At 45.8% G+C, this 284732-nt stretch overlaps 6 protein-coding genes across 18 annotated transcripts; 2 read left to right on the top strand and 4 right to left on the bottom strand.

Annotated features, from left to right (window-relative positions):
- Positions 1 to 4678: 4678 nt before the first annotated feature.
- Positions 4679 to 54580, bottom strand: COL20A1 (collagen type XX alpha 1 chain). Its single transcript, XM_005524797.3, has 40 exons — positions 54512 to 54580; positions 50964 to 51048; positions 48499 to 48609; positions 46825 to 46968; positions 46452 to 46610; positions 45380 to 45580; positions 44013 to 44168; positions 42948 to 43067; positions 42619 to 42783; positions 41211 to 41375; positions 40094 to 40266; positions 39391 to 39520; positions 38776 to 38921; positions 37020 to 37143; positions 36423 to 36562; positions 35699 to 35828; positions 35037 to 35179; positions 33836 to 33968; positions 28693 to 28835; positions 27983 to 28112; positions 27405 to 27461; positions 24427 to 24465; positions 22528 to 22666; positions 20737 to 20879; positions 20280 to 20389; positions 19429 to 19587; positions 17488 to 17565; positions 16789 to 16875; positions 14580 to 14633; positions 13648 to 13743; positions 13075 to 13128; positions 12688 to 12741; positions 12312 to 12365; positions 10860 to 10931; positions 10126 to 10161; positions 8773 to 8839; positions 7743 to 7931; positions 6370 to 6447; positions 5401 to 5556; positions 4679 to 4913 (listed from the first exon to the last, which is right to left on the bottom strand). The coding sequence occupies exons 2-40, from the start codon at positions 51034 to 51036 to the stop codon at positions 4900 to 4902; spliced, it is 4422 nt and encodes a 1473-aa protein (XP_005524854.1). The 5' UTR covers positions 51037 to 51048; positions 54512 to 54580; the 3' UTR covers positions 4679 to 4899.
- Positions 54581 to 57310: 2730 nt separating this feature from the next.
- LOC102112682 (DEP domain-containing mTOR-interacting protein-like) lies at positions 57311 to 72999 on the bottom strand. Of its 2 annotated transcripts, none has more exons than XM_005524798.3 (9): positions 72701 to 72999; positions 66646 to 66824; positions 63533 to 63656; positions 62142 to 62320; positions 61369 to 61554; positions 60863 to 61003; positions 60511 to 60581; positions 58754 to 58858; positions 57311 to 57589 (listed from the first exon to the last, which is right to left on the bottom strand). In XM_005524798.3, exons 1-9 carry the CDS (start codon positions 72784 to 72786, stop codon positions 57464 to 57466), a joined length of 1197 nt encoding a protein of 398 aa, XP_005524855.1. In that variant the 5' UTR covers positions 72787 to 72999; the 3' UTR covers positions 57311 to 57463. The 2 variants fall into 2 exon arrangements, with proteins under 2 accessions (XP_005524855.1, XP_087920796.1); XM_088064670.1 differs by having other exon boundaries at positions 72727 to 72851.
- A 9876-nt stretch (positions 73000 to 82875) lies between these two features.
- On the bottom strand, positions 82876 to 101598 carry ARFGAP1 (ARF GTPase activating protein 1). 8 transcript variants are annotated; one of them, XM_088064560.1, is made up of 15 exons: positions 101509 to 101598; positions 101124 to 101261; positions 97592 to 97655; positions 96652 to 96761; positions 95487 to 95658; positions 94478 to 94578; positions 93732 to 93818; positions 93141 to 93237; positions 91745 to 91801; positions 91519 to 91551; positions 90201 to 90230; positions 88771 to 88827; positions 87414 to 87473; positions 86225 to 86301; positions 82876 to 85773 (listed from the first exon to the last, which is right to left on the bottom strand). In XM_088064560.1, exons 3-15 carry the CDS (start codon positions 97649 to 97651, stop codon positions 85446 to 85448), a joined length of 1269 nt encoding a protein of 422 aa, XP_087920686.1. In that variant the 5' UTR covers positions 97652 to 97655; positions 101124 to 101261; positions 101509 to 101598; the 3' UTR covers positions 82876 to 85445. The 8 variants fall into 8 exon arrangements, with proteins under 8 accessions (XP_087920686.1, XP_087920687.1, XP_014109551.1 ...); XM_088064561.1 differs by having other exon boundaries at positions 101486 to 101589; XM_014254076.2 differs by lacking the exon at positions 90201 to 90230.
- Positions 101599 to 111640: 10042 nt separating this feature from the next.
- NKAIN4 (sodium/potassium transporting ATPase interacting 4) lies at positions 111641 to 162276 on the top strand. 3 transcript variants are annotated; one of them, XR_272760.3, is made up of 8 exons: positions 111641 to 111904; positions 136065 to 136202; positions 136710 to 136790; positions 145055 to 145252; positions 153035 to 153095; positions 156114 to 156198; positions 159948 to 160020; positions 160471 to 162276. XR_272760.3 is itself a non-coding variant. In XM_005524801.3 (7 exons), exons 1-7 carry the CDS (start codon positions 111851 to 111853, stop codon positions 160478 to 160480), a joined length of 627 nt encoding a protein of 208 aa, XP_005524858.1. In that variant the 5' UTR covers positions 111641 to 111850; the 3' UTR covers positions 160481 to 162276. The 3 variants fall into 3 exon arrangements, 2 of the variants coding, with proteins under 2 accessions (XP_005524858.1, XP_014109555.1); XM_005524801.3 differs by lacking the exon at positions 159948 to 160020; XM_014254080.2 differs by lacking the exons at positions 156114 to 156198; positions 159948 to 160020.
- Positions 162277 to 163847: 1571 nt separating this feature from the next.
- On the bottom strand, positions 163848 to 172139 carry BIRC7 (baculoviral IAP repeat containing 7). Of its 2 annotated transcripts, XM_014254078.2 has the most exons (8): positions 172021 to 172139; positions 169252 to 169780; positions 168161 to 168260; positions 167479 to 167560; positions 167344 to 167389; positions 166209 to 166427; positions 165447 to 165512; positions 163848 to 164952 (listed from the first exon to the last, which is right to left on the bottom strand). In XM_014254078.2, the coding sequence occupies exons 1-8, from the start codon at positions 172054 to 172056 to the stop codon at positions 164750 to 164752; spliced, it is 1281 nt and encodes a 426-aa protein (XP_014109553.2). In that variant the 5' UTR covers positions 172057 to 172139; the 3' UTR covers positions 163848 to 164749. The 2 variants fall into 2 exon arrangements, with proteins under 2 accessions (XP_014109553.2, XP_087920675.1); XM_088064549.1 differs by lacking the exon at positions 166209 to 166427.
- Positions 172140 to 179957: 7818 nt separating this feature from the next.
- On the top strand, positions 179958 to 194728 carry YTHDF1 (YTH N6-methyladenosine RNA binding protein F1). 2 transcript variants are annotated; one of them, XM_005524804.3, is made up of 5 exons: positions 179959 to 180238; positions 180626 to 180650; positions 182105 to 182184; positions 185757 to 187283; positions 193227 to 194728. In XM_005524804.3, the coding sequence occupies exons 1-5, from the start codon at positions 180212 to 180214 to the stop codon at positions 193251 to 193253; spliced, it is 1686 nt and encodes a 561-aa protein (XP_005524861.1). In that variant the 5' UTR covers positions 179959 to 180211; the 3' UTR covers positions 193254 to 194728. The 2 variants fall into 2 exon arrangements, with proteins under 2 accessions (XP_087920628.1, XP_005524861.1); XM_088064502.1 differs by lacking the exon at positions 193227 to 194728 and having other exon boundaries at positions 179958 to 180238; positions 185757 to 187874.
- The last annotated feature ends 90004 nt before the right edge of the window (positions 194729 to 284732 follow it).

Raw genomic sequence — 284732 nt, forward strand, 5'->3', positions numbered from 1 at the left:
AGCACGGGCTGGGAGGGAGGGAGGGAGCCGAGCTGCTGCTCCTCGTTGCTTGTTTTCAGAATGAAGAGAGCCTCAGCCTTTGGAGATGCTAATTTATCCCTTTTCACAGTCAGTGAGTTTGCTTACGGCAATGAAAGGAAAACAAACAGTCGAACATCTTCAAGGTCTAGTGCATAAATGTTCGGCACAGCTGCAGTGTGTGTGCAGGGCTGGGGCACGGCAGGGCTGCCAAGGCCTGTCACAGCCACCCTGGGGCCCGGGGTGAGGCCTCTCCAGCTCCTCTCCACATTTGGGGTGAAGGATCGTGAAGGTGGAATATTTCCGACCCTGGGCACTGCTGGGTGTTGTATCACAGCAATGCCCACAGCAGCTGCTCACAGCTCCCTCTGCCTCCCCCTCCTCCTCCTCCTGAACACATGGGAATCACTAGCAGCAGAGCAGGTGGGAGGCTTGGCTGTGCATGCACATTCTCAGCAGTAAAACCAGCAGTTTCCAACTGGGATGGAGTCAGCAGCAGCTCGACTCTCTGCTCACAGCTCCCAGCAAACACGGGAGCCACAGCCGAAGCCCAGCCAGGCTGGCTGGGCAGCAAAAGCTGCTGCTGGACCCCGGTGGGCAGAAGGGAATGGCTTGGAGGCACCAGGAGCACTGATAAAGATTTAAGGACAGAATAAGAGCCAAATGCTCAAGGTGACATATTGGGAAGTTCAGGAGGGACAGGCACAAACTGTTCACAGCAAAGGGCTCATCTCCAATTTTCACCTTTTCTGCTCCAAGTTGTGGCCAGTGTATGCTGTGTGAAGGGCAGTGTCTCAGGGGGAGCGTGGCACTGGGACTGCAATGGAGCAGGACATGAAATCCTGGGCAGAACCGCTCTGCCATGCAGGAGGAGGTGGAGGAAAGAGCTCCACTAGCACATCAGAAGTATCAGGTGTGACCAGGAGTGCTAAGGATGTGATTGTGTCCCCGAAGAGTCAGTGCCGCTGCAGGATCACAGGGTTTGGTGGGACAAGATGAGAAGTGACAGCTGAAACCCCATACAAAGGTGTTACTGGTGTAGGGCAGGTCCCTGGCATCCTCTGCTTTGTTAATGTCATAGCAGCTTCCATACACTGATAACTACATCTCTTCGCATGTTGCATAAGTAGTTTCTCAGGTTAAAGTTCAAATAAATTCTTGTTTTTGCTTCTGATGTGCCTCCTTTTAAAGTCTAAGGGGAGAAATTAGGAAACAGCATCTACTGCTCTTTCTTAAGCAGGTTATTCCATCTTAGAAGTTGTTGAGGAGGATGCTATCTCCATAGGATTCAGTGATCAGAAACTGGAATAAAACTGGGACATGAACCAGACTATAACTGTAGAATAATGAATAATTGTGCTATTTCAAACCCATGGAACACAGAGGTTTTTAGCATATGAAAGACTCCAGGAAAATGCATGCAGCCAGACTGTTGGCATTTGTAATGCTCCCAGCTCAGAAATGATTCCCAGGACTTGAGTGAACAAGCTGACATCAGAAAAAGAGTGAGGAAGCAAGAGTGGGACACAACAAGAGCTCTAAAAGTGTCTTGGAAGGGATCCAGAGCTAAGTATATGGTTTCAGGTTCCAGGAGTGTAAAACTAAGCTCAGAGACACCAAAAACATCAAAGACAGCAGATATGGATGTTGATCTTTTCTGTTTTACTTGTGCAGGAAAGATTGAATCCTTACCATGGTGTTTGATGCTTTCCCTCCAGTTCTACTCCTTTGGGCATGAATGGAACAAAACTGACTGTAACAACCTCTGTTACCTCCATTGTTCTGTTTTTCCCTAAATCTCATTTCTCCTGCTTCCCTAATGCTCACTTTGGGCAGATCACCTTCCCAGCCAAAGAGGATGCAGGGTATTTTGTCTGCAGCTGGCTGGTAGGATGATCTGTGCAATCCCCATTTCCCCAGCATTGCCAGGGCTGATTCCCCAATGAATTAATCCACATAGCTTACAACACCTCCCTTTTGGAGAAGTTTCTTTAGACATTTATCAAGAAACTTGACTGAAGGAAATTCACTGGTGTAGAGGCAGACAGGCAGAGAGATGCAGATGTGAGATGTAAGATTCATGGGCAGTCCTAAGAAAAATACCCCCATAACAGCCCCACCTGGCTCAATGGTCCCACCTGGCCCTCTCCCACTGCAGTGATATCCATTAATCACACTTTATCCACTCCCAGGATATCTTTTTGTTTCCAGCCCTTTAATTCTGGTCCAGCCAAGCTGTTGAGTCATGGAGAAAGGGCATAACAAGCTCTGCTGCTTGTTAACGGCATTGCTGGTTATTCCTGTGGTTGTATCTTGCTCCTGAGACAGAGGTAACACCTCAAAAAGATGCTTGTTGCAAAAATATCTGTTACTGAAAAGTCCTCAGCCTCTGCCAGAATCTACCTATACTTATACCTATACCAGGTGGGTCAAAATCTCAGTGCCTAAAATCTTGTATCAGAAAAGCTCCTGGGCTCGAGGAATTGGGTTACAAAGCACTGGCACAGGCTCTGTGACACTACATGAACTAAATATCCTTGATTTCAAGTAGATAAAACCACTCATGGGACAAAGTTTAGGAAGATAAATGGACAAGTTGTTTGTGCAGGTTGTCTGTCTCCTAATCAATAGCCCTGCTGGGACCCAATTTTGTTCAAGTCTGACCGTTCCTGTTGTATCTGAAATAACCAGACAAAAGCACATGCTGCTTGAAATTCCATCAAAATATATCAAATCCCAACAGTGAGGGGATATGAGAATTTTCAAAAACAGTTGATACAGAAACATAAAGGAGCTCTGTCTCAAATCACCTGCGGTTAATAATCTGAACAGGCAGAACAGCAAGTTCAGAACTGGGAATTTGGCTGCACTGGTTTAAGTCAGAAAGGGAGCAGAATAACCTGAAAATGCAGATGTCCTCATTGCACTGCTCACCTTCCCCATTTTGTAAGCATTTCATGGTAAGAATTTTCTGGTCTGCTGTGTAGGTACCCCTTTTGCCTCCTTGCCTTTGCTGCCCACTGCTTTCACCTGCCAGTTATCACAGCTTTGGACTTTATACTCAGTGCTAAATTCAGAGCTATTCTAAACCAACTTAATGCAGGTTTGGCTCTGTTGTTTTGGTTTTTTTCCGAGGAATCTGTAAAGAACAGTTCCAAAGCCCTTTGACCTGTATAAACACTGCAACTCCCAACACCTGTGCAAGGTGCTCCTGTGAATGTGTCCCTTCCAAACATTGTGTTCCTTCTGTGCTGCAGCCTTCAGCTCCTCTGACCTCTCCTTTTTCTTCTGACTGGAGCTTTGTCTGCAACAACATTTCATCTGAGCTAAAAGGTTTTCATTTTATATGTCAAGGCAACTCTGGAGAGCTCCACAGTGAACAGAAATGTTACTTCTATCAGAGTGGCATTTCTATGCATTTTCCTACATTTTCCAAAGGGAATATACGTCATGCTGAAAATATTAATTCTTGTGAGTTTCTAGAGAATGAACACACATAAAGCCAAGGACTACTTTAAATACTTACAGGATGCACTAACCATATTTTATCTGACTTTTGTTGTAAGTTGGCTCCCACACAAGTCTGACATGTTCCAATGTTCCTTTAGCAGAATTTCTTAACTCTGTAGGATTTTTCCTTAATGACAAGAAGAAATAATATTTGGACTCCTTGTCTAAAAATGACAGTTCTCTTAAGGTAAACCTCTTTCTCCTTGGTGTTGATGTGACAATCTACTTTCTAAGTGTGATGTATTTGCTGCTTAGTTTTCAAAGGCTGGCTGTATGAACACCCAGGCTGTCAGCCTGTATGTAACTGAAGAAATTACACATCCAGAATAAACGCAGAGGAATGTGCATGATGCTCCATCTTTTACCTCTCAACAGCTTTGATACATCTGTACTGATACTTTTTGTGCCACTCTGCTTTAGAGTTAGGGTTTAAATAAGAGTTCAGAGTTCATCTTGTTTCTGAAGCAGGGACAAGTTACAGGCAATGATCCAGCACAGCCTGAAGCAGTGATTGCAAAGAAGGAGGAACATTTTTATCAATATCTGCATGTTTTGTTGCAGACACATCTCAGCTGATGGCATGGGAAGGGGTGTAACATGACAATTACCTCGTCATGTGGGTAAAAGCCAGACTCAGAGCTGTTCAGTATTCCACCTGATTAAAGTAGCTACTCAGCCTGCAGGAGGGAGACATGGAAGAGACAGTAGGTTAATCTCCAGCTCCTCTCAGCACATGGTTGTGACTCATGTAAGGCTTTGCCTGAGTTACCAAGCCCCAGAGGAATTGAACAGCAGTTTGTCACATCACAGTAAGGTAATCGCTGGCTGCAATGTTTGTGTACAAAACACCCCTGCAAGGAAACCATCAGCATTCTGCCAAAAGCAGAAACAGCCAAGATGGTGCTAGACTTTGTTACCTTGGCAGCCAACAGAAAATGCAGCTTTGCTCCAGTGGATTTGCTTCTTTGGTTACGAGGTGCTGCTTTTCTTTGTGCTGGGGACACAGAACAACATCTGACAAAAAGAAACCACAAGCAGACAAGTGGGCAGAAATTATCTGTTATTTCTGAGCATTTCAATACAGTATTTCTTTTTCTTACAAGTCTGTCAGCCTGAGTGCCCAGCTGTGCCTTTGTCTTGCTGTGGGACGTTCGATGTGAGTTTGAGCACTGCAGTTGTGCAGACAGACGGCTCAGCCAGACACAGGCTGTGGCTGAGGAGTTTGATTGACTTGTCCGTACAGAAATGATGGGGCATTAAAAAAACATAACACATCTGCTATTTGGGTTGCTGCTTCTTTTGGAGCTGTGGAGTTTTCTTCCAGAGATTTCCAGGGAAAAGTGATGTCTTCAGCTGCCTCCGCCCCAGCCATCAGGGGACAAAATCTGTGTGTGGAAAGGATGAGGCCACTGAGCAAATGAATAAATCAATGTCAGGGTCTGAGAAGGAATGGCACAGAATTAAACCATTTCCCTTGTAAATTTTTTGTTCCGTGACAGTGAGTTTCTTCATCACCCTGGTCTTTGTTGCACTGAGCCTCCACAAAATGTAAATGTAGGAACTGAGGAACTGTTCCTCTCTCCATCCTCCATGGAAACATTGCTGGGGACATGAAGAACTGATCCCCCATGATCACTGCCCACCTGCTTGACTACTGCTGCTGTTATGTGCTAATCCATGGAGGACAGCTGAGGAACAGCCCGTGGAACTGGCTTTTATCCCTGTGGGGATCACCCTGACTGCTTTGCAAAGGAGGCTTTGCAGGACTGATGGTGCCTGAAGGGTGAACAGAGGTCTCTGCCTGGCTCAAGAGAAGTAACCAAAGACCAGCCATGAAATCATAACTTTTGTACTGACATAGTTGGGACTTACCTCTTCTATCGGCCTCGTAACACCCAGAGGTATCACAGCCCCCCGGATGCCCAGGCTGCCCAGGCTGCCCTCTGACACCAGGAAAACCTGGAGGGCCAGCATTCCCAGGGTAACCCTTGGGACCTGGTTTTCCCTGCACAACTTCTCCTGGTGGGCCTGCAGAAGGAGAAGCACAGTAAGCTGTAGCACATTCGCTGTAGCAGTGTAATACCTCTTCTGTATTTTCTTTCCTCCATCCTACATGGCAGGTAATTTTTCTGAACGTGGCTTCCTCATTTTGGTGGATAGATAGGACCTGCCTGTTGGAAAACCTGTTGTAATCCCAGTACCTGAATCCCAGTAGTCCTGACCTTCAGGGTGCCCAGCTTGGCTGAAAGTGGAGCCTGGTTATGAGAAGCCCAAATCCATTACATGTTAATGCAGAGAATCACCTTAACCCCAGGACCCATCCAGAGCCATTGGGTTTTGTGTCTTTACATCTTAGCTATAGAAGATTAAATGAAGAATGTGTTTGACCACACTCTCTTGACAGTTCCTGGTTTCTTATGCCAGTGGCAAACTTCCCACAGATCCCAAGTAGCAGGGATCAGGGTGGAGGAGTACGCCAAATCCTCAGATTACTCACAAACCCTTATGTTCCATGAGCTGAATTTTCAGAGTTTCTATCCCCCGAGCATCTGGTCTTGCATGCAAAAAAGGCAGCAAAAGTAAAACTCCCTGGATGTGTCTCAGGTCATCAAAATACATCATCCCCTGGGAATAGCTACCGGAGAGAAGAAGCTGCCTGGAGTAATCTCTTGCCTTTTAGCAGAGAGGAACCATCAAGGATGCTGCCAACAGGGCTGTGGTGGGAAGGTGAGTCCAACCCCACCACAGAGGTCCTTCAGCTGGATGATGCTTTGAATCTGAGAGCTGGTGGCCATCACATGGCTTTGCTGGATCAATAGACAGAGGTTGTGGTCACTTTACCTGTTCTGCCTCTGGGTCCTTGGCTCCCTTCCTCACTGGGTCCAGACATCCCTTTTTCTCCTTTGGGCCCTGGGGCACCTATTCACAGATAAGAGATAAGTGTTGCTTCACTTTATGTCAAATTTCACCCTGAATTGAGGCTCCTGCAGTCTCTCCATGTGTCAAAGTGGAGTCACAGCCATTGGCAACACAGAGAAACATCCATTTGCTTTCATTCAGTCTGGGCACCTACTCTTGCTGTGACCAGCAGGGCACTGATTTCTTTGATCCAAGCAGCACTGATTTGTAGCCCAATAGGGGTGGGAATGAACATTTTTCACAGAGAAATTCATAGCAGTTGTGTTACTGCACCAGCCTGAGGGTCAGGTCCACCTCTGTGCTCTTCATGTGGATCAAACAAATCACAAAGCTGAACTATCTCTTTGACCAGGTGCTGGTTAGGCAGGATTGATATTTTCCTGTTAAATTTCTCATTAAACCAGTACCTCTCAGAGAAAACAGTTACATTTTGACAAAATATGTTTTTTCATTGTTTTAAGATGAAAATATTTTGATCAGCCATGTCCTCCAGGTGGTTTTTCATTGAGATCCATCTTCTGCCCTCTCCTGCTTGACAGGCTGGAAAAATCTGCAGGTTGTTACTCCTTTTTCCTTTCTCTCTGAAGTGACAATTTGATAAGCTCTGCACATACCAGCCAAGACTGACTACTGCAGGAGGAAGGAGTTAAACACTTCCAGTTACTCAGAGGTGTCAGGACACTGCTGAAACCAATGTTTTTCTTTTTATTTTGACAGACAATTACTTGAGCCACTGACAAACACTGTCTGTGAATCCATTTCACTCATTCATGTGCAATAACTGAGGCCACTTCTCAGATTACATTAATCTATTTCTTTAGTCATGTCTGAGACTTCATTGCTGAAACTACTGCTCCAGAAACTTAATTCCCCTTTAAAGATTGCTCCAGTTGCCTCATGCCTTCCATCAGTGTTTTCCAACACTCCTCATTTCTGCCTAAAGCTGATCTGTTCCACCACCATGTGTTCACCCAAACGGCTGCTTTTATGTAGGAAAAGCCTCCTGCCCTCTAAAATTAAACTCTCCATCCCCCCCAAACCTACAAATGGTGCTAAACTGGCCTTTCCTTCCGTGCAGAGTTTGAAAATAGAGTGGTCTCCATCTGGCTTCTCCCTGTTTGTTGAGATTTATAATTTGGGTGTCTCTTCCTAGAATGGAAAAGTCCAAAAGGAAAACAGCAATGAAATGAGATAATATCATGGATTATTTATACAGTACTGCTTGAGGCACTGAGATGTTTAGTTAAAGTATTAAAGATGCAGTGAAAAATGCTTATGAACACTTCTGTCCATACCTCTCTCTCCTGGGTACCCATCTTTGCCTGGCTGTCCAGGGCTGCCATTTTCTCCTCTTTCTCCACTGTTCCCCGGTGGGCCTGGAGGACCTGGTGGTCCTGGTTCTCCTGGTTTTAACCTTTCCTCCCAAATGGGAACTGGCTTCCTTGTATGTTCATGTATGAATGAATCAAATTTCAACACATGAGCTGAGAAGGCAAGACAGAAAATAAACATTTCCCTAGCTGGGAAATTCAGAAGAGAGGTCAAAATAAAAGGATTTTGTCTAAAAAGGCACTTAGAATGATCAGCTAGTGCTAAAAAGCTGTCAGTCCAAACTGAGAAAGGCAGAAGATGAAGATGGGCAGCTGAGTGATGACTTTGCTGCCTGACCTTGGACAAGGCACTGCTTCTCTTTGTGCATCACAGCACAGGAGCTTTACAAAACTGCCTCGTCTTGGGAGGAATCAGCACATTTCGCTGAAAGAATAATTTCTCTCAAATTAGTTTCAAGCTTTTCCATTTAAGAAATAAAGGAGGCTTTGCAAAACACCAAAGGGTTTTTCAAATAAATATTTTGCATGTATTTTCTGTGCTAATGCCACCCAATAAAGCCAAAGTAGCACTTAGAGCCTGAGATGGGACATTTGCTGTTTGTGGTGCTCAGCAGGGCATGGGGTCATGGAGCTGCTGGGATCACTACAGGCTGCCTCCCCTCTGGTTTTCCACTTCTGGAGAGTCATAGGATCATAGAATCACAGACTGGTTTGGGTTGGAAGGGACCTTAAAGCTCATCTCATTGCAACCTCTGCCATGGGCAGGGACACCTTCCACTATCCCAGGCTGCTCCAAGCCCTGTCCAGCCTGGCTTTGGACACTTCCAGGGATCCAGGGGCAGCCACAGCTTCTCTGAGCACCCTGTGCCAGGGCCTCACCACCCTCACAGGGAAGAATTTTATATCCAAGGTAAATCAAATCCTTCAGCTTAAAGCCATCCCCTTGTCCCATCACAACATGAACAGACTCAGGAGCTGGGTTGGTTATACTCACTCTGAATCATCCGCTCACAAGCCTGGCTAACGAGCTGGTAAATTGTGGCCAAAGACTGTGGTTCCCCCTAAAATGAAGGATTTTTTTTTTTTTTAATTAAGAGAGAAAGGAAGTATTAATATCTTTTAGAAAGGATCGATCTCATAATGCATGATAGCTTTCAGCCCATTCATTTTCTCAGCTTGAGTTCCAGAGATATTAATTACTGTGAAATGCAGCTCTATTTATTTATCACGAAGCTCTGAAACCAGAAAATTGAAATTGGAAACATCAATAATTGCTTTTCTCCTGCACATCAAAAGGCCCAGACCGAATCTAAATAATTACCAAAAATGGGAGAGCAAATTTCACCCTCAAATTTTATCAGAAAAGATGCTAAGTCTATAACTCAGTGTTCTGTGATATGTAAAACATTTAGTATGATCAGATACTGCATTGTCCTATCTTTGACTCTATCTTCTATGAATATTGATTCTTACTGTATTATTTTGAATAAATCATATATGATAGGCCCTTCAGAAAGTTTTAGTAAAGTAGGGAAAGGCGATAAAAATGTAAAAACCTGTTTGAAAATAAACACTGACTGTGAAAATTCATACCTAATGCACCTACTTCCAGAACTGTTTATAAAACATACACCTCTGGCTGGATCACAGTGCAGGTAATCCAGGCTTAAAAAGCTGCTCTGTTCAACACCCAAAGGAGGGGGGAAATGGAAAGTTCCAGTGTTAAAAAAACGCTAGAAAAGGAAAAGTTGGTGGGACTGGTAGGAGAATGCTCCTAAAAATTATAATTCTGAGGCATTAACTTGAGACAAAAGCACCTCATCCCCATCTGAAGAAGAATTTACATAAGTCAGTCTTGGCAATGACTCCTAGAAAGCCATGGCATTTTGATTTAACCAGAAGTCAGGATGAAAAACACTTGAAAAACTTCTTTTCCCAACAAAATAACTTTCCAAGGTAGTGTGGATGTCCTGAGTGCCAGGGTTCTGTCCTGTGCCACAGACAGTGATTATTACAAATTACTCCCCTTTTGTAACACATTAAACCAGAAAAAAGTGGAGCCAAGCTGGTTTGTTTTTTTCCTTCTCAGCAAAGAATGGATTTGCATTTGACATTTCTGCTTTATTACTACAAGTGATACTAAGGAGCTCGTGACTGCTGTGGGATTATTTATAGCCCATCAGCCCAGCCTGTGCAGGTGAAAGGAAAGGCAACAAGCAATAGGTACAACCAACACTGGAGAGGTTTGGTTTGGAATTGTAAGCAAAGGCTGTAATTCAGGTTACTACATCCACTCTTTTGTGGGTATGATGCACTGACAGCGTCACCCAGCACCAGAAAAACTCACTTTCTCTCCTCTTTCTCCTTTGGGACCTGGCAGCCCCTAAAGGGGGAAAAAAAATTAAAAATAAAGAAGTCTAAGGAAAGGAAGAACAGAAAACAAGCAAACAAAGACATTTTTGGGATGTGGGTTACATTAGTGGGACATGGAACACAAAGTTTGTTTTTCACACTCTTGTTGTTTCCTTGACCTCATGGCAGTGATTGTAAGAGCTTTAAATCCGTATTTAAAAGTATGAACTCATACCCAAAAACTTTGTTTTTCAAGAAAAAGAATAATGAATCAGTAACTGGAGCAGTGGGATAAGCACCATCAACAGGGATGCAGAAATTTCTCAGATGTGCTCTTAGAACAGATTTCCCAACAGGACACGATGGTTTTTAACATCTGAGGAGAAGAAATACCTGCGACATTTAGATCTGTGTTTTCACCTGCAAGCCCTGCTGGCTGCTCCAGCTCAGGAGTGACTTTCTTGATTTGTTTGAGAAACTTACACCAGAAATTTGTTTAGGTTTTGTGCAGCAGGTGAATCTGCAGAGGGCGAAGAGAGGTGGGATTTGTTGAGTGCTTTATCAACAGATCAGCAGCCTAGGTTTTGAATGCCCAGACAGGTCCTAAAGAAGGATGAGTGTGAATTTAAACCATTCTTCAGACTCTGAGGCAGAGATGCTGGGGGAACAGCTCATTTCCATTCAATTATTTCATGTCTTGGCCTTCAAGACCCAGAAGCAGAAACTTACTGTTGGCCCAACATCACCTGGAGGTCCCTTCTCACCGCTGCTGCCTCGGGCGCCTGCAGCTCCTTGGAAACCCTGCAGACATTACGGATTAAAAATCCAGTTAATTCCTAACGTTTATTTCTGTTCAAGGGCTCCAGGGGCACACGTGGTGGGAGTTTAGGGGACTCAAGCAAGGGAACAGTAGCTTTAAGTTTCCTGTCCAGCCACGAGCCCACTGTTCAAAGCACACTGTGTGTGAGTCATGCTCACATCGTTTCCCATCACCATCTCAATTATGGCCAAGCCAGCAAAGCTGAGTTTTGCCAACAAACTGCAGTGTAGTTTACATCCTACAGGCTTTTGATCTTTCATTATATATTCAGATTTAGACAGAGCCTAGAGCACAGCCCTCTTCTTCAGCCTCCCAGTACCACATGGTTGTTTTCTTTTTCCTTTAGAACCTTTGCTGACCTCTAATACTTTACAACATCAACAGCAGCTTAGAGAGTGGGAAGTGCCTGCTGTGGTCATCTCCTCTTTGTGAACTATCTGTGCCTTTTGGAGCCATAAAGGGAAGAAAAAAATCAGCCAAAAGCAACTAGCAGAAATACTTTGTTTTAGAATTTTCTGGCTATTATACTTGAACTCAGTAGATATTAGCGACTTTTCTGAGCAGTCAAAATGAGAAAAGTTTTCAAGGCAGCACCAGAACAGCTTTCAGAGCCTGCTCTGAAGGTGACAGTACTTTCCTCATATTTAAAAAGCTGAGGCTCAATCCTGCCAGCTCCACATATTCCCAGGATGAATAAGTCAAAGTTATGAGCCTAATTCAACCTTGGCTCCCATAAATAACTTAGCACAACCACTGCCAAATTCCTTATAATTCAGCAGTGAGACTCAGCTGTGAGATTCAGCTGTGAGAATCAGTAACTTATCAGGTCCACCAGCCATCAACTAAACCCAAATTTGGTTCAGTTTCCCAAGTAAAATGAAGTGTTCCTGTGGTGACTTCCAATTAGGAGCTGTAAATCAGCAGATCTTAAAGTTCTGCTACCCTGGGCATGACAGAGTGCAGCTACACCCATCTCCATCCAGCCCTGGCAGCAGATACTGGCAGTGACATGGGGAGAAAACCTTTCACACTGCCTGCATCCTCAGCTCCTGTTGATTTCAGTCTAACAAGCCAAATCACCTCCAACTCAACCAACAGTTGGAGAACAGTAGTGTCAGGAAAGCGAGAACAGCAAAATAAGGATCTCCCTGCTGTGATGAAGCTTCCTCAGGACTTTCCAGAGGAAGCCAAGGATTTTCTTCTTACACTGAGAGTGGCAGGGAAAGGGGGCACCTGCAGAATGTGCCAGGTGTTCCCCGTGGTACCCCAGGAAGGGGGTTTGCCCTGACACTTCTAGGTGAAATCACAAAACTCTGCTGAGGAACAGATTTCAGAGTGCATCACTCACAGGAGGTACTCACCCTTGGTCCAGGAGGTCCTGGAGGCCCAGCTGTGCCTTCGAGTCCCCTCACCCCCTGCAAAGCCAAATCCAGTCATTTACTGATGAGAGGATTCTAGGAGACCTCATAAACAGTGAGATATTTTTCCACATCCTGCTTTTAACAGGAGCTTGCTAAAGATGGGGAAAAAAGGATCTGTCAACCAGCAGGAAGGGTGGCATCTGCTCAAATTTGGCCAAACATGAAATTATCCCATTTTTCTTCCCCAATCCCTTTGTGAAAAGATCATTCACTTCTGCACTGGGAGTTGCATTGGGATGTTTTGGGTCTCTGCTGGGACACTCCTAGCAGATTTTTAGGCACTCATGCATAAAACCTCAGGGGTGAGGTGTTTTACCTTTGCGCCTTGAAGTCCATCCCTGCCCGGAGCTCCCTGCACACCAGGAATGCCCTGTAAATCAGAAATGCTGGGTAAAGTCAGCATCTGATTATCATTGCCCTAATTCATCTTGTAACAGAGGACAGAAGAGAAAGGTCAAAGAAGAGAGAGAGTTATTCATTGCATAGAGCAAAGGCTGTTATCCCAGCTTTAATTCCATAATATCCAGCTTCCAGATAGGTCTATCTCTCTTACACCAAGTGACTCCATTTCCCTTTGGCATTCCAAAATGACAGACAGTTCCCAAGCAGACAAGAGCAACAACTCTCCTGACTTGCTTAAAGTAGTTACTGAGAATAAAAAAGGCAAATCTTTGGGACAAGTAGGAGTGGTGTTTACCATTACCTGCATGCCAGGGATTCCAGTGTCTCCTTTCTCTCCTTTAATTCCTGGTGGCCCCTTGGATAAAACAGAAGCACACAGTTGGGAGTGTGGCAGAACACTTTAAGGCAAAGAGCATCCTGCTGCTCCACATCCTTGTCCCAGGTTGTTCCTCCTCCCTGCAGTGTTCCAGGGTAATTTACAGCCACAGCATGTGCACAGGGATTCTGCCATCCCAGACATGTGGCAGCCCTTGCCACTACTCCCTGCCAAGCCATGATGATGACTGGAAAGAGAAATGACTGAATATTCATAGAATATCCTGAGTTGGAAGGGACCCCACTGGGCTGCTTTCAATAAAAGCCCATTAAGGAGAGTCTGGACAAAAGCAGGCTTTGGCCAGAATGATTAAGTGCAGGGCCTCGTCAGCATAAAACCCACTGATTGTCATCTCTCCCTCTGCAGCTGTTCAGCTGTTCGTGAGGGTGATGTAAATACACAAATCCCAGCAGTGACACCCATTTCAGAGACAGGTTCTAAATGTGAAGAGCGAAGAGCGAGTGACAAAAAAAAAAGGCAATGGAAGAGGTTACACACCACAGGGCCCTGAACTGTGATTCCTTGGGAACCTGGAGACCCTTGCTGGCCACTGGGACCCGCTGGTCCTACTTGTCCAGGTGGGCCTGGTTCACCCTGAAAGCAAAGACAAGGAAACAATCATAGGGGAAGGAAGTGGTTGGTGCCTGCTCTTCTCATGGGCTGCACTGCGTGGCCTGGACCAGCATGAACCATCCACAGGATTCAAGATTAAATTGGGGCACTGAAGGCATCTCCAGTAACCTCAGCTGCCTTTGTATTTTAGGTCCAAGATTTGTGTCCATCTTTCATGAGAGCAGACAGCAAAGTGGCAGAGGCTGCTTTGCAGAGCACAATTCACCTTCCCAAGAAGTTATTCCTGTTATTCAAGGTGGTCAGAGAGCAAAGGGAAGCATTCCTTAGCCCATTTCTGAGGTCTGTGTCCATTCTCATTCCTTCCCCCAAATCTTTCCCCTGCAGCCATGCTGCTTTCCCAAATGTCATCCCAAAAAATGGGACAGACAGTGTGGTCTGCTCTGGCTCTGTCCTGTGCTGAACCACTGAGATGTGAACACTTGCACCACAGTTTGCTACAGTCCCCAGGGCTGGGGGACTCAGACCCAGCCATTCCTCATGCTCACCTCGGGGCTGTGGTTCCCTCTCTGCCTCCGTCCTCGAACTGCTCTGCCCCAGGGCAGTACCAGTGTGTCTGGTCAGGAGATTTGGCAACAACAACCACAGCACAAAGCCTGACCCTGTCCCAGCACAGCTGCTCTCCGAGGACATTGCTGACCACGTACAGTGCATTAATTCAGCACAATCAGGCTCATCATCTCAATTTCCAAAGCCTAACAGAGCATTTAATTAATAGTAAGTGATCCCATCCTCCTGGATGTGTTAAGACTCTGGGCTCAGCTTCTTGCAGTGAGATAATCACCAGCCTAAGGACTCACCTTGGGTCCCGGCTCCCCCTGCTCCCCCTGAGGTCCTCTCCTCCCAGGGCTGCCCTGCCAGTGGGACACAAAGAGCATCATTTTATTTATTGCACTGTAACCAGCAGCCTGGGGGACAGAACTCTGTGTACTTCACTGCCCCACACTGAAAGATGTTTCCTGCCCCACAGAGCTCGAAACAAATAGACAAGAAGAAAATTAATTGAGTTGTCCAGGAAATGTGGGAAAGGGAAGAAGAAATTAACAACCCAGCCCCTCCATGACCAGCATTGGGAACACAGCACTTATTCTCAGTAGAGAGAGATGAAGTTTCAACCTGTTTAACCTCTCTCCAACTCCCTCTCAGTGGATCCATGCTGAGACAATGTCTCGTATGGACATGGGAACACGCTTGAGAAGGAAGAAAAGGGGTGCTCACATCTACACTCCTTTGGAACTCAGTTGGGTTTTACACTCTCCACCCCAGAGCAGTGACATGTGCTGAGATCAGGGACAGACCTGGCTCTGGGAGACCTGGCTTAGCTCTGCCTCTGCCTAACTCTGGGTGGGGAGAAGAAGCCAACTTTCTGGCATGAACTCATTCTGTGTGAATTTTTGACATCTTAATCTGAGCATAGCTATTCTTGCATCCAAAACAAAGAAAACCCTGTGGATTTGAATTGAGAAGCACAGGCAGGGAACTTTGGGAAAGGTGCTTTCAGAAGTGCCCAGAAAATCATTTCAGAAGCCAGCTGGATCTAGTCAGACCCACTCATTAAGGACAGTGATAAATACAAGGTGGGACATGTCTTGCTAACTGGAATTTTAAAAATAGCAGTGAGTGCTGTTGTAACTGCAGCAAATTACCAAGGGTTCAGTGGTGTGAGGAGAAGGTTATGTGTCAAAACCTGATTTCCTCTAATGCTTTAAAGAGTCCTGCTCTTTAAGGAGTTGTCTTAAACCACATGCTTAAACCACAGAGCAACGCAAGCTGGTAATTATGCACTTAGGATATTGGAGCAAACTGTGACAGTGGAGTGTGCTGTTAATTAAACTTCTACAGAACGAGCAAGTAATTACTCTGCAATGAGGAACTCTCCTTGCACGGAACTCAGCTCACAGCTAAACCACAGGTCAGTACAGGAGGTGATCTGAGACCTTTTCGGTCGAAAACAGAGGCAAATATTTCCATTATGGTTATTTTCCAGGAGAAAAGCACCTGGAGTAGTTGAACTGAGGTGCTCTGGAAAGGCTGCATGTCAAGTTTCAGCTGGCTTGTGCAAATCAAATATTCTTCCCCAGACTTTCAAAAAGCAAATTTTTTTGTAACTGCTTCCTAGTGTTTAACAGGAATATTTTCTCCTGGGATTTAAACCCATGACAGCTTTCCTGCATCCATAATGGATAGGGTAGAATTTATGCCCTTTTTCCTGAGCATACTGCATATGAAATGGCTGTTTTCTCTTCCCTCTCATTTCTTCAGGGTTTTCTTGCAAGTGACATTCACTGCACAGAAAGAGAGCTTTGGGGACAGACAGGATAGCAAAGTCTCCCCTTTCTCTTTACACTGTCCACCCACGCACACACTACAAGGCTCCAATTTAACACAGGATCCAGATAGGAAGATTTTTTTTTGGTGAATTGTTTTTGTCTTAAATTTACAGAGAGTTTCAGAGCCTCCAATCCATGAAATCTCTGCAGACACTGAGGGTGACCTGTCCTCCTCTCCTAAGAGGATTAATGTGGAACCAGGAGCTGCTCAGCCTGTTCCCAGCTGCAGCTGTTGCGCTGCCAAGTCTCCATCTCCCCATTTCATCACCATCCAAAATGCAAAGGGAAACTCTCAGCCTTGCCCTGGAAAAGTTCCTTGAGTTAGGATGAGAGGAAATGGCCTCAAGTTGCATCAGGGGAGGTTTGGATTAGACATGAGGATAAAACTTCTTGACCAAAAGAGTTAAGCCCTGGCACAGGCTGCTCAGGGGTGGAGTCACCATTTCTGCAGGGATTTAAAAGGTGTAGATGTGGCTCTTGGGAACATGGTTCAGAGCTGGGCCTGGCAGCCCTGATTAACGGGTGGACTCAATGGTCTTTAGGGTCTTTTCCAACCTGAATGATTCTGTGATTCTGAAACTTCACAGAGCCTCAGGAGTGTTACCCACGGGCCCAACACACCACAAGAAATGAAGCAGCAGCAGCACATGCAATACACTGGGTGGGAGGGTGAACTTACAGGGGGCCCTGGGGGTCCTGGCAAGCCTGGGCGCCCAGAAGTGCAAGAACAGGCAGGAGCCAAGGTAGGGCAGGTGTCCTCATCCCTCTGAAATGAAATCAAGCCAAAACCAGTCATGAGCAGCTGCACAGCAAGAGCAGGATGGATCACAAGTACAACGCTCAGTGTTTCAAAATTCAGTCTTTTACTTGAAGAAAAGCAGAGGTTTTTCTCTACTCCACTGAGAGATTTTTGTGAGCAATCAAGTGCTTTATTTTTTCTGTTGAATAACAAATGTAGACAGAAAAAGCTATGAACCAGCCCTGCCTGCAATGTGCAAAACACATATTGGAAGATAATTTTCTCCTTTCTACATATTTTTACACCCCACATAGCAGCTCTCTGTGCTGAGAAATGAAAGGAAGAGTGGGGGATGTTGTGCCTCGGGGCTGAGATGGCAGCAAAGCTGTAGGACAGGGCAGGATGAGGTCATGCCAGGAAAAACATGCACTGCACCAGGACTGTAAGTTTTCATTCTTTTTGAAGCAAACATAGTTTTGTTTACTTCACCAAGAAACACACTGATGTTATTCCCAAGAGGAAAAAAATGTTTTCCCTCTTGAGTCTATCAAAATCATCTCAAGTGTCACCCTAGTGCCATGGACTTGTCCCCTCCTCCCCAGATTCCTGTCAATGAGCAGAGCAGTGCCCTTGTCTTACCAGTGCAGGGAGATCACAGCATCTGTCCTGCTCTGCCCCCACACTGCTGCACAAGATCTTCAGAGACTGCAGCTGGAACTGGGAGAGGAAAAAGAAAGTTTAATAAGAAAGTAGCATTGGCTCCCACCACCCATCACCAAATCTTGTGAAGTTCAAGTGATAAAAATAATCTTCAGGTATGATTTGACAGGAGTCTTCTGTGTGTTCCCAATTATAACTGTGCCCCAAAAAAGCCACAACATGAGAACTACCCCCAGACTGAGCTTTCCACAAGCCCACAGGTCTCTGTCTTTCTAAGCAAGTCAACAAAGCAGCATCACATCATCTCCAGTTTACTCACAGCCCTGCAATAACAGCAGGTTCTCAACTAATTGGGCTTCAGCACCACCAAAACGTGAAAGCAAACTTTGATTTGCTCCCCTTGGGGGCATGGGGAGAAGGGTAAATGTGGTGGCAACGCTTCCAAAGGCAGATGTGATCCTCCTCCCCCAGAAAGCCCAACCAGTCTCTCACTGCCTCCCTCGCAACAGCCACATCTTCCCATTTTGATTAACAAAAAAGCACACACTGCACAAAGCCAAACAAAATAATGAGGCAAAGATTAATTTCTCTTTCCTTGACACCATTTCTCTCTTATTTTTTTTTTTCTTTTTCTTTCACTCCATGCATTTAACCAGGAGCAAGCTGTACAGCCCAGGGAGAGTGACAGGCAGCATACGGATACAGATGAGCCCTGCAGATCAAGTGGCATTTAAAGATTTCTTAAATTAAATAACGTTCCATGATAACCAATAATGAGGCACTCTGTCTTCTCAAGGACAGCAGAGCTACAGAACATGTGAAAGCTGCTGTGCTTGAAAGGCAACAGGAGTAGGGATGGCATAAAGCTGCTTATTATTTGGCCAGACCTGCCTGGCTAAGCTGCTAGCAGAAAGAATTTGGGAGGGACAAGGAAAGCACAGATTCGTGCTTGATGGCCACAGGCTTGTGATCAAATTGCCAGAGAATTTATTTAGGAAACAAGTAAATACTGATTGAACACACTGTCCCCTGGTTTGTTACATAGCAGACCCCATTTCTTACGGGCAATTCCACTTTTTTCCCGGTGTGTTCCAGACCTCTGCCCCTCGGTTTGCAACTGGGGATGCACATGGGACAGAGTTTGCTTTGAGGCAGGGGGAGTTATAAATCATCTGTTGAGCTGTTTTCCCCTGGACTTCTAGATCTAAAAGCAGAGCAAAGTTGCAAGATCTTCACATCAGTGGGGAATGATTTCCTACAGCCCCACTAGAGCCTTGTGAGTGATGAACTTGCCACTGATTCTGCACACGATTAACTCTCCTGCTTTGGGGAGTAAGAATGGAACAGACAGAGAGAAGAAGGGTGTTTTTGCCCTGAGGACTGTGCACAGGCCAGGACACCAAGTCCACCCATCCTTTTTCTGTTCCCTTGCAGGGAGCAGCTCCCTGCAGAGCTGTGTGAAGCAGGGAGGACATACCCACAGGCCACTCACTGTTGGGTTGAGGTTTTTTTCCAAGTAGCAGCTGATAAAGAGCCTCTCTACTGGAGAATATTTTCCCCTCATTTGCATTCAGATAGACAAATCCAAACACACTGGAGACTGAGGCACACCCAGCTCTGCTGCCTTCAGCCACCAGCATTTCCCAACTTCGCTCGATGTGCCCAAGCTTCCCTGCAGAAGCAATTCCCAAACCCTCCTGTCTGCCTCAGCATCTCAGCGCAGGAGCTGTGCTTCCCCAGGCCCGGGGGATGCCGCCAGCAGAAGGCTCCTCTGGGACACGCTCCTGCTGCCACCCCCATCACAGTCCCCACACCAAGGCAGGAGGGACAAAATCTCTCTGCCAGTGCTGGGAGGCACCAGCTGAGGGTGATGAGACACTCCTGCCCCAGCCAGCTCCAGCAGCGTGTCCCAGCACTCACCGGCACCGAGCCGCTCCGGGGCCCCCTGGTCCGGGTCACTTTTCCCAGCATGATGAAGCCGGCGGTGGAGATGCTGCCAAGGGTGTTGATGGGTTTCTCTGCTATTTTCTTACAGTCCACATAGAGCTTGACCTTGAAGTGGCTCACGGCCACATGCACCTGGGCAGCAGGTGGAAAAAACCGTGTTGGAGCTCCGTGGTGGGATGAGGGGGTCTTTAGTGCCAGTAACACCTTCTGTCCCATCCCCAGCCTGCTGCTGGCATGGGTTGGGTGTTTTTAATGAGTGAAGGGGGGCTCAGGAGTAAGTTTTAGTATGTGCTTTCCCCTGTTGATCCCCTCACCTCTCCTAGGGAGAAGCCTTTCTGGGGCTGAGTAATGAACCTGCCCAAGGATGCCCACAGAAAGAGCTCATTGCTCATTTGAGTGCAATCTCTTTGCTATGAGGACATAGATAGCCAAAACCCCCCACCCTGTTATGAGTGATAAAAAGTGGCTTTCTCACAAGGCTGGGTTCTCTTTTCCTTTCATCCAGAACTAAATGGTTACCAAAATTCTAAAGTCTAAAAAAAAAACTTAATTACTTTTCAATTTGCCTGATTATAAAGACCTAAAAAACACCTCAGTTTTTGGAGCCTGGGGGAAAAGGGAAAAATCAATATGAGGAAATCATATTTTGATCATGAGATCCACCTCAATTCTTTACAATTATGAATTTCAGCATATCAAAGAGGTTGATCACTTCCCTGACAATCAGGATACAAAGCATTTGGATGATCACTCCTCAGTTTGAACAGTACTCCCTGACCAGAGTGAGATCATGAGCCACATTTTTCCCCTCTCTTGATAAGGACCTTATGAAAGCTCCCATAGAATATCTTCTTCACTTCCTGCTCATCGAAGGAGACTTCCTGTAAATCAGCCTTGTAGTCATGATTGAAATAGGTCAAGGATTTCTTACTGGCTGCAAGGAAAATAAGACAAATAACAGCTTAGAAATTGATTTCACACAGATATACAATAGTAAATAATTAGGCTTAAACATGGTGGAAGATTTCCTATGTTATCAAGAAGTACTTCTAAACAATGGAAAAAAATATGTAAAAATAAAGACTATACTACAAGTAGAATGAAAATGAAGTCTTTCAATTGCACTGGGCAGTGTTTTAAATGTGAGGTTGGCAGCCACGACAAAGCTTCCCAGGAAACTGCTGCTGAGTAAGGAAACCATTGAAACATTCCCAGTGAGTTCTGCTGCTTGCAAGATGTATGGAAACACCTGGATTTAATGTATTTAGCAAGAAATCTTACGGTCAAGGTTAACACCCAGGAGAGGCTGGAAGTCCTCGTCCGTGACCTGCCACACAGCAAAGGGCTCCTTGGGGGTGTCGGGCAGGAGGCGCAGGAGGATGACGATGCTGTGCTCGGGTGGGATGGCAAACAGGTGGACATCACTGCAATGGCACAAAGCAAGGAAACATCAGTGATTTAAATCACCAGGCAACATCCTGCAGCCTCATGCTGGTGTTTGCTGGGCAGGGGGGCCTGGACAAGCTTTGCTCCCAGGAGCTGGTGGTGATATGTCCAGAAAGATCCCGGAGCTGCTGAAGTCTGTGGTGAGCGATGAGCACTCCTGGGCCTTCTCCTCATGTCTGGGGCATGCTCAGCTGGAGCAGCTGGTGTCAATCCATCACTGCCAGAGCTGCCCCAGGGAATGCCAAGCCACAGTGAGTGCAGCCTCAGTGTTTTTGAGATGAGAGCTCAGTAGAGGCTTACAAAATATCCCTGCCAGGTTCCAAAGCACTCCCCCAGGTCTCCTCTTCCAGACAGAGGAATAGTTGCCATATATCACGAGGTAAATCTTTAAACTTTGGCACAAAACTCTTTGCTTAGAGACATGGTTTAGTGGCAGACCTGGCAGCATTAGGGTAGTGGCTGGACTCGGTGATTCTTCCAACTTAAATGATTCTATTATCCTAAATCAGTGTAAATGCCCTTCAGGGATAAGCACTGAGCCCACAGAAAATCTCCCTTTGGGTCCCCAATGCCAGCTGCAGGATTTAGGCTCAGCAGCAGTGAGAGGACACAAGGCAATAAGGGAAGGTCAAATTGGTTTTGCCTGAAACACTCCTGTAATCTGAAACAGGACACATTAGCATGGCATAAACACAATCTATCAGGCATCTTTTCAAGACTGATTCATAAATAATACAAGGTTTTTTCTTTCTCTCTCAGTTTCTGAAGGGGTAGTGTCCTTGGAAAGGCATCTATAAGAGCTGAAAAAAAGGATTTGCCCATCATTTCCTGAGTATTTAGACCAAAGGGTTCTCTGAATCTCCCCCACACTGTTTACTCTAAGAAGCTTTGCTTCTTTCATGGAGATTAAGTGGAGTCAGTGGCTCAGTAATTAGGCTTTAAACAAAGTAGCAATGAATGTCAGGAGTCAGATCACTCCTGATTCACAATCATGAAAAAGGAATGAGGTCACAGGAGCTGCCTGGCTTGCTTGGGACCCTGTGGAGCAGCTTCATATGCAACAGAATGGGGTCAAGCCACAACCCAGAGCCAGGGTTATTCCCTCTCATCAATGCAGCCCAGGCTGCAGAGAGCAGCTACAAGTGATATTTTCTACAGCAAAGTTCTCTCCCCAAACCAGATATTTGGGAGAAGATATTGAAGATGAAAATGTGACCTCAAACTGCCATCCCTGAAGTGTAGGTGGCTGTGGGCAGAATGCCTAAAGACTGGTGCAGTGTCCATACGTGATGTGACCCTCATGTCCATCACAGCAACTAAAAAGCTGGAAAAAAGTGATTTTGTAGAAACCAAAAACAGCACTGTGGAAATATTTGGCTGTACAAATGTATAATAAATACTATTATTTCCCTTTAATTTCCACATGACAACTCATGTTGAGGAAAGTCAGGGGTTTATTTATTAAGTAAAAACCCTCTGGCTATTTTTTCAATCTACCAATGGTTTGATTTAGCTCATCATATTTATCATTTCATGCACCATTCCTCCCCAAAACAACCTTCCTTTGCCATGCACGTGGCATGAGCGTGAGGATGAGGATGGCAGCAGCCAGAGCTCTGCTCTCACCTGGTCCTCTGGGTGAGCTGAATGTCCCTGAACAGGGTGAAGGTGCGGGAGCCACTGAATATAAAGGGCTCCATGGCTACACCTTTAATGGAGGAATATTCCTTCTCTACCAAGCCAAAAACTTCCATCATATCAAATCCTGGAACAAAGGAAAACGGAGAAATCAGTGGTTAGGCAGGAGAGCAAAACAAGTGGGTTTGAAGAGCAGGTTGAATTAGCACAGAGAAGGCAGCAGGAGAAAAAGCCCTTAATGACACATCAGCTTGAGTGTACCCCTCAAATGGCAGCCAAGGAAAATAAGATTGTGCACATTTTTTGTAATATCTTCCTCTTGGAGGAGAGTGGACAAAAGATGGAGACTTTCACAACTGTGTTTTCAGATCTTCAGAATGAAAAGAAATACCCAAATAAGAAAGATTTTACTCCAACGATTTCTTCCTTTCAACTACACGCAAAGTATTATCTTCAAAAGGCATGGAATCAGTCCAGTAATTGCTAGCAGAGAGAGAAAATGATTTCTACTCTGAAATGCCTTATGTGTAAGAGCCAGAAAAAAAATAGGAAAAAAACTTTAAAATGTGAACATTTCCATTTCTCTCTATTTTCAGGAGACACCCAGGGCTGACCTGCCTTATGTGGGCTACAAAGATTCTCCTCTGACACCTCTGACATCTTCTCTGGCTCATTCAGCTTCATCTTTCACCCCCAGCTCATCATTAAGCTCCAAGTCATTTCCATTTCAGTTTTCTGTTCAGTACGACAAGATCTCACCGTTTGGATTCTGTTTACCTGAATTTGCAACAGACTGGGATGAAGGAAATGGGTCCTTCTTGAGCAAAGGGAAGGGCTTCATTTCAGTGTGGTGCTTTCAGTCTGGATTCCCTCACCCCTTCACCATTCACAATCTTCTGCAGTTTCTTGGGTTGAGTTTTTATTTTGCCTGGGGGTTGGTTATTTTATTATTTTTTTCATATCCCAGCAGTACAAGGGAGTTTGCCAAAATAAATTACCTACTTGAGGCCCATTTATCACTGGTACAGAGCTTCTGACTCTGAGACTTCCTTTAAAATGCACAGGAAGATAAGGCTTGAGTCACAATTAAAAACATATTGAAATACAATCCCATTATTCTCACAGAGTCACGGAATCACAGAACAGCTTGAGTTGGAAGGGACCTTAAAGACCACCTGGTTCCATGGGCAGGGATGTTACCTGCAAGATCAGTTTGCTCAGGGCCACATCCAGCCTGGCCTTGGGCAGAGGTGAAGTGACTGAACCTTGGAGTAACCACACCTGAGAACTGCAGCCAGTTCCTCAATCTCACCTGTAACTCAGGGGAGGAGGTGATGCCCCTTCCCAAGCAGAACTCACTGCTTTCTCAGTAAGAAACACTTGCAGCAAACCCAATAGTATGAACGGTTCTCATGGCACAGACAGGAGAAAGGGGAAATTGCAGCCCCAGCAAAATCCACACAGCCTGAGTGCAGAGAGCTCCTGGGGCAGTGAGACCTCCTCTGAAGGATGCACAGGTGATCCCAGGGACAGACTGAGAGCTTTGGAGTTTGCCAGTCTGAGGAACCTTTGTGAGTTAGGAATTCAAATCCTCTTGAAATTCAAGGGCTGTTTGAAGCTTCACCTCCTTAAGGCTGGTGAAAACCCTGGTGTTAAGCGCTAACAGCTGAGAGCACGAGCTGGTGGAGCAGCAGAGAATAACAATTCAGGTACTGCAAAATATTCTTCTACCTGATAAAAGATATGTTCCAATTTTGGTTCTCACACTTCTCCCCTTTTCCTTGGGACATTTCCCCTACACTCAGCTCCTGCATGTCTCCAAATCAAGACCAGGCAGTGTTTTCAGTCACAGCCCAGCAGCACCAGGGCCTGGATCTGCTACTGTACCTCTTATGGAACCTTCCGTGGAGGTGATGGTGGGGCAGGCTGTGAGAACAGAATAAAAGGGGAAAACTGTTAGAGGAAAAAAAGACAGCAGGGGATTCTGGAAGCAAAATGAACACAGTTCCTTTAGGCAGAGCAAAGGGAAAACATAGCAAAACTTAGAATATCCTGCAGCTTCATTCAGAGCTTGGACTTTAACCTTGTTTATATATGTGGAGAAAGAGAGAACTGATGTTTATGCAAACATAAAAGCTGTTTCCTGATTTGCCTATCACCAAAATAAAAAGTGTCTTTCATCATCAAATATCTCCATGATCACTTTCTTTTGACTAACTTGCCTGGCACCTGATGATATGAAATACAAGACAGCATCATTTTTGTCATTTTTTTTAAAAAAACAGACATCAAAACTTTTTTTTTTCTTTTAACAATACCTTAGTGGTGTGGTAAAATAAAGATATACTCATAAAAATATATGCCGTTTCAAATTCTGCACTTGCAATTAAAAATACAAATAAATAATAAAAAAAATGTATCTCAACTGGGTTTTGATTTCTTTCAGAAAACAAAGAGAGTTTTGAAAAGTTTTGCAGTTTGTCTTTCAGAAATTGTCTTGATGAATCTTCTGAGATGCTACAGGACAAAAAACAAGAGAAGAGGCAGGGATGTGAAGCTGGAACATGAGGCACCAGGGCTAAGAGCACTCTCTTTAAAGGCTCAGGTAAAGGGGTGTTTTAGAAAACAGCTCATGAATGCTACTTTCAATCATCTACTGCCGTGTATATTCCAGGCTATGGATGCCAGATGGAGCTGGGACAAAGGGAATGCTTGACACAAAATGAGAAATGTCCCTGAAAACCAAGGATACTTGGCAGGATGGGCTGTTTCACAAGGGCTTTTCTAGGTCATCAGGATAATAGAATCTAAGAGATCATTGTACTGAGGCTTCAGCACAGCCTTGCCATTCTTGTGTCAATGCCATTTCCTACCTTATTGGCAGCTTAACTTTTGTAAAATGTGTAAAACATTTAAAGGAGGTGACTTACTCGCTCTGAAAGACCTGAGATTCCAAAGCCTGTAAGAGTTTCAATGCCATTCCTTGTGGTGAAGAAAGGGCACCCAAACCTATGAATCTGATGGCCACAGGACCACTAAAGCCAGGATTTAAATCACAGACTTACAAGGTCCTGTGACCTCCATTGTTCCAACCAATGTTTAATTTTTTATATACCATAATTCCTGTAGAACTGGGTGTAAAACTATTGAAAGGATCTATGGAAATCAATTAAAAAATCAGCTTCTGAAACTTGAGCCTTGCAATGCTGAGCTTGATCCAGCCCTTGGATGCAGGATCTTCAACCTATACACTGCTCTTTCCCTGCTCCTTCCAGAAACCAACTTTTCTAAAGCTTCGAGAATGGCTTGCGTTGGAAGAAACCCTAAAGCTCATCCTGTTCCACTCCCCTGCCATAGGCAGGGACACCTCCCACTACTCCAGCTTGCTCCAAGCTCCATCCAACCTGTCCTTGGACACTTCCAGGGATGGGGCAGCCACAGCTTCTCTGGGAAACCTCTGCCAGGACCTCCCTACCCTCACAGGGAAGAATTTCTTTCTAACATCTAATCCAAACCTGCTCTTTGTCAGTTTGAAGCCACCCCCCTTGTTCTATTATTCCACACCCTTGTGAAAAGTCCCTCTCCAGCTCTCTCAGAATTGAAGCATGGTGAATGAAAAACAAACTAGAAATGCTCCCAAAGCAGGCTGTAATCATGTCCATTTTCCAGGCATCTGACTTTCTTGTTTAGGAGTCAGTGAGCTCTTTCTGACCCTTGCCCAGGCCCCAGAGTCCCTCTTGCTTACATCCCTGGTAATTCTCCCCTCCTTCCCCACTGGCAGCACTGGGATTGCTCACAGCTCTTTGATCAGGCCATGCTCAGCTTGGGTGAAGCCTCTCGGAGTCAGGGCAAGGATCCCTGACTGGAAGTTTCACTTCTGCTTTGAAGATTTTTCTCTAGACTTTCCAGCCTAAGATTCCTGCTGTCTTGTTATTTTCTTTGGTTTTTGTCTTTCTCACCAAATCCCAGACCAATGCAGTTATTCACTGTTCAATAAGCATTCAGTCCTTCAACCTCAGACCACTTCTCTCAATAATTTGGTTATATATCAATATAGGAGTCTTTTATTGCATATCCAACTGTTTTGCCAGCATTGTTGCATATTGTCTTTCCTTCTTCAAAAAAAAGGTACTTTATAAAACATAAAAAATTTAATATTTCTTCCATTGTCTTTTCAGCTACCATAGCCACAGTGCTATATTAAATTTTACAAGGTGACTCATCAGCCTTTTGAGAGGATTGTTTTCTGCTTGAAAGTTCACAGGACTTTTCCACTGTGATCTGTGCACCTCAATAAACCACTTGAAAACTTAATCTGGTATGTCCTTTGATAGCTATAAAAGAAATTTTTTTCATCTAAGTTGCCTTATTCTTCAATCTTGACTTCACTCAATAAATTTTAAAACTGAAATTTTGCTTGGAATAGTTTCAAATAGTTAGGAAAAGCCAGCACTGCCACAATATCTGCATTCTAATATTTACTTATTAAAAACTTCTTATAACCCCATTAATTCAATGCTTCTCACTAATCCATTTCATAGTTTGCTTTCTATCAGCCATGAGAGCATATGCTCATTAAATTTAATAAGGGACTTTACAGGGAATTTTAATTTAAAACATGTCACACTTCCCTGCACTACATTTTGGTCAAGTTGTGCAGAAATCCTCTAAAATGCTGTCGGTCTCTTTACTGAACCTGATGTTAAGAAGTTCTGTGGTTTCTGGTTGTCCTTGGATTGTCCCCAAGGGCATCTGTCAAGAGCTGATGGACCCCTCCTGCTGCTCTGCAGAGCCCACACTGTGCTGTTTGCTACTGAATTCCAAACCAACAACAACAAAGCAGGGCTTTAGAGGAGATGATTTACCCTCTGTTTTAGGTGGGATGAATCCTCGGATGGAAGGGAATTTAGACAGCACCGGAGCTGAAAGAGAAAGCAATCATAGAACCATAAAGCTGGAAAAGACCTAAAAGATCATCAAGTACAGCCTTTGACCAAATACCACCACATACACTCAACCACGTTGGGAAGTGCCACATCCGCTTGGTTTTTAACACTTCTGGGTGGGGGGGACCCTAGCACTTCCCTGGGGAGCATTTTCCAATGCTTAACCACTTTTTCAGTGGAGAAATGTTTCCTAATATCTGGCCTGAACCTCTCCTGGTCCAACTTGAGGCTGTGCTTGAGCTCTGTTATTCAAGATTGTGATGCCTGGCTCGAAACCCAAGGGGCCACCAGCTCTTCACACTCATCCCAGGATTGCCAGTAACTCACAGGAGTACAGAAATTGGGGCAGGATTTTCACTTTTCAAGGCTAATATTCTATTTCTGAGCAAAGCCCTGGCCTCAGGCAAGTGAGGCCATTACTGTCCCAGCAGAGGTTGCCTCGGGGCTGACAGATGGAGGGTGATGAAGAACATGCACATTCCAGCTGATCCCTGTACCTGTCCGTCCCGTTGTGGATGTGCTCTCGCTCTCTCCCGTGTAGTGGATGGCAGAAATGGTCACCTTGTAGGCTCGATCAGGCAGCAGGGACTGCAGGGTCACACTGCTGCTTCTGCCAGGAGCCATGATCTACAACAGGGGGAAAAAATATCCCAGTGTTTGGGGCTCTCATTCCAGCTCTCACTCACAGCCCAGAGTAAGTGGGGCTGGCTCTTGGGGTGTGAGCAGCATTCCTGCTCAGCCCAGCCCAGGAAGCTTGGCTGTGTGCTGCTGTTGGACTAGCTGTGGTCAGAGGAAAAGCATTTTCCCATACAAAGTTCCCAATACTCCCCTTGGAAATGCAGCAGAAGTGCCTTATAACAGGATAACCAGGCTGTTTAAGTAGGGAATTTGTGTTTTAAAAGGATAATAGTTCACCTCCCTAAGCCAGAGGGGCAGTAGGTTTATCCCACACCCCTCTGCCTCCAAGAATTCCCCACCCCAGTTCAGGAAGCAGAGAAAGCTGATTAGTGGCTTTGATGGAGAAAAATATCTTAATTACAGAAGAGTCTTGGAGCTCTGTTTACAAAGCAACACATCAGCAAGAAGAGGTTTGGGTCTGAGTCCTGATATCCTAATGCTAAACCTGAGTGGAGTGAGCAGAGTTCCTCTGGTCATACTGTCCCCATGGGCCTTTGGCCAGTCTCCTACAGAGGAGCTGGACACTCACAGTTTGCTGGGCAGCAGCATCAGAAACAGGGCTGTAGGTGATTTTGTAGTGCTGAACACGGCCATCAGGAGGGGTCCAGTGCACCTGGAGGCTGCTGGGGGTCTCAGAGTCGATGAGGAGGTTGGTGGGTGGGCTCCGGGAATCTGTGACAGGGGTGGAAGGTGAGCAGCATAAAAAGCAGGGAGAAATCTCTGTAAATGGAGCCAGCAGTGTTTGCTTCCAGGCCCATTTCTGAACGCCACAGCACTCTGCTGTGCAGGGAACCAACACTCAGAGCAGACACAGGCACCCTGGGCACCGGGCAAGAGGGAAAATAGATTCTGGAGGGATGAGGATTTCCCAAATGCAGCACGCCACAACTCAAGCATTCAGCAATGCCAAGCCTAGGACATGGGAAAAATGGAAAAGTGAAATGGAAAAATTGGAAAGATGAAAGAGTCCTGGAAGCACAAGGCAAAGAGACCCATTGTGCACATCACGAACAAACACCAGGGGTGCTCGAACTGGAATTAAATTTCATCAAGCTGGACAAACAGCTTTACCGGCAATTAAACCTGGATCACACATCAGAGTTAACCTGTCATCATTCCTAATATTTTTCAGTTTTTTCTGTCTTAAAATTACTCTAAAAAAAAAAATAAAATCCCAGAGCATCCAGCACACCAGAGTTCTGTTAGAGCTTCTGACACCAACACCCACAGCTCTAGCATGGGTCACATGTGGTACCTGAACTATCCCCTCTTCTCAGGCCCTGTCCTAGGATGGATGGATGGATTCCAGACAGGTGGTGGGCTGAGCCAGACAACCAGAAAAGAGTTTGCCAGAGACCAAAGGCGAGCAATTTTTAATTACATAAATGCATTTCTTTCCCTGGGGTCCTGCTGTGCAGAAAACTGGATCTGACAACAGAGGCTCTTATGCTGGAGGGATTTCTCTGGGCAGAGGTCGAGAGGGAGGAAGGGAAAGGCAGAGGGGGCTAAATCAGTTCAAAAAGAGACTCAAGAGCATGGGGTCATCTGCTGCTGGGGCTTGTTTCCAAGCATAAAAGCATGTGTCTGTCCTTAAACCCGTGCGGGTGTGAAAACACAGAAGTTCTGGGCGCAGACAAAGAAGAATTTATTCAGAAGATGCTAAAAGTGATGGGTGAGCCATGAAGACAGGCAAAGAAGCACACCCAGGTGATGAGGTATTTATTCTGCAGTTTTCCTGTAAGGATGTTCTGCCCACCCAGCAAAGCCTGGGGTGACCTTAAAGCCCAGGTTGAGTGAAGATCATTTGCATCTTCATTGATCCCCTTTCCCTTTTGTTTATAAAACGAGCTTACTTTTACTGAGGCTGTACCAAGTTTGCAGCAGCTGAATCAGGCTGGAGGCTGTTGCTGTGCACCACCACGAGGCAAAGCAGAGAAGAAAAGAAGAGTGGGAATAAAGTCACTTCAGCAGCACTTTTATTGTCAGTGATGGATCTTTGCTGCCTGCACTGGCTGTTTCCTTCACCTGAGGTAAGGGGAGACTGCTTAAGTGAACTTTAAAGGGACAGTTAGGAGACGTCTTTAGAGTCAGGTTTATTCTGGAAAGCCCTCAGGCCTGGCAGAATTTGATGGCATGGATCTGACAGACAGGGGACAGGCCACCTCCTGAAGCTGCCCTGGAGGATAGAAGCATCTCTGCCACCATCTGTGTCTTTGTTTACCTCTCCAACCTCTGCTCCTCCACAGGAGCAATCCCTGCGTGCTCTCAGGTCTAACCAGCATCACAGGCACACAAATACTCAAATAATAATAAAACTCTGGGCTCCACTCCATCAGAATTCTCATCTGCAATGACTATTATATATTAACTACAAGCCATGTTTTTCCTGACATGGGTTGAAGCTTCATTCCCACATTTCAATCTCTTATTTGCCATGCATACTCTGCTAGGAAGAGTTCACTGAGGAGCTGGATAAAGAGATTTCCCCACAGCTTAGCTGGAGGAGCAGGGCACACAAGCACTTTGTAAAATGCTTCAGTGCAAAGCCAGCCAGGATGGCTCAGCCCAGTTTCAGCAGCAGTTCCCATCCAAACTGCCCTCTCCTTGTCCTTCAGGACTATCAAGGGACTCTTTTCTTTTGCTCAAGTCCTTTTTTCCCAGCCTGGATGAAAGAACTCTCCCTTGGTACAAAAGAAGGTTCTTGTCTGATTCTCAGCAGGACCAAAGCCACCCCTTCCAGCATTTCCCAGGAATCACCATTCAGCAGCACCTCCATGTCCCAGCAGATTCCTCTCAGGAAAGCATCATCTGCACTCCCCTGTGCTTGCCTGGAAGGTTTGTGTGGCTTTGAAGTACCACTAAGGTTGTTTATTGGTATAACAAGTGATCACTGTGAAAGCCTTTGGTCAAGGATATGAACTTTGCTACACTTGACAATTTATAAAACAGAGTGAAAGGAGAGCTCAACTCAAATGAGAATTCAGTCTAAATATAACAGAGAGAAAAAAAGAAACATCAGAACCGTGGGTAAGCAGCACACTTTGACAATTATGTTGTCTGTGGGAAATACATCAGCATGCTTTTGTTCCTGCCCTGCCTCTTGGAAAGTCTGCAGGGAAAAATTTGCTAACTGGGTTACTGAAAAATAATCCCAAACTTTTTTTCTTTCCTCTAGTTAAAACAAAGAATTTTAAAAATCCAATTTCTCCAAGACAAGAAGGGACCCGCACCATATCACTGTCTCTGAATTTTCTTTTACAGCTGAAGCTACTCACAGATTTTGAGTTCATAAAATGACAAATCTCAAGCCACAGCTTTGAAACAACTCTTTTTACTACCAGAAAGACTAGTGGCCTCATCCCAGTCCTTCCAAAGGACACATCACAGCAATGAGCATTGTTGGTTTTTATAAGAGGATGACATTTCTGGTGATGTTCTGCATTTTGTGAGGGTTTGGTGTCTGCAGGGTGCCATGAATGTAACACATTTGGTCTCACACACAAAATGGGTGTTTCAGGTGAGACAAGAGGCATTACTGGCCCTCAATGAAATGAACTTGGTGTTTTTACCTCATCCCAGGGGAGGAACTCGGTTCCATTTCACAAAACCATAGGCAAAGAGCATTGCTCAAATTTTCCCTTGACCTTCAAAGAAAAAAGTATTCCAGGGAGGCTGAAGGACAAGGGAGAGAATCTTGTGTTACCAGTTCCTGCTGAGTTTCACTTCAGTCATTGCCCTTAAACTTCAGCATTTCTTGGAAATTCTACCAAGACATTTTTGAGAAAAACTTCATGACTTGACCTATCCTTACATAAAGGGATGTTGCCAAGAGAGAAAAAGAGAAAAGCAATGATGAAAGCAAAAGAAAGCACTTCTTCCCTCCCACAGCCTCCTCTAGCACACACTTTTGGTATTGTTCAGCACAGCCTGGTCAGTGCTGTTCACCACCTTGCAACCCAGAGTCTGCCATCCTTTCTGACAGAGCTTTCATCACTGTTCCAGCCCTCAGAATTTCATTTTATAATGAAAATTAAGGGGGAGAAGGCTCAAAAATCAGACCAAGGGGTCTGGGTTTTCAGGTAACACCAGAGATTTCCATGCTGCGTCTGAATGGGTTGTTATCCACCAGCTCTGATGAACACCACTGGACATCCTGACCAGGCACAGCACAAGGTGGCAGTTCTTGCTTGAAACACTGAAGATCTGAAATATAACCATATCCCAGGAGTTCCCAGAGTCCTGCCTAGTGCCACATCATCCCATATATTCATTGCACAAGCCTTTAGCAATTTTCTGGCAACCCCAAGTTTCGCCTGACCTGCCCCAGAGCTGCACTGGAAATCACCAGCCTCCCCTTCTGTGCCACTGTGGGCACTTCTTACTTTAAACACTAGAGAAGAATTTGCATCCAAAGCACTGATTTCATGAGCAAATTTTGGCTGGGAGAAGTGTGGCAGTGTCCTGACTGCTCCTGCAAAGGGGCCAGCAGCAGCCAGGCACTGAACACTGTGTTGGCTGCCCAGCTGCACACCTGCCTGCCTGCCCGGAGAATTTTATTTTCTTTATCCAGAAAGCAGAGCCTGACAATTCCCAAGGCTCCTGCACAAGGACAGCAGCTGACAAGCAGAAATCAAATTGCTTTCCCTGTCCTGCTGTGGTGCCAGCAGCAGCAAGGACTGGCTTGTGCAAATGGGCCTAGAAGGGCACTGTCACGTGTCATTGTGGGGCTGAGGGACCTCCTCTGACATTTCATAATTCATAGCTTAGAACATAGTAATTAATTTTCCTACACCCTCCAAACAGCTCTAATTGTCCTCTTGTCAACATATATCAGTAGGATGCTTGTTTTTTTTTTCCTTTTGTCAGTATGCAGCTCCAAGGTAATTGCCTGAGGTAGCTTCCTATAAAAAATGTTTTTATTATTTTTTATTAATAAAAACTGAGCTTCTTATTCCAAGATTACCATTTACTTCAAGCTTCATCAGCTCAACATCAGCCTAAATGAGTTTATTCTGCAGAGAAGGACAAGATCTGAGAGGGGAGGGAGGACTGCTGGTGCTCCAGAGATTGTGTTCCATTCACTTCCAACAAAGCCATTTTACAGGCAATATTAATTACCAGGACCTCTGGAAGTGCCACTTTTTAACCTCATATGCTGCTGCCTGTACAAGTCCAGATTTAGATAATGCTTCCAAGGCAGAGTGTGTCTGCAGGATTCCCTCCCATATTTGTAAATGCCCTCAGTGAGGCACAGCTCAGCAATGACATAGCTCAGGAAATCCTTGCCCTCCTTACAGGCAATATTTTATTAACAAGAACCATTCCTTAGGCAGCACAGTGACATGTTCAGCTGAACACCCTCAGAATTAATTGCCATCCATGCACTACACTGAGGCAGGGGAGGGATGAAATGTATTCTTCATGGAACACGTGCAAGGATTATCAGTTGCCTCTAAAATGCACCAGCCTGATGTGATTGTCCAGCCTCTTGTTCTCAGGACAGATTGAGAATGTTTTCAGACAGGAGCCTAAATATCTCTAGCTTTTTCCAGGCATTTGGGTTTTCAGAGCTGGAGGTGACCAGTCTGAGCTGCAGGTGTGTGCTGAGTTGTGAGGCATCCCACACCCTGTTTGCCATCCCTGGGCTGTGGATGCCAGCACTGCTCACTTACTGGTCCTGTGGTGAACAGACACGGTGTCGCTTCGAGCACCGTCTTTGTAGTAGGCCCAGATGGATATTTTGTAGTCGGTGTTCTTCTGCAGGCCGGGCAGGACGGCTGTGGCCACATTTCCAGCGAGGGAGAGCTGCAGCAGGGGAGGAAATGAGTCAGTCCCACTCCCAGGCATCCCCAGGCTGGTTCATGCCACCCAAGGGCCTGGCTCACGGATTGTCCCGAGGCACAAATGAGTTAGCACCGGGCTTTGGGGCCGAAGTTTACTGCTTGGGGGTGCACACGGGGAAGCAAAGGCAAAATTCCAGCTGTGAACAACGCAGAGCAGATGACTGTGCATGGCAGCCCAGCTATAATCAGCAGCTCCTTCAGCACCACAGCACAGCTCTGACACAAGGCAGTGCCTGCTGGGAACACAGAATCCCTTTGCTGAGTTTCCAGCCTCCAGGGCAGCTGGGGACAGAAGCCCCAGGACCCCTCTGTTCAGCCCAAATGGAACATATTTGGTCTCACTCATCGCAGGAAAGACTTGGGTATTAAGCCTCCATTTAAACTGATGTTTGACCTCCTACTAAAATAGGGGCTTCAGATGGAAGAGGGCACCTGGTCCATCCCTGCCCCTCCTGCACCAGCTCTGTCTCTGGTTATTCTCCTCTGTGTGCTCCTCACTTGGACCTCACCCTTCCCAAAGAGCAGTATCCCAAAAGTATCAGTGGTTCCTAGCACTCAGGAGAAAATTCTTCACCTTCTAAACAGCAGGATCTCCATCTATAAATACTTGGGTATTGTCTTTTTCTTATCCACAACACCTTGACATTGAGGGCTGATGATCCTCAGCAATCCCAGATCTTTTTCTACTGAATTGCTTCTTAGCTATTTGTTCTACATCCTGTATACCTGTGGTTAATTATTCCTACCTAAGCTTAATACTTTCTGCTTGTCCCTATTAAATTTCATCCCTGAGGTTTCCCAGAGCACTTCTGCAATCTTCCCAGAGCCTGTAGGACTCCACCCTGCTGTCCCTCCTGCTTCCAGCCCTCAAGGTGACTGCTCCACTGAAAGCCAGATCCAGGAGAGATCCTGCTGAACTGTTCCATAGCTGGAGTGCATTTCCCTGAATAGTTCTACAGCTCTCTGCCACTCTGGCAGGTGAGTTCCGAGCCAGCCCAGTCCCCCCAGAGCTCTGTGTGTGGGCTTGTACCTCCTGAGGCTTCTCTCCACTGGCTGTGCTCCACTTGATCTGATAGACAACCACATCCGAGGCAGCGACAGCTTCCCACTGCAGGCGGAGGCTGTTCCCAGAGAGCTCGGTGACCTTCAGAGCACGTGGAGGAGGGACCTTCACTGAGGGGTGCACAAGGAACAGGAGCTGAAGTGCAGGCTCTGACAGCACCATGTCAGAGCCAAGGTGGGGAGCAGATGGCTGGGGAGCAAAACATCAACCAAGCAGATGTCTGAGACCAGCCTGTCTGTCGCTTCTTCAGACCTGTATGACAACAGGCGTCAGGACAGACAGCCGTAAATTATTTCTAAAGCCCTAATTAAGACAGGTTATCTCATTTACAGAAAGCACGCATATCACATTGGTTTTGTAAAGGGAAGAAGGCTAGGATGGCTCTCAAGGATACAGAGGTTAGTGATACATCATGCTTTTTTCATTTGCTTCTTTTCTTTATCCCTTCCAGCTCATTTTGAGCATAACACAGTTGAACGTATTCCACACACAAAGAACAGCAGCCATCTGTGCTCTGTGCAAGGCCATGAGCTGCTGGGGCCAATCTTCAAAACTTCCAAGTTCAGAGACACACAAACCAATTTTGTCACCTCTTACTGAGACCAGAAGTGTTTCTGTTCCTTACTTACAGGTGGTGACATTGCCAGTAATTGGAAAGGAGTCCCCTTCATCGTACATAGATCTGACACTGATGAAGTATTGCGTGAGGGAGGACAGAGGGCTCAGGACAGTGGATGTTGCAGTGCCAGGAACTTCCACCTGCAGTGGGGGAATTGTGTGAGTATTGTAAGAGACGGGCTGAGACACTTGGGCTCGTTCAGCCTGAAGAAAAAGAGACTCTGAACTGCAGCCTTTCAGTATTTAAAGGGATTTATAGGAAAGATGGGAACAGACTTTTTTAGCAAGGCCTGTTGCTATAGGACAAGGGCTCCTGGCTTTAAACTAAAAGAAGTGGATTCAGATGAGATATAAGGAAGACTTTTTCAACAAAGGTGGTAAAACACTGGCACAGGTTACCCAGAAAGGTGGTGGATGCCCCATCCCTGGAAACATGCAAGGCCAGATTGGATGGGGATCTGAATAACCTGATTTAATTGAAGATGTCCCTGCTCACTGCAGGGGAGTTGGACTGCCTGGTTATGGATGTCCCTTCCAACCCAAAACATCCTGTGATTCTAGAGGGTACAGCTGCAGAGGTCAGCATGTGGTCATAACTGCAGCAGAAGTGCCCATTTCCGAGTTAAAACTCTGCCAGCACACAAGCTCTCCCTGAACCACACAGCTGAAGGAGAGAACAGGGCATTATCCAACTTCCCAAGTTTCTCTTCCTCCCCCCAGCCCTTGAGGACTCACCTGTCCAGCGTTGCCCCCTCTGCTAGAGACATAAGAGACGTGGTGAGCCCGCACGGCCGCGGCTGCCGCCTCCCAGCTGACCCGCACGGACGCGTGGCTGAGCTCGGAGAAGCTCAGGTACCTGGGGGGACTCAAGGCCACTGCAACAACAGTTAGTGACAGCACCCCGAGCCTTCGCAGGCTGCACCAAGGAAGTGCCACCCACCGCCTCCTGCTGCTCTGAGATGATCCCACCATGAGCTAAGAGGCTCATTCACTATGCAGGAAAATATTCCCTTTATTCACCACCACACAAGTTATGAAGGGCTGCTGCAGATTTAGGTGAGGAAACAGCCAGATGATTGCCTTTTTCTTCCCCAGACAACAAGGACTTCAAGGAACACCTCTTTCAGAAGTCCTTAATTACCAGGAGAGCACCACTCCTTTTTCACAGCTCACCATGCAATTAGAGATCCCCTTGGGGACCAATATTCACTTCAGATCCAGCAGAAGAGTGGCAGCATGTGTGCAAGCCACATGCACAATATGGGGAGCACCTCATTTAACACGTCTCTCCTGCTCTGAGTGTTTAATAGCAGCTCAGCAGGCAGCACTTACGGGTGGTTTCCTGGATGCTGGCTGGATCACTGGCATCTTCCCCATACATGGCATACACTGCCACAGAGTACCCTGTGCTGGGGGACAGCCCCTCCAGCAGCACCTCGGGCTGGGTCACCTTCACCTGCCAACAGAGAGGGGTTTTAGGGTGCCCTTCAGCTCGAAGGTACCTCCCAATGCCCTTTAGAGAGCAGGACCTTACAGAAACATGGGCCAAGGACCCTTTGGTTACACTAAGGGGACATCTCCATTCCAGAATGGTCTAAGAATCATTACCACAGACTATCCCAAGCTGGAAGGGACTCACAAGGATCATCAGAATCCAAATCCTGTTCCCGAGCAGGAAAACCCCAAGAATCCCACCATGTGCCTGACAGTGTTGTACAAATTCTCTTTGGCCCCTGTCACCCTGGTGCTGGGAGCATTCCCTGGGGAGCCTGTTCAGTGCCCAGCCACCCTCAGGGTAAGGAACCCTTTCCTGACATCCCACCTAAAGCTGCCCTGACACTGCTCCAGCTGTTCCCTCGGGTCCTGTCACTGGTCACAGCAGAGATGGGAACTGCCCCTCCACTTCCCCTCATGAGGAATCTGCAGACCTGGGTACTGTCTCCCCTCATTCTCCTCTTCTCCAGCCCCTTCCCCACCTGGGCAGGTGCTCTGCAGTGCTCTGCCTCTCTTGTCCTGGGACACCAAACCCTCTGGGGATGCACAGCACCTCCTCCTAACCCGCACAGCCCTCTCACACCAAAACGCTGCTGCTGCTCTGGCTTGGACCAGGGGGTATCCAAGAGCTGTGATCCCGCTTTTCCCAGACAAGGGAAGCTGTGGCAGAGGCAGGGCTGCTGCCATCTGCTGCCAGCACGGCACGGGCACAGCTCTGCTCCTGCAGAAACACCACGGGCACGTTCAGGAGCCTGCACCCATGGGAGCACAGCTTGTAAGAAGATGGGAACATTTTAATGCTGGTTTTGCAGACATCCCATAGGTCTGGAGCATTGCACTCTTGCAGGGAGCAGGTCAGGTGACTGTGGAAATGTTTTAGTATGTTGAAATACAAATTTGAGTGTTGGTGTTGCTTCCAGTGTTCTGAATCTTAGAAAAAACCCCATGATTGTGCCCTGAAAGCAGACTATTAATTGTTTTGCTTTGAAATTGCCCCTATTGCTGTGCATTCAAAGGGGGAATCTTAGTCAAGAGGCAATAAATGTTCCTCCCCACACACTTTGTTTTTTAAAATTCATGTCCTCAGCTTACAGATACTCCAGATAAGGCATGCATCCAGATAATGCACAACAATAGGTTCTTAGATGTTTTTAAGGATTTTCCATTCATCAAACATTGTTTTATTCATCTGCAGTGTTGTAGGGCTCTTTTCAGATGTCGGTAAAATCCGCCCCAACACATCTTCAATTAACATTTAAAGATACACACAGTCAAGATGTTTATGTACAGCCTCAACGATACAGTGATTACACTTGGGGCTACAAGGATATGAGTTCAGTACCCTTTTTTTCCAGGGCCCCAGGAAGCAGCCAGATTTCTCCCATGCCTTAATTTCCCACATGAAATTAACATTCAGTTATAAATCGTTCTAAGACAAACCATAAATCTTTTATGAAAGCTGTTTCTGGCAATAATTCTGACACATTTTTTTTCTTTGACCACATGATACCAATTGCCAAAGCTTAGAGCTAGCACTAAACTCAGCCCAGACAGACAAAAAAAATGATATTATCACTGTTGTCACAAACTCTACCTCTGTTGTATAGTCCTCTGCTCCATCAGGGGCTGCAGAGCAGAGCACCAGGTAGTGTGTGGCACCCTGGGCTGCTTTCCAGCTCAGCCTCAGACTGTTGTGGCTCAGCTCAGAGACACGCAGGGAGCGAGGGGAAGACAAAGGCACTAAAGAGAAAAATAAGGCACAAAGGTACCTTCAGTTATGAGGTCTGAAACAACTCAAAACCCAGGGGACAAAGCTGGCTTGACAACAGCTGCTGCAAGCTGGTGGGCACCTACCCCATGTCTAACACAGTCTCTATGTTACAGAGAGTTTAATTCACTTGGAGACCATGGATTAAAAACAAAAACCAGCAAAGAGCTGCAATATATTTCTAGCAGGGTGTTTTTGCAGAATGACAAAGATGGAAAGGATCCCTGGAGGTCTTAGTCCCAACCAGCTGCTCAAAGAACAGGTTGCTCAGGGTCTTGTCTGGTTGAGTTCTGAGCACCTCCACAGATAAAGAGCTGTAGGCAGGCTGAACTTGAGCTGGGAAATCCACAAGGCAGGCTCCAGTCTGAGATGGTCAGAGAGTGATGTCTGCTCACCTCCCACCACCAGCCATCAGCACAATTGTCTCTACTCACGACCTACGTGTGGAGGTGACGCCTCTCAGCCCGTCCCCCGCGGCTGTGCCGTACACGGGGATCACCGACACCAGGTACTCCGTGTGCGAGGTCAGGTTGGACAGCTGCACAGAGGACACTGCTCCCTCCAGAACCACCTGCAGGCACAAGGCAGGGAGGTGCTCTTCAGCAATGGAATGGCTGAACTGGCCATCCCTGGCCACTGTGGCTCCTCCATGGCAGATGTGTGCACGGAAACGTGAAGCCCAGGTGTGCTCTGTGCTAGGTAAAATCTCTCCAAAACATAGAGGTGAGAGGCAGAAAGGATTCCTGTCCTCTAAGCCCTGAATTTGTGCAAACACTGAGCACAAGACTCTAGTCGTGCTCTCACTGAAATCAATGGAAATTCATCCACAATTTGGATTTGCTTTTTTAAATCATATCCATCACAGATGAGTATTCTTGGACAGCTCTCTGTACCTGAGTGTCCTCTTTGAGTCAAAACACATGATTGAGGGAGGGGATAACACTGGCTAAGAGGAAAATCAATGTCTTCTATCTCACCACCCTATAACCTCATCACATTTACACTCATTGTGCATTCATTCTCATCTCTGGCTTAACTGATGTCCCACTGCCACCCTCTATTTTGTCCACCCAAGCCTACTTAAAGTCTCAGCCACCATCTGGAAGCTGTGTCAGTCTCAGGTGTCCAGGGAAAGGTCTCTCACCTCCTTGGGGGTCCCCCCCTTGGATGGGTAATACACAACCCTGTATTTCTTCGGGGGCCTCAGAGGAGGGCTCCAGGCCAGGTGCATGCTCTTGGAGGTCACAGCAGATATTTTCAGGTCAGTTGGGCTGAGCTGAGAACCCGTGTTCACAGGGGTGTCTTTCACAGTGCTGCCTAGGAATTAAAAACACAGTTATTTTCTTATATTCACACTTCTTATGCCAAACGTACTTTCCAGCTCATAAATATGAGTGACATTTTTCAAATCAAGTTGCAGTCTCCTTCCCTATAGAGTATAGAAACTGTTCCAGACTGCTCTGAAATATTTTAAAACTGGCTGTACAGAGAACATAAATACTCCATAAAGAGCAAGCTATGTATTTTGCTGGGTGCTGCAAATAATTCTTCAACACAAGTCTGCGTTCCTCAGTCACAAAAATTGGCCAAAATTAACAAGCAAAAATTACTTTGTTTTCTTTTTGGAGAAGCTCATTTCTTTTCAGCCTAACCTTCACCTTTGTATAATGTCTAATTATGTCAAATACAAAGAAATAAGAATAAATTAATTTGTTTATATGAATGTCCAGAGCATTAAAATAAAATAATGTTTGGAATTTAGATGTTCTTATTCTGTTTAGGTCAATCTTAGAGCAAAAAGAGATAGAAATATGTACACTATATTTCTCCTGAGGATCTAAGCTAACATCTGGAGTGGTTCTTCGTGCTCTTCATCATGCAAGCTGCTCCCCAGCAAAGGAAAGAAATGGCTGCTTGATTTGAATTTGAAAATGCCTTGGAAATTCAACATTGAAAGTTCAGTGGAGAAAACAAAACATGTGTTTTATCATCTCCTCATCCTATTCCACATTTACCCCATACACTTTCCCTGGTATATTTCATATTAGTTCTGCTTTTTCTGCCTCTTTTTGGTTGGAAGAAACTCAGAAAAGGAGACGGTTACAGCACATTTATCACACCACACGAAAAAGAAAGAGGGAAAGGAAGCCCCTTTTCCCTGTAATGGTAATTGCTGTCATTAGGTGATTTTTTTCCTCCAAGAGGAAGGGGGATGATGAGCAGCAGGAAGCTCAGCCCTCTCCGAGGAGGTCCCACTTCACCTGTGTTTTCCTTGTGGCTCCTCTCCTTGATCCTGGTGCACAGGACCCGTGTGAGTTTGCCCACCAGGGAGCTGAGCAGGGGGAAGTCCAGCACGTTGTACACGGTGAGCTCCAGCGGCTCCGAGGCCACCTGCCTCAGCTCCGCCTCGTCCGCGTTCTTCACCCCTGCGGCCAGAGAACGAGAAGCTCCCAGAGATGAGCAGAGGGACTCCCACAGATGGGTTCACCACCCCCCTGCTCTCCAAGCACAGCCTCCCCATCTCTCCACTGTCACAGTGGTGTCTTTAGTGGCCCTGGGCTTTCCTGCAGCAGCCACCTCAGCCCAGCCTGGGAAGAGCTTTCAGCTCACAAGGCTTTTAGCGGCCTGGAGACAGCCCGGTGAATCTTCCTTCTGTTTTCCTGCCTCCTCACCACTTGCAGGCTTTGCTATCAGAAAGGTAGATATTTCTCAACCCGAGAGGCAGCTGGCATAAACGGATGAGGGACTGAATGAACAAACAACCATTTTATATTTATGAGGTGCCAGCGCTCCCCACAGAGCGCCTGTTGTTCATCAGAACATCACATTGCATTTCAACAGAGCCAGGGATGAGCAAAAAGCAGCCCGTTTATATAACAGAACTTCTCCATCACACAGCATCCTCCATCCCCATCCTTCAGCTCCCCCTCCTCATTAACTCTCTGCTGACCAAGCTCCACAGTACAACTCAATTTGCTTCCCAGAGCTAAGTTCAAGGTTCCCCAGCACTGGTCAAGGAGGCTCAGCAGCTCTCTTCCCTCCATAAAAGCCACTTACCGGCATAACCCTATGCAATGAACCCTCACTTGCATGTTCCCAGCATAAATTAGCACTTAAACTTTTGGAGATTGCAATTTTAGGAGAGTTTTTATGTAACTGTCTTGCTTATGTATCAGTTTCCAGCAGACCTCTTGTGGTCCTCAAGGCCAGAGCTGCTCAAGGCCATTCTGTGTCTTGGTGTTGCTGCCAGACAGTGAAAAGCAGATAATGTTGTTATTCAGAGAAATGGGAAGTTGTGAGAGGCAGTAATTATACAGGAGGTCTCCTGCTATGCCCAATACAATGTTCTCTTGCCTAATTCCACTGCTGAGATTATTGTTTTCATGGCACTGGTCCCTGAGGCTTCCAAAGGTCTTTAGAAGGGAGGTATGAAATATCTCATGTGAATATTTTCTCCAAAAAAATAAAAAATCCTTTGAAGACACTGCCTGGGCTGAACAAATGAGTTAATTTTCATCTGAGCCACAGTGTAATGAGGTCTCACCCACTACCTCAGTTCTACAGCCTCAGGATGCTTCTGTCAAAGTTGAGGGAACATAACCTTCAATTTGAAGATGACCCAAAACAGGCTAGCTTTGTCCTACAGCTTATTCATGGCTGTGATCTTACCAATGGCAAATATCTCTATGCCCAGGTTTTTCAAGGTCTGAGCAGCCAGGTTGGCATCATCCTGGGATTTCCCATCAGTCAGGAGGATTACCAACTTCTCAGCCTCCAGCCGGGCACCAGCATCTGGTTTCAGATTCTGCTCCAGGACGTGGGTCAGTGCCAGACCTGGGGAGGGGCAGAGATGGAGGTTGTGCCACAGCCTTCCAAAAAACCCCCATGCCTTTACTGTTTTCTCTGCTCCCCAGTGGCCACAGACCCCACAGAGCACATTATCCAAGGGAACAGCTTCCCCCACTGTGGCTGCTTAGAGCCCTGCAAGGTGGAGTTACCTGTAAAGGTGTTGCCACCTTTGTACCGCAAATTCCTCACGGCCTCCAGCACCTGTTCCCTGGTGGAGTAAGCGCTCAGATCCCACTCGGTGCGGGGGTCACTGCTGTACTGGGACAGCCCTGGGGAAGACAGGAGCTCTGGGCACCGAGCCAGCCCGGGTGAGCTGCAGGAGGCCCACTCTGGGAACCGGTGTCAGCACTGGCAGGGAACATGACACAGAATAATGACAGGGGCTGGGGGTGAGCAGATGGGGCTTGTGACTCCACTTCTCTGCACGGTTCTGAGAAAATAGCATGAAGTTGAGTCAGGGGAGGTTTAGACTGGATGTCGGGAAAAGGCTCTTCCCCCAGAGGGTGGTGGGGCACTGAACATGTTCCCCAGGGCAGTGGTCACAGTCCCAGGCCTCACAGAGCTCCAGGAATGTTTGGACAATGCTCTCAGGCACAGGGTGGGATCCTCAGGGTGTTCTGTGCAGGGCCAGGACTTGGACCCGATGATCCTTGTGGGTCTCTCCTAAATCAGGATGTTCCACCATCCTATGATTCTACAGTCCTGCCATGCTGGATGTCATGCGTGCCATGGGATGCCTCAGACCCCACGGGGTGCAGGGGTACACGCCCCTGGCATGATGATCAGAGGTATTTGATGAGGTGTCAAGGTCAATCCGGGTCAAACAATCACCTGCAAGGGCTGAGAAGAATTTACACTATTTCATGTACAGCCTGGCTGTCAGCATCACTCGGAGCTGGAAGCAGCCCCACTCCCCTCTGAACTCACTGCACCCAGTGCTCTGGTGGCTGAGCACCTCATCAGAGATGGCAGCAAATCACAAAAGTATCTCAGCATCACCACCCGACCTAGGGCTGCCCAAGGACAGCACTTCTGTTCACTGTGCAGATATTTTTCACAGCCACTAGAGGCCAGAGCTTGCTGCCAGATGGGAAAAGCTTCCAAGAGCAGCTCTAGGAGCCCATCCTAAAGAGATAACAGCTCCCAAGAGGAGCAGATAACCACAGGGACAAGAGATCAGCATCCCAAGGTCCGGAAACTGGAGCATGTCCTACCTACTCTTATCTTGTCTTCTGCAATACTGAATGGGGAAATCAAATTGCTCAGGAACTCCTTAATGAGCTTGAAATTGTTGCGCCCAATGCTCCAGGAGCCATCCACAAGCAGGACGATATCGATCATTGCAGGAGTGTCACACTGAAACTGGGAGCCTGGAGGGAAAAGGTTTGATATTGAGAGAAGCAATTGTAAGGAGGAAAACCTGCTAGAGTTTAAAGATAAAAGCAATTGTGCTGTGCAAGGCCTTGTCTGGATGGTGGAACAGACCATCTGCCAGTCTGGCACATGCCAGCATCCTGTGAAAACCACGGAGCCAAGGATAACCCATCTCAGCACCTCGAAATGGAGTGGTGTGCAGCTGCACCTCTGCAAAGAAGGGGTTAAAGCTGTCAGGAAGCGTGTGCTAACCCAAGCACTGCTCTCTGCAAGCTGTCAGCTCCATTCCATCTCTGCCCCAGCCCAGTGCTTCCTTTTATCTAGCCTAAGTCCCCACGAATTGCAGGTGATTGCTTAATTCCATTCCATCACGAGATCCCCTGTGGGCTACAATTATTTCATGGCTTTATATTAAATCAAATCACTCCGTAAAAACCTGCTGGCACCGTGGATACTCCAGCTCTGCCTTTCTCCCCACCCCAGGCCTTCAGCTTAACAGAGGATAAGACAAGGCATGTTGCTAATTGAATGCATCTTCCTTGAGTATTTCTCAGATGGGGAATTTTCCATCCTTGGTGGAGGGGAAACAGATGATCCCATTAAGATTTATCAGGCTCCAAGGAGGTATATCTCCTATCACAGACAGGGATTTCTGCTGGGACAAAGGGGATGTTCTGGCCCATCCCATTCCCACCCTTTCAGCAGAGCTGGGAGCCATCACAATCTCAGCTGAATGTGAAGGGTCCTCATGGATCAATTATCTGTGAAACAGTCCAGAAGGAGGAGCAGGCCAGGTAACAAACCCCCGTGGAAAAGACACCCCTGGTGTCTGGAAAGAAAACACTTTGGAAAGGTCCATGGCTGGGGGTGCTCTGCTGAAGAACACAAATGCTTACATGAATCTGCCAGAAGCAGAGGGAGATGACAACATGAAGAGAGAATGGAGCCAAATCAATTAAAATCAATAAATTAAATCATCTGGAAGGAATTTTTGGCCCAACTCCAGCTTTCCTGAGAATTCATGTTGCTCTACAGAACTCCAAATTTCTCCAGTGAGCTCTGTCAGCTCCCAAAGCATGACCTAGTGATTGGAAGCACAACCAGCAGCACTGTACTCTGGGGGGGCAGAGGGTTGGCTGGAAATTCAGTGAGTGTTAGGGAAATCAGCAGGGAAGAAGGAGCAAGACATGTTTGAACCCCCTCTCACCTCGCCTCAGTGAATCCTTTGGAGGTTTTTCCTTTCCTGGGGACTCTGGCTCTGCGTTTGCAGGAGTGCGCGGGGATGATTTTGGGGTTGTTGATGTTGTTTCTGTCATGCTGGCCTCCACACTGGGCTGGTTTCTTGTCATTTCTCCTGAGCTCTTTGGCTGAATCCCCTTCTGCCTTTTCTTTTCAGCTCTGTCCTTTGCTGTGCTCGAAAGAGAAAAATTCCATTGTCCCTAACTGTGTTACTCGCATGCAGCCCCACTCCTCAGCTGATTTAAGCCACATTTGGCACAGGTGTAGGGGCTCAGAGAGGGTAAAATTCCTACAGCTTTATGGGTGGACAGACTGACACCACCTTCATTCATTCTTCTTTGAGAGGGCTGCATGCCTGCTCGGAAGCTAATGTTAAAAATGGATCACATCAGCAAATTTGTCCTTCCCATTAACTTAAATGATGAAAAACAATGAATGTTTATAAAATATAAATCAGGGAAAGCATCCCATGGCACCTCATACCCAGTTGTTCTCCGGAGCTCACCAATCTGTTACTTCCAAACACCCCAAGCTAGTGCAAGACTTTTTGGATAATGGCCCTGATGGATTTTCCTTCCATTAACAAGTGTAATTCCCTTTTGAGGTCATGGAAACATGAGACTCTGTAGTTACAGAGAGTCCTGAGCCAGGGAGGTTGAGGAAATCCTTCTTGTAAAGCACCCGCAGCCAGTCCTGTGACACAGAGCTTAGGGAAAAGCTCAGGGAGCAGATTGTTCTCCAAGGATCCACATTCAGTTGAAGGATAAGTTTGCATCTGCTGAATTTGGATACCTGCACGTGCATTTTCAGCTTGGCTGGAATGAGGGGCAAATCTTTTTAGGTGCTTTACTGTGTTTCTGTAGCTAAGGATCGTATGCAAAGAATGAGACCAGGCTAGCAAGACTCACTGAAAGAATATCTCTGTAAGGAAGATGGCAGGGAGAAAATGGGAATGGTTTTAGGGACAGCTGGATGCTCCAGCTGTGGTAGGGTGGCACAAAATCCATCCTGTGTGACTCCAGGATGGTGAGAGCACCCACCTGTCTGTGACAGGGCAGTGTTCAGGGGTGGTGGGGTGGCCTCTGCCACCCCACTGTGCTCAGCTGCCGAGCTCCCCGAGGAGGTGAGATTCTTTCCTGACGTATCTCCTGCAGTCCTCCGGTTATTCCTAGTCTGGGATGCATTTTTGAGCTCCTCTACTGTAAGAAGACCAAAAACAGAGAAACTGCACATCTAGAGAGGCCTGTGAGCCACAGTCCCTCCCTCATCCCCTGGGTCTTCCCCATCTCCCTTTATAACCTTCCATCCAAAATAGTACCAGGCTCTGTGACTGCCAAGCAGTCTGCAGGGTGTGTGCCAGAGGATGGGCCCCAAGAGCCTCAGGAGTGGTAAAATTTAGCCCTCTGCACTTACTCACAAATTTCCTCTTGGCAAACAGGGCTTCCTGGGAGCCATTGAGCACGTAGACCTGCAGGGTGTATTCCTTGGTGGGGCTCAGCCCTCCCACCGTGGCTTTGGGAGTCTTGGTTTTCAGCATGACTTCTTGTTCCGAGTCCCCTGAGGTGGGATGAAGCCACAGTTCAGAGCCTGTCAGAGCTTAAATTTAAGCTGACAGTAGCAAAAGCAGCACTGAAATGCAGGGAATGTCTGCCTAGGGACCACAGTCAGCTCCTATTTATGTTTTAAATTTTGAGGAGTGCCCAAATTAGAAAATTACTTCCCACCCAGTATTAGTGCAACTCTCACCAGCTTCCCAAGGAGCTGTTGAATGAAAAGCTGGTGTAAAAAAAAGAGTGTAAAGACTGGCAACCGCTTATGGAAACACACAACTGATTGAGGTCATATGTGACAAAATGAGGAAGTGACTCGGTGTCTCTGGAGGTCACCACTGGCACTTGGACTCATCTCACTTATCCCAGCTGTGCTGTCTCTGCCCCATCTGTCTCCAGGGGTAGCTGCTGCCTGCAGGGCACAGCTCATTTCTGGGGCTGGCACTACCTCCAGACCCCTCCACAGCCATGTCCCAAGCTGTTGGACCCTGTCCTGGGATGGGGATGCTTTGACCAGCCAAGAACTGGTTTCTGTGTTGCCAGGACAGTGAGCAGAGGCAGCAAGGCTGCGATTGCTGCCCCGTGGGCTCTGTGCTGCACAAAACACAGGCACAGCAGCTCCCTAAACCCCTCCGACCAGGAAAGGGCTGCAAGCTTTAAATTGTGGAGACGGATTGTTTGTGACCCAGCCATCCCCGTGCTCCTGCCTAGGGCTGGAAACTCCCCAGCCTGCGAGGGAAAGCCTCAGGCATGTGCTGGGAGCGCCAGGGATTCCCTGCATTCCCGGGATGCCCATCAATCTCTGCTGAGCTGGAGCTCTGGGGAGGAGCCGGGAAGGGAAGGAATGAGAAACCTCCTGCTCCAGCCTGGGAAACAGGTGGGGGCTGAGCTAAAAACGGGTGGATGATCACAGGAGCTGCCGCCCGCACTCCTGCCCTGCACATCCCTTTTCCGGCTCACTGGGAAGGCGGCAGCGACTGGGAACCGAATGGCAGCCACCACCGAGGATGCTCCCTCCCTGCTGAGGGACATGGTGTCCTTCCAACAGCACCAGGTTCAACATCTCAGATCAGGGAGTAGGGGTAGGGAGCTAGAGGGATGAGCCTACCCACACAAATAGGGTCAAGGGCTTCCCATTCCGTGTCCCCGCAGGAGCTCCCACAGAAGAGCCAGGCAATGAGGCTTTTTCAGTTTTGTCTCACAGAGTCCCAAAGAACAGCGTTTCTGCCTAAACCTTTCCCCCAGAATGAAGAGAGCTGAATTTCATCTCTTTCCTGTGAATGAGTGATAAAGGGCCTGTGCATGGGGTGGCACTACAGAGAGGCTCCTTGGCAATGCAGCACGTACAGCCCAGTGAAACCAGCACTTGAGAGCAGCACAGGCTGTGGATAACTCCCTCTGCCTTGTCTCTATTCCCTGAAGGTCTAAGCAATGCTCGTGTTTAGGTCCTGTGGTGCTGCAGACAAAAGGTGGAGCTCGGTCCCTCTCTCACAAGGGAATCTGTGCTGGGACTCATGTCCAGGCTGTCAGCACGTACCTGCCATGGGCTTTACCCGAACTTTGTAACCACTGATGTTCCCTTCAGTCTCTTTCCACTTCATCTGGAGCCTGTCTTCTGAAAGGACAGTGAGTTTCAGCCGCCCTGACCCTGGGGAGGAAGAGACGTGTCCATGCTGTTATGGGCGCAATTCCTCCCACCAAACCCACATGTGCTTCTCCTCTGAGGATGTGGGAGTAGTTGTAGTACAAAGGGAACCTTCCCCACCCCAGGCAAGTCCTCAGCATCCCCTGGGGCTGCGTGGCAGCTCCTGCAGTCCCCTTGCACCTCTGCAGGCCTGGGGCCTCCTGTGCAAAGGGGAGTTCCTCAGGTGCTCATTTTATAGCCCTGCAGAAAGGTAAAGCAGCTTCCCCAGAGGTGGGGGCTTTCTCTGAACCCTTCATGTCTTGGGGGACTCTCCCCAGAGCTTTCATGCTGAGTGTTTTCTTACAGGAGGTGTGTTCAGTGCAAATATTTGAAATGGGAGGGCAGCAAACAGATAAATGGGCTCAAGCAAGGCTCTTCAATAGGCTTGGGCTGCTGAGAAATACAGAAATTCCTCTGGTGATGGATCCCACACTCCTGCAGAAAGATCATTTCAGAGGCAGCTCCAAGGACCAGATGGGTTTAGAAGGAATGAAAAAAAAAAAAAGAAAAGAAATAAAGAAAACCTGATAAAGTGTAAATAACAGCTCCTGGCAGGACCATAACTCATGGGCAGAGTTTGCTTGTATCAGTTTGCTGCAGGGAACTGCAAACTAAATGACAAATCCTGAGGAAAAGAATAGTATCAGACAAGGAGGTAAAGAGAAGAAACAGCACATTCCTTTATCATCTCCAGATTTCACAGCTATCTGTTAACCCCAGCTAGATGTCTGAGCTCATGTGTCACTCCTGGAATCAACGATTCCTGTCACACAAATGTCACCATATGAAACTTTTTCACTCGGCTGGATGCAGGATGGCAACTCAGCAGATTTCTCTCCCCTCCTTCTGACACTGTGCCCAGAGCTGCCTTTCCAGCAGGATGCCCTAATTTGCAGTGAGTGAGCAAGCTGTAAACATCTGCACCCAAGAGCTCCCCCTCATTTGCAGCTGTTACCAATCTCTTTCCCTTTACAATTACTCACAAAAAAATAAATCTTAGGGTGACCTGGAGTTTTTTGCTCAGTGCTGCCAAACTGTCCCCCAGGGCTCCTCAGCTCCCTAATCTGGTCCTGCATGATGCCCAGACACCTCCTGACATCCCTGCCATGATGTCACCACCCAGGAAAGCAGTGAGAGCTGGCAGTGAGGTTCCTGCTTGTCTCAGCCCAACATCTGTGCCTTAACCTTTCCTTGCAGAGACTTCCTGCAGGCTGCCCAACAAGCAGATAACTATTCTGGGGAAACAAAGCTCAGATTCACATCTCACCCCAGGCAAATCTGAAGAGGAAGAAAGAAAACAGGGGAAAGAGGGGTGAAGGGCAAAAAGCAAATCCTAAAATCATGCCTAAGAGAAATGGTAAAAGATCATGGAACAATGAGGGGAATTCATCATTAGATTAAACATGGAGCTGTCTTCTTTTGGCCAAGTGTGGTCCAGCTCCTTGGGCATCACTCTAGGAGCCCAGAAGTTAAAAAGGACAAGAATGTCCCCGGATAGACCAGAAAGGACATCATCCTCTAAAGCACCATTATGTGCTGGATGCAAATGATGCCCAGTGCCATGAAAGCTCCACTGTTTCCTTGCCCTGTGTTAGAAGTGCTATTTGATGCTGTAACCTTGCTCTCCAGCTCACAGGGAGATAAGCCCAGGCTTAACTGTAGAAGTCTGGAAGATACACAGCAGGGAGACACATCTGTCCCAGCCCTGCAGGGCCACCACCTCTCTAGAAACCTTTGTGCTCTTCCATAGAGCGCTCAGGCATAACAAAAACGTGGTTCTTCCATATCAGAAAGGCTGTGCTGAGGTGCTGTAGGGATTTTCTGGTCCCTCTTGGGAGCAGGATGGTACAGGAGGAATCAGGTATGATGATAGAGGATGATACAGATGTTGCACCACGTCTCACCACAAACACCCAAAGCAGGAAGGTGCAGTGTCTAAAGAAGCAACAGCCTTTTTCTTCTTATTTCTCAGGCTCCCACAGATCACATAAGCCCCTCATTGCTTGCACAGGCTGAAATGCGTCCCTGATGCAAGGGAGTGGCTGAATTGCTGCCAGAGATGAGGAAAGGCCTGGTGGGGTGGGGAGGGATGGAGGGGCTCTCCCCAGATGGGCCCCCTGACCCCTCATCTCTTCATGCTTGGGAAAAGCTGTTTGGAGCTTCACCAGCAGACACCAGAGCAGAGCAGCCCCCTGGAATCCTGCCTGGCTTTGGGAATGCCCCTCACAGTGGTGCCACTGCCAATGGGAAGGGCTGGGTATCCCAGGGGACAGACAAAATGTAGGGAACAGCCCCACAAGGGCAGGCAGGCTCCTTACCTTGGCCCACTCGTCCCCAGACATGGCTCACCACAGGCAGGCAGGCAAGAAAGAACCAAATGTGAATCAGCATTGTGACCAGGACCTACAAAAGTGCAAATGTCAGGAAGGAGAAGTAAAAGTTGTATTTCACCACATGAAAATCCAGTTTTTTTCTGTCCTCGTTTAAGGCACCACAAGCTCTGGACATCACTGATGGCACTGAAAGGGTGGGTGGAGAAGAACACACAGATTTTCCTGCAATCCCTACACACTATTTAATCTTTTTGGTCTCTCCAATATAGTTGTTCAGTGCCTTGGACTAAACTGTGTTTATAAACCTGGTGGGGGACACTCCTCTCCTCCTGCCTGGGCCTGGGGCTGGGCTCTCTGGGCAGGACAATCTCAGAGGTGGAACTCAGTGATGGGCTCTGCTCTGATCATGGAAGTCATCAACACTGACCAATGATTGGACAGATAGATCCCAGAGTGACTTTTGTTTTAACTGTACAGAAGTAATTAGTTCTGATTATCGTGACCATGATCATTACAGGTATACAGATCATTACAGACAGCACGATTCTCGTGTCCCTGGGATGCACACACCAGTCATAAGGGGAAAAGCATGGAGAGGAGCATTCTGTGGCAGCCAGGCTCCTCAAACCACAGATTTAAAGACATCAGTTGCTGTGATAAAGCAATTTTGCAGCAGGAGGGATCCACAGACCCAGTGGAGTTTGTATGTGAACAGTTTATACAGAAGGGGTTTATTACTTCTTTCATTCCCAAGAAGTTATATCCAGGACTTGCTGGGATAATTTTGCTTTAATTCATTCAGCTGAACAGACTGAAAGCAGGCAGGACAGACTTAACCATGGCAGAGGATCAGTTTGACTCAGAAATTACCTCTGCAGCATGGCCAAAGCTGACTGCCAGCCTCAGCCCATGGACCTTGAGCATCTGCAGTGGGCTTTGCTTTGCCAGCCTGGATTTCAGTGCTGTTCAGTTTGGGTCAGGAGTTTCAGGTCAGCAGAAAACCACCCTGATGGAAGCACTGCCACCCCCCCATCTGGGTCTCAGCAAACCAGGTTTCAAGCACACATTGTTGGCCTTTTGTCATCTCCGTGCTCCACATTTCAGCCTCACTGCTTCTGGCAGAACCAGCCCCTGCACCTCCTGCAGTGACATTTCACTTCCATTCACCTTTTCTATTCACCTTGATGGACAGGTATGTAGAGGCTCCTGGCAAATGCCTGTTTCCCTTCAAAGACAGCAGCTTTGTAGTGATTTCAAGGAAAAAATAAATATGCACATGAGTGACCCAGGCATGATCTGTTTAAAGCAGATCTCAATTGCTGGAAGAATGAATGGAAAAACATGCAAGTTGTAACAGGGAGTTGTTAACCACCCTTTTCTGTCTGTGATTATTGAAGATAAATGGAACAACTGCAGTGTAACCGAAGCCTTTAGCCATGGGAAACACTTGCTTTATTTTTCCAGCTAATAAAATGAGGTCATTGTTTATAAAAAAACAGCAAACATTTTATAGGTGGGTTTCAGGACTCTGACTGTCACCTCCAGGAAAGCAGAGCCTGCCCTGGCTGCAGAGGTATATGTACCAAACAGCAGCAAAAAGTCAGCATTTCTCAAATTCCTTGAACTAAAATTTAATTTTGGCTATTTTGTGATGCCACCAAACTGCTCCTGAGGTCCTTGAAACTTCTGTGCAGCTCTGCTGACAAACAGGATGCCAAATTCTGGCAAAAAGCTAGTGTGCCATCTTTTCATGTTAACCAGGGTTATATGGGATCCAAAATCCAGAAAAATAAACTCCTCCAGCCTGCACTGATCCAGGCTCTGATTCAGGCAGGAGCTTCCACCCTGTGCTGTCAGTAAGGATGAGTTCAATATTATGGAATCACAGACTGGTTTGGGTTGGAAGGGACCTTCAAGGTTGTATTCCATCCTCCTGCCACAGGCAGGGACACCTTCCACTGTCCCAGGTTGCTGTAAGCCCCTTCCAGCCTGGCCTTGGGCACTGCCAGGGATGGGACAGCCACAGCTGCTCTGGGCACCCTGTGCCAGGGCCTCCCACCCTCACATTAATTCTGGCTTTAACCCAGACTGGGCACAGTTAGACCCCAGGGTGGGGATCTGTGACTAAAGCCAGAAACAGGGTCTTCATCTCTTCTGCCATCTCAGAGGCAAACCCATCACCATTCTGCCTCTTCTCCAACACTCATTTTCCTACCTGTAAATCAGGGATAACAAATGCACCTGTCTGAAGTGGTGGAAGACACACATCTGGAGGAGCTCCCTCTCCACAGCTCACGTGCCACATCCCAAACCCCAGGACTCTGTGGTCCCTCCCCATCCACTTCTGCCATCAGTGGTGCCACCAGCCAGCCTGGCTGAGTGTGGACCCTGGGGCTGAGGGGACCCCAGTGGCAGCAGCCTGCTGGCAGGCAGGGAGCCCACAGCACGCTGGAGCCTCTCTCCTGTAACTCACCCCCAGGGAAGGAATGTGGAGACAGCAGCACATGGAGCAAGTGGTGAGTATTTCCAGGGCCTGGAAAATAGGGGTGTGTGGGGGACACACCACTTTCCACTTGCTCCAGCTGTGTGCTCAGAGGAGATTTGGAGGTTAAGGCAGTCAGAGATCTCCTTTTTTGTACAGGAAATTTTACAAGTAGTCGCTTTAGTTAAAGAAAAAAATATGCCTGTCACATATTTAAATCAGCACAACTAAAGGTGAGGATTTGGAGGCAGTGTGATTTATTTCCATCTTCCACAGTCACAGTCTGGGGACATTTCCTGATGCCAGAAGTCATCACTGCCTCTGCACAGAAGTGCTGGCAGAAGCAATGTCACCTCGTGTCCCACTCACACATGAGCAGCGCCAGGGACAGCCCTGCAGAAGAGACAGGGACCAGCAAGGCAGGGAATAAATCTGTCCCACATTCCCCAAGTGCTTTGCTGGTTAAAGGACCTAAAACAGACTAAAAACCACAAATTCATCCACCCATTTCTGTTTTCTCCTGAAAAGTTCCTCTATTTCAGTTCCACTGTTGAACAAAAGGTCTCAAACATAGCAGAAACATTAAAAAAAAAGTCAGGAAAAAGTTTCACTTCTAGGCTGAACTTTTGCAGCTCCCCCAGCCCATCAGGCTGAACTCACCCACAGCTCCAGGTGGGAAAAACCCACACAGGTAACAAACCCTTCCAAATACTCTCCGGCAGCAATACCCTGCAGTTTTATATTATCAACCACAAAACAGAAGGAAAAAAAAGAAATCGAACCAAGAAACAAAGTGCATTTCTCACAGCCACAGCCCCTGAAGAGTCGCCAAGGCAGTCCTGGCACTTTTTAGACTGGCAGGGAATGTCCCGATGCCGCTTCACCGTACGAGGACGGGACCTGTCCCCGCTGCCCGGCACCAGCTCCAAGCTTCCCGGAGAGCAAAACCCTGCAGAAATGCCCTTTCTGGGGTAGCCACACATGCCCCAGAAGAGCAGAGCCCCTCCTCGGCATCCCTGCCACCCCAGCCCGAAGGGGAAGGAGCACAGACCTCTCGGAGTCAGCCGGGACGGGCGCGGCTCCGGCTACATTGGGAAGCCGTGCGAGAAGCTGCCCTGGCGCCTCATCTGCTCCTCGGCGAGATTAAAGATCTCAATTCCCAGACGTCAGGAGGGATAAGGAAGGGGAGGGAGAACAGAGGGAGAGGGATGGGATTCCCCCACCTCCCCCTCCACATGCACGGCTTGGCCCCTTCGCGCCGCCAAATAAAGCGTGGAAGGCAAGAGGCTGCTTCTATGGGCAGGAGCGAACAGCTTTTAGGGGCTTTGCTAATGAAATAAAAGAAAATCTCTGTCTGGGAGGCTGCAGGCTGGTTTCCTAGAACGCAGCAACAAGTCCTGGCTCCCTCCCAGGCTCGGACTGGCCGGGATGGAGTCAGTGCAGCCTCACTCACATCCCATGGAAGGGCTGCGAGCGCTGAAGGGGAGCTGTGCGTCCTTTGCTGAAGGAAATTAAACACATCTGTAGGTTCTGCAGGGCCAGAGGCTGAATTGTGAACTGGAGCTCATCGTGATGGTGCTGCGGGCTCCTCAGCTGTGGATCCAGCCCCGAGCTCCTGCCGGAGGGATCCGAACACCAGGAGCACCTGCGAGAGGCGCCCAGCTCCCTGCCAAAACTTCTTGTAGGCAGGTTTTGTCCTCATTTCCACGAGGAATGGAATGACTGACAGTGACATTTCTCGTTACAGAGGCAAGATTTTCAGCTGTGTCTGCAGGGACTGTCAGCATCAGTCTCCCGTGGCAACTTGCATCGCCACTCAGCAGGAAACTCAGATACCTTGGGAAGTGTTGAGTTAAATGGAAAAAAAAAAAGTCATAGTTTTCAAAATATTTTGCACAATGAACAAACATTTGTTAGCTCTTTGCAGTTTTATTACATAATCTTGTAAGTACTTAAAAGCATCACAAAACATAGACCAAAGGATAAATCCAAAAGGAAGCACTTAAATAATCGAATTACAGAAGGGTTTAGGTTGGAAGGGACATAAGAGAGCATGTTATTCCAACCCCTGTAGAAGGAACTCATTCTACTATCCCAGGGTGCTTCAAGCCCCATCCAACACAGCCTTGAACACTTCCAGGGATGAGGCAGCCACAGCTTTCCCTGGGCAAAAGTGGGCAACAAATCTTAATAAAACAAAGCACAGAGCATTTTGTACCCCATGGAGAGAGGGTTGTCACTGCCCTATGTGCAAATACCACTAATTACCTTTTCTGGAACTCCTAATGGGTTTCTGATGTTGCTCAGAGCTGCTACAGTTTTCTTTAAAAGTAGGAGAGAAAGAAATGAGCACTTATCTCCTGAGCTTTCAAGGAATTCAGATACAGAATTAAAATTTCCTGCTTTGACACAGAAAAATCTGAAGCTGTTTTCAGTGCTCGTGTTCAGGGTGTTCTTTCCTGACCTGCCTTTCCCAAGGTGACCACACCATGGCTAAATTGTCTGGATTAGACCTTAGTGCAAGCCAAGCACCTTGGGTTAAACTTTTGGGACATCACAGACACCCAAACTCTCCCTAAAGAGAATTTGAAAGGCAGAAAGGCAGATGGAGTTTGCTGAACTCGTGCACTGAATGCTACAAATAACGACTGTGAGTTTATTGACAAACAGCTGAGGAGATGGTCTGGTTCCACTTAGGGGCTGGAAGGACCCCAATTATCAATGCAAACATCTTGCCTGGAGTCTGTTCCAGGAATTCTGTGCTCCATTACCTCAGCACCAGCACTGGGGGGAGCAGATCTCCCTTTTTACCAAGGGGAAAAAAGGCAGCCAGCAGTACGGCAACACCTGATACACACCTGACATCAGATTCCCCCAAAAAGTCAACCCCATTTTAACACAAAATAAAATTACTATTTTTGGACTTTTGGGGGTTTTTTTTAAGGCTTGGTTTGTGGCCAGAGGAGCTGTCCTGAGGACCCTGCCCTAAGCAGGAGTGCTGGCAATCATCCTGTCTATGCACAGCACTGCAGGCTAATCACAAACAGGATGCTCTGTGAACTGGAAAGAAGGAAACCTCCCTAAAAATCTTGTTATTACCTGTTTTTCTATATTTAGTTCACTTTCAGGGTACTTTGCAAGGCATATTTTGCACTGGCTGCAAATATAGCTGTCCTGAAAGGAGCAGGGGACAGAGGTCTGGATTTTGGTGGCTTTCAGTCATTTTTGTGCCTTCCCAGAGCCAGAATCAGACTAGGATGCATTCCCTTTTGGGCACTCTCTGGTTTTGGTCCCCCCTTTACCACCACCCCCCCATTAGGCTGGTAGCAGCCTATGATGTTGGGGATCTCTGCCTGCCTCCTTGCTGAGGTAAAGCTGATTAATGAAATTAAGCCTTATTAAAGGTTGGGAGCACAAAAAGCACAATCATGGTAGTGTCACCTTTTCAAGAAACAGCTGGGAACAGCAGCCAGCCCTGGCTGTGAGCCTGGCTATGCCAGGAGAGTAGCAGGAGCCTTAGACTTTACAAGGAACACACATTCCTGTATTCATTTCCTTATTTTCTTGACAGAGCCAGTGGCGCAGCTTATGGGGCCATCTGGAGAGCACATTGTGTTCTCAGAAGAGTGCACAGACAGCTCAGGGCAGCTCAGACAGTCCCACTTGGTATAAACTCCTTGCTGCTTACCAGCTTTGCCACCTGCCTCACAGCTTGGCTGGTGAAGGGCTGCTCTAAGGTGGGGTTCATTAAGTGCTGAGTTCTCACACTGGCACTAAAAAGGAGCTGCAAGAGCTTAGATACTCTAAGAGCAGGTAGAGACAAATATTTCAAGAGCAGAAAAATCCAAGATTTGTCCATCAGAATGTATTTATTTGAAAATACATCAAAATGCCTGGTTAACACATCACAGTGAGCGGTCGAGCTTGATCCCTCCCCACAGTCCATCCCTGCCAAGTGGACAGTCCTGCCTTTTCCAGCAGCAGTGGGATGAGGCTCCTTGGCTCATTCAATGGCTTCCATCACTTCCATCACCAGAGTCCGTGGTCCTGTCATGATGAGGCTGCTGATGGTCTGATAGTCCAGATGCAGAACGTAGACCCCATTCACTGAGAAAACAAACTGGCACACCTGCAAGAGAGGAGGGACAGGTTACCCTCAGTCCCACAGCACCTCCTGCCCAGGACTAACTGGAACCAGGGGCTGTGATGCAAATAACTTGTGTCAAAATCCTGGAAACTCTCAAGCATCACCACCCCTTAGCTACACCAATAATCACAAAGTGCTGCAATCACTGTGTCATAAAAATGGGACCAAAGGGATTTAGGTTGTGAGCTAACAGAGGAAAAAAAGACTCATTTATGAGCAGAGGCTCATTTCACAGATGGAAATGAAGCACAATATTAACATCCAGCAATTTGGTAGCAAATGAGATTAGGTAAGGAGAAATTAACTGGGCTCTTGAGTAAATGAAACAAATTCATCCATCCCCTTCCAATCCTGCCTGAAGCAAACAAGGAGTCACACTCTGCCTCTGAAGAATCCCATTATTTCAAATATTCATGTGACTTTTGACTTATATCAGCTTTTAGAAATTACTCCCTTGCTGCTGGAGTTCCTGTAGGGAACTGGGAAACTCAGCACTTCTTTCATTCATGACTAAGACTTCACACCAAACTCACATGCCTGGGCCTAAACTGAGTTTCAAGCTCTAAGTTCATTTCTCTTGAGCTGGAAATACTGGAAATTACTTGATGAATCAAATCAAGGCATCAGTTTAATATTATTACAGTTTTTGTGTACATGGAAAACAGCTCCATGCAGAAGTCCATTGCTAATAGCATGGAAACAAAATGCTCAGGAGCTGAGCATTTCAGGAACTGAGAGCAGGTGATTCAGGACAAAGCTCTGCTCCTTCCTTGCTTCCCTGGGGTTATAGAAAGTCACTTGAACTGAGCTGGGAATTCTCTGCTTTGTTTTTAGCAGCTCAAACAGTTTTGACAGTTCCAAGGTCTGGCACAGGTATGGCAGAGTTTTTTGAGTTGGAGTTTTAGCTGGCCACGGCTCCTGTGCTGCCTTGGAAAAGGCAAATCCTCCACTCTGCCACCACACACGGGGCACTCTGCCTGCAGAGAGCATCCCTCCCTCCACCTCTCCCAGAGCTCCACGTGCCCATGCCAGCAGTCTGATCCCCAGAGCAGGAGGTGGGAATATCATGGAAGATGTGTTCAGCTCAAAAAGCTCAAACAGGACACAAATCCCATCTCCTGTTTATCCTCCATGAGTAATAAGTACCTTCATCCCCGCAGCAGCAGCAGGTCCTCCTGGGTCCACTGCCTGGATGTGGCAAGGTCTTCCTCCTCGAACCACAAACCCCCAGCCCACTGCATCCCCCACAATCTGCAAGCACAACAAAAGGGGCTTAAAAACCAAGGAATGGGCTGGAGAGAGGAGATGCCACAGTTCCCAGAGAGACAGAGAGCTCGTGATCCAAACCCATTATGGGCGGGAGAGAAAGGGCCGTGCACCAAGTGAGAAGCAGAACTGATTAATTGCTCCCTGATTAATTGCAAAGCTGTTTTGTGATTAATTCCCTGTCAGCCTGTGCAGGAAGGAGAATCACAGGCAGCATCAAGCTGAAGGGCAAGGCATGCACCACGAGCAAGCTTGAGAACACCCCCAGAGCACGCACACTTTTCCTTGGCACAGCAGAGCATTTCCTGGCTGGAAGGGGCTGCTCTTGCCTTGCCCCACGCTGATGTCAGCCTGCCAGAGCAGTTTGCTCTGATACTGCGGCCCTCTGAAGTGACCAAAGGAGAAAAGGAATTCCCAAGGGACTTTGCACATCACCCATATAAATAAATAACAGCAACTGCAGAGCTAAGCAGGAGGAAATGAGCCATGAAAGGCCCAGGCTGGCAGAGTTGAAGGGCAGGGCAAGGGCGTTCAGGAGGAGAATGAGCAGCACGTCCTCAGATGTGCCATGCTAATCTCCAGCTTGGTTTTTTTTTGCTCCTTCCAGCCACTTTCTACAGCACACTTAATTTGGGAATGTCATCCACCTGATTTCCTGGTGCCAAACCAGCATGGCAAGGCAGCCCTCACGCTTCCTACACTGCTGTCTGTGAGACTGGCCCTTTCAGAGGTGGGCAGTGAAGGGATGGGACACAAAAATAACCAAGTGCAATAGGATCCACAGGGTCCTACAGCTGTCTGGTAACATTTCCACCCAGCACCCACCAGCCCTGACTTGACCAGTCAAATTCTTATAGCTTTAGAAGTAATTTAAAAAGCAAAACCCCCAACTCGGGTTGTCTGCAGCATCCTGGAGATCTGTCCATGTAAAAAGCCCATCACAAGGAAGGCAGTACTGGCCCTTGGATGTTCCCTCATTCAGTGCAGCTCCACAGGATGCTGATGGATCATATCAACACCCCTGATCTGCAGAGGGACCTGAAAGATGCACAAAGCTGTGCATAAAGCCGTGTGACAGTGGGTGAGTGTCACAGCCCCAAGTGTCACAAGACTTACTGGTTCTACAGTTTGCATGCAGCAGGGTGGAACAGAAATCACAGAATATTAGAATGGATTGGATTGGAAAGCACCTTAAAGATAATCTCATTCCACCCCCCCTGCCATGAGCAGGGACCTTCCACTGTCCCAGGCTGCTCCAAGCCCTGTCCAACCTGGCCTTGGACACTTCCAGGGATGGGGCAGCCACAGCTTCTCTGGGCAACCTGTGCCAACCTGACCAATGGCAAAAAACTCCAAAATGGGAGGTTTTTTTCTGGCCAAAAATTTTTTTTTTTTTTTTTTTCTGATCTACCTCATGGATATACATTAAGTTCTCAGAGGGGCTGAGCACATTTGCACCCACAAGAATGTGTGAAGACATTGACCCCTAGAGAGTCACCACCAAAAAGCCACGATGATGTGGCACACAGTCAAAGTTTCAGCATAGAGAGGTCAGAGCAGCCAACAGAAAACCACCAAAGAGCAGCAGGGAGCTGGATACTGCTGAATTAGCAATGCCATTCCCAATGGTCACTCACAGTCAGTGTTTTCTTGACATAGGGGGCCCCAGGGGACAGCAGCTCTTCGTTGGTGACAGGTCTCTTTAACACTAGAGCAGAAGGTGACAGATTCTATCAGAATCAAGGGGTTTGTACACTAAAGTGCATGACAAGGCAGCCTGGGGATTACCCTGGGCTGGAAAACAGATGTTAGAACCACAGTTCCTGCACACAGAAACCTCTGTGTTCATCTCAGTGATTTTCCAAACATTTTCAAATCAAGATGCAGAGGTGAGGCTGATGGGTTTGGTGGGCTTGGACCCGGGCTTGAGCCCATGCCCTGCAGGAATAGATGTCCCCACATAACAACAGGCAATGCAGAAGCTCAGACCTGATTTGGGGTTGCATTCAGCCACGGGGGGGAATACCAATGTAGGAGGAGCGCTGAAGTAGGTGTTGGAGTTTCCAGAGAGGGAAGTGATGCTGCTCCTTCGAACTGCTGAGACAACTTTGATCTCCTTGTTGGTCTGGACTGAAAGAGGCACATAACATTTTTTTTCTATGAAAAAACAGAGTAGCTTAAAATAACAAACTTCCCCCCAAGCCTGACCTACACTTGAAAGGTATGTGTGCACTGAAGAAGGTATTTGAGCTTATAAAGAGTAAAACCAGCTTCAAAGAAAGATCAAGAGCCGATCTGATGCTAAGCTGAGTTATTTTCCTGGGACAGGGGGCTGTGCTAGAGATTGCCACTGCGTTGTGACATCCACCACAAACCAGTGGGATGGGTGTTCACTTCATGGGATGCCCAGAGGAACCCCTTAAACTCTGCTGGAGCGACACCCTCATCCCTGGGGTCCTCTGGCAATGTAAGCTTGCTTTCACATCCACAGTTACCAGAGAGGAAGCTGGTGTTGCCCGGGTCTGGGTTGAGCTTGCGAAGGCAGAAGGGGCTGTCAGGGCTCTCAGAGAGGGCACGGGAAGAGTTCTCATTGAGTAACTCCGTGAGACGCCGCCGCCGCCGAAAGTTGATCCAGAAGTGATAGAGGATGTCACTGTCAAAGAAGTGATGCCGATTGGAGACTAGGAGAGAACAGGGGAGGAGGGAAAGGCTGAGGGGGTGGAAAAATATATAACAAATATCCTGAGGGACCCTCATGAATTGCTTCTAATGCCCCTGTGCTCTACTGCAGCTTTTCTGCCTGTTTGGGAATGCTGTCTGCAGGGAGGGAGGAACAGCAGGGCCACCCCACAAGAGCTGCCATATCCCAGGGGTGCACTCAGTGTCACAGCCCTCCACCTGCCCCTGTCCCAGGACACTCAGAGGACTCCCTGCTTTCTGAATTGGAAGTTTAATTATAGCAGATGGATGTGATCTCCAGCCAAGAGGAGATAAACATTACATCCTCACGCCCCAGCCCTCCAAACCCAGGGGTGCAGCCCAGCCCTGTGGCCGGTGGCTTTGAAGAACTGAAGAGCAAGAGCTCAGATTTCATCTCAAAGCCTTTGTGGATGGTAAAAGATTGCTCCAGTTTCAAAGGTCACCAGCTCCAAACATAGAACTAAAAGGCTCCATTGCCATCTCCAAGTGGGCACTTGACCAGCACTTGTTGCCCAGCATGAATGGGGATTTGTTCCTCGCTCACCCCTCGCTTTCCAGCCCAACTCACCATGCTGAATGATGCCGTGCTCTAGCAGTGCCCGTCCCAGCTCCACTGCCTCCTGCCTGTTCTCCACTTCTCCCTCCTGAATGAGCCAGTCGATCATCTCAGAACCCAGGAAAGTCCTCTGGTACTTCACCGAGTTCTCCTCCCTCATCTTCAGGATTGACTCTTCCACGCTCACCAGCCTGGCACAGAGGTGGGACACGGCTCCGGTGATGCCGAACATCCCTGCCAATCCCCCCGGCAGCTGCAGCCGGCTGAAGCGAGGCCGAGGGAAGCGGGCAAAGCATCGCAGCCAGAACATTCCTGCCGGGAAGCAGCGGGAAGGGAGGGACGAACACGGAGCTGCAGTCGGGCACCTTTGTAAATCTTCATCACAGCGAGGGAGAAGCTCCAGCAAAACCAGTTGGGCTGCGAGCTCAGCTAAAGATCACAGGGCAAGCCAAGCAAGCGGCTGAGCGTGGGTAGCACATGGCAGACAGTCCAAATGCAAGGACAGGGTGGGTTTCGGTCTGCAGGTGCTCCACAGGCAGCCTGTGAGAGCTAAATCCAGTGTCTCCACGAGAGGGTGCAGCCGGCTCAGCCATCACTCTGCCGGGATGCTCTCCCCAACCCACGGCCACTGCTGAGGATCAAGAGCAAAGTACAAGGGATGCACATCTGGCAGAAGGGCAGGGACACACCCAAAATCACCACCCCCCCGGGTGGAGGACTCTCCTTCAGGACCAGTTTGTGACCCTCCTTGCCAGAGTGGGAGGATGTGAAGATGTGAAGGGGCTGTTAAAGGAAGCAGGTCCAGAGAGTGGGGTGGGGTTAAACTCTGGAGAGATGGCTTGGATTTAGAACCAGAAACAATCAACACAAAGAAAACTAAACACTTGGAGGTGGAATGAGTTTTCTCTACTCTCTGGGAACAATCTTTCCTATTAGGAATTTTGCAAATAGGCTGAGCAAGGGGCAGGGAGCGAGGCCCATGAGGGTCCTGAAAGTCCCATACCTGGCTGACTTTGGTGGGACACAAGTCCTAATACAGCTGGTGGAAGCAGCTCACGTGAGGAGGCTGGAAGAGTGCTGGGAATGGCCATTGGATGTGCTCATCCCAGGAACACTCAAACTGCCCTTCCCTGTACCAAATCCCAGACCCTGCACATGGGCTGGAGCCCTTGGAAGCATCCACGAGTTCATAGCAAAGCTCCTGTCCCATCCCCAAGGACGCTGGTTGTCCTGCAGCTGTGGCAGGGCTCAGGAAGCAGCATTTCCCAGGGGGACAGCAGGGATGCAGAGAAGGAAAAGCAGAGCCAGCAGGAGCTGTGGCTCCCAGCTGCAGGGCACCAGCAGCCAGCACAGCCAGCAGGGCACAGTCCCAGTGCCCCAGTGCCAGGGGAGGACTCACGTACTTCTCATAGAGGCTCTGCCCTCGCATGAACACCTTCACGTCCTTGCTGAGGGGGAAGGTCCCGTCATCCTTGCGGAAGCGGTAGAGCAGCTTGGCATCCTTGTAGTCCGAGTGCTCATCACAGACTGGAAGAACACAGGGCAGGGATGTCAGTCCATGATGGACACTCAGGGCTCAGCAGGATGCTGTCTCCAGCCTAAAAGCTGTGAGGGCTTCGTGCCACGTCCTTCCCTGTGCCCCTCGTGCCGTGGAACAATCAGCATCTGAACCCTCGGTCCCCAGAAGTTACCTGCTCATGAATACCTGAAGCTCATGCTGGTGGGAAAGGTCAGTCCCAAAGAACAGACCTTGGCAAAGCTGGACTTGGGGTCTGCGTTTTGTTCCAGACATTAAAATATTAATTAGAATAAACAGGTGGGTTTTCTGTGTTTTTTTTTTCATTTAATCATTCATGTTTAGATTTAGAGTAAAAGATGATGAACAGAATTGCCTCAATCAACTTTTAAAAAATAAAATACAGCCACATGTAAGCAGAGTTAGAGGACAGAAGAAAAAAAAACCACACTCCACTCAAACTCACATAAAATCACTTGTCTGGCAAAAATACTCATAAGCCAAAAAATGAAAAAATGGCACAAACTTTTCCACATCCTTTTGTGCCAACTCTGCCCAATTCATTTGCATGGCAAACTGACCTCAAGAGAAAATTTCATTCAAAGCCAGGTGCAATAGAAGTGGAATAATTAAATCTGTATGAAAAGCCTCAGATTCATCTTGGGGATGGCCACACAGACTGTAAATGCACAGTTTTATAGTTCAAGTAACCTTTAGCAGGTAAATATTTGGGATACAGTTGTGAGATAAACCTGCCTGAAACAGACTCCTAAATTACAAGTACAAATAAACTCTCAAAAACCTTAATTAAAGACAAAAAATCCCAGCCCAAAAATTATAGTTCAGCTATTAAAAGTCAGCCTGCCTTCAGCTCCACCTACCTGACACAAGAAGAAATTCAAGTTGTGAAAAGAAACAAACCCAAACAACAGAAAAACAGAATAAAGAGTTTGCCTGGAAAACAAAGGAAATTAGTCAAAGAGAAAAAGAAAAACCACAAATGTTTCCTCACTAAAGTAACACCATCCACTAGAATGAAATTTGAAAGATTCAAGATACTTCTTGTGAAAAATTTAACACTTTTTCATCCATCTGAGTAGACTGGCAAAACCACATTCCCCTTCAGGTGAGCAGCAAAATGCTAAAACTTGTCAGATTATCTCAGGCTCATCATTCCTGCAGAGCAGCTGTCTCAGATGCAATCAGGACTCTAAAGCCTGTGACTCACCGAGCATGAGGGCAGGATGAGAATGTTGTTTTAACAGTGAAAGTTTGCAGCCTCATAATTCCAAGGAGCAACCATTCCAAAGCCATTGCAACCAGGAATAGAACAAAAAAAAATCCTACAGGACTGTGCCCATAGAAAACCAAAGCAGTTTTCCTATTTAAAGACCAATTTCAATGTGTTTCCAGTGTGTAACAGAACCAAAGCTCAAAGCACACCAGACAATTAAGAGGCAGCACGATGATCTTCATGAGATAATTATCTGGGTGCCAGGGGAGAAGAGGGCAAACAGTTCAGCCAGACAATTGCCAAGCACCCGGCGCTGTGCTGCATTAGCTGACATCCCTCTTTCCACAGGACTAACAAAATTAATGGACACAAGGAAAGTTGGAAAGTCAACTTCTGTGTCCTGCCAAGAATTGTCACAGGAGCAGGAAGGACATGTCCTAATAAGCAATCAAAACAGTGCTGGTACCCAGTGCTGCAGAGGTTTAATTAACTAATGGATTTATTTGAAACTGTCAGCTGGAGACATGGAAAAATAATCACGTGTAAGTGTTAATGGTTAACTGAGAACTCCCTGCTTCAGCTTTTTGTGATAAAGCCCAGCAGCAGTTTATTTTAATTCAAGGCAGTTTAATGTAAAGGGCATTACCCTCAGCAAGTAGCAGATGGCAACAGGGAATGTTTGCATTGCAGTGGTCAAAGGCAGCTATTTCTGGACCCCAGAGAAGCAGGGGGGAGGAGGGGGTTTGGTGTGGTGTGGTCATCATCTGCTTCTGTCTCCTCAGCTACATCCTCGTGTGACAAACCAGCACCAGCTCCAGGCTGCCACAGCTCCTGTCCCAAAGCCCTGGGAGCAGGAAAGCTCAGCCACCGCCCTTCCCACCGATGGCAGAGGTGTCCCAGGGCTGTTTGACAGTCTGGGCCTTTTGGTTTTGGCTGGGCCTGAAAACCACATGGACAGGAATTGCTTTTTGCCCAGCTGAAGCACAGCTTGTTTCCTCTTGTTGTGTCGGGACCAAGGGCTAGACCTTGCTCTACAGCACAGAGCTCACTATGTGACCTGAGCTAATTCAAAACTCCTCAAAGTTCCAAAGATGTTTCAAAAAGGAAAAAACCCTGAATACTGCTAAGAGCTGGGCTTGAGCATCAAGCTGCTTTTTCTTCATGCTTCCTTTTTCCTTCCTTTTATTATTTTTTTTTAATTAGGTTCCACACATGGCAGCACACACTTAAATCCCAAGGGAGGCAGGATTCCTTCAGCTCCAGGTTCACAAGTGCCAGATTAAATTTTCCTTGGAGTAATGTGGACTCCACAGCCCTATTTGTCCCATCATGGGACAACTAAGGAATAGTGGGGTCTTATGGTAAGAAATTGAATTTTCCTGCAGATGTGAAGCACGTGCTGTAATTCAGCTTCCATTTCTGTGACATAGACATGAGCCAGACCAGCTGCTGTAAAAACATCCACCTGCCTGGGTACAGGAATAAGGGCCAGGTGTTACTGAGCTTGCTTTCAAAGAGGAGACACTTTAGACATCATTTTACCAGTGCACAGCCCAAGGCCCTTCTCTGCTGGGCAGGGAACTGGCACATCCCCCAAACCAGCACAGCCTCACACGGATCCAGCCCCATGCAGCCTCTCCAGGAGCCCTCACCCACGGCAGGGCGGCACACGGGGGCCTGGGCACGCTCCTGCCTGCTGGGCTGAGGGCCACGGGGGCTGAGCAGACACACAGCCCCGCCCTGGGGGTGGCAGGACACCCACACACCGTGGTGGATGATGTAGTGATCCATCAGCTTCTGCATCAGGCGGATGCCGGTCTCGCGGTCGGGCGCTTCCTTGTGGTCGATGAGCCAGTCCGTGAGCTCCTTGGCCACGAAGCAGTTGGGGTACGTCCGCAGGTGGTACCTCCTGTCCTTGATCAGCTTCCCATCGTGCAGCCGGAGCCTGGCGGGAGAGGCAGCCGCTGAGCACAGCTGGCACCTCAGGGGGGTTTGGGTGTGATGGCCCACATCTGCCCAGCCTGGAGACACCACCCTGGACGTGCAGGGACTGATCAATTCAACCAAACCCCTCGGCATTGCCAGACTGCATCAGTCAATCCCAATCAGTCAATCCCAAGGAGCCCCTCCACCGCCCCCTTCTCTCCTCCTGCCACCACTCAGGCTGCCTGAGCAGATGTAGTGTGACCCACACGTGTCCCTTCATTCTAAACAAGCCTCTAAAACACACAGCAGCCAACCAAATGGGGTGAAGAGGGAACAAAACCCTGAAAAAACCAGCAGTGAGTGTATTTGTTATCTTGGCACGATTCTGTGTCTGGTTCTCCTTCCCCACGGCCACAAAAGCAGGAATAAAGGACAGGGCCTTACTCATAACTCCAGGTGGGAGCAGTAACAGGAGCCCTCCTTTCTTCTGTCCAAGCAAAGAGTGCCAGGTGGATGTCAGCACTACCTAATCCATGTACCCACCAACCACAGCAGCGGTGCACAACAGCCCTGACGTTTTCTGGTTCCAGCTGGGACTGACTGGACAAAGTTTACCCAAACAATAACCCTCCTACCCCCAGAGCCCGCTGCCACGGCTGCGCTGCAGCTCCGATGTTCAGGGAAGGTTACTCAGGTGAGCACAGCTTTGACTTTCAAAAGGACCTTAACAACTGAGAGAGGCACAGAGTTCCTCTGTGCTCCAGCCCAGTTTGGCAGGAGATCTGTCCAGGGACCAAACTTTTGCCCTGTAGCCATGACCGTTCCCAAAGCACCAGTGCTGGAAAGTGCCCAGCGTGTGCAGCAGGCTCCGAGGGGAGATGTTAATTAAACATCTCTCTAACTCCAGGATGGTTTTCGTTTAAAATTATTCATTGCAATTCCCAGCTTTGCCCCCAGCCTGTGAGTTTTACTAAGGCATTAAACACTGCAGCCTGTCATTATTTCATGCCTCAAGTTCTTTTGTTCTTTTTGGAAAAGTTATGCCTGTTGGACAACACTTTTAGGTACCTCACAAGAAGTTTAAATACCCTAAAAAACTATCAGCTAGTAATGGATTGTCCTATATTGTAGGATTTACAAATAACTAACTTCCAAAAAGTTTTACCATAGAACACTTTATTAGAGGAATAATTAGTAATCGATTGTTATAATTAATGCTGTGAAGTTGACAGAAGCTTTCAGACCTTCCTGCTAATTAAAATACTAAAGATTCATGCAGAACCAGCTCCTGGCCTTGCCTTGCACAGACCTCCCTCAAACCCTGAGGTCCCTATCCAGCATTTCACTCTTTACCTGGGAGGCTGATTCCCACATGTGACCAGCACTCCTTCTGCAGATGGATTTTACCCAGAAAGAACACTCCACAGACAGCTGCCCTGCTATTTTTAGAGTTTTTGTCTTTTTTTTTTCCTTTATTTCATGGTCCACTGTCAAAATGCAACCAGACAAAGTCAGCAGTGACTACAAGCAGAGGCTCCCCACCTGTGGAGGAAGACACAGCCAATTTTTATGTTTTCTCTCCTTCACAATCACCAAGTGGGAAGGCACTCTAGAGGAATGCTTGGTAAAGATAAGAAATGTTCCAAGATTGCTCTACTGCTGTCAAGAGTCTACAGGAGTCTAAAAAAAAATATATACATGTATATATATTTACACTCACACACAGCCCCTATATATACAATAAGACACAGACCATTATCACACAAGGCCTGAATAGAAACTGGTTAAGAGAACACTATTTCCCCTAGTTTATTCCCTTTATTTAATCATGTTTCAGAATACAGAAAAAATGCACAGATTTTTGAAGGAGATAAATAAAATTAAAAATAAAATTAAAAAAAATAATAATAAAAAAAATGATGAAGCAATGCTGCTGAGGCCTATGATTTAAAAATTAAGAACTACACTTATTCTGGAAATATTGAATTGGGAGCAATTTCCAGGACAGGAATTAAGTGGAATTTCAGCACCCCTGGAGCAGCATCTTGGACCTTTAAGGGCTCTGTTAAGCCTGTGACAAATTTTCCCTCTGTCCTGCAGACTCAGGGCAGCGGAAGAGGCTCGGCTCAAGTGTCCTTGTGGACTTTTCACTTTCCTTTTTACTGTTTCCTGTCAACCCTGAAGAGACAAACTTTGTCCTTCAGCCACAGGATGTCACAGCTCTCGTGTGCTGTTACAAAAACAAAGCTGGTGAAACCATGAGTGGGCTCTAATCATGCTTCCAGATAAAAAGAAAATTAAGGAAATATATAATAATGTGCAATATCATGAGTTTTCTAGATGGCCCTGTGTCTCTGTGGACATATTACTTCTTCAAAAGGATTGAAAAAAAAAAAAGAAAAAACAAAAAAGGCTGAATAAGGTCAGGATAAAACACTTGCTGGAACATGAGAATGGGCTCTTATGAAACACTCCTGGCTTGGCAGGCAGAGCCTCCACGTGCGTTTGCTTTGGGTAGGTTGTGTTGGGTAAGCAAATTGTTTCTTTGTCAAGGTCACTACAAAGCCATCATTATTCATCCTGGGTAACCTTGTTGAAAGGGACATCCAAACAGACGAGGAATAAACTCTCCCTCACCTCCCATGTAAACAGACCTTGAGCATCTCAAATGACAAGGTGGATCTTTCAAGGAGATTAATTCCAGTCCACATTCCCACAGCAGCTAAGTACAAATGAGTGGCCTTGGAAAGATGCATCAGCCAAAAGATCTTTTCTGTTCCTATCTTCACAGGAAAAAACCATACAGAAAACAAATAATCCCCCACCAGCACCACCAAAACAACAAAGTGCTCACTAAAAGGCAGCAACAGACACAGGAGCATTTCTGCAAAACAGCTGCTGCTGGAGAGGCACATTCAGGCAAAAGAGCTGCTGCAAACACGCTCAGCAAACCCCAGTTTGCATCACCTCCCAGTCTGAAAAAGCACCAGTACATCTGGTGACAAGGGAGGGCTTTGACTGCCCAAAGTGGTACTGAGATACCTTTGATTTTCCCCGTATTTAAATAAAAGTATAGGAATTTCATTGGGGAAAAAAGTATAGGAAGACTAAAATCTCAAAAAAAAATCGCAGTAAGCACAAGTCCACTTCCCAGTCCTCCCTTTCACCAGTGCTAGAAATTAAATAATTAGCTTTTTAAGGTCATTCTGACCATGAAGTTTCATCTTTGAATAATGTTCCCTGCTAGATCAAGCAGTGCCCCATGATTCCTCAAGGAAGTCATGCTCACCACAAGAGACCCAAGTCCCACAGAGAACCACCAAACCTCCTGCAGACAAATGGCTTTTGGGCAGGAATAAAAATGTTGGCACATTCAGCCACACACCTTTAGTGAGCTCAGTTTCCAGAGCATCAAGATACGAGTGCTTTATTTAACAGCATTGCAGTTTGAGTCTCCAAATAAAACACTCCTCAGCTCTGCAAGTTTTGTACAGTGGAAGAAATTGCAATTTTATTCTTTGTAGGAAAAAAGCTTCCTTCTCCTCTCACTTTTTCTGTGCAAGACATAAATTTACTGAGTATGTTTTATGTTTAGGAGTGATTAATGCAGCTTAACAGAGCTATTAGAGCACAGCTGCTTCTCCTGACCATGGGAATACCCAGATGAGAGTGCACCAGGGCTTGTCCATACTTGAGGAACTCCGATTACAGCAGGGTGTGAATGCAAAGCGAGGAAGCTGTTCCAGAGCCTCTCTGTGTAGATAAGCCATTTGTTGCAATTAGAAGTGACTAATTTGGCCTCTCTTACAGAATGCCACCCAGGAATACACGACACCCAGTAAAAGCGATACGATTTTCATGCAAGTTCATATGCCTGACACAAGAGGAATGACAGCAGATACGAGGAAGGACCCTGAGCCAGCAGCTCTGTCAGACTCAAGGCCAAAACATCAGTGAAAATTTTATTTTTGTCATTCTAGGGGAGACTCAAAATATAAAATTCTGTTTCCTCCTCCCTGGACCAGGCAGCTGTTGAAGCAGAGGGACTCTGGCAGACAGGCAAACCCAAACCACACTGGCCAATCTCCCTCTGATTCCTTCAGCTCCGCTTCATTCCCGGCCATCCACACGGAGCATTCCACCAGCCCTCACTTGTGCAGCTATTCCTGGCTGGGAAACACATCCTGACACTGAACAGACTCACCCCTCTGGCCAAACCAAACTCTGAGGCATTTGCAAACTTGCTGGGAAGCCAAAGAACTGTAAAGATGGAGCAAAGGTTTGTTTGATTTAATGTAATAGTGGGGAGGCAGGGCAGGAAGCGGGGAGCAGGGAAAAACAAATGTTTGATGTTTCATGTGGATACAGCAGCATTATTTGCTGATGGAGGTTTACTGAGCCAGGGCAGCTGCAAGGCTCCTTTCCATGCCTCTGTACTCCAGAGTCTGTTCCCCAGAATCTGGGGAAAAGCAGGGCTGGACATTTAGCCCTGTCCATTTGCTGCTGTCTGACACATCACCCAGCCTCTCTGCCTCAGTTTCCCCATTGCTCTCCACCGGCTATCCAGGTGCCAGGAAGATCCATACCACTAACTCCTAACCTGCCAGGCTGTGAGATCCCAAAACACAAGAGAGAAATTCAAACTCTCTGTGTTCTGCCTCACTCCATTCTCCTTCCAGCCAGAGGTTCAGTGGAAGGAGCAGCCAGGCTGGTGTCCTTCCCCTCATCCTCCTCCCCAGGTTTTACACCAGCAGCTCCTTCCCATCCTTCTGCACTGGGAACAGCCTCCTGCTCAGACCAAAGCAGAAGGATGCAACTGCTGTGTGCCCAGCCCCAGCAGAAGGACCCTCCTCTCCCTCACTGTGAACTCTCAGATTTTGGGAGCTCCCTAAACCAGGAAACTTCAAGGCACTGCAGTTATGGGGGGAAAAAGAAAAAAAAATATATGGATGTTCCCAAAACTACATAAACTTTGGAGTTTTCATTATCTTTATCCCAGCGTGCAGTGAACTAGAATAGTTCTGTTCACTAACAAATTTACTGAATCCCCTTCTCATGCTTACAGTCCCCAAATGGTCCAGGGTCTGACCTGCTCCTGTCCTGCAACAGGTACAGGGAAGTCACATCACTCTCCACATTATCAAGGATATATTTCCTATTTTCCACCCACATTTCAAAACAAACCAGAATGGCTCCAGATACAAACAATCAAACTACTCAAGAGCTAAAAAAACCCCGCTTCAGTGGGATTTCCCCCCCAGTCAGATGCATGGAAGCAAGGATGGGGTTCTGACCCCAGATACACAAGGAACACATTTCTCAGCCATACACTGCATAGGAGAATGGATTTTTTTTTGTCTTCAGAGGAAGAAAACCCTCAGAAGCTGCTGAAGAACTGGGACTACAAACCAGCAGAAGTTCCTAAATGAGACTTTCAGGAAAGGGAAGCTCCAGTTCAGGCACAGAGCTCCCATGGAATGCCCTTCCAAGTCACCCCAAAAGTCTGAGCATCCCCAGAAATGCTGCAGCTCTCATCCAGCAGGGGATCAGGGACCTTGTGGGTGCTGCTCAGTGCCACCACATCACTCTCCATGCTTTGGAGAATGTGGAAAGGGAAAAAAAAAATCTGTTGCCACCTACAGTCACCCACCAGTCCCCTGGTACCTGGGGGTGAAAGGTGGGAAACTCCAGAGAGGAGCAGCAGGACAAGGTATAACAGAAAGGGACCTGGTTCAGCACTCTGGTGGGTGAAGGAAGGATCAGCAGGTACTGGAGAGCACCCGGGGGAAAGAGCTTGCTCAAGGATAAAGCTTTGAGCCTGCCGCTAACGGGATACAGCCCAGAGCCCCGGGAACAGCCCAGCCCCGGGCTGCAGGAGGGCCCGGGACCTCCTACCTCAGCTGCTCTCCAGCAATCATCACCTCAGCCCTGTAGTGCTGCTCCGTGGCTTTCTTCTTCAGGCTGCTGCTCAGGCTGTCCATGCCGGGCTGGCGATGCTCCCATGGGATGCGGCTCGGGAAGATGCTGGTCCCGCCGCTGGCCCGGGCCAGGTGAGGCAGCCCGGAGCTGCTGACTCCGGCTCCACGCCTCTCCTTCCCTCCCGCAGGCTCCGGAGGAGGAGCCTGCTGCAATCCGAGCCCGCTGCTCGCCCTCTGCCTCCGGCTGGGAGCCGGGACAGCGCCGGGATGCTCCCAGCAGTTCTCATCCAGGGGACACTGTCCCTCTGCCGGGGGATGGCTCTGGCAGGCCGGAGGATGAGCCGCAGGATGGACAAAGCAGTTCCTTCCTCACGCTGTAACTTTCCTCAGGGGTTCAAGATGTGCCATTCCCCAACGCAGACCGTGTGCCTTGTTCCCATCTTTCTCTCTCTGCCTTTCCACAGGTTGGGATGCATCCAACACCATGGCCAACACTTGCTAAAAGGGGGATCAGAGCAGCTTGAGCCCTCCCTCTGTCCAGCAGCCACCGCAGAGGTCGGGTGGAGAAGCACAGGCTGTGAAAAGCAAGATCTGGCACTGGTGAGTCTGGAGCTCTGCTGGTGCCAAGCTGACACTGATACCACCTCTAAAATCTGCCTCCAGGCACTGGCACCTGCCTCAGCTACCACTCATCATTCCTGTTATTTGAGGAACTTGCTGCAAGGCCAGAGCTGACCTGAAAGTGATGGTGACCAGCAAAGAAAAAGGCAGAGGAACTGGGATGTGGAGGGGACTAATTACCTCCATCACTAGTGCCAGATTCCTGTGCAACCATACTTCCATCAGTGAAGTCAGGAGTGAAAAATATTGCCTGGCACAGAGGACCAAACCTCAGAAACACAAATCTTACCAAAAGAGAGCGTGGAGAATCTTCAGGTGTGAGGGCAGGGAAGGAAATTCTATCCTCCTGTTATTTGAGGAACTTGCTGCAAGGCCAGAGCTGACCTGAAAGTGATGGTGACCAGCAAAGAAAAAGGCAGAGGAACTGGGATGTGGAGGGGACTAATTACCTCCATCACTAGTGCCAGATTCCTGTGCAACCATACTTCCATCAGTGAAGTCAGGAGTGAAAAATATTGCCTGGCACAGAGGACCAAACCTCAGAAACACAAATCTTACCAAAAGAGAGCGTGGAGAATCTTCAGGTGTGAGGGCAGGGAAGGAAATTCTATCAGCTAAGAAGGTTCTCCTTCAATTTAAAAACTAAATACTCTCTTTAATTAGCTCCTGTATAGCAGTAATTCATCAGCAGGCAGTGAATTTGCCGTTGTCTCAGCACAGACTTCCAGGCTGACATTTCCCCCATCCCATAAATGCTGCTAAATCCAACCTGGGTTGGGGATTCAGGACACACAGCATGGAGTGGCCAGGGCCAGAGGGAACAGGAGACACAGGCTAAAGGCACCGCTGGAGCTGGAGGCACACTGGTTTTCTTCTGGCTCTCTGCTGGTGGAGGAGCAGCAGAGGCAACAAACGTGGGGCTGGCCAAACCTCGCTGCCAGTGCTCCCATCCAAGGCAAACAGCTGGGGAGCGGCAGGATGGGCTGTGCCAACAAGGCTGGCTCTGTCCAGGCTCTCCTGGAGCTGCTCTGTCCCGTGTCCTCTGTTTGAGCCGGGCCAGAAAGGCAGAACAGGCTCCCCTTGTGCCCCAGCCCTGCTCAGCCCAGGCCACGCTCGGGACGGCTCCTGGAGCCCCGCTCCCATCTGGGCTGTCCGTGCCACCCTCAGCTAAAGAGCCTTTGAGGTGCTCCCAGGGCAGGCTGGGCTTGTCCCTGCCCTGCTGCAGCATCCTTCATTCCCGACATGAGCCCTCCAAATCTGCCCATCCCACTGCTCACCGTGCTGCTTCAGCTATGGAGAAACTGCTGCTGTTTTAATCATTGGATAATAACTATCTTCAATCACTGGATAATGACTATCTTCAATCACTGGATAATAACTATCTTCCTTAAAAAAATAAAAAATAAAAATACTCAGCTCCAATCCTGAGAGTGTTTTACAGTAACAAGGTAAAGGATTTTAGCTCTTGCCAGCTTCTTCCGTGAAAAACACAGGAGGAAAAAACCTTATTTCTCCCATAAATAACCTTGTAAAATGTGCCCTTTAAATTAGACACTAATGTTTCTACTTAAGACACACAAAAAAGGAAGAGAAGCTACTAAAAATATATTATCTCCCCAGCTCGAGCCTGGGAAACAGTCAAGAGAGCAGAGTGAGGGCACAGCAGCCAGAGATGTCCAGGGCTGCTGAGGATGGAGCTGTGCTTGGAAAGCTGCCTGTGAGGATGACAGGGAGATGGACTACAACTTCTCCTGAGGACAGAGCACCACTGTAAACCCACAGCTGTCACAGAGGAGGTGACTGGAGTGGCTGTTTCCACAACAAGGACCAGGGCCAAGCCCATGAAATAAATCAGCAGCCTTCAGACAAACTCCTTGAGAGGAGGGTTTTCCCCCTTCAGCTGCATAAACCATGCAAATTATCAATACTGGATGAGAAGCCTCAAAATCTAAATTAATTTTAAAAAATGAATTACGTAAATTCATGCAGGACAGGTCTTGGCATTGAACATGGAAAACCAGATGATTACTTCTGTTTTCAGTGATGAAAGCTGCAAGAATACATTAGTGGAGAGTTCACTCACAATTTCTTCTCCACTTCCCCTGATTTCTGCTACTGGTCCACACCAGAAAAAGAATCCAAACCTGGAAGAATTTCTGCTCTCCATCAGCTCCACACTCTGAATGTCACGACCCCCAGGGCTTTTTACACTGACATTTAGTGGGAAGAGCATCTCACCAATTCAGGATGTTAAACCAAAGCCCGTGCTCACATCACCGAGCTCTTATTTAACCTCAGCAGTGCCCTTTGCAGATCTGACAGCTTTCCCCCAAAGCATCCTGTTCCCTTTTTTGAAAGGAATATAGGGAATATACCCAGCAAGCTCTGTTAACTCCATCCTGGAGGTGACAGAATTTCAGGGTTGGGAAAAACAATCCCTAAATATGTCTCCTTCACTCCCCATCCTTGCAGGGATTAATTAGATTGAATTAGTTATCAGCTGGATCTACAGATGAAAGATGCTTTCCACAGCATGGCTTCAAGAGTCCAATCTACAATGAATGTGCAGAGTCCCTTCACCTTCTCCCCTCCAGAGGAACTGCAGTGTCTGAATTTTCTGTTTCAATAGATTAGGAAGTAGTTTGACTCATTAAGTGTTCAGAAAAGATCGAGGCACCTCTGGGTACAGGCAAATAGCTTTGTTTTCACCACCCAACTTTATTACATCAAATAGAAGGTTCAGCACCCTTTGATTTTTTTTTTGTTTCCTTCTTTTTTCCCTAGCAGGGCTGAGGAAAAGACAGGAAGAAATCAGATGAGTTTGTTTTGGAAGGTTGTAAAAAGATAAAAAAAATGTTTGTAAATCTTGCCAGGAGTGAGCACAGAAGACACCGGGAGCTGTACAGCTGTCCTTGTCGCTGGCTGCAAAGTTTGCCTTAGTCCTTTGCCTAAATATTGTCCTCTCTCTGGCAATTCAGGCTCTGCATTTCAAGCAGAGAGCTGGAGAAATCTCCTGTGAAGGGGAGCAGAGTCTGGCAAGAGACAGATTCAGATTTTTCCTGCTCTGAGCTGGCACATCTGAAGCCAGCAGGCTGCAGCTGGCAGCCAGCCAACGCCGCTCACCCCACGCACCAAATTTAATTTAGCTAAAGCAAAAAAAAAACCTAAAAAATTTTTTTAAAGGATTTCACTTCCAAGATCAACACAATAAAATCCCTGATTTGCAGGGCCTGTGTTTCCTCTGGCCTTCCCCAGGCCAGCTGACACGGTGCTGTCCGTGCCAGAGAGCGTTTCCCTGGGGGTAAGTGCTTGTCCCCAGCAAGGTGTGTTCACCTGGGCTGGATCCCGGACAGCTGGGGTGACAGCAGAGCACCCAGAATTATTTGGGAGCCAGACCCGCCCTGCTGCTTTGGGAAAAGTTGTTTCTATCCACAGCAAAGGTCACAGGCCACTCCCGGAGCTATTAGTGCTTAACTCCTTGGTGTCAGTGCCACAGCAAACACCCGAGGCCACCTCGCATCAACCCCTCCACCTGGAACAGCACATCAGCAATTGTGGGGGCAGCCTGCATGGAGCTCCTTCATCCACCGCAGCCAGGGAATGTCCTGCAGCCACTAAAGCCAGCCTGGAGGCTGCTGTGCACCAGGGAATAACATTGCACCCTGGAGCATCCTCCACTCCCAGGCTGGGAGCTCAGCAGGGTTCTCAGAGCCCGAGGAAAGTGGGAAGATTTATTTCCATCTAGTGGCAGAAAACGAACATGTTATTCAGCAATTTCTCATTACCCAGTTACAAATCTGAGCTGGAGCTCTCCTGTCATTGAGTGTCCTTCATTTTGTTCCAGAAAAAAATTTGGATGTTTGAACAATATATTGCTTCTTTCCACAGAAAATAGAGGCTGCTAACCCCAAACAATCAAATGCAACCCAAAATAATTTGGTTGGCTTCAAAGTAACAAACAGGGAGATCTTTGTTGCCCTTAAAATTGAAAACAAAGATAGCTCAGTCCTGGTTCTCCAGAACTACAAGGAATAGAAGTTTAGTTTGGAAAAAAAACCAAACAAACAAAAACACTGAAAAATTAAATTCTCCCATGATTGTATTGCTTCAGGACCTGCAGCTTTAATGAAAACACCACTGACTACTCACCTTCTTTATGAACTAATAAAAGTTTTCATTGGGAAAAAAAGAAAACCAACAAAGAACAAATGACAACAGAAGAAATGCTCTTACACAAGACAGGAACCTTCATCACTTCCCCATTCCTCAACATCAGAAGAAATATTTCACACACTAAATAGTCCTTAACTTCTAGCTCCCATACCAGTGTGTGGGTGTGAGACTTCAAAGCAGAGCAGAGGAGTTTAATTCCCGCTGCTCACCCTCAGGGTGGGGCTCTTCAGTGTTTTTTTAAAGATCAATCAGGTGTTGTAGACCACTGGGACAGGGACACAAAGACTTCCTTGTCCCTGTTCTGGGACATCTCTGAGAGGCACCTCTGCTGCCCCAGCTCCACAGAAACCTCTCAGGACTCGAGGAACTTGGAGGTCTTTTCTAGTCCAGGTGATTCTATGATTCAGGGAGGAGCAGAGCAGCACTCAGAGCTCCCCAGCATGGTCTGGACACCCTGACCTGGGTCAGGGCCATGCCATGGCCAAATCTAGACCCACATTTCTCTCAGAGAAGGAATGCTCAGCCTTCAGAGGTGGGAAAGTCTCCAGTCTCCTGTTGTGATGAGAATGTGCTAATTACGTTAAATTAGCCTGGGCTGAACACAGCCAAAGGAACCACTCCTGGCAGGGGAGGTGTAATCCTATCGGGATCCATTAAAAGGAGCTGCTGGCTGTTGCTGTGCCAACCTGTATCGGGAGCAGTGAGACAGCCCTGGCCTGGCTCTGCACCACCACTGCTCTTCCTCGTCATAAGGAAAGGGCTCTTACACCGGTTTAACAGCGAGGGCCAGGATAACAGGGGTAACATTAATCCTAGATATTTGGTATTTTTGTTACAGCCTGAGCTTTAAACTGCCTCCATCCAGGCTGGTGCACTGTGGCAGAGAGATGGGAGAGCTGGAGTCCCAAGGCAGTAAATAAAATGGAAGGAGTACCTGTGTGTGGCTGGAGGACAGAAATTTTCCCCGTGTTGGCTTAATGCAGCATGAAAGTCCCAGGCAGAGGACAGGAGGGGGCTGTGGATGAGCAGATCCATCAGCAGGAACACATTTCCAGCCCCACATCCAGCTATTCAAACCTCCTGCAAGGCTCCCTCAGAGCCATCCTTGCCCAGAGACACAATCCCCTCTAGAGGAAGGAAGGTGAAGTGGAAAGTGAAGATCTGCCATCAGCTCTGAAAGGAGCCTCTTCACAGAATCATAAAATTACTTGTGGGTGGAAAGGACCTTCAAGGTCATCTAGTTCCAAGCCCTGCTCCGTGGGCAGGGGCACCTTCACTAGATCAGCATCATCTGTGTGAGCTGGTGTTGCCCCAGTCCTTCCTCAAGCCCAGTGCAAGAGAGGGTTTGGGTGGCCTTTAGCAGATGGTAAAAAAAGCCCTTCACAACCACCATCAAACACAGGACAGGCATTTAGCAGGCGTGGGAATGGGGGAGTCTGTTCTGCAGAGGTTTAATTTGACAAGCTGGGATCTCACCAGCAGCCTAATTACACAAGGAGTATTTATTCCACTTCTCTGATATGCTTTGTGACCCCCCCCCCAAGGTCTGGGACCAGCCTAGAGACACACCTTGGTGTGGGCAAGAAGTTTAAGAGAGCTGCAGCAGCCTCAGATTCTATCTCTTCTTGCCAGTCCTGCAGCAACACTGGGCAGCTTGACTTGACTGGTGAAGTCCTGTCTGGGCAGACTAGATTTGTAATTCAAGTCCAGTGCCTTGAGCTGCTCCCCAAAGGTAACAGCTGATGGCTGGAGTCAGTAGGCAATTTGTGAGCACAGAATTAGAATAGAAATTCCCTCTTGAATGGTATCAAGCTTCAATGCAACAACGACACACAGAAGAGGTTCTGTAAGGAAGAAAATTCCTAGTTTGACCTTGATCACAACAGCCTTTATATAGGATGGCACATCAATTTACATATATTAACCATCCATGTCAGCAGAATAGAGAAAAAAATGTATATACAAGTGGTTTTTGCCTTAGATAGTAAAACACCATATCACTGAAGGCAAGATGAGCAATCCAGTGCAGAACTGCTGATACCAAGCAGCAGCACTCCTCAAGCAGAAGTGGTGAATTTTTTTTCACCAATGACACACTCCAGCCTTTCTGCCTTTCCTGGCAGAAGCTGATTTATCTATTGTAAAAGTTACCAGCCTCAGCAACGCTGAGCAGCCTCTCCAAGGGAGCACACTTTGGCAGGGCTTAGAGGGAAAGACAAGAACTGGTTTCCAAAGTGTGCAGAGCTGATAGCTCTGCTGGATTTTCCTGCTTGAGCAGCAGTCACGATCCTGGTGAGGTACAACACGACTGTTCTTGGCAGTCCTTGCAGCCAGCCCTGCCAGAGACTCGGTCTCTCCCACTCGTTCTCAGCAACAGCAAGTACAAGGAGGCTTCTCCTAGGAGATCTTCTCAGCATTTCTTTCATCTCTTCTGTTTTTAGCCAGTTTAAATGCTGCTATCAGGACAATGTTGGTGAAATTCAGATTGGAGACAAAACAGCATTTGAGGATAAAAAATCAGGGCGCTTTCATCTCACCTAAAGCAAAAATCAGTGCCTTGCTCAGAGGAGAGCTGACCTTTCTTAGCAGCCTCTTGCTGACAGAGCACAAATGGCTGGAGCTGACACAGCCAGGCAGCCGCTCTTGGCCTCCTGCATATCAGTGACTGAACAGCCGAGGAATGATCACACTGCAGGTCTGTCAGCGCTCCAGGGTTTACAGCTTCCCAACAGGACAACACAGCTCCATCTGGTTTTCCTCATGGCATTTTCAGTTTTCACCCCATGGCTGCACCCTGCAAACCTTCTCCAAAGCAGTGGGGAGGTGCAGAGCCTCAGGGGGGTCCCGGTGAACTGGGTTGAGCCTGTGGAGTTCAGGGGGTGATGGTGAAGCTCCTGAGCCCAAAGCCTGCTGCAGATAGCTCCACAATCCTTCTGAACAGGTGGGGAGCACGAGGAGGGCAAGCAGGACACATCCCCAGTGTCTGCCTGCACACCTCAGAGGGTACAAGTGCATAAAGTGAGTGAGCAGTGAAGCCTAGAGTGGCCTTCTGAGCCTGCACCTGCCTTGGAGGGCACCTACACAGATCAGTAACCGCAAAAAGCTCCAGCTGGACTTGCTGCTGGTACTGGGATCACAGAGTGGGACACGGCAATGCAGCAGTGACCTGTCCTCCCTCAACTCCTAGACTTGTATCTTCTGGTTTTACCATTTCTGGTCTAGACTCCACTTTTTCTGTCAGCTTTTATCGTGCTCAGTCTGAAACCCAGAATACACATCACTGCTTCCATGCTGTTTTGATTTTAGGTCATTAACTCTGGATGCTGTCAGAATAAATGGCCCAAACCCTCTCTCCAGAACAAGCATGTCCTGTCTACTTCCAGTAATCCCATGTGAAATTTGCAACCCACACAGCAGCCCTTACAGGAAGGATGGACACAGCCTGTCTGTAGAATACCAGTCATGTTATCAAACACAAATGTCCATTTTTGTGTGTAAACATCAGTAAAATTACCTCTACAGAACAATTAGGATTCAGTCCTGCTGACCAAGAACATAATAGAAGGTATTTTAAATTTGCACAAAGCCAAGTGCAGTCATCTGGAATACTCACGTGGCTCTTTGGCTCAAGAAAGAAACTGGAATCTGAATGTGGAACACAACCACAGCTGAAGGATTTGTCAGAGGACTCTTGCTTCTTGCAGGAAAACTGCTTTTTAAGTTACCTTTTTCTGCTGTAGTAAGTGCCTCTGGAGATAAGCTAATAAAAATCTCAGAATACATAAATTTATCTGCACTTTAATTTCTATTTATAGTTCTTAAATAAGGAGGCAAACAATGTCTTCAAACTGCTCCTAAGTAAGGGTTTGAAGTTATGCTGTGAAACTCCAATGAAATATAAAGATGTTTTTGGCTCTATTAATGTTGGCAGCTTCCTTTCTCCTTTGTTACTGGCAGGGAAGAATGACACCAGCACCTGGGCTGAAAATTAACTGAAGTCTCCTGAAAAAGGGCTGACCACCATTCTGCTCCATATCTCTTTATTATAATACTCTTTAAAAGATGACACTGCAGTTCAAGTCCAGAACAATGAATAGTGTTCACTGAAATCGCCATTCCTGTGAACTTCACAAAAAAACAGAGCAGGAAAATTAAAGATACAGTACTCCAGACTGACCAAGTTTCTGCTGGCATGGAAATGAAAGAGGGTTCTGCAGCTAGAGGCCACTCAGCCATTAGGATCAAACTCTTAATAACGGCCATGGAAATGTTTCTTGATTTCTGTTTAAATCACTGATTGCTCAAACCTTTACCTGTGTCACTGAACTTTAGTATTTCAGCCAAAATAAGCTAAGAACTGAAATACTTGTGTAGACTGCTACTCTCCAAGAGGACCACTGTATCTTTAAATGTATCCTGGATTAAACAAAGGTTTTATCCACACTTGTTAAATTATTGCACAGACCATTACACTGACAAGTACATTATGAACCCATGGAATGTTACAGTCTGGCCTGGAAAATAAAAGCAGCAGCATTATCCATGAGGTCTCAACCATGAGGGAGAGATGGCCAAGCACTTCTTGAATTGTACTAATTATTAAGAGGTTTCAAGACACAAATGAAACGTTTCAAAATAATCCCTAACTCCCAGGATTATGTTTGGGAGCATTCTCGAATACTTTCACTCTTTTGCAAGTGGTACTTTGATTTCTTGATATTTTTCTTTTATTAAACTACCTGCAGGAATCCAGCTGCTCTGTATTTTCCGAAGTTGAAGCCATACAAAGAAATAAAAACGGGTCACCAGGGCATTTGAACCAGCCATTGCAATGTCCAATCGGTAAAGCAATTCCACCTACTGCACATCTCCTGGCAGTCTGCTTGTAGGATTGAAATCTGTGACTCCAGGGAGTGGGATGAAAGGGGAGCAGAGCCCTGGTCACCCCTGCACAGGTGGAGCTCACGGTGACACCACGGCCCTGCCAAACCACACGCTCAGATTCATGGCTGGATCCTCACTCAGCCAGGCAGCCTCAGCTCCAGCAGCCTGCACTCAATGCCTCTGATCCTCACCAGACCAAAAGGGGAGAGGGGGAAGAATTAAAAAACAGAAGTCTGATTCTGCACGTGCAGTGTGATGGGATGCATTTCTTCATGGTACAGAAACCTCCCAGACACCTACTCTGAAAAAAAGTAAAATTCAATAAAACAGCAGGTGTGGAAAAAAAAGAAAATGCCCTCGTTTTGTCCTCTCCTCTAGAAGGCATGATCACATATTTAGGCTCAGAAAAGTCACTAAAAAATGCCCATTTGCCCATCAAATTGACCAGCTGGCACACTGGTTTTGTGTCTGCAGTTACACCTTCTGCCATTATATCAGTTTATTTGGATCTTCCAGTAATATCTGTCAGTTGTAGCATTTTGTTGCTTCCCTACAACACTGCAGAAAGAGACAGCAACTGTTCTGTCCCTGCCTCAACTGGAGGAAAAATCTTTACCCAAAGCTTCTGCTTGAGCAGGGCTCTCTGGCTATTTGATTTAGAACACAGAAATTTCAAAAGCTACAAAAATCAAATCAGAAGAACAAACAAATGGCTCATGCCAATCATGGCTGCAAGTGATACATAAATAAACCACTTTTGTCCCAGGCAAAGCTCACAGCTGAGGAGAACGTGCACACAAATATCACAATATCACCAAGTGAGTGGACTGAAATAAAGGTTTTCCTGCCACGAGCCATTTCAGGAGGTTTATGAATGAGAAACTGTAATAAACTTGTATAGAAGAAGCTGAATCAGCTTCAGACTGGGCAGGCAGACACACTGACAAGGAGGCAACAGAGGTGTAAGCATAAAAAAAACAAAGTTATGTTTGACATGCAGCTAAGCTATGACAAAGTTATACTTGGAACTGGAGAAAAAGTAGAAAGAAATCCTTGTTTTAGTCAGGCTGTGAACTGCTGCCAGTGGTACCATGAGCAGCACTGAAAACCAAGAGCTCTTGTGCCTTTGGCACTTCCAAAGGGGCTGTGACAGCAGGGACACCTTGGGAATGGCTCAGCCTGGAGCAGCACTTGGGTCTGAGTAGCTCTGGGTCCTGCTGCAGAGGCTTGGAGACCATGAGCTTCAGACTACACTCTCAGGAGAGGCAAGGGGGAAAAAGAAATCCCAACTCTCGCAGAACACGGTGAAGGAAGACTGGAAAAATATTCTGTTCATCGTCTCAAAGATCCTAGCAATAGAAATACAGATTGAGGCTATAAATAGAGCTACTTCTACTCAGAATTAAGCCTTTAAAATATGCTACTTATGAGGAAATTAATTTTCTTTCCTTTTTAAACTGCTGATAATACTATCTGCTTAAAACCTCCGTGAGGAGTAAAATAAGTGGAGTGTTATTTAAGGTAACTTTGACACCTTTGGTTGGTTGTTGAACAAATTAATGAATTTTTAAAAGAAAAGGCTTTTTAGATAAATAATAGGATCTACAGGGTTCACAGAAAGAACTCCATGCTGGAAAAGCAGATCAGAGAACATCATGATTTGAGTTTTCAAGCAAGCCGATTGTTTTTGTGCTGAGGGTACATTCACAACGCAACCCCCAAAATAAAATGGGATACCTATGATACCTTTGATGTTAAAAGTCTTAATTTTTCTCTAGAAGTTATGGTTTGTGTCATGCAAAGCCATTTGTTGGGTCAAAACTGACACATAACTGAATCTCCTGTTCCAGTCCTTAATGCTGACAGTTTCTCAAGTTTCCAAAATAGTGTTTCTTTAACAAGATCAAGGAAGAAAATGTGGAGAAATGTATGACAGAAACAGAGATACAGCTTGACACACTAAAGAATCATTTGGAAAACGTCTGCTTAAATTAAATTTTACTATTAAATCCAGACATCTACTCATCTTGAAAGGGACTTGCTTCCAGGCTCTTTGCTCAATGTTCTTGTATTTTCCACCCATTTGTTCTTGCTGGAATCTTCTTTATAATTTTATCTTTTGCTGCCAGGTTGCCAAACAGATGTCCAGAAGGACATAAGCAGCAAAAAGACTTCATTTTAAACAGCATTAATAAAATACTACACAGGTAGAAAGAAGAAAGAGAAAAAAGAGAGTACATAAAATACTCAAACTGGGGCAAGGGAGTAGGTGAGGAAAGAAAACACCAAAGCTTTGTTTTTCTGTGTAGCAGAGATGCACAGTGCAAACTCAATCCATTGAGTAAGGTGGGCAAGTAGAGCCATTCTGGATATCCCTTGAGAGGCTCAGGTCAAACCTGTAAGTTCACACAAATAATTATCTAGCTCTAGATTCCTTCGGAATTCTGAAGGGGAAAAATAAGTTTTCAACTACTAAAAAAAAATAATGTCACAATGTTTAAAAACAAAGCTCCAATAAAAAATATGTTAAAGACCATCTTGAATTGCCAGACCTCCTGTAGTCAGAGCAATCCATAAGGCATTGGAACTCGATTTATTCAACTGCAGCTTGCCCAGGTAATGGCTGTCTTTCCAAGTCACACCCTGTCCTTTGTTTGCATTAAACACCCCAAATCTCAAATTAGATGAGGACTGGATGAATACCTATTAACCTATACATGCAAGGTTGTGCCATGGAAGTGTCCTTGCACTGATTTCTTTCCTCTAACATTTGTGTTAAGAAAGTTGCTGTAGCCAGCTCCGATAGTGCAAGGAAAGTAAACTTATCACTATCCTTAAAAAAGGGAGAGCCACCTTTATGTAAGAAAAGATTCAGATGCTAGGATTTTTTTCCCTATAATGGGGCAGAAGGAAGGAGAATGAATGGGAAGCACAAACAGATCAGAAAGGTCAACCATGATACTCCAGGTGTCTGTAAAACTCCCTCCCCTCGATCAGCCAGCACAGCCTCCCCTTCCCAGCTGTGCAGAGCAGGGTTAACAGTTCTAAAAGTCATCCCAAGCATTTTTTGTTGCCTTGGTAGGTTTTCTGGTCTTGCTCTCCCCTCCTGTGTTCTCCCAGTTGGTCTCCCAGTTCTCCCAGCTGTCGCTGTTACTGTTCTTGTTGGAGACTGTTCCCGAGCCCCACACGTCCCAGCTATCCGAGCTCTTCTTCTCTGTGGAATTGTCCACATAGGTCCAGCTCTCACTGCTTGGAGATTTATGAGCTTTTGGTGGATCTGAGTTGCCAAAGGTCTCCCAGAAGCTTTGATCTACAGCATTGTTCTGGTAGCCCTCCCCTCCACTGTTCTGGTAGCTGTCTCCCTCAGCTGGTCTTTTGGGGGGTGGGTGGGAAAGGAAGGTAGAAATAAATTAGTTATGCCAAACATAACAGTAAAAATAAATGACCCCAAAGAAAACCATAATTCTACTGCTCTTTGCTTAAAAAAACCCCTTGATGATAAAGGAAGAACTAAATATTACTCCAAATGACATAAGCTTGTTGTCTAATTCACAGATTTTGTTAAAAGATTTAACAGGCTCAAGGAAAGGGAATGTGCATTTGGAGTAAATTTTAAACCAAAATATGTGTGCTGCTTTGTTCTCAGCTTAAAAACAGTTATCAACAAAGTTATATTGAATTCCTCCCTATTACATAGAGGAGTACTATCAGCAAAGACAGAATAAGTTCTTAATATTGAAAAATTACCTTTCACTACTGCAGAGAATGTACAGGAGATAAAATTATGTGTTCAAAGAGATAGAAAGTAAGAACAAAAAACTACCTGTCAGAATTATCATCTGGTTTGCCTGAAAAGAAAGTGGTGACATCTCTCCATCCCTTACTCCCAACTCCCTGAACCTAGAGAAAAAAAAACAAAACACTCCATTCATTTACTCTGAACCAACACCTCTGCCAAGTCCAACAGCAAAAGCCAGAACAAATTCCTCCACTTGTTCCCATAAATCAAACACATTTAACTCACAGCTCATTAATGTTTTTGATGGGCAGTTGTGTGGTGGATGTAAAAAACATACATTTGACATCACTGTGCTGCTGGAAGAGGTGGGACACAGGTCAGGTTTAGCTTTTTCACCTATTGTTGTAACATCTTTAGAATTCTCTCCTAGACTTCTTTGACAAAAATACTGGAACTAGTCCTTACATAAAATTAAACTTAATGAAAGCACTAATGTCTTGTGATTAATGTAACTTGTATTTATATTTCTACTGTTCTACACAGCTACTTTCACTCTGTTTCAGCATTATTTCACTACTCATGTAAAACAGGCCAAAAGTGGAGTCCTAGAACTGGATTAGAAATACAACTTCTGAAGTGACACCATGGAAGGTACTGTTCTGAGTTAGATAGGGAGGATGAATCCCAGAATTCAGCATGAGAGTTGCCAGGCTCTAAACAGAACAGATAACATAATTTATTTTATGCAAATTGTACCAAAACCTAAGACACTGAGCTGGTCTATGGGAGAGCTTCCAGTGCTGACTTGTGCTAGAAGACACATTCCTGGGTAACACCATGCAAGTTATCTCAGCAGGTGTTAGTTTGTGCAGGATTTCTGTGCTGGGCAGCCTCAGACAGCACTTACCACGTCACCGAGCACCGAGAGCAGCGGAAGGCAAAGGAGAAAGGTGCAGAGCATTAGCAGCTTTTACTGTACCAGTGGAACACAAGCTGTCTCCATATTCCCTCATTTTCTTTGCTGTTTGGGACACTGGCTGTTTGTAACCACTCCATGTCCTCTTTCAAATTACTAAGAGGACACTGCCATGCCTGTGCAGCTTCAAACACCCCAACAGAAGTGCTGCATGCCCAAAATTCCACTTTCCAAATTTCTCTATTCAACACAAGCACAGACCAAAGCTGCACCAGGGTTTTCTATCATTTTTCATAAGAATATGGAGACTGGCTTGACTTGTTTGGCCTCCTTAAACCCAGGCAGGCCACCTCATACCTTGCTGGCCAATTGCGATACCCCCGTGGTGACCTCCTCAAATATTTTCCCCTCTTTCACCTATGTGGACCAAAGTATTGGTAATTAGTCATAAAACAAATTATTACTGAAACCTTCAGACAAGCTAATTTGTGCTTAACAGCTAAAATGTTAAAAAACCCAACCCCAAACTGAATCAAAGTAGTTTTAAGTCAAAACTAAGTTAAGAAAATTATATATCAAGTCTGTTTCTCTATAGTGGAGTGAAGCTCAGCCCTTTGAGTTTGTGAGATTTTTCTGTGGCTAAAAACCCAGTCTGAGGAAGGTACCACACCCAGTTTCAGGAAGGTATGTTTAAACACAGTTCAGGTATCATTACACTACAGCTGAGCATAAAAACACCAGTACAAAAAACATCTGCCAACATGAAGCTTTATCAATATATTCTACTGCATATAAAGACTGTGTTTAGAAACTTAGCAGATCCCTTTTATTCTCTATCTTTTATAGATGCTTATTTCAATATTAAAAGGGCTCTGAATTTTGGTGGAACACAATACAAGTACCTTTCACCACTTAATAAATGGCATTTGTTCCAAAGCAAGTGACTTTGTATAACCATATGGAGAATACTTATTTCAGAAAGTAACACTTATTTAGAACTAACAGCACAACATCCTAAGGGAAATGGATCTCTTTCTTTTTAACACAGAATGTATAATTTCTCATTAAATTGTCCTACAAAATACAAATCAGCTCAAGGAAATGCACCCTAAAAATAACCCTGAAAATAATGCTTCTAAGCCCTCTGAAATAAGATGTGTATAATTCTAGGGAATAAAAAACCAATTAAGAGTCTTCTCCTGTGATTTGAAATGCCACGTAAAGAATGGTGAATTAATAAAGGTAATGGAAGAGAAATTAGTTTGCAATATGATTAAAACATTCTTTTCAAATGGCTCAAAAATGCTTGACTGAATTAAAATAAAGCTGGCAGGTAGGTAAAACACTAGGAACTTAATACTCCAAGATACAACTACTAATAGATATAAACATACATATATTTAAGCAACTGACTTTAAAGCCATTTAGGGTGCATTTTCCCTTGTTCCATGTTCCATTATTGAAAGCACGAAATCTATAAAATGGTATCTAACAAGAAAGAATGTGACAGACTTTGGTAGACATGAGAAAGATAGGTGGAAGGAGTTTACCCTCATTAACATTTCTCTGATAACAGCCTAACATTGAGTTGTTTGATGCTTCCCCTTTACAGAAAACCCCCTGAGAACCTGGGCAGCTGTGGCAGGAGGAATCAACCACTCCCTGAGTGAGTACAAGCATTTTTCTGCAAGTCATTTGCTAGTTCCAAAGTTACCTTTTCCTGTGCAGGTTTGAGAACATTTTCATTTAATGTCTGACCTAACTCTGATGCCTATTTAAAAGCAAAACAAAAACAAAGTCAGTTATATTTTCTTTAAAAAAAAATAAAATACCCAATAAAAACCCACAGCAAACACTTTCTGCAGGCTCATTTCTCAGCAGCATCTCCAAAAACACAAGAAGCCTTTAGCTTTGATTCATACAAGCAGAATGAGCTGAAAAGCACACACAGCAAAGTGCTGCAGGAGACATTAAAAGACAATAAATTAAAATCAGATGCACATGGCAATAGATGCCCAGAGCCCAAGCAAAGTCTGACCTTGCACTGGAAGCAGAAGCAATGGTGCAACCAGCAACAACTTCGAGGATGGGCCCCTTGCTAATGCCTGAGTATTTGGAAGAACTGTTCTCATCCCCTCCTTATTTTTCCATACTAACTCAATTACTTGTAGAATTAGATCTTTTTGGCCAATTTTTCCCCAGTTTCTCTGTCTTATAGTGCTGCAATTATCATCTACAACTATCATCTACAATTATCATTTGTAAGAGCCCAAGTGTTTCCAAGCAATACACAAGAGCCAAAGCTGCAACAGAAGATTTTTGTTATTTTCTTTAAAACTCCAGGTTTGCAGGGAGAAAAAACAATAAACTTCAGAAATCTGTTGCAATCCAGAACAAGATGCACAAGGATATTGTACTTCAGAGGCACTTTACAAAAATGTAAGCCCACAGTCTAAACCACAATGTTACTTTCCTAAGGCAAGGCTGACAAGGACAGCAGGTTTAGAAGAGTTTGAAATCACTTCTTGCGCTACTACCATAACAAGCCTTTGACAGATTTCTTCAGAATTGCCATATCATACTGAGTACCTGCTGAATTATCCTGGTTAATTCAAAAGGGCCAATATGCCAGGTAATTAAGTTTCATTTCCTAAGGGTTCATATTTGCTTACTACCATTGGTCAGGGTGTGAGCCCTCACTAATGTTCTTCCCGGCAGAGGAGCACCTTAAACATCTTTCCTCCATAGACTCCCAGGGGTGTAAGAGGCCTTTCCCTTAGCCACAGCATTCCCAGGATCTCCCCTTTTCCCAGCCATTATCTCCAGTATTTCTACTCCTTACAGGATAAAAATTCTTTGAGAAGCAAAGGCAAAAGGAAATCCCAGTTCCACAGAAATCCTGAAATCATCAGAGTGTGGAGAGCAGCACAGTCAATTTTCAGACAGTGCACAGCTTGGGTATCTCTACCCCACTTCACAAATTTTAAGTAGGTTTGAAGAAATGTTACTGTACAAAACACACAACATTATTCTAAACAGGTTTGACTTAAGGCAGAAAAAGAAAAGACAGCTCAGGAGCAAATGCACATATTCAGCACGAACAGACAAGGAGTCCATGCACAAGAACAGATGTGAGGGTGTTACCGGCTCTGGCTGCTGCTTGTAGCCCCAAAACTTTACCCAGAGAGCAAAAGAGAAAAGAGCAAGGAAGGTAGAAGCAGCTTTTAGCAAAAAATTGGCAGCATTTTTTCAGGCAAGTTAAGTAGCACAAACCTTTTCCAACTTTTAACATCTACTGACAAGAGAAACAGTGAAATGCATTTGGTCACTGGGCCCCAAATACACTTTTAACCAATGTAGAGCACATAAAATGTGTTAAATCTGTTCTGCAAAGGGTCAGAAGTTTCAGGAACAAAATTTAACCTTCAGTAACACAGCTTAAGACTCTAGAGCACCATGTTGCTGTGGTCCTTGTCAGCAGATGTGATGAGCTTTTAATTTTAATATTATATTTATTAATAATACTAAAGAAAGAGCAGCTTCTAAAAGGAAAACTGCCAGAAGGAGTGAAGAGGAAGACCTATAGAAAACTTAGTTTTTCTTAAGCCAAGCAGTAAATACTTTAAAGCTGTGAAGTAGGAAGTTTGGGTGCTTTAACAAGACATTTTTGTTGCAAAAATGCCCATGTTTGGCCATTTGAAGGATTAATATCCCAGTGCATAGACCTGTCTGAACACAAGCACCTGCGGCTGCACATTGGTTTTGAGCAATACTTCCTATGCCTATCAGAAAGCAAACCAGGCTAATGCTGCACATACACAAGAGTTATAGTTCAATTAAAACTCCTGAACCATCTATAAATATTTGCACCTCAAACCAGGCAAATTAAGAATCCCATTTTATACATTTTTACATTTGAATTTAAAACTTTTCCTTGCAGACAGATCTTGCTTATGTCAGAACTCTGTGTAATCAGGTCTGTCCCTGTTTTAACCCCAGTTTGGTAAATTAAATCCTTTTGTCATTCCTACTTTTTAAAACACACACAAGCAAGCTGATTTATTAATAGTCAGGCAGTTCATATTTGTAACATCTTATTAGGCTTTAGCCATGGGAAGATGGTTTGTTTTGTATTGTATTACCAAGAAAACTACTTCAAGCTAGACCACATTTAAGATTCACAGAAGTACAACAGGGCTATGTTAAGTCTGCAAGCTCAGCAGCCTCTCCAATACATCCAATAGGAACAAACAGCAGAGTATCCCTGTTTATTTCTTGCTTAATTTGATCACTGCAGCTGATTGCCATTCCCATGGAATTAAAAGCTAGTATTAAACACTACTGTGCACTATGAAGGCAAAACACACTGGTCTGTTGATAAGTAAATCTAAGACAATTGGTGCAGGCAAACACATAGCACTTGAAGACAATTAGACTGAGTAAGAGCTAAATCTATAATCACCTTTTGACTTGCTTGAGATCCAAATCTGGTAGCCTGTAAAGAGAAGCAAATACATGCAGGTTTACCTGAAATAAACCCTTTGATTTTTAAACACATGCATTTAGAAATGCTGCATGATCCTCTCCAAGGTAATGGAGATTTGACAGAATTTCACAGTGAAAAAAGAATATCTAAATCACCACTTGTAGCATTCCACTGCTAACTAAACCACATTTTATTTACTTACACCCTCTTTAGCAGCTGAGGCAATTTTGCTTGCTCCAGTTGTAAAACTGCTCCATCCCTTTAAAGAAAGCAATAAAGTCGTGAACTACATGTGAATAATAATAGCAAATAACCAAGTTTCCATTAAAACAGATTAGCTTAAGTCAAAATGCTCTAATACAGCTTTTTCTGTAGTTGTAAGAACTACCTGCTACTGAGAAAAATTAGAGCCTCTCATTTAACTGAAATACAGCAATGCACTTTCAGTATTTGTGTCGATTTGAGCAAGCCAGAGTATTTCAGAGGTTACTCTGCTAAAAATGGCTACAAGTGCGGAGAAAAATCATCCCATGCAGTGGAAGGCAAATTGTTTTCCTCACCAGGATGAACATCCATGCAAGGAACTCAGCCTCCCAGAAATACAGGATTTCAGGGCACACTGTAATGTGTGTCTGTGCTCACACGAGGGCATTCCAGCCAGGACATTCAGGGAGAACCTGGTCTCAAAGAATGGCTCACAGGAACAGTGTCACCTCTCCTTGGCTGTCTTAGCTCACCTGCAATACACTGCAGATGTGCCTTCTAATCTGAACTCTCTGGCCTAAAAACTGTGAGATACCTAGAAAATATTTAGCTGATCTATACCAAGCAGCCTATGGGATCACCTGGAATATTGTGATCAACCTGTTCAAAGGCTCAGGCATTACATTTCTCTGGTAAGTTTTTTAAATAAACAGTAGAACCTGGTGTGAGTATTTAGGCCAGTGAGGTTCTACAGAGAGCTGTTGGCCACTAACCTTGGTAGGAGACCTTACTGCCTTTCCAAATGACTCCAAACATCAAATATTGCTCAGCACTGTGACTCTGCAGCCTGCCAGTATGGCCCACACTGCCGCTGACTTTATTCACATTTTATTTCAACAATGCATCTTTCACTATCTCTGCTTGAATCATGACAACTGTTCAGCCATATGCTGTTATCTCTTCACACCCTGTCACAAGTATTTCAAATGTTTTCATCACTGTTCAGGGCTTCTGGCACCCACATACACACACATTTCAGCTGTTTTCGTCTGAACATTGCTAATAGGGTTAACATATTTAGACCTACTCCCTATAGGTAATTATTTTTTTTTTCCTTCAGCCCTGTTGATTATTATTTCTTAATCCTTTGCTATATCTTCAGTTATTTCTACGAACTGATACCAGACATGATTCTTAAATTCTGCTCAAGTTTCTCCATTTTGCCTTTTAAAGTCCACCAGTATCTTCTGCACTCTACGAAAATACAACCAATACTCTGCATCTCTCCATATCCACCTGCAGTCTTTAGTTTCTTTTCTCCATTCATATTCTCCCATAACAGGGGCTAAACCAGAAGAAAATAGTAATTCAGAAAGCACCAAGCAATTCCTTACCGAGTACAATGAGGACATGGCATTATTCAGGAAGTCATCCTCTTTTTTTGGAGGGTTTACTGTGTTCCCAAACCCCACGTAACGATTCTCTTGGCCACTGCCACAGAAATAGGAATAAACAGCACCTGCATCAGCATGCAGCCATTAAAAACATTGAGCAAGAACTGAAAAATATGGAAGAATGACAATTGTTTTTTCACCTGGAAAATAAAGTCCTGTAACACCCAGCACCCAAAATACAAAACTACTCACTTCATAAAAACACCAAGGATCCACTGAGGAATCCTAGCACATTACAATTTCCTCTGTGCAAGCTAATGTGGTCCTAATGATTCTCCAGGTTTAACAGATCACTGACATCAGAAAGCTGAGTAAATCCTAATAAAGTGATACATGAAAATGAGAAAAGGAATAAAAGAAGCTTTATAAATGCCTGTTTTTCTCAAATCACTGTAAGGTACAACATACAATCAGAATTCCCTGGTTTGGAACCCACCACAATATTTGGAGTTACAAACTTTTTCTTCAATGCTTCAAACATTTTGTTATGCTAGTGAGAGAGGCACTCAAAGTCAGTAAATATTGCATTACCCTTGGTAGGAGCTGACATCATCATTTAACCAGTCTTCAAAAGCCTTGTCAGAAGAGGCAGTTGCAGTCTGAGATTGTCCAGCAGAACTGAAATAAAACATTGAACAATCAAAGCCATGTTAAGCAAAACACACTAGCTCAGCAGTACAGCTTGATTTATACCACCATAATACAGGTTAAAAATTGATTATTTTTTTCATCTATCAAGAAGGGAACTCTAATGCAACCACTAAAAGGCATGAAGCTCTTGTTCCTTTGATTTACAACTGCTTTTGCAGTTAACTTGGATCTTTAGTGCACAGAGTAACAAGCACTACATGCAAAAGCAGAACAGAATTGCTGTGGTACAGAGCTTTGATGCTCTCCTGGTAATTAGCACCACAAGGGAAAAGTCTGTTTCTTTTTCCCTGGCATTGAATCCTAAACTGGCACAGCACCACAGTTAAGGTGAGGATGTCACACACTACCTGTGTGTAATTTCAGGTGCATTACAAGTCAGGGTAAAACAAGCACGGTTGCTTGTCCCCTGCTCTTGCTCGCTTCTCTCTGCCACAGCTTAAGGCTCAGGTGCAGGGAGTGAGAATTATTACGAAAACAAAGTCCTGTTACCTCATACTCCGTAACTTCAGCTTGTTCAGACAACCAGCACCAACAGGGTAAACCCAGCAGACATTAAACCATCAGGTTCTGATGTGTCTGTGTCTGATGCTGTATCTGTACCAACATCAGGTAAGCAGGGCACGTACCGGTGAGCAGAAGACAGAGACATTTTAGGCTGAGGTGGGGTCCAGTTCCTGGCAGGAGAAGTTTCAATGGACCACTCCTTGCCTTCAGCTACTGTAGCTACCTACAAGAGGCAGAACAGTCAAGTCAGAGATTTCATACAAATTATAAACTGGTTCTGTAACATGAGGACAAGTCATTTTTCCAATTTGCTACTGGATCAATTAACTTTTTTTCACAAGAAACCATTTTTTTTTCTGACTCCCAGGCTGTGATGTTGAATTGAACACTGGTTTTATTTCAGGCAACTGAAATAGAATATTAGACAATTTCCTCAAGGAGACAGATTTGGTTTGAAGAAAGACTGGATTAATGAAGAGATGTAAGCACTAATCACAGAGTAATGGAGGAACAGAACTACATTATTGTGGTATGTTACTACATACACTAAAGATTTATAAAAAATTCACTTTGGATAGAACTGTACAGCTGAAGTAGTGAACTGCAGTGAACTGAGGACTGAGACAGCTCCACTGACTTAACAGCTGCAACAAACTGCAGCACTGAAAATCAGAGCTACTCAGCTAAATGCAGAAATGAAAATTTCAATAGAAAATTCTTACAGGACTTGGGAAGAAACACTCTAAGACCTTTAGGGTCCCAAGAGGGCAGTCCTGGACTGACAACTCTGAGGTACCAGACCCTTGGGATATCCTTGGGATAAATTAGAGAGTTAACCAAAATAAGGAAGTTAGTCCAGAAAAGCTCCTGCCTGCCCAAGACACTCTTTTCTAACCCCACCTTATCTCCCTGGCAGGACAACATTCCTTTTCTCTTCTGCTGAATACTTAAGCCATGAACTCATTCAGGTTTATATTAACTCTTCCAGGATTTCACTCTCTCACATTCCTTATCAGGAACCACTGAAGTTCAAAAAATTGCAACTTTCCCTGCTTTCAAAACCAAGTGCTTACAAAGCATTTTGATATTTTCAGATCATAAGACTGAGGACACACATAAAACTGAGCTTACCTGGTCTCTAAACAGAGCAGCAGCTTTGCTGTTGTATTTCTCTTGCATTGTCCAGCATGGATCATAATCATCTTGAGACTCCAAGAACTGTCGGAATTTGCTGTTACCTCCAGCCTTCATTTTCTCCAGCTCAATATCCTTCCACTTGTCCATGGTTACAGAACGCACAAAACTGAAAAGCAGGTTTAAAAAAATAAAAAAATAAAAATTTAGCTCACAGCTTGTTTTAATTTCCTGCTGTATCAACAGTGACAAAAAAAAAAAAAAGCTTATTAGAACCTATCTCAAAAGTTGAGAGTATAAACATGTTAGAGAACACTCTCCAAGTACAGAAAGACAGATCATCATAAGAAAGTGGGCAGATCTTCACTGAAATAAGCCAAAATCATGTCATTTATTGGCATTTAAAGGAGACAGTCAACAGAAGGCAAGTGACTGAAAAAGCATCTTCCTTCGAAGTCCAGAAACTAATCTAGACCACTATGTAACAGAAACTTTTCCCATACTTCACTCTGCAATTTTCTTTTTCTGTATATTATCATGTATTTTGATGGTTGGACTCAATGATCTTAGAGGTCTTTTCCAACCTTGGCAATTCTATGATTCTATGTCCTCATCTCAGAAATTTCACCTTTTCTTCTATGCAAGATACAGAACAGTTCCAAATGCTCGTTTCCTATGCAACTCCTACTCAATAATGAGCTTCAAATCACCCCTCAAAAAGCTATGAATGTACTTCTGAATGGCCTCCTTGCTTTGGTGATTTCCCTCCTCTCTCCTTTCCTCATTTGAGCAACTGTTCCCTGCTTTGGCCCTATTACATACACACTGAGTCTCCAGAACCCATAACAGCTCTTACTCCATAGACCCTCATCTCAGCAGAGCATGCTTCTTCGAAAACAAGAAAAACTATCATTTATATTACAAAGGAAAAATAAATATCCTGAACATAATAAAGCTGTGGTTTAGACTAGTTTTATACCTAGCTAGTTACAGACAAGGCACAGAGAGCAAAGGCCACTTTGGAGAGGAGCAAGAAGCAAAACTGCCAGTGAAATGTTGGATTTGAGACATTCTATACATTCCAAACCAACACATGCTGCTCACAGCCATAATGAACCCCGAGGTAATGCAACTCAGTCCATGGTCTGTTGGAAAGGCTGACCTGAGGTGAACTCCCAAGCCTCGGTGTTTTCCTGAGCACTCCAGACAGATCCAAATTCCATAGGTCACACTCACCCACTGGGGGTTAAACGCACCACATTCAAAACAGACCTGTGAGAGAAAAACAGTTATCTCTGCAGACTGCCATCACTGGCCATGGGATGTTTTCACAGCTCAAAAAGGCAAATCATGAAAACATCACACACCAAAAAAGAAGGAAGGGTTCTTAGTGTTTGGAAACAACTTCCCTGACATCATAAACTTCCTTCAGGTATTTATTTATGCTGCTTGGATTATAAAAATTACTGCACCAACTACCAAAAACTAGTGAGGAAATATGGACAAGCAAATGGAAATTACTATGCAAAGAATTAATTTTGATTTCATTTTCATTGCTTTGAAAGAAAGTAATCAAACTGAATTCTTGAGGTTTCCCTGGCAAAATAAAAATTCAGTATTTAAAATCTGGAACACTTTTTCAGTCACACTACAGTTTGGCAGTAAATAGCAGCAGATCTAAGCAGAATTTTTTCTTTAGAAGTAGCTTTATTGCTCATACAGTGCAACGACTTCAGTTTTATTATCAGATTCATCACTCAAAATTTAATGTACTGATATAAATAAAAGTGAATCTTTCCATGGCTATCACATTTAACGTATAATCAAGCTACTTGAAATGGACCATTTTAAGTTGTGCCCCAGACACCAGTTATTGAAAAGACCCCAGGGGTTCCAGCAATACTATAACTTCTGAAACACTTGTGCCAGATATGCAGCAATGTATTGTAATGCATACATGAGATATCCAAATTTCTACATTAGCATTAGTAAGCCACAGCAGAAAGACAACAGCAGCTGTAGAAGACCCCAGTGTATATTTGGAGTAGGTAAAAAGCAAATTCAATTCTACAAAACTGATCTAAAGATCATAATTTTCTCACATTGTTCTCATCTTGTGCTCTGACTTCCTTGAGGACTTTCCTTGTTCTTGGACTTGCCATGATTCTGCAAAGGGAGAGAAAGAAAAAAACTAAAAGTCACGATCACAGATTTGATTTTGGTAGGATGCTCAGTACCTCACAAGCACAGCTCTGTGACAAAGAGCCTGGAACCTATACCACTGACTCACAACCAGCTGCAGAGGAAAAACACACAAACCAAACCACCATAAACCCCACAATCCTATTTTTCCAGTAACTTTGCAGTTTTGGGGGGATTTATTCACCTTAACTCCATCAGTGGAAAGCTGTAATTCAGTCATGGCTGAAAAGTGGGTGAGGGGTGATAAACATGGGAATTCTTCTATGTCACAAGAGGTATTGAAGCAGACTCTACTGGATGCTGCTCCCAGAGCCATCCACTACCCTTCCTGAAAGCACTTCATAACACCCATGATTTCACAGGATCACATGCACACAACTCATCAGACCTACGCAAAAAATAGCAGAAACTCTTACACTTCAGAGTGCAGAAGGTGCTGCTAAAAGAGCCCCTTACTAGATGATACAAGAACTTGTAATTTTCCAGAACTATTGAGTTTGTTTGTCAACTGAATTCTAAGAAATTAAGGCAATTATTTGGACCTTTTACACAAAATAGAATTGTAATTCAACAGGCATGTCTCGTTAGCAGACCACATCATCTCACTCTAATTTTTATGACGCAGAAAACAGCAGGGAGCAGTGTCAAGCTATGGATAAAATTCACATTAAGACAAAAAAAGTGATTCACACACAGTACACAGCCTGGAAAAATCTGAAGTACACAAAGCACTCATGGTTTGAAGAACTATAGCGTAGGGTGCAGCATAAGGCTGCAGTTTAGATTAAAAAAAAAATCCTATTACCAACTAATAGCATCATATTTAAAATAACTTTAAATAAATAACATCTGTTCACTGTTTTAACTTCCTCTCCATCTTATCATTTCTACTCCAGATAACACTTATAAGATGTAATAAAAGACAGAAGTCACCTAGCTGACTAGAAACAACACCAACTACTAAATGTCAAGATTATTGGCCAGTCAAGATACAAAGCATAAGAAAAGCAGGTTGATATTTTCACCAAACACTGGTGTGAGAGGCAAAAATGCCTTTATGCAACTCTCTGACACTGGTTCATGGTGCTATTTGACTAAATAATCAAAAGTCCTTAAAACATCAATAAAATTAACAATCTCACAATAATTTTATAAGGTGAATGATTGTTACATACAACTGCCACAGCCCTAGGGTATGGAGGGAGGATGTATCTTTAAAAAGTAAAGGAAGGGTGTTTAAAAAGGTAAAATGCTACAGGTAAGGAAACATTGCATTTGTGACTGACATCAACTTCTTAGAGATCTCTAAAGCAGAGCAGTACAATAAATAGTTCTGTGCATCACCAGCTAAGATAACATGACTCAGAGAGGAAAAAGCTCAGTGCTGTACCTACGTGTTGCCACTGCTAAAAGCAGGTGTTTGTAGCAGAACTCACTGCCTTTTATCTGAAGCACTTATGCCTCTGTAAACATCTCAGTGACAAATGCTTAATTCTGTGCAATTTAAGGGGCAGTGTTTCCACTGATGTTTAGAATGTGTTACCTTTTCAGCCTTAATTACTTTGTATTAGGCAAAACCAAGTAATTGTGATGGAAGTGTTTTAGACTTAAAAGGTTACTGCAAATAGCAGTGAATAAAATCTTCCTGTCCTCCTGCATTAAAATAAAATTGAGCACAGTTATTTTTATCAATTAGCTAGTAAGAATTGTGTAACTTTCAGAACAGGAGAATGAAAGTGTGGCAAACGACCCCTCATATAATGAAACACAGTATTTCCAATAGCATTTCCATAACATTTAACCTTCCTTAACTTACTCATGCACACATGAGCAGGGAGGGAGATAGCACTACATACATTCGTTTGTCCTAAATAACAACCATAAATACATTTACATGGCTCCCAGTCCACGTCTTCAATTCCACTATTTGTCCCTGGTGAGATAATGGAAAATTCTTCCTCTGCAGTATAGAAATTAAGTAAATAACTCAGCAGGAATAGCCAGCCAGACAACAGTGCACCCTCTGGACTCTCCTCTCTGCCACTGCTGCTGCTTTATCTTTGCATGTCGATGCCTCTTCCCCAGGAATGAATTTCCCCAGCATCTTCTTGTACATTACTGACAGCTTCCAAGGCTCCTCTCTTTGGCTGGACATCCAATCCTCTTAGCCTTACCCTTCCTTCACCATTTTTTCTCCTTTTTCAATCAGAATTACCAACAAAGGCAGTCTACATGCCTTCCAGCCTCAATGGCAGATGAGCACTGCTGGAGCTGAACAGAAAATACTCTTCCCACTCCAATTCTGCACGTGCCAGGAATTGTCTACAAAGCAGAAAGTTACATCCATCCTCCAACAGCCAATATCCAGCCTTCTTCCATGTTTATACACGAGTTTCAGATCTCCAGCTCCAAGGTGAGAGAGGAAGCGATTGCTTTTGGTTCTGCCATAACTACCTTTTTTTAAACAAAAACTGAAAGACTTTGGCCAACCGCAGTCTGAGCATACATCCATTCCACATGCACCAAGCTCCCAGCCCAAACCATCACGTCTCTCGGGTGGGAAGGCAGAGCTTCATCCACACCATGACATCCAAGAAAAGGAGGAGGTAACTAAAGGCACCGGCTTTTCACCTTGTCCTCCTCCACCAAAGCATTCGGAAATAAAGAACCAAGTAAAAATGTCATGTTCTAAGCTTTCTAATAGGTAATGTCTTTAGAGATGCCTATATTACTTTTAATGATTTTCCCACAAAGTTCTAAGAGTTCTATTATCATTGATTACCACCAAAAAGCTAAGCTCTGGTAGCTGACTGGACATATAACCACTGTGCTGTTCAAGTTTCATGACTAAATACTGAAAAAAGAAGCCACCTTAAAGAAATATACATTGTTTTGATCTAATATAAATTGACATAAGCAGTGAAGAAAATGTTCCCTTTCAAAGTATATTTCCATTGAAGAATATAAATATTTCTGACAAGGGTTCTAAAGTGGAAAGAGACAGCTTCACACAGACCAATCTCACATTCTTATTTCCCAAACAATCTGCTCAGAGCAAAAACTAGATGTACACCATATGAGTTTTCTGGTTATGAAATCTTTAGTTGGCTAAACAAGCAAAAAGGCAGAAGTGGACTAGAAGTGGAAATAATACGTAATAGGACTTTGCTCCACTGGTAAATCAGTAAATTCAAAGCCAAACTACAAAGGGCTTTTCAAGTTAGTACACGAAGAGTCAGTGGGTGACGTGGCCTGGTGACTTCATGGTCCTGAAGGCTCCCTGTGAGAAGCACCAGGGCAAAAAGGCCACGGAGGCTGAAGAAACCTTTGGAATCACACACTGCGCCCACTTCCACGGAGCTGGCACGGTTCTCCTTCGCAAATACATCAAGACCGGTGCATACTTTCAAAGCGGCGCAGTTTCCCACTCACCCGCCTCAGCCAGCGCCTCGCAGGGCCGAGAGAAGGGCGATTCCTTCAGGCACACCTGCGGTACCCGGATCCCAGTGGCGTCCTGCAGCCTCCCTCAGAACATGGCCGGGTTCCGCCAAGCCCTCCGGCCTCTGCTTTCTGGGCAAGAAAATAACGCAGAAACAGCTGAAGTAGCGGGCAGGCAGATGCCTCCTGCCCGCCACGCCAGCCTGGCACCCGCACCCCGCCCGCCCTCGGGACCGTCCTGTGTGACAGCGCGGGGTCCGGGCCCAAGTGCCGCCACCTCAGCGCTGGCCTGGGGGGTACGGGCGACCCCGGCACAGCGAGCCCCAGCGCGGGGAGCCACGGGGACGGGGACGCACCACGACCCTGAGCAGCTGCTGACCCTATCTCGGTCCTGGTCCTGATCCCGATCTCAATCCCAATCCCGGTCCCGGCCGCGGCCCGGTCCCGCCCGGCGCCGCCGACGTTGCAGGGCGCGAGGCATTGTGGGCGCTCGCCTTAACCCGCTGCGGGCCGGGCCGGGCCGGGCGAGGAGCGCCGAAATCAGTCGTGCGGTTATAGCCAGATCCGTGTGCTCCAGCCAGAAGTTTGAAAAATTTGTTTTAACCGAGGAAAGCTGAAATAAAGCTTTAAAGCGAACCTTGTGCGCGCGCTGCTCTCCGTGCGGTTCCAGGCTGCAAAAACGACCCCCCAGGGATTGTCCCTGAGGGGAGGCTGCCCTTGGGGCTGAATTAAATGGAATTATGTGATTTTTCCGCACACACTTACTGATGTGAGCGAAGCAGGGTTAGCAGCTGATGCCCCGTGTTGCTCCCAGGCTGGGAATAGCAGATGGAGGGGCTGGTTGGACCCCCTGGCCTCCCCCAGCTTCAGTAATGAGGAAGGGTGTAGGGAAAGCCATTAGAGGAGTGGCTGAGGGGCCTTGGGTTCTTCAGCCTGAGGAGGAGACTGAGGGGAGATAACTGAGGTCTGTGATTCCTCAGGAGCAGCTCCCATCTCTGCTCTCTGGTGAACAGTGATAGGACACAAGGGAATGGCTGAAGCTGGGTCAGGGGAGTTTTAGGCTGGATATTATGAAAAAGTTCTTCCCCCAGAGAGTGGGTGGGTGCTGAACAGGCTCCTCAGGGAATGGTCATGGCTCCAAGGCTGCCAGAGCTCAAGGAGCTTTTGGGCAGTGCTCTCAAGGATGCACGGAGTGGGATTTTGGGGTTTCCTGTGCAGGGTAACCCCAAAAAGCCTGAGTTGGACTCAATGATCCTTGTGTGTCCCTTCAACTGAGGATTTTGTTTCCAGAGATCCTCCCAAAGGTGAGATGGAAAGAGCCCCCAGAGTTGCTTTGTGGTGCTTGGAAGCACAGGCCAGGAGAGCACATTTATGCTATCGGTAACTTCTTTTTAATCATCAGCTGTAGGCACAGGGCAATGATTTAGTGTTTACATCTGAATCCCACAGAGACAATACGCCGCCCATTTCAGTACAACTCCTAGTCTGGCCTCTGTACTTAATAAGTAGGCTATTATCTGACTATCAGCGCACAGGAGATTAACAGGAGCCATTTTCATTACCATTAATGGTGGCTACACACATAATGCCCTCACATCAATGAGAAGATAATGGGCCCTTAAGTGTGCGTGTGTAAGGCTGACAGAGGAAGGGGTATGAAATATAAAGCAAACTTTGCTTAAATAATTTGCTTTTCCAGTCAAGAAGAAAGTAATCTCTTCTCATAAGCACCATCATTGTCTGGTAAACGTGAACCAACAGGCAGTGAGGTTCCCATTACACAAATGCTGTGTTACAGGGTCTAATGAGCATATTAATCCTTGTTTTTCCATATAATTGGTAGATAATCCAGGGATTTGTGTTTGCGTTGGCTCTGCAGTGGTTCTGGGTGAATGTGTGTGCTCATAGCCTGAGCCAGGAGTCATCCTCAACCCCAGACACACAGTGAGAAGTCTCACCTACGTGAGGGCTGCGGGATGGGGCTGTCCAGTGTGCAGTAGGAATGAAGGGATGCCACAAACATTTGTCTTTCTCAGCAAGCAAATAAATGTGTGCCATTCCCTGGCAAGTCCAGTTTGCATCGTTGCTGGAATTTGGGATGGGTGCATAGCTCTCTCCCCATCTCTGCAATGTGTGGCAAATGTCTATTCTGAGATAATAGATAATGCCAAGAAGAAACATTTGCAAAGGCAGCCAGCACTGCCTTCTCTGCTTGTTCCCTTTATCTGCTTATGAACTGTTTCTAGCTTGAAACTAAAGGACATAAATATTTTTAGCACAATTGGCATTGTTAGAATTGTTATGCCCAATGTCAAGAACATATGAAACATGATGATAAGGAACAAATTACAGGATAAAATAATACAAGGCAGTCACAGTATCCTTGAGCTGTTTTCCATGTTGAGATTTTCCAGATAGAAATCATTTTGCTTGGCTTCAAAAGGACAATATGCAAACATGTAAAGGTCAGTCTGATTTGAGAGCATAGGAAACAGCTAGAACCAAATTCTGCAGAGATTTCATGAATAAGTTCATCATAATTGCAGTGAAGAAGACTAGTAGCAAGTAGAAACGTACTAAGATAAGCTACCTGTACAATTTTGCTTGTAAGTTAATGATTTTGTATGATGGCTTTGAAACTTCTTAGGGGGAAAAAAAAATCTCTGTAATAGGATTTAAAACAAAGAGCATTCATTTTCACTTTTTCCTGTTTTACATATTTGCTAAACCCTTTCTAATCTATTAATAAGTCTAGATTTTGGTTATTAAATATTTCAGTCCCTGACATAAATGAAATGGCATTACCACTCAGTTCAAATCACACAAAAATATCTGAAAAAATCTCTTCTAGAATAGCTGACAGCCTGAGCTTCAAATATTAAATGCAAAAGAGATACCACAAAACCCTGTTTGGACTTGTTTATTGATGCCTATGTGGGCTGAATTACAACCCTCACTAGTAGCAGCACTTGTCTTGGACCAAGAAACTGTGAATTTTTATTGCCTTTTTCCCTCCGAACACACCTGAGATGAGCCACTATATCAGGATGTCACAACACTTAAATTGAGGGGGAACAAGAAGAAATGCAGATCCCTTCTTAGATAAATCTACTTAATAAATCTGAGGAGCAAGGAGCGAGGAATTGACCTGTTTGCATGATAAATGTCACCACTGGAGTTCTGTGTTGTCACTGTGTGTGACTTATGTAACTGTGTGAATAAAGTACAGCCTTGAATGTAACACAGAACTGTGTCTGTATCACAGAGCTGTGTCTGTAACTGTGTGAATAATAATGCAACCCCAAACTCAGCTCTTCTAGCTCCAGGAGAAGTCCTGTTAACTGATGGGACTGTGGTAACACCCATTTCCTACAGGGATTTTTGGTACTTCTGTGTGTTGCATGTTCTGAATAGCACCCTGGGAACAGCAGGTTGTCACCTGAGCCACCTCATTTTCAGCTTCATGGGCTTGATAGCTCAGACTGACTTTTTTATCTTTGTAAATCTCAGCAGAAAATTCCTACTAATGTTATGACACATAAAAAAATACTAGAAAAATAGTATGTGAAATATTTTCTGCCACGGGATGAAATACCAGTTGTTATTAAATGTTTATTTTTATATTATTATTTATTATGCTGAATGAATAAGATTTATTTTTATTAATTGTAGCACTCAGGGCTATTGATAGTCATTGCATTTGGCAGCCACAATCTAGCAAACCTAGCCAGCTACAATGAATGTTGTCATTAAGCTACAGAAATATCACGTGTACTTAATAAAGCAGTCTCTTCCCTTTCCTTATACAAGGGAACATTACTTTTTTCCTTCCTTTTCAGCTGAGAAACCTGTGTTTTCTGATACATTTCCTCAGTTAACTTGACACTGACACAAATCAGTAATTCCATCTAATGACCAGTACAGCCCTGCTGGTGGTCAGGCACCAGGAGCCAGAGTTTAGGCAGGGGTTTAGTCCTACAGCTAAATCACAGAGTCCTGCCTATGCCATGACCACACACCACAGGCTCCAGCACTGAATTTCATGTCCAGCTCTTCAAAGCACAGACAAGATCAGGATAGTAATCAGCCCCCATCCTTCCTCTGCATATTTATAGGGAATTTACTTCTGATTGAGCTCCTTGTGCCCACTCCATCACACAGCTGGGAGGGCATTTTAATGTATGTATTTATATTACCCATCAGGTCACTCAGACATCCTTTCATTATATTTTTCCACCTCAGAGCTAGAGCTGAAACAAAACTTAAGCAGATACTTGTATTTATAAACCTCCCCCATCAGTCCTTCTCCCTGTGTACATTTTTTAATTTCAAAAATAGAACAAAATTTGGAAAGCCTTATATGAGACCACAAGAAGCTTTACTCTGATATTAAAACAGCAAACAGAAAAGCAAAACTTTTTATTTTAAAAGCACCTGTTACTCCACACAGCTTTAACTTTGTGTTAATGTCACATCCATGTGTGTCACATCACAGTTTGTAGCACTGCCAATCAAGGCTGTCAGAGTGGCCAGCTTGGTCCAGGAGAGGGAAAAAGCCATGAAGTGCTGCTTGAAGCTATCTGTGGATATTCAGAATGAACTTTGGGAGGCTGGTTCAAGTGGCTTGTTTCCAAGGCAATAAAGTCTTTCTTAAGTAAACGTGTGTAAAAAATGCTCTCTCAGCCTGGTGGCACCTGACACTGCTGACTTCTTAATACGCATTAGGTCTCCCTGGCTGGGATTGGAGAAAATATCACTGAAAACACAGCAGAAAAATAGCTGGGTTTGTGTGTGTATGTGTTGGAATATCTTCAGACTGCATGTTGCATCCCCTCCTCAGGGCAGGACTCACAAACGCTGGCTCCTGACACCGCACGCCCACACCGCTGCAGATGTCCTTCAAGAGACATGCTAAAAGAAACTCTTTATTGATTTCTTCTCTATCACATCACTCGAGACTTGTTAAATTGGCTCGGGGAAGTTAGTAATCATTTGAGAGGAAGAAATGATTCCTAAGCAAATGGGGAAGCAGCTTTTTTTAAATGAGAGTGCCTTAAGCCCGTGCCTGAAACTGGAGACTTCTCTCACCCTTCAGGCTCTCTTTTTTGTCCTATCATTTGAGAAATGCAACTGTTGCATGGAAACCTTGAATAATCACTTGGTATCAATACCCGGGGACCTTGGCAGCTGCACTGAATTACTCCTTGGTCACAGTGCCTAGTGAAACTGCGGCTGGAAATGTGGCTGCAATCATGCCAGCTACTCGGATTGCATGGCTGAGGTGCTGGGGTGTCAGCTGTGCTTTTCCTGCAGGGTTTAACCCTTCAGGAATTGCCTCCTCTCTGCTCCTGGCTGTGCCTGTTTTGTCAGGAATGCTGATATACGATAATGGAATATCCTAGGTTGGAAGGTACAAGGATCCGTCAAGCTCCTGGTCCCACGCAGAACAATTCCTTCATGTGCCTGAGAGCATTGTTCAAACACTGCATGAGCTCTGCCAGTCTGGAAGGCAAGACCACTCCCCTGGGGAGCTGTTCCCATGCCCAACCACCCTCTGGGGGAAAAACCTGTTCCAAATATCCAATCTAAACCTCTCCTGACACAGCTCCATGCTGTTCCCTGGGTTCTGTCCCTGCACATGCCATCCCCAGAGCTACTGTGACACTAGTTTGAGAAGCCTTTCTCAAGTTCAGTAGTTGTTACATGTTTTTGGTCTCCAGACCAGCAAGACAGGTGGGGGATTTCAGTGGATGAGGGAGGATTTTCAGTGCTGCTGCTCGGGTGAAGTGGTCTGTGGCACAAGGCACCCCCTCAGACTAAGAAAAATTCTGGCAACTTCCAGTGTGTGTCTGTCTCCATGTTCTTCCTTTATAGCCATGGAGAAATAGAAAAAAGAGGGTTGTGAGTGGCTGTTTGTGGGATGTTCTGGCAGGATTACCACATTAGTAAAGCTGTAAAGGTGTGAATTTGAACCTTGACTCCAGTGTGGAGGTAAACGGGTGCTGCTGATGTGTTTGATCCAGGGGAGGAATGATGCCAGTCAGGTTTCCTTCATACAGGCCTAGATCACACAAAAAAGGCAGCTGCATCAGCCAGATATGGACAAATTTTACCTTGGACAAAGTTCACTTTGCTGTTACTCTGACGTACCAGAGAACTTGGGGAATCTGCCTTCTACCTCTGCCATCCTCTACCTGCTCATCAAAGAGTGATGAGAATTTGTTGTGCAGCTCAGCAAGTTAATATTAGAGAATTACAAATGTGAAATGCAGATGATGGTGGTGTAAAAATGGCAGAAAGCCCTGATTAGGAGCTGCCTTTCCCAGCATTGGTGAGTACACAGGAATCAGAGAGAAAATGACAGATTTCACACACCACTTCTGATGAATTTTACAGATCGCCCTGGGCTGCTGGGAAACCATTTCGAAGCGTAAAAGTCATTGAGAATTTTTCCTTTCTTGTGCAGTGATGAGAACAATTTTTGAAACACTGTGCTTTGCTGTCACCAGGCTGTTTTCCTCAGCAATTAATTCACCAGGCTGCAAAAGGAGGGGAAGGTCAGTGTGCGGTTCCTCTGGCCATGGCCTGCTGAGGGTGTGCTGCTGTGATGCTGCTCAGTTTGGCTTCTCTGCCTCCCTGGTCCCTCTGGAGACAAGAAGGACACGTCTGGGCTATTGCCACCTCTCTTGGGTCTTCTACAATGATGGTCTTGGCTTCAGATGGCTTCAGTCCCAGAGCGGCAGTTATTAGCCCAGGGTAATGGCAGGTTTAAAAAATTACAAGTTTAAAATTAGACAGTCAAGAGTTCTTGTCCTTTTGTTCATACTGTCTTTCTAGCTGGTTCAGTAATATTTCTCTATGTTTAAAGCCTTCAATAAGACACATGGGACATATCACAGAGTCCAGTTTTTACAACCAGAGCTGGCTGCCCAAGGTGACTGGAGACAACCTCAGGTCACCAGCAGTTATATCCTTTCCCTGCATCCAGTGTTAGTCTTGAGAAGACAAGAGAGAACCCTTTCCTCCTCCCATGCAGGAAGATGATTTATCCTAATTCAATTGTACACTTTAAACTTCCACATTGTCCTGTGGCAGGAAGCTTCTCAGCTCATGCACCTCGCATGTGAAGACTTCCCAGTAACCATTTTGGATGTGTCTGCAGGAAATCCTGCTGTGTACAGTGCTGAGCTGCCACCACTCAGGCCACTGGCAGTGGGGCTTACTTCTAATTGTGCACAGAAATAAGAAGTGACATGCCACCTTGGGAGGGCTGCCGTGTGCTCTGGAGTAGGGGAGTGGGCTGGCTGATTAACTCCTGGAGCACTGCTTTGCCTTTGGGGTGTGCATGGAAATGTTGGAACACTGACACTGCTGTGTTTGATCAGACATCTGCCAAGGCACCGTGACCCAGCTGCCGTTATTAAAATGGAGAGGAGGTGGATGTAAATGAATTGAGTGGAATAAAGCACCCCATGGTACTGTGGGATGTAAGACCATCTCCAGCCTTCAGCAGCTGTGACAATTACAGGGTTTGGCTGTGAAGAGACGTGTCCCCAGCTGATACTTTTAGCCTCTACTGCTCCTCTTGATCTGTCAGAGCGAGGAAGCTGCAGGTATTAGAGATAACAAGCTGTGGTAAGGTACTGCTGCTTTGTTTCAAGTGTGCTAACTTTGTTTCTTCATTTCTTCTAAAGTAAACCTGTGACTTCTCCCAGAAATTTGGATGTAATCAGGTGACAATAAGGTCCCAGTATCTAAGGCTAATCACCCTTGGTAATGCAGCTGGATCCATGTGACAATACATTTGGATGGGAAGAAGTTCTTGATTCTTAGACACAGAAGCACTGTCTAAGAATAGGGACATTCAGCCTTTGGAGCATCATTTGAACCTGAGGCTGTTTCCCATCCCATGGGGGGATTCCATTCCCTCCATGAAGTCAGGATGTGCATCAGAATGTTAAATTACATGCATGTCCTCAGGAATTAAAGGAGGATAAAAGAAACAACCAGGATCTCTTAAATATCCCTGTGGCCTGGTATTTGGAGAGGGCTGCAGTAATGACCGCTTGACCAATTCTTTGTCCTTGGTCCTCTCCTGATGGTGAGGGATGCAGCTGCCTGTGATTGCCTTGCTCTGTGTACACATATCCCTGTACACCAATATCCCCACTAAGCATCCCTCAGACACCATCCAGAGCCCCTTAATCAAGAGAAATCCTTCTTAATATTCAGACTGGACTATTGAAGCAACATTTCATCTGTCAAAAGCTGAGGGTGAGTTTATACTTCAGGAAATACAAAATTCAGGAACTGAGAAATTTCGGTTGTCTTTCTTTTTTTGCTAAATTAATGTTGTAATTTGTTTTATGAATTAAACTTTCAAGGCAGATGTGTGGTCCTGCAGCACTCGTGCAGGAATTCAGATGGTCAGATACACAGATAAGAAATCATATGAATGAAGATTACAGTATCAGGCTCTGGGAGTTTCAAGTCTCTCTTTGAAATACAGGTTGTGTTATTCCTATGGCCTCACCCTTATTAAAAAGCTCAGGAAAGTCTGTGTTTTCCTCCACACGTATGTGGAGTCCTAGCCAAGCCATGCTTGGTTTCTGCAGAGCTTACCAAGATAAAAGTGCAGGCGGAAAAAATCCTATTTCTGTCAAACTTCTCCTTTCAGCAGCAATACCTTTTGCTGTTTCACACTGTGTCTCCTTTGTGGTACAACTGAGCTGGAAAATAGCAATGCCTACAGGAGGGTTTTAGAAGCAGGAGGTGGAACAAGAGATGCAGAAAACCTTAAGAGCTGGCACAAAAGCCAGGTTCTGCCCTGCATGGCTGTATCCCAGTTTTCCCCTGCTGATCCCAGCAGTTTCCGGAGCATGTAACAAGTCCAGCCTAACCCCAGGCTTCTTTTGCCTGACTTGAGCTCCTGTTCTAATTCTGATGTCAGTTGCCTGACCCTACAGTGCAGAGTGAGACCTCCCTGTGCAGTTTGTAAGGAATGTTTTATCTGCATTCATGAAAAAATAAACTGATCTTTGCTCCGTTGCCTTTTCCATTCAAAATCCACCTTCTGGGGAATACGAATACTGCCAAAGCTTCCTCAGTCGACAGTTTTCTGGGTGAAATAAATTGGTTTCTTCTCTGGGTGTTTTTCTTTCACCTGTAATAAAAATGTGTTTTATTGTACCTGACTGCATTAATTGATGCCTTGGTTATGCACAGTGCACAGGTCAGATAATCAATATATTTTACCATTTAAAACCCGAAGGATTTGTGATCAATTCAGAGTCTGCCTTCTATCTCAGGTATTCAGACTTTGTTTGTTTGTTTGTTTTGTTTCTCCCCGTGGCTGATGTGAATAACAATAACGTTGTTAATATAAGGTTTTAAACATTCCTAGCACTTGAGAAACAATCCTGCTTCCTTAGGGTATAGGCAGGCAGTTTTCCTCGGGTGAAATGATAGAGCTGCTATGATTTCAGCTGCCACCTCCTCACCCCACTGCAAGGAGCAGTGGGCTGTGTTTATTCAGAACGAAAGTGGAGCTGATCGCTGCTGGTGGGGAGTCACACCCGGCTATGGAGGCAGAAATGAAACCCTGACTTGCTTCAGAGGAAGAAGGGACAGCCAGAGGCGACAGAACAAACTGTTGTGCAGACGCTGGAGCCACCGGAGGTTGCAAAGAGACGACCTTGTCACCAGATGAGGCTCTCCCAAAGCTTCTTATCCTGTTGTGCAGAGCTTAGCAGCAAGTCTGTCCCAATCACGGCGTGTGGTGTGTGACCTGCTCCCGAGGCCGGCCAGCAGTGTGTGCACAGGCGGGGCTGGCATCAGCCGTGCCTTGTGGATCCTGCTTCTCCTTCGGGAGGGGAGGCAATGGGAAGGACTCGGGCAAGGAAAAGCTTGTGGGTTTGCTCTGCTGTTCACAATTAAAGTCGACTGACTTGCTTTTCTACAGGTGCAGGGTACAGCGAGTGGTGCTCAAACAGAAGCACTTTTTGGAAGTAGAGCGATGCTCTCCTACCTCCCTCTGCTCCCAGTCAGCTGGGATTTCTTCTCAAGCCTGTGTACTTTAAAATACCCACAAATGTGCATTTGAAAGAAACCCGTGTCTTATGGCCCTTTAGGAGTTTTGTCTTCCATGTGCACCTTCTCTGGCAAATTTTTGGGGAAAAAACACTGCATTTTAGGTTAGTTTGGGGCTTGGTAACGTCCAGGGTGAACGCACCAGCACCTGCACGGGGGAGCATTTGTGAAAGAGGAGACGAGTTCCACAGACCGTGTGTCCCGCACACACACCTGGCCAGCACAGCCCTCTGTCCCAGCACGGACCGCTCACCCCCGCGTCCGGCCAAGAGAGAAAGGAGGGGCTGCCCCGTCCGGGGAATCGGAGCTGCCCCCGCCTCCCGGGGGAGGGCCGGCCCGGGCCCGGAGCATCCCAGCGCGCCTGCGGGGGCCCGGGGGGCGCATCCCGGCGTTGGCGGCAGCCCCCGCCCCGCCAGCCCGCCCAGCCTGCGGGACGGCAGCGCCGCCGGAGCGTTGCCCTTTTAAGCTGTGGCCCCACTCGCCTCCTCCCCGGCTCCCGGAGGGGCTCCGGCAGCCGGCACCGAGCGAGCGACACCGAGCGACCTCCGCGGGCGCGGAGCGGGCAGAGCCGAGCCCAGGGCGGCGGCGGGGCCGCGGCCACTGCCCTGCCCTGCCCCCGCTGCTCGGGGACCATGGGATGCTGCACCGGCCGCTGCACCCTCATCTTCCTCTGCACTTTGCAGCTGGTGAGTGGAGGCGCTCGGGGTCAGGGGGAGCCGCCGGGGACCTGCGGGTTCGGCTCCCCGGGACCGGGAACAAAAGCGCCTCGGTGCCCGCTGCCCCGGGCAGGGCTGCGCTCCTCCGCAACTTCGGCTCGGAGTAGCAAGGTGGAGGCATGTCGGGCTGCGCTTCGGGAACGCTCTGCTGCGCCGAGGGGGATTTACTGATGCTTAAAACTCAACAAAACGGGGGGGGAAATAGTTTTCAATTAATAAGTTTGTTCTTATAAAATACAACTGAAAAAAAGAAGAAAATTACTCTGTGAGAGGAGTCCCAGCGGCTCGGTGGCGATGTTGCAAAGCAAACCAAACTTCATCCGTGCCGAAACATATCGGTACCTGCATCCTCTTTCATGGAGAGGTCCGCCCGCATCCCACCCTGGTCACCCGCATCCCACCCTGCTGGGGTTTGTGCTGGCTTGGAAGGAGTTATTTCAAACCTCCTCGGGATGAAGTGCTTAGATAGAATGTGCTTATTGACGTGCATATATTTCTGTAGGAATAAACTTCCCAGTGTGTGGAGAGTGCGGTCCCTGGTGGGCACGGGTCGGTCCCTGCTGGGTGCGGGTTCCTGGTGCTTATGACATCTGCATTGATGATAAACAAAGGTCTGGTTGTTCCCTGAGTGTCTGCGCATCCAGCCTGGATCTGGAGGGTCCCCTTCTTGTCAATAGCTAATGGGCTCCAGGGCTCCTCCAGCCTTAAAAAGGAAATGACAGCATCCAGGATTTTAATTTCATTGACTTCTCCCAAATTTGCTTTATTTTGGAGCGTTAGCAGCGCACAGGAAAGGGCAGGCTTCCTTGCAAAGTTCTTTTGAATAGTTTGCTGGTGCCAAGGGGTGAGTTAGTTAAAACTCTTTGTTTTGGAATTGGGTGCTGTGACAACGTTTCTTTTTCTGCAAAGAGCCAGGGAGCAAACACAGGACTGAAGGTGGGAGAGAGACACTGGGAACCTGCTAGTTTTGAAATGATACCCATCAGCCTAAAATTGAAAGGAAAGAGGGTGGGAATGCACCCCTGTGAACCCAGACTAGCACAATCAGAAGATGAGTGTGGAGGATTTGACTCATCGTTAAACAAAATACAGAATAGAAGTGATGAGGTTTTCTTGCACAAAGCGTCTTGCTCAGCATATTTATGAGTGAGTTGAATGGCTGGGGAGTGTATTTAGTCTCCTGGATTATTTCTTTTGATTTTTCACCCGTGATCACATATGAAAGAAGCTGTACCCTGTATTACATTAGAAATTGGCATCTCAGCACTCACTGTCTCTTAAACCCATCACTATGTCATCCTGCTCTAAGCACACACTCACACACTGGGGGAAAAGAAAAGGGGGGGAATGAGAAAAAGAAAAAGCCATGAGCTGCTGGTGCTGTTCTGATTTCTGACAAGCGTGGGAGTTTTCTTGTATCCAAGATACAGGGACAAAGAACCCCCAGCATTTTATTTTCCTTAAGACCCTCCTCCTTGAAGAAAAGAATCAGTTTGGCTCATTCTTAAGCAAGTTTGGATGCCTCAGCTGTACCAATTTCCCATGGAACTTGCTGGGTGAAGTGGTAGAGCTGGAAAAAATGTGAGCTATGGTGAGGGAATTTCTGGAGCTGTGCTCTTTTGAGGATGAGGACAGGAGATCCTGGCCAGTTCCCAGCAAGAGCTTGGGTGAGGGTGCGATCCAGCGTGCAGCTTTTTTATTTATTTATTATTTAATGAAGCAAACTTTGTAAATCATCACATCACTTCCACATCCGCATGGCCAAGTGACGTGCAGGACTCGCTGCTGCCCAGGGTGGGCTCTGCTAAGACAAAACACTGAAGCAATCAGGCCAAGATCATCAATAAATTATAGTGACGTGAACTTCCTTTGTTCCTCTCATGTCTCTGCTCAGCTTCATTTGATACTTTGAACCCTTCACAGCCTTCCCTGTTTGTTGCCAAGCTCTGTGTCTCCCACTGCCGAAGTCCCAGGGGTGAAATTCTGGCTCTCGTGTGGACGTTTTGCCTCTGATTTAAATGGGGAGAGGATTTTGGTGCTGGGATCTCCCACTTCAGTTCTGCAGCATACCCGAGGTCTGTTACCTGTTCTCGTGTCTGCTTCTCAAAGCTTCATAGGGCTTTTTTTATAAATGATGAATGGAAACACGAACCATCCCCCAAAAAACTCGAATCAGGGATCTGAGTTGCAATGCTTCATATAGATTGTTTTGTTATTAGGTGCAAGTAGTTGAGTGAGTGTGTGGGAAAGTGTTTGCACACTGCAGTCAAAATGTTTCCCTGGAAAAAAAAAACAAAAAAAAAGGGCAGAAAACAAACAAATTCATCATTTGCAGTGCGTGCTCCCAAAGAAAAAGTTTGTGCTCCAGCCGGAGAGCAGAACAACGTGTGAATTGAAGGAGCTGCTACACAATGCGAATACCAACGAGCTCCTCAGCCCCCCTCGGGCTGAGCCTCGTGGCACAGGGAGAGGAGGAGAGCGTTTGCATCTGTCTGAAGAAAATCAGGGCTGACTCCCCAGCGGTTTGCTAATCAAGGGGGGAGGGAAGGCTGTAGTTTGAATAAATAATTTGCCGTGTTCCAATTTTAGATTATTGTTTCCTTGAGGCGTCCACGTTAGGCTCGGTGCTTTGCTGAGCGGTGCTGCAGGAAGCTGCAAGAAGGTTCTGGCTCTCCCTCCCTCTGTCCTGGTGTGCATCCCTGTCCCTAGTCCTTCCCCTTTTCCCTGTCCAGCCCTACCTCCAGCAGCAGTTTGGGTGAAAGTTGGCCGAGGTCAGGGCTACCCTGCAAAAGGGCTTATCCTCGGCAATGGACGGCATGGAGGAGGACCATCAGCAAAGTGCTGGGATGTTTTTCCAGGGTTTGTGATTCCCAAAGGGCTTGTCACCTCCCCATTCTCATTTTTTCCAGACACCTTTGCCATGTAGGAGCTGCTGTCACCTACAGCAGACCACCAGCCCTTCCTCATCCCTCCCAGCCTTTGGGCAGGTGCATATTAAGAAACAAGGCCAAAGTTTAAAGGACCCATAGGCTTCCCCAGGAAAAAAATCATGAGGTTCTCTATCAGGGAGCCTCTGTAGTGGGTTAAGGAATGCCCCTTGTAGGAATTAGAACTGACAAAATTTTGCCAAGGGCAGGATTTCTGAACCCGAGTGGAATGAGGCTGTCACACCCACCAGTGGGCTGGGTGGGTCCTGGTGAGGAGCCGCAGACCAGGGCTGGGTCTCAGGCAGGGAGATATTAAATAATCATTGATTTGCTGCTTTCCTCTTGGCCAGTGTGAGATTGCACCCAACTGGTGAATTTTCTGGAGCAGTAAGTGCCTGTGCACCGGAGGCACTATGTGAATTTATTTCCACTGAGCATGGAAAAATTCCCTCGCTCCCTGTGCCCTGTCCCTATAAATCAAACAACTGTAGTTTCTTTACATTCTGTCCATGGATTGAAAGCTCAGATCCCAAGCAAAGCCTGGAGACAATTTTACAGATACATTATAAATCCCTCTAGAATAACAGCTTCTAATGGAAAAAGTGACTAATACTTCAAATGAGCGCTGAACAAGGCACCCAGGGACGGGACTGCACATTGAGACTAACCAAAAGTAACTATATACATTTATTTATTTATTTCCTCATGCTATCTTTCTGCCTCGCTCCTTTCTTAGTGATTCCTTTTAAATCTCTTACAGAAGAGGGTGACCAGTTCTGGAAGCTATTTGAAACCAGCACAGATCCTTCCCTAACTACTCTCTTGAAGTGGTTGTATTGGTTTGATTGAGGCATAAAATGATGCAGAGCACATGAGGAGTGAGGGCAGAAGGGGATTGTGGCAGACTGGCAGTGGGATGCCATGGAAAGGCCAGATCTGGGCAAAAATGAAGTGTGTGTCAAAGTAGTTGGAACAGGGATTTTTTACAAGGGCGTGTTGTGATAGGGCAAGGGGGAATAGTTTTAAATGGAAAGAGGGGAGGCTTAGATTGGATATTGGGAAGAAATTCTCCCCTGTGAGGTTGGTGAGGCCCTGAGATGCTGTGGGTGCCCCATTCCTGGAAGTGCCCAAGGCCAGGTTGGATGGAGCTAGGAGCAGCCTGGGATAGTGAAGATGTCCCTGCCCGTGGCAGGGCGTTGGAATGAGATGATCTTTAAGGTGTCTTCCAGCCCACACCACCCTGTGATTCTGATTCTGTCACTTGATCCATCAGCACACGTGGGCTGCAAGAGGGAGGGTGGCAGAGCATGTCCCTCTCCAGGGTAAGGAGGACACAGGATTGCAGTGTCTGGGCGCTGTAGAAATGCCTTGCTTGGCTTTCTGCTCTCCTCTCTGGGAATCGTTTGGGCTGGAGGTTGGGAGAGGAGAGCAGAACTTGTCTCTCCCCTCCTTTGCAGCTGCCTCTGGAGCCAGGGCAGAGTCAGGCTGCCCTGAGGGAGCTGTGAGCCTGCACAGCTGCGGTGTGGCTGAGCACAAAGCCTTGGGGGGAAGAGCAGGTGCAAGGGGAAGCACAGCGTCCCTTTGCTCATCACGCTGCTCAGGACCCCTCCAAAATTACCTTGTGCTCTCCCCAGCTGTTTATCTTCTCCATGGCTTATGCTTAAATTCTAACCCCTCCAGGGAAAGGGCCGTCTTTGGTGGATGTGCACAGCACCCAGCTCTGTGATGGCTCCAACCTATCCTGAAGTCCTTGAACAATATTCCAGTCTAAATAATAACGTAAGACTGAAGGCTGCGCCTGACAGATGCTGTCTTCTCCGTGTCTGTTCCAGACAAAGGAAAATTAAAGCTGTACCAATAATAGAGCTCGTCAGCATTTTCCACTGTAGCTGACTTTCAGTAGAAACCTGGGGATTTGACTAAATGAATATTTTCATGAGAAGTATCTGCTTTCCATAGGCAATCCTGACTTTTTCTCCCAAGTTTTGGCCAGAATATTTTGGCGAAAAGTCAAAAATGTGCTGGCAAATGTTTGCTGTGCTGGCAAGCATTTTTAATTTTGGAGTGGTGGAACTTTTCTTACAAAAAGATAAATTTTTGTATGAGATTTTTCTTTTCTTCCCCCGATTTTCCTGAGCAGCTGGAGTCAGTACTTTGCAGCGCAAGGGAAGAACAAGGGAGGAGCAGTTTAGGGTCTGTGTTTCAGATGTGCCCAGGTCTCCTGACTCCCCACATCCGCCTTTCCTATGATGGTGCTGGAGATTGCAGATGACTCACAGGAACTGTGTCCTCTAACCAAAGCCACTCAGACCAGGAATGAAACTTGGCCAAAGCCAAGCCAGAAAAGCAGCTGAGGGCAGGGTGGTGTTGAAGTCAACTCTCCTTGGAGAACTGGGGTTTTATTTCGGCTGACACAGTGTCTTTGTCAGTGTCTCTGATTTTTCCCGGTCACTCTCTGCTCCTTTGGCTTCCCATTTTCCTCTCAGTAGAAGAAGACAAGGAGCTGATTTTCCCTGATGGGGACCCTCTCCCTCTGGCTGGTGTGGGGTTAAGGGAGCTGACGTTGCTTCATTGTGTGCTAATAATATATGGAAACTCGGATCATTTTGGCTGGGGTGCAAAGTGGAGCTCTTCCAAGAATCTGCTCCAGGGGCCCTCGAGTATGAACTCTTGGAGAACAAACTGGATAACAAAGGCCAGATTGTGATCTCTTTTCCTCCAGGAAAACCTTGGACTAGCCCATTGCTTTTTGAGCACATAAGAAAATACATATTATCCAGTGAGCAGCAAGTGCCCCAGCTGTAGCTCTGCCTTTCCCATTAACAAAACGTTGGGTCTGAGGTCAGTAGAACTGAACCTTTCTTTCTTGTTAACCCCACCCCTCCGAAAACCGGGGATAATTTGTGATTTAATGTTCCCTTTGTCCCCACTCCTCCCGCAGTTGATGTGATGAGCACACCCAGCTGCACAGGTTGTGTCTCTGCATTTCAGTTTGGTGGAAAGAGAGCTTTCTACCAAGTGGAAACTTTTGTCTCAAAAGCAGCACGTTCTTCACTCCTTCCCTGTCTCAAGAACATGAGGAGGGAAAAAAAGACATTTCTGGACAAAGAAAGAAGAAAATACCTTGGCATTTAGCAATGTTTGCTGAAAATGATGGGGGTGTTTATTGTGCCAAACCCCAAATATTTTGAACTTTCACAGAAGCTTGAAAACACTTCTGAAAAATGTTGAAAAGTCTCCCCAAAAGGAAGCTGGTTTGTTGTAGTTTTGTTGTATTGGGGTTGTGCACCCTGGAGGTTCTCACCTTTCAAATATCTCTGACATCATCATGTCTCCCCCAGACCCAACTCATGGTGGGGTTTAAGGAGAAAGATCCTCAAAGGGAAAGCACAGGTTTGGGTGTTGCTCAGGGTGGTGCTTTGCTGCAGTGACTCATCTGCTCACAGTGGTTTGGGGTATTTTTGTTGCAGAAGGAAACTCAATGAATAAACGCCCTGTGGAAATTGGAATCTGAGATATTTCAAAATTGTTCCAGAGTCATAGTATTACCTTAAAGTTCATGAGATTTCAGACTAAGAATAAACAACTTCTGCTTCATTTGTTTATTGATCTTTGGTAAGAGTCAGAATCTTATTTCACCTTCTTCTTGCCAGGGATAATAGTAGGGATTACAAAAGTATGGTTAACAGGAGTAAAAAGTTGAGAATCAGTAGTAGTAAAGTAATAATAGGAGAGAGGGTGGTAATAATAAGGAGGAGAAAAACGGAAATGATTGAAATATTTGGCAGAAATCTCTGAGATGATGTTTCAGCAGAGTTGCTGGTTCTCATCAGCATGTCAGAATTGTGTCTCACCTTGAGCGCAGAGAAGTCAATGGTGGTGTTGCTCTGGCTCCTCCTGCCTTAGCCAAACCCTGGCCCCACATCTGAGAGTCCTTGTGAAGAAAAGAAGTTTTATTTTGCTCTGTGTTCTGAGGCTTCACAGACTGTGGAGGAGCGAGCAGCAGATCTCTGCTGGGGCAGGATCAATATCTCCTCCCTTGACTTTGCTGTAGCTCATTAACATCAAATGTCTTTTCCAAGGGTTGGCTTTTGGTCTGTTTTCCACAAGGACCTAATTGCCATTTTCCTGGTGTCGGTGGCTCGTTCTTAGCACAGCTGCGTTTGTGTCAGAACGTTGGACACAAATATGTTGTTTATCAGGGAAGCACACGTCCCAGATTTTCTCTCAAAGGTGAGAATTCATGGAAATCAGGAGCGCAGCTTTTCTGGTGCCCTTTCCCCCATCGTCCATCAGGTGCTGCTTGGGTGATTCCAGGTTTAGTAATTGAGATGTCAGATTCCCTGACACCTTTGGGCTGAAAGGATGATGAGGTGGAAGCAGTGACCTCAGCTGCCATCTGCCTGGGCCTAATGAAAATATACTGTGGGAATTGTGGCAACAGCTTGTTTCCATCACCTGCTCGAGGCAGGCAGACGTCACAACTTGCTGTGCCAGCTTCCTTTGCCACCTCTCAGCGACTGGCCAGCCCTGCAGGCAGCTTCCCACCTGCTCCCCAGGCTCTCTCTGGCTAGCAAAATATCTGCTTTCTTCCCTTTCTTTTTGTTTTTTTTTTTACCCTCCATTTTTTCACTTCCAGTGCTCAAAACTCAGGAAAAACAGTATCCTCATCATGCTCTTTTGAACCAGCAGAGCAAGCACACAGAAGTGTGCCCAGCCCTGATGTTCAGGGGTGTGGGAGCACAGGTTGTCCCATTGCAGCAGCAGAGCCATCCCAGTGCCCAGCAGGGAGGGCTGGGTGTGCTGTGCTCTGTCCTTGTGCCATCCCTGTGACCTGGGACATCCCTGACCTGAGGTCAGAATGATACAGGACACACTCTGGCCTTCCTTGGGGAGCACTTGGCCAACTGATCTCCTGGGCTAAGAGGAAAGAACAAGAATTGAACAGTATAGAGGATAGCTCAGTTTCATTTCTCCTGAAGTCCTAAGACCTTATAAAAAATGGATTTAGGTGCTCAGATGAATACACAGTTAGAGCAAATATACAAAACCTGGGAAGATGCTTCCTGTGACCCTTCTCAGGGGACCAGGACCTGTCTTGTATCTGTGGTGACCCTGACAACAGCCTTGGACCCATTAAAGCATTTGGTGCTGATTTATATTTTCCAAGTGCTGTTCCCTGGGGATAGTTCATCTGTGAGCACCATTTCATCTAAGCAGGAAGGTGAGATAGAGGACACTAAAGAAGGGGATGGAGCATTTTATTACCCACACACAACTTATAAAATATTGAGTGTAGCCTTGCGTGGTGTGCTCTGAGTGCTGTGGTCATCCATCATGGAAAAACAGGCTCCCCACAATTAACAGTTTGTCACTGTCTGTCTTCAGCTACACCTGAACATTACCTCTGTGGTAACCAGAGCTCAATCTCAGTACCAGCATGGTTGACCTACTTGGAGATCAGGAGGAATCTTAAGTCCTGGCCCTACTCAGGTTTGTTCATATTTAGGAATTTTGGATGTTATTCTACATTACTACAACAAGAGCATTGTCCTGCATGTTAGAAATGTCTTCTTTGAGTTGAGAGTACACTGGGTTCTACTCTAAGGTCTCCAAGCAAACTTCTTCCCTGTCTGAAGCTCAGCAGATGGATGGTGTTTTTGCAGAGGGAACGTGGCAGGGTCTTTGCTTAATATTACTGCTATGGTCCAGTTACTTGGGAGAGTGTAACTCCGTGCTGTGAGGGTTGGGAGCAGCCTTTCCTTCTTTGAGAGATGCTGGATCATTGACACTCCTTTAAGAGCTCCCATGGAAGCACTGCCTCCAAATGCTCCTTGAACTAGGATGTATGAACCATGAGTATGGGCACTTAACCCAAATTTCTTCTTCCCTGAGAGTGAAGTACTGAGTGAAGCTGGCTAGAAGAAAATCTCTTGAATCAAAGATCCACCTCAGCAGGACAGGAAAGAGCTGGCCTGGCCTGACTGTCTTGGACCTTCATTTGAGGTCATTCATTTCAAGAGAGCTGGGAAGTGGCACACACCAGAGACAAGTGGTTGCCAGCTCACAGGTTCACAGAGATAAGGACCAGGCCCATGGGCTGATGAACCTGCTGGAGAATGACCAAGACCTGAGTCCTGAGTCTTGGGCAGACTCCCAGAACCTCCCCAGAACCCAAAACAATTCTGAGGTTCTGGCTCAAACACCTGCTGTTCAACTGCAGCACAAAACATCCCTGATCCCTGGAGGACACTGAAGGGAACATCTGCATCTCTGGCCAGATTTGAGGACTGTGCACTTAGATAACTTGCATAAACATCTGAACTACTGGTTGCTTAGCCAACACAAACCCAGTTCCCAATTCCCCATGGCTGCTGGTAATCCCAGGTTTCCATGTGGGAGATGGGAATGGGCTCTGACAGGCTGTTGGCACCCCTGGCTCCAGCAGACAACACTCTGCTTGTGCTGCCATTGTGGGAAAGGCAATACACCTGCTTGTATTGTAGATGTACAGAATTAGGGGAGAAATCTGATTATCCTAATTACTCAGAAATGCTAAATATGTGCAGAATACCGTTTGGCTAATTAGCCTGGGAGATTGCTGGCTGTTCAGCAGGGAGCAGAGCGGGTGCTGGGAGAAGTGTGATGGGAGTTCACAGGCTGTTTTGTGCCCTTTGCTGTCTGAGCATGTGGAGAAAAGTTAGCTTGGATGCTTGGAGATGTGATTGCCAACCTTAAAACAAATTAAAAAGCTGGGAAAGTGCAATTTTTTTTTCAGATATCTGGCACTTTTTAGGATTGTGGATCTCCAATTTTCCCATTTCATTCTGAGCTGAGACATCCAAGGGAAGGATGAATTTGCCCTACTGCAAACATCTGGTGAGAGCTCCTGCACAGCACCTTCTCAGAGAGGTGTGTTCTACTCCTTGTCTCGCCTTGTGCTGACACAGGCTCAGCCTCAAATGCTCCTGAAGCCTGAGGAGACCCTGATGTAGTTGGTTCTCTGAATGGTACTGCTTTCTGTGCATTTAACAGGCTCATCTGCACTGCTGAGGGGTCTTGTGGCCCCAAATCTGGCCTGAGGGGGTCTTGTGGCCCCAAATCCAGCCTGCTTTTCCCAGAGGCACAGGGCAAGTCAGGCAGATGCTAAGCAGGTGGAGGGTGGTTCATGCTTGGATCCCAAGGTACTAATCCCCAGATATCTGGATCCACAGAGCCAGACTGGTTCCTCCAGCTGCATGCTGGACACAGATCCCCCAAGAAAACCCTGAGGCTGTTTAGGGGGGCTGCAGGGAGGCTGGGACAGGTGATGTGCACAGCTTGGTGTGTCCTACAGCCAGCACAGCGCTGCCATCAGGCCAGGGCCAAACCCCAGGTCTTCTGGGAATAATCAGTGCCCAAAACTCACATCCATCCATCTCTTTGTGTAACTGTGCTTCCCCGTGTCTTTAAATAACCCTGCCTGGCTTTTACTCCTGACTTAGCAGAGATGAATGTCCACCTCAAGCTTTTCTGGAAAGGTTCCCCTTCCTGCTCCTGCGAGCGTGGGGTCAGTCCTGCACAGCATTAGCCAGGCACTTCACTGGGAGAAGCTACAAAACATTTGGGCCTCCAGGCCTGCCACTGAGACAGCTGAAAGCTGAGTTGTGTGACAGCGAGAAAGAATAGATAGGGTGATAGAAAAACTGCCATGGCTTCAGACAATAAAGACTGTGTCTCCCTTGTGATGAATAATGGCTCTTTGTTTTATTCCTTAGATGACAGGGCTGTTAGAACTGCTGAGAACTATCCCAGTGCTAAATATATGGGTGTGCAATAAAGGCTCTGCAATCCATGAACTGAGACTGAATGGATACTTGAGTGAATCATTTCAAGTACGATGAATTTCTGGAGCAGCTCACAGTGACATGAGGTGGCGGCGCAGTATCCTGTAGGATGCTTTCCGTGCATGAGATGTATCCCAGGTTTCATGGCTGCCAACTTTTTTTCCCTATGAAGCCTCCCTTGGCCCTGTAAAATTCCTCACTCCCAGTTGTGGCCACTAACCTCTAAACAAAGGGCATTTCAGATGGAGCTCTGGGGTTTGGTGCTGAGACACTGTCCAGATTTCTTATCAGAAATCCCAGGATCCCAATCCTGGCACACCCAATGGGAATGAAGCAGTAAACCCCAGGTTCAGCTGTAGGCCAGGGCTGAGAGCTCATCAGAACCCATCAGAAACAGAGTCCTGCTACAATAAGGAGGAAAATGCTGCATCTTCCTGCTGCAGTGTCACCAGGCTGGAGGAAGAGGTGGTGCCCAGATGTTGTTGTCACTGTCTGGAGTCACCTCTGAGTCCTGCCAGATTAAACTTCCTTGAAATTACTTAATGTAGCAGCAAGGGTTTGAATTTCCATAATGTGGATTAGCACTTTTCAGTTTTAGCTAATCCTTGCAGTCAGACCCACCAGCAAGAACATGGAAGGATTTGGGGGTCAAAAATGGCCAGGAAGTTTGGAGTAGGAGCAAACCAAGATGCCAAGATGTCATTGTTCCAGGGATGAGGAATCATCTCACACCTCCACGGAGAGTTGTGGATGAAGCTTTGGGGTCACAAGCTAATAGAGGACAAGTGTTTGTCCCTTTCCATGGCTGAAGGAGCCACAAGACTCTGTGGGGGCCCCATGTGTGAGCTGCTGGTTGGGACTGAGCCCCACAGGGTCACCAAACTCTTGCCCCATGGAGACACGATCACAAAGATTTGCTGCAAGTGAACTTTGTTCTCCAGAGCTGCCAGAGTGGCATCTATTGACCAGCCTCTATTTTCAAAAGGAGGGGAAAGTGGAAAAAGAGAAGGAAAAGAGAAATTCAGCTTTGCTGTTGAATAAACCATGAGCCATTGAGGAGCTGTGAGTCTGCAGCAGGGGAGGGGCAGGGGCAGTGCAGAAATAAGGGGACAAAAATGTCATGCGAAAAATGAGGCACAGGAGGGGCCTGGCCATTGTGTGACACTCCTGGAAACTTGGAGGGTTGGTTGGTGGGAGGCCAAAAGATGTACACAATGAAAGAGAGACACTTGAGTGGACTGAAAATGCAAACAAATTGGGTAGCACAACAGAGGAGATAAATTATGCTCATAAAATAAACAATGGCTGAGTGACACTGGATAAACAGTTGCATATAATAACACCACTGTTTGTCCCAGCCACCCTAATTGGGAGGCTGGGCAGCATCCGATGAAAACTCTGCGTTGCACATTTTCCCCTTTTAATGAGGAAGATTTTCCCTCCCCCCTGGAAGCCTCCTTCCCCCAGTCCCATTTAGCAGCAAACTGAAAGGCCTGGTTTCATTCCACTTTCCCACAGCAAACTCATCCTGGCAGGAACTGCATTAAGGAGGACAAGTAGAAAATGATAATAAATTGAGGACTTGCTCTTATTTCACCTTGTGACAAATCTATCCAGTGGGTGACTCAGGGAGGGTGATAAGAGCATGGACTGGGCTGCTGCTTTCCTTTTGGTGCTTGGTCATGTGGAAAATAACCCTATTCTAGCTCTCACTCAAAAGGGCTTTCCTTTAAAAATAATGCTTTTTAAAAGGCACTGAATCCCTATTTACCCTGTTGGAAAGCCAGCAGCTCGCCTCCATCAAAGTGAACGTCACGGCTCTCATTTCATCATCCACTTGGGCTGAGGAGCAAAAACAATGGGCATGCAGCACCAAAAATGAGGTGGTCAATGCTATCAGTGCCAGTGGGAGAATTCGGTAAGCCTTAGTGGGTTTTCAGCATGATTCTGTATTCCTGAGAAATCCCTGATGAGAATCTTTGGTTTTGCTGAGCTCCTCTCAAACATAGCAGGAAACAAAGTGGTGCAGGAGACAGTGGGCATGAGAAAACCACAGTGACTTCCCCCACAGCCACTCTCATGCTGTGAATCCCAGAAAATCCACCCTGGAGCCCTGATTCCCAGCACTCAGACCATGTTTTGCAGCAGAGCTGTGCTCTCACCCTTCCACGACTGCCCAGAGCGGTTTGCAGTTCCCAACCTACTCTGTCACCCGTGAAAGAGGGAGGCACATCTTCAGCCTCGAATCGTGCCTAAACTTTTTGCCAGCTCCCTCTTGAGATATTTACTTGATTGATCTGTTTGAGCACTTTGTGTGTCTCTGTTTTCTTGCTTTTATTTGGGGAAAATAGAGCTGGGGTTCTGCTCTGCAGCCTGTGCTGCTCATGGGGAGGTACAGCTGAGGAAGAAGCCCAGGAGCTGCTCAGCCTTCCTCACCTCTGAGGGACCATGCTGAGGGTGCTGGTGATTCCTGAGATGTGGGTGAAAGCTCAGAACTCATCTTTGATCACATAAAATTGGCTCTGAAATGGCTGGAAAACTGGAATATCCCTAGTTTACATGCCTTGAGGGAGGCAAGGAAAGCCAGGGTTTTACCTGTAATTGCTAAGGTAACTAATCAATTGCTTAAGTAGGACTGATTTTCTTCAAGAGGAGCAATCAGATGATGAAAATCAATAGTGATTGATTCATTTTCTATCCACTTCTTAGAGGGAAGTTCTTTGTGGGGATTGTGGTTATTGGAAAATTCCTGCAATACCCCGAAAGCCTCTGACAGTCCCTGTTTTGAACAAAATCATTGTTTTCCTGTTTGTTCCAATTTAAAACTTCCTGTCAGAAGCATTTTACTGGAACCAGAAGCTGAACTGCTAAATGCTTTTCATGCCCAAAATACTATTTTCTTCCCAGTTCTTTTTCATTTCATGCTCTGATGACAGGCCTAGAAATTTGCTGGTACATTCATTAGGGGAGACTTGGTCAGTATTTCTTCACTGATATCTATTTTTCAGCTGACAAAATGGCTACATGTTTTTTCAATTATAATTTTTCATTTTGTCTTTTTTTTTAACTGATATAAACACATTTTTTGTGTTTTGGTTAGGGTTTTTTTGGGCAAAGCACAAACATGAGTGTTACTGGCGATGATTAAAACCCAGCTGTCACAGTATGGGTCACTTTATATGATGATAGTGTGGATGAAAAGCAAACAAACCACTTGGCCTGTTTGCAGCCCAACTCCTAAAATACCTCCAGCTTCTCATTTGGGGGATGCAGGCATGGGAGCAGGGGGAGTTCACCTCTCTGTGCTGAGAATGTGACAGAAAAAGGGAAAACTGAGGGTTAGGGTTGGTGCTGCTGTCACTGTGGGAAGTTCCCAAGCTGCCTCTTTTTGCCACCACAGGCAGGTGGGCATCCGAAAAACCACAATGGCAGTGAAGATGCTGTTAGTGCACAGGATTATTGCTGTGGAATGTTACAGAAGCTTTTTACAAACAGGACCCAAGTTTTCAGCAATTCTCTGTGTAAAACGATGCAGTTACTCCTAATTTCACTGCTTAGTTGGGAAGACAGTCCCCAGTTGTGCTTGAGGGCTCAGTGTAAGGAGCAGGAGCAGGAGCTGCTGCCCGTGGCATTACAGGGGGCAAAAAGCATCATCTAGAGCTGCTGGCAGGTGGAAAGGGAAAGCTGCGAAATAATGGGAACTGCATCCCTTTGGCTTCATGTTGTCTCTTCCTAACACCCCCAAACTGACAGCTAGGTGATAAGAGCACTTCTCTGTGTCCTGGTGGGGTGAGAAAGCCTTGTCTATGAAAAAAAGGGTCCATTTGAACAGTAATTGCCTTGGAAGTCTCTGTGTGACTGTGCTGTGTCCCCTCCTGCTCCAGGCTGATTAGGATGAGCTTTCCTTCAAGGAGCAAAGCTGCAGCAAGACCGTGGCAGCTCCCAATTTCCTAGATTATTAATAATAACAATATCATTTTCTCTCTCCCCTATTTCTCACCCACCCTGCTTCCCTTTTAATGAATTCTCCTCTCTTGCTGTAGACTCTGCAGTGACACCAACCTGATTTGTAATGTAAATAGGCAGCCCAGTGTAAAGGCGACCTGCAAGAGCACCGCAGGGCTCTAATTATAATTTTCATTAAATTCCTTCTGTTTACGAATATCCAGGCAATCTGGCATTGCAGCAGAAGCAAGAGGAAATTAAAGCACTGCTACCACTTAGCTCCAGTGTCAGGGAGCAGGGGCCCAGCTGTCGAGCAGAAACTGAAGCAAGGCTCCTACGGACAAAGTTTTGAAGAGTTATTTCAGCTTTGGCATCTTTCCTCTCCCGAGCTTTTACCCCAGTAGCAGGGCTTGCGTGTTTTTCCTTCAGAGGACCTGGCTGGTGCAAGTGTTTTACACGTGATCCATTTGTGACCTAATTAAGGGGATCAGCTGCTGGAGCTCCCAGTGCCATGTGCAGGAAGGAGCTGGGGGAGAGCGGGTGCTGAGCCGGCCGGAGCGGGGTGGGAGCTGTGGGTTCAGGGAGAGGGACAGAGCAGGGGCCTTTGGCTCACAAGGCCCTGGAGGATTCCTACAAAAGTCAGCAGCACGGGGAGAATTTGCCCCATGTGCTGAGAGCATCCTGTGGAGCATGGGCTGCTGTGACACACAGCTGTACAGAGAGCGGGGCTTTGCTGGCTGTGCTCCATGGCCACCAAAAAATTCTCACCCTCATCTTCTGCTGGATGAGAAAAAGGGCTTCAGGTGGCTTTCTGCAGGTGTTTTGCCTTCTGAGAGGCATTTTTGTCTCTCAGGCAACCGCTGACCCTTCCTGAAGAGCAGGTGCTGCAGGTGCCAGCCATGAACAAGACTGGCAGGGGACACCAGTGAACACTTCTGTTCATACAGCCAAAAGCAGGGGGTGGTCTCAGTGTCACTTGGTCGCAGCAGGTCTTTCTTGGGCTGTGTGTGGACAGGACAGAGGGAAAACTGAGCTTGGCTTTTCGAGCCTGAAGCAAGAGCTACTGCTCCCTTGGGGAAGCTGCCAGTGGTATATTTAGAGCCACAATTCAGCTTTGGGGTAAACAGCAGCGAAATAAAATTGCAGTTTGCAGTAAGTACCTATAAAACAGCAAAGAGAGACAGAATTTTTTTCTAGACTGGGTGAGTCCAGCTGGTCTCTCGTGGGCTTTATAGACACTGAGAGTTTTGGTCAAACCTCTGAATAATTTAAAGTGTTTCTGGTACACTTGAGAGTTCATGGGATCTCTGAGCTCTTCGCACTCTGCTGCTCCCACACCCAGGAGACTCCAGAGAGCTGCTTCAGGAGAGGACAGGCTGGGCAGTGCTGGCCCAAGCAGTGTTTCAGGGCAGCCTTGTGCCTTCTGTGTCAGCCCTGTCGATAGTTTCCCTCTCTGTTAGCTAAGCAGATGATGCCTAGGATAGCAGGTCAAAAGGATATAGGTTATATTCCCTAAACACAACCTCTTGGGTAATTTTCAAGTATTTTCACTTTTTTTTCCCTGCATCCCTTTCATGGGAAGAAGCCCAAAAATCAGAAAGCCTTCATGGCTGAGCAGAGGCAGGGATCACACAATATAAAGCCCTGTTGGTAGGGAATAAATCTCTCTATTAGAAAATTAAATTCCTGCTGATCTCCAGCACTGCTCTGCCTCACAGAGTGAGGAGTGTTTAGATGGGTTCATAACTGGTAGCAGATCTCCAGAGGGAAATGGCTGCTGAGTTAATGGCACACATTTAATATATATTATTTCATGCAACAGGGAAATTTGTGCTCCTGGTGGGAGAAGTTTTTCCCCAGAGCTGAAGCTGTCAGCCACGCCAGGATGTTGTTTGGGGGAGCAGCTGGGATGTTTGCCCAGGATCAGCAGCATGAGGTGGGATAAGATAGCTCAGCAAGTCCTTCAGCAGCTGAGGGAAAGCCAGGAGTGTGGGGCCTGAGCCTGGGCATCTGGGTGACAAAAGTGTCAGGCACTTGTTGAGGAAACTCACTGGGTTTTATGTCTGTTACAAAAGCAGTAACCTCCCCTTCACCCCAGTGCCTCTTCTCTCTGTCCCAAAGCTGGAGACTCAAAGCTGAGCCATGAAACTGAGGGAGGAGAAAAACATTGGGGGGGGCTTAGGAGACAACACTGTGGGCACAACAGATTAATTTAATTATGTTTGGGGAACTTAGGTGGGAGTGCTGACGTAGGTTGCAAATAAAACAAGTTTGTCATTCCCATCAGAGTGCTTTTCTGCCTAAATCACAAAGGCACCTGGTTATTAGTTGAGGCTGATTGCTGCTCTCAGCAATCAGCAACCACAGCAGCGTGCAGGGCTGAGGGGCTGGCAGGAGCACAGGGAACACAGCAGCTCCCATATCCTGGGCCTGCATCCCTGGGCTCTGAGCCCCAAGGGGAGATGGGAGCCATAAAAACAAACAGGCTGTGAGGGGTACAGAGCACAGGCCTCATCAGACATGTGACTGACCCTGATCTGGGGGAAATTTAGGCAATCCAGAGCAATAATTTTCCTGAATCATTCCTCCTAGGAAGCAGTCTTTTTCCTGGGTGCTGGATTCTGAACAGCATTCAGAACATCAGTTAATCCACTGTCCTGCTGACCACCCTGCTGAGAAGGTTATGGACAAGAAGAGAGCACCTGTGGATGTGGTAGGGACCATGGGATGTGGTGTCTTGCTAGAAAAAGTACTGCCAGCTCCTGATGTTTTGCCAGTTCTGTGGCACAGTTTAACACTTGGAGTAAAAAGGCTTAAGAGGTTTGCTTGGATGTGTGCCTCAAATTGTTCCAGGGGAGGTTTAGAGTGGATATGAGGAACAATTTCTTCACCAAAAGGGCTGTTGAGCATTGGAACAGGCTGCCCAGGGCAGTGCTGGAGTTGCTGTTTGTGGGAGGATTTAAAGGATGTTAAATGTGGCACTTGGGGACATGGGTTAGTGGTGAGCTTGGCAGTGCTGAGGGAACAGTTGGACTCAATGATCTTAGAAGGCTTTTCCAACCTAAAGGATTCCATGATTCTGTGAATTGTTGTGCATGGCCCATGTCTTCAGCTGAGCAGAGCTGGTGGTTCTAAAATGCACTTAGGAAACCTCAGGCCCCCTGAAGCCAGAGCCTCAGCTCCAGACACAACACAGCCTTCTGCACTGCTCAGTGCCAGTCTCATCCCTTATGTTCAGCAGGATTGTGCCTTCCCTGGAATGCTAAGCAGCATTTGGACATGTGGGACTGAATAATGACGTATCTTTGCAGCTCAGATGTTTCTGGGAGGCTTTGGCAGCAGAAAGCTCAGGGTTCAAGGTCACAGCAATGGCACTCCTGAGAGCATCACTGCCCACACACAAAATGATGCTGGGAGGGGAGAACTCAGAGCTCAGAGGTGCCAGGTTGGGGGGAATGAGGAGGTGAGGGCTCAGCACTGGGATGTTTAACAGCAGGATGCTCCAGGCTTCAGCAGAGAAGCTGTGATGAACACGGGGAGGGTGTTACCCCTGCCCAGGCTCTGCACAGGATGGTTCTGGGCTGGGAGAAGTCCTGATCCTTGGATGTGGCACAAGGCAGGCTAAAAGTTGTGTTTGCTGGAGTGTGATGCCCAGGAGCAGCTGCAGGGAGTGACCTGGTGTGGGACAATGGTGGGGACACTTCCCTGCTGCCCTGCCAGGCCCTTTGGCAGACCCAGCACAGTGACCAGTTTTCTGCTGAAATAGAAATGACTTCTAAGTATCAGCCCTGCTGTTGGAGGCCTCTCTAATGTCTGTGTGAATAGCAGAGTTTCAGCAGCTTCTGGGGAGAGAACAGAGCAGAGGAGCAGAGAATGGGGCACATTGTACACAGTGGCCAGAGTGGCCAAAGATGCCTGAGAGAGCAAGTGACAAACAGAGACCTCCTGTGCAATTAGTCTCTTGACCTCTGTGGTGGGGAGAGGGATGCTGGGAAAGGAGCTGTGGATCACCAGGCCCCAAGGAAGGTTTCCTTGACAACACTTACTGAAGAAAAATGAGATTTGGTGAATGCAGTGGGTGTGAGCACGTGAGAGGCTGACTTTGGGAGAGACAAGGACGTGGCACCTCGCAGAACGAGCCCCTCCATTTGGGGATGGGAAGCAATGGTTCACTGAGCTGCTTTTTCAGATAAACTTAATTAAAGAGCTATTGCAACCATTCATATTTATTTAGAAATGCAGCCACTGTGGTAAAAGCAGGCTTACTGTTTAATTGTTTTTCTGCTCACAGAATCTTCTCCACCTTGAATAAACACTAGCACAGAGGGGAATTTTTTGCTCACTTCTGATAGTTTCAGCACACAGCAGCTTGGGTTTAGAATTCTTTAGTTCCAGCATTGTCCCAGCATTTACAAAGTCAAAGGAATTATATAGAAAGATGTGTAGAATTAAACATTATAACATAATAATACCAATATATTAATAATACTAAACAGCAGATAGGTGTTTAGTATTGCCAAACTTAAACCATATGGAAAAAGAAGATAATTGTGTTCAAAACCTAAATAGATATATTCATCAAATTACACAATCTGATACTTTTTAATTTCTTCCTGTTGTTTCAGGTAGCAGGATGTAAATTCCCATCCTTGCATGTTGCCTCATAGGGGCAGTAGCACTGAGACTGTCCTGAGCTCAAGCCATCACATCTCATGGCCAAAATACCTCAGGAAACCAGTGCAGGTTTTTCCTCAAGACAAGGCCCGTGACCTTTTCCAGTGAAAGCTCCGATGGTGTTTGCACAGCAGACAAAGGAAGAGCATCTTCTTAAAAAGCGAAGCCACTTGGCAGGAAATCAAACCCTGGATCAGGGAGTTGGGATCAGCCAGGAGCCCAGAACATCATCCCAGCAGGGCAGTGGGGACCCAGGGCTGCAGCTGAGGCTCCTGCTGGGTTCAGGCTGGAGAGGAGGGACAGACAGGGGGTTAAGTGGTAAATTTTGTCCCAGCTGAAGCTGGGGGAGGAGCAGGAGCTGGAGCAGCCTGTGAGGCTGTGTCCTCACAGCACTGAGAGACAAGGAGTGGCAAAGGAGTTTTCAGGTTGTTTTCTTATAGGTCAAGTGGAAAATTGCCTGGGTTTCTCAGTAAAACATTTTTTCTTCGCTTTTTTGTTGGGTTTTTGTTTTTTTGTTTCTGTTTTTTCTTCCAGCAGTAGGATCAGCCTTTCCCATTGGTTCCCTTTATTGCACACTTGGATATTTATTTCTGACATTTAATTTTGAAAATAAGTCTCTTATTAAAGCTGAGCTTGGAAAGGTTAAAAGCAGGTTTGTTTACAGATACAGATACAAATGGATGTGTGACTGTACCTGTTGTGGGGTTTTCTGAGCACCTTTCCTGTGTCTGTATGAGTCACATCAACATGTCTTGAGACTGATATTTTTTCATTTGTGTCCAAATTGATTTCAGAAATGCAGTGAAAGACACAGATACAAACCAAATACGATTAAAGGCTTTAAAAGCTTAATAAATGAAGAAGAGCAAATCTGGCTGATAACATGGTTTTGATAGTCGGCTATAAAGGACAGGGAGTTAAGGAATTACAGGTACCTGACAGCATCCCTTCCTGTCAGCAGTATGGGGGCACAGGGGAACAGCTTGGACTCTCCAGCTTATCAGCAGGAGAGGAGCAACAGAAGACAAAGCTGAGGGGATCTAAAAGATTTGAGGGACTAGAATTTAAACAAGCACCCTCAGCCCATGCTGAACCAGCTCGGAGTGTCCTGCTGGCAGTGACACCTGCCAGTGACACTGTCCTGACAGAGCCATTGGAAAAGCAACTGGAATGGTTTGAAACCCCACTGAGAAGCTACATTTGAAACACTGAGGTGTTTTCTAGGACTTTTTTCCTATTTTCTATGTCCTTTTCTATGGAGACTCCTCCAGCTCAGGGGCAGCTTCCCTCTCTGGTGAAGTTTTATGGTGTGCTGCCCCTGAGCATGTCTGGAGTTCTCTGAGCTCCCTGTGTGTGGGCCATGGGATGGGCTCCATGAGATGCAGAACATCCCTCTGCCTTTCATCTCTTCCCCAGCTGTATAAATGAATGATGGCCCAAGAGAGAACTTTGGCTTGGGTTGTTTGCCTGGCTAACAATTGCTTCACGTGGTTATTTGCTACTCCAGTTTCACTCAGATCAGCAGAAATGTGCTTTATTTCAGGAGAGAAAATTCTGCCACAACTCTTGATTTTAGTGCTGCAATAAATCATTTGATTTAAAGAATGAAAGGTAAGAGTATACTATGGGTTAGAGAAGCAAAAGGAGGAGAAGGAATCCTGGTTTTAATAAGAACAGTCATAAAGAAGAAAAATTCGTCCTCCCTGATGGAAAGGTCCTGTCAGCTTTGAGTGGGTTGAAACCTGTGCCACAATCTGTGGCATTTCTCTTTACAACCAGTATCTCTGGAATATAATAGGCTTTCTCAATGGGACAGTGTGAATCACTGTAGGGAACACCACAGCGAGGATATTGCTCTGCACAGCCCTGGCAGCAGTAGAGAAAGATGGCATTTCCCTGCTCAGCACGAGGCACCCAGAGAGGTTCAGTACCAGGGGACAGATAGATCAGGGCAAACCCTGACCCTGCCATCTCTGAGCAGGACTGGAGGGACCAGGACTGAAGGGCACCGAGACATTCTTCACATCCCAGCCCCAAACCAAGGCCAGCTTAGCCCCAACATCAGCCCTGCTTGCCTGCAAATCCCAGCAGCATTTTGTGGGTAAGCTGTGCACACAGACTGCGGTGTAATGAGTGAAATGGTTGCTTGTCAATTTGTTTTCAGCAAATAATTCCTTAATTAGGGTGAGTTCCTGTGGGGACAGGGGGAAGCCCAGGATAACTTCAGGCTGCATTTCCAATGGCTGGATCGCAGCACAGACTCACTCCCTGCCTGTCACTAACACAGCGTTGGAGTTTCATCAGTAGCATTTGCTTGTCACCGACATGTTTTACAGAAAATTGTAATTTTATTTTTATAAATGAGGAAACAGCTTGTGTGAGCTCGCACATCCCACATCCCCTCTCCTTCCCTGGGCCAGCAGATGGGCACAGCCCATCTCTGGACCAGCTGAGTCATGCCTGAAGCTCCCAGGTGCAAAAAAACAGTTTAATATTGCTGGGAAAGTGGCAAAAGAAAGTAAATCAGGATGGAAAGAACCTGGAGACGAGGTGAGGGAGAAGGAAGTATGGTGTGAAGTAATTTTTGAGGTTGTGGGGAAAAATTCAGTGACTTCTCAAGGAGCTGTGCCCAAATCTGAAGCCGTGAAGATTGGCAGGTCCATCTCCAGGGTAGTTGTTCATCCCTCATTTCACAGCCCAGTCTTTTCCCTGGTGCAAACAAACCAGGAAACATCACATGGCCGTGGAAGGACAAGCTTTCCCCTCTTTACACAGCCCTAGTGACAAATACTGGTGGAGTAGAATGAGGAAAACACTCCGCCAGACATGGATTGCCCTGGTTCTGGAGTGGGAGAGCTCGCAGCAGAAGGCAGGGCTAGGAGGGATCTGTGTTTATCCTGGTTTTCAGAACCTGAGGGCAAGAGGGGAGGCTGGGCAGGGGTCAGCTCAGCCAACACCCCGTTGTGTCCCCAGGCTGGCTGGGGCTCTGGGGGCACACGCTGCTCCTGGAACACACAAAGCCAATTAAATGCTTGATTGGATGAAGGGGCACAGTCCAGCAGCCCACTGCCAGCCAGTCAGGATCCCAAATGTCCCAATGTCGTTAAGGTATGTGTGTTAATCCCTCCTGCAGGATTAAGCGTTTAACCTGTGGCTGGTGTTTCTGAGGAGAGCGACAAACCTGCTGTGCTGGGGGGAGCACAGCCCCCACATATTCCAGGTGCTTCAGGGTGTTCAGAGTGCACATAAGGAAAGATTATTTGGCAAAACAGAGAGATTTAGTGACTGCATCCATTCCTTCCCTGCTCTCTGTCCTTCTTTCCTTGGGAATAAGATACTTTAGAGGGAAAGCTGCCTACCCCGTCCCTGACTGATTGCCCTTAACCACAGATTTCTTTGAAATACAGATTTTTATTGAACTTTCAAAGTTGTGTTGGGAATTGCAATACCTTCCTAGCCCAAGAGAGGTGTGAAGGCAATTTCCTCACTGAGCCAGGAAGAAGGAGGAATAAGGGCCATTTAATAGATGTGGCTTTTCTCATCATGGGGCTTGAGAGGAACCTGCAGCCACTCACATCTTTAAATGCTTTAAACCATCACAGAAGCCCTGGTCCTTAGATCCCAGCCAGGAAAAGATGTCACATAGCTGATTACACACAGCAGACCAGAATTACTCACGGTTAACGCCTGATTAGGAGTTAAATTAATATTGACAGCCTATAGTAAACTGTAATGATTTATTTAGCCAAAAATAAATATGAAATGTCATAACACAATCCCAGTGGCTCACTGTGATAATTAAACATACTTTAAAATCTTGTACTGACAGGGAAGACACAAGTCCATGGAGGGGCTTGCACTGTGTTAATAAAGACAAAAAAAGAGATCTCTCCACGCAAGGCTGGGCACAGGAGAAAAACCTGCATTAACAGTTTTGCCCCCCACACTCACAATATTTCTCCTGTAAATACATTATTTAAAGGCCATGGGCATGCAAAGGCCAGCAGGCAATTGCATTTCCAGCTTTCAGCTGCACAGAGGCTCAGGGCCAGGGGACCAGATGTTGTCCAATACACAGACGATGGCTACAGGTAAAAAGCACATCTTTATGCGGATACGGTTTGCAAATCAGCCCCAGCACTCCAGCAGTAATGGAGTTTTATGTCTAGAACACAGTACTAGCCTTGAACTGTGTTATTAGTGCTGGAGAGGAACACAGCCTGTCCTGGAAAACTGATGTGTTGGCAGAATTTCCTTTCCTGGTGGCAGCATTTTCTGAGGGGCGAAGGTGGAGGAGAGAGTTTCCTCCTCTCCCTCGCTTTGATGGATGTGTGCTGGAGAGCAGAAACATAGGAGGTGTCAGGAGTGATGGAGTGATGCTGAAGGCTCTGACAAATGAGCTCTAGAAAGTTACACTGACATCTTTGTGAATGTATTTCACGTTCAGCATTTAAGATGTTCCCATCCCGCTGCTCCCCTCTGTCCTCTGCCAGAGCCCCAGGGTGCACAGTACAGAGGAATGCCCCACACAGCCCTGGAGCTCAGCCATCAGAGGAGCTGGGATGAGACCAGAGGGGAAGGGGGATGTGTAAACAAGCCTTGTGTCCTACTGACCTGGTTCAGAGGCAGAAAATTGCTTTGGGAACAGAGTCCCACCTTCAGCTGCCACGGGGGTTTGCTCAGTGAGCGAGTCAGAACCTTGAGAGCAAACACCATGGGTGCAGAAGCTGTAACTCTCCTTTTCCTTCTCCCTTCCAGCTTGCTGCACTAGAGAGGCAAGTGTTCGACTTCCTGGGATACCAGTGGGCCCCTATCCTCGCCAACTTCCTGCACATCATCATCGTTATCCTGGGGCTGTTCGGCACCATCCAGTACAGACCTCGCTACATCGTGGTGGTGAGTGACACGCTCTGTTCCCAGCGCCAGAGCCTGTCCCAGCCTGTGCTCCGGGGATGTGGCTGGCAGCAGGGACACTGCAAAGCCCCTGGGAGATCAGGCACGAGCCCTGCACGCTGTTCTAGCAGGAGGTGCCTGGCTATGCTCAGGAATCCCCTGTTCGGTGAGCTGTGCTTGTGCCAAACTTGGAAGGTTTCAGATAATTCTTCAGCCCAAACGCTGCCCAGCAGAGAGGGAGGGCGAGGGGCTGGACAAATGCAGCACAGAAGCTTTTCCAGCCCTCCAGACTCCTGCCCCTTGTGTGTGTCTTATCAGGCAAGAGAGCATCTGAATATGGAAAACAGAGGAAGAGAAAAAGGATTTCAGTGCTGACTCAGGGCATTCCACTGTCCCCAGCTAGAGCACACATACATCAATATAAATATAGATATATATATGTATACACACTAATTCCAGTCACTTCCTCATGTTTATTCCTTCTCTCTCCCCAACCCCATTCCTTCCCAGTATGCCATCTGGACTGCAGTCTGGGTCACCTGGAACATCTTCATCATCTGCTTTTACTTAGAAGTGGGAGGGCTCTCAAAGGTGAGTGCCCAGGCTCTCACACAGGGGATGGAGCTGGGTGGGGAGGGGAGGGCAGCCATGGGTGAGGTGAGGGGTGGGGGCTGCCTGGGTCCTGCCTTCCTGCCTGTGGAGAGGGCTGCTTTATCAAGGATGGGGGAATGCTGCTGCTTGTGTGGGGAGCTGAGGAGCCACTCTTGATTTCTGGAGCTCTCAGCTGGTTGGTGCAGGTGGTGGCTGGAATAAACCCTGCCCTCACAGCAGGCAGAGAGGTGACAGCAGGCCTGGCAGCAGAGCCACCCTGAGGGGAGAGGGGGTTTGAGGGCCAATTCCCAGCAGTGATGCTGAGGAGGGCTAGGAGGTAACCAGACTGCAGCTGATCCTCTTGGGGTCTGAGACCACCTTGGCAAGAAGGTGTGTGGTGGAGGGGAGGCCCCTCGAGCAGCACTGAGAGTGGCCTTTCTGCCAGCCTGTCCCAGGGAAGGGCTGCTGCAGGGTCTGGCTGGGTTGACCTGAACCAAGGACTTTGGTGGAACTCTACACCTGACCAGCTCTTGGTATTTTTGTGCCTCCCAGTCCTGCTGAAGACTTGCTGCACTTCAGCAGCAAGGATAAATACCTTGTTGTTGCCACACCAGGCAAAATATTTCCTGTTGTACCTTTGGGGAGAGGCTCCTCTGTCTGCTGAACGGAGAACATCCCTCCCTAGAGGGATCTGGCTCCTCTCCTTGGGATGTGGCTTCCCTGCCTTAATTCTTCCTTCTCAAGCACGGTGGTAGTTATTCCTGGCTGCTGGCCAGGGTGTTGTGAGTTAATATGCAAAGCTCTTTGAAGACTAGATTAGCTGAGTATTGCTGTCTGCCTAATGAGGGGTGAGTCAGAAATAATAAAAATGGGAGGCAGGCCCTATATTAAGTCTGGGCTGTAAGCAATGAATTAGGAGTGTTGCTGTAGCACAGCACTCCGAGTGATTGTGGGATGCAGGTTCATTTCAGAGCACTCCACATCTGGCCTAAATTCCCAGGTCATGCTCTGGAGTTGCAGTCATAATTGGAATTGCCCTGTGGTTTTATCAGGCCCACAGCAAGTCAGGAGTGGCAGCCTAAATCCTTTGCAGATAAGAAAATATAACTTCCTAATGTCTCAATTCATCTTCATTTTCCCTCTCAATTATCTCCATAAACTTTGAGGGAGTTCTCGCCCAAAACAGTGATTATTCATAGTCTGAAATCTCAGCCTGAGATGATCTCGATGTTGGCTGCGACCAACTGATAAAAAAAGGAATTTTATGTAACTCTTTAAATGCTCCCTCCTTCAGAGAAAATGTTGGCTTGATAAGCTGCTCTGGGAGCTTCTCAGAGCCAGTGTTTGCTTCCAGCCAGCTGGATACTCGTGTTTGCTAATCCCAACCTGCACTGCAACACGTCAGGTTGCTGTTCTGCCATTCAAACAGCACCTCAAACTCCTTTTTTTGTGCCACAGAGGAGCTTCACCTGGTAACCTTGCTCTGTACTGGGGCTCATTTTAGCCAAGGCAGCACACAGAGAGGCTTTATTTAGCCTACAGGGTGACACTTGTGACTGGGGACATTTTTTATAGAATTGGGCTGCAGTGTAAGTTGTTACTGACTCAGTGGACTTTCCTCTTGGGCTGCAATGAGAAATTAGTTCATTTAATGGCAGCCAGCAAAATCAAGAGAGAATTTGTGCTTGTTTGGCTGCAAAGTAGTTGACAGCCTTGCCTCTGTTCTTAATGAGTTATTCTCACTTTAAAAAGCTGTTTTGTAAGGAAAGCTAATGATGCTGCTTTCCATCCTCCTCCACTTTCACTGAAGTAATTTGGGTCTTTGTAGTGGCAAAACAAATCTGTGCTTCACAAGAGACCAAAAGATCCACCTGAAGCAGGAGCTGAGGTTTCTGTAGGACACTTCCCAGGCTGGGCTCTCCTGCTGCATCTCTGGAAACCTGATCCAAGGCCAGCTGGTGTTTTATTGGGTCAGTGCTGGGATCAGGCCCCAGAAGGACATCTGGGCTTGGCTGTACAAGTGTTGGGCAGTGTGCAGCAGGGCTGCAGGTACCTCTGTGTGCCCCAGGGCCCACGGGAGGAGGCTGCCCTCTAGTCCTGACAAGAAGTCAAAATTCATCGTGAGCCTGGCAGTAGGCAGGGAAATTGCAAATATTGGAAGAAGAGCTTTGCTGGAGGGAGAGGCTGATGGAGCTGGTCTGATAAACAATAGCTCATTAACTACTAGACTAAGCATGAACACACTGGGGAGTGCTTGGGCAGGGTTGTGCAAGTCCCTTAAGGGACTGAGAGCTCTGCAGGGCTTCAGGGTGCTGTTTCCTCTGTGATTGCTGGTGAGCCTGGGGAGAGTGGCATTCCTGCCAGCCCTGCACTGACCCTGCTGGGTTCTGACAAGGGCAGCCTGCCAGGGCAGGCTCTGTCAGCAGTTTGTTTACAGTGAGAGAATGCAGAAAGGGCAGGGAAATCGACAGAATGGAGTTTGTTAACTTGGTGCCTGGTAATGACAGTCCAGTGCCACTGAGAGAAGTGATAACTCAGGTGGGGTGAGAAAAGGATAGGATAGAAAGGGTTCAAGTGTTTCCAATGTAACAGACTTAAGAAAAGCCCAGGGAATTGAAAAGTTGAGGAAACAGTTATGTGCACTCGTTGCAAACAATTCTTTATGCTCTGCTGCCTAGATCTGATTTCACAGTGGTGAAGGAATACAGCATGGGAGCAGGGAAGTGCTGTTCACAAGAACAGGGACGTTGTTCTTGTGCCCCCCTTGCTTTGGGTGCCTGGCTGATTTAATGAACAGAAACCAGGGAGCCCGCAGTCCACGTCAGCCCATGAGTAATTTGGCAAAGAGGCTGAGACAATCTCTCAGTTATAAACTTTAGGTGATCAGTAGAATAAGGGTAGGTACAATTTGCCTGTTGCTTTCCATTACCAAGGAATTGTTCTCTGCTGCATCTTTCGTCCACTCTGTTGTCTGCCACCACTTCTCACCCTCTCTTTCCTCCTGTTTTTCATATTTCTTGAAGTGCTCCTTTATCCTCCAGGTTATTCCAGCATGTCCATTCCATGTCTCCTGCCCATGGAATTGCTGAGGATGCTGTTCTGGTCAGCCCTGCTCAGGGGGGTTATAACTAATTACTAACCAACTACCAATCACTAGTTATACTGAATTTTGCATTGGAAAGGAAAATACATTTTACTGAACACTGAATCTATTCCTTGCTTCTTGGAAGAGCTAAACTAACTTGATTTCTGTCTTTCTATCCTGACAGGGTCTTTTATCTTGGAATCTTTTCTTAGCAGGAGTAAGAGTGTGAAATATGGCCCAGCAGAGCTTCCTTGGGTGGCCAGACCCAGGTGGATCAGCACAAGTGTCTGAGGAAGCACTTCCCTTGCTGCTGGAAGGGCCTCCCCAAGCACATAGCCCATGCCAGCTTTCCTGCAAGTGCTCTGCCAGTGAGCAGCCGAGTGCTGGAGCAACCTGGATTTGCAGGGCTGCTTCTCAGCACTGGCAGGGAGGTGGTGATGTGTCTCTGAGCAGCTTTTGGCAGCATTGCCTTGCTGACTTGCTCTGCTCATACTCCTGAGCACACTCGCAGCTCCAAGTGCTGTGCCCCTGCTCTGTGCCGGGGCTCACAGCCCAATTTCCAGGTTGCTGTTGCTCCTCCTGTCCCATCTCCCTCTTTTCCCCGTGTCCATCTGGCTATTTGGGTAGGTGAATTGCTGGGAGCTAGCTCTGAAGTTTCCAGGCTGTGTTTGCAATAATATGTTAAGCTTCTCCCTGTTTACTCGAGCATGAAATTCATCCCTCCTGCAACCCCTCAGTCTGAGTTAATTATTAAAATCCTGCTGTTAAGACATATGAGCATCTGTCTGTCCAGCTGCCACGCTGACTGACTCTTCATCATGGACTTGAGAAATGTTCAGAGAGGTTTGAGGAACTGCTGTCCTGTATTTCAATGTATTTCAATGTATTTCAATGTATTCCTTTGTCTTTTCCCTCTGGAATTATTCTTCTTGAATGGTGACTTCTAATTTTTTTTTTTTTTATCCTTCCTTTATATTCTCATGTCTATGCACTGCTTTGATCTGAATCCAGAGCCCTGATGGTCTAAATCTCCTCTTGAAATGGAAGCAGCCCTCGTGAGTCAAATGGGGGTTATTTGTATTTCCGAGAACCTGGAAGGCACCTTGGGATGACTTTGTACCTGGTTAAAATAGCAGGAGGATGGATAAATTCATGTGTACGTAAAACTGTCCCTCAACTCCTTCTAAATTTAGAACTTGGAAGCCTGGGATTTGGCTTTTAAATGCTGTGGCATTGTCAGCAAACCCACTGAGAGACACGGGGAGTGTTCCTCTGTGTCTCAAGGTGATGCAGCTACTCCCAGCACAGGACTGAAAGTTGAACATTGCATTTCCTATTTTAATAAGAAATGTTTCCATCTACAAAGATTTACAATGATTCTGCTGTCAATCTCTGGCAGCTCCCAAACAAGGTTCAGTTTGTTCCAGAGTGGTTTTGCCTGATAATTAAGGAAATTTGAGGGAGGCAGTTCAGAAGGCTGTTAACAGCAAGAAAATAAAACCATCTCTGATAGTGTCCCTTTAGAAAATAATTTCAGAACAGCTTTCAGGAAGCTATTTTAGCGAAGGAGCGCAGCTGGCTCCGTGGGTGTTGGAGGTAGATGTGAGTTTCCCGTGGGACACGCTGGGGAAAGCAAGCTCTGTGCAGTTTTCGGTGCTGTTGCCTTCCCTCTCGCCCTGGTGGCAAACAGGTCACAGCCAGGTGCTGCAGCAGGTCAGAGGGAGATGTGATTTTTTGGCTGGCCTTCAAGGTGCTCCTGAGAAGGAGCTTGGCTCTGCCCCTGGCTCGTGTTTCCCTCCAGGCTGGAGGTTAAAGGCAGTGACAGCCCTGCTGGGGCTGGGCACACACTGACCCCTCTCCCCGCAGCAGGCCTGGACACTGCTGGCACTGGTTAACATCTCCCAACCCACATTCCACTCCTGGGAGCATTCCAGTGTGTTTAGATTTCAAATGCATCGCAGAAAGCTTTTGGGAGACAGCTGTTCCCTAAACCTCCTTAAAACTGGCTCTTTCCTCCTGATTTTTGTGTGCTGTTCTGTCTAATTCATGGTTTCGCTTCTCTCCAACTGTATTCTCACAAACGAAGCTGGCAAACCACAGGAGACATCCTGGAGTTGTTTTCACAGTCTCCAAGCAAGCTCTGAGCAACGGGAGGTCAATTAAGGGATTTTCTTGAGTGCTCTTTTTATTGTGCCCCATCACACAGGTATCCCCCGAGGGCATCCAGCCAGGGACAGGGCAAAGGAACAGCTCTGCTTTGCGTGTTGAGACCCTCTGGTTCGTGCTGCCCTCTGCCCCAGGCAGGTGCTGGTTCAGGAGGGTGGCTCTGAACACAGAGACATTCCCTGATCCCAGTGTGCAATCAGTATTCACTTTACATCTGTGAGATGGATGGCTCGTGAGTTAGAGGCATTGTGGCGTTTTTAGAATCCAAATGTGCTCAGTTTTGCCAATTTGCCCTTCACTGATGTATAACTTTTTATTTTTGGGGTTTTTTTCCCTTTTTTCTCAGAGCTGGAGTGTGATTGTGGGCACAAGGCAGTGAGTGGTGGTTGGGACCTCCTGTTCCTCCACCTGCCCACCTCCAGCCACACCTGTTCTGCTTTTTCAGGCTGAATTTACAAGCAAGTTCAGCGAAGTTAAGCCAGAGCCAAATCTCTGAAAGCTGACAAAAGGGAGATTCTAGAAGGAGAGCAGCCTGTTTCTTACTTTGCCAAACACACACTGATGCCTCTGTAAGGAGCAGAGAGGACACTGAGGGGTCTGTCTGCATCAGTGAGGCAGAAGGTTTGGGAAAGCACCATCTGTGAGCTGGGAGAGGGAAGCCCTGGGGACTGAGGTTGAGAGAAGATCCTGTGGTGCCCTGGGGAACAGCTTTGGTTTAGTGCTAATGTGGGGAGCCCCGGGCAAAGAAACAGGAATTCACTTTGGGGGGTTTCTTGGTTGTTTTGGAGGTTTCTTGCTTTCTGTTTGTTTGTGGGGGTTTGTTTTGTTTTTTGAGAAAGAGGATTGCTTCTTTCCCCAACCAAAGCAGAGTGGCTTGTGAGAGGGAGAAGAGCCCAGCATCTTGGAGGCCCAGCTTTGGCTGAGGAAAATCCATGAGCCTCAGAACATGCAAACTTGGGGGAAAAAGAACAAGCTTTGCAGAAAAGCTGTGATTTGGTGCCTTTCTGAGCTTTGTGTGGGCCACTGAAGGGTGAAGCCCAGGAGAGGGCTAAACTTCCAGCTGTTAATAGAGTTTTCCCCATTGTCTTTGCTATTCCGGCTGCCTTTGCCCCAGTGCCACGCTCCATCTCCGTGCCCTCCTCCATCCCCTGTAAAGCACATGCCATCTGCTGTGGTGATTATGTCAGGAGCTTGGCAGCTGTCTTCTCACTTAATTGTCCACATTTCTCAACACGTGCTTCCTGCAGCAGATTTGAGTGCCGGCTCTGCAGGCTGGCTCGGGGTGTCTGTGGTGGACGGAGGGTCCCCACACAAGGTGCAGAGCAGGGCAGCTGGGGACCGCTCCCTGCTGCTCTGGCTGGCATTCAGATTCCTGCCCCTGGGACTCGAGTTTGGCCCTGGATGTGCTTTTCTGTGTCCGTGTTTTATATCTGCAGGACTGCCTGGCTTGGCTCCTGTGTTGGCTGTGGAGAAAGGCCCTCTCTCCAGAGGGTAATTTGGAGCAGGGGCTTGGATAAGCTGCTCTGAATCTGTTTTTCCTTTTCACTCTACGGGGAGCTGACACAAAGGAGCTGCCATGTGAGGTTTTCCATGTTGGGAAGTGTGAATGCCCCAAGCTCTGACTGCTGCTGTTCTGGGAGCCACAGCCTTCCTCCTGGGACTGTAGGACCCTGGCACGAGCAGTGTGAAATAGTTTATGGATAGGTGCTAAAACCTTTAGTAATGGGTGTGTATCCAGCATCCATCCCTCTCTGTAGAGATACAGATTCTCTGCCTTCAAATTTTTTAATCTATTCTTCAGAATAAACTTCCAACCCCTTGCCTTGTTTTGTGGTCAAAAGGGATTGCTGATCAAAGTGACCTGAGAGGACTTCAGGGGTAGCCAACACTTGGCACTCATCCATGAAGGGTTGCAGCTGTTCAGCCAGTCCTGAGTTTGTCTTTCACCTGCAGGAGTGCTTTGCCATGTCCTGCAAGCTCAAAATCCCAAAGCTTCTCTGTGTATTCCTGTAAATACTGCACTTTTCTCAAGTGTGAGGAAAGTGTGGTCATTTTTAAATAAGCACGTGGCTGCACACCGAAGGCCTGCACTGCTTGTGTAGCATAACCCCCTGAACTGGTTTAAAGTATTTACCTAGCAAAGACAAGGCAGTAAAACAAAAAGGTAAGGTTGGTAAGAAATTGCAATGGGAGATGTTTACAAGAAGCTGCAGTCAGCACTGTGGGGTCAGCTCGGCTGGGTAGGCTGACCTGGGGCTGACAGGAGATGCAGAAGCACCAGATGTGAAGAGTGTGGAAGGAAATCAGGCAAAAATGGTCCAGCATCTTGTCAGATGTGTTAAAAGCTAGGAACAGAGGAAGATCTGTTGGGTTTTGAAACTCACTTTGGGGTTATGAAGTTCATATTTTTCAGTTGCTTGGGTTGATTCCCGTGCTGAGAAGAGCCTGGCAGGACACTTAGTGCAACCTTTTTCCTCTAGAGTTACATGGTTCATCTCCCAAACCCAAAACTTGAGGGTTCTTTTCTGGGTGAAGATACCACTAGCAGAATGTTCTTGGGTCTGCAGCCTGCATTGCAACTGTGCTACAGGATGGTGAAATAGATTTGTTGCAGGGCTGCCTCAGGAATGGTTCTCACCACAGCAGCTTACCTGGGAAATATGTTTACATTAGACAATAGGAGGAAATGCTCCCCTGTGAGGGTGCTGAGGCCCTGGGACAGGTTGCCCAGAGAAGCTGTGGCTGCCCCATCCCTGCAGGTGTTCGAGGCCAGGCTGAATTGGGCTTGAAGCAACCTGGATTAGTGGAAGGTTCTTCAAGGTCCCTTCCAAACTAAACCTTCCATGATTCTATGAAGGAATATCAACCCAATGTGCTTTGATCTGTGCTAGCATTTCTGAGGAGTGGGGATCTCAGAAACTAAGTTTTCCACTGATTTAATACAACCTCCATCTGACAGCATGTCTGACACTCTCAGAGTAAACAGAGATCTCTTTGCAACTTTTCCCTTTAGGACAGCGAACTCCTGACATTCAACATCTCCCGGCACCAATCCTGGTGGAGTGAAAATGGCCCTGGCTGTGTAAGGAAGGAGGCTTCAATGTCTGGCCTCAAGGGGCTGGATAACCATTCCTACATCTCTGTCATCGGCTGTGCCCTGGAGTACCGGTACATCGAGGTCATGCACAGCTCCTTCCAGATCCTCATCGCGGTGAGTGCCTCGCCGGGGGCGAGCAATTCCTGAGGAAATGCTGCTTGGTTTGGGGGTTTTTCCAGCCCCAGGGCTTGGCCTGTATTTTTCAGCACTTCTTGTATCGCCTGATTGCAAAAGCCTCTGTGAATGTGTTCTGTTTGATTGTTCTGCTGTTCTCTTGTACAATAAATACTCCTTGAAGCAGTTGGGAATGGGTATCAGCAACCTGATGCCTGAAGTAATGCATCTTTGCAACCATGCAGTAACAAAGGGTTCTGAATCCCTGTTGGGGTGTGGGAATTCATGTTTTGACAAGGAGAGAGACCTTTCTGGAGGAGGGTCAAAAGAAAGAGTTTTGACAGGACAAGAGGAAATTACACCAAATTGCACTGGGGAGGTTTAATTTGGATACTGGGGACAATTTCTGCATAGAAGGGGTGGTAAAGCACTGGAGCAGACTGTTCAGGGAGGTGGTGGAGCCACCATACCTGGAAGTGTTCAGAAAATGTGTGGATATAGCACTTTGAGGACATGGTTTAGTGATGAATGTGGGAGTGATGCTGGGTTGATGATTGACTTGATCTTAAAAGGCTTCTTCCAGCCTTAATTCCATGTTTCTATGAAGGATTGTTCTTACTCCCCGAGACTCAGTGATGGGTGGTGCAGCACAAACCTGCACAGTTGTTGTAAAGAATGTCCAAAAAATGAAATCAAATTTTAGGAGGCAGTAAGCAGCATATTTTCCTTCTGCTGCTACCCAAGATATATTCACTAAATGTTTTCATCTGCTCTTTCTTCATCAGTCTTCCTCAGGCTTTTGAAAGTACTCTGCAAAATTCAGTATCCTTAGCGTTCACTGTTAATTGCTTCTCACTCTTCTGTGAAATTAACTGAAACAAAATGTCCATTGTGCCACTCACTTCTGAGGTGCTCTTGCATTTTGTAGCCCACATTTCTAATCTTTGGGTTGTTACTTTGGGGTTAATGGCTTTAGTTACACACGTGAGCTGGGGAATCATTCACATTTTGGCTTAACAAAAGAAAGGCAACTTGCCCTGTTTAAATGCTGAGGGATAGCAAATAGAGATTTTTCAAGTTTCTGGAGTGCCAAGTACTTCTCTGCACGTTTCTGGTACAGTTTTCTACTGTCCTGATCCTGCATTTCCTATTAGCTGACAGTCTGTGTGACCCAGTGAACTGCAGGGACGGGGCAAGGCTCAGGGCCCTTTCTTGCTGTGTCACAGAGAAGAGGCAGAAGCTCCTGTTTCCTGAGCTGGATGGGCTCCCTGGCACGTGTGCTGGCTCTTAATGTTCTGTCAGTTCTCCCTGGGGGAAAATGATCTGCCTGAATCTGTCTGGGAGCTGCTTCCAGGCCTGTGTGTGAGAAAGGCAGAGCTGTGTGCCCAGAAGAATACAGCCTGCTGTCCTTTAGAGAGGGCTTTTAGGTGGAGCAGGATTGGTGCTGTACCCGAGTTTGGTGAAGCAAGGGCAGACTTTGCAGTCACAATATCCATTTTAAAGGACAGAGGTTTCTCACTCTTAGCATCCTTCCTGAACTCCTGGGCTGGCACAGCCCCTGTGCCCTGGGCTAGAGGTTGAGCCAACAAATGGTCCTGAGTTTGTTTGGAGTAGTTCATCATTTTTTGGCAGCTTACTGACTTAGGCATGTGGCCCTGGGCTAAGTGATCACCCTGAGATACAGGACTCTGACTCTGGCAGTGGCTTTTCCTTTGCTTCTTCCCAAAGGCACGTGATGACATTCTCTGTACATCTGCAAAACACCACTAAGGGCCAAATGGGGAGACAAGAGGGAAATACAAGACAAAACAGGATTTAGGGAAATACTTTCTTGCTCTTTCTCTCTGAGATTTAAGGTGCAATAAATTGTTGAGTCCTAAACCCTGGAAAAAGGGTTAAAATATGTGTAGGCAAGAAACCCATATGGGCTGAACTATGCATTGAACCAAATTTCTACTTGTCCTGTAATAAAAGCAGAGTATTGAAGCCCCAGATCTGTAACTGCTGCTGGCTCTGAAATGCTCATGTAATTTTGTCATGTAGTGGGAGGAATGGAGCTTTTCCCCTTTTCTTCGAGGTCAGGCAAAAAGCAAGTCTTCTTTCTCCCTCATACCTTGCCTGAAAGCAGTCAGCCAGTTCTCTCCCTTTTTACTCTCTGAGGGTCAAACTCTTTGATCCCTGCCAGTATTTTTTTCTGTTCTCTTTATCTCACTTTGAGGCAGGTTTTATTGCGGGCAGCTGTCCCCAGAGTGCTGGCAGGTACAGTGCTGCAGACAGGCAGGGACACAGATCAATAGCACGAAAACACAACCAGCAACTTGAAGGCTCAGGGGATGCAGCAAGAGACATGACCTAGTTCCCTCCTTGTCTGAGACCAGAATTGTCAGTTCCCTGTTAGGAAGGGCAAGGGACAAGCAAAATTGTGCTTTCAATAGTTTGGTTTTGCTTTGTCTAACTGTTTTTAGAAGTTGTGGGGTGAGGGGATTTGGAGTTTGGTTTGGTTTTCACCCCAGATACTGCACTGTGAAACCCATGCTGTTTGAATATGCAGTGCCCAACTTCAAGCACTTTATTTTATTTTTCTGGAAGTTCCAATTCCTTGAGACTACTGAGGGACTTGAGTCCTGAGGGGCTGTACTGCAGTGTTGTGTACTTGGGGCAAGGCTCCCTGAATTCAGTCTTGCATGCCAAAGGAGAGGGAAAGCAAACCTGGCCCCATATGGTGAGCACAGTGTTGGCTGTCAGCTTGACTCCTGCTGATTATATCATCCTGCTCCTGGGCATACATTTGAGGATACATAAGGTCTCAGTCTGCTTTTGCTCAGAGCTTGTCTGTACTCCTTGAAGGCAAAAACAATTCCTTTAATCTGGAATGCAATCAAACTTGGGCATATTAGTCACCACACATGATACAAGTTGCTGTAGGGTCCAGTGTGAAAATTTTTACTCAGTGCTTTAGCACAAAACACATCAGAGGTAAAAGCTCATTGTGGCAACATCTAAAAGTCTGTCCTGGTGTAGAAATCAATTGTAAAGATAATCCTACCAACCCAGGTAGGAAATGCAGCAGCAACTACTTTGTCAAGGTGAGAATCTGCTTTGCTTTTGCCTCAGCAAGGATTCATCTTGCACGTCCCCAGCTCGCCAGCCAGCAGGGAGGGGAGCGATTCCCAGTTCTGAAATACCTGGCATAGCTCTGGGCTGTCCATATGGTACTTCTGGGAGTGGGGAGGGTTGGGCTTTTCCTGAGGCTCCACTGAATGGGGTAGAAATTGGAAATGTCTTCCCAGCCGCCAGAACTCTCTGCCTGCCTGTCTGTTGTTTTCACTCAGACTGACAGGTTGGAAGGTTCCCAGGGAGGCAGCAAGGCAAGCCTTGACAGCAGATGTTATGTGAGAACCAGTGCACAAGAGATGCCTTGCTCTTGGCAGAAGGTAGATTTTCAGTGGTTGTAATTGCATCCAAAGAGTAAAGAAGGTCAAGGAATTAAAGGATTTTGATTGCCTCTCTTTGGCTATCTGGTCACAATAGCTCTTTCACAGGCTGGATTTTTGCTTTCTCATAGCAGAATTCCCTTCATTTCTCCCTCTTGCACTGATGTCAGTGTGCACCTTTTGTTAGCTCTGATTAGAAGTAAAACCTAGAATGCATCTACCCTAAAAGAAAAGGCTTTTCACCTCTTCTGTGTGCTGGAAAAAGCAGTGGCAAGTTTGTCTGCTGTGAGAAGAGTTGGAGAATCTTCGCTAGGACAGAGGGAAACTAAAGCTAAGATCTTACACGAGTAACAGTAACACCTAAAATTTGCCTTCCCATCCTTTGTGTATTTTGCACACTTGCAGCCAGCTGGTCCCTTTCTCCAGGTTTTTCTCTAATTTGCTCTTTCTGGCTCCCATGCCTTCATTCAACACTGCTGTTTTATGAACAGCTTTCAACTCTCCATTAAAAAGTTAACTTCAGAGGACTGAGGGGCAGGGGGATGCTCAGCCATATGTTTCCCTCATTCCCTTGGGGCACACTTGTCTCTTCCTGTCTTTCCCACTCTGTTTGCCTGCAGAGTGCTTGGGGCACCCCAGCTCCATCCTCTCCTGTGGGGCAGCATGTGTGTTCCCAGGCTGACAGAGCACACCTGCCCTCAACATGTGTTCCTAATAAAAAGCTTAATCGGATCCTTCTGCAGCTTGGAGAAAGCTGGTACTGCACATGCAGAACAAGCAGAGAAACAGCAGCACGGGCTAAAGCCCTAGAACATTCTTTGGGGAATTAGAGCAGTGGCTTAGTGTCATTTTGCATCGCTGACGTTTTCCCTCCTCTTCCACCTCCCCGATGTAATTTGCAAAGATCCAAGAATTTCCCTGGGATACAGAGCTTAAACCCCTCCTGTGTATTGAAAGCAGCAGCCAGGATGGCACTTGGAGCAAGGATGAAATTATTCCAAATTGTTGGCTTCTCTGAAGCTTCCTGTTCTGTGTTAATTGCTGATAAACTGGGTGATGTGTGGGGGCTCAACACATCGTTATCAAAGATGAAGTCAGGAGGGAATTTTGGGTGTTTCTTGGAGTCTGCTCATTTCACACTCCAGCAGGCTTTTCCAGGGGAAACACTGGACAACAGGAGCATCATTTCTCCTCCTTAGCTGTGTTTCATTTATAATTTATTCCAAAGGTGAGACATGGGGATTCCCGTGAGTTCAGTTAATTCTTGAGATTATTTAATTTGAGGTTATTTAATTAAAGATGAATGCTTTAGAGTATTTAATTACAGTTTAGGTCAGCACAGAAAAAAATGGAATTCATATTTATGTTGTACATCTCTTCCCCCCTTGCCACTGAAACTCCTGCTCTGGTCAGATCACAAGACAAAGCTTCTTTGAATAAAAAGTTCCATTAAATAAACAAGTTTTTTTTATTGCTGAAACACATGTAAAGAAGGAATGGACTATAATGTCAATATAAAGTAAATATTAAACACTAAGCAGATGATTTTGAAACACAGCCAAGAGATGGATGGAATCAACAACAAAAATCCTCCACTGCAATGGAGCTGGAATTAGAGAGTTAGGGAAGTTCTCTTAATTCACTAGTTTTTGATTGGTTGGTTCTTCTGAATGCAAAAAAAGTCACCTTAGTCATAAAGTGAAAAATGTATGGGGTGAGCAGAATGATGGTTGAGGGTTATGGGGCATTAATTTCTGTGCAAAACAAACTTCCCAAGTCGATCACATTGCTTGGTGCTTCTGAACCGTGAAAAATGTCCAGCACTTTATCAGATTTGCTGTGACAGTACAGCTGATAATCGCTCCCAACTCTGCTCAGAAACTGGGCAGGTAAATCATTTTCATTGTTAATTCTATCAAGAGTTTCCTGACACAGGGACCACATAAGATTTGCGTCTGTGTGTTATAGGGTATAATAGCAGGGAGTGGATTTAGGGCTGCCACTTTGCATGGCTGTTAACCCAATGATGGGAAATCTGAGGAGGGAGAAAACCGGCCTAGAGTTCCCTTGGAATCAGGGTGTGTATTCAGGATGCATCTTCCTTCCTGGATATTTGTGTGTGTGTGTGTAAATTGTGTGATTTGACCTGATGTAAGAGGCTGGCTCTTACAACTATAGAAATGCTCGAGCAGGTACAGAGGATGAGTGTGAGCACACTCCGAATTTGTTATTTGAGTCCAAATGCCTTTATGCTGGAGATCAGGGTGCAGAAGGGTGGTTGGACATCCCTTGGAGTGCTGGGACGTGCAGGAAGCACTCTGTTTATGCGAGAACGTCTGGGCCAGATCCCGCAGCCCAGGGATGAGCGGGTGGCTCCCGGGAGCGGCCTCGGGGCTTCAGCACCACGGCCAGAGCCCGGGCCGGGCCGGGGCTCCTGCAATCCTTTGGGTTGGGAAAGCTGCCCAAGACCCTCCAGCTCCCCCAGCACTGCCGAGCCCACCACTAAAGCTGTCCCCAAGTGCCACATCTACTTCTCTTTTAAATCCCTCCAGGGATGGTGACTCCACCACTGCCCTGGGCAGCTGTGCCAGGGCTGGATAACCCTTTTAATTATGAAATATTACCCAATATCCAATCTAAACCTCCCCTGGCACAACTTGAGAACATTGACAACTTGACAACATTTCCTGTTGTCTGATTGTTTTTTTGGGAGAAGAGAGAGACCCTTACCTGGCTACAACCTCCTTCCAGGGAGTCACAGGGAGCATTAAGGTCCTTCCTCAGCTTCCTTTTCTCCTGAGCTCCCTCAGCCATTCCTTATCAAACTTGTGCTCCAGACCCCTCCCCAGATTTGTTGTTCTGATCTGCCCAAAAACTGCCACAAACTTCAGGAAAAAAAAACAAGTTCCAGATTTTATTGTGTTACACTACAAGCAATAGGGGAGAGGAAAAATCTCTGATATTGTTTGGTTTTCATTTTTCCACCTTAAACAGTAATAGTTCTATTCTGAGACAATTCTAGAAGGCAGCAGGTACAATTAGATTGGCCATTGCATGTGGCCAGAGGATTTATGTTTCCCTGTAGCTCACAGGAGCTTAGCCTGAAGCAGTCTTGGTTTCAGAAATGCAGAGGAATGAGGGAGTCCCCAGAGCTACACTTCCTCCACTGAGCTTCTGGGATGTGCTCCCATAAGGCTCACCCAAGAGGAAAGGAGAGAGCTGCCTTCTCTTTCAGATGATTATAGAAAAATCTTCAAGGAAAAACAGGGTTTAGTGATTCTACAAAAACATTCCATTTCCTCCCAACACAGCGTGTTTTGTCAGGAAGAGCTGGAGAAACCACAAATGTTGTATAACTCCCCAGCAGAAATCTCATTATCTTGCCTTTTGTTTTCGGGTGTGATGTATTTTTCTGTCATGTTAAAAATGAATGGACTCTACTTTTCAAGCCCTCCCATGCATCATTCTGTCTGCACTTGGAGTGAGTCACTGTGTGTTACAGGCTGACTCCTGTTCCCAGGAATTGAGCTCACAGTGGAAAGCAATTATGCCTCACAATAACTTTACTAACGCAGTTACTGTCAACCAAGATCTCGCTAAATGGGGTGTTTCGTAAAGATGTAAAATGAAGGATGGAGAGGATATTTGATTAACAGAGAGAAGGCAAAGCAAAATAAGACCCTGATGCATCTGGAATGCTTAACTCCCATAGTACCAGAAGTTTGTCTCTCTGTTTAGGCTGAGGAACACCTTGATAGTGAGCCTGAAGGAGGCAGCTCTGATGCTTTAGAGCTTCTAGAAACTCCTGAGTTACTAAAGATTTTGGTGTCTCTGAACATTTCTGCCAGTACAGCACCATTCTTAGGGTTAACTAATTTTCTATCTCATCTGCATAAAAACTACTCACCTCTAGTTGGTAATTCACCCCATATGGCAGGAATGCTGAGCTGATGAGTTGTTGTCATTGAAACTCTGTGTCTCCTGTACATTGCTGTTTGTCCCACAAGGCCCTCTCCTGTGTCCCCATCACTTCTTCTGAGAGTTAGCACAGGAGTTTCAGTTGCAACAAAGTCAACCCATGCTCTTGCCAATCTTTCAAGCGACTGATGGTGCTACTCTGGAGGTGAGGATGGGTCTTACAAGTTTTCCTTCTTTGGGTGTGCTCCATCAGTGCCTTCCCTGACACCCACACCTGCCCCAATCCCTACAGCAAACATGACTTGGCTCCACAGTCACAGAAATGCTGCCAAGCTGACTGCAAATAGTGCCTGTTGAAGCTGTGCCCAGTGGGTTCTGACCAGGCTCACACTGGCTGATGCTAAAATGATTTATTCTCTCTCTTTTCCAGCTGGTGGGCTTTGTGTATGCCTGTTACGTGGTTAGTGTTTTTACAGAAGAAGAAGACAGCTGTAAGTATTTATCAACAGATCCCTTGGCAAAGGTTTTAGTAAATTTTATTTATCTCTCTGATATTTGTCTGTCAGGTCTGAGCTGCCATCAGACCTCTTTCCATCTCTGTCTCTGTGTGTTATGGCACTAACTGCCCTTCAAGGATCAGCTATTTTTACTGTGAGGGTTTTCTTCCCCGTGTCACTCTCTGTTAGATGCTGTAATTCTGCTACACTTAGAGCACAAAAAGAGCTTGGTTTTGGCTTCTCAGCTGGACTAAGCCTTAGAGAAACTGGGAAGCTGCTTCTGTTCTCAGGCTCATATAGCCTGAGAATAATGGTTCTGAAATATTACTGCTGCGATTAAAAGCACCTACAACAAAGCTTTCAGCCCAGGGCTCAAGTGGGAGACCTGCTGAGTCACATGTGCCACAAGCTGAGGATGAAGCAGATGAGAGTTTTTGCCAAGAACCAATCTGACCACTCAATTTAAGAGCAGAGGAAATGCTGTATTTGAATTACAAGGAGGAAGGAGCCAGCTCCCTCGTGTTGGGTGCACAAATCTCTTCAGTGACAGGCAGTCACTGTGACACATGTGAGGGTAAAGACTCACAGGTCTGTGGGACCTGTGCAGGTACCCAGCTGGTCCTGGAGTGCTTTATCCCTCTAAAACACCCTTTGAGACCAATAATTTTACAAACAGAGAAATGGATGCATAGAGTTAAAGTAAATGCAAAGTTAGGTTTGTTTGGCAATGTGTTGGGTCTAGGTCAGTTTACTCCAGCAAAGGATTTCATCCAAAGGTTTTACATCCAAGTATCAATTCTTTTAAGGCATTGATTAGGTTTGTGCAAGTAGCTTTGTTGTTTTAAAGAGCAGCTGGCATGGAGAAGAGCTGGAAAACAATAGCTTTGAACTGAATATTTGAAAGTATGTGAAGAATGTGTTTTCATAGGAGCGAGAGGAGATGCATTACTTATCTGCCTTGTCCTTATGTTTTTTTCTTCCTTCCTTCCTGGCTGAACTCATTCTCCTGGCTTTATTGATCATTTCTTTAGAGCTTGGCAATGCACTTAGAGAAGGTGCTACATTATAGTAATATCTTTTAAATTAGGCTATACTCTTCTATTAGCTAAATAGCTGCAGTTCTGAGCCCCTGCTGAATATTGTAAAGCAATAACTTGACAGAACTCATTTTTATAGTAGGGATCTGTTAGGAGAGCAACAACATGGAAGGCAGCTTTATCTAGGAAACACAGAGCTGGTAATTTCAGGATATGTATTTTTTTTCCCCCACTAACAAATTCACTTTCACTCCCAGTTTCTCAGCTTGGAGTTAAAATGCCAGCTTGAATAATTAACAATGACAAACCATCAATATTTCACACTCACAGGGTAGATCCTTCCAGTGACCTGAATAAATTTGAGCTGCGTTTTAATTTTCTCTTCCATTTGTGGTTTCCTTTAAATGTTACTTTGATATGCAGCATGAAGTAATTATAAGTGCTGAGGCACATTAATCAGGAAGCTCATGCTAACGTGATTTTCATGAGAAAACACAGCAGTAGGGACCTACTGATGCTGAATTGTGGGCAAGAATATTTTAGATGTGCTAATGCAATGTATTGAATCACAAGGAACCACACTTAAGATTTTTTCTTTTTTAAGTGCCTTGGATTTTGAGTGCCCTCATGCTTGCGTGTTCAGATAAGACTTGTGTTTGTTCAAGGTACTCGATAGTTACTGAAGATTGCTGTTCTTTAAAGTTTCCCAATTTAGGCATTCCACAACTGAGGTAATAAAGTTAAAATCTTGTTTATTTTTTTTAAAATGGCAGCCTGTTTTGATTTTAGAGTACTCAAAATGCTTTCAAAAGTGGCTGAGAAAAGGTAGTTTCACTGAAACTATTTGGGAATTATCCCCACAATTAACTTAAAAATGGGATTTTACCCATTACCTCTCAGTTGTCCCAAAATCTCAGTACCAGCGTGTAGCTCTCCATCAAGATGGAATTTGTCAGAATCTGTTGTCCTTAGGTTTCTAAATATATTTTAAGAAGTTTTGGGTTTTTTCACATCCAATATATCAGTAAGTATTTTTTCTATTGTTTAATCAGCAAAAAAACCTCAAACCTCTTCAGCTTAAATTTAAAATAATAGTGCCACCTTCAGGAAAGAAAAATAATCAGGCACTGAAATAGTTAATAAAACTCTCCAGTTATTTTTAAATGGCACTTGGGCAGGATGGTTTTCACACTTCCATACACAATGTACTAACTTGGCACCAAAAAATGATCCAAGCTGGGTCTGTTTTAAAGGGTTTTACAAGGCCTGCGAGGTCAGTCACAAATCAGAGCAGCTCACACCCCTCCTGCCCTGGCTGTGCTGCAGGCTTGGCCTGAAGTCCAGGGAACTGAGACAGCTTTGGAAAATTCTTCCCTGGTTACTAAGGGAATTGTCACTTAGAACTCTCCCTGCTGAGTTACGCTGCCCTTCCGTGAGCACTGGAGAAGGGAAGCTTTGTTCCTGTTTGGGCACAATTAAAAGAAGTTGAGTTGGCAGAGAGGACACAAAAAATACCAGAGCTGGAGATAATGAGGTGGTTGCAGTTTTCCAAAGCTGCTGTTGTCTTGCAGGAGAGACAAGTGGGGCAAGAAAATTCCCACTTCCCTGTGTAACCTTGCCGGGGAGGGCTGTGCTGCCAGCTTCTCCCTGGCATTCGCTCAGGAGCCGTTCCCCAGCTTCCTCTCCTCGGCTCCAGCTCTGTCTGCTCCTCTCACGTGCAGTCACAGCGTGGTGGTAATACCCAAGAAGGCTTTTCTAGAGTATTTTGTTAGTTCTGCTTTAAGTTTTGTGTTAGCTGAAATCTCCTCTTTGGCACACTTGCCCATCCCAGGAAATCCATACCTGAAAAAATCACTTTTCCGTTCTGTCACTAATTTTTGTGTTTATGCCATGACATGCACCAAGCCTTTCTTTCATTTCCTTTCAACTTTCTGGCCATGTTTGTTTGTTTATTTGAGTTCTGATTTTTTTTCAGTTGATTTCATTGGTGGATTTGATCCATTTCCTCTCTACCATGTCAATGAAAAACCCACCAACCTTTTGTTCAAGCAGACATACCTGTAAGTATCATCTGTGCTAAGAGACTCCACGTGCTTCTTGGTTTCGTGGCTCAAGGGTACCACAGGTTTGGGGTTTTTCCTCTTTGTAGGTTGATTTCTCCTACAGGATTTTCAGGCATGGAGATAATGAAGAAATGGAGACCAGAAGGGGTGAAGCTGCCCTTTCTCAGCTCCAAAATCATTTTAAATTCTGTTGCCACCAAGAACTGAGCCTTCCACATGTGGGGCAGCCCAAGAGTTCAGCTGAGTGCAGAAAGGGGAGCTGTCCACAGCAGCTTCTCTCCTACCAATAATGAAGGGCCACTGCTGAGTTACCATTTCTGCCCCCTGAAGCACCAGATCCCAATTTCATTCTGTCCACTTAAAAGCTGGCTCTTAATGAGATCCTCAAACACAAAGGCCAATTCTGCCTGTTTAAAGCAGCAGAGATCTGATTTTATATTCTTTAAATTGATCTGCAAGAGGCAGTTCAACACATGGAAGGTTTTCAGAGCAGCTGCTGAGGGAGGCTGTTTTTCAGGAACAATGTTACCAGAGTCCTGCCAAAAAGAAGGATGTGAGGATGGTGGAAAAGAGTGTGGCTGAGGGAAGAAAAACTTGCCTGAGGTAGATTGGTAGATGTGCCCCTCTAATTTCATAAGGACTTACTGCCCACTTTGTCACTGCAGCACAAGATCAGGAATACAAGTAATTTTTGCAAAGCCATTGAATTCCCTGTAACTTTGGGGGGTTCTATGGTGTTATTACAAGGGATGCTACAGGAGATTAAATATTGATTTCTCTCTCATTTTGTCACAGTGGGGTGGAATTTTTCATAGTCTGCAGAACCGTGCAGCTTTAAGCAGCTCCCTGATTTACTAGCTGGATGCAGCAGCAGGCTGAAGAAGCATCACATTTTCACAGTGCAGAGGTTGGGCTTCTTTTTTCTTAAAATGACCAGTTCTGCTTCTGAAAGAAGCTATCACTTCTAAATGAAGATTCCTATATGGGGAGATTGCAATCTGAAGAGAAGTTAGCAATGTAAAACTTTCTTCCAGGGCCTCAGTAAGAGGGGAAGCTGCTGCTCAAGTCCACAGATAATTTTGTTGTTCCTCCCTCCCATTCTTTAGCCCGTCACTTCTGTTTATATTTTCTACCAGCACAAAATAATATTTCTTTCAGGCTAACAGGAGGTGAGAACAACTGCTGAGCTGTAGATAATGTGACCCTCTATAAATTTCAACTGCCACCAAATAGCAATTTTTATTTATTTCAGTCTATTGCCTTTTTTCCATGTGTGTGAATGGGAGTGAGGGGAGGAAGGGAGAATTGATTCCCAGGTGCCATGGAGTGTTGCAGATGCCCTTGTCCTGCTGTGAAAATCATTTAGTGATGACTTGAAGGAATTTTTTTTTTTTCCATATCCTATTCAAGAAGATGTGAAACAACAAATACATCCAACATATTTGGAATTAAGTTTAGAGAAGAGCTAAGGCTCAGGATCTTGGGTTTCTTGTTTGAACTCCTTTTTGTTGATGGAAATGCTGAATGAAACCAAATTTATTCTAGAACTGATCACTTGGAGCTGACTGCAAGCAGGAACTTTCATTTTAGAATGGCATCACCCCCTTGGCTGCAGTCAGATACATTTTCTGGGCTCCACACTTCCCTAACAGGATCTTTCCTTCATTCCCTAATGGAATTACCCTATTCACTCCCGTTTTACCTTTCCTTTTCTCATGAGATCACACTTCCCTCCCACTGTGCCCGTTCCTGCATTTTTCTCTAGTCTCTCCTCTTCATATCTCTGAATTTATGAGTTTTTAGAGACCTGAGACCCCACAGAACAATGACATGAGCCGCTAAATTCAGTATTCAAACTGTGCACCCCGGTTCTGGCCCTCAGCTTCCAGCCACAGCAGTGAAAGAAGTTCTGAAATACCTTTGTCTCCTGCTAGGAGGAAAAAACACCTCCCAAAACTGTTACTTTAGGTACTTCTACGCCATAAATCAGTTACATCCCAGCTTTATCATAATGATCTCCCTGACCTCAGCTGCAAACCTCCAGTTAGTGGAAAACCACAAATTTTTCAAGTCAGGTATTATTTTTCTCTTTGCAAAAAAAGCTAGCAACAACAATAAACCATCATTTTGTACTGTTTTTACAAAGGCAAGATATAAGAGTGCTCATCTCAAACCACACCTTGAACACACTAACACAGCAAATAATATTTTTATTATTCTAAAAATAAAGTTATTTCTGTTTCAGGTTCCACAACTGCTTTTGCTCCACATTCCATTGACTCCAGGGGAGTTTGATTATGATAGTTACTGTTTGAAGTCGCAGCCTTAAGTAAAAGAGGCTCAAATTATCACAAAAAAAATTCTTCTGGAAGTTTACTGTGCAAAAGAACTGCCCTTAATCTCACTGCTGGTTGCCAATCAAGGCATCATACTAATTATTTAATAATAATATAATAGCACTCTTGATAGAAGATATGTTAAAATCTTCACTGCCCGAGTTTCTGTATCAAAGTACTTATCCAAAGGATAGCAAATCACTTCTGGAAAGACAAAGTTGTTCGCCTGAGGCTAAAAGAGAGGATTTCCAGTGAGTTTTTAGGAAGAAAATGTTGAACTCTTTCTCCTCCCTCAAGCACAAGTTCAGGTTGTGCCTGCTGGCACCACTGTCTCCCCTTGTGCTGCACAGCACAGGACCTCAGCTCTGGGTTGCTTTTCTTCTTGTCTGTTCATTTGTAGTAACAGAATTCTCATCACTTGAGGCAAAAAAAACACATTTTTGCACCAATAACTGTGGAAGTGCTGGCCAAGCTGGCTTTGACATTTCTCACTCAAGCTGTTCTCTCCAAGCCCCTGCACTACCTGCCAAGTACCCAGAGCATCCTGAGAATTTGTCAGCACCTCCTGCCTGCTGAATCCTTTCAGTTTCCTGACATCACTCTCTGAATTTGTTTTGGAAAGCAGCACTGTGCAATCTCAATTATAAAGCAGAATAGCCTCAAAGTGTGATTTTTGTACACAGGGTAGTGCTAAATCAAGAACCTGCTGGATGACAGGAGATGCCCTCTGTTTATTTAAAAGGTACAGGTAGATCTTCCTGCCTTTTAAGACCATGATTGTAAGGCCAAGCAGTGAACTGCACCTTTAACTAACACTCCTCTGGCACCTCAAGTACTACATCACATTACGGGCTTAAGAGCTTTAATTTGAGTTGTGTAGCCAGATTTTATGGACCTCCCTTTCCTCAGAAATAGCAGTGGAAAGGGCCCTGTGTTAACCCAGGGTGTGACTTTTATCAGATGGAGACCTCAGTATTGACAGGGCAGCAACAGGAGGTATTGGTTAATTGAGGGATCTGAGGCTCCAGTTGATGATTGCTCATTTTAATGATCCCAGATCAATCTTTTTTTGGGACACTGTCTGCTGGCCACAGGCACAAAGCAGCTGTGAGGATTAAAGGACTTGTCCTCATACAACCATCATCCCTTACTGGCTTAAAGTGGGTTCTTCAATATACCAATATGTACAAGCACACAAATAACATTAAGTCAAAAAGTCAGAATCCAAGACTAAAACACTGGAATAAGAAGAAGGGGAAGGAAAACTTTAGAATTGTTTTCCCACCTATCTTCTCCAAACTTTAACAAACAGAATAATTTACAAAGGAAATTTAAACAGGAAAAAAAATCACACTTTGTTCTGAGGAGAGAAAAAAACACAAAACAAAACACTTTTGCTTCTCTTTCTAGGTAGACTTTTTCCCAAACAAACAACATGAATTTGCAAACTCTTTTGATCATCCTGAATCTGCATGCATAAGAGGTGATGTTTCAGCCAAAAGCATTCACTCACCTTTACTGCTGGCTCCAAAAGTAGATCTGCTTATCCTGCTGCACTACACAAAAAGCACATCACTGCAATTTCAAGCAGCTCTTTATCCTAGAGATGACCCTTAGCTTTTTAAGTTCCTAACCAAATTTTATGCAGCTCCAAACGCTGAGGATACATAGATCTAACACTTGAGCCTAACTGCAGCATATTCAGGTCTGACATATGCATAGCATTCTTTCCAGGCTTGAAGACTACTTAACTACATTACTTCTGAGCTCTCAATCCTATTCCTCATCTGTAGTCAATCATATTTGAAAGACCAGAAGAGGAAAGAAAAAATTGTCCTCATTATTTTCACACCATTTCTGTTCCATAAAGAAAGCAATTGAGTACTTGCTCCACACTCACATCCTGCCTTCACCTTTCTCCCCTCTTTTATAGGCCTGCGTAAGTGAAGAGGAGCCAGAGGATGGATAAACCTTGCACTCCACCAAAGGTGCTGCATCAGACAGTCCCCTGGGGCCTGGATCTTTGGCAGAGGAAATGCAGGATGGTGAACTCCATTCCATTTTTTTGTTCCTTGTCTTCTTTTCAAACACAATGAATGTACATCAAAGAATGGCCACACAGTTGGTTTTTAACTAATTCTCCAAGTGCCCTGACGAACCTTACCTACCACAGTCTGCTGGTACTGGCCCAGAAATGGCACAGGCCTAAAGACCTCTGGCAGAACGAGTTCACCAAGAGCCTCTCTCAAGAGCTACAGGTGAAGTCAGAGCTGCTTCCTTGCGCTGTGGATCCCGAAGGAAGGAAGCAGCGCGTAACCTCCTGGGACATTTCGTATGTTCGGTAGTTAGTTTCCTCCCCTTTTTCTGAACAGAGCCTAAATCCCCTAACACAACTTCATCTCCCCCTGCCTGTATAAAATGAGGTGGGGGCTTTTCACACTTGAGTTCCTTAGGCATTGTTGGGTTCTAAGTTATAGATGAGAACTTTTCCCTTCTGTGTCCCACCCATGCAGGACCCCTTGCTCGTTCTCCGTAGGCATGGCAGTAGGCATTTGTCCTGAGTTCAGTCTCTGTGGCCTAACTCCCGTAATGCTGAACAGCTGAAAACTAGTCCAGCCATCAGCTCTTCACTCAGCATGCAGCTTCACCCCGTTTAAACCAGCTGAGCCATTCCTGGAGCAGCTGTAGCTTACTCTGGGTCTGCCCAGCTACATGAAATTAACCCTGGTGTAGCTGAATCCTGCCGCAGGCCGCTGGAAAAGGCCCAGTTCCTCATGGATCAGAGGTGGGTTTGCACCTGCCTTTCTTCACCTTGAGCCACACCTATTCCATGGTAACAGCCTGATGGAAGAGTTTCGTTTGTGACAGGCTTTTTGAGGGGAGGGAAAGGGCTGAAGGGGGAATGAGAGTGTAATTAAATTGCATTAATGAGCTGAAGCAATTAATAAGAAGAACAAAACCAAGTCAGTTTTGTTAGCTGTGTCTCCCAGCATGTTAAGTGTCAAAAGCAGAGAAGGAGCAGTTGTCAGCCAGCCCTGGCATTTTTGGGCTGGTACTTCAAGTGCTGTTGTAATTCATTATTGTCTTGCCTAATTTGTTTGGGATTACTTGGCATTTTTTGAGAAATGCTTTTCAGAAGGGTCAAGCTTGAAGCCATGCTGGAGAGAAGTGTGAGGGAAGAATTAAAAAAAAAAAAAAATAAAAACATTAAGTGCTAAATCAAAGACAGAATGATGCAGGGTTTTTTTTTGTCTCATTCCAGAGGGCCCCAGAAGAAATATCCTATTTTATAAACTCAGATGTATAAGTGCTGAGTATTTTTTGCTTCTGTGTGACTTCTATTCCAGATACCCAGACATCCTGAGCTCTGCTTGGGTGGAGCTGCAAGTAAAAATGTTGTTTTCTATAGGGTGTTTTTCCCCTTCTTTTAGCCACCAAAAGCCACGGCTTCTGACTGAGCAAAACAACAACTAGTTTCATCCTAGTTTAATACCTCTAGATGGTAAGAGGAGGGAACTTCTGGAATTGAGGTCTGCATGTTTTTAACACTACACCTCTCCACCTGACCAAGCTCTGATGCCACTTTCAGCAATAAAACTGGTCAAAACCACTTGCCAAGAACTCTAAAGAGATAAAGCACCAAACTATGCACTTAACAGCATTGCCCCTTGGTTTTAACACACACTGGTAAAGATCAGTGAAATAAAAGTGTGATAACTGAGTCACTTCAGAGCTACCACTCAGTTGTCTGTGTCCATTGTAGTATAAAGCAACAATTAATAGAAGTAAAATGAATACCAAGCCCATATTCAGGTAAGCCTATAATATTCAGCATCAATGACTGCCATTAATCATAAGGGAAAAAAAAATAATCAGTCTGAGAGGAAACAAAGCTACTAAGGGTCATATCCCACACTTAATTATCTCCTCCGGGTTTCATTAGCAGAACCATTGCTCCTCATGCCCTGAGAACCCCTCTCGTGGTCTGCTTGTGCCAGACCCACTCTGAGAGGCACAAGGTGACCCAGTGACCCTGCTCTGCGAGGGCAGAGACTGCCAGTCCATTCACCCCATCCCATCCCCAGTGTGATCCAGGAGCAGCTGGAGGTGGTGGCTTCCCTTATCTCCAGTTTTGGAGTGCCCTCTGTTGGGGACAGACATCGCTAGAGATGCTTCTCGCCAAAGAACAACCTGCTTCTGAAAGGGCATTTCCCCACAGGAAAACAAACCAGCTCCTCCCTCCCTGGTGTGGAAAAGCCACCATTTTCACTCTGTTCAATGGGAGAAGCCCCAGAAATAGTTGGTGCATTTCCAGCCTTGCTTAGGTTCCAAGTCACACTGAGATGAGTTTAGGAGGAAGTAACACTGTTCCAACACCGAGCTGGTGTTTTCTCTTCTCATATTACCACTTCCATTTAAAGTACAAGTTTTTGCTGTATTTATAGATGCAAAACAAAGCCAGTGATATGTTGAACCCAACACCTAATTTGGTGTGGTGGTGACATTCTGTTCCCTAGGAAAGCTGCTCTCTGGCAGAGACCCAACCAATTCCTCCAAAAGTTGCAGAGTTTAAACCACTCAAGCTGTAATTTCTCTCATCTTTGCCAAGAGCTGCACTAATATTCCCTTCTTCTGAAGGCAAGGATGAAGAGAGCTGTCCTCCCATGGGATGCACAGAGAACTGACACCTTAAAATTACTCACAGGCAAGCCCCTAAGCTGTTTAGTAAAACCAGAGCTGGAACCAAAGAGAAGCAGTTCCAGAGCCACAAATACACTAAAGAGCCACCTACCAAAATTCTACAAGTTCAGAATATAATTATTCTTCATTTGTACAGATTAATGTATCAGATCTTTATTCTCCTTCATCCTTATCCCTTCTTTTGCAGTTTAAGAGAATCTTGAGGAGCCAGATTCTTCCCTGTAAGGGAGGTGAGGCCCTGGCACTGGGTGCTCAGAGCAGCTGGGGCTGCCCCATCCCTGGAAGTGTCCAAAGCCAGGTTGGATGGGGCTTGGAGCAATCTGAGATAGTGGATGGTGTCCCTGCCCATGGATGGGGTATAGAATGAGATGAGCTTTAAGGTCCCTTCCAAAGGTCCCAAACTATTCTAAGGCTCTGTGACCCACGTGCTGTCTGGTAAATTCCAAAGGAAACCAATGGATGGTAAGAACAGTTGCTTTTCTTACTCATGCCCATGTAGCACTGAAGGACAGATGTGATTTACTACCTGATGTCACTCTCACATAGGACACCACCACACCCCTCCCCCAGCAGGGAATTGTACTACAATCAGATACTCAGACCTCTAAGTTAAACAAAGGAAAACATTTATTCCATGAAAAAAAAACCAGTTAATTTTTAAAAACATATTTCCTTTCCCTTCACTTAACAAGGGATAGTGTGGATGAAACTTTTTGGCTACATGATGGAATATTCCACTTTAAATAAGAATCACGAGTTTAGCCAGCAAACAGATGCTCTAAAAAGCTATGTTTCCAGAGCTGTTTTCTAGTAGGATAATACCCAACAGTCAGGGAAGAAGCTTCCAGGAGACCATCCAGTGACCCTGAGCAAAAAGCCTTCCACCTGGGGAGGTCAGCTGAAAGCAAGGAGGTTGGAGAGTCAGGCCAGGCTTTTCCACTTAGTTATGCAAATTTTAGCATTACTGAAACATTTCATCAGTTGTTGAAAACTCAACAAAAAGGGGAGAAAAGGGTAGATTCTCCCTCCCCCACAACACACTGCTGCTGAGTATTCTAGTCTCAATGGAATGCATTTTGTACAAAAAATACTCCCATTTTCAATCAAACTTCCTGAAGGAATCCCTAGCAGAATAATCTCTAGACAACTGCTGAGTGAGAAAGAACCAGAGTCTGCTGTAAACAGTCTTTGATTTCAACACAAAAAGCAAAGATTCACTTGAAAACAAAAAAAATGTTAAGAAGGAGAATCTCTGTCAATAAAAGCCTCATTTTGGAGGACAAAAGAACTCAGCAGAGTTTTCCTGGAGCAGTCTTAAAGCAAGAGTAGATCAAACCAAAAGTTCTTCCTAGAAACACTGTACATGGGAGACACATTTAGTGAGTTTTTACACTTATGCCAAGCTACCCTGCAAATAAGATTGCTCCAGCAAGCTATTTACTTATTTTCTCCCTTTGCTGAGTTACAAATGAGCTGTGCAGACTTATCTTTCCCCTTGGGTGCATCATGGCTCAGGACATGAAAGCTCTCACACTCCCCTGGATGACAGCTCTGCAGATGGGACACAGCCTCAAATTGAGGGCACATTCTCCACAAGCTACCAGGTGGCCACAGGGAACAAACACAACAGACACATCTTTGTCCATGCACACTTTGCACATCCTCTCCTCTTGCAGGCGGCGGAGCTGTTCTTCTGTGCTCAGCTGAGACTCATCTTAACAAAAAAAAGAAAAAAACAAACAAAAGCCCAAGCTGTTAGTGCTGTCACAGCTCCAGAGTGCCAGTTGTGACAGCTTAGGAAGTCACACTGCAACTTGCCCATTGTTTTGTTCAGAGACTGTAAAGATGGCAAAAGTACCTCTCAGGCAAGTTTCATTTAAGCTGAAAAACTACAGCTATTGTAGACTGGCTTATCTACACAAGATTGAGCTTACCTACACATGCTGGTCAGAGCAGGGATACAGCTCAACAGCATTTACTGTGGTACATAAATTATCCCTACAAACTAGATTTTTTTGTAGCAGCTGCTTCACAGGGGCACTCCAATCCCTGCATAAGGGTTCCTGTGCTCAGGTACCACTAAAATAGCACATAGTCCCCTTCAAAATCAAATAAATGAGTTAGCATAATGATTACTGATACTGTTATTTTAGAATTCCTCTCAATTATGCTTAAGCTCAATTCCCCACCACTGCCAGCCCAGAGCACCTGATTCCTTTTGCTGCACAGATCGCGTTTCTTGTCTCGATGTTCCAGTCTCTCTCTGAACAGCACCTGTTTAACCAGAAAAGAAGATGGTTTTCAATGCTACCCCTTCTCCTGACAGTGCTGTGTGAAAAGATGAAATACCCTGGACCTCAGAAGCATTTGGTTAAAATTTTAACAACTCAGCCTGGTGTGGCTGATGTCCTCTGTGGTGCTTCAGTAGCTATGTAAGCTCACCTCCTTGCCAAGGCCCTTCTGCCCACATCACAGTCTCTCCTCAAAGTTGATTTATCTATTACATCAGCTGGTCATTCCAGCTCCTATGCTACTGTTTAATCAAAATTCCAGTTTTGTGGATTTCTTTTTTGCTATGTTAGATACAGAAATGACAGACCATGCTGTGGAGGCAGGAGCTTCATCTTCAAGTAATCTTCACATCACTTAAACTTCTGTCTGGATCAGCTGTGAAATTGTGCATTTGGAGCTGCAGGTCTGAGGGCAGCAGGAAACACCAAGGATATCCCCACCACATCCCAGTGCAGGCAGATACAGCCACTGACATCCCAGTAACCACAGCTTCTCCAGGTTTCTTTAAATCAGAACCTCATTGCTCAGTCTCCCAGGAAAAGCAGGCTTGAGGGCATGACCCCTCTTAATGCCAGCCTGGGCAGAGTGAAGGCAGACCCTCAGGACACTCCCAGCAGTGCTCCAGGTGCAGTGAGGAAGAGGTTAAACACCCCCAGCCCAGCTGTGAGTCAGGCCTACCTCTGTGTCCTCCTGCACTGCTGCTGGCCCCCCAGCCTGACTGCAGCAGCTCTGAAATCAGCTCCGACTCAGACTGGTAGAAAGTCCCAGTCAGCACAAATTTATTCTCTACCAGGTTTGCCACCCAGGTGGGGTCAAAGCCCATCTGCAGGACATTCTGCACTATGAGACTCTGATCCTCAGAAGGATGAACCAGCAATTTCCAATCCCTCAGAGGATCTGTAAAGCAGTGAACAGGTAATTTACAAAAAAGGCAGAACTTTGGGCAAGAACTTTGGGCAAGAACTGCCACTCCTTAATGGTGTTCTACACAAAATGGCATTAATAAATCCGAGAACACTCCTCAAGATATCCATATAGCTAGCTTAACTTCCACAGTTATTTTTTACTTCAAATCATAATTCACAAGAAAGTTAATCAAAGCAAATTTCATAAAAGCCCAGACACTCATTTTGGATGGCTTATTTCACTTTATCAGTGAACAGTCTCCTGTGTTCGGCATCAGTCCAGAAGCCTTATCTCTGTTTACACATCCCAGAACAGAAACCTCAGAACTGCTTTCATGAACATCAAGTGTAACATCCCAATTGAAGCCTCTCCTACCTCAACCATTCATCAGTAACAGCAGAAGCAGGAAATTCAGCCAGCAGTCTCTTCAAAGGCTCAAGTCTTACTTAAGCTTATGAGAGCCAAATTTCGCCTACTTACTTTCTAGGAGCAACTGATAAATGGGACTAAACCCCAAGATCAACATTTTGATGAACATCTAGACCCTGTACTGTTCTCTGGTTTCTTATCAAGCATGTTTAAAATGTTGTTGTGAAGGACTTTACAGACAGACATCAACAGCAAGAGCATGCAAAAGTCAAAGATAAGTTCAGTAAACACTCAAAACTCACATGATTATCCAGGCTAGCTAAGTGTCTCTGGCCTTAGACTACAAGGTCTCACAAGAAAAAGTAATTTTGTATCTTTAGCTAGAAGCCATTTCCTAAAACCAAAGTGACTTCTAGAGTATCAAAACATCTCACAAGCACCCTATCTACAGAGGGCAGAACAGCTGAGCTGGGCTGGTGGAACTCAGACTACACCACATTCACCACAAGATAAAACACCATGGAATTACAGCACTGACCTTGGGAAGGAAAGGAGTCTTGCTCAGTTTGATCCCAGGAATGTCTCTGAAAATGATACAGAAAGAGAAGCCTGTACTTAAAACTCTCCCATCTACCAAACCAAATCCACTACACACAAAATATTAATGACTCACTGGAGCCAGCAGGGTGGTAGAAAATGTCGCCTGAACACTGTTAACAAATTCTCTCCCCTTTGAATGCAGTAAAAACTCACACCTATGAGCAGAAAAGTTTAAATACATTAGTACAGGATCTCCCAAGTGAGAGTAAAGTGGCAGTCTGACTTTAGAGGCAAAGGGTGTTATGGGCAATGAGCAAACTGCTGTATATCCATTAAAGACAGGGTATCATGTGTTTCACCTTCCCACCTCTTGCACAAAGGCTGACAGTAAGTGGATCATGATCCCTCCCCTTAATTCAGTCTTCATTTTGGCCCAAGATGAGCTCAGTTGTAACCTGCTTTAGAATACACCACAGGGACTGATGAGAAAGCAGTTCACAGGAAAGAAACAAGAACTGCTGCAGAAAGCCAAGGCTTACAATACATTTCTTCTTGTACCTCAGAGCAGGAGTAATGAAAGCTCTTCTTTGATGCCAAAGAAAGTTATTTTAATTGAACTCTTAGATAGTGAACTCTAAGTCAAATTAGAGAATGTCAGGTCTGAACTGTGCCATTCCATCTGAGCTTAAACATTTTATTTTGCTTTGAAGGTAAAAGGATATAAATATTTCTATCCTATGAAAGAAAAGCATCAGAGTGAAATGCATGACCTATCTTTTAGCCTTGCTATGAGGGGTATTTGTTAACTGACTTACTCTGGGTACCATTTGGCATGTTCCCTCCAAGGATCGTCTCCGAAGGACCAGCTCCTCACGCCTCCATCACAGTAAAAACACCTCACTACATCTCCTTGTCCTGAAGGGGAGATCAAGAGATTAGATACCTGAGACACTACATGCCCTACACTAACCCCAGGTGAGACCTTGGGGCAAGACTCAGCACAAAACACAGGCTTTGGATAGAAAAAGATGAACACATGATAATTTACCAACACAGTGCTCATGGTACAGGGGCAGGAACTCAGTCTGAGCTCCCAGAGCTGCAGCTGGTTGAGCTGATTCCAGAAGGGGGTCAACAGGCAGCACCTAGGGGAGCAGCTGAGCTCCCATGCACAACCCCCCAGCCAATCCCCCTGCCTGCCTTTAGAGCAGAGCTGTAATTAGTTACACCTATCAACACACTGCTCACTAACTACAATCTGCCACAGTGCAGGTATTTTCCTCTGACTGGGCAATTTAGAGAGCAGTATTTCTTCAAACCTGTTACCTAACCAGCAAAGCATTCTCAAAGGGAATTATATTGATATTCACATGCATGTGATTACAAGAAATATTGCCAACTTTCCTCACCAAAAAAAAGTATCTAATTTCTGTATTTCAAATGAAGAGTCCCTAGAGAAACAAGCCACAGCAACAACCAGATGGGCTGACTCCATACAGCTGTGACTCAGATCTGGGGTTTTGAGATGAAAAGGCTTCAGTACAAGACACAGCCTATCAAAACATGACACACCGTGATCCTCAAGTCCTTTTAGAAGCGCAAGGAATAAATACATTCAATTGATCTTAAAGCACACAATTTTCTGTCAGTAAAACACATGTTTAAAACACAACACCTTTTCCTCTCCTGCTGGCAAGAAGGTCTTTACTAGTGGACCCCCTCAGTACCCAAACAGGGGTTAAATGTTGAAATGAATTCTGCACAAGAAACAGCATAGGCAGAAGGAAGGATGTGGTTTTTTAAGTACAATACACATACACACAAGTATGTCTAAGAGCAATAAAACAGTGAAACTTTCAAAAGTTAACTTGAATGAGAATTAAGGACATTTCCCCAGAGAACCTACCTGTGTAAAAGAACCCTGCTCTAGCCAGTTGCTCTGGATGCACGTTGGAATTTTGCGGCCAGTTGTCAAACGTAGACAATCTCATCTCCTCCGTCACCATCTCAGGGTACTCTGGCTCATTGGGCAGGGCTGTCTGCTCACTGACTAACCCCTGCAAGACACTCAGGAACTGCCCATCCACAGTGTCAAAGATCTCTTGCAGGGACAGCCTCTCCTGGTTCCCAACATCCTCACCGCAAAGGTATTCACAGGAAGGGAAGAAATTCAGATGCTCTATCATGGGGCAATCACCAGGTCTCCAGTCCTTCAGGACACCACCGCAGCAGAAACACTGCACTTCATCCCTGGGGCCCACATAGAAAAATCCAGCCTCAACCAGGTCCCGGGCAGACACAGGGGCGGTGCGGGGCCAGTGCTGGAAAGTCCTGAGCCTCCTCGCCACGCTCCTCATGCTGGAATCGAAGAGCTGGCAGCGAGCACCCCTGGGCTCAGGCTGCTCTGCCGGTGCTGCATCCCCCATGGCTGTGCTCTGAAAGAGAGGATGAGGGAGCCCAGAGCAGTCAGCTGCATTCCCAGCACCAGGCAGCACTCACCCCGTGTTATTATTCCCCGTCCCCATGCACATTCCAGAAAGCTCCTGCTCGCAACAAAGCCGAGCTTGTTTCAGAATTACAGCCCAGTCACAGATCTGGTGTTTCTGTACTTTGCTGTTGAACTTTTGCTGAGCCCTCACTGGTGTCTGATGGGAAGAGTCCAGCGCTTTCCAAGGCCAAATTTACAGGAAAGATGGAACAGAGAGAAGAGGGCAAAACCTGTGCTGCCTCCCAAGCTGAACCAAGCCCACCTTTGGCATCTGATCTGCAAGATAAATCGCCAGCCATTTTGCTAAGCCTTTAAACTAGCATTGAAAAGGCTCTGCTTTTTATTCCCCAAACCAGGCATGTCATAACAAAACAGAGAACAGCCACACCCAAACAATGTCTCAATCTCACATTTACAGTCAAACACCATACAAAACATCACATTTCTCATGTCTTTATTGTAATGATTATTAAGCAGTGATTATCTAGAAATAGCTCTATTAAAAAACTTTTCCAAGACATAGCCTAAAATAATTAGATTCAGTTTCTATGAGGTGGTATCCTTAAATCAAGTATTTTCTAGCCTTTGTCATGTTCTGCCCGTGCTACTTCTGTGCAAGAGTGAAATTAAACAAGTTACCAAGTGCCTGATTCTCCAAGCTTTCATCCTGCTCAAGGTAACAGCCCTTCCCTGGGTGATTAAGCTGAACTGCAACTCAGCCACTGCTGCCAACACTTTCCCTATGGCTGCCAGAAACACTTTCCAAAGGCCCCACAATGACACAGCTGAGAACCAGGAACAACTTAATTCCTTTGGAGTGAAGCCCTTACACAATGGGACTTCATGAAAGGTGCAACCAACCTCCTATTTTTTTAATTAAGGGCCCTCGAAATCCCTTCCACACCCAAATCAATAGGCAAGTTCAACCCAAGGAAGTGTGACTTCCTATCTACTGGTTATCAGGGCTAAGCATCGTTAGCACACAGACCCCAAAATGTCACAGAGGAAAATAGTAGATCATTTTTTCAAGGGGAAAAAATATAAATACACACCTTTAAAAGCTACAATTTTTCAAGGCTGGTACAGCACATTAAAATAACAGATAGCTACAGCAGTGCACAGTAAAATACAAACAAGTGGAGAGCATAGATGCAGCAGCAACTCTGCAGCAAACACCATCACAGAGATGCTGAGGAGGCTAAAGAAACACTCAGGCCAGTAGCATCTCTGAAGAACTACTTCTCTTAATTAAGAGCTGCAACATATTTAAGGAGGAAAAAAGCTAACAGTTCATTTTAGTCACCAAATCAACAGCTGTCCTCCATAGGTATTATACATTTAGTGAGATTTTAAAAGCAAAATCAAACTTACTCAACCACGTGCCTCTCATATTAAAAGATAGAAAGGAAGAAAAAGTTCATTAGCAACCAGCATTTCCCTCTATAATGACAGAGACCAGGGCTAGAAGAAAAGGCTCCAAAAGTCTCTTCCAGAAACTGTGCATTATTTAATACAATAACAAAGTTACTCAAGATCTATGTCGCTGGAATAAAGAAAAGCCCATTGAGAAAGAAGGCTCCAAAGCCATTAGTCACTGATGGCCAGCAGAATTTGCAAGCTAAGCAAACTGAGGAAAGGCAGATTGTTTGCTTTCACAGCAGATTTTGCTCCCAGAACACAGAAGCTTGTTCATCAGGCACAGCTCCACAATCAGTGCTGCTCTCATCTTTGAGAATTAACAAAGCAAAAGCTGTAACTCAAGCTACAGCAAATTTTGGGTTTCACAGAGATGATGGCCAGGTTATCTTAGCTTTCCTCCATTCCAGAAAGCACTTGAGAGCAAGCTTCACAGCTTTTGCTTTGTATCTTCACAAAGAAAATTATTTCCTCCACAAAAGACTTTTTTTAATAAGAGGTGTAACATAGGAGAACAATATATTTATCTTTTGTTTATTAAGAAGCCCGTTATGGTTTACCTACATATTCATATGCACTGCAAAAGGTTCATTAACTCTGCTAATGAAACTCCTCAAACCAAATTAAAATTTTAAATTGCTATAACACGACTAAAAACCAGTATTCTACCACAACCCACTACTTACATAGCAATGAAAAGCAACATTACAGCTCTCGCCAACAATTAGCACTATTTAAATAAAATTATTTCAAAAAAACAAACAACTTTACCTGAAACATGTTAACTAAACCCCAGAAAGCTTCCATAATTTAAAACTCTCTCAACACCACAAGCTTCACACAAAAATCTTTTCTCCTCAACTATCTCTCCCAAAGCAGAAAAATTGCCAAGGAGTAAGTGATGCCACCTGCCTCAGAGGCCATTTATAAAGCTTAGTTGCCCCCAATTGGTTGGGATGGGCTGAAGTTCTCTATTGGCTAACGAGTTCAAATTTCATCTTTATAAAAAGGAGTCACAAGGCAAAGGTATAAAGTTAAGCTCAAATTTTCTTCAGAAAATAACACATCTTGTTAAAACCTAGTCTAGTGCCAGGTGTGACATCCTGATATAATCCTATGATATAATGGCTGTCACCTCCCTATTTTGCTGTGACTCTATTAACAGTATTTCTGCATCTTTTTCAGCTTGTTTTCACATGTATTTTGCACCTTACATTTCTTAAGAAAATGTACTGTAAAATTAGCAGATAAATAGCAACAAGAATTTTCTCCAGACAGCTTGAACAGATTGCATTGCCTTTACTTTGGGAGTCAAGTCTTCTACATTGCATCTTCACAACTTAAAATCCTGCTATTCCTTTGCCTTCCTATGGTCACAATTCCACAAAGTGAAAGATTTTATGGATAGTTCTGAAAGGTGTAATTACTTCAATATGTATTTTCTTTTACCACTGCCTGAGAAGATGCATAAAGCTTCTTCTAAACTCTTGACAAAATATCAGTTCTCCATGTAAACATAAGAACATGGGTGGTTCATGTTTCTTAGAAATGATAAATTAGCATTTTTCTTTCAATAAAAAGATCCAAAGAAAAGATTCTTTTTACAGGCAAGCCCATAACAATCATTCTCATTAAAATAAAAAACAGTATTGGGTTTTTGCTAATTAAATACTCGTTAATGAAAGCCCCTGAGCAGTAGAGGGCAGTGCTTTTATATGACATTTACAGAATCTTGTAACAAGAGAATGTGCTGGGGAGATTTGTCCTCAGTGAATTTCCATGTAATAAAATACATATGAAGATAATCACATGTTATTTTCCACTCCATGGATCCTGTCCTTTCTAAGTCTATGCAGATTTTTGAAGAATACATCCTAAAAATCCAAGGGGCAGAATTAACAGAATCCCTCCAGCAGAGGCTATTTGGGATCTGCTGATGGGTTTTAGCAAATCACCTTTTTTAATCAATAAAAGTGATTGATAATTCTGATTTGATCAAGCATTTTACAAGCAATGATCTCATCTTCTACTGCTTATAACCACATGGCTTCCCAAAGGTGAGCACAATTTCACCTGTTTTAGGGGAAGCTCCAGCCTGATTGTTAAAGAGGGAAGAACAGTATAAATCTTGAGGAGCTCAAAAGCAGCTTCTAAGTCAATTGACAACATTTGTCTGCTTCTGGCAGTGGTTATTTGCTTTGGGTTTTTTTTCTTGTATACATAACATTCTTCTATCATAAAAACTTCAAGACAGGTTTAAGGTTGATTATCTGTGGGGATACACTCGTAGTTTTGGGGTGAACGTTTCACCAACAGAGGAAAGCTGAGGAGGATCAGTGAGATGACTGTAGCAGAAGGAGATGAAATGCACACACCAATGGTGCTGAGAGCAAGAAAAAACAAGTCACCATGTATGAATGGTAGGGTTTTATTCCAGCACACCAAAATTTGGGAAGCAAATAACATACTCAGTAGTGTGTTGTATGCAACTTATACTGATCTTTTTTAGCAAGTCATACTTTTTCAGTTTCTTTTCAGAGCATTAAGATGTCCTGCTGATCTTCTGAATGCTTCTTAAAATGAGGAGTGTCATGAGCTAGTGATCAACAAATGTGGGAATCAGCAAACATCAATCAGGAGTCCAGGACAGATCAGTGATAATGATCAACAGTGTCATCACTAGACAGTGATTGGAAACACTCGATGAAGAAAGTAATATAAACATAATTAATCAAAAATCTGCTTGCTGTTATCAACGTGATTTGGAAGGAAAACAATCAATAAATACATGGGCCAGAGAATATCTGGAGACAGCATAATGAAGAGCTTGAAAGCACTGAAGTGACTGGAACCCCCGGAAAAACTCCAGCAGAATTCAGCACCTCTACCCTCGTGGTGCTACACAGCTGTAAGGGGCTGAAGCTGCTCTGTGTGACTTAGCTTGAGGAACACTATTGTGCTTTCATCAATAAATTAAGAGTTTACTGAGGAAAGAGGCTTTTATAACAGGAGATAAAAAAGGGTGTCAGTTGGCATTGGTGAAGAAATTAAGAGTCTGGAACACAAAAGGAGATACCATAGCTTGCCACTGCAACTGATATGTAAAGGGACTGGGTATCGAGCAAATTTATGGCAGAGTTCCCATTCCCACTTGCTCAGGTGTTAGCCACTATTAAGATGTGGATCCATTTTTCATAATGAAACATTCAGACCCTGTGATATAACTGCTTTGCAGCCTGAAGCACAGTAGACAAAATCATAACACCTAAAGCCCTAGACACAGATGACTACTGCTGTTTCTCCACTTAGGAGCTCTCTTTTCCTCTTCTGGCTGCCTCTTCTTTGCATGCTGTCTTCCCCCTTCCCTCCCACTGCAGGGCGTGCTGGTCTGGTGCTGCAGCACATCACCTGCACTGCTGCTCCCTGGGGAGCTCCTGCCACAGGAACACCCATGAGGGAGCCCATCTGCTCAGCAGCTCCCAGGGCAGCCCTCAGGGACCAAGGCACACCGCTGGATGTTGACACAGAGCTTCACAGCATCCATAAAACAAATCCACTGTGGACAGGAAACAGGATTCAACTCAGTGAATAGTGACAAGACACACTGAAAAGTGACTGGTCACCTCTGGGACAAACACAGAGCCATTTCCTCAGGGCAGGGCAAAGCTCAGAAGTCTCACTTTGCTGTTTCATGCAGCTCAAGTGTTTCTTTTCCCATAACAAGTTCTGCTATACATCTACAGGGATATTTTCTGCCTATCAACAGCTTCCTTGCTCTACTTCCCTCAGTGGACTTTTCAATAATTATGAAAAAAAACCCAAAACGAACACATTAATAATAAAAAATGGTTTATTTCTCCATACATTAACAATCATTCATTCAGGAAGCCTGGAAAATGTTCCTATGAAGTAAATAATAGAATCCCAGAATGGGATTGGAAGGGATCTTAAAGTTCATCTCATTGCAACTTCTGCCATGGGCAGGGACACCTTCCACTACCCCAGGCTGCTCCAAGTCCTGTCCAACCTGGCCTTGGACACTTCCAGGGATGAGACAGCCACAGCTTCCCTGGGTAACCTGTGCCAGGGCCTCCCCACCATCTGAGTAAAGAACTTCTTCCTAATATCAAACCTAAACATCTCCTCTTTTAGTTTAAAGCCATTCTCCCTTATCCTATCACTGCATGCCCTTATGAAGTATACATACTATACATAGAGACTGCTGGAACTAATGCACAGGTGAGTAACAAATACTTGTTTTGTGATTTCCTAGGGATTCAAATCTTTTCATCTCCTGCCCTAATTCTTTCCCCTAGCCCCCACTACCATGGCATTCGATTGCCTCAAAACTTTAGGTATTGTAATAGTTAGGAATAGCTAAATGTAGCTTGCAACATGATTCATGAAAGTGCTTCAAATCAAATCCTATTAATATCCCAGCCCACAGAACAGAACACAGTACATATGAAAAGGAAAATCTGCAAAGCACAGCAGATACTCAAAAAATCAGTAGAGGAACTGGCCTTAAAATCTAAAAAACTTCATGGCTTCATTGTCCAGCCTATTAAAAAAATATTGCTGCTATTGAAGAGTGGGTTGACCACTGTTCACTTCTTTTTCAAAGGAAAGTGTTTTTAGAAAGTAGCTTCTCTTTTATTTTTCTAAGTGTCCTTTGGAGCTGAAAAATGTGAGTTTCTTTTTCAAGGATAATTTTTTCTCTTCACTGAGTTTTCTAGCCCTTCTTGCCCTTGCTAGTGAACCCAATAATCATGAGGAAAAAAAAAAAAAAGAAATAGAGAACAATCCCAAACCCTATCCATTATTTGTTGTCTTTTATTTTTTTGTTTCCCATAACATTCTGAATACTTGAAAAAAATCTGTAAAAATTCACTGCTACTGCAAATTGAATGGACAATTTTCAGTTTTCAGTAGATAACAATCCATGACCCAAAGAGCACACAGAGTTTTTAGAGGCCTGAGCAGCAGGACAGGGATTGGGAATCCAAATTAAACTGTAGGGCTAAGTACATTCCCACAGTGAGTACAGAAAATATAAATTATATTCCCTTGCTTTTTTCCTTCCTAAGTAACACCTGGTAAGTTTCCCCAAAGATGAATTGCACTTCTTCCTCTCCCTCTGAATGACTTTGATAATTTCCCAATTCATTCTGATTCTGACATGGAGGAGCCTCACATTTCTCACATTTGGGCTCTATTCCCTTTACCTACTCCAAGCCAGGAGATACAGGAACAGGAGACCTGTAGCTTCATGTAAACTGAGTGGCACTGCAACTCCAAATTAAATCACATATAAAAATGTCACATATTAAACTAACAGTTCCTAAGAAGAGGTTCTTACCCACTTGTGGCCACGGTTCCACCATTCAGCCATTAAATTACCTGTAAAGAAGGATTTGTCAGGCATTGTTGTGATTCTAATGGAGCTCATCCTACTTTATAATTGACAGAAAATCAGCCACCAACAATCATAGAACATCTGATTTTCCAATTAAATCCTGCTATAGTTTGGATTGTGTTTTTATTGCAGAGAACGTGCCTGGCTGCCTGAACATTGCTTGGGCAACAGGCAGAAAGATCTATTCTTGAGCTATTCACACTACAATCATCTGCTTTTATCCATGCAAATTGGCTTGGAATGAATTTATTTTCTCTTTGAATCAATAATCAATAGCAAGATCGAAAGACAAGGAAGAAAGACAACAGAGCAACCTGAAGTCACTGCAAAGAGCTGAAGGGAAAAATGCACAACAAAGTAACCAAAGACAGACTGACCTTACAATTTAATTTAATGGAAACCCCACGACAGCAGCAAGATGGAGTTGCCAAGGATGAAGATCAAGAAGGAGATAGGGGAGAGTCCCTGTGCTCAGTTGTTGCTCCGTTGAGCTCCTTGCCACAGCTTTCCAAGGAAGTTGTCTTTCAGGGAACAGCATGTGTGATGCTGATGTCAGATGGGATCTGTTCACAGGCCACACTCTTTGCATATGATTTCCCTCCTCATGTTTTCACAAACAATGTGTCAGTGACATGAGAAACAGGAGAGGAGAACAGATACAATTTCTCTGTGTGTCTGCTTTTATTTTTCACCCTAAAATGATGGAAGTGAATGCTGGATCCTTGGTTTGGGAACACTCCGCAGGGGTGTAGGGTGAAGGAGGGAGATGATGGCAATATTTGATTTTCTCCCATGCTCATAACAGAGGGGGCTGCATAAAATTCCTGTAAAACCTACATTAATAACAAATAATAAAAACACCAACAAAAATGTGCTGTAGCTTACACATGAACTCTTCTGAGATTTCAGAGAGTGTTAGCAAAGGATGAAAAAGATAAGTACAACTTTTTCTTAAACTAGAAGAACACATTTCATTCAACTAAGACAAAACCAAACCCTGTGTTTCCCCCTGGGTTACCGTGTTACACTCCAAGAGTATCCCAAGTTATATATCAAAATATGAATATTACCTTATCCATATCCTTCAACTGAGACTTTTCATCTTACTGGCTTTATTTCTAAAATACAATGCACTTCTCAATGGATAGACGAGATCATTCTTAGCATTACAAGGAATTAAAAAATATCAGATTTTCCAAATGCAACAGAAAAAAAATATTTCCACAAAGACTTAGATGTGTACATGCATGTATATATGTGTCATGCTGCCTTTGGGTGTAATCTAACAGGTACAGCCTAAGAGCAGCCCCCTGTACGTTGGGATGCTGAAGCAGAGAGAGCTCTACCATTCTGCCCACATGCTCTCCTGGCGAGGATGATTCATAGTCACATCGTTTCTATATCGAGATGTGAACATACACAATCACATGGACTTCGGAGCAGTGCCCATCACCCAGGCATCCAGCCTTTCCCTTCTCCTTCTACACACGTTCCTCCCCACAGCCATGCTGATCACTTTTTTTTGGTCCTTTTTTTTGGAGCTCTGTTCTTTGGACAGACTTTCCAGCTCGCCCAGGGACTGCCCACAGCAGGGATTTACTAACTTGCTCCATAATTACACTGAGGGAAAACAGAATTGGAACAGGCCAGGTTGGACAGGGCTTGGAGCAACCTGGTCTAGTGGGAGGTGTCCCTGCCCACGTCAGGGATTGGAACATGATGATCTCTGAGGTGTCTTCCAACCCAAATCATTCTGGGATTCTAGGAAAATACCAGTTATTACTTACTACATAATTCAGAGAATCCAAAACATGTCCAGGTGCTGAGGATTAAAGCACCACTCTTTCTTCCTCATCTCTGGATGTCTAATCAGAAAAAATACGAAAGGAGACTCTTCATTTCAGATATTTTATTAGAGTGGTAAGTACAAACTCAAATTAGCAAGTTCCAAACATGTGAACACAGAGAAGACTCTGGTTTTAACTGTGTTTAAAGGAAGGCATGACTGTGTTGTTTGACGTATTTCACAACAACCAGAATTTGCCACTTTTACCTGCATGGAGATGTTCTAAGACTTGATAAACTGCAGGACTTAGATCTCGGCCCTGATGAAATCAACAAAAACTGAGTTACGGGGCCCACAATTCCACCCAGGTTCTGCAAAACAGATGGAAGGGAAGAAAAACGGAATTAATCTGATAAAAACCCACATTAAGGGCTGCTGTTGCCAGTGGCTGTGATCCTCTGCCAGGGCATCTAGGCCATGGCCAGGGGTGCTGGGTCATAGGTTGGACTTGATGGTCTCAGAGGTCTTTTCAAACGTAAGTCATTCAAGTGATCCCGGGTCGCTTCCAACTCAGGAAGCTCAGTGGTTCTGTCTCAGTGATCCAGTGATCCTGTGATCCTGCACAGCCAAGCCTGTGGGCAAAGAGTCCTTGCAAAGTCTGAGAGGAATGGAGTAAGGACAGAATCACAGAATATTCTGAGCTGGAAGAGATGCACAAGGATCATCAAGTCCAAATCCTGATGCTGCACAGGACACCCAAGAATCCCTCCATGTGCCCTTGGAAAACATTTTTTAGAGAAAGAGTGACCAAGTACTGGAATTGTCTGCCTGGGGTGGTGGTGAAGCCACCATCCCTGGAAGTGTTTAAAAGAAGACTGGATATGGCACTAGGTGCCATGGTATAGTTGAAGTGTTAGGGCATGGGTTGGACTCAGTGATCTTAAAGGTCTCTTCCAACCTTGTGATTCTGTGATTCTGGGTAACTCTGTGAGCAATCAGGCTCGGTGCTGTGACCACATCCCTGGGGAGCCCGTCCCAGTGCCGGACCACCCTCTGGGAGAAGAACCCCGTCCTCCCGAGGAAGTCGCACACAGCCATGAGCAGTGCCCTCAGCCTCCCGTTCCCCAGGTCGGTCAGCCCAAGTGGCCTGTGCGGCGGGATGTGGTGGGATGTGGTGCGGTGCTGTATCTGCCATGTGCTCCCTCACTGCCCTAATTGCCCTAATTACCCTCACTGCCCTCATTACCCTCACTGCCCTGCCCTCACTCCCCTCACGGCCCTCACTCCCCTCAGCGCTCCCGCGCACGCGCAGAGGCGCCACCGCCCCGCGCGCCTTTCCCCCGCTCCCCGCCCCGTGCGCTCCCGGCGCGCCCCGCGCGCGCTCGGCGCTGACGTCACCGCAGCCCGGCGCCCGCCGCCATTGGAGTCGGCGGGCGCCGCTGCCCCGCTCGCTGCGGCCCCAGGCCCGGCCCGCGGGCATGTGAGAGACCGGGCCGGCACCGGCACCGGCAGCGCGACGGCCGAGCCGCGCCACCGCCGCCTGCAGCGCCGTCCCCTGAGGAGGCGCCTCGAGGAGGCGCGAGGCGGCCCCTTTCCCTCCCCCTCGGCCCCGGCCCCTTCCCCGCCCGGCCGCCGCCTGAGGGGAGAGGAGGCGCCGCCGCCGCCCCTCCGTCAGGCCCCGGAGCTCCGCGCCGCGCCGAGCGGCCCTGCCTCGTCCTCCGGCGATCTCTGCTGAACCACGGCGGCCCTGTGCATGAATTATGTCTGCCACAAGCGTTGACCCTCAGGTGAGTGAGTGGCGAGGCGGCCCGTGGGCGGGGGGATTCCTGGGCCTGCAGCGGGCAGGCCCCGCGAGGCTTTTCTTCTCCCCCTTGGCTGCTTTAGACCTCCATCGTTCTCCTTAACTTCCCCTGTGGGCACAGCACGTTCCCGCCTCCTCCCCGGAGCCGGGGCCATTTCTCAGGAAGGCCGGTGCTGAGTGATACGTGGAACACGCTGCTCCAACCCCAGTCCAAACAAACCTTGAGATGCTGCTGGCCATTTTTATAAGTCCTCCCCGTCTTCAGAAGCTGTGGGGTTTGCAGTGCTATGGAAATATAAGCGTTTTTCTAAAATTAACTTTTTTATTTTCCTTTTTTTTTTTCCCCCCGTAATCACGTACTGTGGCTTCCCAGAGACCGAAAGGACAGGATAATAAAGGTGAGAAATCATGCTGTGATTTGGTCGCTTATATTGTTATTTTAACAGATCAATTACACAAGTACCTGTAGGTGAGCAGAAATGTATCGCTGTTTCTCTGTATGGAAAACATCTGGTAATGAGGGAATGTGTGCTTTGTTTCAAAAATAACATCGACTGCCATTCATCCAAGCTTGCCTGCATCCCACTTAATGCTGCTGGATTTGCAGTGGGGAGAACTGTGTGTTGGTACTAAATAATTCTCCTCGTTTAATAGGAAGCAGGTTGCTACATAAAGGCTCAAGGATATCCCTGTTCAATATATGTATTTTTACCTACTTTTGCACACTCTGTGAATGCAGTTGTATTTCTGCTGTGCTGTTGGATGAGATATTTACTTAAGCCCATAAACCTAATAATTTAGGGAACTTAAAAGGTGTGTAACTTCTGATGAGATAATAGGCATTTTTATAACTCTTCTGCTTCATCTGAAATTAATAACAAGTCATCTAAAAAATACCTTCATTCTTACTGTGATTTCTGGCAAGTACGTAACTGTTAAGACTTAGAAAGTACTAACATCCAACTTAAAAATGCTTTATAATACATCTTGCCTTGAAAATTCAGCCCCTTCTAGTTGAAGAAACACCTTCCCTGTGTTTGTAAACACTCTTACCTCTACTCCCCTTGACAAACTTTGCAGAAATATTCTGCTAAATTCCCAAACTTGTTTGCTAAACATTTTATTTGGTGTAGTATTATATTTTGTTCAGCTGTTCTATGAAATAGATAAATACAGCAACTATCACACTATGTATTTGACCTTGTTTTTTCAACTTTAAAGCAAACAGGAAATTATTTGAAGGCACCTAGTAGCCATTTTGGTTTGTATATCATTCAGTAATGGCTTTTGAATGCTTATCAGACATTCTTTTATGCTGAAGTAGGACTTTATGGCAGATATCTTTATTTTACAGATGAGAACGTTGAGACTTAAGTTTTCCTGAAAATATCAGGATACCAAAGTACTTAGCAGTCTTCATTTCATAATTAAATGTAACCTCACCTCATCTTATTTTAGCCAGCTTAAGCAGTGAATAACACACGCTGGGAGAACTGTGAGTTTCTGTGTTCTAATTATGGGCCAGAACAATAGATGTTGTTTTCCAATCTTTTTTTACAAAATTGTTCTCAGTAATGATTTTTTGTTTGGAGTTAATTCACATGAGTTCTTTGCTCACTCTCAGCTGTGGAATTTTTAATTGCTAATTAATTAAGTTTACTCAAACTTTGTTTTATAAGTAGTAATATAAAGAGAAGCTGTCTGGGGGTGGGAAATTTCATCCCTTGGTCTTTTTATGAGTCTTCTTGATTTGCAGAAGAGATATGGCTTTTCCTAAAGTAGCATAGGGTGAAATATCATTCCTGCACTGCTGCTGCTGGGATTATAATGTGCTGTAACCCTTTTTTTGTAGTACAAAATGGTTCGTTACATCAGAAGGACACAGTTCATGACAACGATTTTGAACCTTACCTTTCTGGGCAGTCAAATCAGGTTAGTGTATTTTTAACTTTTTTTTTTTTCCTTAGGCATGCTGTTGACACTTCGTTCATAGGATTGTGTGGAGGGAGCAAATGCCTTAAATAGAAATGGAAAAATAAATGACAGCATATTGTGTTACTTGGTGATACAACCAGCATTTGTGTTCGAAAGCTGATATTACTCTGCATTTCCAGATGGCCACAAGTGAAAAGTTGATGCTCCAAGGAGCTGGAGCAGATTCCTCCTCCCCTTGCAGGTTATTGATGTGGCTGGACTATGACAGACTGATCTTACAGTTCTTTGATAGGCGAGTTGCTTGTGGGAGTCTGAAAATTCTGCATTTGGGCTCTCCTGATTTATAATATTTATATAATCATAGAAATTAATGTAGTTTAGATTTGGGTTGGATGTTGTCTAGGTATTCTGTAGAGTTGTCCCATTTTTTACACTTCAGCAAATGTCGTTGTTCTTTCATGTACACTGATACATTTTAAGAACTAAAGATGTGTTACTTAAGAGTAAGGAATTGTAATGTAAACTCTCATTATAATGTACATTAAATCAGCATCCATACCTAAAATACCATTATAATTGACAGTATTCTCTGTAATTCTCTGTAATTCTCAAGTAATTTTTGACTTCTCATTCAAATCTTTAAGGGAACAAAATGTTTAGAAACTGGACGAGCAAAATGTTTTCATTCACAAGTATGAAACACTTTTTCAGAGGGAAACACTTACCAGAGGTCTATGATAGGAAAGCTAAGTGTTACATTTTAAAAGGGGAATTTATAATTCAGCCTGAAGCTGTCAGATGCCAGTGTTAATATTGATGACATCGCTGAGCTTGCTTGCAGCATTGACATATTCCCCAGACCTAAAATAATTTAATGGGAGGCATTCCTTCTTTTGGAGTTAAAGTGCTGTGGAAGGTAGAAAGGAAAAAGGAAGTAAAATCTTAATTTTTAATGCAAAATTAATTATAAAAAATTGAGGCATTCACCTCTGATTTTTTTAAATTGTGCTTTGTCACATTTGTATGTAATTTTTAATTAATTAAAACTAAACTGTGAAACATATTGAATATTCACATAATAAAAATAGACCCATCTATTATAGCTTCATTTCAGGAAATTCGTGTTTGCTGTCAACAAGTCTCAGTTATTAGGATTAAATAGAAAAATTGCTACGGCTGTTAGAATTTCCATAATTATAATAAAAGTTTTCTTTATGGAAGTGTAGTTCCATTGACAAATTTATTTATGCTGCAGTGAAAAATTGGCATGGCACAAGAAACAATTGTGTATGTCCTCTTACAATTTTAAGTGGAAAGTGACAGTAGCATTAATTAGTACTGTGAGATTTTTGTACTGAAGACAACCATGTTGCTGAACAAAGCCTTATTATCCAGTTATCCAGGCAGATTTATTCAGCCCTTGAAAATTACTGTAAAGTACAGATGACTTAAAAAAAAATTTGAAATCAACTGGGTATTTAAAAAAAAACCTGAGGAAATTAAAGCCCCAGCTTACACAAGAATATATTTGACATAAAAAATCAAATGTGGGTTAGTAATATTGTGGTAAAAGTACTTTTAAGAGCAGAGGGAACTGAGTCAAGTAGACTCTACATATACAGATTTACACTCAGCAAGTAAAGCATCCTTCTGGAAAGTCATTCAGAACCAAGAGCTTATTCCTATGGAGCAGGGGATCACTAGCAAGTAGCATATCTTGGGGAAAAGGAGATTCTTTGCTAGTTAACAGAATGGTTGGAAGAGTGCAGAAAGGTCAAGGATAAGTTTATTGAAATAAACGTTCTGCTGTTGTAGGGAAGAACTTCTGTCAGGGGTTCTTTTACACACTCTGGCATAAAGCCAGTCAAAATAGATTGAATGTTTGGTAAGGATGGCTGCTGAAACTTTCCTTTAATCTTGTTAGAATCCTTGTGGAGACTTTACAGGCTGTGTGAAGAGATGGCAGCTGCAGGAATTGTCTAAAATCCTTTAGCCTAAATATTTCTGAGACAAAACACTTGCTTTTCTCTAGGCTTACTCTTTCTGGTCTTCAGTTCTAAAGTTGTAGAATATATGAGCATAAGTATCTGAGAGAACTACTTATATCATCTCCCTTTTATCTGTGTTGGATTTATTTTATTTTTTTTAATTAATACTTTACAATATAACACTCAGCAGTGTCAAAGTCTTTCAGAAAAATGTTTTTTTTATGCTAAATATTGATTACTTTTTTTGAGCTTGGGAGGCTCAGAAAACTACTGTAGAGGATCATGTCATAGGAAGGTGATTTTGGTACCTCTTGTTAGTGATAGGATTTGTGTGTAAGTAAAGGCAGCTTGAATAGTGGCAGAAATAATTTCTTTTGAATCAATAACATTGGATTTAGGCTGTTTCAGTCTCTGAAGTGTTTGCAGTATTGTATGGAAGTCTTGGCGGCATATTGTGTATGTGGTATCATTCTGTGTATGAAGCATAAGGTTATTGAATTACTCTGGCATTGGGGTGTCATGGAAAAGACATCGTTGAAAAATGAGCAGTAAAAATGATTCAGTATCAGTTGGATATTAGGCTTGTCTTCAGCAAGGATTAGAAAACTGGGAGATAATCAGATTTTTGGAAAAATTGCTGAAGTTCTGGTACAGTTTTCCTAATTCTGCAGATACATTTTTCTTTTCAAGTTTTAGATCTAGCAGTCTGAAAGAAGAGTTCCTCTTCTTAAAATAGTCTTTATGAGTAAGGAAAGGCGAGCTACTGTTTGACTCATTAACAGGAGATGTTGACCTTCCCACCCCCTCTGTGGTAATTACGGTTGGAGTGTCACTTTGGAAGATCTCCAATATATGTGCTTGAAGTTGAAGAGAAATAAAACCCACTTGAGAACATCCTGGCTTTGTTCTTTTGAGTTGTTGAATATAAGGATCTTATGGAATGCTTCAAACTCAGGTGCCAGCAATGTGTTAGTGAGAGGAAAAGCTTCTCAGCTTGGTCTAAGAAACAGTTGAAGGGGAGGGAGGAAATTTCAGAGGGGGTCTGCTGGTTTATAAATGCTTGGTCTCTTATTTCATGGGTGGGAGAGATGTCCTCTTTGGAAGGCCAGTCAGGAACGCTCCTGCACAGTTGTAACTTTACTACTGAGGGGGGAAAAGACTCAAGCAAAAGGCTGGAAAGGGTTTTTCTCCCAGAGTTTGGATGGTTTGTGTCATGTGCCATCTTGGCAAGATTTGTCTCTGGCGCAGCAGGCCATATAGTGTCAGTTTGTATCTCTTACCTGTGTTAGGTATGTTCCTTGCAGTAATTTGGGGTGTTGGCTACTAAATAACCTTAGTAGTGTAAGTAAGATTACATGGTTTCAAAACCTCAAGTACTAACCTCAGTGTGAGCCCTTAGTCCTGGGGTATTGTAAATGCTCAGATATTTCATTTTAGCCCTGAATCCTTCTTGGAGTGTGAGCTAAGATCTGTCATTAGAAATTACATTACCTTGTTTCTGGTGTTCTTTTCTGTTTGGTCTTGTAGCTATTTATAAATGAAGGGTTTATTTATCTGGTGACTGTTTTTTCTCTTTAACAGAACAGTAGCTATCCATCAATGACTGATCCTTATCTGTCCAGTTATTATCCACCATCTATTGGGTTCCCCTATTCTCTCAGTGAAGCACCATGGTCTACAGGAGGAGATCCTCCTATTCCTTATCTCACCACCTATGGACAGCTCAGTAATGGGGATCATCATTTTATGCATGATGCCGTTTTTGGACAGCCTGGGGGTCTGGGAAATAATATCTATCAACACCGGTTTAACTTTTTCCCTGAAAATCCTGCCTTCTCAGCTTGGGGAACAAGCGGATCCCAAGGACAGCAGACACAAAGCTCAGCATATGGGAGCAGTTACAGCTACCCACCCAGTTCCCTGGGGGGTACCATTGTGGATGGACAAACAGGATTTCATAATGACACATTAAATAAAGCTCCTGGAATGAACAGTATTGAACAGGGAATGGTTGGACTTAAGATTGGTGGAGATGTTACAACTTCTGCAGTGAAAACAGTAGGTTCTGTTGTTAACAGTGCCGGGATGACAGGTGCCCTCTCTGGGAATGGTGGATCTAATGTAAACTTGCCAGTATCTAAACCAACCTCTTGGGCTGCTATTGCCAGCAAGCCTGCAAAACCACAGCCTAAAATGAAAACAAAATCTGGACCTGTAATCGGAGGAGCGTTGCCTCCTCCCCCTATAAAGCATAATATGGACATAGGTACTTGGGACAATAAGGGTCCTGTGACGAAAGTTCCTGCCCCCCAACAGATACCTTCTCCTCAGTCTGTTCCACAGCCGCAGCAACCAATTGTTCAGCCTGTTCCAGCTCAGCCTCCTCCATTGACTCAGCCACAGTATCAGACCCCTCAGCAGCCACCCCAAAACCGCTGGGTAGCTCCTCGCAACAGAAATGCAGCTTTTGGCCAAAGTGGAGGAACTGGGAACGACACCAACTCAGCTGGCAGCACCCAGCCCAACCCAGTTCCGAGCGGTGAGTCCCATCCTGTCCTTGAAAAACTGAAAGCTGCTCACAGCTATAACCCTAAAGATTTCGAATGGAACCTTAAAAATGGACGTGTGTTCATAATAAAGAGCTATTCCGAGGATGATATTCATCGTTCCATTAAATATTCTATTTGGTGTAGTACGGAACACGGCAACAAACGCCTGGACAGCGCTTTTCGCTCCATGAACAGCAAGGGCCCGGTGTATTTGCTGTTCAGTGTCAACGGCAGTGGACACTTCTGTGGAGTAGCAGAGATGAAATCACCTGTGGACTATGGCACCAGTGCAGGTGTCTGGTCTCAGGACAAGTGGAAGGGGAAATTTGATGTCAAGTGGATCTTTGTGAAGGATGTGCCCAACAACCAACTGAGACACATCAGGCTGGAGAACAATGACAACAAACCCGTTACAAACTCCCGTGATACACAGGAGGTGCCCTTAGAAAAAGCAAAACAAGTGCTTAAAATTATTGCTACTTACAAGCACACGACCTCCATCTTTGATGACTTTTCTCATTATGAAAAGCGCCAGGAAGAGGAGGAGGTGGTGCGGAAGGTAAACTTATTAAAAAATTTATTTTATACACAGATATGGGGAAAATGAAATGTGAAGGCTGCTATGGTGGAAAAAATGTAAGTAGGAATTCAAAATGTTTTTAATACATCTCAACTTGATGGTTTCTTCTGTGTTTAACAACACAAATCTGATGCATATTTCTCTGTGAAAGTTTCACGAGTCAATGAGTTTCAAAGCAGAAAGCTAAGCAGTAATACGGGTAAAGGACTTTATGTCCAGTTTATTGGAGTTTGATTTATTTTTTTATCTTAAAATGGTTAATAGAAAATAGTTTCTGTTTCAGAATTGGGTTCTGCCAGTGATTGTCACTTAAGTTTTTTGCCTTAAATATGAGGTGTTTTAACACTGTTTGACTGGAACTGGGCTATCAAAATTTATACCTGTATTGGTATTTGAAATTTGTACATCACCTTTAAGAATAAGAAACCTGATTTTGTTTACTCAGTTTATCTCTCTGGAAAAGAAATAGTTGCATAATATTGCTGGAATAGCGCTAGAAAGAGTGCATTTATGCTGCTGAAGTCGCATGTATTATTTGGCTAAATAAAGGTTTTCAGTTCCCAGGTTTAATCTGTCTACTAATTCTTGAAGTTTTTGAGTGAAGATGCAGTGAGAGAAGTCTGAGAAGTAACTGGGAGAGTGTTGTAAAACTTCCCATACACTTTCATGGCTCTAAGTCTAACACAAGGGATCTCTGTCCCTCTGAATCCTCCATCCCACAACCTCGGTTTCAAGAATGCCTTTCTCTAATTAGGCTGTCTAGAAGTTATGGCCTGGCAAAATAATAGGCGTCAGGATCTGTAGTTGCTACTGAAGTAGCACTTAAATTTGCTTGGTGTTGATAGTGTTTCCTAGACCTTTTTTGTATACCATTGCAAATACAGCATTTGTTTGACTGGTTGGTTTAGTTTAGGGTAGCTTACACTTTGTTTTAAGGTGTTTTTAAAGCAGAGACTTAATGCGTGTTCCTGCAGCTTAAATTTTAAAATTGCCATTTTAAAGTTCTTCTTGCCATTTAAAAGTATAGATGAGATTGCTTTAAGCTGTCTTCACAGATTGTACCCTTAAATTATGTGAGAAAAGGAGTTCAGTGTCTTTAAAACTTTGAGGCTGAACTTTTCTTGGCCATGACAGATCTGCATAGCTGACCTCAGCACAGCAGGGAAGGACAGCTTAAAATTGCAAGTTTTTCTTGTGTACTCCCTGTGGGGTTCCACAAGGTAAAACCTACAGGGCTTTACTTGAACCCTTTATTCCTTCAGTAGATAATTAGCAATTCAATATTTAATGCTGCCTGTGTCTTGGAGAGGTGTTCCCTTATGTAGGAGACAATCTTGACAAAGTGAGGCAGCCTGGGTTCCAGTGTTTGTGGTGTAGTGGGGTGTGATTGCTTTGGGTTTTTAATTCTGTCTCCCTGTGCTCTGCTGCCAAGGCTGGAGGGGAGAACTGTGGGTGTTTAAGAAGTGAGAGCACAGGGAAAGCGATAACAGATCTACACTTACACAGATAACTCCCTGGCCTGAGCAAGATTCCAGTGGTGGTGCAAACACCAGAGTTCCTGTGCTTTGTAGGATCTCAGGGGGCTGGTGTTTGGCTATTGATCTCATCTTGGATTGATTTAATAAACACAACTAATTCCCACTATCTGCTCAAAAATATTCTTACCCAGCTCACTGCTTTATTTGTAACAGGATCAGTTTTTCAAAATAATGCATTTTCCTTCCTCATTTAAAACAGAGGCTCTGGCTTGTATTATAGATTCACAGAATATACTATGAAGTCTAATTTAGTATTTCTTAGATTCCACTGAATAGCTTAGAAAATGGGACACCAAACTACTCCAAGGAAGGTAATAGTGCTAGAGAGCTGAAGCAGAGCAGCAATGAAGGAATGAAAAATAAGATGCTGCTTGTCAGGTTGCACTCTATAAAACTTGTCTGGAAGTCACTATTTTTCCCTTTTGTTGACAAAATGAATTTTTGAAGTCAAGCTGATTTCTAGAAGAGTTTGTTCTTTAACAGGATATACACGCACCTTAAATTCTTATTGTTAAGAAGTTTGTGCTTTTGAAGTTCAAACCTTCCTGTTAAAAAAGTTATTCTTCCTATGACAGTAATTTTTGAATAATCTTATTGTCAGTTAAAGTATCTTATGACCTAATTGGCATTTTCAGATAGTTGTTTGTATAGGTGCCATCTCAACTGGTTTTCAGATTGCTGGGTTGAACACATTATACTCTTGTTTAGCTGTAAAATAGTTGAAATTCTGTGCTTCCATTTCATTGCTTTTGTGATTACATAGGGACACAATTCTTGGAAAGCTGTACATGGAGAGCTTAAATGATACAATTTAACTTATACACAAATATTCAGTAGAGAATAATAACGTAATCTGTGCAGGGCAAGCCACTGGCATTTCAGCTCTTTAGATGGTTTCAGTTTGTTGCTAACCAGCTCTCCATGGCTGCTGTGTGCAGAGCCAGCTCCAGCTGCTGAGTTTAACTGATGTAGGAGCCCTCAGTGTCAGTGCCAAATCATCCAGTGGGGCTTTGGCAGGTGTAATGCTGGATGAAATACTTTCAAGTGCTAAAGATTCATCACTTTGCAGCATTGCTGAAAGAAGATATCCCTCCAGAACTGAGAGAGGATTTGGTCATGCTGGAATGTAAGTCCAGCTTTTGATTTGGCACACTGAAATACATAAACCCAGTCTGGTGACCCAGAACCTGGGAGGGGAGTAATGGAAGGGTATTGGGGTGTGGAATGAAATAGCAAAACAGTGAGTGGCATGAATTTTCACCTGACCCTCACAGCCTTTTTCAGTCAGTTCCAGAGCTGCTACAGTGCCCACAAAGAGCTACTTCTGTCATCTAAGCTCATGGTCTGAAAACTATAAAAAAAGTTGTGATGTTGAAGAGAGCTTCTCTTAAAGAAGAAAATAGAGTATGATGTGGTATTGGTTATTAATGTTCCCTAAAAGCATGCCATGAGAGCCTTAACAAAGTTGTCTTCCAAAGTTTAAAAGCTTGTAAAGACAAACTTGTTGCAGATTTCGGTACTTCACAGGTGACAGATGAGCTGTCAGCAGCTCATGCTCCCAGATCTGCACCACAGCAGATGGTCCCAGTTCCTCTACTGGGCTGCTGAGCTGTCACCTCTGGTCCGGGCAAGACACTGAGCTCTACACCTTGGTGTTGTGTTGGCAGAGCTGCACAGTGTCAGAAAGCTCCTGAGTCACCAAGATTACCAGTTCTGCTTTAGGTGATTAAATACTGAAAAGTGTTGGCTGGTGCGTATTGGCACCTGGAAATACTCATTTTCTCCTAGCACTGTGCGATTCCTTTCAGTGATGAGCTTTCTGTGAACACAATCACAGAATTTAAAAGGATGGAATATTATCTTTCCTCCAAAGCTCTAGTTAAAAAATGTATGTTAAGATTAATACTGTGTTCCTGAGATAAAGAAAACATTTCTATTTTTGTGTCTGAAGATGAATGCTTTGATCCCACTGACTTTAACCAAGTTTAGTAGGAAAGTTGAAGCTACTTTAGCCTGAGGTGAAGAGAAAAGAAGTTTGACAGGGATGAATGTCTCCAAGATGGAAATTTCTGCAAGTTTTGTGGAAACCTATTTTCCCTGTATCTGAAGACCATGCAGATTAGTGTCCTGAAGGAGAAGTGTGAGCTGGAGCTCTCCTGTGAGATATCAAGAGTATTCCACTGGAGAAGAGAAGCTGAAAGTTACGGATCTTCAGAACCAAAATGAGCACAGCTTTGTTAGCTGCTTACAAAACTGTTTGTTCTCGCTTGCAGTAGTGCTAAGTAGCAGTAAGGAAGAGAATTTGAAAGTTAGAGCTGCTAAAAATCAGCCATGCTCCAGAGCACGAAGAATTGTTGCATCACTTTATGTGGTTTCAGACATTTGTAAAGAGGAAGACTCAGATTAGCCCCCAAGAGAGAAAGCAAAAAGCAAGGTAGGAGGAACTGCTTGGAAACTTGCTCAGTAAAGAGCACTTTTTACTGAACTACAGAGTCTGAGCTGAGTTTCTGAATGCCATGAGCACTTCAGGTAGAGGTCTCAGGTGTTAGGCCTGCCTCTTTCTATGTGGGACTAGTCCATGAGAATGGGAAGTTTCCATTTCTAAAGAAAGTATAATTAGGAAGGTCAGTTAGTGACTACACAGAAAACTAAAAATAAGTTTACATGAGGTGGCAATGGGAAAGAATTGGGCTCGTGAACATGGTAGGGCCATAAAGGGGATGTGCATTGGAAATGGGATGAAACAATTACCTTTTTTTGGAAGCCTGAAAATGAAGTTTATATTATTCAGTTCTAGATACTTTGTAACCACCTTTTTGAAATGTCAGGCAGACATAAGCTCTTTTTATTAAGAACAACATGTAATGTTCTGACACTGCCATTAAGAAATGGCTTTTGCTGATAATTCATCATAGTTGAGAGTTAGAAGACAGGAGGAATATAGATTTTTATAATAAATTCTATCTCTTTACACAGCCTCTTTTGTTGGTTTGGTATAACAACTTTGCTATCTCTTACTTCTGTCTTAAATTACAGATTAATAATTCATTCTGGACTTTGTTGACTTAATTTTATTATGAAAATTGAAATACTAATATTCTGCCTGGAGACAGAAATCAATATATTCAGTTTTTAAAAATCTCTTCTGTTTTTTTATGCTGTGACCAGCTGAAGCTATAAATGCAGACTATTACATTTACAATGGTTGGTATATTTCCAAGTAAGCTTTACATCACAACAGAAACAATTCTGAGATGAACTTTATACAGAATGAGTCCACAAAACAAAGTCTGAAGGTGTCAGTTCAGGAGTTGGCTGTTGGTGTTGCTTAGGCTAGTTCACAATTTCCTTTGGACTAGGGTTTGGTGCCATATTGATGCATTTAAGTAGAGTCGAGTCTTTCCATGCCACTTCTGCACTCTAAGCAGCAAAAACGGGAAGGCTGAGCCCTTTCTGTGGGGGTGCCTTAGGTGGAGGATGTGCAGGACTAAGACCCAGCAGCCTGGTTCTGTCCTGCTGTCACTGCACCTTCTGCACTTGGGCTCCTGAAACCTTGAGTGGAGAAATGCCCCGTTCTGCTGGGCACTGCTCAGGTGTCTGTGGGAGCCCTGTGCTGCTGGCAGAGCACAGGGTCACTGACGGGGGCTCACTACAGGCAGCCCCCAGCTGTATCCCTTGGGTGACCTTTATCTGCCTTCAATATTTGTGATTAGCAGAAACTTCAGAAAAAGGTTCCAAGACCCTCCCAGCTGCTGTTCTGAGCACTTTGGGACACCCTTGGGTCTTTCAGCCCAGCTGTGCTGGCTTTTATCAGACTATGTAGAAGCACAAAACTTTTCTCCTACCTAATGTTATCTACCTCCAAGTATTTCCCAGTGCTTCCCAGAGTAGTTGAACTGCGAGGAAGAACTAGGGACAGAATTTCTCGACAGCTCAAATCCCTGCTTTTACTGAATGTGACTAAACTCCAAAGTCATTCGAGTGCTTCAAAATTAGACCAGTTCTGTGGAGTTCACTAATCTGCCATCTGCTTTCTGCTCGTGTATTGGTTGTGCTACTACTGCAGTAGCTAAAATAATCCAGAAAGCAGAATATTGCAGATCCTGTTTCTCCTTAGGAGTGTTGATATTTCGTACCTTTCTCTCTCTGTGACCTTGGTTTGAAGTGCCTGCAGATATTCATCCAGATGTTCCACTTGAGGCTGCACTTAAAAACATTTAAGTCACTAAGTCCTTGGGTTTGTTGGGTATGAACAATATATTTATAAAATGTTGCAGCATTGTTTTAAGTGTATAATTATCTGGGATCACATTAGTGCTGTTAAACTACTAAAAACTCTTTGCTTGTTCCTTTAACTAAAATCTTAACTTTTTTCTCTTTGCAGGAACGTCAGAATCGAAACAAACAATAAGAATAAACATATACAGTTTGATATATATACTAGAACTGATATTAAATTCGACTATGAGAAACAAAATTAAGTATAACTGGTGCTGTATCCTGGCATCAGGACAAACTAAAGCTTTCAGCTCCAATATATCTTCTCGTGCAGGGGAAATTAAGTTGTTGCATCTTTAAGTACATTGTAGTTTATTTTTGCCCAAGTGGATCTGCATTAATTTGTATCTTTTTTCTATGTAAAATTCTGTAGAAATCATTAATAAAGGTGTGTCTGTTTTTATTTTTTTAAGTTGGTAAACAGTTATATTAACCTAATGTGGACCTATACATGAGCATACTAAAGTGTCAGTGCTTCCCAAAGACTTTATTTTGGCACGAATTATGTTCCTAGCCAGATATAGAGATTATGGAGAATACATGACAAATCTTCCTTTATCCTTCTCCCAATCCCTTTTTCTTCATGGCAGAAGTAAGGAACCATGCATTGATTTTTTTTTTGTCATTTGAAAAAATAAAACCTCCTAAGATACTGCACTTCAGAATTTAAAATTAAAAAACCCTAAATTTCTGATCACTTTGTGCAGATGCTCTGCCTCTTTATTTATCTGTACAATTACTCTTTTAAAACTGCTGATGCGCCATGTTGGTTTTTTCTGTCTAGTAGAAAATCAAATTGTCAGTGGAATTGTTTCTCTGGAAAATATTTCCCTTTCACATTCTGTTAACCAGTGCTTCAGTGTGCATCTGTTATTCCATATCCTGCCGAGGGTGAGCGAGACGCTTTCTCTCAGCCATAATTCTGCTTTACGGTTTTTGTAGCTTAATTAAATAATAATGTGATGCTATCGACATTGCAGGGGTTTTAAACAATGTGTTTAAACCTTTCAGCTTTCAGGTGTTATTAGTTAATTGCAGATCATTTTTAATCCTTCCCTTCATTACTCTCTCCCAACCCCCCCAAATCCTAATGCCATTTAAAGTTTTTATACCGATAATGCTGAGCTTTAACGTAGGAACTAATAGTACGGATAATATGATGGATTATGCCTCAGATGTTTAAAATTGACAGTGTGTATGTCTAATTTTTTTTTTCTGTTGGATGAGTAAAAAAACCTGTTTTAAGAAATTGAATTTGCTGTCATGTTTTTGTGGAGTGAGGGGACCGTCGGAGAACCTGTCACCAACTGGAGTTCCAGTTAAGCATGGAAATGGTGCTCATGTCCGCTGCTCTAGCACACTGAATCTGCACGTGTTTATTGTAGAGGATCTTTTACTATATTAGAAAGCAAGTATCTTCTGAATACTATTTACTCCAAAAGGACCTCCAATTTAAATAAAGTTTAATCTGTATCATTTAGACTTGTATTTAGAACGTATAACTCTGTCTCTGGACTGTTACTGCCTGTAAGGAGTAATGGACAGCATCAGATTAACTTTTTCCTCTAGGAGAATACAAGCCTTAATAAACAATACATATTTAGCAAGCTTGATGTCATTTTCATTTTTTCCCTACATTCAGTTGTCTTCCTCTGTTCCAATCACCCTTTATGCTGACTCCTCAATTAAATCTAACTTGAGAAGGGGTTTGATGGAGTAACTCAGATGTTTGCTCTCAGCACACCTGAATGGTTTCACAGACTCTGCAGAGGATATTTAAGCTGCTTTGACTATTCCCATTCCTCAGAGGACCTGGATCCATGTACAGTGGCTGTCACTTGTGTTTCTTTCTCCTTGTGTGGTGGAGAAGCTGAGGAGAGGACTGGCAGCTGTGCCATGTCCTTGAGGAGGCAGCAGCACAGCCTTGGGTCAGGAGGGTAAGAAAACTTCCCAAATCCAGTAACGCTCTGACCAGTTCCTTTCCCAGCACTTGGCTGTGTTTCCCAGCTCTAACTAGTAATTTGCTTTGATATCTTTTTTTAACTGACTTACTGAAGCAGTTCTGCATTTTATAAACATGTTGCCATCCAATAAAAGCACCTGCTGTTAGTTTCAGTTGTTACATCAGAACACTTCCACTGGTAATTCTAAGCCAAAAAGAACTGCTGCATATAGACCCTCAAGAAAAGTTAGTTACACAACTTCAGTACTTTTTTTTTCAGATCTAAACGCTCTTTGCTATAATATGCCAGGTAAATGTTTTAGACTCCAGGTAAATGTTTTCTAAAAGAAAAAATTTAAATAATTGTGAGCCTTCAGCTGGAACTAGTTTGACTGTATTAAAGTGATGCTGTGTTTCAGCTGTCTGGCTTTATGGGCAACAGAAAACAGCTTCAGTAAGAAGGTTTGTTACTGACACTGCAGTGTTGTACAGCCCTATCAGAGAGGTGGGAGAAGATTTAACAGTGGGTAAAATAATCCTGTTCATCACAAGCATGTTGGGTGCTCCCATAACTGCAGTGCTGGCTGCTGGTCCCGATTTTTCAATCCTCTGCCACTGCAATTCCAAGGGATGAGTCACTTTTTGTGTTTCACAGAGTTCACATCTCACTGTGAGGGGGAAGAAACATTCTTCCAGTGTCTCTTGAAGAATAATTTCATGTCACAAGTCTTGCTTATTCTTTATTTAGTTCAAGTAATAGTTCTAAAGGAATGTTCCTGTGTGCTTTTGGAATCAGTGCTTAAACTCACTCCTTAAATGAGGTCCTTTGCTTGTTGTTTCTGGAGTTTGGATGTTACAGTAATGCTGCTGCCTTTCACTTTTAAGCCAATGGAGCTGGTAACACCAAATGCTGATTAGAAGTTAAATTATTTCTCTGGTTCAATTACTGGTTGGTGGTGGCAGCACATTGCACTGCTCTGAAGCTGTAATATGTATCATGAGGGGTAAAAACCTATTTGTTTGCAGGTAGTACAGAAAAATTAATAGTACTGAATAATCAAATGTTTATGGAGATTGTATTTGTCACTGGGAGTGACTTGAGCTTGTAGAGAAAACAATGAAGTTAAACCTACACTGAGATGTGAGGGCAGAAACAGGCAGACAGAAATTCAAGATTACTTCTCTTCCATAGCACATCATGCTCATAAGGCCAGACTGATCTTTTACTTCTCTTTTTTTGGGAGATGGAAATAGAGGATGTAAAATTTAAAATTCTACTTTTTTTTTTTTTTTTCCCCCACCCTTAACACTGCTGTTAATATTCAAAGGTGTGTGTCTTCAGAAAATACTTGATATTTCTTTGGAGAACTTAAAGATATTTATGAATTTACTTAGAGGGTATTAGTGAGATCTCAGTGGAAAGGAGAGCAGTATGTATTTCTAAGAATTAGGCTGACCACTGTGCACTACAGAGCATGGATAAGTGATTTGCTTTTCCTCTTTAACAATGAGGGATTTTATTTGGCCAAAGATGGAAATTCCAATAAATGTGGCCATAAAAAAGAACTTGCATGCAGAGATAGTGCAAAACCATCAAAAGAAAACTAACTGATATAATGTTACTGCCCTTTTCCGATTTCTGCGCTTACTGAGAAAAGAAGCTGAGAGGAGTAAGGGAGATTTAGTTAAAATAGCAGATAAATGCAAAACAAAGCACAAACATCTGAAGGAGGGAAGTGTGTTTTGATGTAATGCTCCTTTTCCTGGTCTCTCAGCTACTTTGAATTCTTTATGTTGAACAATCTGTTTCCCTTGGAAAAAGCTCTGGCTCTTGCTGACAACAGTGCTCAGCATCTGCTCATTTCAGGAGAAAGCTGCTCACTATTTTTGGGGAAGTGCAGGTTTTTAATTGGGGTTTGTGATCCTGCCCAAGAACAGAGCAAGTGTAGTTGTGGCCGTGATCACTGCCTTGGCTGTAGCCTGCCTTGTCCACAGCTCCTTTGAGAAGGAACAGCTCTTGTTCAGCCTATTTTTAGAATTAGGAGTTGAGTCAGAATGTTGAAATGACTTAATTGGGGTGTGACTTGGCAGAGGGGGATTTTGGATTTCACAAGAAACATGGTTCAGCCCGATGGACTGTTCCATAGCTGACATCATTCCCACAGTGCAACTTCCCAGGTCACATCTCTTGGTGCTTTGACCTAATGTGAGTGTGAAGGGAAATGTCCTGGGTATGAATGTTATCTATTTTGCAGCTTTCCTGTCTTCAGAAAGCTCATGTTGATTAAAAAAAGCTTTCAAATTGTCCATTGCAGAAGCAGCACTGCATTGCACGTGCAGGTGGTGGCAGTCAAGGATGTTTCTCATTTCCCTGTCAGAGCATAAGCAGGGCAGGGCTTTAGCAATTCCAAGAACAGCTTGTGTTCCCTGGTACAATACGGAATTAATTTCCCTGTTTTATGGAGGATCATCATTTCAGGGCACCTTTGTAATCCCTTGGGAAATGCTACACACAAGAGTGCTGACTTGACTTGTGTCTCCTCATTTTGCTTCCTGTAGCATCCCTGATCTCCCTTTTGTTCACGTTCTGAGGTGAGTTTCTGCCAGCACAAGTAAGACCTTGGAGATGTGCCTTCTTCAGCATGCAGGACTTCATGGAACTGGCATCAACACTGTCTTTTACTGAATATCCTTCAATTTGGAGAGCGTAGGAGGTTTTATGCCATCTGTCTGTTTATAAGTTATTCAAGAAATTATTTTTACCTGGGATGTTACCATGACAACAGACAGACAGTAAAGTCTTCACCAAATGCATTTCTAATGTCCAACTGCTGCTAAATCAGTAGGATCTGGTGTTTTGCTGTGCTTTCAATAATGAAGACAGTGGGAAAGAGGTGTAAATACTTGTTTTACCAAATATACGTTCTCCAGGTATTTTTAGATTATTAATGCAGTGCCTTGGGCAGTAATACATATTGCAAGCAACTTCCTTAAATATTTTTTCCCCCTCACCATCTGGGTGTGAGAATAGGAAGAAAATAATTTTTGTCAGTAAAGGATACATTGATTTATACAGATATTATTAGGGAGCTTTTTTCATTATTTATATTTACTTTGATTTTTGTGCTTTGCTCTGTGGGTCTGCAAATTGTAACTTGAGCAATTTGATTATTGATAACATTTCAGTCTTTAGGATAGCTCAGCATCTCCCTGGAAGTTGGGTTCTACAAACCCTCCTGAGTTAGAAACCACTGATGTAGTAGGAACTGTTCCTGCTGCTGTCTTGTGACAACACATTTCAGTTGAAAGCACTTGATGGCAGAGAAATGGAATGTTCAGGTTCTTGCAGCTGAAGGCACTTTGCTGAAATAGTATTTAGTCATTCTGATAAAACTTTGGGGAGCTGGGAGTCATTAGGCTCAGAAGTAGCAAACCAGATCATTGTCTACACCTAGAGGGAGAGTCACTTTTTCACTCAAGACTGCACATGCCCTGCTGTGGGCCCAGATTTATGAAGTTTGGAATTAAACTGGCTGGTAGAGAATGGCTTCTTCTTCACCCCCTTTGTGGATAATCAGCCCATTCAGGGAATAATGGATTTTGGAAGGTCTGGGGATTTATGGAGACTGGCTTTCTGAGTCTGTTGGTGTGTATGAAAATCCTTCCTAATAAAAATCTGTTTCATACAAATTTGTAAAATATCAACACTGTACATTTATGTGAGCACAAATACTCTGATTTGTTGGGGGAAGAACTCAGAGGTCTGCAAAAAAAACCCAAAACTGTCAGCAGAGGCTTTTGGCCACTTGTAAAAAATCTGATTATCCAGAGCCCTTGAAAACACTTTGGTGAAAAGACAAGGTGCTTTGATGTTTTGGCCTGTATTTCATAAATACATCGGTGGCATTTGTTACCGGGCATGAAAATTCACATTTATTAAGCGCAACTGTCTGTAAAGTTTCTAGAGCTCTGTTCCCATCTCTAACGCACGCTCAGCTCTCTGAAAGGTGCTCTGAGATACACAAAAGCTGAGATCCTTCCCAGCTCTGCTGCTCAGGAGTGGGGTAGGACAGAGGCTGGAAGGTGGGTGCAGGGTAGGACAGATGACAAAACTGTGTCATTGCAGAGGATTGTTGAACCATTTGTTTAAAGAGTGCAGGTTTAATCCTTAAAGGAGCTATTTTGTCCTTTCCCACAGGTCTAAGGTAGAGCAGGGACCAGAGGTAGCAGCCAAAAAGGCTGAGCAGGGAGGCCCTGGAGGTGTCAGGAAGGAGCAGTTACTGGGAAGGACTCAATTTCTGGGACAGTATTAGATTCTGAGGTATCAAAGCAGGTTTTATTTCTTAAGCCACTGGCAAATTGTTGAGATTTTTCTCATATTTTATCCTTTTTAGTCTTCACTCTGTGTCACTTTTAGATCTCCCTTTGAATCAAAATACTCAGTTGTGGCGTGCTGGAATTGAACAGTTGGCAGAAGCTGGATAGTCAGACACTTAATCACACCAAATTCAGGGCTGTTCTGCCCTGTTTTTTATATGTAATACCTGCTGAACTGAGCTAATTATTTCACAGTGTTCAGGGATTTGTGCTTTTTTTCACTATTGCTAGATCAGCCACCAGAAATTTGGAACAAAAGAACCAATTATGGAGGTGTAGCTGTGTGTTGTATCACTGGTGTGCAGCATTTCAGAAATGAAAGCAAGGGGCACTGCTTTGTGTCCTCCAGTTTTATATATTTGACCTCAGGAAAAGAGAAATTATAACTAAAACACTGTAACTGCAGTAATTCCTTGTTTGCTCTGACAAGGAACAAGAATTCCTAGTTTTAACCTGTTTGTCTCTTAAAGAACAATCTTTCAGTGTGTCTTGGCTGAGTGCTTGATTTGAAGAACTTGACAGCTCGTTCATCCACTCCCAAGCAGCAGCAATGTTAGAAGCATGGTGGGGTTTTTTTGGTCCAAAATCTCTGTCTTTCTGAAAATGCCACTTCAGAACGAGGGAGTCATGGTCAGTGAGCTGGGAGAAGAAATAAAGAGCAATTTTTATCAACTGGGAGTAAAGACAACTGCAAAAGATTTCCTGATGCTGAGGAAAGAGCAACACTAATGAGCCCCCGAGGGAAATGTAATCTCCCTGTAGTGAGTAAAATAGTAGGTGGGGAAGAGGAGTAATTTTATGAGCCAGGTACCATTTCAGATTTTTTCCTGAACTTACTGACCTTGCTGAGGATGGGAAAACACTGCAAGTTGCTAATTCAGTTTTTTCAAAGAACATGATAGTGGAAGACGAAAAGGAAGGTATTAATAAAAGACCAGCAGATGGGGTGATCTTTAGACAGATTTTTAAAAATTATTTATCCATTAGAGTTTATTTTAAATAATAAATACAAGCAAGTGAACCCACATATCACAAATTGCACAGAGATTCCTCTTGTTGAATTCCAAAAGCATTCCTGGTGAAATGAGAGTGGGCTGTGAGGCACAACCCTCCTCAAAAACACTCAGAATTGTCATTTGCTCTGGGGACTGTGACCTGTGTTGGGACTCCAGAGAACACACAGTCCCTTTCCCTCTCACCTCCTCCTGAAGGGCTGATGCTCCACAAAGTGGAGACGATGAAGGGGGTGAGTGAAAACATACCAGGCATTTGTGAAGCTGTGCTTTTCAGTCAGTGACCAGATGCAGGTTTTCTCTCAGAGATGCTCCGAGCAGGGAGGACATTGGCTGTGGGAAGCCTGTGCTACATGAGAGAGCCCTGCTCGGTCCTGCTGCAGGAGCAGGGAGGCACAGAGGGGGCCAGGGAAGAGAAACCTGAGCAGACAGAGGGGGGAAGGTGGCAAATGCGAAAGCAACCCTGCGATTTTTGTTCTTATTTGTTTTTTGAAGTGTGAGGGTGTGGTTATCTTAGAGATAAATGGAAAGACAGGAGGAGGGGAGGGAAAACAAGTGGTGCACAGCATGTGCTGTGATCAGCCTCCCCAGCACACCTGCAGTGAGAAGCCCACATGGGCTTTCCTCAGAGGCTTGTGGCTGCTGCAGCATCCCTCAGTTGTGGCTCATGGAGCAATAGAGGTGGTGTTTGAATTATTCCCAGGATCCCAGCTGTGCCATTAGTCAGTCTGGTGAGGTTTGTCCAGAGGCACAAAGCATCTCTAGCCTGGTGACTGCAGCAAGCACTCAGTCTGTTTGAAACATTACTTACAGGAGTCATCAGAGCACAGAGAAAAGGAGGTTTATAGGCAATACCACTCTGACACCTCTGCCCACAGGAAATGTTGTACAAACACAGGCTCAGAGTCCTGGACAGTGAAAATGGATTTTCTTTGTGATCTATCTAATGTCATCCTTTCCAATGCAGTTACTTTTGCAGCTTTCTGAGACTTCATTCTCCAAGGCACTTTTCATCTTCAGTAGAATAAGAGCATTCTGCATGTAAAAAGCCATTAGTTTCTCAAATAAATCACACTCTGGAATAAACACTGGGATTTTTCTGCTGTATAATAGCTTTATGTATATCAGTGTGTATTTTACGTTTATGTACACACACACATGCATTTGCTTCCAAGAGGAGACATGCACGGAGAAATAGTGATGGCTTTTTCTTCACACAAATGGGAAGGTGGTAACTATCACTGTGTGTCTGAGCTGAAGGGAATTGGCACAGCCCCAGATGCTGCTGATTTCCACTAGCTGGCAATCTCACTGTGCTTTTTATAAGAATGCATTAAAGGTATTAATGATGCTAACAAAGAGGAAAGTGGGATGATTAACAATGAAATGAAATAGCAGAGGAGGGAGGAGGTCTGGAAGGCTCAGTATACATCAGAAACTGTTCTTAGAGATGCAAACCAGGGAAAGCAACCCCTTTTTCACAGCTTTTGTCAGACAGTTGGTCTGGTGTGATGCCTGCCCAGTTGCCCATGCTGTAAAAGCACATCCCACGTTGGGTTGTTCCAGCCCAACAAAGGGATTCTGCAAGGGTGGGTTCTTCCTGCAAGAACTTGCCAATAAATAAAAAAGCAATGGGTTTGGGGGAGCTCTACAGTTCTTTTACAGCATAAAAGTGCTGGTAAGATAAGGATTTTATTCAGTATTCCTTTTTCTCTGGTAGCAACACTGGCTTACAGCACAGTCTCTGTCACAGGGCTGCTCCCCTCCCCATTACAATCCTGCCCATACTTTGTTTTTTAATTGAACTCTAACTATAAAATCCAAAATACCTTATTTCAGTGATTGCATCTACACCCCAGGCTGCACAGTTAGCACAGCCAGTGGAGGGTAAAGGATCAGAATTAGCAAAGCTGGAGGAAATGTAATAGCAAGCTTCATGCCAAGAAGCCAACTGCAGAGATCCTGATCATCTCCATGGTGCTAATTTGGTGTTGCTGCTGTAGTTAACAGCATTGCCATTTCAGTGGCCATCAGCAGAGCTCAGTTAGATGAACCTAAGAGAGCTGGGCAGGGCACTGGCTCTTTCCATAGGTCCAACTGCATATTTAGGGTGCCTTTGAATTAGTTTAAATATATATGTATATGTGGATCACTCTGAGGTCATGTGCTGTAGTTGGTAAATTGTTCCCAGAGTTCTGTTGAGTGGAGAAGTGGAAATGAACTGGATTGTGGTAAATTGTATGAGTGTGCTGACCCCTCAAAGTGCTTTGCATCCTCCTCTGGCAAACAGATCCCTTAAACTGTGTGTGCTCTGCTGCTCTCAGGTCAGGCTGGGTTTCTGTTCCCTGTGGGACGAGTGCTTCAGGAGCCAAGAATATTTTATCCCTTGTTTTATTTTCCTGAGCTTATGCCATGCTCAGCTCTGACTCCCAGATGTGACTCCCACAAGACAGGAACCTCAGACTGGGGTCTTTGCAGGGATATGGCTTGAGCTGAGAGTCAGCCTGGCTTGTGAGAATTACAGCCAAGCAGAGAATTCAAGGACTAGAGCTAAAAACTCAGCTCCATTCTTAGTCATGTTGGAGTATTCTCTTCAGTCCCTGCTCTCAGGTTGCTGAATCCTGGGAACTGAGATGGTTCTTGGGTGCCATTTGCTTGGAATTCGTTTTCACGTGTGTCAGATTATTGCATTGCAAAGCTCTTACCAAAGCTGAAGGGTACAACATGAGGCTTTTCTGTTCCTCACCTGCCATTCCCATTTCCCTGCAGATTTGCAGAATGCAGGGAAGGATATAGGGAATGTAACTCCCAGTTGGCACCATCTGGCATAGCTCATGCTTGGCCTTCCAAGTATAGGATGTGATCACAGCCATGAAACTGTTCCATCCCCACGTTGATGGGGCCTGTGGGTGCTGCTGGCACAGTTTGTTCTGAAAGTAGTTCCTGATTTTGTTTAAAAAAAGACAACCAAAATGCAAAATCCAAAAAAAAACAGACAAAAAACCCAAAACCAAAACAAAAATCAAAACAAAAAACCACTAACCAAAAACAAATCCAAAAAAAACAAGCACTAACTTACAGCAGGAAAAAAAAATATGGAAAAAAATATAAAAAAGCAAAGTTCCAGCAGCTCTGTCAAAAAATACCAAAAAACAAATAAACAAAAAAAAAAAAAACAAAAAGGAGGGAGATGTTTATTTGGCATATGAGGTGTCATGGAATATGATGTTCAGGACTGAAATGCAGCCCCCTGCCCTAGGAAGCTCTGTCCTCCCTCTCTGTCTTTTGTTCTGCTCCAGACAAGCTGGCTGCACTGCTGCATCCCTGGAATCATTTCCTTCTGACACAAAAGGCTTCCATTAATACCTTCCTGCTTGCATCTTTGTTTCTGAGCAATTTCCAGAGCATTAAGCCACAGCACATCCACTTATTCTGGGACTCCACATCTCAGTCATTAGCTTCTTTTGCAAAGCCCTGTCCACTGCATGCTGCAAACCTAATTGTGCTGTGCTGTTCCCTCCCCTTTGGCTGCTGCAGCAGTTCCAGCCTCAAAGAGCTCCACCAGATTAACCACAACTGTTCCTTGCTGAAGTCACCTTGGTCCCTATTGCTCAAGCTGTGCTTTTGCATTTGATCTTTTAAATGCTTTGTAATGCTTACCCCACCTTTACGTGAAGCTAATTGGGATGTAACTTCCTACAGCACTTCCAGATCTTTTCCTGTAACGATGCCAAAAGCTTTTCTGTCTCTGGGGCCTGCACCTGAGTGTAGCTGTGGAATGACAGGTTTCCAGTGGTAAGGCTTTGCACCAGGATTTGACAGTGTAGAGGTCTGACTTTGCTGGCTTTCACACTGGGAAAAGGGGGAGCCTTGGGTGGGAAGGGTTTGTGCTGCCAGCAGAGTTTAGAGCAGAAAACTGCCAGGCAGCCCAGGAAAACAGCCCCCATGTCCTCCTGCTTTCACTGGCCAGTTCGCAGTGCTGCTTTGCTCCATCCCAGTTCCACCTCCCTTCTCCCTGCTTTAATTTATTTGCAGACACTTGGCTGTCAGCTCCTCGTGCCTTTTGCTCCAGGCCCACAACTTGGCTGCCCCAGAGCTGGCATCCTTGTGTCTTGCCATGAGCTCTGCACAGCCTCTCCTGCTGCAGGACCCCGTGGGATGGCTTTTATGAGGGTGCCACCCTACAAGTAACCCCTCTAGAATGGAAATTGCCCATTTCTAAGCACGGCATAAAAGTCCTCTCTCTGTGAGCTGATGTACAAGCTCCTGACAAGTTCTCTCACGTGCACATGCCACCTCCTCCTCTCCCTTGCTTCTGCCTTTTTTTTTTTTCCCATCTGAATGCAAGGGATTTGACACATCATATTAGGTGATTTCTGTATTCATTTAAATACCACTCCTCGTTTGGAGATGCTGTTGGGGATAAGGTGGGCTGGGAGGCAGTTTCTTGTGTCATGCAATAGCTCAAATCAAGCTCAGCAGCTGCAAGCAAGCCTTTGATCACTGCTTTGCACAAAACATGAACCTCTCTGAATCAGCTGGCATTTCCATATGGGAAGGGGTACAAGATTTAATGGAATGAGGCGGGGGAAGGCTGGCTGTTACCACTGTGCAGTGAAGTGCTGGGGAGCATCCATTCTCCCTGGAGGCTGCTTTAACTTGTCAGGGGCAAGGCTGGGGAAGAGGAGGCTTGTGCTGCCTCTGGGGATGGAGAGGGAGCGTGTTCATGTGGATCTCAGCTGGGAGGCCTGTGGAAATGAGGGAAAGGAGGGAGAACTAGTTTTTAGGCGAAGACTGTAACCTTCTTCCATCTTTACGGGGAGAAAGGGCTTCAGGTGGTCTGGTTTATCACAGTGCTCACTTGCAGACCTGCAGGAAAGGCTTTGCTCCTTGTACACTCCCAGCCTTGCCGTTTTAGACACAAACTCTTGGTCAACATGTCCTGGCATCCAGAGGTGCTGCGTGTGAGAGAAAGGACCGGGGCAGGAGCAGATCGGCCGTGTCTGGAAGGTCCAGAGAGGGCCCGGGGGATGCAGGGCCGGGGCCGAGCGCGCACCTTCTGACAGAGCAATTCAATTCAACGCCGGCTCTGCATCCTGCGTCGGCCGCCGCTTCCCGCAGCCTCTGCTGGGATGGAGAGAGAGTGCCACCGTGTGCCCAGCAGCAGCCACGGCTCCCACCCGAGCACGGGGTCCCTTCCCTTCCCCAGGCCCCTCCCGTGCCTCGCAGAGGGGCAGGCAGCAGGGCTGGGCACCGGGGCTGCAGCGCCCTCGCTTTCCGGACAGAGAGAGCTCACAGCTCGGCCAGCGGCAAAGCCACAGGCAGACAGGGGCGATGGGCTAAAATGCTGAGAGTGAAAGAATGTAGAAGATCCATTTATAATATAGTAGAAGATCCCTTTTGGTTGTCTCCATAAATGCGGGAGCAGAGCTCTCCGGCCTGGCAGGAAGCGGGGCTGCCTCCTCAATTCACAATGAAATTTAATTCAAGCCGCAGTCTTGAAACCAAATTCTCAGGGCGTGTGTAGGCTCGGGCTCCTGAATCATTGATGGGCGGCTCGGTGACGCGGAGGCCGCCCGGGCGGGCCGGGCACCGGCGGCCGGAGCATCCCCGTGTCCCGCGGGACGAGCGCCGCCGGTGCCATCCCGCGGTCACCTGGCCCTCTGCAGCGGCCACCGCAGCTTTGTCCCGCTTTTGTCTGCTCTGCTGGAGCTGCCTCTGCCCGCTTCTCCCTTTGTGCTGAAGGTGATGAAAGTTTAAAGAGGTGTTGCGTGCTCGGGCTGGGCAGCAGCTGACGGTGCGGTTACTTAGCGGGTTATGAGAGCGGGCTGTGAAAGCGATCCCTGCGCTCTCCCCGTCCTAGAGAGGCTCCACAAACAGCACAGGAAAGCTGCTGTGAAATACAGACGAGCTCTGCAGGGAGGGAGGATGCTGTGCTGCGGGTCTCTCACTTTCTGGTGGCAAAACTCGGGCAGCCCAGGCTGAGAAAGCTGTGCTGCAGGTGAGGTGGATTGTCCTGAAAGCGTAAAGAAATCACCTCTCCCTTCCCTTGAGGGTAGGGCATGGTTCAGGGCCCTTGAGTGGTTGTTTTGAATCCTTCCCTGTCTGATTTTGCAAGTCCTCTGGAGAGAGAGACGGCTGCCTAATATATATGTATATGACTATATATATGTTATGTATATGACTATATATATAATATGAATTTTCAGATGTATAATAAATATATAATCCTACACATATCAGATTATCGACGTTTTCCTCTGTTTCTGCAAATGCACCCAGGAAGGTGTGCAGTCAGTTAAAAGGGAGCTATTAGGTGACAGAAAATGACAATCCCTCTGGGATGTCACCTGAGGGTATTATACCTTGGTAATGCTCTCAATTGGTTTTGAGCTGGCTTGGGACAAACCATGTGAGGAAGTAATCCCAAATAGGATTATTTCCATAGGACTGATGAAGATGCATCCCATTTCTATCTTTTTAGTAAAAAATGATGCTTGAATTTGACCAGTTCTGTTGTGATGCCTCAACCTTGTTTTTGTATGGGGACAACAAGGCTCTTTTATTGTCACTTGAGCAGTGGCACCCTTCTGGTCTCTGTGGAGACACAGATGAACCCTCTGGGTTTAGGAAAAGACATGAAGGTGCCTGGGGGCTCTGCCATATTTTCAGGAGAAATAGATGTGTGATGCTACCTTCTTGTGGCACTTTAAGGCTGGAGGGACCAGTGCCCCCTTGGGACTCCTGCTAGGTGCTTCCCCAGCATTTTCCCTGGGTAGGAATTTCTCCTCCTTCTCAGGCTGTTCCAGTGCTTCTCTGTCCTTTCCACCAGAAGGTTCTTTTCCTACCTGAATCATTCTTGCTGCAGGTTGGGCCTGTTCCTACCTACAGAGCTGTGGAAATTGTCTGGTTCTCTCTCCCTGCAGCAGCCTTTTATGCTCTTCACTCTTACTCTCTTTCTTTCTTAGCTTTACCCTGATGTCATCAAAACCCAGGCCTCTGCCCAGGCTGGTTTCTCCTTATCCTATTTACAAGTGGTGCCTGTATTTCTCAGCGTAGCTCAAATCCAAGGCCTCCCTGGCACACACAGTGGCAGCTCCATCTGCCCTGTGGTGATTTGGGAGAAAAGACAACTATTTTTTAACCTGTCCTTAGTGGCTGATGTCAGGACTTGTACAGGATGAGCCTGTCACGTGCAAAGCCATATCCTGAGCAGTTGTCATGTGGATGTGGAGACTGGTGCTTTGTGTACATCTACAAGGAAGTGGTGCTTAGAGGGTGGAAGGTAATGCTTCCTTCTCACCCCAACTTGGCTCCAGCCGTGCTTTTCCCTCTGGGGAGAAAACTGCGTCACTCCTGAGTGTGGGGGAACTGTGCAGGGGAAATAAGGTGATGATTTCTCCTCCGTGGTGACTCTACCATACAATGGCCTGATCCAGACCCATTGTTGCAGCTCATGTTTTCCCCAAGGCTTTCCCAGCAGAAAACTGGACTAAAGCTGTGACTGGCCCAGGAGTATACCTGATCTTGGATAAATCTTCCTTCTGAATGTCAAGGAGGTGGTGCCTGTGACTGGAGGTGACTTGGTGGCAGTGCTGTCCTTGCTGTGTGACTAATGGTGTTGCTCTGGGGGCTTTTTTCAGCTGAGCAGCCTGTGGAATGTGTGACTTCCTGGAGGAGGTGCCTCCAGCTGAACCACAGCAGAGCTGAGCCTCTGAGCCAGCCAGGAATCACTGCAGGATCACCACCAACCATGGCTATGGAGCTGGCACTGAAGTGGGACCATATCCTCGAGGGACCTGTGAATCCACACTGAGCAGCAAAGACGACGGAGAAGGCTGGGGAGAGCAGTTTATGGGCACACGGAGCTCTCTGAGCCTTGACTTACCTAAAGAGGGGTCAGTGTAGGAGCAGGGAGCGCGCAACACGAGCCCACGGCCGGCTGCACTGCCAGCCTTCCCTGCCTGCCAGCCACAGCTGATGTGGCTCCTGCTGCCTCCCTGGGTGTCACATCAGTGACACGGGGAGCTCCTTGCAGCGTGGTGGCCCCAGAGATTGGTGGGGTTTGTGTGGCCCCCTCAGCCGTGCTGCAGCCTCTGGCTCTGCCCAGAGCAGGGATGGGGATGGCTACTGCCAGGCACTCTGGAGCAATAGGTGTGGTAGCACAGGACGGGGCTTTGTGTGAGGGAAGAGGGTCACATCTAAGTGATCAAACTTAATAAATCCCCTCTTGTCTAAGAAGGGAGCACAGAGGAAGCCTGAGGAAGAACATTTGGGAATAGAGGCAGTCCTGTTTGCTGAGCAGTCTGTGCGACAACCTCTCTGGAGAGAGATCTGGTCCAGGATAAGCATCTGGCTTGCACCATCTTGACTCTCAAGATCAATCTTGACTTGATTGATTCTCAATCCCAGTCTGGGGACCAGGCCCAGTCTGCTCCACTGGGCCTCACACAGCCCCCACCAGTTACCTGCATTCCTTCAGAGCTGTCCTTGGCCTCTTGGTGGCTGCTGGAGGAAGCCAGCAGCTCTCCTGCTGCACTGCAGATTACCTTGGAGTGGCTCACTCCCTTCTCTCAATGTCAACTTTGGGTTTATCAGGATCTGTCTCCCTGCACTGGGGTTCTTATTCCTCCCTACCAGCTGTGCAAAGAGCCAAGAACTTCTTAAAGAGCAGAACTGCCCTGTGGCTGGAGCTTTGACCCCACAGGTTTGTATGGAAGAGATCCGGGGTGTTTCCATCCCACAGCGGTGAATCCAGTCACCGCATAGCCCGGCTAATGCTGGGGGCAAATGAGGTCAAAATGTGACATTGCAGCACACGATGGATGTGAGAGCAAGCAGGTCTCTGACACCTCAGTACCTGTGCTGATCTACTGGGAAAGAGGGAGGGGAAAAATCCAGCTTGTTTTAAGGACCTTTGTGCCCCTCGAGCCCTCCAGATGAAGCTGGGCCATCCTGCACCTCGCAGCCTCTTGCCCCAGGAGCTGCTGCAGTTACAGGGTACCTGGCCTCGCTGGAGCAGTGCTCAGGATCAGGTCCAGGAGAGGGATGGGTGGCTGCATTGCTCAATGGAGCTCTGTGGGCATCGGGTGCTTCCTCAGTCCTGTCTCCTGACAGGTTTGGAGGCATGACCCATCCACAACTGCTCGGTTGTGCAATGCCTCTGCAGCAGAACTGCCTCAGCCCCACGGTCCTGTCCTCCACAGCCCGTGTCCTCTGCTTCTTGCCTTTCCCCGCTTCCCCCAGGAGACCTACCTGAAAGTCCCTGCTTTTCACAGGCCAGCTTGAAGTCAAGTAATCCCACAGAGCTCGGGAAGGTTTTCCTTTCCCCCCCTCCTAAGCAAGGCGAGCGCTCTGCCACTGACATTTCCACTGCAGACAAGGTCGTGTGTCCCACACAGGCACTGCGGGGCTGGAGGATGGAGACATCCGTGGCCTCGGTTCCTTGGACAGATGCAATGCTGACAAAAGTGGAGCAGAGATGAAGCGGGGAGGGGGCACAGAGAGTTGGCTGTATGTGGCTCAATCCCACTCTATGGCTTTTTGATGCCAAATAATCAAATCCTCCCTTGCCCAAGCGCAGTCCTCAGGAGGCTCAAACTTGGGGATCGCTATGTCTTTAGGAAGTTGAATACACGAGTCTTACAACAGAGATTTATTGAGGTCTAAAACCTAACCTGAGAACAGGTGTGGGCTACTGCAGTCTCGCTGGAGACTGCAAAAGGGGATGTGTGCCCTTGCAGGCTGCGGTGACAGGGCCGGAGGTGGCACTGGGGAGGCTGCAGTGCTGCAGCCACTCACCTTGCCAGCCCTGCTTTCAGAAAAAAGCAGGCTGATCATTTAGTTCTGTGAATAGTTGAATTGCAGAGGGGCTCAGAGGGGCAGGACAGGACCCTGGACCTGTCTTGCGGCTCCGCAGAGCAGCGGGAGCCACATGGCCGAGCCCCCACACGAGGGAGGAGCATTGCAGGGGCAACGGCAAAAATAAAACCAAAAAAGAGCTGCTGAAAAAACGAAGCAAAAAGCGCCCCCCTTCCTAAAATCCCCCAGAGGAGTGTTTTTCCAGGGAGCTTCTGAGCGGCACTGTGGAGGCTGAGAAGAGGGGGGTGTCCCTTTGCAGGGGAGGGGGGTCCCTCGCTCTGCAACGAGGGGCCGCTCGTCACCCCCGCCCACGCCCCGCTCCTCGGAGCGCTCCCTGCCCGCGGCCCCCCCAGCTCTGCCCGCATTGTCCTGCCGCTCCTCCTGCCCTTTGTACGCCGGGAGCCCCCGCAAGCCCCGGCGGGGCCGGAGCGGGGCCTCCCCCCGCCTCCCCCCGTGCCCCCGTTAATGCGAGGAGACAGCTGCCCCGCCGGGCGCTGGCGCATTGTTACTCCTATTTGTCAAAAGGCCGAGGATGCTCCATAGATCGCTCCGTGGCTGTTGTTAAGTGTAATTAGAGGGTTTATGTCCCCAATTTCCATGAAAATGAAGCTGTGAGGCTCCTCTCTTGGCATTCACCGCGTGCCTTAATTGTATGGACATTAAATCAAGGTCCGCTGTGAACACGCAGAGAGGGGCTCGGGCTGTCCCCGCTCGGAGCAGGGCAGGCGGCGAGCGGGGCTTGCGGGAGAGAGCGGGGGGGAGAGAAAGAGAGAGAGGCTGTCAGTGCAGGGTCCACCCCGCCGGGACCGCCGGCCGCCCTCCCCGCCGCCCGGGGCCCCTCCGCCGGGGCGGGGGCGCGGCGGGGCCGGGGGCGGCGGGGAGCGGAGGAGGGCGGCGAGGAGGGGCTGCCTTGCGGCCGGGAGCCGCTGCCGTCCTTTTCCCCCCCGCTCCTCGCCCTGCCGGAGTCGGCAGCGTCCCCCGGACCTCCTCCCAGCCTCACCGCTGCAGGGCAGCCGGGCAGATGCGGAGCGCCGGGCGCGGAGCAGCCCCGGGGGCAGAGGGGCGGACAGATGGACACATCCCGAGCTCCGGCCCTACCAGCGAAAAAAAGGGGCTGGTGACGATGATGATAATAATAATTAATAATAATAATAATGGTAATAATAACAACAACAGAGCCGGTAGCTCCGAGGACATCTCGCAACAAGCCTCCGGCTGCCGGTGCGGTGCGGCGCGTCCCGGCACGGAGGCAGGAGCGGCAGCAAAGCGCCCGGAGATGCTCCACAGCCACCCCGGGGCCGGGGCTGCCGGAGCGGCTCTCCCCTCCACGCCGGGCCGCCGCTATCCGAGCCCCGGGCTGCCGGCGGGGGATGCGGGGGACCCCCGCTCCCTCCCCAGAGCCAAAAGAAAATCCCGCTCCTGTGTTTGTCTTTGCTGGCCAGGCAAAGGAGCCGATTTCTCTCCTCTTGAAGGGAAACCGGCGGAGGTTAAACATGCGTTTCCCATCTCTCCGCTCCGCCGCGGTTGGCACAATAATCGCTTCATTTAAAAAATGAATAGCAATGCAAAAAGGAAAAAAAATAAAAATTGAGAGGGATCGAAAAGGGGTAAAGCAATTAAACCGGTTTCGTTGGTCGCCGTCATATTTAGAGTCGCCTTATGAATTTAGGACGATTTCTCTCTCTAGATATCGCGTCTGAAAAATTCTCACCCCCTCCCCTTCCTCCCCTCTTTTTCGTCCAAAAGCAAAAGCAAAAAAAAAACCAAAAACAAAACCAAAAAACCAGCAACAACAAAAAAAAACACAACAAAAAATTTTAAAAAATAACAAAAAAAAAAATCACAAGCCCATTAAGGTCGCTTGCACAAGGGGAGGAAAAAATCCTGATGCTGTTCCAAGTCAGCGATAGTGCCGGTCGCTCCCCGCCACTGTCGCCCGCACCCCGCGCTCACAGCCGGAGCCCCGCTCGTAGCGGATTTACCCACTCGTGGTCGCGGCGCCCGGCGGCTCCGGCGGCACAAACTCCTCTCCTCGCTCAGATCCAGTGCAAACGCCCTCCCGTGGCTCAGGACGCTTGTTTTTGTGTAGGCAAGCTGGAGATGAATAAGAAAGGCGCCTAGTCTCTCATTATCTTTGAATTTCAGACTTTTCTCTCTCTCTTTTTTTTTCCCCCTTTTCTCTCTCTCTCTCTTTTTTTTTTTTTTTCCTCTTTTCTCCTCCTGCCCTGGAACAATGCAGAAGGACCTCATCAGAGTGAAAACCAGGCTCCCGCTAGGCTTTAAAGCAAGATGAACTTGGTGCACCACCCATCTTTCTCTTCTCTTCTCCGAAGCTCTTTAAAGGGGTTATGAGGCGTCTCTCTCAATTTATCCCTTTTCTCTTGATCTTCCTAGCAGAGGGGTTTGGGGTCTAGTCCTGGCTGTTTCAGCTGATCTCATCCAGTCTAAGGGATTAGAGCTTCTTCTCCGCATCCCGGCTCTCAGCACATCTGCTGATTGGGTTCAGCACAAGAGGATTACATTGGGACCCAATGACGTCACCGCTAGGACATAAGTTCTCCTCCATTAACCAAATCCTCATCAGCAAGATGTCCTTGAAACTGGAGGAGTAACATTCAGGACTCCATCGCCAGCCCGTCCCCACCTTCCTCCCGGGCGGGCTGCTGGGGCTTTCGGAAAAAATATTGTTTAAGCTTTGAGCACTTGCAGCTGCATCAATAATGCACCGCTCCGGGCTGGAGGATCGAGGCGGCACAGGAGAACGTGTACCCTATAAATAGGGTTCTGCACCTAAACTGTTAATCAGAGGAGCTTTATATATTCTGTTGCTTTTTCTTTTTTTTTTTTCTTTTTTTTTTTCTTTTTTTTTTTTTTGTTGGGAAGGGAGGGGGTGGAGGGGCAGAGGGGGAGGGGAAAGCTGAATCCTACAGTTATATTTCCAAGCTCAAAAAGACATCAGCGATAATTTTCTTTAGAGCTGACATGGATGTAATTTTAAAACATGTTTTCTTTCTTTCTTTCTTTTTTTTTTTTTAAAGTAATGTGTAGGATTTCACCCCCGTTCTCTCCAAGAAGAGACAATGTGTCCTGAGTTATATAAAGTAAGAGGCTCCCTTTAAATATACAATATGAATTTTATAATTTGGGGTTTAATGCTAGATTTTTCTTAACACTGCATGAGCTCAGATTCACAGGATCGAGGACCTGGAAGGAAATGGGTTTGACTTCCAAGTGACAAACAGAGAGAGCTTTTTTTTTTTTTTTTTTTTTTTTTTTGAGCTAAAACTTCCACCCTGGAAAACGCCGAAAGCACGTATAGATTTGCTGCCCTCAACCTGCTCTAACCTGTGCACTGGCATCCAGGCATCTCTCCCGGCCCTCTCAGGCATCCTGTACTTGCAGTTTAGCTGGTGCTTCACTATATCCTTCCACCACATCCATTTTGAGAGCTGGGAAGCAGAGATGGGTTTGCTGCAGCTCTTGTTGGTTAAACTTACAGACCTCATCACAGGGCGGCTGCTACAATGGGAACAGGCTCTGAGATTTATTTCTTTATCTCAGGTCAACAAATTTAATCTCTGGGAAAAGAATTTGTGTTTAATAACAAACAGACTATGTCCAGTTAGTAGAGGTCTTGCTTAGGAGCCTTGCATATGTTTGAGGTTTTGGTAAGCACCCTGCTTCTTCAGTGCTAATTACCCATCCCTCCCGCTCCAAACACACACATCCCCCAAAAAACCTGTATACAGGCACACTCACATTTTTGTGCCAGGATGTGCAGGTCTGTGGCTTTCTACACGCCCTTATTCCCTGCCTAGAGTAACTTTTATGGCCAGCAGTGCTGTGCGTGTTCACTGGCAGAGCTTTCAGGCAAGGATTTATTTGCCTGGGTGTATTTCCATGCACTGTGGTATTTTCCTTCATGGTAGGAAGGGTGTAAGGTGGGGGGGAAGGCAGGATACAATTATTTTGATGGAAGGTGTCTTGCTCCAGTGCTGAAGTCTCTCCCTGTCTCAGCACTATGAGCATTTCCAGGACAGCTGGGCAACAACCGCTGGAAGAGAGATCTATTCCCTTCCCCGCTGGAGCAAAACAATTGTTTTGAGGCCGTCGTTTCCCTCACTGATGGCCGTGCCATGCCAGGCCAGGCTCCGAAGGGGAAACCGCCTCCAAATAGCAGCTCGTAAAAAACTGGTGGGCCCCGTTGCCTACTGAAATACTCTGCAGGGAGGTGAAATATCACCTCCCAAACTCAAGAGCCATATTTACAAGGCAACCACAGCACTGAGAGCCCCTGTCCCTGTTTGTGTGCCTTTTCCTCTTACTCTTTTATAATGCTGTGGTTCATGACGAGCACAAACCAGGGACAATCAGCGTTTGACATTACACAGCAAAGGGAATTTACCCTTCGCTTTTCATCTTCTGAAACTTTAAAAAAAAAAAAAAATTAAAAAAAAAATCTGCTTATTTAGAGCCTGTTCCATATTGACCTATTTACTTCGCCAGACCGAGGCTCTCAATCTTTTATCGATTTAAAAGAAAACAACCTAAACAAATTAACACGGAGGAAAAGGCTCAGGTTTGCCGTTTGCACGGGGCCTGTCCCCGGGGGAGGCTCGGACCCCGCAGCCAGCCCCGAGGGTGCTGCCCCGAGCCGGGGCCGAGGGATGCGGAGGGGCTCCAGGGATGCTCGGGATGCGGGGGCGGCTGGGCAGCCCCGGGCCCCGGCTTCTCATCCTGCCCTGGCTTCTCATCCTGCCCCGGCTTCTCATCCTGCCCCGGCTTCTCATCCTGCCCTGGCCTCTCCTCCTGCCCGGCCCGGCCTCCCCGGGAGCCCCGGTCCCGCTGCCCCGGGCTCCCCCCGGCCCCGTTTCGCTGTCCATGGTGTTGAAGGCGCGGAGCCGCAGCAGCGGAGCGGGGGCGCCGGGCTCAGCCCCGGGGGGACACGCGGGACACCCCCGGTTTGTTTCTCGCCTAAAACGAGGCGATGTTTCGCTCCGTGCCCTTCCCGACAGGCTCGCAGCCGGCCGGAGGGCCCTGCGGGGAGCCGGCTCTGTCGGTCTGTCTGTCCCCGAGCGCTCGCTTCTCCGCCTGCCCCTGTCCCCCCGCGAATCCTCCCCGAAAACCCGAGGGGTTGATTTTGCTCTGCTGTCCCCCGGCGGAGCGGGTCGGGGTATTTTGAGTCTCCTGTCAATGCGAAGCCCAGTGGTAGTGCCTGAGCGGTGTCATATGGTGGGGAGGGGGGGCAGCGCTGCTGCTCGGCAGGCTGGCAGCAGGGTTTATTTCTCCTTTAAAACAAACCCACCATCGGCTCAGCCCCTCCAAAGTTTGCCATTAAATACCCTCACCAGCTCATCCCCTGCTTGTGCGGCCCTGCAGCCTTTTCCTGATCCCAGGCTTTACAGGCAGGCTGGGTTTGGCTGCTATTTTACCAGCACTTCCAGTGAGACATTTTGTCTTAAGCACAGCCCTTCCTTAATCTCTAATGCAGCATTTCTCCATCCCAGAAGAAAATAGTCAGATGATTCTTAAAGGGCCGTATTTTTTTTTTCCTTTTTCGTTTCTTTCTTCTTCTCCTCCTCTGTCGCTCTCTGCCTTTTTAAACCTACCACCTACTGTTCCCCGAACAAAGAAATCCCAGAGACAAGCAACATGCCTCCACTTTCCTTCCATTTCCAAGCCCCTGCTCCACCATGCATAGATGACCACATTAGGAAAATATACAGGATTGAACCCCAAATCAACTGCGGCACAACAAACCGTGGAAAACGTGCGCTCAGCCCCGTCCTGGACAACGTGACACACACACACACACACACACACACACACAGACACCACACACGTGCTCTCTCACACACACACACACACATTGCAGAGCGCTAAAAAACACCCCAAAATCTCATCTGCCCTCCTCATTTCTGCTGAATCAGTCAGTAATAAGCAGCCTTTGTCTGTCTGCTGCCAGCGGGACGCAGCCCAGGCACCGGAGCAGCGCCGAGCGGCCGCTGCCCCGCCGCCAGCCCGAACATCGCCTCGGAGCTGACCCACAGCCTGGAGGAGAAAGCAAAATCTCTTTAAAATGAAGCCCAGATATCTTTCAAGTCTCAGACAAAGGTTTCGTGGGTTCTAGGCCTCTGGCTCCTGCCCCAGAAATCTCTCTGTGTAGGAAAGGCAGCAACAGAGTTTGCTCCCTGATATAATTTCAGACATTCTTCTACAATTTTTTATCTTTCTTAGAAAGCAATTCATTTTCTTAGAAAGTAATTACACTTACAAGAGGTTTGGGAATCAGATTTTTCTATCAAGTCTCCTCTCCCTCTTTTCTCTCTCTGTCTCCTTTTGGTCTTCTTAGCTGCTGCAGGGCTTTTTTTTTTTTTTTTTCCAGATCTGTAATAAAAAAAAATAAATAACCCCCCTCCCTCCCCTCTTCCCCTAGAAATATACAATTTGCTGATTTGCAAAGCCTCTTCCTATGTGGAGGAAAGCTGCCTGCTCTCCCCACGACTCGCTTTCCTGGCCTCCCAGCTCCTTGAGAAAGGAGGAGGGCCTTGTGCATTACAATTCCATTCAATCTCATTCATTCTTGCCTCTTTCTAACGGTCTTTGGACAGCAAATCCACACCAACGGGGGGTCCGAGCCCCCTCCCCAGCCCCCCCCAGCCTTAAACACACACAATAGCCGTCAGCTAACAGCACAGCAGCAACTTTGAAACATTCAAGCTTCTGAAGTGAAGAATGCCCGCAGCTCCCCAACCCCCACCCCTGCCACTTCTTCCTGGGCTTGACATTTAAAAAACATATAATGATCTTAATTTTTAAAAGGGGAAGGGGGAAAAAAAAAATCCTCACTTGGGTCACACTTGGTTTCTCAGGGCAGAATTCTGGTGTCAAGAATTTCCTCGGCAGGAGAGGATTGCTCCATCACATAGCTAATTACCTGCTTCCCCTCTCGGGCTCCACACTGCAGAAAGGCTTTTTTCTTCCTTCCCCCCTTTCCCTAGAGATGTTTATTTGGTCAGATCAATCACCAGGACAGTTTCCAGCCTAATTTTTCTTGGTCACCTGGAGCAGGCACAGCTGAGGGTGGGGAGGTGCCCTGGTTATGGTGTGCCTGGGGTTTGGACGCTGCCCTAGTGTGAGGGGAGTGGGGTCTGACAACCCCCGGTGTGGGACGAGCAGGGCCTGCCCTGGGGGGCTCCCCCGTGCTGGGGTCACCCCTGTGCTGGTGTCAGGGGGTGCACAGCTCCTTCCCTGCTGAGGTGGCACAACTGGGATGTGGGGTTCGTGCTGGCAGGAATGGGGGACCCTCTCCTGGCCCACCCCGAGGGTGGCATTTCCTACCTCTCAGATGGGATGTGACCAGTGGGCCACCAACCACTGCTGCTCCTGCCCTGCCCCTGCCAGCCTGGGCTGGGGAGCTCAGGTCTGACCACTTTATCCCCATCTCCAGCCTCTGCTGGCTGCTGCTCAGAGCCAGAACAGCCTTGGACAGTTTCCCCACACCAGCACCACCAAGGTTTGAAGCCTGTGTATTCCTCCTCTTTGCATTTTCTAAGAGAAGAGTGTTTTCATCATCTCAACCTGCTGATCTCCCCTTTCTTCCCCAAGGAGCACCCCTGATCCCAGCAATGCTCCCCCAAGCTCCAGGATACTGTCCCAGGGTGTATTTTTCTCAGTAATAGGGAGGAGAGAGGTCCCTGCATGAGACCCCACTGGGGTTCTCACTGAAATCTGGGTGGTTTTGATTCAGGGCTCCAGTGGTGGTGGAGGGGGGGTCACTGTGCTCAGCAGTGGTTTCACTGGGTTTCCAGGCACTGCTGACTCTCCTGGCCAAGGCTGCAGCCACTGTCCCCTCCCTGGTGGAGGGGACAGGCCAAGTGGTGCTCCTGTCCCTCAGGGCTCAGCCTGGCTCTGCTGGCACCCCCTGACAATGGAGTTTCCTCAGAATGGGGAACAGGGCAGCAGAGAACAAAAAAACAAAAAACCCAAAAGCAGAAACAAAACCTCCTGGTTTGGCTTCAGAAAGGGAAGGAGAAATGGATGAGGGGAGGAAAAGGGAAAGGGAAGGGGTTGAAGGAAGGAAAAGGGGAAGGGATGTGCAGTGGGGCAGGGCTCTGCTGTCCCCTCTCACTCCCGCAGTGGGATTTTGCAGCAGTACAAGCATTAGCAGGAGGGGGAGGCCACAGATTCACTGCACATATGTAAGGGAGAAGTCCAGTCCTAGAGGCAGCCTGTGGCTACTGCAATTCTTTTAGTACAATTAAAAATCAATGACACTCTGTGCACGCACACAAATAAACATCACCTCTCTGCATCCCCGCTTCCCTGCCCACCCCCTCTTGGAGCCGGTGGGGAAGGCATCTTCTCCAGAGCCTGTTCATTACTGCTCTACTTAGGTGGGGAATTGCTTAACTGGTCTTTCTCCAGTAAATCATATTAACTCCAAGCACAGCTATTTATAAAATGTTCCACAGCCCAAGAGTACGGCATCCAGATCACTCGAAGAAAATTAGGCGATTAGGCGTGCATAATCCAAGCCCAGTGCGTCTATGTACAAAGCCTCTCCAGCCGGGCTGCCTTCAGCTATTCACTGACATTAAAGAAATCACCGGGTTTATTGGAAGCCCAGCCCGGGCCCGAGTCCCAGCCAGGGACAGGGAAATAACCTTTTGCAGGGCAGAGCATTCCCGGATGGCTTCTGATGGCTGGGAAATGAAGCCAAACCTGCAAAAGTCTCCCCTGCCCAGCCCTGCTCCTTCCCTTCCTGCAGAAGGGCCCCTCCAGACATATAAAATGCAGCACTCCAGGCTGAGTTTCTCCCCCCTCCTCCTTTTGCGACCCATTAAACGTCTTCTATACATTTCCTCTTCATCTTGTCAAGGCCAGTTGCTCTATGACTGCTGGTTTCCCAGGCAAATCACACCAATTTCTGAGTTGATGTTGAAGGTCCACATTGGCTCAGCAGGGGTCCCAGCGAAGCACTCATCCATGGAGCCGGAGGTCAGGCTCTGCCCTGCTTCGCCAGCTGAATTATTATGATTTTTTTTTTTTTTAAGTCGTGTTGTTCTTTGAACATTTACAGATCTGTTGGCGACGAGGATAACAACGATAACCAAAGGAAGGGTGTCCTCACTGCAAACGTGCTTCTGAGCCTTTCTGAGGGTGCTGAGCGAGATGCAGCTCCTCCAGCTTTCTTTCAGCCTAAACTCTTAAAGAAAGATGTTTTCGGGAGGAGGCTGATGAGGAGCAATGTGCAACCCCCCCTCAGCCACCGCAGGCCAGGCCTTTGCCCCAAGCAGCAGGCAGCCGCAGGCGCCCACTGCACAGCCGTGCCCCTCGGGCTCTGTCCACGCATGTCCGAGCTTGCATTCACATTTTAAAAACGTTGTTTGCTTAAGGGTGTCTGGCTGCATCATCTGCGCCTGGCCCGGGAGCGTGGCACACACACAGCCGTGGGCAGCCCGTGTCCCTGCAGCCTGACACGCTCTGGTGTGCACAGGCAGGAGTGAGAGCACTGCCCCTGAGCTCAAAAAAAAAAAATAAATAAACCTGGTTCCTGCTTTTGCACCTTTATGCTCTTTTTCCCCTCTCTCCCTTCCCCTTTGCCAGCTTTAACATTTTTAATTAAATTACAAGCCTCAATAATGTTTTCCTAACTACAGTTCCCCGCTTCCTTGTGGAGTAGTGTGTGGAAAGGTATAATTTTGCAAACAGTTTCTTTAAGAGCTGGGCCTGAAGTACCATCAGCAATGTGTGTGAATAGAAAAAGAAACACCTCCACAAAAGAAGGGATTGTTAATGGAGGACAATCCAAAGGGGGCCCACTAAGGCCTGTCCTTTACAATAAGGATGGAGGGCGATGATTTGAATGCAGGGGGCCCTACTTGCAAATCTGGACAAAAACAAAATGGTAATAAGGGTTGAATCCCTCACTGGTCAAAGCAGTGGGCAGCAACTGGTCTCTTTAACTCGCCCCCACCCCCTCCTTCCCCCAAATCAGACCCTAAACAAGAGGAACTCTCCTCCTCTTTAACTTTATTTCCTTGATTAGCTCTAAAAAAAATAATAACCCGGGTGGACTTAGGGGAAATTTTTGAGGGCTGTTTGAAAGGAGAGGGCTCCTGTTCTGCAGGTGCTGAGGGGACGCGCCTGGCTGCGGGCAGGTAAGCACCGAGGGGCTTCTCTTTCTTAGCACGGGATTGCCGAGGCAGGAGCTGGGATGCAGCTCCGCAGGGCCCTTCCCATCGGCGCAGGCTGCGCCTACGGATGCTCCGCAGAGATGCTCTTGCCTCCCCGCCTGCCCTGCCTCCAGATGTTGCATCATTTCGTGGGGTCAGTTCATTTTATAACGCTGCTCGTAGCTTCCTCATCTCGGAGCCAATTAAACCCTCACATCTGAGGGGGGGATGTGGGGGGAATTGATAATTACAGCGTTGTGTTTAAATACTGCTCGCCACTTATTTAACAGGGTTTCTGCAAAATGTTGGGAGATGGCTCTGGGAAGCCGGGTGCAGGCTCTGAGGGCCGTGGGAGGGGGTTCTGGCTGTGAACGGGCCCTGAATGCTGGGAAAGGGGGTGCAAGGGCTGGAGACATCCCTGGCTGATGCTGCCCCCCACTCAAGGACCCTCACAATTCCCTGCTCCCTGCCCCATCCCTCTGACTTTTGCATTCCCCTGCATCCCCCACAACCTCAGCCCAGCTGTGGATGTTCATTCACGATGGGGAGATGCAGAAGAGGGGTAGTCAGGGTTGTCCCCATCTCTTGGCACAGCCTTTGACCCCCTAGGCCTGGTGCCCCTGCCCTGCTCCCCACCATCTGCTCAGGGCACCCCACAGCCAAGCACGGATCTGCCTCAGGGAGGGGAAAGCAGGAACAAATTCCCCCATGGCTCTGGTGGGCACAGCCACAGCCCCTCTCCCACGCTGTGACACTGCCCATGTGTTGGGGCAGCTCTACAGCTCCTTCCTCAAGGATGTGCTGAGCAAACTGGAGTTTATTTATATATTTATGTGACACATACCTGGCGGGGTGGCACATCTCCCCGCGTGGCCAGGCTGTGTGTGAGCTCTTGCTGTAATGCCCTGTGTGCTCCACATCGCCCCAGCTGTGTTTGTGCAGCCTGCACGGCTCACTCAGAGCCTGTAGGACATATCTACTTCATGGGGATATTTTGCAGGATGTATCTGTAAAATCCCTACAGCTCCCGTGGGCTCTGAGCCGGGCTGGCTGTGCTGCTGTCCATCTGTCCAGACACAAGGACACATCTTGCCCTCAGAGGTGTCATTTCCCCATTTCATGTGTGAATTCTGGTGTTGTTCCCTCGGCCTCCCCTGCAGAAGTTGAGCAGCGCTTTCAGCTGGGTCATTCCTCCACTGGGGAGCGGTGACTGAGCCGGGACTGAGCCAAGGCTGAGCTGGAGGGCCCCACTCAGTGGGGCTGGAGCATCCCTGTGCCCCCTCCCTTTAACCCCACACCCCTTCCCGCAGGTATCTTCAATGCTCAGTGTTTGGGAGTGCCCCCAGGTAGGCTGTGGGAAGTGCTTTTTCCTAGGAAAGAAGGTGGAAAAAGGAAAAAAGCATCATATTTCTGATTGTTTTTTTTCCTCTTAGAAAATGTGTTTATCCTGAGCCATCCCTAGGAATGTGGTCCTGGTCATGAGCACTTTGGGGAGATTGTTTTACCCTAAGGAATGGGGGGAAAACAGAATTGGCATTGTGGGTTTCCTCTCTCTCTTACTGAATCAGCCCATCTTTAGCAAAGGTCCCAGTAAAGGGGACAGGCACCTTCCTGTGCCTGATGCCACTCTCCAAGTAGCTGCAAGTAACTGAGGGGACAAACACCCATCATCATCAAAGGATGCTTTACTGAGCATCCCTGTCCTCCCCTTCCCCCCTTCCTTTATTTACCAAAAGCATTTCGAGAGGGGAAAAATAGATCTCCCACCCACCTCAAGTTTCACCTCTCCTTTTATATTTGCCCCAAAAATACGAGCCCCTAATGGAGGTAGGAGCCTGTTTGTGTCCCAAACTCGCTCAGTTCGTGTGAGCAGCCCGGCAGCGGCTCCGGGCACTGCTCCGAGCCGCTGCAGCCGCGCCTGAGCCGCGGCATCCTGAGCTGGGGCCGCGGTGGGGAAAAGCCAGCGCAGGTACCTGCGGGTACCACCCCGGCAGACATCTCTGCCTTGCACTCCTCTGTGACAAGAGTGACAATCGCTGAGTGAAAGGAAGGCACCTCCGAGTTGATTACGACAGAGTAAAACTCCTTCATCTCGGCTGCTGCTGCGTCACCTCCGTATTTTCTCCAGCGGAGTTTTAGCGGGGGAAAAACATACATTTTGTGTGCATCGAACTGCTGCTTTGGTGCTGCCTCAAACCACCAGCCCCGTGTAATTGGAATTGTGGGTAGTGGGGCTCATCTCGGAGGGTGGTTGTGCTGAGCTGGGTGCTGTAGTTTCCAGAGGGAAAAGTGTGCGTGTAAACACAAGTCCTGGTGCTGCAGGAGGGGTGTCGGGATGCCGGGGGATACTCGGGCTTGGGGCTTTGCCAGTCCTGCTCCCCCCCGTGAAATGCGCTGATAATCTCACATTAATGCCGAGATCTAAGGCAGAGAAATAATGCAAAATAATTCTTTGCACGGGCAGAATTCGTATAATGGGAAATGCAAACTCCAATGTTCCTCCTTCAGACAAAACAAGACCATATTTAACAATGCCTTGTTAAAAATAAAGAGGAAATCTATTAATGTAATAACTAAATTGCTATTATAGGCATCAAAGCACCCTGATGCTTTGAGGTAACTTTATTTCCATCAGTCTTTTTAAAGAGCACAACATTAAAAATAAAATAAAATAAAATCCCCCACCATCCTGCCTCACCCAAACGCTTCCATTTTACTCATTAATTTTGTAATTAATCAGTTAAGAAGTTCTGACTTATTGGATTAAAGGGACGGGGAAATGCAATTCCGCCCAGCCTCATTTTAATAGGCGATTGTGAAATTGCTCTTTTGAGTCCCAGCCTCAGCTCCGCTCCGGGGTGAGGGGGCGGCGGCCGCGGGAGCCCCGGGGCCGGGGGGACCCTCGGGGGCACCGGGCCCCCCGCTCCGGGCTCCTGGGAGCTCTGGGGAAGCGGCTTTCTCCCCTTTGCTCTGGGAACAGCAGCGCTGGGTGGGGACAGGAGAACACCCCGTCCGCGCCCGGGGGCTGCGGGCATCCCTCCCCGCCCTCCGCAGCCACCTGCGGGCACAGGGGGGTCTCCGCCGCTCCGTTCCCACTGCCCGCCCCGGTCCTCAGCCCAAAATGCAGGGACAGAGACACCATTTCCCCCCTCAGCCTCCCCCGCGCCTGTCTCTGTCTGTCCGTGCCCTGTCCTTGTCCTGTTTGTGTCCCCGTCCTGTCCGGGTCCCGTCCCGCCTGTGCTGCCTCTGCTGTCCCCACCTGCCCCTCCCTGCCTGTCCCTGTCCCCTCCCTAAGCCTCGGAGCTCCCCTCCGGCCAGAGGCCCTGTCGGGGCTCCCGGGGCGCTGGGGACAGCCCCGGCTGGGTTTGGAAGAAGCTCGGCTGCAGTTTGGGGTGGATAAACTGCAGAGCCCACGCAGCCACCGAGCGCTTGGGGGTGGCTTTCGAGGGGATCCGGCCTCTCCCCATCACGCATCAAAGAACACTTGTTTTTTTCCCTAAATCGAGCTGGATGTGGCTGGTGTGTCCCCAGAGTGACAGCCCTGGGTGTCACAGCCGGTGGCCCGGTGAGCTGCTCCAAGCTCTCTCCTCCGAAGATGCCGGGGTTTGTCCGCGCTGTCCCCGCGGGCAGGGCGGTGCAGGGAGCGCTGCAGCCTCGGCTGCCGGTGAGCGCCTGCCCAGCCGTGCGGACCGAGCCCCGGGCAGAGGCAGGAGCCAAAGGAAACAGCCAGGGATATTTCCTTTTAGGATTTTTTTATTTATTTTATTTTTATTTTATTTTTACAATATACGTTTTGTAATTAGACACGTCCAATGGATTATTTCTCTACCTATGCCTTTGATCTTTTCAAAACTAGACAGCTTTATAAATATCATCCCTCTGTTTTCAGCCATTTTGCAGTTCTTGTACAATTAATGTACTGCAGCAATCCACTCCTTTTCTTCTCCTTCCAATTCTTTCCAGAGCAAACAGGGGCTCCTGTCCACACTGTCCCAGTGAGATTTATTTCTTCTCTCTCCTTGTGTCATCACCAACACCCTAGAACAAAAAAGTACATATTTTGCTGGACAATTTTCATGGAATCGGGGATGAGGTATAAACCCACTGCCCCTACCCTACCACACAAAGTCTGTTACTATTATTAATCTGTAAACACCACAAAACTTACATACATAAATGCATAATTTAGCTAATTATTTACTAAAGATTTTTTTTTAGCAGTGCAGCAAATCTCTGGAGTTTCTGCATTTGCTTTGCACTTAAAAGAAGTTGGTGCAAATGAAATCAGCACATTAAAGTGCATCTTTCATTAGAGGACAGGGAGCAGGGAGGAAATCTGTCCCACCTGTCTCCATGCCATTTACCAGGTGGCCTTGGAGCAGTTCATTCATGTGGAGTTCTGTGCTTGGGTATTCTTATTCCTCTTATTATTATCTCCTCCTCTTTACCTCCTCGTTGCCAAAATTCCCAGCCTCTCCCAAGGTACTCAGGGAAAATCCTCAGGGTTAAAGCACTTCCCTTGGCTTTGCTGCTAGAGATGTGGGCCAGTGCCTCCAGAGCTGGAAGGGGCAGGGTGAGGGGGCACAGGAATGGGAATCCACACCAGGCTCTCCAGTACTGAGGGAAATTCTGCTTCTCATTTGATGGAGGTAGTAAAAATTAAAAAAGAAAGAGTTTTTCTAGGAGAGGAGATGGGGTGGGGGGTTTAAGAGATATTGAGTAGTTTATATCCAAGTCACTGTGTTTTTGCATCAAAAAAAACACAGTAAACATCGTTCCTCCTCTTGCTCTGCACAGACAAGAAAGGGAGAGCTGGGGAGGTGGCTGTGGCAGGGAGCCCATGCAGGACCTGCCTGTGGAGATGTCAGGTCCAGGCTCGGCTCACTGCCAGCAGGGAAAAGATTAGTTGAATGTCACCCTCCCTGGCAGTGAAACCTTTCTTTATCACTTCCAGCCCTGCCTCTTCCCCAGCTCAGCTTCTCCTGCCCTGTCCCCCTAAAGCTTTTCCATTGTCCCTTGAAAAAAGATGAGCAGACACCTTGTCCTGCCTCTTTCTTGCCTTGCTCTCTTTCCCTTGCATTGGTCTTTGCTCCTGTACTTCTCCCTGGCAGCCCCTGCTCTCTGTCCCTCTGCAAACCTTTTCTGTGAGCCAGCTGCTTTCAGTGGGCATGGAGGTGAAAATCCAGCTGGCGATGATAAAATCCACTGGCTTGGCTCTTTCTACCCCTGAAGATCTTTCCTCAGTGAGACACAAGAGAGAGAGAGAGAGAGAGATCATGAAGGCATTTTCTCACTCAGCCTAAGCCATGAATTTTAAGTCCTCAGGACAGAGACTATTTCATATTGTGTGTGTTTGTGCAGATTCAGCACAAGGCAGGGACCACACTGTTATTTTCCCAGTATTTCCATTTCCCTGACTCCTACAGTGCCACTGTTTCATCTTTACTGGAGAGATGCATTTTTCACATCACTGTTTTTTTTACCCCATACATTTGTCTGCCTTGCTCTTTGGGGTTTATTGTTTAAGACATATTGTTTATTATTTATAATATTAATAACTGGTATCATCCTGCAATAGCAATTAAATAATTACAGAACCCATGCTAGTTTGGTCAGCCAGAATGCCCCATATGGCAGAAATGCACAGAGCTAAATATGAACAGAGCCGGGCACTAAATTTTAGGTTTAGCTTCCCATAAACTTAAATATGTGCATTTCTTACCCAGTAGGATCCTCCACAGACCCATAAAGCAAGTGACAGAGTGATCTCCTCTTAAGATGCCCTAAGAGCTTGGAGAAATTTGTTAAGAGTGCTACTTCTGTAGGCACTTGTTCCCATGAATCTGTGATGAGATTCATTGTTTGCCTTTACATCCACTTCTCTGGGCTTTCCCAAGCCTGCTGCAGCCTCTCCTTGGAATCAGGGCATCCATTTGTGACACTGGGTTTTGCGAGGCAGTGCCTGAAAGGATCAGGACCTTCACTCCCCAGCAGCTGATCCATTGCAAAAAGGTCCTTGTGCCACCCTGCTCCACCCCGTCACCTGCCCGAGAGTCCCTGGAACTGGGGCAGATGCCTGGGCCAACACACACCCCAGATGGTGCAGCACATGGATGTTAAAGTCGGGAAGTAGTAGAGCCCAGCCTGCCTGAGAAAGCATCTCCCCACTCATCCATCCTTCACTGACTCCCTACTCGGCAGCAGATGTGATTTCATTATGGCACAAGGAGTTCCCAAGGCTCAGCGAGGCTGGCGGCGGTAGAGACCCTTCGCTGCATTGAATCACAGCCATTTGCAAATGCCAAGAGGATTTTTCTCCCTCTCGAATCAAGGAGAGAGGCTGAAGATAGTGAGAAGAAAGCCGAAGATGTGGAAGGTCTGAGGGGTGTTTTCCATGCCTGAAGGTCTGTGTTAGGTTTTAGCTGGGGTAGCCAGAGCTCCCCGTCCCTGCTTCCTCACCACCCTTCTGATGAAGGGAGAGGAGTTGAATTTTCAGCCTCTTCAGTTTGCTCCTTTCCCATGACATGACAGTTCTAGTCCAGCAGAAGATTCATTATTTTATGGCCTGATTTAATTCCTGGACGTTTCCTTCCCCTCAGACTCTGTTGTTCTCTTGCATGTGTGATAATTCAAGATAATTGTGTATTAGCAGAGCCGAATCCTGTGCGGTGCAGAGTTGACCATGGCCATCGCTCACAGACCCTCAGAGTGAGAGGCTCGATCCAGTCACCACTGAAAACAATATTAATCACTTCCTTTCACCTTGCTGCCACTTAGCTCAGATCATAGTTAGAGCCAACCCAAGGACAAGATTAAAAACCTCACATCAGTGAACGCAGATACCGAAGAAATCTGCAGAGCTGAACCAGCTCCTGTGAGCCGAGGATGGAAGGTGACACCTGGGCCACACTGATATCTCTGGGGTGTTTGATCCAAAGATTGGAAGCTTCCAGACAGGCCACAAATGGAAAAGTGATGGTTATCCATACTTTAAATATATTTTTCTCTCTTGGTGATAGAAACCTTGAAAAGGTTATAAAAATAAGAAATTCACTGAAGTCAGAATAAACAGTAACAGGAAAATGATGTTCACTTACAAAAATGTGAATATCTTTTTCCTTTTACTTTCTTTCTCCCCTTTGTGTTTGAAGAACAAAGTTTATCCATACTCCAAAGTTTAAACTGATAATAGCCCCGTGGAGGTAGACCATGAAATTCTAAAATTTATTTTAGGAAGGGAAAACATTATTTTTTGATGCATGATTTCAACAAATCTAATTTCTACACCTGCATAATCACCCCAAATTTCAGAGAGGTGTCTGAGAAAAGATCAGGCTTTGAATATTTTTCAAAATTCCTCTGTAAGAATTTGCATGACCTGGTCAGATAGTTTTAAACACCAGTGTTGGGGAAATGAAACAAACCGTTGATGATCTAGAATGTATACATGGAGTGAATCAGATGATATAGCTACAAGGTCATGAATATTGTGAATATTAAAATTAATAGCAGAGCTCTTGACTTAATGAAAAGCCAGTTAGGGCAATAAACATCTAAAAGAACAGATATGAACAAACATCCATCTTAGTTCAGAGAAGAAGGGCTGTTTAGAGCTCTCCCAGATTTTAAGGGCAGTTCTTGCTGGAGTGGGCAGTAAATGAGTGATTCAGATGATTGTGGTACTGGAATTTCTCAGCTTGGACAACTGAGTCCAGCAGTGGGTATCCCTGGCTGGCTGCTGAGCATCCATGAAAACCAGAGATGCTTCACTCTCCTGATCCAACATGTGTGTGGCTCTATTCCTCCCGCTGACACAGCCTCAGCTCATGGGTTATACACAAGGGAGACATGAATATATCACCAAAGAGAGTCCAGCTCCAGCCCTGAAGGCAGAGCTTGAAATCTCCTCTGTGCTAATATCCAGCACTGGCCTCTCTGCACAGCTGAGTCTGTGTATTCAAATAACAGCAGGTCAGTCAAAAATATCTCTCATCCCTGCTCTTATTTCTCTCCAGCCTCTCTCTGCACATGTTTTGTTTTTATCCAACAGAGAGCTCATGCCCAAATTCAGCATTCACCTCTGTGGGATGATGTCCACCTTGGCCACTTTGTGCTGCATCCAGGGGATGATCTGCAGGTCCCCAGGGTGCTGAATGTCACCCCAGGTACAAGTGGGGAGGGAAGAAGGCTGCGGTTTGCATTTTAAATCCTGAAAACATATTTTAAGGGCTCTGCTTCTGTCTGTTCTCTAGTTTCTGAGAAAAACTCAGCAAAGGGAAGATTTTGGTAGGAACCCAAAACTGACATTCGCCTGCCTTTTCCAGGTAATGCATATGCATGCATGCAAAACTCAGGCATTGGTTGTTTCTGCCTCAGGATTAAAAGCTATGGCATGCACAGAAATAGAAGCCCATCTTTACAAAATTGCTTTTGAAAATTCCATATGCCAGTTGCATACCCTGCAAAGATGTAGAGCTTGAGTAGTGGTACAGGGATGGGGCTGCCAGCCAGGAGCATGAGCAGTAAGCTCAGCTTCCCTGCAGGTCTGTTCTTTGTCTTTGGGTCATTTTTCCTTCCCCAGCCTGTTTTACCATCTCTGAAAGGGTGGAGGTTAATGCTAAGTATTTATTTGTGTCTCAGAACAGTCCTCAGTGGCAACACCTTGTTTGTGACCAGGAGATCAACCCCATGTTTGCCAAAACAACCTGAATTGCTGTGAAGGGACGCTTATGTTTAGCATGTACAAGAAATACAGGGATGGTACTGTAAAACAGTGAAACAGTAAAAAGAAAAGCTGCTACTTAAAACCCAGGTGGATTTTAAAGAGGTAAATGGCATATCAGATTACCAGGAGTTATGTCAGAAGGTGATGTGTAGGAAATACAGGAAAAACAGGAGAGTATTTTGAAAGAGAAATAAAAGCACCCTGAACCCCTGTGCAATTCAGCCCAGAGGCAGCCCTGATTTCAGCTGTTGTTAGGAAAACAGCAAAACCCAAGTCCTGGTTGTTGTCCATCCCACTCTGAACGACTTCTGGGTAGAATAAATCTTTCCTGCTTTTAAAATAAATGAGAGAGCTTCACAATGCCAAGGCCATTTAAATTTACAGTGAAATAACGCCAGGAAACGATCCGGGCTCCAATTTGTATTCGCGGTGTTTTCCTCCAGCTGAGGAGCACACAGTCACACTTTGGCTCGTGGCTTGGGGTGAGCACCCAGCCCTGGGAGGATGATTTGAATGGAAAAGCGAGCCCGAAGGAGCCGGCTGGGGCAGGGAATGGCATTTTCCTTTCCCGGGAAGATGCAAAGGGAACGTCCTGAGCAAGGTCGTACCCTGCAAGGGGCTTGTTCCTTCCCCTGGATGCGGGATGGGGCAGCAGGGCTGGGCTGCTGCTCCCCTCTGCCTCCCCCAACTCTTTGTTTCCCACAAAAGATGAACCTTCCCGGGAATGCTGCGAACAGCGCAGGAAGGATTCAGCAGCTGAAAGGTTCGTGGGTTTTGTCAAGCGCAACTGAAACAAAAAAACAGCACAAAACCAAACCAGTCCCCCCTCCTGAACAAAACAAACCTGAGGAACATTGTAGAGAAAACCTGAAATTATTTGGCTTTGAGTTTTCAGTCAGGAGGTTGGAAACAGTTGAAGGGTTTTCTCTTGCTCTTCCCTGAGTGGTGTTGCAATATTTTGGGATATGCATTTTTCCTCTTTCCAGACTTCTGCCACAGAAAGAATTTCTTTGGGTTGTTTTGGGAAGTCTGGGAATTGCCATTTTCTTTCCCTTCAAAGCTCCTATTGGAAATGTCAAGACCCTTCCTGTCGATTTTCCTCACCATTCATTAATTCATTTGATTTAGTTTTGTTTGAAGGAAAAGAGATGTTTACCCTTCATTTCTAGCAAAATTCTCCAGTCTGCTTTTGTAGCTGTTACAGCTTTATTTTTGAAAACTCGTCTTTTAGTCTGAGAAAGCACTTTGAAGTGGCAAGTTTTTAGTATGGAAATCTGAATTTTCTATAAATGAGCTTTAAATGTGTTTGTGTGAGTCTTATTACAGAAATTTTCTATTTCCCATAACTTTCCCGACATTTAAAGTCAGTCAAAGGAAATATTCCTGGGGAGGGGTGATGGAAAATACCCTCTGTAGAAATAATTTGAAATAGGTTTAGTCTTTTTTGAAAGATTTCAGCTTTTGGGATCTGGGTTAGAACCTCCTTCTCCTGTGTTTAACTGGGGCATCCCTGTTGTCTCGATGGAAGTACCAGTGCCTTGTTGCTAAAATCTTTTGAAGTCAGTCTGGAGGTTGAATGCCCAGACAGAAATTGCTAATGTGAAGCTGCAGAATCTTGGAAAAAATAAAAATAAAAATTATGTTATCAGTCAGGTAAAAGAGCGCCTGCCTGCTCAGGATGGTCTTGGAACAGAGATAGGTGACTGGAATGAGAACGTGACCACCCATAAATTGAGCGTGAGGCCACGATATATTTTGCAATATTTGTGTTTTCAGATTTGGAGCTCAAAAATGTGGTTTGAAGTTTTTGTGTCCGTTGTGGGCAGACTTAGAGAATCTCCAGGTTCCAGCAGGATATGGTCTCATCCCTTGGGTAGATAAAGTGGCAATAGAAGAGTGTCAAGGGAAGTGAAAGGCATGAAAGGAAGATACAGATTAAACAGGTTTTTCACTCTCTATCCTCTCTCTTTCCTTGCATTGGGATGATTTCTGTTTTATTTATGAATGTCAAAGAAAATAGCTTCCTTTTTTTTTTCTCTAACAAAAAAAAAACCCCAAAAACCCGCCCCCCAAACCCACCGAAAGCCAGATGGAAATTAGGGCTGATTTGAGCTGAGAAATCAACATTTGAAAACTCAGCTGAACTTACCCCTTCCCCCTCCTGTCATTATTCTGCATAAGCTGGATCCATTTTTCCCCACTGCAATCAGCTGTGAAGGAGAACTTCCATCGATTTCAGCAGGAACAAGCTAGAACATGTTAGATTTAAATATTTGAATCCTCAGCTGTGCTACCCAGGCATGTCAATCTGTCTTAATACTTTATTTCAGGTTATTATATCAACAAATTTCAGTGATATGCTACAACAAAATTGCATTACATGCTCTCTCTGTGTTTTGAGCTCTCACACTCCATACACACTGGCATCCCTCCTCTGCGTGTGTGATTGTATGTGAGTCCCTAAATACCTTTCAAGCATGTTACATTTTTAATTCTTCAAGGAAAAAAAAACAGCAAAAAACCTTGGAACAACAACCAACCAACCACACACTTTTCTTAGATGGTGAAAACAGATTCTCTCAATTTTTTACCTCAAACAACACAGAGAGAAAGAGCAAAAGCTCTGGAGTTGGGTATGGGCTGCCAGACATCACAGCGAGCAGCACTACGGGATCCTCCAGCCAAAAGAGAATCCAAATTAGTGACCTATATTGGGGATAAACTGGTCATGCACCACAAACATGATGCTGTAATTAAAACCTTCCCTGGTACAGACACAATTGATGCCCAGCGTGCGCGTCGAGGCATACAAAGCAAAACAACTACTCTGGGAGAGTTAACTTTTTGAATCCAGCTCTGATGAAATGTGGAAGATAGGGAGGAGCTGGGATGTGCAGGGAGCCCCGGGATGCAGGGCTGGGACTCACGCACGGCTGCGGGGACGGGGAAGCGAGGCAAGGAGCAAATACAAACCAGATCCCAACGTGGAGCTTAATCTCTCCATTATTTAGAGACAGAGAGTCCGTCGCTGTGCACCAGCCTCTCCCGGTGTCAGACATGCACCCCAGCTCAGAAATCCTCTTTTTCTAAAGTGGGGCTAATTCTGCAGAGCGCGTGTTTGGCTTTGGGAGCAGCCCCGGGCTCCGCTCGTCTCTGCTGGGATGGATTCCAGCACGGATGGGGCTGCGCTGACATCAGGAGCCTTTGCTGAGTCAGGTTGTGCTGCCGCCCCACCTCGCAGCTCTGCATTTTCAGAGGGAGGGGGGGGAAAAAGTCCATTTTTAACTGTTTGAGGCGTGAGGCCAGGCTGCAGCGAGCGGCGGAGCCGGCGCTGTCTGCCGGGGACGGTCACTCGGAGCGGGCTCTGGGGAGCTTTTCTGCTCCAACACGCGATTTAACCCTCTCAGCCTCCTGACAGTTGAATAAATAGGCAAATGAAGCAGGGCTTAATCTAGTGTCCACCCCCTTCCAAAGGCCCTGCACTAAAGAACTTAAGGAACTAATTGCTTCTGTATTGCTATTGCTGCCCAGCCGCTGCTGAAAGCCTCCTGGAGGTTTGCCTTCGGTCTGTGCTCTGCGTGCCAGCCTGATTTTGTTAGAATTTACTATATTTCCATATTAAAACAGCCAGGCCGGGGGGGAAAAAAAATGGAAGAAGAAAAGGGAAAGAAAAAGAGAGACTCATTAAAACTGCATCATGTAACCCGGCTGAACTTCCCATCCCTCCACTTCCCCCCTCAATCAGCGGCAAGGATAACAATTAGATGTGATAGCTATTCCTAATAGGCAGCAGTTAGCGCTCGCTGCTCCAGCTCTGGCTAAAGCAGAGCCCTGGATCATCCCCTGCCACGTTCCAAGCGCTGAGGCTCCCATGGCCACACGGAGCTGTCCCAGGCTGGGGCAGGAGCCGCAGGGCTGTCCCCGCTCCGTGCCTCGGGCTCCGGGCAGCAGCATCAGCATCAGCCCGGCCCCAGGCTGGGCTGAGCCCCCGGGACCCCCGGCCAGGGCGGCAGCAGCGCTCAGCAGCACTCAGCCAGAAAATTTGGTGTTAGGAGTGGGAGAAAAGGTCACCTTGGAGGATCAGAGATAGGGAGTTAAAAGAAAGGGGCTGGGAGTAGGAGAGAGGGAGGGGGGCACAGGGGGAGGCTGAGGAGGGAAGGAGGGAAGGGGACGTAGGATTTCTAAGGAGGCCTGACCCGGGAGGATAAAATATCCTGTTTTCATTGGTTCAAATGAACCATTAGGGAGAGAGTAATTTGTTGACCTTTTTGCTGCCTTATCATGAGATGAACAGCCTTAACATGAGCTTCACGTTTGCCTTAACCCCACCGTAAATCATAGAAGAATCGATTTTTTCTTTTTCCTTTCCTTTTTTTTCTTTTTTTCCTCCCCCAAAATATATAAATAAAGAACAACAACCAAGAAACCAGCCTATATTTTGAGATGGTTTAGCAGAGCAAAGCCAGGTAGATCTGTGCATTGGTCAGACTCTGTGGGTGTTGTCCCCTGCCTTCCTTATTTGTTTTTGCTCTTTTTTTGGCTGAGCAAGTGGGAACCAGGGCTGTGCAAAGGCTTTGCTTCCTTTGGGAATTCAGGCTGGAGGACAGTGATTTTCCTCTTATTTCCATCAGCCTGGCTTGGCAGTAGTTCCAATGAAGTCAGTTTGCACTCCCCTAAAGCCAGTCTCTTTCCCCAGCTCCTGCAGATAGTCTGGCATGATTTTGGCCTAAGAAAGGCAGGGCCAACATGAGGGTTTGGTTGAAATGACAGTTTTAGAGTTCGCTGTGGACCTTCCATGCAAGGTTGCCATCTGTGCAAGGAAATGGAGCTCGCAGAGTTTGGAATATGTCAGCTTGCTGGGGGTGTTCCCAGAGGCTGCTCATTGCTGAGCCCAAACCACGCTCGGATCTTGTGAGGGACTGACTTTTCTTGGGTTTCACCCTAAACCTTGATTTGCAATCTTTGGAGGCTTCAGGAGGGTCTGAGCACTGAATACCAACCACAGATATACTCAATATGTTGCAGCAGAACCAAACGTTTTTAAAAAGCATCGGAAGTTATCTGCTTTGGCATGGGAAGAAACTACCAAAAAGCTTTTCCTGTGTCCAGGTTTTGGATTATCAGTCCTAGGGTGTCTTGTGTTTGCTGTGAAGCAGCTGTCAGGGATGAGGTGGGATCCTGCCAGACAATTCCTGCCCTTTGAGGGAATTCAGCCTCACCTGCAGCTCCTCAGCTGCAGCTCCCACCCAGCTGAGCCAGTCCCACTTTTCCAATCCGTCCACAGCGTTTTGTACAACTTCACTCTCAATATTTTGTTGTCTCTCCTTGGCACAGCAGGGAAAACTCTTCCACTCTCACACTAGAAAACATTGACCAATTCTAAACAGAAAATTACTTGAAATTGCAGGTTGGCCAGGATTTTTTACTTTGCAATGTTTGTGTTTCCATTGAGTCTCTTATTATAGGAAATTTAGATATGGAGCAGAAGCATCTGGCCTTCAAAAGACCCTGAAATTGCCATGGGATGTTATGATAATGCTGCTTTTATGTGACTGATCTTTTCCATTTGTCCTTTGCTCTCTAGGTAACAGCTTGGAAAATGTCACCTTTTGGTAGGTAAAGAGAATTCTGCTCTGTGTAGGGTTTGTGATACCAACTTTTATTATAATCATTCTACATGAGATGCAGATCTTCCAGCAGCCAGCAAATTCTTCTCAAATGAACCCAAATCAGGAAGGTCAAATGTTCTCATGGAGAATGCAAGATAAGGATGACTTCTGTGCCTGCTCTTGAATATAGCATCTTCTTTGATCAGAAAGATATTTAAAATTACATCTAGCAGCAGGCTGGGTAACAATATACCCGTGTGTGCCAGGCTAAAAATAGCCCTTGGAACTGCATTTGTACTACACTGTGAAGTATGTGATTGCTGGGAGAGATTTCAGAACTTTCTTTTTTGCTTTCTGTCTTACATTAATTAAACTTTCCAAACATATCTTCAACATATTGGATGTCAGGATTTCTTCCTCAATTGCGTGATCACCTTGGGTTTTGGAAGGTGTTGTTGGATTTTTAGAGTAGCTATTATGAAAGTGGGTTTTATTACATTAAGAGTTTAAAGAAACTATTCTTAAAATAAATTATAACCTGAATAACAAACACATAACAATAGGGTTTTATAGAACCCTATAACAGCAGCATTGGTCCTGTAGTTTAACCAAAAATCAAGGAAAAATCAATTATAGAGCTTTATTTTAAAGCTTTTCCTATGCAGTGCTTGCAGAGCAAACTTTAAAACATGCTGTTCTATGAAAGAAAAAAAAAATATATTAGTAAACCAAGGAATAAAGTGAATGAAACGTGTTTAAAGTAAAAAAACAGAAGAAATTGCAGAGGAAAAAAATCTCTTCTAACGAGCTTTCTTTTCTGTTTTTATTTATTTAAAGCTAATAACATCCTTGTACTAAGCTTTGAAGCCCAAGAGTGTTTGTGTGTGGTGGGGAAGGAGCAGGGGCTGGAGGGCTCCCTGATGCCTTTTTGGTACCTTCATGATGATGTTTGATCTTCACCCCCACTCCCCCCCAGCTCCAAACTCAGCTCACGCCTTCGCTCTTTGGAATGGTGCAGAGAATTTTCAGGCATAGAAATCTGGGCTTTCCAGGAAAAATCATAGCAATTCATCCACCTTCATGCAGTCCCAGTGCACCAGGACTCCTGCTAAGGCACAGGGACACCAAGACAGGGCCATGCTCAAAGCCACCACTGGTTCCACGTGCAGGTTGTAGGATCAAGGCTCTGGCCATTTCTCCAGGGGGTGCAGATGGAGCTGGAGGGACTGTGGAGCTGTGCAAATACGTGGTAGGATGGGGATAAGAATCTGTAGCTCCTAAGTCCCAGGGTATTTTGTACCTCCTCCCATTTGGGTGCCCTCCATGAAGCACAGTCACCCACCCCAAAAGAAAGCAGGCCGGGAGGTTTTGGGGGGATGCAACTCAAGCTCTGTGAGAGCTGGGGCACTTGGTGCCTTTGGAATTTCTCCATCCAACACCTCCCCACCCCATTTGTGTCTGTGTGCCTGCTGTCTGCTCTTACCCTGTGTGGGTGCACAGTTTAATTACTGCTGTGGAGACAGGTTTTTTGCTTTTTTTTCTCCTGTATTTCTCAAAAAGAGATCTCAGTAATATGCCCATATAGAGAGGATTGTCTTTCCAGGAGGCTGCAAAATTTGCTGTTGAGAATTTTTATTAAGCACCTAGAAATGCATGCAGTAAATACAGCCTGTAACAGCAGAAAGAGCACAAGGAATGGTGCTTATAGGGCCAGGAGGGGTCTGGGAGTGTCCAAGGGAGGGGAGGAGGCCTTGCAGTCCCCACTTGATCCTGAGGAAACTGAGGCACAAACTGTGGTAGCACAGGGAGAAATCCTAAATCAGGATGAAGGTGAGACTGGGCCCTGGTGGAGGAGGAACCTGAGGACATGTGAGTTGCTGCAGGCTCTGCCAGCTCCCAGCACTGCAGATGATCCACACCAGCACCCAGCACCCACATCCACAATCCTTCCTGCCTGGGTCACGGGATCACCTTCCTTTCTGGGTGTTGACAAATACCTGAAGCACAGCAGGTGCCTGCTCACACCTTCCTTCTTGAAACATAGCTAAAAATGAATTCCAGACCTCATGAAACCCAAAGGGTACAGGGAAGAGTCTGGATCCACCCATCCTCTTCCTGTTCCAAATATTTATCTGCCTGTGGAAAATGCTGGGGGGTGGCTGGCAGAAGCTATATTTCGATAACAAGAATGGAAGGAACATGTGTACACAGTTGTTTTCCCTGACTGGGGTCTGTGTAGTTCCTCTGGAAGGTTAATAAATGGTATGCAAATCCTCTTAAATGGCCGTGTTTACACCACAGCTTAGTGGCTCCAGCCATGTCCTCTACTTTCAACTCCCGAAGTTTGGGTGCAAAAAGAATTTGCTTCCCCACGCTCTTTAGGGCTCTCCCAGGTTTTGTCCATGCTTTTGCTCATCTATCTGCTCTTGGGATCAGAAAGGGCATCACCAGAGGAAAGAAAAGGAAAAGAAAAGCCAAATTTGCCTAGTAAAAAAAAAAAAAAAGAGAAAAAAAGATGTTTTCCTTAAAGACAGGAGGCTACTGTAGTGCAAAATGAATGATTAATAAGGATAAGAAAAACCTAGTTCAACAGGGCAAATGCTCAATAACAGCTCATTTAATCATTGGCAGATTAGCTGCAAATGCAAAGTGCCCGTGCAGCACTGTGTTGACTTATGCTGGAAAGCGTTGGCTACTCCTTTAATGACAGCATAACCTTTCATTGTGCATTTATTTTAAAGTCCACTCCTTAAATGGTGGAGCATTTGAATTTTTTTTTTTTTTTTTTTTTTTGCTGTTGTTCTTCTGCCCTCAATGAATTTTACAACACGGGAATCTGTTGTGAGTTGTGTCACCTCTGCAAATATTGTCGGGCTGGAGTTGTGTCTTTGGGAGAGAATCGGATTTCATAAAGTACAGGCTCAGCTTTGGCAACTGCTGCTCCTCCCCTGATTTCATTTTCTGGCAGCCCTGATGCTGTCCTTGCGTAATTGTCCTTATGAGAACCAAGTACACCGTAACAAGTGCATTTATTTGTTAGCATCAGGAGAGAGGTTTAGCTTGAAGAAGTACAGCGATCTAAGACCTCCTCTCGAGCAACACAATCACTGCAAACAGAGGATCTGATTCATGGGTGATTTTTAGAAATATAATTATTGCTCTTGCTGATTGTCCAAAGAACCGTTTGTTGTGCATAAATTGCATTTATTATTTGCATTCATGATGAACACAGGAGGTTTTACTGGTGGCCAGCGGGGGCTCTGAGGGAAGATCTCAGCAGCTTTCCAAGGTGTGTGTTTTTTTTTTCCAAACCAGAGGAGAGAGTCAGAGGTATCACCCACAGCCTCAGGTTTTTGAGGGCAAACAAACCAGGGTCTCCCACTCTCTTTTATCACAGAAAAGGCTGTTCCCACACATCATCTTCAGCCTCAGTTTACCCAGCATAAGCCTAGACTACCACAACTGGGTTAGTGGGGGACATGAATAAAGGTATTGATGTACAAAAAGAAAGTTTGGGCCAAATAAAGGGGAAGAATTGGCAGCTGAATTAGTACTAAAATTGATATAGAGAGTTGTGCTTGGCTGGGCTCTACCATAATTCACATTTGCCTCCATCAGCAAGTCCTGGTGCACAGAAACCCCAAGGATGCTCTTTGTCAATTATTTTGTGGGACCGGCTGCTTCAGCCTCCCGGCATCGCTCCCCACGTGCTGTGATAACAGGATAAGCAAGAGGCAATTTTCCTGATAACACATAAATGTTTGGTTTCTGCTCAAATTCATAGTGTAAAGAAAAACACTGTTTGAGGAAGGCTGGGTGAGCAGCAGTGCAAATGTTGTAAGTACCAGTTCATAGAGATGTTAGTAATGAATCTATTCTGCATTAATATTTTTGTTTATCATCATACAGAGCTTTCAAACAGCGGGGATTGTTTAGCAATAAAATGCACTTCTTAACCAAATTCCCCATTCTTCCCCCCCTCAAACATGTCTGACCAGCTCTCTTGGCACTTTCCATCACATTATAATTCTGCAGGTCGCCTGTCACGTTGCTGAAGAGATAGAAACAAAATCGTGTGTGTAGGAATTTGATCATTTGAGCTGGTTTTAAGCTCATTTCAATTAACTTGGTACACTGCTGGAGATAAGCTGTCCCTGCCTGGAGTCACCTTTACTGATAGTCAGTACAGGATGTGAGATATATGAAGTTCACCATGGATTCATATTTATCACCAATAACCATACAGTGATGAGAGGCTGGTAATGCACACTCTGTCATTATCTTTAGCACTTTATATATATATTTGGCTCCTGTGGCAGAAACATTCTCATGGCTGTTGTAAGTGAAGCATCACCTGTGTAACAGATTTTCTGACGCTTCCACTTTGCTTCTCAAATTCAGAGGAAGAGGTGTGAGTGTGATGGGCTCTGAAGGTGGTGGGAAGGCTGAGGAAGGCACAGGAGAATTGCAGCAGCTCTCAGAAGGTCTTGTGCAGGCTGGAAGCATTTGCATTCCCTGTTTGCAGGTGGGCTTGTAGGTGCATGACAGCACTACTGCCCAGCAGGACAAGGGTTCCAAAGCTTTAAGAGCACTGGAGAGTGGTCTGTGACCTCTGGTACCTGCAGAAACCTTTTCCTGGCAGCCACCTGGGGCTGAGGAGACATCAGCACAAGCACTTCCATGGAGCTGATCCCACCATGGACAAGGGTGTCAGGAGCTTCATGGAAATGCTGCTCTCTAAAGCCCCAAATAAAAGGTTGAACCACCTCACAGCCCAGCACAGCCAAATCCCTGCTGTTCTAAACCATTCTGTGAGGGAGCTCTGCTGCAGCACGTCAGCAAGGCAGAGGCCCCTGAGCACTGGCAATTTTAGAGATGATCTCTATTTTAGAGATCAAAGCTCATGACAGGATGCAATTATGTTTAGCAGAGACAGGTGATCAGGGACTAATACTTTGCATAGGAAAGAAGGGCTTGGCATAAGAAATTTGGAACAATGATGAGATTTCTTCCTTGGCTGTTGATCACAAGTGGAGGAATAACATCATTAAGATATTAACTGAGTACCCAGAGTGGGAACGCTCCTGTAGGTTGTTCAGCTGCACTGTGCACACTGAACTCTTGTTAAAATTCCCATCTCATTCAGGACTTTTTATAAAACAAACTATTTAACCAAACTGCCAGAATATGGTTAATAAGTGCTTTCTTTTTTTTTCCCAATCTTTTTTTTTTTTTTTTTTTTTTTTATTTGAAAGAGAAGCATAAGAAATTGAGTAAATATTGTTTGTAGCCCTTGGTCAGGTGTTTGCTTCAGTGGAAGGTGGCACAGACATTTGGAATTGCTGGCTGTCAAAGAAGCAGTGATAGCAGGGCTGTTTGGAGCACAGAGTGTTGCTGTGGAACACAGCCCAGCTGTACAGAAACAATGGAAAAAAAGCCTGTGGATGATGCCACTGAGTTTGGATGTGTATTTTCTGGTCCCTCCTATGAAGCACTAAGGCTGTGCCCTGTTCTTTGTATTTTCTGTGTTTCTCTGACGCCAGACCAATGCCATTAACTGTGGGTTCTCTCTGGTGAGGGATGGGGACAGCGATCGATAACCAATATGTATTTCATAAACACTCAGCCAAGGTCACTAAAACAAACACAGGAACAGATCCACAGTACCCTCCTGCTAAGTCCATGTGTCTCTAGGGAATATTCATTGCTATTGGGGTGCAGGTGTTATTTCTGCTGCTTTGTTTTAATTCAGCTGGTCCCTGAAGGATCTGATTGGCTTTGGAGACCTTCTGGCTGCACCTTTTATCAGCTGACACTATCCATCTGTGGCACGGTGCTGGCCTTTCCTGTGACCTGTCTGCTGTGTGACCTTCATTTTGCCCCACCACTGATGTGTAGAGCCAGTTCTAGCTCCACAACTATTTAACCCTTCAGCACTGTCGATCTGATTGCTCTTGCACCACGGTGGAAGAGGAAAGGCACCTGTACAAACAGCTTCTGCTGCTGCAGACGTGTCCATAACCAAGGGAGGCAGGTGGGCACAGTAAAGTAACGAGTTTTGCTGGAGCATTTGGGCCAGTGTCTACAAAGAGTCACTGGATGTCACTGGAAAGTCTTGGTGGGATGCTGGGTGCCTTCCATAGGTGAGGCTACTCCAGCTCAGTGGCCCAGCCAAGTTTCTAGAGACTGTAAGAGGAGCTGTTACTTCTCTCTGATCCTTGAACCAGCAGGTCTGAGTGCTTAAGAAGCCAGAAGGCAACAACTCCATCTTTAATTCCTTTTATCTTAAACATTTCTTTAGAGAATTTTTTTTTGTGGGGTGAGCTCTCCAAGGATTGGAATTGCCAAAATATGGACTGAATATTTGGATTAGCTGGGATATTTGAAAAACTGCCATCCTAAATAAGAGAGAGAGAGCATCTGCATGTTGGTGATTAGGCCCTGGTGCTGCTCTGCTCAGATTAAAAGCCCCGTTTCTCTCCCTGTCAAACACTGTAAGGAAGGAACTTCATCTTGGTAAACCATCCAGTTTAAGTATTTGAACACTAAGTGGAAGTTTCTGGTGATCAAAGTAATTTCCTTGAATAATGTATTCATACATAAACCTGAAAGAAATGTCATAATTGCAATAAGGTGTCTCTGGGGAGTTTGGTTATCATGATATAATCACATCCCTGGAGAGTGAGAGGCACGAGGCATAGCCTTGTGCTTAATAACACCCCAAGGGTGTGATTATCTCACAGCAATCGCACCCTCATTGTGCCATGTGGCCTCAAGAGCTGCAAAGGGGAGAGAAAGCCACAAATTTTAAGTGGAGGCAACAAAAACATGGGGACCTTGGGTATTTGGACACCGATTTCTGCATTCTTTTAGGTGGAAAGAAAAAAGCCAGGAGCAGCATGATAAACAGCAGAGAGTGAAGCTGTTTCCTTGCGGAGCAAGAAAGAATGGGATGCAGTATCTGTCCTCAGCCATCTGCTGTGCCTTGTCCTGCCTTCCCTCTATTTTTTTTAATTTTTTTTTTTAATTCCACCAAGCTGAATTAATGTGGAGGGGCTGTCTGTGACGCAGCACGGACCTGACAGTGCCTTGGCAGTGTCACACTGCCTGTGGCACCTGGGCACGGCCGGCATGGCGCTGCCTCCGTGGAGAAGGACACGGTGTGGAGGATGAGGAGAGGCTCTGCTCAATCCCCCCCTCTCCACATCCTCCTGCCTGCTCCCAGACTCCTCCTGCTCAGGGCAGTGGGAGAAGGGAGGCTGTAAGGCAGGTGGGATGCTGCTTTGCACGGTGTTGTTTGTGTGGGAGTCTCAGAAATCCTGGGACTTTGCTCCTCTGTGCAGGTCTGGAAGTTGGATTTAGAGGAGAGGTTTCCTTGCAGAGGCTGGCATGGCTTAAAGCTGCCTTATCCTCTGCTGGTTTCCATGGGGGAGTGATGTGAGGGAAGGCTGCTCAGGGGGATCACAGAGGCACAGCAGGTTACAAGACCTGCAGCCTGTTCTGAGCTGTCTCAGCAGCACAGTGTGGATGGGACAACTGGGTGCAATATGGAAAGAAAATCACTGAGGTTTGGTTGTGTATAACCATAAGGGCAAGAGGAAAGAGGAATGAATTCCCAGCCCAGCTGTATTGCTTTGGAGGGAGTCTACTTGTGCTGCTTATGAAGGTGATTGCTGAGATCCACTCCCACATCTTTTCCTGAAATGGGGTCCTGAAGGTGTGCTATGCTTCCCAGGAAAAGGGACAGTTGGAAATCCAAAACCCCTGAGTTTTGTGGTAGGTATTTCCCCTAATTCTCCAGACCAGCTGGTTTAAAATACAACCATGTGGGCCCAGAGATGCAGAATTTGATTGGGGACATACACTTTTCATCAGGGAGAGACAACATCTTGCTTCTTTGCATCTTTTTTTTTTTTTTTTTTTGTACCTGTGATTGCAAGGAGCCACAGTTTGACTCTTTTTTTTTTTGATTGTGGAGGAATAACGTGGTTGCCAGAAAACAGGAGGTTTATAGCTTTCCTCTTGCTCTCCCTGCCCCAGCTCAACGTGCACAACCTTTGTGTGCAAAAAAAGAGGCACCTCCACTATTCACAGAATGCTGCAGGGAATATATCATGTTTATAGCTGTTGGGGAAAAAAAAGAGTTGTTTAAATCTATTGTGTGCTCTCTAAGGTTTGCAAAGCCAGAATTGTTTGGAAGATAAACAATTTTTTTTTTTTAAAACAATGGAAGATGGATGGCTGTTATGTAGGTATGGGGGGAAAGGAGATATTTTATTGTGGATTTTTGGAATTTCCAATGGCTTGTAGACGTGAAGTAGGAAGGAAAAGAAGGGACAAAATTCCAGCAGTGCCACAGTGCAGCATTTCTGGGCCATTTCTGATTGTGGCTCCAAAGGTTTTGTTGAAAATCATTGTTTCTGTAGCACAGTCCCTCCCTGATGGTGTGTCCTGCCATTGCTTTACTCTGCTTTTGAAAGCTGCAGAATATGAGGGAGGATTTTTGGCAGCTGGTGAAGTGCACCCTGAATCATCTGGGGTGGCAAGTTGGTGTTTTGGAAGCCCCAGTGAGGGCTGTGCTGGTGTCTGGGTGCTGGGGATCAGTCACTGCTTGCTTTGCTTTGGGCTCTCCAGCCAGAAAGGGAAGGGCTGCCCAATTCCCTGAGCAGGGTGGCTGTGCTCTCCTCCACACCCTGAATTCCCACTTTGCTGTCCTTCTCCACAGCTGTCAGCTTGGGGATTTATCAAAAATCTTCTCTTAGCTTGTAAAACTTTTCACAGGGTTGACAAAAGATTGCCAACAGTCCTGGTGGGACCTCACTCTACTCTTGTGATGGGCAGAGAAAATGTTTCTCTTCTGAATAGCTACTTTTGCATTTTGGGTACTAGGGAACATTTTTTAGAGACTCTCTGTTAATTTGGCTTTGGGAAAAACACTGTGTGAACAAATCTAGTGAAAAATCCTGGCGAGAGAGGAGAATTGACTAAAACAAATTAGAGAGGTTGGATGCTTATTGCCTAGTCAGCTTATTAGATTTCTTTGAGAATGTTTTTTTAAAATCTGAAAGCCCCAAGGTGTAACTAGCGTGCTTTATGTTTTTATAGAGTCTAGGCAATTTCTACAAATTGAAAAATCATTTTAAGCTTTCAGAACATGTCAGGATGATGAAATGAGTAAATTCTGTCTATTTTTTGATGACATTTCCTCATTCCTGCTCATGGTAGGCTTGTTTTTGTTTACTATTAGGTGATGTCAATAAGTTCTGAAGTGGTTTTTTTGTTGTTAAAATAACAACATGGATATTTGAGGGGAAAAGCACACATGGATATGGATCCAGCAGACACAGGGAAGCGAGGGAATGGCTGGTCAGGCTGACCACTCTTGACAATATCTCTTTAAGAAAGCTCTGTACTCTCTTGCAATGTTAAAGTTGCTAAGGTAACTGTGCATTTTTTTAGAGCACAGCAATGTAAATAGGTACATGACCTGTATAAATTCTCAGTGCATAAATTACTAGAGCCCTCAAGCTAGAGTAACTTATACACTTCCTTATTTCCAAATGACTTTTTGGCATCTCTGCATGTCTAACGCACAAGGACTTGACGTGCCCGGTTCATGCTGCAGAATGTCCACCAGCAAAGCCAGGGCACAGATTTCCCCAGTGGTTTTGGTGCAAAGAGGAGCCAGGATTGCTTAACGGGCTGTAATGGGCCCTGGAGGAGAGGGGGACTGGCTCAGTGGTCTTTTCCCCTCCTGCCTTGCACCCCAGCAAGTCTCCCCAGCTCATTTCTGTGCTGGGGGATGCAACCCCTTGGGTTGGCATCAGCCTTGTGTTGGGCAGGCAAGGAAGCTTGGGGTTCTCACTGGAAACCTGTGTCCCTGCCTACAGCTGTGCCTGACCTCCCACCTGAGTGCAATTCCAGGAGCTGTTTGAAATAGGGTGCCTGGGCCCAGACATGTAGGTCCAAGATACCCTAGTGAGTCCCACAGCCTGTGCTTGGGTCTAATCTGCATCTCCCACAGCAGCTTTGCTCAGTGCCAGCTCTGCACTGTACCTGTTGTGTTCTCCTTGGGCTGCAAGAGGCCAGATTGTCTTAGGAAAACTGAAGCTGAACAGCTCCTGCTTTGATGCCAAATTCTACAACCCACAGCCTTGTCCTTTGTCCTCTTTTGCTATTGTGTTGTTGCAGCATCCCTGAATGCAGAGTTGCTGGAGGGGATAATGCAGCTCAGTTAATTTTATGCCTGTGCACACTGTTGCTGTGTCTGCACTCAAATTGTGTGCGTGGCTTCAGAGCGGGGCTGGATGTTTGGGTCCTGCTGCCTTATGATAAAAGGTGTCAAGCTCCTGATGGAGGCTTCTGGTGCAGAAATATGTGCACATACACCGGGTAACACATGTCCAGTGATTCTTCATGCTGTGTTTGGCCTGCTGCACATATGCTGCAAAAATAGCTTGACCACTTGCAGCAAGCCCAAATGCGCTGAGATGATCTCTGTGCGTCCAGGGGCCGCTTCTCTGGGATTTCTGGGTGCCCATGTGGCCAAAGCCTTCACACTACATCTAGATAAAATGTTCTGGGAGACAGGAGGGATGGGGATGTCCGGGGGGAGGCTAGCCCTGGCTTGGTGGTACATACTGCTGGTAGTTAGGAGGGGATATAATCTTATTTCTGGAAATATCTGCTGGTGAACATCAGACTGCCCACATGTGCCTCAGCAACATCCCGAGCAGCTCTGCGGTGAGGTCATGGACCACCGCGGGGAAGGCAGCACTGCCAGTGCCAGTTTCACAGGCTCCTTGTCAACAATACCATCTGCTGGATGGATCACTGCTTGGAAAGGGATGGCAGGACGTGGCATCTGACCATGGTGTGCAAGGCTTATCTCCACACTTACCTGTGGATACAAAATGGTCTCTCTATTAAGAAATGCTCTGGCAAGGTGGCAGTGTACCCCTGTCCCACCCTATTCCAGTGGTCAGGGGTCTGGCTGAAGCTGCTTGGACCTTCAAAGCTGGTTCAACTTCTGCTGAAACAATCCCAGAGAATTTCAGGCTGGAGAACTATTTTGACTTGCCCTCCTCCTTTGTTTCCTGAGTCCTTTCTTCTTTCTCAGCCAGGGAAACATCTCTGAGATGTTTTTGACTTCTCATGTGGTGCAGGAGGATTTGAGCAGCCCAGTGCTGGCAGACCCAAATGGTGTCAGAAGGCAGAGGACCTGGAGGCCAGTTTGGAGGGCTGTCCCTCCCTGAGCACCAGAGCTCAATGTATGGGCAGGTTCACTCTTGCTGCTGACACACAAAATCCCAAATCAGGTCTCTCATCCTCAGACTGCTGGCTTTTCCTTACATGTTTGTGGTTTTACAGTAATAGAGGTTGCTGGGGAGAAATGACCTGAGCACATCCCAGCAGAGAAACTGAGAGCAGGATTCAGGCTGGACATTGAAGCAGAAACCATTTCAGGAGCAGGAGGGTGAAGGAACTGCTGTGGGGAGAAGTTTGAGACCACAACTGGACCGATTTAGTGTTTGCTTATGTTGTGCACTGTCTTATTTTTAAGATAGAAATAAGTTGATCTGAAAAAGTCCCATCTGCTGAGCTTTGGTACAATTATACTGAGACTCAGTGGAAAATACTGGAGAAGTTCTGCAGAGATTTTTTTTCAAGCAAACCAACAGGAGGTGGGAACACTCCTTCCCTTGGCTTGCAAGGAGAGTTGCTGTCTTATGACTCCTTGCTTCAATGAGAAGTTATTTCCTTTCTTCAGGGCAGGAGCTTTGCAATCAGAACCTTCTAAGTCAGGCAGGAAAATTCAGCAGTGGATGCATTGCTTTCTCCCCAAATCCTCTGCACTGCTGCTCCTGTGGCAGCACCCATGGGTCACCCATCCTTGGCGGGTGACGGAGCTGCGCCCTGGCTCTGTGCACGCCGCGGGGTGTGCGGATTTCTGGTGGTTTTTTCGATGGGAGCACTATTTTCAGGAGGAGATGGACTGTGCTGGCGCGGGGCCAGCGGCAGCCCTTCCTTGCCAGGAAGCCAGATGCATGGTCACATTGCCTGGCTCTCCCTGGCAAGGCTGGGAAAGCTTCAGCAGGTGTGATCAAACAGCATGCGGGAGCCGCAGGTCCAGAGCCGCCTGCCTCGGAGGTACCACCGCACTTTGTCAGCGAGCCCCTGCACGGCCAGCGGCCCCCAAACAAACCACAACCCCTCCCTGCTGGGTGCTGCTCCTCCCCGGAGCATCCTGCGCTGGGCTCGGCTTTGTGGGATGGCTTTGGAGCAAGGAGCAGCAGCAGGATGGAAAGGCTCTTTCCCCTGCCCTCCTCCCCCGCCAGAGCCTTCCACCTCCTCAGCAATGTTGTGGCGAGAGCAGAGCCTCACAGTCAGCAGACTGCAGTGACAGATGGCAGGTCATAAGCCCTCTCGCTAATCTAACACTGGAAAAGAAAATAGGGCTGGGGGTGATTCAGCTGCTAGGCCTCAAAGCGAGGGGCTGACGGGATAGCACGCTCCTCTGACATGTCCTTGAAGGATGCTGCATCCCAGAGGACTGCGGGAACAAAAGTAAAGTGACGATCAAGCAAAAATCTGTTTGCAGAATAAGGCAAATTTTGCTAAAAATGGATAATGTGCTCAGAGTCATTCTGAGTAATTGGATTTCTATTAGCAAGATGCAAATATTACTAATAGAATTCTCTAGCAGGAATAATTTGTGCTCTGGATCTGAAGCTACCCAGGCACCGTTGTCTTTCCATCCTTAATTGTCCACTGACCAGAGCTGTCTGCACCCTAAATGTATTTATCTATCAAGCTGTCTCTTTGTGTGTGTGGATCTGAAAGCAAGCTGAATCCATTTAATTCAGCACAGCATTCTGGAAACATTCATGTGGCAAGAGGAATTTCTTGGCATTTGTAAGCTGCGACTTGCATTTAAAACTAATATATTTTATTTTCAAGGAAGGAGTACAGGCTGCATCCTGAGCCTCCTGCTCCTGCTGGCAAACACCCATCCTGCTGAAGAGGCAAAGCTTGTGACACCGTGGTGGAGGCCGATGTCAGAGGCTGTTGGTTCCTTCCATCCTACCATGAAATCGGTTTGGGGTTGGGAGATGAGCATCACTGACTGGTGGGGAAAACCTCTCAGGAGACACAAGGGGTTCTAACACCACTGGGCTGGACGGTCCCAGTGAAACCAGTGGGGCTTTTTGCTGTGGGAGGCCACAAACCTGAGCTTTAAATGTCCAGAAACATTTAACCACAGGTCAGGTTTGCAGCTAGAAAGCTGTTAAAAGTGCTAGAAAACCATAGCTCTGCTGAAACGTAGAGTTGGGGATAATTGTGGTCCTGCCTGCCGGATCTGTGGTGGAGAACATGCCCTGCTCTGTGTGTAGCTGGTAGCTGTGAGGGCAGGCACTGCCCAGACACTGCTGGTGTCACCCTGAAACAAAACAAAACCAAAAAATCAGCATCTTTTTAAAACTGATTCCTGAAGGGAGTATATTTTAGGAATTTTTAAAATGAAAATGTCTTTTCAGCGGAACAAGTACCTGTACATGATGTTCTCCATATTTTCTGAGGAGGAAAACCTCCCACTTTTGAAAACAGCTTTTGCAAAAAGTGTTAAGGGGTTTTTCAAGCTACAGTTCAAGGTTTTTTTAGCTCAAATGTTCCACTTGTTGCCCCAAAATATTTTATAAAAAGTTTTCAGGCTTGAAACATTTTAAAAAGATAGGAAATCATGGTGTTCTAAAAAACTATTTTAGTGGAGGAGAAACACTTGTGGGCTGTTACCACCAGTGTTGACATCAATTCTGATTTTTAACTTAGTAACAAGCTTGAACTGGCAGAGCGCAGAGCAATTTCTTCTGGTCCTTCCTGGCTTTCTTCTTGGAGGAGGAAGGAAAAAAGGGCTGTAGAGAGAAGATACTTCCTTTTTGCACACTTCTGTATCCTGGTATTGTTGTGGTGGGGAAAAAGGGATATGGAAAAGGAAATTTTCCCTGTCATGGTGTAGAGCTAGAAAATATCTGGACATAATACTGCAAAACAGAACACGATATTGAAATTATATTGGCTCTTCAAACCTTTAGAGATACTGTCAGTGCTGAAGTGGATTATGTTCATGCCAGTTTGAAGGTCTGTCCTGAAGTTTGTCTTCATGCAGAGCTAAAATGGATTAGGGAAAAGAGTGATATTTTACAAGCTACCAGGAGACTGGATGCTTCTACTTTGCTGATGTTGAAACAAATACAAATATTGACACGAAGGTTTGGGGTGAAACTAAAGCCATGTGGTGTTTAAAGGGCAGTCTGTCAGGAAGTCTAAAGAAGTTTGTTTTGGACTGGAAGTTAAACACTTTGGCAAGTTCATTTAGCCAAAACTGGAGCAAGGAGGTCTTGTGCCAAAGAGCAGCTTCTCTGTCATTTGGGTGTAAAAAAGTGGTGTGGCTGTGCTGGCAAACAACTGTGCAGGTGAGTGGAGGGGGACACCTGAGAGGCCACACTGTCTTCTCCAAGCTCCCAGCAAGTGAAACAGTCATGCAAGCCCAGAATTAGGGTTGGAAATTTCAATGGTCAATCCCTTCCAAGGATCCCACACTATACTGTCAATGACCTGCTCATGGATCTGATGGGAAAGGTCCATTTAAAAGCACAGAACCCCCAATGATTCTCATAACTGAGAAGATTTAGCCTTTCTGAAATATGATATAGATCAACCTTTGCTCCTGGGAGCTACAGAATGCAGCCCTCTACTAAATGCTCTGGCCTTTGCTTCGTAGTTTGATCCTGGGAGGAGATAACCTTGGAAAAGGGGTTTTGTTACCTCTTTTTTGTCTCAGCAAATAGGAGCAAAGATGGTTGAGATGGTAATATTGAGAAGCTCAGTAAAGACATGTTTTGCAAGAAGGTATCATTTTTATGATCAAATGCCATATAATAATGTATTACTATCAGTGATGTGGGGCAGGGTGTCACTGTGACCTGCTGTGCTGTTTGAGCATCACAGGAGAGTGAGCCCAAACTGTCCCCATCTGCTCAAATATCCAGAGGATTGGTTTCAGCTATGGCTCAGGTCATTCTTGGAAAATCAGAGGCTTCCACCCGTTATCACCACTGAAAATCTGACCTGGGAAAGTAAGTGCAAATGCAGTCAATGAGTCTGTGCTTAGACATGCCAACTCTGCTGCTGGAATACTGAAATAATTAGGATAAAATTTATCATTTTGCTGGAAAATAAGGCGAATATAGAAGGGAGATGAACAAAAAGAACGCGTTAAATACCATGCCCTGTTTTTAGAGTCCTTCTCTGTAAGTACAGCCGAGGCACTGGAGGTGAAAGAGCTGCTGGTTCCAGTGATGTGACAATAATAATAAGCAGTAGAAGTAGTGGCAAAGCTGAAGGCAGGAGCTGGGGCGGGGGAACTCTGGCTGTGTAAGTCGGCTTGTGCAAATCCCAGAGCTCTCCTTATCTCCCTGTGCCTTTGGTTGGCATATCAGCCAGACAAAGAGCTTAACGCAACTTGGCAGAGCGGCTGGGGAAATTGTTTAAAATTTCCAGCAACTGGAACAATTAAGTAAGCCTAGGAACAACGGAGAATAGTTGTCCCCTTAGGATTCCTATCACCCAAGGATAACATTTCCAGGCTTTGTCCAGCAAGAGATGTCACTTCATTTACAGAGATCCTCACAATGTTGAGGTATATTGGATATTGGTTATTATATGCAGAAGACTATCAGGAATCATCTCAGCTGGGCTAATTGTTCCCGGGTTCAGGGCTGATGGAATTTTAATTTAAGTGCTTGTGAAGTTTCACAGAATTATAAAAGATGATGGAAAAGCCGTGGTTTTCAGAAGTATATTATTAATAGCCTGGATTCAGGGAATTTAGGGCTTGAGCCAAATGCATCCCTGAGAAAGAGATTCCTCAACTGGGACTTACTACCCTTGGCTGCCTGTTTTGGGATGGAGACAGGATGGAGAGGCAGCATTTTCTACAAGAACTGACTGTGGCAAGGGCTCGATTCCCTGACAGTCGTGTTGACGTCACATTCTTCAGTGTTTGTTTTTGTAGCTTGCAAAAAAAAAAAAGAGAAGTGTTGCCCTATTTTGTGTCACTGCTTTTTCTAGGGTGCTTCTCTTCCCTTCCACCTCTTTCCTTTACTGAACCTGTGCTGAGGATGCGTCATTCCTTCAAAACCCGCTCCCTTTGGATGGGGGAGGAAAACGGGAAAGGGGTGGGGGGGGGGGGGGAGGAGCAAAGACTCAGTGGTACTGTAGGAATAGTTGCTTTATTATCATAAAAAAATTGCACTCTAAAGATTTTTAGGATCAAAACATACCAAAGAAAATGTAAAACAAAATTAAAATGAAGTCGGTATTCACATTGTCAGCAGTTATTTTGTCACTGCAAAGCATCTCCTCAAAGGAATATTGTGCAGCACAGCAGCAGCCGAATGAAGCAAGCAGCTCCGGCGTTTACTTAAAAGGGAAGTGCAGGGACATCTTCAAACTGCAGTAATGGATCCCTGGGGTTTCTCTAAAGTCTGATAGTGGCACTGACATTTCCTGTGAAGTTGGAGGCTGGCAGGTTGTTAAAACTTCCCCGTTTTTTTTAACTGCATCAAGTGTTGCTGTAGTTTGTTGAACGTATAAAATCACTTCTCCACCTCCTCCTTTTTTTAAAAAAAAAAAAAAATCAAAAAAATCCAGATATCAATAAAGAACTTGAGAGAGGAAAACACTGTAATTATAGCCAAAAAGCTGGCACAATGCCTGCTGTATAAACCCGTTATTTTGGTAGCATAGAATTCGGTACTGGAATAATTCTCTGGGTGGAAACTTGGCAAACATGATCTTAGCCTGTGAGCTAATCTTTTCTTTTTCCTCCTGTGATAACATTTTTTTCTACGCTGCAGATTTAGCCATTTTAAAATTGTGCATCCTATTACTGAGATTGTGTATGCACAAATGACCTATGTTATGGGTCTCTGGGGTGACGTGAATGTAGACAAGAGATCTGCATGTTAGATTAAAACCCCTTCGCTGGAAAATTGGTGCCCTGTAGATTCAAATACAATTAGCCTTGATCTGAACTGCTGCCACGAGGGGAGCTGGCTATAGCTGAGGGTGTCATGGGAGGACTGGGACCCAGGACAAGGTTTGGGATCAGGATTTTGTGTTGCTGTGTGGTGGGGAGCATTTCTGGTTCTGCTCCTCAGCATTTCAGTCTGAGTCTCACAGCAATTCCTGTCCTAGAAGTCACTGGTATTGAGGAGTAAAAGTCTAAATATTTGTAGAGATTTGAGGATTCAAGTCCATTGTGAAATGGAGCTGGTTCTATCTCCATCACATTGCAAGAGGTGTTGTCACCAGCCATGCACAGTGACCAGGTTCTATGGTTGGCCCTTCTTTTTAGAGAGCTGAGACACCAGAACACCTTGGTGGAACTGTGAAAGAGCTCAGATAACACAGGACTCACGTAACTTTGGGGTTTTTTTCATTTTGACCTACATCTTCAGTTTTTAAAGAACAGTGTGTTTGCCTACACTTGCAGGTTCTGCAAGATGCTATGGGAAGAGAGTGAGGTTTGAATTGTAATTCATGCCAGCCTGCCATAAACTTGTTTCTAAATGAACATAATAAGATCAAATCTCTCACTGCTGTTGTCACTCCATCCGGGGTGCCTTGGTGCTCTTGTAGCAGAGACTGTTCCATGTATTGGGACTGCCTGGGTGGGAATCCAGGGGCAAAACTAGTGCTTAGAACTGTGGGATAATTAGTTCCACTTCACTGCAGCAGAAGGGAGGACTGCAGCCACCACTGAAATCTTCATTCCAGAAAGTGGGATGTGCAGTTAGGTGATGTGCTGATTTCCAGTGAAATCAGTCTCTTAAAGATGGACTTTTTTGGAGTCTTGGGGCAAAAAAAAAAAAAAAGCACTGTTGGAATTGAAGCAGGCTGAGACCAGAGAGGCTCTGTGGATGCTGATGCTTGCTTTGGGTGGGCAGCAAACCTGCTTATTACTTTTTCCATTTTTAGTCTGGAAGCACAAATAATTTTCCTCCAGCCTATGCATGGGATCAGCTTTGGGTTTTTGCTCCCAAGGTGATGCTGTGTGCAATTTGCAGCAGCCTGCAGGAAACAGAACCCCTTCGTGGGGAGGTGTGAGCAGCATTGGTGCTGCCTTTCAACCCCTGTCTATTACCCTGCTCTGCATTAAAGCCGAGTGTGGTTCAGGCTGAAAAAATGAACATTTAAGGCAACTATCTGCTCATGGGATGTGCTTAAAAATTAGGGTGATGTTTTTAGGTAGTATTAATTATTATGGCACTCCTTGATGAAATGATCCTTTGGCACTTTGCATCAGCCAGAGTTTGCCACTCTTGAATCTTTGCTGACTTGCTAAAGGCAATGCTCCCTGTGCTTGGGCTGAACTTGGTGCATAATCCATAGCAGATTTTGAGGCAGGATCAACACTTTAAATAATTTACCTGAGTTGTTCTGGGCCATTCTGGCTGACAAAGGAGAAAAGCCTTTGCAAATGGAGGGGCACCACTGAAGATTGTGGTGACACAGGAGTCACAAACCAGATCCAAAACAGCACTGGGACTGCAGAAAAGCTGCTCTTCCTTTGGTGGGACCCTCTGGGTCAGGCTGGTTCCTGTCTCCAAGGCGTGACCATCACCTGAGTCCTGAGCTCTGCTTGGCCCTTAGGGAGCAACCAGTGAGAAGCATTTAATAACATTTAAAAACATGAAACAAGATCATCTCCATGGTCATGCCTGGATGGAGTGGCCTCTGCAAGTATTCACAAATCATATTAATCATAAAGTGTGTCACAAAGACATCCTAATTAAAAAAAGAAATCATGAGGGCTCAAGGGGAAGGGATTCCAGTGTGCTGCTCTCTTTTGCCTTTTTCAGAGTTTGGTTTTAGCCTTTGGAGAATTCCTGTTCACACTGCAAAGTTTCTAAGGAAGACAGAAAAGTGTAACATGAAAACAAAACTAGATTAACTTCCCTTTGCAAGCTCAAGTCTGACTTCCAGGAGAGGAAGGTGTTTTGGTGGAGTCTTGGTCCTTGGGAAATGGGTTTACATCTTTCATCTCTCCTATCTCCACAGAGAAGAAGGAAAAAAAGCCCCAGTGCTCAAATATTTTATCTTCTCCTGCAGGACCCAAGCAGATCTCTCCCCAGGGACCATAAATTCTTTCCTGACTGTCACCACTGCTCATGGACTCTGGTGCAGCACACTGGGAGAGTGAGCTTTGTTCCTCCACAGCACAGAGGACATGCCAAATATAATTTAAGGGACCATTTTTCTTGTTATATGACGTTAAATATTCTTTACTTAAAAAAAAAAAAAAAGAAAAAAAATCCACACCACTTGGCATAAAGTAATATATCCAGGAGAAGGGCAGATGCTGTTTAATAAAAGACACAGCACTTCCCTCTGCTCTGCATCCAGCCTCCTGAATCATTTCCAGCCTGCTCGCACCTCCTCTGCAAGGTGATGAGACGGGCCAAGAACAAGCCCTGTGCTGGGCCAAAACTCTTTAAGGATGTTGTTTCTACCTCCAATTCAAGTGAGGGAAAAAGGAAATTGAGATTTCAGTGCGGCTGATTGAATGATGTTTTTTTTTTAAAACACTGCTTATTTGGGCATCTTCTCCATCTTCAGTATAAATTGTGTATTCAAACCCTGGTGGTGTTGGTGCTGTGGGAGGCTGGGCTGCAGCTCTTCAAGTCATAGAATCCTGGAATCATTAAGGTTGGGAAAGACCTCGAAGATCACCAAATCCAAAAAATCAAAGGTTAAGGGATGTGTCCTTTGGGGTTGCTCTGGTTCCTGTTTGGAGGGAGTGATTAAGTCTGGAGAGGGGCTCTCAGTGGTAGTGGAGATCTGGTGGCTGATGGGGAAAGTTTTCTTGCTTTTAGGGAAAAGAGATTGTACCAATAAACCAGTGAAAGAGCAAACTTCAAACTCCTCTGCTCATATATTTATTGGGTCTCTTGGCAATGGGGAAGCAGGTAATTAACTCTCCACAAACAGTGATTACAGAAGAGAAAAGTAGAAGGTGTGAAGGGAAAAATCTGATTCCTGGCTCACTTTCTCACCTCCAGTTTGGGGCCAAAGGTGGGATTTTGTTCTCCTGCTCTATTTCTTCCCTGATACAGAAACAGAATTAGAAAAACATATAGTACATAAGTAAATGGCAACCCCAAACCAAACCTCTTGAAAAGCTGTTCCTCTAAGCTTTCTGTTTCTTTATTGGACTTAAAGTTTGCCACCTGCTTCTCTCATTCCTCCTTTGAGCCTGTGAAAGGTATCTTCATGTGTTTCTAAAACTTTGCTTCAGTGCTAAGGTAAATATGAATTTTACTCTGTGAGCTGAGATTTTTGGAAACAAGACATTGAGTGGACAAATCTTGTACAAATCAAGGTAAAACAGGAGATATTTTCTTATAAATTTAACTACTGTATTGACACTCTTGATGTTAGGGTTTTTTTCCCCCTTTATAATCTGATTTCCTTGATATTTTCCTTGCTTTTCTGCCAAATCCCTTTTTCTTTATAATTTCCAAGCAATTCAATTCTGGCACCTGAACTTGTGTATTTGTGGGGAAGGATTGGATGATGACTTTCAGATTCCAAGTTTTGTTTGACAGCTTCTTATTCCTTGTAACAATTTCATCTCTAACAGCCAGGAAGCCAATTTTAGAGCAGCACAGAAAGAATTTCATAGGTAGCATGAACGCAGTCAATGCAAAACCACCTCTGCCCCTGCAATGTAAACACTGAAGCATGTCCATAAATTTAACTATGACTGTTCCAAAGATGAGCTGGTGCTGTTGGCAGGGCCAGGGCCTCAGCTTTTTCAAACTGCTGCTTTTTTACCTTATTTTTCCTCACTTTCACATGAATTTTTATGAATGACATAGCATGTGTTTGTGTGTTTTTATGCTTGCGTCCTAGCGGGTTTGATCTGGGTGTATCAGGCATCTGCCTTGCACAGTTCCTGTCTATACCATGTTAATTATATTGCCTTGCTCTGACATAATAAACACTGAGCGAGTTGTGAATAGATTATTTACGATGCCACCTGAACTCTAAGTAATTATAGCTGTGTAATTTAGCTTCCCCCTATTTCATTTTATATATAATGCAATATTTCAAAATATTCCAGAGCACATCTATCTTTAGCTCTGTGTTTGAATGAATAAATTGTGATTCTCTTTCAAAGGTAATATATCAGCAATGCCCTTAAGGGAGGGCGCTGTAGCTCTGTCAGGAGTGATCCATAAAGTAATTCCCACATAAACATAGACAATGGATACAGGGAATGAACACACACCTTCATTCACAGAAAATAATACTGTACTTACCTGTCTGGGTCTGTGTAAGCTTAATGTTCTACTGTCAAGGCACTAAAGGAAGGTATGCAATACATCTCAGCCTAATGGGTTTTAATACAGGATTTTTCCTGCAATTCAGCGTGTTGGGACAAAATTAGTATTGGGCAACAAATATCCTGCAGTAAATGGAATTAAAGTATTAATGTTCATTTACAACAGGAGGTGTAAAATCACTTGTGTGGGGATGTTGTTTGAGGCTGATTGTTGGTATTTGTTTATGGGCTGCAAGGATCCCACTCCAGTACCTGCTGCTGCAGCCTGATCCTGTGGAAACCAGACCTTTGTTGAACCATTCTTCAAGGGGGCACAACCAGTGCTGGGGTGTGAGAGGACCTGGTGTGAGCAGGAGGGACCCTGGGCACTTCCTGAGGGATGAGCAGTGCTTGGACATTGCCAGCAGCGTGTGAGGGTGATGCTCCCTCTTCATCCTGGCTCTCTCTGGTCAGCACAAACATGTGTAGGGTGTTTCGACTCTGTTTTTTGTTCTGGCTCACAACAGACATCGACTTTTGGATCCATGGCCCCAACCTCCCTTTGCCTCAGCTTCTTCAACTGTAAATCCTGGAAAATCCTGGAAAATGTCACTTGCTTCTTAAACAGATGAGGCTATATTTTTCAGTATTTGAACTAGGGCTGGATGCCTCTCTAGAATGTGCTGAACAAGAAGTTATAGACTTAAATGATCTTTCATACTGAATGAAGAGCCAGGAAATCACAGAATGGGACTGTCTTGTGGACACCTTCCACTAGATCAATTTGCTCCAAGTCTTGTCCAGCCTGGCCTTGGACACTTCCATGGATCCAGGGGCAGCCACAGCTTCTCTGGGCATCCTGTGTTAGGGCCTCACCACCCTTACAGGGAAGAATTTCTCCCCAACAGCCAATTTAAACCTACCCTCTTTCAGTTTAAAGCCACTCCCCCTTGTTCTGCCACTGCATGCTCTTGTTCAATCAACCTCAAATGTTTGCATTTTTGTTTTGCAAGGTGCTTTGAGATCCTCACACAAAAAGTAGTGTAAATGTAATGTATATCCTCTTATATCCTTGAAAACCCATCCAGTGTGATTTTGCCCTCTTTTTTATTTCCATGGAGCCTTATGGGCTCATTCTTGTGGTTCCTCCACACAAAGCTCTGGCTGGTGACAGTGGCTGTGAATAGGGGAGCAATCCCACCCAGGACTGCTGGAGCACCAAAGATGTGCACACACATACGTCAATTAAAAGATACTTAAGAGAGTCAGAATCTCCTTTTTTTTCCCTTTTCTTTTCTTTTCTTTTTTTTTTTTATTTTTTTTATTTTTTTTTTAATTAAAAATGTCAGGATTCAAACTTTACATGGGATTTGTGATGGCTCCAATTCCCGGTTGGCATGTGTGAGGCAGCACCCAGGAGATTCGAGGTTTCCATGACATCATACGGTAACTGTGAGCCTAACAGTTAATTAAATACTATATCCATGTATTCTAGTTAATTGATGCTTCCTTTACATGGTTTATTGTGCTGCAAACTGGTATTGCTTCTGTCTCAGTGAGCAAACACAGAGAGGGAGCAGGGGAAGGAGACGGTGGGATGCTCCCGCTGGCGGCTGGGGAGAGGGAGCTGTTGGCACACGGCTCCGTGCCCAGGGGCATCCTCCAGGAGAGCCCAGCGTCACCTGCACACCAGGGGCTGGAGGTGGCTCTGAGGGTCAGATGGAGATCTTTTATGAATGAGCTGAGCCGAGCCTTGGGAATGAAGTGCAGGCACAAGCAAGCTGTGCCTATTTTTTTCAAGTCCAGCTTTGTCTGGGGTTTCTGTTCATGCAGAAGAGGACACGGTGCTCCCTTGTATTTATGCTGTGCACAAATGTGGCATCACCTCTGTGGCAGCTGTCCTGCAGGAATGTGGCTCTGCCCAGACCAGAATCTGGGATAAAGCTGGACCTCTCCTGCATGCTGGCCTTAAAGGAGAGGGAAAAAAATATCATCTTTATTTTTTTTAAAAGTATTTTAGGTCAGGCAACGCAGCTTTATTGGGAGTTGGTAACATAACGCGATCTGGCAGCGGGGTCTGAGCTCTGACCTGCAGCAGCACACCTCAGTCTCTGGCAGCTTTCCTAAAGGGTGTTGAATCCCTTGAGAAAATGCAAGCCCAGGTGGACTGCTGAGGTCAGGCCACCTGCAGAAAAGGGCAGGGCACATCAGCAGGCTTGCCTGCAGAGGTGAGCACAGTGTTAAATGATGTGCCCACAGTGAGCGTGACCTTGTCCACTGACAACACAGCTGTGTCAGTGTGGAGAGTTGATAAAAATTCCTGGTGCCCACAAAAATTCTGCCTGATACCTGTCCCTTTCCCCTGCCCAGCTCCTGCTGGCAAAAGTCCAGGTCTCTTTTATCCTGCTTGTGTGCCTCAGGGTATACTCACCTGCTCTTAAGCTTGAGGCTCAAATCCTGCTGAAAGAAGGAAAGAAAATATTTTTGTTTCACGGCTTTCAATCCAAAATGTAATTTCAGCAGCTTTTTACCAGGAGTTCATTTGGCTCATAGTCTCAGACTGTGACAGATTTTCTAGTCTCCTGATCTGACCTTCCTCAGTACTGGGGTGATTTGTGTGGCTGTGTGTGGGAAGGAGAAGAGGATTTGTTCGATGCTGAAACAGGACTGAGAGCATTTAATTCATAGACAATGAAGAAAACCATGGTTTTGGCTCAGACTCCAGATGTGAAGCTCTAAGACACATCTGTACACTGCTGTGCATTGTTGATATTGGAGATCCTAAAGCATTGAGACACTGTCAAGTTGGCATCAGAATCATTTCTTCACTTAAACTCCCAAGGAAAAGCTATTTTGGATGTTTCAAATAAGAATGTTTATAGAAAAATGTCACACCCTGTAAGAAAACCAAACATTGGTTGCCTTTTTTCTTTTCCTCTTTGTCCTCTTCCCTTCTCACCTTTTCCTTCTCACCAAATGTATAATTTCTCTTCTAAAAGAAGGTGGGATACTGCAAGTGTGATGAGAAACATTTCTAAGGATGACTTTGCAAGGTTTCCATGTTTACTCTCTCATGGCAGCTTCCAGGGTGTGTTTTTTCCAGCTCACAGCTCTTGTCCACTTGCAGCTCCATACTCCTGGTGAGAAGAAGAAATACTCTGAGAGCCATCACCCCCAAAATGTTTGCTTGTTGCTGCTGGCCTGGCCTTCTTCCAAAAGGCAAAGTGGCCCCAGCCCAATGAACAGACACTGCAGATGAAGCCAGTTCAGATGGAGGGAGAAATGAAACACATTTACATCCCATTTCAGTAATACCCCTCCAAATTATCACCTCTCTGATCCTACCACCATGCCAAGTGCTGCAATGGTGGTGCACTTCGGAAAATAGTGCTGTCTTCTATTAAAGGTAGGTATTTTTTTCTGTAATTCTCTTTAGTGTTGCCTTTAGAGGCCCCTCTATGTGGCTCCTTTCACTTCTAATTACTGCACTAGGAGATTACAGAGTGGTGCTGGCGACAGAGAGAGAGTGGAAGGGGGAGGAATGGGATGGTGGAGAGGGAAAGATTTCTGTGGTAATTTGCATTTAAAGCTGGCACTCAGCATTATATCTCCCTGTTCACCCATTGTCTATAAACATTTTAGCTCTTCCTTCTGCCTCATCAGAATGAATTAAGCATTTTCATTGCACCACCAGCCTAATTAGAGTCATTTACTATGTTGACACAAAGGGTTTTTTTATGAGCATCTCAGCTTTAATACACTACAGCAACATTGGAAACCTCCGATCAAAAGGTAAATGTTTGGGGGTCAGAGATATTTTTCAACATTCTCCCAAGAATACAAACAACTTCCTGGGGAGGTGACATGTGCGTGCAGCTCTGCCGGGGCCGCGGGGAGCCGGCGCCAGGGCACTCGTGTGCTGCTCCTGCCTTCCACTCGCACTTGTTGGGAGGGTTTTGCTCAGCACAGAGGTGGCTTCGAGTTCTGCAGGTGCTGAGCAGCACAAAGGAGCTGGTGGGTGAAGCCAAAGGGCAGATCCTCAGCATGGATGGAAGGGAGCAGAGGGGGGCTCTTCTGAGCCTGAAAAGTCTCTGCACGTTGAGCATATTTGACTCGTGATGGATCTCAGGATTCTCTTGGAGCAACCCGTGCGCTGAGGAATTGAGATTTTGGAGAATTTTTCATGTAGGCACGTTATCAAGTGAGCCAATGCACACCTCTTGCACTCTATCAGGACAAGATAGCAGGGTGTGAATTCTTCTGGATTTTTGGTGTCCACATGCACATTAAGAGATGAATGTGGCCTTAGTTAAAGCCTGGAGGCTTTGACTCTCTCTAGCCTGATTTTCAAACTTGTTTGTATTGGCCTAGGAAAGTTACATCACTCACAACCAAACCCCAGAGAGTAGGAAAAGGTTTCATCTTGGTTTCAGAGTTCAGAGATGCAAGTGCTCTGTCACAACACTGTCACCTTTGTGCTGAATGAATTAGTCACACCTCAGAAATCTGCCACACATCTTAGGAATTTGTGCATGTTTACAGGATTGCAAATATTTTCCGCTAGTTATGCGAGTCATATTTACCAGTTCAGAGTCCTCGGGTTCAGCTTTTCCAAATTGCTGTGACATTTCATATCTTTATCATGTCTGATCTCTTCCTGGATTGTTTCTATAAAGATGTATTTGCTCAAGGCAGGAAGCCCATGTTGTTGGTATGGAAGATTGGATGTTCTGAGCCTCCTTTTCACCAGGCTGAACTGTCCTGGCTTTCTCAGCCTTCCCTTGTAGGAGACAAAACCTGGGCCCTTCACCATCTGTGTGGTCCTTCATTGAACTTCCTGTGTATTCACATCTCTCTGGTACTGAAGAGCCTGGTGCTGCTGGAGAAGTTCCAGGCAGGGCAAGAGCTGAGGTTCCTCCAGGAATAATCATGACTCCAACCATGGTCCATACCAGATCTTTGGGTCAAACCTCTCCCAGAGCAGCTCTGTGCTCTGTGGTGCTTCTGTCTGCTCCTCTCTAGTACAGGAGCTGCTTTGCAACAGTCCATGAGATCAGCTGCCCTGTGTTTTACTCTGTCTGAAAATAATGTGTATTAGATGTGAGTTGAGAGAATGAGAACCTAACTCAGCTTTCTGGACCTTTGAGGAGCTTTGGATTCCTTTAGTGCTTAAATGTGTTTGCTTGGTCTGCAGGACTGCTTCAGTTTCTAATGGGTTTAATGCTTTCTCCATGGGGACAGTGTTCATCTTCCTTGTGGTGGGTGCTTTTATCTTTAGGAAAGGGAAGCTGAATGTCCTAATCTTCCAGAATCTCTATGTCACTATATCCTAGAGCAGTCCTTGCTCTGCATCCCCTCTCCAGTGTTGCTGCCATGCTCACTGCTGCATGGGATCAGAGCTGTCCTCATCCCACAGGCCGTGCAGCATGCCATGAATCAAAGGGCACCTACAACCTTTAAGTTAAGAGTGTGAATGTAAATATTTCCTCCTGTTAAGAGCTGTTTTTACCTCACACACAGTGTCAAACCCTTCTCACTCTCCCGTGTTCCCGTGTGTCCGTGTTTGTGTCCATGTGTAGGCACACATAAGCTGGCCATGAGCTTGTTCTCTTCTGGGAAATTAAATACTTATTTCCATAATCCTGCCAGGGCTAGATAAAGCCTGATGCTTCCCCTGAACTCCTTATACCAGTTGCTCTGCTTAGCCCCGTGCTGCCCAGGTTAGGGCCAAATTTCAGCCCGAATTCAGAGTGAACAGTTCCTACAGCACCTTAGAGCAGCCGGATGGTCTGGAGGAAAAGCCTGATCTTAGAAATGTATCCCTGGGATCACCAAAGCCTCAGGCATCTCTAGCTACATCTGCATCTTGTAATTATTCTACAGACTACAAGGAAAAGCGAACGTTGCTTTAATTTACACATTTTCTGGCCTCCGCATTTGTTTCTTAGTCAGAGACTAATGGTTAGACCACTGGAGTGGAACCCAGGAGACCTCATTTATTTCCAGCTACACTACCAGCCTGCTGGGGAGCTCTAGCTGAGCCTTCCCCTTCCCTCTGCTGCTGCTTCCTCTCCACAAAGAGGAGGTAGCAATGGTGAACTTGTTTGTAAAGTTTCTGATGAAATAGCACCAAATGAGATAAAACATTAATAACATAGTCCAGGCAAAAAAAAAAAAAACCAAAAAAAAAACCCAAGATTTTAGGTACCAAATTATAGAGGGCTTAGCTAGTTACCACATTATTTACATGCTAATAGTAGGGGAGAAATTGCTTTTTGCTTTATTGCCTCTTTTTGATCACTCTGCTAAATGCTTTGAATGTCCAGACACCCAAACCTCAGCACCAGGGCTAAGGTGGCTGATGGCAGAGCCTGGAGGAGGGGGAGAAGGAGCAAGGGTGGGGGCTGAAGAGGAGGGGAAGGTGTTAGGGGGGGGAATATTGGATGGGAAAATAGAGCAGAGTGGGCAGATTGGAGAGCGACAGATTGTGAAAGCGGGGGAGAGAGAGAGAGAGAGAGAGAGAGAGAGAGGGGAGAAGAGATCCTATTAGAAATACCATGTGTGTGCCTGCATCGAGGGCTGTGCACGCAGGCAGGAAGGGACGCGGCGTCTCCTGGAATATTATTCAAGCAATCACATGAATCCTGTATTAGATAACTCCTCTGGTTGGTTAGCACTGCGAGGGCTGTAAACGTGTTCTGCTTTAATCCCAGACACAGCACGTTCTTAATCTCAAACGCATCAGGCTTTTCCTGGAGGGTTCTGGGGGGCTCTTTTTTACAGGAGCAGGGAGATGCAGGAGTTCAGGGTCTCTGCAGCCTCTGGATGCTCCTGCTTTTGGGGCTCATTCAGCATCAGCCCTCCAGGATAGAGGAATTTGTTCTGCCTGGGAAAATGGCTACTGCTGCAACACAACATTTTGGGGGCGAGTACGGTGGGGAGTAGCCTCCTGGAAAATATGGCATTTTGAGAGAGAATTAGAAAACCCCCAAGCCTCCCTCCTAAAATGGTAAAAACCAAACTTAAAAAGTCTGAGTTAAACAGATGAAACACGAGAAATGTTGAAATCAGACCCAAAACCCCGTATTGACACCATCAGCCTTAATTTACCCCAGAGTACAGAAATAAAAATTCATAGAGACATGATGAAAGGCTGAGAGTATCAGACAGGAATCCAGAGACTTAACCCTGAATTTACTGCTCCCGCAATGGGTTTGCGCTCAGAATATTTTCCATTGTGTAGATGTAGATTCCCAGTTTGTATTTTTGTGGTGAGGGTTTTTTTTAATAGTTTACTGAATTTGCAATGTATCTTAGAACCACCATAAATGCAGCTAACTGTCATTTTTCTGGATGTGTGTGTGTGGATGTTCACATACATGTCTTTGAGCATTTTCACGTCGGTTTCATTCACAATACAAGCACAATATTTATGTTGCTCTTGCTCCTGTGTAGATTTCAAGTCAAAATTCTTTTCACAGCTTGGGGATGTACATTTTACCCAGTATAACATTATTTAAAAAAAAAAAAAAGTAAAAAAAAAATCATCCTCCAAGTATAAAAAGAGAATTTGATTCACATGGAAGGGGGACAAAGTGAATTGGCAAATTGTGGGCAGGTGCTGGGCCAGCTTCCTCCACATGAATTTGTTAATGCGTCTTAATCCTGACCTGCAACACCCTGCCTGGCTAATGCTGTGGCCTCTCATGACCAGGAATTGCAGACTGCTGAGTTGTGTGGCACTGGGCTGGGATTTTGTCTTTTTCTTTCATTTTTTTTCCCGGTGTTGTAGGTTGCTGAGTACATTTCATTTGTGACCTACATAGGATTTGAATCCAATTCTCTAAATTTTTTGTGAGAATGGAATTACTCCACTTCTCTTTGTGTGCATGTACATCTATGCTTGCACATTGCCCCCTGTGAAGAAATTTCCTCTGCACAGAGATGAAAAAACGTTATTTTGAAACAGAGCCCCCAATCCATATTTCTTTAAATTGAACGTGGCAGCTCAACACGCTCCCCTTCCTTTTCTTTTGCTGCTCTCTTAATTTGTAAGTGGGTAATTATTTGTTGGGGGTTTTTCTTCAGATTTGGGTGGATGCAACGTGGAGCTGAGTGTTGCTATGCAGATTCCTGATTTTGATGGCAGGAACATAAAGCTCTGCAAAGAAGGGCGTCATCTCGGCAATCCGGGGACGCGCGCTCCGACTCGTGCCTGTGATTTCATCCTTGCGGCAGCGTTCCCCACCCGGGTGACTCCCTGAGCCCAACCAGGGGCTGAACCCTGGGCTGCAGATGAGGAGATGAAAAGTTGGGATAATGGTGTTAATAGGGGGATGGTGAACATGCAGCGGGTTTGCTGGGAAGCGCCACGCCGCGCTCCCAAAATACAATTTGTGTAGGGAAGCATTGTCATTCCCGGTTTTCTGTGTTTTGGGGGAGAAACAACTGTCTGTTTTTATAACTGTATATCTAAAAACCATGGAAATATATGCATCATCCTGCAAAATAATCGAGAAACCAGTACATCCATGGAGTTTATATAATAGAAACTGAGCGTTTTTTCATTTGCACTTACAAAAAATGCAAACTTCCCCCACACAGATATGTTCTATCTCATTTCATTCCTTTTTGCTATTTTTTCTCTGTTTTTTTGCTCACATGTAGCTGAATTGAACAAACAATATTGAAGTCAGTGCTGTCCCTGCTCCGCTGTACACTCTGTCTTTTGCTGTGTGCTTTTCCTTCAGTTGCTGACAAAGGCAAGAGCCCAAATGCTGGGTGATTATGGTCAGGTTTTCCAACCTTCCCATCAGATCTATTACTTCAAACTATTAATAACTCCATTCCAGGAGAGTCATAACTGTCCTGTAAATGCGTCTTTCCCCGTATACATAATACAGGAACCTGAGAGAGTTTTCAGAACGAGCCAAAGAACATGGTGAAAATTTATATGTTTTCCCAGGTTAGGTTGTAAGGGCTGAATTCACAAATGTGGACTATTTTTTTATTTTTTGATGAACATTTTTTCATTTATTTTTAATTTAATCACACGTTTTAGTTTTCAGGCACATTCTGAAGAATGATCTTTATAAAATATGCAGTCCTCTTCACAGTCTTATTACATCACTACTGCACTGGGAGAGACATCTCTCTAAATTGAAAACCATCTTTAATGAATTGTTGTTTTATTTTAGGATCCCTTTAGGTTTCCTAGAACATTCAGTCTGAGTTGTCTGTCTGAAGGAATTCTGACCAAACAAATCAAAATAAAAAAAAAATATTCTGCAGCCCTTGACCTGGCTCACAGCAACCCCTGTGTTATAAAACAAAGGGTGGCGGTGATGGGGGGAAATCCCACTGTGAAGTAGAAAATCAGCAGTACTGCTTAGCTGCGGATTTGGAATCAAATCGCATGTAAGATTTTAAAATTTGATGGAAAACTGTGACCTTCTACCTTACCTGCAGCTGCAGTGGAAGACAGTGACCCTAGAAGAATGTGATTTATTGGTGAGATAAAGCAAGCTGTAAAATATGAGGAGGATGTGTTATTGTCAGTAAAAAGTATAAAGACAAGCGAAAAAAAAAAAAATCTAAACCTTAATTGCCAGTGAAGGAAATACAGAGGAGGAAAGAGGGAGATGAAGGAGAGAACGAGAGCATCCCCAGTGGCAAAATGGTTAAAAGAGACGACTAAAATCCAGCAAAAAATCAAGCAGTCAAGTAGTTAATTGACTTTGCTTTAATCAGCCCAATGAATATTCATTAGTGTGCTGGTCCTAATCATGGGGGCCATGTTGTCCGCATTTAGCAAGCGCACGCTCAGCATCATGCATGCCTCAACAGCTTCCCTTCCTCTCCGCACTGACATTAAATTTAGAGGCTTTGCGCCTTCCCAGCTCGAAGGGAGCGGGATTGGCCCAGCTGCTCGCTCGGAGATGCCATAGCAACCCCTGGCTCGTTGCCTTGGAAACATTTTTTTTTTAATTTTTTTTTTTTTTTTTTTTTTTTTTTTTTTGTGAGGGCCTGAGCCAGTAATCCATAGGCTTAACGTAGAAAATATGTCTTTGTGGGGCATGTGTGTATAGATACAGAGATGTAAGGCAGAGATTGAATGGGCGGAAGGCGACTGTGTCTTCCATTGTGCGGCTTTCACGAGAGGAATGGGGTGAGGGATCTCCTCCTCCGCAGCCCAAGCTCTGCTTTGGGCTACCAGCTTCACATTTTTTATTTTATTTTATTTTATTTAAATTAAAAATGCATCAGCTCTCTCGGTTCATTTCCAGACCCGCTCGAAGGGAGGAGGAATATTTCTCTCTGCCACAACTCTCCCCTCCCCACCCCAGGAAGAAGCAGCGAGTGCTTTAAGGGCTATAGGACCCTATTATCCACATCGAGTAGAAGTTCCTCCTCCTGAAGGAGGTGGGTCTGGAAATGAGCTGCCCCATAAATCAATGGAGAAGTGCAGGCATGGAGCTGGAGCCACGGAGCGGTGAGTGCGGCTGCTGCTCCTCATGCTCCGGCTGCTTCTCCCTTTGCGCGAGCAGGGGGAGGCTCCTGCCGGAGATTGGTTCAGCCAACGTAACTCCAATCCCACTCCAGTCTCTTAATATTCCAGATGTTGCTGGGGAAAAAATGATGATGTCCTGATCCTGGTGTTTTAGGAGTAGTTTGTGTTTCTGCCTCCCTGAAAGAAAAGAAATGAAAAAGCAGCAAAGTCCCCAGCTGTGTCAGACCCAGCGTTACAGGCTGTAAAAATAGAACTTAAAAGCAAGAAGAAGCAAAGCAAAAGAAAAATCAAACCACCCTAATATATTCAGAATGCCTGTGAGGAATTTTGGAACTGGGAAATCCAAATGGTTAATGTTGTCTGGTAAATAAAGCTCATCCCTTAAAGCAAATAAAAAAAAAAAAAGTCCTGACCCAGCGAGGCATCATCTCCAATGGAACAAAACAGCTGCAGGGAAAATGCGCAAAAACAACCCGTCCTCTTTGGACTCGGGCTGTGCGCGTGCGAGGCGCCTTGTGAAGCACTCAGGGTAAAGATGAAAGCTGCACAGGAATCCAGAAATAGTCCTGCAGAAGATTAAGCAATAGGTGCTTTAACAAAAGCATTAGTAATTTCCTAATATCTATCGTGCCTTTTTTTTATTTTTAATAGCTCTTAAGATAGAGCAGAAATGGCTACAAGTGAAAAACTAATTCAGCAGCTGCGAGAGGAATCGGGTTTGGTCTCTACGAGAGGTTTTTTTTAATGTTTCTATTATCGTTATCTTAAATTATTCAAAAGTGTCATTTTGAGCTCACAGTGCAGGCACATGGTTTAATGAAAGCAGATGAAGAAGGATCCTCCTTATCAAAAAAAAAAAAAAGAAAAGGGGGAGCACTGTCCCATCTCCTGCCACCTGTGATGGGAAAGGTCCTGCTGGCTCAGCATCGTGTCCTGGGGGGAGCATAATTGGAAAAGGGGACTCATTTATTTGGCCCAGCACATTAAAATGTTCTGTAATGCTGCTAAAAATGTGGGGATGTTAAGGCATGGTTCCCAGGGCAGCATAGAAAAGGATAAACTTTATTTACCCCTGAATCCATGTCCTGAATGGCACCAAAACCCCATCAGAGATGTCTAGAGGGTGTAGGGCTCAGGATGGCAGATTGTGTGTTGGCCAATAGTCCAGACACCAGTTCTGGCCAGTGTGGGCAGGAAATTGTTTCTTAACATCTGTATCTGCAGAGAAGAAGATAAGGTTAATCAGCCTCCAGTTCCCCATCAAAGAGAACTACTGTGGTTTGCAACATTTTTAAGTGTGAAAGGAAAAAAATTCTGCCACCCACGACCAAATGTCAAGATTGAAGGCTGGTGGCTTGATCTCCAAGGTCTTCAGCAGCTTCCATCTGGCTTGGGCAGCCCTGCTGCCATCCTGAGCACAGCTCAGTGGGGGTCATTTCCGGCAGGAAAAGATGGATATTGCTGGAGAAAGAGGGATTTAGGATGCCTTTTGTGGGTTATTTGTTTGTTTCTTTGTGGCTTGCTTCTTGTTGTTTTGTATTTGGTTTGGTTTGTTTGCTTTTTTTAAAATAAAATTTAAATTCACCAGTAATTATAGCTGCAAGAATGGAGAGGAGAGAGAATTGTGAAATGCATGAATCAAGAAAGAGCTGATTTAAAGCAGCCTATCAGAGCTCCTGGGAAAGATTATTTTATCCCAAGAAGCATCGAGGCAGAAGGACTCATAGGATCCAAGAGTGGCAGAGCGCTGATGTGAGACAAAGAGCTCCTGGGGAGGGAGTGAGGAAGAAAAGTAGGTTAAAAAAATATTGACAGTGAATTTCCAGGGGAAATTTTTAATCTTGATAGATCCATTTCTCTACAAAAATTGTTTTGGGAAATTTCACAAATGTGTTTAAGAAGTCCAGACCAAAGTACACTAGAGAAAATCCTTCATGTAGTCCTACTGAGGAGCATTTATTAAAAGAGTATCATAATGGGAATGATTTTATTTTTGTGCTCATATTTTGTTGATTCAAATCTCTGAATGGAGTCTGCTTCCTTGTGGTTAATTTTGAGAGCTGTTTGTGGTCTATTGAAAAGACATGATCAATTAATTTTGTAGGGCGCCCATGCAATCAAACACTGAGCAGGATGATACTGTCCCTGAGGCCAGCAGTGCCATGGCCTTGGCACTTCTTCTTGGGGCTTTCCTGTGACTTGAATCTGGTTTGTGCTGGCACAAATGACTGTGGAGGTGAAGGACAGGGCTGTTCCTCTTGGAAATATTGAAAAATGGAGGTTAAAAAAAAAGGCAAAGAGCCCCTGCCTGGAAGGGCAAGGCAGCACGTGTCGCTCAGAGGACCCAGCTCTGCATTCAGAAATGGTTGAGTAGTTTGCCATGGTGCTGGTGGAAATGCATGAAATTGCCCTGGTTTGTATGAGGGATCATCCTGCAGGTTGTGTGATGGTACCTGGAAATTCATCCTTTGCTAACCTGGTGTTGTTTTAATTGTTCTATTGGGGAGCGGAAGAAAATATTGAGGATGGTGATAAAGTACCCTGGTGAAAATGATGTCTTGGAGCAGTTTTGGGCCTCAGTTTCAAATGTGACAAAAGGCAAGAAAGCAAAGAGCTGGAAAGAACAGTTCTCCAAGTGAATAAAGATCAAAGAACTTTGCCCAACAAAAATGAGGATGTACCTATGGAGAATATTTTTTTTAAAGTTTAATCTGAGCATCTCTAATACAATGCAAGGATAAAAGTTAGCCCTATAGAGCTTTTAAAAAATGGTATACTGATATAATTTTTTTCTTTCAATTTGTTCTTACAGTATTTTCCTTTTTTTCCTTAGCTAAAAAAAGTCCAGTGCTCTCGAGGAACAAGAAACCCCCAAGCATAACCCACCAAAAATCAAGGTAAGCATCGATTAGTGTTTCCTTCATTTTGAAGTTATCAGTAAGTCAGGTTTTTCAAATGAAAACTGATCTTGGAGTACAACAGCATTGTATTTGCTGAGCCACAGAGCCAGTGTGTGCACAGAAAAGTGCTTTTTGTATTAGTGCTGCAAAGCCAGAGCAATGTTCCTCCCCAGGTGTGCCCGAGGAAGGTGTGAGCACCGCGGAGGGAGCGCATTGGAGACGGCTGCTCCCTCCCCTCAAAGGCTGCTCAGAAAAGCACCAAGCAGCACTGCTGGTGCCATTTCACGCCTGGTGCCTTCACTAAAACTGGAGGCAGAGCAGGCAGGGAGCTGGAGGTCAAGGGCCAGCTCAGCTCGATGCATCACACTGCCTCCCTTCAAATCTTACCTGCCCAACCTGCGAAGCTTTTGCAGCTAGGCAGAGTGCAAGCCAATCCCCCTCTGTGATTAAAGATGGAAAAATCCCTTCTTTTATGCAATTGTGTCTCTTCTCATCTCTATTTTTGTCATTGGCTGACAGGGTGGGAAGAGAGAAGGAAAGGATGGGTAGGGAGACACCAGAAACAGGAAAATTACCACCAGATCAGGCAACTGAAGTGAGAAGGGAGAGAGAAGGAGAAAACAGAGGCTAATTCCTGAAGCTGCCCCCTGCAAAGAGAGTTCAGGCTCCTTTACATGTGCTTGAGCCAGGACCATAAAGCCCTAACTTTAGGTTTATCTTCCAAGGAGGACTCATCACCTTCCTCAACTCAGCAGCATCAAGCAATGTGCCTCTGAAAATACAGCCCTGGTGGTGGTGAGTGTGAGGCTGCTGCTCTGCTCTGGGTTTTATCCTAAACTCCTGGGGTATCAGGCAGCTCCAGTTGCTCCCTGCCTCTCAAGAAATTCAGATATCAATTGCAAACACAGTTCAGGGAGTAAGGAATGGGTTACTCTGCACCCAGCAGCCTTCCCTCAGCTCTGGCACGCTCCAAGCAGAGGGGCAAAACCAAAGGTGCCACCTTCTGCTTGCAAACCATGGCAGTGCTGCAGAGATTTCTGTTGGGTCATTTCCTCCTGAAACGGGAGGAGGCTGAGTGTTTGCTTCAGGTTTGTCAATTTAGGAAATCATCTAAAGGTTGAGATTTCAGAGAAATTTTGGGTTTGGCTTGGAAGGACTTGCTTTTTCACTGAGAACCTAACTACTGTTCAGCTAACTGCAAAGTCTCGATGCAGGAAGAATGTGTTGTGTTAAATTGTTCTGCAGAACAATGATTTTTGGAAAACAAAACAACAGTAACCAGAAGGAAAACCACAACAAACAAAATAATATTTATTTCTGCCATGGCAGCTCTGTGAACTGAAAATGGGATGTTTTGTTTTGCTGGGTTTGTGTGCAGAAAGTGATTGTATCCAGTTGCAGACAAAAATTACATCTGGGCCTTGGAAGGGGGAAAAGGAGGGTGGGAAGATCTATGTCTGCAGAATCACTGATGCAGGAAGATGCAAGTGCTGTGTTGTGTCTAGTTGCATCATGTGTGAATCCATCAGTGACTTAAAGAAACAGCAAACTCAGTGCAACCTCTTTCTGTGGTTTTTCCATCTGTTCCCTGATCTGCTGGTGATGAATGTTCAGCTTTGCCATCTCCTACCCTCGAGATGTCCTCTGTGGTAGCTCTGGGTGATTTTTCTCAGCTGAAAAAGTACTCAGGAATATCTGCAAATCTTTATGAAAAAGCCTTTGTCAAATTGTTACTGTGAATGCTGCACTTGTATCAATGTAATGTTTGTAGAGAACCTCATGGGTACAGTGTCTGTTAAAATTTTGGTGTCTTCTGTCTTAAAACACCAGTAAGACGGTCATTATGGGTGGAAAAAAGGCTACTTCAGCTCCTAGTTTTGGGTGCAATTGTGAGACTTGGGTCCATAATGTGCTGTTTGTGAGGTCAACGTTGTTCTGTGAAACTGATGATTAAGTTTAATCCTGGGAATAATTCTCTTCCCAAACCCTTGTGCACAACTTAGTGTTTTACTCCAAGCCAAATCCTTCTCTTATATTGTTCATTGAATCTCAAGAGAGTTGTCTGTCTCCACAAGGAACCCATATATCTATGACCTGCTCAGGGACTGACCATTTTCATTTTTAGCCCAGATTTTTTTTTTTTTGGGGGAAAACAGTTCTGTTCCATACGAAGCAGTGTGTAGGTGTCTCTGTCTATCAGTTTCCACAATATTTTTTTAAGTCTGTCAGCTAATCTCTCCCAGTTTTGACAGAGGTAGAAGTCTCAATGATATTTCATTCCTAATAATTTTCCAGCATGGGCAGTGGAGGAGAGGGCAAAAATCCCATTGCTGCTCCCCCTGAAAGGAAGAGAGATGCACAGTTCATACCTCTAATAGACATAAGAGACTCTACCTCAGCAGAAAGTATTTTGAAAAATCAGAAGTATCCCCGTTTATTTATTTGCCATTTGCTCACTCACCCGCTGAAGGATTTTCTTTTTCAAATGAGCAATGACCATCACAGAATGGTCCTGGGGAGCTCTGTCTCTGTTGTGCTGGGCTGGGGGTTGACAAGAAGGTAGGAGTTGGGTCAGACCTTCTCTTCCTGCCTGTCCCAGGACCTCCTGTCTCATTACATCCCCATTTGTAATGATTACAAAAGACCTGTAATTGACATCTGAAATACAGCCCTAATTACTGTGGGTGGTTGCAGTATTAGTAGGGTTGGTACCACACAGATTTTGGACATTCTGTAGAAACACCCAAGATTTCTCTGACCCATAATGAGAGCAAGAATAGCGCTAGACACAGCAGAACCCCCAAAATGTTTTGCAGTGACAACAGGGGCCGTGCTGCCTTTTGCTCTGCAGCAATTGCAGGAATTGTACATTAATGTGAGACAATGACACTGCCCTGATGCCCAAGCTTTGTGCTGCTGAACTTTACACCAACGCCTGCGTAGAGAATGACTTGGGTCAGACAAGAAAAAAGCTGAAAAGCTGTTGGCTGCTACCCCAGAGATCCTCTAGCAGTTCCACATCCCCTCATTGTGCCGTCATTTGTGCGCACGAGTTTATTACCAGAGAAGGACTGTTGTGCTAGCAAAGACTGTCCTCAATGGTGGCAATTTGGTTTTGTCATGGTAATACAGCGCCGATGCACTGCAGACACAAAAGTGAGTTCTGCATGGCTTGGCAAAGAGATTTTCACATAGCTGCTGGGTGAGTCCATTGGTTTCTCAGTGTCCCTGAACAGGAGTGGGTCAATGGCAATTTTTAGGAAGGCAGATGCCCCTTGCTGAGCTTGTCTGACTATAAAGTGCTACACAAGACGTGCGATGTACATAGCATCCTCAGCCCTCTGTGTAACTCGCAGACTGTTAAAAGTGCACAGCAGGAATGAGAACTCTTTTAATCCACTGAATTTGCTGTTTAGCATGACCTGAATAATCCGGTGGGGCTAACGTGATCTTCAGCACTAGCACTCAACTGCCTGTTATCCCCTTTGAAGCTGCAGGATATCAAGAATATCTGACTGGTTTGGACTTGGATAGTGCCTGTGTGTAATTTGTTTTTCAGTGATATTGTTCCAGGCTCTGCTGTTCTCAATGCCAGTGAGGCTGTTCCTGTGTGAACTTTTTAGATAGGATCTCTCCCGATCATGCTACTTCTTCTGTTGACCACAGCTGCCTGTTCATCATCACTTCCTTTATGTTTTATCTTTGGTGGGAAATGAAAAGTAGAGGAGGGCAGAGCCAGTGTAGGGAAGCTAAAAATGTGTCAGTAACTGCCTAGCAGGAGGCAGACTCTTTCCTCCAGATTGCCGGATACATGAAGGTACAGCCTTGATTGGTGCAAATTGCCATAGATGAGAAACTATTCGTATTCATTCAAATTTATAGCAGCTCTGTGGATGTTTAAATTCCTCCCCCTGTTTAGCAGTGCCCTGATGAGCCACAGCACAGAACTGGTGGGATGATGGAGATGAAGAATTGAACCAAATTGAACCAAAATGTGGCTAGTGGTCAGTGAGTGGTTACACTTTTCCTCAGAATGTGTGTTCTTTCTCAAATAAATAATCATGGGAGAAATGGAGATGCATTTTTGGGAAGGGTCTCCTGTTACTCCAGAGCTCTCTGGTTCTGCCTGACTTGTAATCTGACAGTCCTTTCTGTCACTGATGTTAAGAGCTTCTCTGAGGCTATGAGAAAAGACAAACTTTCAAACCCAGCATCCTTAAGAGGGCATCCAAATGCTGCACCGTACAAAGGGATTGAAATTAGCTCTAAATGCAGTTGGCTTTACCTGCTTTATGAAAAAGAGAAATATATTTTAAAAGGATATGTTTCATGTAATCATGCTGGGTTTATCAAGTGCAGAAAGATGTCTCCTAACAATACCCGGGAAGATTACAATTGTCAATCAGAGCAGAGGTCCTGTTCGTGCCTCTTTTCCTCACTCCCCTGCTGCTCTGATTTTTCTGGGCATAGCGGCACTGAACAAGGTGAAGAGTGTAAAGAAAGCTATTTAACCATCAAAAGACAGTGCCAGCCAAGCACAGAGCTGAATTTTGGCTCCTCAGTGCCAATAATGAAGTTTTCAAAGGGAGAAATGTGCACAACAGCAAGAGTGGAAGCCATCCTGTGTGGTCCCATAAATGGTACTCTCTCTCCTTCTGGGACTCTACAATAGCACAAGGGCTGCTGCAAAGTGGGCAAAGCCCTTCTTGAAGGGCTCGTGGAGCTTTTCAGCTCATTGCAGGATCCTCAGAAACCCTCAGCATCCTCCTCCTCTTGGCACGGCAGGGTCGATAAAATCAGATCAAGGCTTAGTATTTCTAAACAAAAGGGAGTGGTTAAATGGGCTTTTAAACACTGGACCCTGTCCAGCTCATTGGGAGGCAGAGCCCTGAGAGGCGGGGGTGAAAAAAAGCTCAAGGTGCCAAACTCGGGGTAGAGTGGCACTTGTGAGCAAAGTTGTTGGAAAGTCATTTTGTTGCTTGTGTTGTGCAGTGAGTGTGTGAGTGTGTGTGTGTGTGCAGAACAGATTGGCAGACGCCTGTGCCCATGAAGGCGGGCTGGGGGCTGGGGGGAGGCTGCTTTGGAAAGGTGCCAGTTGTTCCATGGGCTTTCTGCCATCAGGAATTTTTTTTTCCCCCTTCCCTTCCTCCCCATCCCAGCCCCCAAACGCACACGAACAGGCTGGCAGGAAGAGCATGCTGAAAAGGATCTGACAGTTTGAACAACACTCGATGACTTAGTTTGTTTTCCCTGACTTTGCGCCAGCAAGCAGGTCTCTGGATGAAAGACTTTATTAGGCTTTTAGAGCCACTGTGACACAGGTCTTTCTTTGACCTGAGGTACTTGAGAAGAAATGAAAACAACGTGTAACTTTCATGGAGTTGAAAGACTGCCCAAATGGAAGAATACGGTTTACAAGGGATCCAAAGTATCACAAAACATTTCCCAGGGTGAAGCGCGACAGAGCGGAGCAGGGGGAGAGCCCATCCTGGGAAGAGGGAGAAGGCGTTCCGTGGCTGCTCATGATGAGGAGGAAAGCTGATCCGGCTAATTAGGAGATGATGAGGTGATCACATCCAGTGGAAGGTGCCATAACCAGTCATCAGCTTTTGAGGTGTCCAGTGGAAGGAATTGATGGAAATTAACTCTTTTTGTCAGGAGCCTCTCAGCGTGCAGCATCCCAGCCCTGCCTGGGTGCTGGCACGGGGCTGTGCGCTCAGCACTGCAGCTCCTGCTCCACCCGCTCTCCTCAGACCTGGCAGAGCCACGGGAGGAAAGACATGGAAGGAAAGACATGGAAAAAAATCATGGAAGAAAAGCCATGCTCTGTTAGCAGTGGTAGCATCCATAAGGAAAATGTAGGACAGCTGGATCCTCCTCCTCCCGCAGCGATTCTGGATAGTCTTAAAAGGGTCGGAGCTGGTTCCAAACACTACCTAAATTATCCCCTCTTCAATCCTCAGGGATAGAGGGAGAATTTCTCATTAACTTTCTGTATGCCTACTTTACTCCTCAAGGAGCTTGGTTGAGGAGTTTGAACAAGAAAATCAAGAATTAGGCTTTGCTTATAAAAAAAAAATAAAAATAAACAAGCCCCTTGGTGGGGAAAGAGGAAGCATCAAAGAAATGGCATGTACCACAGAAGGAACAGTGCAATGGATGCTAGGAATAAGTTACTTTGTGAAGGAGACCCTCCACTTGGAAAAGTAATTCAAGCAATTTTAAAAAGAGTGATTCATCCTTTTTCTAAAGTCTCATAGAAAGAAAAAGATGGCAGGCCAGTTTGTAGAACTGAAATAGTTTCTGAAAACTGAAGAACAGATGACTGAGAAACAAGAAATACTGTTGCTGGCTTATCAGTCTTGGAAGAGAATCACAGAAACTGAAAGTGCATCTTTTAAAGCCTCAGTAGGCTGGGGAAGGAGTTTTCATGGTTACAAGCCATGACTGAGAAGTTTTTCTGGAGCTCACTACAGGCCTGATCCTTCCTCATACTGAAAATAAAATGCTACAGTCAGTGAAGACCATGATTCCAGCAGCTCTGGATGGGCCAGATTTGCCACACAAGGACATTGTCTAGGAAGAATCTGGGGATCAGCCAAGTTTTTCTAGCACGACTAATCACAGCTTCTGCCCTCTTAAAACCTCCCTCTGTTGATAGTGAACAGGGAAGAGGACTTTGAGGCCCCAGTCAGCTGTCATGGAGTCACAGAATCACAGAAAGTTTTGGGTGGGAACAGATCTTAAAACTCATCATGTTCCACCCCCTGCCATGGGCAGGGACACCTTCCACTATCCCAGGTTGCTCAAAGCCCTGTCCAGCCTGGCCTTGGACACTTCCAGGGGTGGGACATCCACAACTTCTGTGTCACTGAGATGTGACAACAGCCATGTTTGCACAGAGCCACCCCCACCCAGAGTCACTTCAGTACAGCATTGCTCTCTCCAGAAGAATTGCTCTCCAGTTTGCTCATAGGCAGGATTTTTGTCAGGCTGTCATGGAGCTGTGGCTCTGGAAGTGCTCAGTGATGCCACCTGGTCTGCACTAGAGGCCTGCAGGACACCCCCAGGGAGCTTGGGTTAGAACCATGTCTCCATTGAGCCCAAAATGTGGTCCCTGAGCAGATGGGCCTGGCGGTTCTGTGGGATCTGCACACAGTGTGGAAGCAGCACATGAACCCTCTCCACACAGGTTTGATGTTCACAATGAACTTGTGACCAGGAAGCCCAACACAGAATTTGGTGCTGTCCCTTTTGTTGCAGGCCCCGGTGTCACCGCTGTGTGTGCAGGAGCACGGGGACATGTCTGTGTTTCTTATTTCCTTCTATAGGACTGAATGTTCTGAGCGATCATGTTATTGTATGTGTCTGATGAGCCATATGGAAGCTGTGAGGCTTCAGGAGTGTTTTGGGAATATAATGCCAGGAACTGATAATCTCAGCAGCTCTTCCTTCATATTATCACATTGCTTTTGCTGCCATACCCACTTAGAGCTATTTACGCCCCTTCTCCGAGAAGCTGGTATTTCCCTGCCACATATTTTGCTCTCCATGGGATAGAAAGGCTTTGGGAAGTGCCATTTGAGGCTCATTGATACTCAGAAATGCTTTACAGAGCCCGTTCTGTTGTCAGGCTGCCTGCAAAGAGTTTACAGCATGAAATAGCTCAGTCTCTCTGATCGGAGGGATTCTGGTCTTGCAGTACTATTAGGCAGACAAAAGGTGAATTAGCCCCACTCTGTGAAACAGCCCTGACACAGGGAGGTGCTGCTCTGTCACCACCATTATTTCACAAACTGGTTTTCTACGGTCTTTGATTCCAACAAGGCAACTTGCAGAACACACAAAGGATCAGATTGTATCTCCTAGCGCTGGCCGCCGTTTCCTTCCTGTGGGACATCGGCGGCTGCTGCTTTCTCTATTTCCACACCTTTGCATCTCCCAACCTCCCTCCAGAAAACCCACTGACAGTTGTTTAACAGTTTCAGTAGCAAGTCAGGCAGTGGGCATTTTTCCATACTGTGTGTTTTTCTTCTCCTGTGTTCGAAGAGCCTGTTCTTCCCCTGCACCTGTGGAGCTTGTTAATCTCTGCAGAAGATTCAGTTCTTTGACTGCAATCCAAGCCTGCACCATCTGAGGCAAACTGCATCCTTCTGCCCTTTGAATGATCCTGATTTTTCCTTGGTCTGGCTCAGCCCTGCAGAGAAAAGGACAGCTGACAAAACTGGGAAGGGATCCTCTGAAAGAAGCGGACAATTTGAAAAATTATAATACTCCTTGCTGTGCATCCAGTGCCAAAGACATGATGCTTGGCCCTGGGGTGGAGCTGGGGCTCCATGGGCCTCTTGTCCATGCCCATGAGCTGTTAACAAGGCTGTACTGGACAGCCTGAAGGAGCAAGAAATGATGACCCCTCCATGTGACAAAGGTACCACAGGGACAATAATGTTGTCTCCTCCAAAGGTCCTTGTCAACGTGGAGACTTCCAGCCCCACTGTGTGACCAGGACATCTCAGTGATTCAGCTTTTTCCAAGGAATGGGTTGTTCTGTGTCTGCTGCAGCCTCAGTTCAGTGTGAAGCAGTTCAGGATAACTTTCACACTGACTTGTTTTTCATGCTAAAGGCAGGAAGTGTGAGACCCTTGCTAAAAGTTTGCCTCTCCTTGAATGAGTGCATGCAACTTAACTAACTGGAAAAGCTTTAATTATCATCCAGTTCTTGCAGGAGTGTCTAACCTGGCTTAAGAGCTTTTTGAATCCTTTTAACCCCTTGAGTTTTCTTAACCTCTGTGATATGTTTCGTGATCCCTGCAGCCTCTGTGTGCTGCACTGGGGATAAATGCCAGGCAGTTTTAGCATTATGCGTGTTATGAACCCAGCTCATCCCTCTCTGGGCTGTTCATTTCCATATGAAACATTTCTTTAAATAGCAACACTCTCAGGGGCTGATTTTATTGTCCTTGCTGTGGCTCAGATCACTCATAGTGCCCTTTTGAACATCCTGACTTATTGCTTATTTCTGCTGATTTTTGTGGCCCTGTAACTACTTCTTACCCATCCTGTTTTCATGCAAGGAGTCTTACCCTCCAGTCTGGCCCCAGAACTCTGCCACATTCCTGCCAGTGACATGAGTCTCTGAGCAAGGATCTTGCTCTGACGAGAAAATCCTGGTCTTTATGATCTGTCTCAGCTTCTCCAGAGGAATAAAGGGACATCTGCCTCACTTTGCCCCAGAGAGAAAGGGAAGAAATCTCCATCCCAGTGAATGAGGTGGTGAGAGCCCCATGGGATGCCTTTGAACACCTTGGCAGAGGCACTTGAGTGCCCCTGGAATGCCTTGGAGTACTGGAAAGCAAAAAGGGGGGACAAGTGCATCAGTGGGGGGAATAAAAATAATTTGAAAAACGGCACATAGCATTTCCAGAGCAGGAAAGACAAGTCAGTGAAGTAGATATTTTATTTGAGTGCTTCTTGGTGTTTCTGAGAGGACTGGTTTAAGGAGAAAGGTTGATAAACAAACAACTTTTTCAGTTAGTTCCTTTGAATGTACATCTTTTTTGGTAATGAAACCTGTGTGCATGTCCCCCGGTTTCAATTTCCCTTCAAATTTGAATTTTCTTTATAGGAAATAAATGTGCCTGATTATTTCTTAATAGTTTTTCTGTTAGTCCTGGCAAAGTTGTCCATGTACATACATACATACATATTTTTTTCTAGGTGGTTCTTCTTTTCCCCAAACACATGTGCTGATCTTCTGTGTTCTTTTAATGTCTTCCAGGAGATTTCCATTCCCCACATCAAGTCTTCCTAAATTGTCTCTTTAATCCCCAGGTTTTTAGTGCTTGGCAATGCTACTTGTTCTGAAGTGCCGTGATGGGAAGGTGGAGGGTTTTTTTCCTCCTCATTAGCTGCTTTTAACATTCACCTCCTTTGTTTGTGTATCTTCTTTAGATTCCCTTCCCTTTGTGGGCAGGGCTTTGCTCTTCTGAGGTGTTAATAAGCCTCTGGCAGAGACGACATCTGTGGCAGAGGACATTAAGTTCTGAAAAACATACTTCTTGTGTTATGGGGCCCGTTACCTCATCTGAGCAGCAACTACAGCTTTTAAAGAGCAAGGACAAAGGAAACATTGGCTTAGGGCTGCTTCATGGTTGGGTGTTTTTTTATGTATCAAAACTTGAGCTCAAAGTGTTTATATGGGAGAGGGGGGAAGAGACTGCCAAGGGGAGGAACATGAGAGGAAAACTTGTGAAGGGGAAAGGAAAAAGAGAAGAGGCTATTTAAAAATACTGTGCATCACTTAAACCAACACCTAGCGAAGGATAAAGGCTCTGCAGTGTGTATACGTGATCCATCCATCTGTTCATCCCTTTTATCCAATCCTATAGTCATGGGTATCATAAGAAGCAATGAGAGCGGTTAAAGCTTCCCCATCACAGGCATGTCAGATGTTCCACACTGAACAAGATCAAACCAGGGATTTGCAGCCTGTGGGATGCAAAAAGATGTCGTGGAGGGATAAGTGCTCTTTCCTTCCTATGTTGACAAATGGGAGGGGATCTTTGGAGCAGGACGGAGAGCAGGGCACTGGCATCACCCTGACAAAGGGGTGTTAACGGCTGGGTTACAACCTCCCTACTACCAGGTGTAACTCTCTAAAAAAGTTACAATCTGAGTGCATCAAGATTGATGCTTCTGCCTCCTCCTTAACCTCACATCTCGATATGACTTATCAGCTAAATGTTTTGAGGCAAAAAGAGGGAGGTGCTAGTTCAGACTTCAGGTGTTTGCACTCTAAAACAATTTTTAATTAGAATCAAAGAAAAAATTATTTTATCTCCTCTTTGCATTCTACCCTCCTTTAGATTTCTTATGATTTACCTGGGAATATAATTTTTTGCAATGTTTTCCTTAATTTCCCTTTGCTCCCCAGGATGTTGCAGTGCAAACACCTCAGTGTGCTTTCTGGTCTGTGAAAGTCATTCTGACACGACGTTCTGGCTGACACGTTCCAGTCTGTTTTTAAATGAAGGTATCAATTACTTAGTGCTAGCTGAGCACCTTGTTGGCTATCAGGTGGTTTTGCTGTAGCGTTTTTCGTAGTCGTTGGTATCTTGAAAGCTGAATACAAAAAGGTTCATTGCACAAGGTGCAGTTCTTAATCTTTCCATCTCCAGTTGTCAGTGCATGGAAGAGGAGTCCTTGCCACAAACTGGGGGGCTGAATGACTGTGGTTTTGTCACTGTACCTGAATCATTTCATGCCTGTGCCTTCACAGAGCTCTCAGCAGCAGTGGGGGGGTGTTGGATGGTGCTGCTCATCAAACCCCCTCCGTGCCCTGACCCACAGCGTGGGACCCACCTGGCAGCCCCCCACCCGTGTCCTTAAGCAACAAATCCCTTTGCCTGGGGCCTGCTGCTGTCTCCCCAAGGACACCTTTCCACAAGTATCTGTTCTCCACTCCTGAAAGGCATCCAAACCCCTGTGTGAAAGCTGAAATGAAAATCTGGCTGGCACATGTTTCCATGGTGGAAGGAGGTGACTTCTGTGCCTGCAGATTGACGGTATCACTGCTGCTGGCATGACAAGTCTCTGCGTGCTGTAACCCTGGCACCAATCAGTGCCACGGATGTGAGCTAGCCTCCTCTTTCATTACTCTCACTAGCTCCTTCCCTTCCCTGCTTAGGAAAAAGAGCTATTTATGGACCTGGACAAGGTGACCTCCATATGGCAGATTCTGCCACTCACCGTGGGGACTCGAGCTAGGCACATGCTCCTTGGGCAAGGCAGAGAGACTCTCAAGCAGTGGGCATAACAAATGTGTGCTGCTTTCAAAGCAGCAGAAAATGTGTTGTTTTCTTGTTTTGTTTTGTTTTGTTTTGTTTTTTAATGAAGGGTAAAAATAAAAAAAAAAAATAAGGATTCCAAAAGCAAAGACTTCTGTTTTCCTCTGAGCATTTAAGAAAAGCAATGCATTTCTGCAGATTGCATATTTGGAATATTCTGAACTTTGGAATATTCTGAAGAAAAAAATAATATAAATGCTTATCTCTATATTCCCCCCAGACAGAGAGAACTGAATTTCTGTGCACTGAGAGCCGCCTGTCTCCCTGTAGCATCAATCCCCACTTTATTCCTACCCTGGGGGACTGCACAAAAGCAATTTTCATTGGGCAAATCTGTGCCAGTGTAAGCAAGGTGACCCAAATTTTTAAAGAAAAGGAGAGGCTGAGGGGAAGGGTGAAGGAGGGAGCTGAGTAGGAGGGAGGATGCAGAATCCTGTGGATGCAGAGAGGGGCTGATCCGGGCTCTCACAGGTCACATGAGGATGCGCCTCTGCCTTCGATCTGTTTAATTTGATCAGGCGTCAGAGGTGTTACACAGTGACCAAAGTCAGAGGAGAGGAGCTCTGTTCCCTGCAGCCTCAGACAAGCACAAGTGCAGATTACCACTGTCCTTTGCCTGCTGTGTCCTAGAAAAGGCAGGCAAGCCTAAGTGCCACCACCCCCACACCAAATCTGATGTTTGACCTGCGTGCTGCAGCCCTGCTGGTACAAACAGATTTACACAGGTTTAGTTAGCCACCAGCCAGTATTTTTTTATTTCCACGTGCATCTAAATAACTGTCAGTACTGCAGTAACAAAATTGCCATTTTAGTGAAGAATCACTCTTAATTATCCCGGAGCCTGGGTTCCCTTGTAGCTCCACAGCCCTAATTTCCAGCTGAGGGACCCAGGCTTCCCCTCAGCTGCAGTATTTTCTGTGAAACCCTCTGGGTGTAGTAGTGGGCTTTCAACAGGGGCATAATGTGCTGAAAGCTCCTAGTTGCACAAAATGGTTTAGAACATACATATATGCAAGCTGTAAGGCGAGGAAAAGCATAATCTGTCCTGTGTACTGTTGCCTCCCATTGGATTTCCTCGAGGCGATGCAATTCTCCGTATGCAGCTTCCAAAGTGGAATGTGCTGTTTGGGTTGTTGCAGGACATGTGCAACACACAGAAAGGCAAAAAATCTTGTCTTGCTATTTGTGGCAATTTATATTTGGAGCTGCTTGAATAATTCATGGCAGATCTTAACCATTTCCTTTTATGTGATGCTTATTCAAAGGTAATTTTTCTCATTATCTGACTATTTTTGCTTATACATGTTTGATACATGGTAATAGAGATAAACCAGCCAGAATCACCTCCTTTTTGTGCTGAACAAGGAACTTTATTGCAATGAGCAAAACAGTAGCAGCTCAACAGTTCCTGGTTTATTTGGTATCTGAAGAGATGTGCTGTAACATCATCTCTCTCCCTTTCTGCTCAGCTCCTCACTGGAATGCTCGTCAAAAGCAGGTATCCTGCTCATAAATCCCTTCTCCAGGCAGCGAGGGGAGCAAGCACAATGGATGTGTATTTGCAGCCAGCAGCAGTCCATGGGTATGGATGTGCAGAGCTCCGTGTGAGGCACTCATTAAAAGTATTTCAGAGTTTGTTTTCAAGGATATGTTAAAATCCATCTTTCAGTTGATGCGTAAGTTAATATTCTAAGGGTGTTTACAAGTCTGAGTACCTGATTTAAAATATGAGGGGGTATCTTAGGTTGGTATTTCAGCTCTCTTTGTGCAGGTGCATGCAAAAATCCACATTTCACAACCATCACTCTTCTCTCTTCCTGGTCATGTTCCTGCTAGTCAGGTCTCATTTCCAGGAATGCCCACCCAGTGTTCGGTTCAGTCAAACAGCAAATGAGGCAGAGTCCCTACCTGGGGGGCTGCAATCACTGTGAATTTTCAGCCTCCAAATGCAGATTCTCAATGCTTCATTAGAGCAGCCACATTTGGAAACTGTCCTCCAGGGAGGGACACGGTCCGATGTCTATGGAAAGGAGGAAAACAAAAACCTCCCCTTGACATCAGTTTTTTGTAGGCTTTGGAGCAGACATTAAATGTTTTTCTCTCAGCATGTTTTTTGTTCCTCTTTGGAATTACTTTTTTCTCATCCCTCCCCTTTCAAAATCCCTGTTGTCAGGTGGGAATGTGATTCTGCTTTCCAGACTGGGCAGATTCAATCTGTAATGGGAATTTCTCATAGAGTACAAATATATCTGGGGGATGTTAACTGTCCTGCATGACCTGCTGGCTGTCACTTGATTACATAATTTATTTTAGGGTGGTTTGGCTGGTTTTTTTCATCAGGATTTGTATCTAAAAGCACCTCTCCTAAGCTCTAGATGCTTGCTAACCCTGCCCGGCAGTCTGCCAGCTCCGACCAGCCAAAAATATATCACCTTCCTTGGCTTGTGGCATTTTTGTATCTTTAAAAGTTAATCCAGCTCTAAGCTGGATTAATAATGGAACATCCCTTTAACCAAGGGCACATAAGGTCAAGGCAGAGCTATGTGTATATTCCAAGCTGGTAACCACAGAAGTAAATTTTTTTGTCCTATATAGGACCCAAAATGATATATTTCAGCAGTATTTTTGCTGCTGGGCTGGAGGAGGAACAGAGGAGTGGAAACAGGGTGAGACTGAGGGAAGAAGAGGCGACCTGAGAGGTCGGTGATGGTGTGGGGTGTTGGACCAGCAGTCACCTAAAGGCAAGAAGACAGCCCAGAAAAGCATCAGCGCTCGGAGGGGGGATCCTGAGGGCGAGATGAGCTGGTTGCACAGATTAAAGCGAGGCAGGCTGGCACGAGGACGCCTTTTGGAGCGACAGCGAGCGCACTCAAGCTGTGTTCGCGTGGTTCGTGTCGTCACCGGGGCACTTTGATGTGCTCGCCCTGCAAAGCCCGGCTGTCTGTCATCCCCTCGGCAGCGTTATGTAACTCGCTGCTCAGATCACTGACTGGGCACCCTCCGAGCAGCAAAACACTTCTCCTTGTTACCCCCCGAATAAAGAAGACACGCAGAGATCTGCAGATATTCCCCTCCTCCCGCCTTGGGTTCAGAGCCTTGGAAAATAAAGTAGAAAGGAAATGGAGGGCCCGGGTTTTTTGCTTCCACGCGGGGCTGCTTCTGTCAGCGGATGGAGAAAAATCTGGAGCCAGATTTGCCCCAGGGTTGGAAGTGATGTTAGAGCAGCCGAAAATGTGATGGTAGTTTGGGCTGATTTTGTG

Source organism: Pseudopodoces humilis, chromosome 19 (assembly GCF_049639895.1).
Source record: "Pseudopodoces humilis isolate 2021_Gansu_Grassland_sample_001 chromosome 19, ASM4963989v1, whole genome shotgun sequence".
Lineage (NCBI taxonomy): Eukaryota > Metazoa > Chordata > Aves > Passeriformes > Paridae > Pseudopodoces > Pseudopodoces humilis.

Coding starts and splice junctions, on each gene's coding strand:
- NKAIN4 (XM_005524801.3), top strand. CDS start 111,851: ATGGGATGCTGCACCGGCCGCTGCACCCTCATCTTCCTCTGCACTTTG. Junction 111,905..136,064: donor TCCTCTGCACTTTGCAGCTG/GTGAGTGGAGGC, acceptor TCTCCCTTCCAG/CTTGCTGCACTAGAGAGGCA. Junction 153,096..156,113: donor TACAGAAGAAGAAGACAGCT/GTAAGTATTTAT, acceptor ATTTTTTTTCAG/TTGATTTCATTGGTGGATTT.
- ARFGAP1 (XM_088064560.1), bottom strand. CDS start 97,651: ATGGCAAGTCCAAGAACAAGGAAAGTCCTCAAGGAAGTCAGAGCACAA. Junction 90,231..91,518: donor GATCTCAAGCAAGTCAAAAG/GTGATTATAGAT, acceptor CTCTGGGTAAAG/TTTTGGGGCTACAAGCAGCA. Junction 85,774..86,224: donor CCAGATGATAATTCTGACAG/GTAGTTTTTTGT, acceptor ACCCCCCAAAAG/ACCAGCTGAGGGAGACAGCT.
- LOC102112682 (XM_005524798.3), bottom strand. CDS start 72,786: ATGGACAGCCTGAGCAGCAGCCTGAAGAAGAAAGCCACGGAGCAGCAC. Junction 62,321..63,532: donor GGGCAGAGCCTCTATGAGAA/GTACGTGAGTCC, acceptor CCTCTGTGCCAG/GCTGGTGAGCGTGGAAGAGT. Junction 58,859..60,510: donor ATGTCAAGAAAACACTGACT/GTGAGTGACCAT, acceptor TTGTGCTTGCAG/ATTGTGGGGGATGCAGTGGG.
- YTHDF1 (XM_088064502.1), top strand. CDS start 180,212: ATGTCTGCCACAAGCGTTGACCCTCAG. Junction 180,651..182,104: donor GAAAGGACAGGATAATAAAG/GTGAGAAATCAT, acceptor CTTTTTTTGTAG/TACAAAATGGTTCGTTACAT. Junction 182,185..185,756: donor TTTCTGGGCAGTCAAATCAG/GTTAGTGTATTT, acceptor TCTCTTTAACAG/AACAGTAGCTATCCATCAAT.
- BIRC7 (XM_014254078.2), bottom strand. CDS start 172,056: ATGGAAGCTTTCTGGGGTTTAGTTAACATGTTTCAG. Junction 167,390..167,478: donor CTACCACCCTGCTGGCTCCA/GTGAGTCATTAA, acceptor TATCATTTTCAG/AGACATTCCTGGGATCAAAC. Junction 166,428..167,343: donor AGACTCCTTTCCTTCCCAAG/GTCAGTGCTGTA, acceptor ACTGCTTTACAG/ATCCTCTGAGGGATTGGAAA.
- COL20A1 (XM_005524797.3), bottom strand. CDS start 51,036: ATGCTGATTCACATTTGGTTCTTTCTTGCCTGCCTGCCTGTGGTGAGC. Junction 44,169..45,379: donor AAAGGATTCACTGAGGCGAG/GTGAGAGGGGGT, acceptor TTTTCCCTCCAG/GCTCCCAGTTTCAGTGTGAC. Junction 35,829..36,422: donor GAGGGGGCAACGCTGGACAG/GTGAGTCCTCAA, acceptor CCCCCACTGCAG/GTGGAAGTTCCTGGCACTGC.